At 39.7% G+C, this 228,558-nt stretch overlaps 5 protein-coding genes and 1 non-coding gene across 10 annotated transcripts; 1 reads left to right on the plus strand and 5 right to left on the minus strand.

Moving 5' to 3' along the window:
* Positions 1 to 4,028: 4,028 nt before the first annotated feature.
* Positions 4,029 to 80,407, minus strand: lmx1al (LIM homeobox transcription factor 1, alpha-like). The gene is made up of 9 exons (XM_057861525.1): positions 78,975 to 80,407; positions 77,614 to 77,705; positions 72,552 to 72,744; positions 11,557 to 11,789; positions 9,938 to 10,089; positions 9,736 to 9,813; positions 9,538 to 9,658; positions 9,308 to 9,463; positions 4,029 to 4,201 (listed from the first exon to the last, which is right to left on the minus strand). The coding sequence occupies exons 1-9, from the start codon at positions 79,013 to 79,015 to the stop codon at positions 4,044 to 4,046; spliced, it is 1,224 nt and encodes a 407-aa protein (XP_057717508.1). The 5' UTR covers positions 79,016 to 80,407; the 3' UTR covers positions 4,029 to 4,043.
* A 397-nt stretch (positions 80,408 to 80,804) lies between these two features.
* Positions 80,805 to 148,693, minus strand: gmip (GEM interacting protein). Of its 2 annotated transcripts, XM_057860916.1 has the most exons (21): positions 148,409 to 148,693; positions 137,430 to 137,520; positions 125,516 to 125,606; positions 125,365 to 125,404; positions 118,816 to 118,941; positions 114,048 to 114,112; positions 113,869 to 113,976; positions 113,712 to 113,792; positions 113,069 to 113,230; positions 108,196 to 108,333; positions 107,940 to 108,130; positions 106,834 to 106,892; positions 106,711 to 106,773; positions 106,538 to 106,621; positions 102,732 to 102,874; positions 102,486 to 102,662; positions 96,948 to 97,085; positions 96,679 to 96,878; positions 89,668 to 89,989; positions 86,303 to 86,405; positions 80,805 to 84,172 (listed from the first exon to the last, which is right to left on the minus strand). In XM_057860916.1, the coding sequence occupies exons 1-21, from the start codon at positions 148,449 to 148,451 to the stop codon at positions 83,682 to 83,684; spliced, it is 2,916 nt and encodes a 971-aa protein (XP_057716899.1). In that variant the 5' UTR covers positions 148,452 to 148,693; the 3' UTR covers positions 80,805 to 83,681. The 2 variants fall into 2 exon arrangements, with proteins under 2 accessions (XP_057716899.1, XP_057716900.1); XM_057860917.1 differs by lacking the exon at positions 86,303 to 86,405 and having other exon boundaries at positions 84,021 to 84,172.
* A 2,174-nt stretch (positions 148,694 to 150,867) lies between these two features.
* Positions 150,868 to 195,938, minus strand: colgalt1a (collagen beta(1-O)galactosyltransferase 1a). Of its 2 annotated transcripts, none has more exons than XM_057860918.1 (13): positions 195,001 to 195,938; positions 183,464 to 183,574; positions 183,272 to 183,389; positions 170,581 to 170,715; positions 170,304 to 170,508; positions 168,263 to 168,382; positions 168,118 to 168,194; positions 167,944 to 168,050; positions 166,602 to 166,734; positions 166,418 to 166,545; positions 166,137 to 166,343; positions 162,343 to 162,622; positions 150,868 to 154,005 (listed from the first exon to the last, which is right to left on the minus strand). In XM_057860918.1, exons 1-12 carry the CDS (start codon positions 195,216 to 195,218, stop codon positions 162,355 to 162,357), a joined length of 1,827 nt encoding a protein of 608 aa, XP_057716901.1. In that variant the 5' UTR covers positions 195,219 to 195,938; the 3' UTR covers positions 150,868 to 154,005; positions 162,343 to 162,354. The 2 variants fall into 2 exon arrangements, with proteins under 2 accessions (XP_057716901.1, XP_057716902.1); XM_057860919.1 differs by lacking the exon at positions 150,868 to 154,005 and adding an exon at positions 155,851 to 161,328.
* Positions 186,949 to 187,021, minus strand: trnam-cau (transfer RNA methionine (anticodon CAU)). The gene has a single exon. It is a non-coding gene; the product is annotated as a tRNA-Met (tRNA).
* Positions 195,939 to 200,279: 4,341 nt separating the features above from the next.
* pgls (6-phosphogluconolactonase) lies at positions 200,280 to 211,077 on the minus strand. Of its 2 annotated transcripts, XM_057860920.1 has the most exons (7): positions 211,017 to 211,065; positions 210,640 to 210,770; positions 210,146 to 210,414; positions 209,976 to 210,083; positions 203,919 to 204,020; positions 203,720 to 203,860; positions 200,280 to 203,621 (listed from the first exon to the last, which is right to left on the minus strand). In XM_057860920.1, exons 3-7 carry the CDS (start codon positions 210,407 to 210,409, stop codon positions 203,475 to 203,477), a joined length of 762 nt encoding a protein of 253 aa, XP_057716903.1. In that variant the 5' UTR covers positions 210,410 to 210,414; positions 210,640 to 210,770; positions 211,017 to 211,065; the 3' UTR covers positions 200,280 to 203,474. The 2 variants fall into 2 exon arrangements, with proteins under 2 accessions (XP_057716903.1, XP_057716904.1); XM_057860921.1 differs by lacking the exon at positions 210,640 to 210,770 and having other exon boundaries at positions 211,017 to 211,077.
* A 665-nt stretch (positions 211,078 to 211,742) lies between these two features.
* LOC130931651 (zinc finger protein 227-like) lies at positions 211,743 to 222,274 on the plus strand. 2 transcript variants are annotated; one of them, XM_057860581.1, is made up of 5 exons: positions 211,743 to 211,782; positions 211,893 to 212,140; positions 212,203 to 212,281; positions 215,710 to 215,797; positions 220,037 to 222,274. In XM_057860581.1, exons 2-5 carry the CDS (start codon positions 211,905 to 211,907, stop codon positions 220,681 to 220,683), a joined length of 1,050 nt encoding a protein of 349 aa, XP_057716564.1. In that variant the 5' UTR covers positions 211,743 to 211,782; positions 211,893 to 211,904; the 3' UTR covers positions 220,684 to 222,274. The 2 variants fall into 2 exon arrangements, with proteins under 2 accessions (XP_057716564.1, XP_057716563.1); XM_057860580.1 differs by having other exon boundaries at positions 211,749 to 212,140; positions 220,037 to 222,254.
* The last annotated feature ends 6,284 nt before the right edge of the window (positions 222,275 to 228,558 follow it).

Below are 228,558 nucleotides of genomic sequence, written 5' to 3' on the forward strand. Positions count from 1 at the left end.
GTTAACTGTTGACAGAGGAGGTGTTAACATCCTTTACGAAAACAGTGAAATTTTCTAAAATTCTATTTGAGGTCGAAAATGAAGATGATTATGATGATAGTTTTATAATAGTGCCCAGCGAGGAAAGGTTTGCTGCAGATTTAGACCGTGAAGTCCAGAAAGGAAATTCTATCTTTGGTGTCTTCAAATAGGTAAGACATGCTTGCATTTTAGCCATATGATCATTTATTGTTGCTGTTGAGCTTCTGCCGTGCAGAGAGCTGCTGGTTGCGCAATTGACCTGTGACCTTTTAGTTTTCAAATGTGTTCGTGTGTCATTGTGCTGCCTAGCTGCAGGGATTATTTCCAATACAAAAACTCCAACACAAACTGGAGGTGAAATAGAACGCTGTCTTTGTCGTAACCTAGTAGTAGTACGTAAACTATCCAGCATGCGTGAGTACTGCCATTGTGCACGCCTTGTATGAAGAAAATGCGCTAGCCTGACAAATTTGGACCGAAACAACTATTTTTGGATAGGAAAATCTGAAAAAGATACTTAGCACCCCTTGCTGCGAGTGACTTCCAGCGCCCCTGACTGGAGGTCACCAGTAAATGCCCTAAAATGAACAGGACCTGACCTATTAACGCCTACAAAAGACTGGCTGTAAATGCTCTGGTTCCAGCGCCATTGACGGTGCGAGGCATCCAATTCATTTTGACTGGATTGGACATCTATGGCCATCTGTAGCAGCCAATGGGTTCATAATGGGGCATCTCATGTAATTTCCTGTTGATTCTGGGGCCATTAACAGGTCACTCCCTGTTGATTTGAGGGCATTTATGGGTCACTTCCTCTTGATTTTGTGTTACTGAACAAGAAGTGACCTGAGAAGCTCTCAAAAAGAATATGAAGTGACGTGTAAATGCCCTAAAATGACCAGGAAGTGACCTGTGAATGCCCACAACACCAATGAGACTGGCGGCCAATGCTCTGATTTCAGTGCCATTGACGACACTAGACGTCCAATCTATTTTGAACGTCAGAATTAATTGGACGTCCACTACCGTCAATGGCAGCCAATGAGTTACCATACACACTATTCAAGTGTAAGGTTTTGGTAACAACTAGTGCTGGAACTATTAATCGATTAACTCGATTAGAAAAAAGCTTCAAATCAAATTTTGGTACTTTGAGGATTCGTTCAATTAGAGTGGCGTTGTAATGGTTTGTTTTGAAAGTGTTTGCACTTAGTTTGACTGATTTGAGTGGATATATTGCCCTCTAGTGGCAACAGTGAATACGACATAACTCATTTAACATGGCTGAATCAAGCTGCTCCCTGTTAGGACCAACATAAGTTAGGTTTTTTTCTTTTTTTTTAAGCTAATATGTTTGTTACGCATTCGTTATTTAGTTTTAGCTGTTTTTGTGAGAATATGAGTTTCAATCATTTGTTAGAATCATTGTAAAAAAATATTTTATAGCATTTAAGCTAGCGGACGTCTGCTATACAAGTTAGCCAATTGTTCTTTTGTTGTACTTAGATCCTCATTTATTTTTTTATGCCGTTTGAGGATAAGCTCAGGTATTTTAGTTTAGTTTTAAATGAAAGCGCAATCCTGCACAGTTTGAAGTAACACTCAGGATTTTTATTTTGTATTTCGAATTAATGTTCTTTTGAAAGTGCAATCTTCTCAAGGCTTTGTTTTACATCTCCTAAAATTTATTCCACAACACATTAAATGTTCCTTATCTGATTACTCGAACTAACTAGTTCATAGATTAATCAATTGCTAAAATAATTGATAGATTCAACTCTAGTAACAAGCTATTGTTTTTTTTGTTTTGTTTTGTTTTTTTAAACAGAGGCACATTTTTGAAACAATATTTCAACTCTCAGCAGAAACATATTAGCCAGTTTAGATCAAAATGAGGGGCTGGTACCTCAGATTGACCTATAAAAGAATTGTAAATATCTCAAAAACGATAGCAGCACAAACGGGCACAAACTTAGCACAAACAATTGACATCATTTTTGTTTAAATTTGCGTCTGATTGCGAACTTCACTAATTTACACACAAAACTGTTCCGCAGTTTCCACCGTCATTTTTGGAAATTTCATAGGAGAGGGTTGCTTCAAAATATCACTTCTTCACATATATAAATAAACAGTTACATGTTTATCCTATCCAGCGTAAAATCCTGAGATCCATCTCAGGTAACACGTACACACCACGAACCTGAGCGCAAAATTGTACTCCAGTCATTGTACCGTTTTGTATCGGCCGCATTACCAATCACTATGCTTTTGCTAATCGCTACATTTTTGTGAGTTTTAAACATATGCATCTGTTTTGGTCAGTTCTTTTTTTAAACTAAATTCTTTGTCATATGGTGTTCAGTGGATATAAAAAGCTTACACACCACTCTTCAAATACTATGTTTTGTAATAAAAAAACTGAGAACCAGAAGAATGTCATTTCTAAACTTTTTTTGTCTTTAAAAGACGAATTGGACCAAATTTTTTTTTTTTTTTTTAACATTTTTTTTACATCACAGAAATCTTTGAACAGGTGTGTGTAGATTTAAAGGGACAGTCAACAGCTTTATCCGATGCATCTCAGTGGAAACTACATTTATATAGGACATGGGTCTCAAACTTGCAGCCCAGGGGCCAATTGCGGCCCCCAGGACAATATTGTACGGCCCCCGTTTGACATCTAATAGTAGTTGATTAGTGTTGCCTGAACGTATTTTGAGGTATATGAATAATTTTTAGCAAAATGACGAATTAATTGAAGGATCTATTAATATTAATCTATTAATTACGATTAGGGCTGTCAAACGATAAACATTTTTTCATCGAGTTAATTACAGCTTAAAAATTAATTCATCGTAATTAATCGCAATTCAAACCATCTATAAAATATGCCATATTTTTCTGTAAATTATTGTTGGAATGGAAAGATAAGACACAAGATGGATATATACATTCAACATACGGTACATAAGGACTGTATTTGTTTATTATAACAAGAAATCAACAAGATGGCATTAACATTATTAACATTCTGTTAAAGCGATCCATGGATAGAGGGACTTGTAGTTCTTAAAAGAAGAATGTTAGTACATGTTATAGAAATTTTATATTAAAACCCCTCTTAATGTTTTCGTTTTAATAAAATTTGTAAAATTTTCAATCAAAAAATAAAGTAGTAGCCCGCCATTGTTGATGTCAATAATTACTTACACAATGCTCATGGGTGCTGAAGCCTATAAAATCAGTCGCACCCAAGCGCCAGCAGAGGGCGGCAAAACTCCATAAAACACAACAAGTGAGCGTTTCACTGGACTGTCATATAAATCTGTCTGAGCGGGGCATCTGCGTTAATTGCGTCAAATATTTTAACGTGATGAATTTAAAAAATTAATTAACGCCCATTAACGCGATAATTTTGACAGCCCTAATTACAATTAATTAATTTTTAAGCTGTGATTAACTCGATTCAAAATTTTAATCGTTTAACAGCCCTACTTTCAAGATGACATGTCTGTTCTTGGTGTTGGATTTAATCACATAAATTCACTGCAAAAATGCGACTTATACTCCAGTGCAACTTATACGTGTTTTTTTTCCTTTTTAATTGCAGATATTTTGGCTGGTACGACTTATACTCAGGTGTGAAAAATACACTAATTCATATTTTCTGGCTTTTTAGGGGTCTAAGAAATTCCCTACTTGTATACCTAAATAATTCGACGTTGACATTTATACAGGTGTTGTCTGTCCCTTTAATATATCCACTCTACATAGTATGTTTAGGTTTTGTTTGCCTTGTGTTTACATAAAAGTGCTGTGTTTTAGTATCGTTCACATTTCCAGTGTATTTCAAAAGGATTTACATTATGGTAAAAAGAGGAGGAGGATGGGAAAATATGTGCCTATGGTGTTACAAAATTCCCCCGTCTTTACTGCGGAAGGAATAACTCGGGATTTGCTGCGTCTTTTGAGGTGAGAGTTGGAAGAGAAGCGGGAGGAAGGGCCGAGTTTTTTAAGGGTCACGAAGTGAAGTAGGAGTTTTGCATGGAGTAGAGGCGGTCGATGGGATTCCCCACTCGCGCTGTCAGGAGGCCGCCTTCGCCAGCTGCTAGGAGGCAGTCGCCCAGGTGACCCAGGCTGCCGTCGCTGTCCAGATCATGGAACACCGTCTCTGAATCTAGGAAGAGGAATTCAGGGTTTGTACACAAGCTTTTGACCGGAAGAGGAGTGAATGATCACTGGCAACAACTACAACAGGATCCGAGTCATGGGAGTTTGATATACAGGTAGTCCCCGTGTTACGGATGACTTCCGTTCCTACGCTGGCGACGTAAACCGATTTTCCATGTGTTACGAACGAGTTCCGTTCCTACGCAGGCGACGAAAACCGATTTTCCCTGTAAGTCGGAATTAACCCTTGTAAAGCTGTAACGCACATATGTACACTTATGTTTAAAACGACACGCATAACAAACTTGACACAAAACAATTGGTGTTCAAACGTCCATCTAGTCCAGTGTTTTTCAACCGGTGTGCCCCGGCACACTAGTGTGCCATGAGAGATCGTCAGGTGTGCCGCGAGAAATTATCTAATGTCACATTTACAGTATGTATATACACTCACCGGCCACTTTATTAGGTACACCTGTCCAACTGCTCGTTAACACTTAATTTCTAATCAGCCAATCACATGCCGGCAACTCAGTGCATTTGGGCATGTAGACATGGTTTAAGACAATCTCCTGCAGTTCAAACCGAGCATCAGTATGGGGAAGAAAGGTGATTTGAACGTGGTATGGTTGTTGGTGCCAGAAGGGCTGGTGTGAGTATTTCAGAAACTGCTGATCTACTGGGATTTTCACGCACAACCATCTCTAGGGTTTACAGAGAATGGTCCGAAAAAGAAAAAAATATCCAGTGAGCGGCAGTTCTGTGGGCGGAAATGCCTTGTTGATGCCAGAGGTCAGAGGAGAATGGCCAGACTGGTTCGAGCTGATAGAAAGGCAACAGTGACTCAAATAACCACCCGTTACAACCAAGGTAGGCAGAAGAGCATCTCTGAATGCACAGTACGTCGAACTTTGAGGCAGATGGGCTACAGCAGCAGAAGACCACGCCGGGTGCCACTCCTTTCAGCTAAGAACAGGAAACTGAGGCTACAATTTGCACAAGCTCATCGAAATTGGACAATAGAAGATTGGAAAAATGTTGCCTGGTCTGATGAGTCTTGATTTCAGCTGCGACATTCGGATGGTAGGGTCAGAATTTGGCGTCAACAACATGAAACCATGGATCCATCCTGCCTTGTATCAACGGTTCAGGCTGGTGGTGGTGGTGTAATGGTGTGGGGAATATTTTCTTGGCACTCTTTGGGCCCCTTGGTACCAATTGAGCATCGTTGGAACGCCACAGCCTACCTGAGTATTGTTGCTGACCATGTCCATCCCTTTATGACCACAATGTACCCAACTTCTGATGGCTACTTTCAGCAGGATAATGCGCCATGTCATAAAGCTGGAATCATCTCAGACTGGTTTCTTGAACATGACAATGAGTTCACTGTACTCAAATGACCTCCACAGTCACCAGATCTCAATCCATCTTTGGGATGTGGTGGAACGGGAGATTCGCATCATGGATGTGCAGCCGACAAATCTGCACCAACCGTGTGATGCCATCATGTCAATATGGACCAAACTCTCTGAGGAGTGCTTCCAGCACCTTGTTGAATCTATGCCACGAAGAATTGAGGCAGTTCTGAAGGCAAAAGGGGGTCCAACCCGTAACTAGCATGGTGTACCTAATAAAGTGGCCGGTGAGTGTATATTGTAATGTCCGTAACTGTGCGGGCCCTTGAAGGGGCCATCAGACTGCAGAGTGGTGACGTAGCAGGAAGTCATCACCAACTCCTCTCCTTTCTATTTCCCCATTCGGGGCTATTACAATATTTTTCTTTACGTCGTCGGGCGGAGCTGCAGTAGGAAGGAAGGAGAAGGAAGAGGATAGTGAGCCTACACCGGGAGTAGGTAGAAAGTTCTCGGTCGTGTGCAGATGCGCGAAGTTTGCTCGTGTCGCGTTCAAAAACTGCTTGGATTTGTAGCCATCAATGACCTTGCTGTCCGCGACAATGTGGACCCCAACACGTCTACTGCACATTATTTGGTTATACTCGTCATGTGTCGATATACTCGAAAGTGTCCATTCTATTTTATCCATATGTGACGACCATCAATCCTCCCCCTGTGTTATATTACAACATATTGTTGAGAACAGCAAGGTTTCTAATGGCTAAAAATCCGAGCAGTTCTTGAACACGACAAGAGCAGCACAGCGCCATGGTGCCAACCAAGTTTAAACGTCATCTCCAAACGAAACACCCGTCGCTTCAAAACAAGTCGATGGACTATTTTGTTCGCCTTCGTGAAAACAGAGAAACAGGCAACTTTTTTTGTAATATAAAAACTAAAACAAAAAAAGGAAAATGAGAAAGCCCTCAAAGCTAGTTACCTTGTTGCTAAATCCAAAAAGTCCGACACTGTGACAGAGACATTAATACTACCTGCCTACAAAGCCATTGTCTGCGAGATGCTCGGCCCTGATGTGGTTAAAGACATTGCTCAAATTCCTGTCTGATACTTCTGAGCTTTATAAGCCTAACTGCTATAAAAAAATAGATAAAAACAAAGACTGAGAACTGTTGAAGAATAAGGATATCGACTTTGTGTTCATCTAAACAGGCTCAAGTTTCACACTGAGTAAGTTTACATACTGAGAAATTGTTTTATAATTGAATATACTGTACGGAAAATAATTTTTGAACATTTTTGGTTTGTGGTGTGCCGCGAGATTTTTTTCCAATGTTAAAAACATGCCGTGAGTCAAAAAAGTCTAGTCTGATCAATGTGTAAATTTAGTAGATTAAATTAGCCTCATTTGCCTAACAAAAGTACACTAGCTCAAATGCTACGTATGCTAACGTATTTGCAATTCTCAAAGCAAATCACTCACACGTAACGCCACAAACTGTAGCTCTATGGAGATAGATTTGTGTCTTTAATATTCAATCCAAAAAAAATTTGCTTCAATCAAATAAAAAGTTGCCGATGTCACACCCCCGTACCGGGGCCCTATATTCGCCTTGGACTCCAGGAGACTCCGATGACTGGATGGAGCCCTGGTGGCCATTATTCATGCTTCATACTTTTATGCCATTGGCGTAATCACCTGCCACTCAAACACACCGGAACTAGCGTTGAAGTTGAATCTGTGTCAAAATGATTCAATCGAAAAAAGTGCCTTCAAAACTTTTTCCACTTCCAAAAAAAAGTGTGTTCAAAACTTTTTCCACTTTGAAAAAAAAAAAAAGAGTTTAAAACTTTTTGCTTTTCAAAAAAAGTGACACTTCAATAAAAAAAAATATATATTTCAAATAAAAAAATATATTTTTGCAAATTATTTTTTTCTTTGATTAAAAATAGTTTTTTGATTAAAGCAACTTTTATTGCGATTGAATGATTTAGACACAAATGTCCTACCCCTAATATGGCTCAAACACAAAAAGGATTGCTTCAATCAAAGAAAACAGTTTGAATGAAAAATAAAGTGTTCAAATGCGAATTTCTGAGTCTCAAATATTTTTCACATTCAAACCTTTTTTTCTACGATTGAACTTTTTAAAATTTTTGATTGAAGTGATTTTTCTTTGGGGAAAAATATTTTGTTTGTTTGTTTGAAGCAACTTATTTTTTGATTGAATAATAAAGACACAAATGTCCTAGCCAAAATGTGGTCCAAACGCAAAATTACATCACTTCAATCAAAAATGGTGTTTCAATCAAAAAAAAAAAAACTTGACTTTAATCAAAAACAATTTTTTTTTCAATTAAAGAAAAATTGATTTCAAATATATTTTTTTGAATTTCACATTTATTTTTGCATTCAAACAAATTTTTTTCTATTGAAGTGACATATTCTTCGATTGAAAATATATATTTTGATTGAAGCAACTTTTTTTTGGATTGAACAATAAAGACACAACTCTACCTCCATATAGCTCTAAACCTAATTGCAAATGCATAAACAAACATTCTAGTCCTTTTCAAAAAATTAGCATATTGTGATAAAGTTCATTATTTTCTGTAATGTACTGATAAACATTAGACTTTCATATATTTTAGATTCATTACACACAACTGAAGTAGTTCAAGCCTTTTATTGTTTTAATATTGATGATTTTGGCAAAAAAGTCAAGAAAAACCAAAAATCCCTATCTCAAAAAATTAGCATATCATGAAAAGGTACTCTAAAGAAGCTACTAACCTAATCATCTGAATCAACGAATTAACTCTAAACCCTTGAGAAAGATTCCTGAGGCTTTTAAAAACTCCCAGCCTGGTTCATTACTCAAAACCGCAATCATGGGCAAGACTGCCGACCTGACTGCTGTCCAGAAGGCCATCATTGACAACCTCAAGCAAGGGGTAAGACACAGAAAGAAATTTCTGAGCGAATAGGCTGTTCCCAGACTGCTGTATCAAGGCACCTCAGTGGGAAGGAAAAAGTGTAGCAGGAAACTCTGCACAACCAGAAGAGGTGACCGCACCCTTAGGAAGATTGTGGAGAAGGGCCGATTCCAGAACTTGGGGGACCTGCAGAAACCTGGAAATGGGCTACAGGTGCCGCATTCCCCAGGTGAAGCCACTTTTGAACCTGAAACAGCGGCAGAAGCACCTGACCTGGGCTACAGAAAAGCAGCACTGCACTGTTGCTCAGTGGTCCAAAGTACTTTTTTCAGATGAAAGCAAATTTTGCATGTCATTCGGAAATCAAGGTCCCAGAGTTTGGAGGAAGACTGGGGAGAAGGAAATGCCAAAATGCCTGAAGTCCAGTGTCAATTACCCACAGTCAGTGATGGGGTGCCATGTCAGCTGCTGGTGTTGGTCTACGGTGTTTTCTCAAGGGCAGGGTCAATGCAGCTAGCTATCAGGAGATTTTGGAGCACTTCATGCTTTCATCTGCTGAAAAGCTTTATGGAGATGAAGATTTCATTTTTCAGCACGACCTGGCACCTGCTCACAGTGCCAAGACACCTAAATGGTTTACTGACCATGGCATTACTGTGCTCAATTGGCCTGCCAACTCTCCTGACCTGAACCCAATAGAGAATGTAATGAATAAAAAATATATGAAAATATATGAAAGTCTAATGTTTATCAGTACAAATATTTATAGTCTTAATCTATACATTTGGCTTTACTGAGAAGAAACTTTTCCCACTACCTACCGTATGGGTGGAGCTGCTCGCTGTTCAACTGAGGTGGAGTAAGCCCGTGTCGAAAAGGATCCCCTCCGTAAATGTTGGGGTCCAGCGTGAGTAGCTGCTGACGAGGCAGAGAAGGGTATCCCAGCATGCCGTCCATGCCGTGACCGCTAGAGCCGTCTGCGCAGAGATAAAACAATCGATACTATTACAGTACATCTGGCGGAATCCAGAAGCTTTAGCTCATCCCTTACCCTCACTGTCATCGTTGCTTTGGCGTCCCCCTCGACCAGCACCCCTCCTTGCCCCTCCCAGCTGTTCCTGTTCCTGTTGTTGTTGTTGCTGTTGCTGCTGTCTCCGAGCAATCTTCTTCATCTGAAGCAGATAAACTCAAAATGGAACCTTTTTTACGCATTATTTGCAAGGGTTATAGAAATGAGTTGTAGTGATACCTTGGCTCTCTGGTTTTGAAACCACACTTGCACAACCCGCACTGTGAGGCCCGTCTCGGCAGCCAGCGTCTCTCTCACCTGTAGGTTGTATTTGCGCTCAATCAAGTTTAAAAATTAAAAACGTCGATTGCAACCAGTCAGATTTCTTCTGGGTTAAAACTTAGCACAATAATTGGAACGCGTTCAAGGTGTGTCCTCTCACCTTACGGCAAGGCTTGGCTGACACTTCGAAAGACGCTTTGAACGCCCGGCGCTGCTGCGTGGTCAAGATGGTACGAGGTCGCTTGGAGCGCTTGTGCTCCTTGCCCTCATCGCTGCCTTTCCCCCCGCCACCGTCTTCATCCTCGCTTTTCACTAAGAAAAGAAAATAAGTGGTTGTTTGTCGTTACACAGTAAAAAAACGTTAAAGTAAAGTAGTAAATTAAACTGGATTTAAGCGCAAGTAGATATACTGTGGATCACACTCCTCAGCCTTGCTGGGAAGGTTAGGGTATTTGAACGGAGAGTCCGTCAGGAAGTCGAATTTTGGATTCGAGTGGAGCAGTGGATCAGCTCTATACCCTCAGCAGGGTTCTTGGGAGGTCATGGGGGATCGCCCAACCAGTTTACATATGTTTTGTGGACTTGGAGAAGGCCTTCGACCATGTCCCCCGGGGATTCCTGTGGGCGATGCTCCGGGAGTATGGACTATCAAAATCCCTGATACGGGGTATCCGGTCCCTGTATTACTGGTTTCAGAGTTTGGTCCGTGTCGCCGGTTGTAAGTGGGGGGCCTGTTGACCAGGTAAAGAAGGGGAGGGGGGTGGGGAAGTCTATAAGCTAATTGATTGGGAAGGGAAAAGTGTACACAAATCAGCCCTGTGATCTAGAACCCAGTAATCGAGTGAATCCCTTGTGAGTGTAAGCCTGTTGGCAACCGACCCTACCGCCCCACCCAAGCGCACCCAATCACATCCAGCCGCACGCAAGCCCCACCAAACACGTGACAGCCACGCAGACGAGCGGAGACGCCGCGCAAGCGCCAACCCAGGGCCACGGCCCCCACCCAGCCAGCCCGGGGAAGGAGGGCGGGCTCGGGTCGCAGCGCAGCCCATTCCTCCTCCCGCAGCCCAGCAAAGGAGCCATCGTCACACCCCCGGAGGGACCACCCATGCTCCCATCAACCGGCTCTCAGGAATGGGAAGAGGAGACGCACCACCAACCCCACCCCCAACCCCGTCCGCCCACCCGGCCCACGAACCACAGCCGCAGCCCCCCAACCGGCACAGCTGTTGCCAGTTTTTTGAAGGCACTGGGAGTGAGGCTAATGCTAAGTTCACACAACTTAACGGAGGGGTGGGCAAACTAGTCCTCAAGGGTTGTAGTGGGTCCTGGTCTTTGTTCCAACTGATCCAGCACAGACAGTAAAACCAATGAGGTTTCTGCTGAAACAGGAAGCATCTGACATTATATGCAGTTCCTCATAATGTTACTCATTGCTTGAGTATTCTTTTCATCAAATACTTTTTTACTTGAGTAGATTTTTGGATGACTATTTTTACTTATTTTGAAGTAACGCTACTCTTACTTGAGTACACTTTTTGGCTGCTCTACCCACCTCTGGTTATGTGTAGTTAAAACTTTAGCCTCTCAGTAGTTAGCATCCTCAGAAGCTCAGTAGTTAGCACGCACGACTACCAAGGTCAATGCCTGTTCAAATCTCAGCTGGAGAGGTAGGAACTAAACTTTTCCAATGACATCATCATGACTGGTTACGAAACATATAGATCAGAGTATTTTAAATAAAATCCCTCTAGCTCGTGACCAATCCTCTTTTCTCACCCGATTCTGTTGGTGTGGGACTGATGGCGGCAAGCATCTCCCTCTCCTTTTCGTAGTCCATCCGGCAGAGCAGCTGGCCTTCCTTCAGCACGAACTCATCTCCCCGCTGCAGCCGGCGTTCACACTCGCAGCAGCTGAAGCAGCCCAGGTGGTACACCTGTCCCAGCACGCGCATGATCAGCTCAGAGCGACCGATCACCTGCAGGCAGGCGCTGCACTTCCTCACGAACAGCCTGCGAACGCACAATGGTGAGGCAGGCCTATATGAGATGTAAAGTAGAGCATCACCAGGGTCAAGGAGCTGAAAGGAGGTGAGGTAATTAAAGATGGAGGCGTAGACAAGGAGCCCCCCAACACTTTTCTCCGCGCATTCAATGATTCCTGAGATTAGCGTCGTCTCTTAATTAAAGGCCGTATAAACATTACCCAATTCACAGAGCGGCAAGGTGAACATCTGCTATACAAGGAATTACAGTACTGTTAAATCAGAGTCTGTTTCATATGTTGCGCTTCACTAACACCTTCTGGATTGTAGATGGCAGTAGTGAGCCTGGAATTCAACTGCTGTGGAATTTGCAAGAAGGTGATGATGATTTTGAACTCATTCAATGGCTAGAATTGATGGTGCTAGGCTCTCAATCCATTTATACTGATAGCAGTACTAATTGTTATATTTTTCCTTGTTTCACAAGAATTTTCAACGTAAAAAGCTCTATGTTGTAGGGCTGCCGCCACATTGTCTAACAGACTATTATCATTTTTCGACATATTTACGGAAAAAAATGCTAACTATACGGTTTTTATTTTTATGCTTTTAACCAAGAATTGAGACTGTTTTATGTTCATACTTACAAAGAATTCAGGGATTTAAGCATTTATTCACAAGAATTTTCACCGGAATAGCCATGTTTACATAAGGCGGCAGCCACATTGACTAACAGACTAGCATCATTCTTCGACATACTGTATATACATAAAATAAATGCTAACTGCACAGTTTTTTTGCTTTTAATCAAGAATCAAGACTGTTTTACGTCCATATCTATAAAGAATTAAGGGATTTAAGCATTTATTCACAAGAATTTTCACCGGAAAAGTCTGTTTACATATGGTGACCACCACATTGACTGAAAGACTAGCATCATACTTCCACATATTTACGTAATAAAATAAATGCTAACTGCACTTTTTTTTTTTTTGTGGTTTTTTATTGCTTTTAACCAAGAATCGAGACTGTTTTACGTCCATATCGCTAAAGAATTCAGGGATTTAAGTATTTATTCACAAGAATTTTCACCGGAAAAGCTCTGTTTACATAAGTCGGCCGCCACATTGACTAACAGACGAGCATCGTACTTTGACATATTTACGTAAAATAAATGCTAACTGCATGTTTTTTTTGCTTTTAACCAAGGATTGAGACTGTTTTACGTCCATATCTGTAAAGGATTCAGGGATTTAAGCATTTATTCACAGGAATTTTCACCGGCAAAGCTCTGTTTACATTAGGCAGCTGCCACATTGACTAACAGACTAGCATCGTACTTCGGCATATTTACGTAAAATAAATACTAACTGCACGTTTTGTTGCGCCTAAGCAAGAATCGAGACTGTTTTACGTCCATATCCATAAAAAATTCAGGGATTTAAGCATTTTTCCACAAGAATTTTCACCGGTAAAAGCTCTGTTAACATATGGCGTCCGCCACATTGACTGACAGTTAAGTATTGTACTACGACATTTTTACGTCAAATAAATGCTAACTGCACATTTTTTTTCTTTTAACCAAGAATCGAGACTGTTTTACGTCCATATCGCTAAAGAATTAAGGGATTTAAGCATTTATTCACAAGAATTTTCATCGGAAAAGCTCTGTTTACATAAGTCGGCCTCCACATTGACTAACAGACTAGCATCGTACTTCGACATATTTATGTAAAATAAATGCTAACTGCACGTTTTTTTGCTTACAACCAAGAATCGAGACTGTTATACGTCCATATCTCTAAAGAATTCAGGGATTTAAGCATTTATCCACATTTTCACTGGAAAAGCTCTGTTAACATATGGCGGCCGCCACATTGACTGACAGGCTAGCATCGTACTTTGACATTTTTACGTAAAATAAATGCTAACTGCACTTTTTTTTTTTTTGCTTTTAACCAAGAATTGAGACTGTTTTACGTCCATATCTATAAAGAATTCAGGGATTTAAGTATTCACAAGAATTTTCATCGGAAAAGCTCTGTTTACATAAGGCGGCCTCCACATTGACTAACAGACTAGCATCGTACTTCGACATATTTACGTAAAATAAATGCTAACTGCGCTTTTTAAAAAAAATTTTTTTTTACTTGTAATTAAGAATCTAGACTGTTTTACGTCCATATCTATAAATAACTCAGGGATTTAAGCATTTATTCAGAAGAATTTTCTCCGGAAAAGCTCTGTTTACATATGGCGGCCACCACATTGACTGACAGACTAGCATAGTACTTCGGCATATTTACGTAAAATAAATGCTAACTGCAAGGTTTTTTTGCTTTTAACCAAGAATTGAGACTGTTTTACATCCATACCTAGAAAGAATTCAGGGATTTAAGCATTTATTCACAAGATTTTTTACTGGAAAGCTCTGTTAACATATGGCAGCCGCCACATTGACTAACAGACTAGCATCGTACTTAGACATATTTATGTAAAACAAATGCATACTGCATTTTTTTTTTTTTTTGCTTTCATTTAAGAATCTAGACTGTTTTACGTCCATATCTATAAAGAATTCAGGGATTTAAGCATTTATTCACAAGAATTTTCACCGGAAAAGCTCTGTTTACATAAGTCGGCCTCCACATTGACTAATAGACTAGCATAGTACTTCGACATATTTACGTAAAATAAATGCTAACTGCACGTTTTTTTGCTTTCAACTAAGAATCAAGACTGTTTTACGTCCATATCTCGAAAGAATTAAGGGATTTAAGCATTTATCCATGAGAATTTTCACCGGAAAAGCTCTGTTAACATATGGCGGCCGCCACATTGACTGACAGGCTAGCATCGTACTTCGACATTTTACGTAAAATAAATGCTAACTGCAAGGTTTTTTTGCTTTTAACCAAGAATCAAGACTGTTTTACATCCATACCTAGAAAGAATTCAGGGATTTAAGCATTATTCACAAGATTTTTTACTGGAAAGCTCTGTTTACATATGGCAGCCGCCACATTGACTGACAGACTACCATCGTACTTACACATATTTACGTAAAACAAATGCAAACTGCACATTTTTTTTTTTTTTTTTTGCTTTCAGTTAAGAATCTAGACTGTTTTATGTCCATATCTATAAAGAATTCAGGGATTTAAGCATTTATCCACAAGAATTTTCACCGGCGGCCGCCACATTGACTGACAGATTAGCATCGTACTTTGACATATTTAGGTAAAACAAATGCTAACTGCATGTTTGTTTTTTTTTTTTTTTTTTTTTTTTTGCTTTTAATTAAGAATCTAGACTGATTTACGTCCATATCTCTAAAGAATTCAGGGATTTAAGCATTTATTCACAAGAATTTTCACCGGAAAAACTCTGTTTACATGTGGCAGCCGCCACATTGCCTAACAGACTAGCATCGTACTTCGACATATTTACGTAAAACAAATGTTAACTGCACTTTTTTTTTTTTTTTTGCTTTTAACTGACAGCCATAGACGTCCAATCCATTTGAAGTGGGAAGGTGGCAGCGAATGAACATTCGCTGCCACCCTACAAGTGATAAACATATTCCACAACGATAAAAAAATAGCTTGTTTTTCTGTGTATGACTTCCTCACACAGTAAGTTAAAATAATTAAAACAACCCTCCGTCTGATGTTTTCTGCTTTTATCCCTTCACCTTTTTAACCTCTTCATTTCTAGACTTACCATCACTTCACACACTCCTACCCATTCACCACCACCATTAAATTCCTCTCAAATCCGGCTCTCATTTTCCACCCCTCACCCCCCACCACCTTGGTATTTTCTGCCATCGTTCCCAGTTCGCCCTCCCCCAGTTCACTGAAACTAATAAAGACGGGATTAATTAGATTGTTGTTTAAACAGGGCGATGGCCAGACAGACGCTGTAAACTCATAACCAGGGATTGAGGATAGCATGGGGTTAATCTCTCGCCACTCACTTATGCACACTGAGCTACGCACAAACACACTTGAGTATCAATACTGATTCCTCCGACAGTCCTGTGAGCAAGAATGAAAGATTTTTTGCTTTCGGTGGGATATCAGCATTCTAGGTTCTATTTAAGGGGGGGAGGAAAAGCAGATACAAACGGAAGGGAAGACTGACACGTGAATGTTGTTGCTCCCTGACTGAGCGCCGGGAAGGTGTTACTGCACAAATCTGGAGCCAGGTCTGCACATTAGAGCTCCTAATCTGTCATTCCGTCCCAAACGCAGCTGCCACCGCTAATCTTTTTCATTCCGTCTGCCAAAAAAGCATCTCAGAGTTCCCCAAAATGACTGCATTGTCAAGTCAATGGCAAATAATGTGTACCTGTGGCTACTATTCACGAGATGGTGGCTAAAAGTACATACACTGCTGTACATACAGTTGTGGTCAAAAGTTTACATACACTTGTGAAGAACATAATGTCATGGCTCTCTTGAGTTTCCAGTTATTTCTACAACTCTGATTTTTCTCTGATCGAGTGATTGGAACAGATACTTCTTTGTCACAAAAAATATTCATGAAGTTTGGTTCTTTTATGACTTTATTATGGGTGAACAGAAAAAAGTGATCAAATCTGCTGGGTCAAAAATATACATACAGCAGCGCTAATATTTGGTAACATGTCCCTTGGCCATTTTCACTTCAATTAGGCGCTTTTGGTAGCCATCCACAAGCTTCTGGCAAGCTTCTGGTTGAATCTTTGACCACTCCTCTTGACAGAATTGGTGCTGTTCAGTTAAATTTGATGGCTTTCTGACATGGACTTGTTTCTTCAGCATTGTCCACAAGTTCTCAATGGGGTTTAAGTCAGGACTTTGGGAAGGCCATTCGAAAACCTTAATTCTAGCCTGATTTAGCCATTCCATTACCACTTTTGATGTGTGTTTGGGGTCAATGTCCTGTTGGAACACCCAACTGCGCCCAAGACCCAATCTTCGGGCTGATGACGTTAGGTTATCTTGAAGAATTTGAAGGTAATCCTCCTTCTTCATTATCCCATTTACTCTCTGTAAAGCACCAGTTCCATTGGCAGCAAAACAGCCCCGCAGCATAATACTACCACCACCGTGCTTGACGGTAGGCATGGTGTACTTGGGGTTAAAGGCCTCACCTTTTCTCCTCCAAACATATTGCTGGGCATTGTGGCCAAACAGCTGGATTTTTGTTTCGTCTGACCACAGAACTTTCCTCCAGAAGGTCTTATCTTTGTCCATGTGATCAGCAGCAAACTTCAGTCGAAGCCTTAAGGTGCCGCTTTTGGAGCAAGGGCTTCCTTCTTGCACGGCAGCCTCTCAGTCCATGGAGATGCAAAACAAGCTTGACTGTGGACACTGACACCTGTGTTCCAGCAGCTTCTAATTCTTGGCAGACCTGCTTTTTGGTGATTCTCGGTTGAATCATCACCCTCCTGACCAATTTTCTAATAGCAACAGGTGATAGCTTGCGTTTTCTTCCTGATCGTGGCAGTGACAAAACAGTGCCATGCACTTTATACTTACAAACAATTGTTTGCACTGTTGCTCTTGGGACCTGCAGCTGCTTTGAAATGGCTCCAAGTGACTTTCCTGACTTGTTCAAGTCAATGATTCGCTTTTTCAGATCCATGTATGTATATTTTTGACCCAGCAGATTTGATCACTTTTTCTGTTAACCCATAATAAAGTCATAAAAGAACCAAACTTCATGAATGTTTTTTGTGACAAAGAAGTATCTGTTCCAATCACTCTATCGGAGAAAAATCAGAGTTGTAGAAATAACTGGAAACTCAAGAGAGCCATGACATTATGTTCTTCACAAGTGTATGTAAACTTTTGACCACAACTGTACCTTCTGAAGGGGTGACCATAACTTAACATAGTTGGTGTATTTATGAGCCTGATAAAACAGTGAGGTGATCTGCCTACTAAAAGGAAGTTAAACTTTTTTAAAAATCTTGCCAGCACTACAGTCCCTGACAAAAGTCTTGTCGCGTATCCATTTTGTAGAAACAATTGCTAATAAACTGACTTTTAATTATTCAATTGGTTTTAGAAATGGCTCATATGAAAGCTAAGGCCCTTCCAAATGATGTTGAATGTACAAAAATATATTTGTTTCTCTGAAAAAAGATTTATCATTTAATGAAGACATAAAGGTCATGGGGCCCGGCCGGGCTCAGCCCGAAAAGGCAACGTGGGTTCCCCTTCCCATGGGCTCACCACCTGTGGGAGGGGCCAAAGGGGTCGGGTGCGTAGGGAGTTGGGCGGCAGCCAAAGGCGGGGGCCTTGGCGGTCCGACCCCCAGCTGCTGAAGCTAACTCTTGGGACATGGAATTCTGGGGTTGAAGTCACTGAGGCGGTTGGTAAGCTCCTCGGTGGCAAGGCCCCGGGGGTGGATGAGATCCGCCCGGAGTTCCTAAAGGCTCTGGATGTTGTAGGGCTGTCATGGCTGACACGCCTCTACAACATCGCGTGGACATCGGGGACAGTGCCTCTGGATTGGCAGACCGGGGTGGTGGTCCCCCTTTTTAAAAAGGGGGACCGGAGGGTGTGTTCCAATTACAGAGGAATCACACTCCTCAGCCTCCCCGGTAAAGTCTATTCAGGGGTGCTGGAGAGGAGGGTCCGTCGGGAAGTCGAATCTCGGATTCAGGAGGAGCAGTGTGGTTTTCGTCCCGGCCGTGGAACAGTGGACCAGCTCTACACCCTCAGCAGGGTCCTCGAGGGTGCATGGGAGTTCGCCCAACCAGTCTACATGTGTTTTGTGGATTTGGAGAAGGCGTTCGACCGTGTGCCTAGGGGAATCCTGTGGAGGGTGCTCCGGGAGTACGGGGTACCGAGCCCCTTGGTAAGGGCTGTTCGGTCCCTGTACGACTGGTGTCAGAGTCTGGTCCGCATTGCCGGCAGTAAGTCGAATTCGTTCCCAGTGAGGGTTGGACTCCGCCAAGGCTGCCCTTTGTCACCGATTTTGTTCATAACTTTTATGGACAGAATTTCTAGGCGCAGCCGAAGCGTTGAGGGGGTCCGGTTTGGTGACCTCAGCATTGAATCTCTGCTTTTTGCAGATGATTTAGTGCTGTTGGCTTCATCAAGCCGTGACCTCCAACTCTCACTGGAGCGGTTCGCAGCTGAGTGTGAAGCGGTTGGGATGAAGATCAGCACCTCCAAATCCGAGACCATGGTCCTCAGTCGGAAAAGGGTGGAGTGCCCTCTCCGGGTCGGGGATGAGATCCTGCCCCAAGTGGAGGAGTTCAAGTATCTTGGGGTCTTGTTCACGAGTGACGGTAAGAGGGAGCGGGAGATCGACAGGCGAATCGGTGCGGCGTCTGCAGTAATGCGGACGCTGCACCGGTCCGTAGTGGTGAAGAAGGAGCTGAGCCGAAAGGCAAAGCTCTCGATTTACCAGTCGATCTACGTTCCTGCCCTCACCTATGGTCACGAGCTTTGGGTCGTGACCGAAAGAACAAGATCCCGGATACAAGCGGCCGAAATGAGTTTCCTCCGCAGGGTGTCCGGGCTCTCCCTTAGAGATAGGGTGAGAAGCTCGGTCATCCGGGAGGGACTCGGCGTCGAGCCGCTACTCCTCCGCGTAGAGAGGAGCCAGCTGAGGTGGCTCGGGCATCTGGTTCGGATGCCTCCCGGACGCCTCCCTGGAGAGGTGTTCCGGGCATGTCCCACCAGCGGGAGGCCCCGGGGACGACCCAGGACACGCTGGAGAGACTATGTCTCTCGGCTGGCCTGGGAACGCCTTGGGATCCCGCCGGAGGAGCTGGTTGAAGTGGCTGGGGAGAGGGAAGTCTGGGCTTCCCTGTTAAAGCTGCTGCCCCCGCGACCCGACCCCGGAACAAGCGGAAGATAATGGATGGATGGATGAATAAAGGTCAAATTTTGGCAAGACAAAAGTTTTGTCCCCTACAGAAAGTCGTGTGAAAATTGAACAAAAAATGTACTTCAAATACAAAAATATGTTACATAACATAAGCGAATTAAGTAGTGGTGCTGTGAGATCCAAATTTTATATTTTGTATGACTTCCATGAGCTTCGGCAAGGATTCATACAATTTATTGATGAAGTCATCAGGAACATCAAAGAAAGCAGTCTTGCATGCCTCCCAGAGTTCATCAACATTCTTGGGTTTCGTCTTCCATGCTTCCTCTTTCATCCTACCCCAGACATGCTCAATGATGTTCATGTCTGGTGACTGGGCTGGCCAGTTCTTTGCCTTGAGGAACTTTGAGATAGAGATTGAAGTATGCGATGGAGCACCACCCTGCTGCAGAATTTGTCCTTTTTTATGGTTAGGAATGTAAGAGGGAGCTAAGATTTGTTGATATTTCAGACTATTTATGTTGCCTTCCACCCTGCAGATCTCTCACACACCCCAATACTGAAAGTAACCCCAGACCATGATTTTGGTTATGATGTAACCACCAAACTTCACTGTTTTCTGAGTGAATCTCGGATCCATGCAGGCTCCAGTAGGTCTCCTGCAATATTTGTGGTGACTGTGGTGTAATCCAATGGAAGATTGATCCGAAAAATCCACCTTTTGCCACTTTTCCAGTGTAAATGGTAAATGGTGTTACACTTATATAGCGCTTTTCCACCTTTCTAGGCGCTCAAAGCGCTTTACACTATCTCACCATCCACCTACTGGTGACGCAGCACCAGGAGCAACATGGGGTTCAGTGTCTTGCTCAAGGACACTTAGACGTGTTCATCAGGGCGGAGAATCAAACCCACAACCTCTGGGTTGGGGGACAATTACTCTACCACTGAGCCACGCCATCCTTTTGACAGGCTATGGGCCTTAACAAATGCCACACGGTTTTTTAATTGTCTGCACCCTGAGAGATAATAGTATAAAATACAGTGGGGCAAATAAGTATTTAGTCAACCACTAAATGTGGAAGTTCTCCCACTTGAAAATATTGTAATTGTCAACATGGTTAAACCTCAACCATGACTCCATGAGTGACAGAATGTGGAAAAAAAAAAACAGAAAATCACATTGTTTGATTTTTAAACAATTTATTTGCAAATCATGGTGGAAAATAAGTAGTTGGTCAATACCAAAAGTTCATCTTAATACTTTGTTATGTACCCTTTGTTGGCAATAACGGAGGCCAAACATTTTCTGTAACTCTTCACAAGCTTTTCACACACTGTTGCTGGTATTTTGGCCCATTCCTCCATGCAGATCTTCTCTAGAGCAGTGATGTTTTGGTTTTTTTTTTAGGGCAACACGGACTTTCAACTCCCTCCGCAGATTTTCTCTGGGGTTGAGACCTGGAGACTGGCTAGGCCACTCCACGACCTTGAAATGCTTCTTACGAAGCCACTCCTTTGTTGCCCTGGCTGTGTGTTTGGGATCATTGTCATGCTGAAAGACCCAGCCACGTCTCATCTTCAATGCCCTTGCTGATGGAAGGAGATTTTCACTCAAAATCTCTCGATACATGGCCCCATTCATTCTTTCCTTTACACAGATAAGACGTCCTGGTCCCTTTGCAGAAAAACAGCCCCAAAGCATGATGTTTCCACCCCCATGCTTCACAGTGGGTATGGTGTTCTTCAGATGCAATTTAGTATTCTTTCTCCTCCAAACAAGAGACCCTGTGTTTCTACCAAAAAGTTCTATTTTGGTTTCATCTGACCATAACACATTCTCCCAGTTCTCTTCTGGATCATCCAAATGCTCTCTAGCAAACTGCAGACGGGCCTGGACGTGTACTTTCTTCAGAAGGGGGACACGTCTGGCAGTGCTGGATTTGAGTCCCTGGCGGCACATTGTGTTACTGATAGCAGCCTTTGTTACTGTGGTCCCAGCTCTCTGTAGGTCATTCACTAGGTCCCCCCGTGTGGTTCTGGGATTTTTGCTCACAGTTCTTGTTATCATTTTGACGCCACGGGGTGAGGAGGGAGTTGAAAGTCCGTGTTGCCCAGCGACAGCCCCAAAACATCACTGCTCTAGAGGAGATCTGCATGGAGGAATGGGCCAAAATACCAGCAACAGTGTGTGAAAAGCTTTTGAAGAGTTATAGAAAACGTTTGGTCTCCGTTATTGCCAACAAAGGGTACATAACAAAGTATTGAGATGAACTTTTGGTATTGACCAAATACTTATTTTCCACCAAAATCAAACAATGTGATTTTCTGTTTTTTTTTTTTTTTTTTTTCATATTCTGTCTCTCATGGTTGAGGTTTACCCATGTTGACAATTACAGGCCTCTCAAATATTTTCAAGTAGGAGAACTTGCACAATTAGAGGTTGACTAAATACTTATTTGCCCCACTGTACATACAAATCTTAGCTGCCTCTTACATTCCTAACCATAAAAAGGGACAAATTCTGCAACAGGATGGTGCTCCATCGCAATTGAATAATTAAAAATCAGGTTATTTGCAATTGTTTCTACAAAATGGATAAGCAACAAGACTTTTGTCATTGACTGTAGAACAAATTTTAATCAGATCCCTGGTATTGTAGAACATGAGTAAAATCATCTTTCATTTATTCACTGCCATAGACCGAGGTAGATGCCGAAATCACTTAAACTGGAGGGCCTAAGGGATGCATCCATACCAAGTTATTCCACATTCAAAAAAATCACTTTTTAAAACATTCGGATACGATACCTGCCTGTCGTCACTGTGCTTAACAGTTCTAAATCTGTTGCCGCTTTGTGCAGTAGCAAGCCTTTTTTTATTTGATCACATATTCAGTGTGCTTGTAATTAGTTATGGCCTCTAACTCCCTCTGCATGATCACGCAGCCCGCAGCTTTTTGAAGCTCTCATAAAGTCGACTGTTCTCCTCCATCTTTTATGGATGTACAAGCCGCTGTAATTGTACAACATGCTCACAGTTTACTAAAGCAAGGCCAATTAGAAGTGTTTTCCCTATGACAGTGCAGTCTTCTTGATCATTTCTGTTCTGTTTAACCCTTGTGTCTTTGATTTACCAACTACCAAATTCCCATGAGAATAGTACTATTTGTACAATGAGTTCATGTATGCTTTAAAAGTGTTTTTTAACCTTTTTTTTTTAGCCACATCACACAAAATCCCAAGTCACACCTCCAGAAAAAAAGGTAAATATAAATTTCTGTAGTCAGTTTTAACAGTATAATGTCGTTTAGTGACTCGGAGTCAAACAAACATTAGGAAAACACAAATTTTATAATCAGTATTTTATTCACTCAATGTGACACCTGGACTTGGAGTAGGTATCACTGCATTCCCGCTATATTTAATTCTTCTTTACAGCCTTGTGTAAATACCAATTTTGCTATCTTTTGACTGCCATTCAATGAATTTTGTCCAGTTCTGAGTTACTTCTTCCATCACTGTCACCGTTATAGTTTCGCTAGCTAGCCGCTAGCTCCAATGCCATGCTTATGCTGCCTTCATATGGTGTTGTAATCAGAGGTGGGTAGTAACGCGTTACATGTACTCCGTTACATTTACTTGAGTAACTTTTGAGAAAAATGTACATCTAAGAGTCGTTTCACTAAGCTATACTTTTTAATTTTACTTGAGTAGATTTGTGAAGAAAAAAACACTACTCTTTCTCCGCTACTTTGGACTACAAATGAGTCGTTACATTTTTCCTCTTCATTATATATATTAGATTTATTTATTTTTTTGCCAGCGATGCCAAGAGTAGCGCTACTAATTTCACCAATGACGTCGCAACAATAATCGTATGACTCCATTGCCTTTTTTTGATCACGCCAGCCTGTTCAATCAACTGGCGTCTTTAAAGCGCCGTAAAAAATTAAGTATTTGACATAAAGCGCTGCCGTAAACATGACTCGAAAGCACAGATTTAAACCTCTCTTCCAGTTTTTATTTGGCACAGACTAAACACGGAAAACCGGATATGATCATTTTTACTTCATAATAGTAACTATGAAGGAACTATTCACCTTTCAAACTAGGAACTATTTTCTCAACTAGAGGGCACTAATGCTCTTTGGAGGAATAATGCTTCATTTCTATCATTTTTTTTCCACTCACCGAATAATTTTTGTTTTTTTATTTCTTTGGCTTAATGTGGTTATGTAATGGGTTATTGTACAGTAACATTATAGCAACAGTTCATATATATATAAGTTTGTGCTGAGAGAAATAAAATACCATAGTTTGAAAAAAAAAAAATCAAACAAAAATAAGCAGTTACTCACAATGTTACACATTACTTGCGTATTCATTTCACTGGATACTTTTTTACTTGTGTACATTTTTCGATGACTACTTTTACTTTTACTTGAGTAATATTGTTTTGAAGTAAAGCTGCTCTTACTTGAGTAAAATTTCTGGCTACTCTACCAACCTCTGGTCGTAATTATGTTAAATACCATATTGGTCCGAATATAAGACGATCCTCTCTTTTTCAAGGCTCAAGTTTGAAAAAAGACTTTTTGAACACCAAATTAATTTTTATACAGAAAATAATTACAGTACATCTGAAACAAATAATTATAACAATATATTTGAGAGAAAAAGCATGTTATTTTTTTCCCCATTCAAATCTTGGCTGAATGGCTGAACATTCAAATATGTAAACTAAAGTGCAATCACATTTGTAAATGAATGGCTTTCTGGTTTTTGAAATGTAAATAAACCAATCTATTGTGATAAAACAACAAAATTGCAATAACTGCATTAACCATGTGAGGTCTAACTGTAACTGTAGTCTTGAAACAAATCTGAATAAGGAAAAACATTGCAATAAAATAACAGCAGGGCTGAAAACTAAAAGTCTTTTTTGCCATTTGGCAAAAAAATTTTGCCATGTGGCTTTTTTTTTTTTTTTTGCCATATGGCAATTTTTTTTTTTGCCATGTGGCAAAACATTTTTGCCACGTGGCCTTTTTTACCCCCCAAAAAATGCCACATGGCAAAAACAATTTGCCACATGGCAAAAAAAATGCCACATGGCAAAACATTTTTGCCACATGGCAAAAAAAAAAAAAGCCAAATGGCAAAACATTTTTGCCACATGGCAAAAAAAATGCCACATGGCAAAAAACACTTTTGGTTCTCGCTGTCTCTCTAAAATAATGCAAACTGGTTAAACTTGAGAGTAGCTGAGATCTGTCATGACAGAACATTACTCCTCAAGTTCAGCATTCGCTTCAATGATATCTGGCGCCATCTGGCGTCGTGAATGGGTATAATGTCTAGACCCCGAATATAAGACGACTCCCACTTTTTCAGTCTTATTTCAATGCAAAAAACTTAACTAAACATAACTTTGCGCTGAAAAAAATTACCATAGTTTATTTATTTTTTTTAAATCAACCACTCACAGTGTTACTCGTTACTATTATTATTAAAGTATTCTTTTCACCAAATACTTTTTAACTTGTACTTGAGTACATTTTTTGGATGACTACTTTTACTTTTACTTCAGTAATATTATTTTGAAGTAATGCTACTCTTTTTTTGCCCTTCTATCCACCTCTGGCTTATTGGTAGTTAGGAGAACGTCCTGTTCGTGTGCTGTTGTTGTCGTTGCAAAAAAAAAAAAAAAAAAAAAACATAGCTGACACGAATTTTATTTTGGTTTGTTGTGGGAGCAAAACGGTTTACTACAAAAAAGAAGAAATTGCATCAAAATGCAAACAGTAAGTTTTTGTTTGTAACTGAACATTTTAGCAACCACCACCCAAGTTTTATAAATGTGTACACTACGTTTTGTTGCTCCTGTCAAAAAAAAAAAAAAAAAAAAGTGCAAATTGACGAAAAATATTCTTTGGAAACTCGGGTAACATATTAAAATCCCAGATTTCCTGTAGAAATTACAACTGGAGAAGTGGTATTTACCATAATTACGACTTCACATGAAGGCAGCAATAGTTTTGCTAGCTAGCCGCTAGCTTCAATGCCACGTTTACCGCTTAGCTACCTACTTACATCTACTGATATGCAATAGTAAGCGCAATATTACTGACTAATGGATAGCACAGACTAGAGATGTCCCAATCCGATATTTCGATCGGATCGGACGCCGATATGGGCAAAAAAATGTGCATCGGTATCGGATCGGCCAACACAGAAAAATTCCGATCCAGACTTCCGATCCAGTTTTTAAAAAAAACTCCGGTCCGGGTTTTCCAGCGCACCGATTTACATAATCTATTTCAGTTTTTGCTTCAGTTTCCCTAAAATCCGGTCCGCCTTTTACGGCACACCTTCAACACACTACAATTACATTACTGTCTCCCAATTTACCGAGAGACTTTATCGGTAAAAATGTCAGCTGTGTGGGATCATTTCACCTTAAAGGACGACAAAGACGAAGAGGCAGAGTGCAACATATGCCACAATAAAGTCAAGCGTAGTGGTAAAGCTGTAAGAAGTTTTAATACAACCAACGTAATAAAGCATTTAGCGAAATACCACCACAAACAATGTGAAGAGTATGTTGAGAAAACCGAAGACAAAAAAGAAAGGTCCTACGCAACTAACACTGGCAGAAACTTTTGCTATGCGTGACAAACTGGCACTCGACAGTCCCAAAGCCCAGGGAATAACGAGTCATTGCCAAAGAATTCATTCTGGATGACGAGCCATTATCTCACGTGAGTAAAGACGCACCATCCAACACTTAGAACCACGGTACAACATGCCCAGCCGTCATTACATCCTTGAGCGATTCGGCCATGGAAGATTCGAGAACGATTCACAAACATCCAAATTCTGATTATTGAAATATGTCAAGTAAAGCGGAACTAATACACAGTGCGGTCTTCGGGACGCAATGAGAAACGGACCGCATTAAACATCATGCTTGTCATAGACCCGGGTAATCCCAATGCTCAACTCACGGCTTTAGCTCAACTCATGCCGCTGGATAAAAAACACAAGAATACCTGACTGCTGCTGACAGCCGCTACAAACTACGTCAACATCGTTTTACTGGAGATAATAGATATATAATATGTATATAGAACTAGATGTAAAATGACAGGCTCGACGGCGTTAGCAACATTGAAGTATTGAAAACTAGTTGCGTTAGTAAACAGCCGCCATCTTAAAGCAGGAGACTTCCCTAGTAGGCTGTTGTGAACCTTTCAAGCGAACCTAATTAACTTTTTATCTAAAATACTCCTAAATAGGCCAAATCATGACTTGAATCTATCTTCAAAACAGTTTTAAAACTTTCACATGTCGAAAGTAGACAGAAGGGAAATTATGGAATAACGGGAGCAATTTTAACAACTTTAACAGTTGATTCGCAAAATTCAATGAGTTGAATGTAGTTTAAAGCTGCTGATACAGAATGTGGACTTGAGTATTTTATTTACTGTTTTAAAATGTTAACTTGATACTGAAATAGTCGTTTATTTAAACCTGAGAGGCTTTTTATACAATTATTGTAACTAATGCATGAAACATTAAAAGCATCTAATAGCTTGGGGGGTTTGTGGGATTTTCCATTGAGGTTGTTTGTGTGTTTTGCCTTTTTAAGACAGTTTACAATATTATTTGCACGTTTTACTGACTGACTATACCATTTCTGTTTGTTTTTTATAATGTTTTGTGTTCGTCACTGAATAAACAGGTCAGTTTCTTGTTACCAACCGTGTGTGTTATTCAAACTTACCTAATTCAGCTGGCTAGTTGTTATTAAGAGTACTAAAACCTTTTTCAACATGAGTCTGACAACTAAGTAAGGAGGCTAAATAACTTTAACATATGCTCAGATAGGCCGGTATCGGCCAGTATCGGTATCGGATCAGAAGTGCAAAACAATATCGGTATCGGATCGGAAGTGCAAAAACCTGGATCGGGACATCCCTAGCACAGACACCTAGCAACAGCACAATTGCGGATTCATTTAAAAAAAAAATTATATCACTGAGGTGAAAGTGAATGATTTCCCACGGCACACCAGACACTATGCCATGGCACAGTGGTTGAAAACCCTGCTTTAAAATGCCAAAATGGCCTCTTGACGTGGCCGCTCTTAGCTGCACCCCTGACGGGGCCGGTGTGAATGATACTTCTATTAGTGGGGGATTAGCCAGATCTACTTACAGACCCCCCACTGGGTCAGTTGCCCCGAGTTGCCTCCGTTTTCCACGCTGAGTAAATTCTTACCACGCTGCGCACGACCCTATTTAGGCAATGTGGGGACTTAACAAGGTCAGGCTCACGTTGAGCCATTTTTATCGTTTTAGAGCGTTTTGTCCGACGGGTGAAAGCAAGTGTGGCGTGTGTTGGTCTATTCATATCTCTGGAGAACAGAATAAATTGTTATTTGTAAAATTTTCAGGTATGTCTATCACCATCAATGGCGCCTAGTGAGTTAAAGTGATGCTTCAGCTAAGATGTTTCTTTTTTTGTCTTTTGTAACAAAATCACCTCATCATCCTCATTGATTTGGTAATGATTATGTGTGAAATAGTTAAAAAAAAAAAAAAAAAATGCATCGTCATTTCTGGATTTTTCTTTTTAGGTTGTCTCTCAGAGTGGACATGCACCTAGGATTAAAATTTCAGACTCCTCCATGATTTCTCAGTGTGAGAACTTGCAAAATAGCAGGGTTTTCAAATACTTATTTTCTTCGCTGTATTTGCTTGAATGTTCCTAATTCTTTTGGAAAAAAAAAAAAACCTGCACATAGTATGGTTTAATAAGACTCAATGAGAAATGATGAAATATTTCAAAAAGCGGCAATAATAAGGGTTTATCCCAGTATTTTCTGAAATTTGTTATCCCCAGAAATTGAAATAACTACCGAGGTTTTTACAAGGTGTAATTTTGATGCTTTTCAGTCACTTGCTGTTGATTTCGGGGCATTTCCGGGTCACTAAAATTACAAAGACTGGCTGCGGATGCTCCCTCCCAGTCGAAACGGATTGGACGTCTAGCGCCGTCAATGGCAGCCATTGAGTTAACAAAGACATTATTCAATTTCTTTTTTTTTTTTTTAAACAGTGAGACCTTTTTAAAAAGATATATTGATAGAGTGGTAAGAACAAATCGATAACCTTTTGGGATGCAAAGTATCACGATACATCACCATTTCAATATTTTGTCACACCCACAAGTAGACAAGATGTCTCGAATAATATATGTACACATGGTATATATATATTTTTTATCCATAAATGCATTTTCACGTTGAAACAATGTTAATTAAACCAAAATAATCATATTAAAATACATTTAAAAATAAATATATACCCCAGCTGTGGCCCATTATTATAGTGGTATTCTGTTTTTTAAATTTTTTTTTAATGGGATTTCTTCGGCGCACAGCTTGAACCATTTGACCAATCGGCACCAGTCGAATATCGAAACAACTGGAATTTTCACGCGAGGCAGGGAATTTTTCGAACGGCACCGAAAAATTTTCCATTCGCCCGTAAACGCCGATTTTTCACCAAATTTTTGAAAAATAATTTTTTCAAAATGTATCCAGTCCTACAGTTTTTGACCAAATCACATCATTTAGACATAAAAAATTCCAGGACATTGAGGGGCATAAAATTTGTATACAGAATTTGGAAAAAATTTCCGGTTCCCCGGAAATTTGCCAAAAACGTTCCCATTCATTTTTAATAATAGGATGCAACGTTGGTTCAAATTTCCCATTCACTTCCATTGGAATTTTGAATAGAATTTACAGTGCATTGATGCCATTAACAGCCATGTATATCAATTCTATTGATATGGACGTCAATGCCATTGACAGCCATGATCGTCCAATTTTCCCATTCATTTTCAATAGGATTTATTTTGTCTAATGCAACTGACGGCCATATTTGTTGATTCTATTGATGCCAATGTTCTTGGATTCCATTGACGCAAATATATGTCGATGCCATTGACGGCCATGGACGTCCAAATTTCCTATTCATTTTCAATGGCAAAAAACAAATGTGCTCAAATCAACAGGAAATGACCAGATATCAATGGGACGTGTCCCCCAAATGTCCCCAAACGACCTGATATGACGAGGACACGCTCCCCAAATGTCCCCAAATGACCTGCTATGACCAGGACACGCTCCCCAAATGTCCCTAAATGACCTTATATGACCAGGACCCCCCCCCCCCCCCCAAATATCCTTAAATAACCTGATATGACCTGGACATGTTCCTGAAATGTCCCCAAATCAGGCACGTGCAGAGGGGGGGTTGTTCCTTTTTGAATCAAATTTGTTTTTGCATTCAAACGCATTTTTTTTTTTTTTTTTTTTGGATTGAAGTGACTTTTTTTTATTGAAAATACCGTATATATTTTGATTGAAGCAACTTTATTTTAAAATTGAACTTTTGATTGAGTAATAAAGACACAAATCTACCTCCATAGCTATTGAGAGAGAAAAATTAAGAAAGCTTTAAAAATAAAAGCCATTGGGGAATTTGATTTTTTAAATTTAAGATGTATATTTCATTTTGTAGACAGGCCTCGTAAGGAAAGGAGGTTGAGGGATTAAAAAAAAAAAAACAAAAAAAAAAGAGCTGAGGATGCCTCATGAGCCAGGTGAATAGCACAATTAGTAAGAATAACACCGCTTACAAGGGTATTAATGTATAAAATAAAACTATAAACACAATTACTATAACTTTAATAATAATAATAATCTCATTTCATTACTTTATTATGTGTAAGAGTTGTCAAACATTGATAACAATAACAATGAAATGGTAGTTAGAAAAAAAAAAACTGCTGAAGATGGCACAGTGACCATCTGATGTGGTTTGTTTTCAGATGCACAAAAAGTTGAGGAAGGAAGTTCCGATGTAAAGGTTGAAGGAAGAAAATAGGCAAAGACTGACTGAGTCACAGCCAGAAAGTGTTGATGACAGTGTTGATTTCTATTCACTATTCCCCCCTCCCAATTAAAGTCTGTCACAGTCACAGCCAATTATACTGTAAAGCTGGTTAAAATGGAAGTTGTTGTCTTATTAAATACTTGTTCATGAGCACCTGCCCCCCCATCGGTCTCTGCACGGCCCTGCCCCAAATCAACACGAAGTGACCTGTTATGACCAGGACGTGTCCCCCAAATGTCCCTAAATCAACAGGAAGTGACCCGATATTGTCCCTGAAATGTCCCCAAACAAAGTTGGGCAGAGCTAAGATCTGTATCTGCACATAGCAAAGACCCAGAGTAATTTCTCCAGAAATTGCAGTTTCTAGTTACCTAAACAGTTCATTTTCTTGTTAATTTCATAAAATTTAACTCATTTCCTGTCATTAATATTAACAACAACAATAAACGTCCAATTCCAAACTGGCTGTGAATGCTTATGTTTCATTGCCATTGACGGTGCTAGACGCCCGGTTCATTTTGACTGTCAAGGAGTTCAACGCGTGCCCTGTAACACATCGCCAGCGCCTTGCAGCAAAACAATCACAATAACCCAATCAAAAGACGTCTTATGATTGCAACTGTGTCTCGCTTACAACCGCGCCATTATTTCATAAATCCAGACAGTACTCGCAATACAACTAAATGCCAAATACATGGGAATTGACCATCCCGCATTTGCGAAGACAGGCAAAATGACAATCTTTATGCAAGCCTTGTACTTTTAAGTCACTTTAGTATCCATTTTCTTAGGTGTGCGTGAGTGTGTGTGTGCGCGCATGGGGCGGATATTGCTCGGTGAAGCAAAATGGCTCAGAGCCAAGGTTCAGTAATCACATCATCTCCGTTTATTAAATCTCCCTGCACTGCTTCTGTGTTATTAAAATCTCCCAGCATTCCCCACGATACTTGCTACCCCTGCCACCTCTCACTCACTCACTCGGCATGTATATGATTACATGGAGTACAGTGAGACGCACACACACACACGTTCATAGAAAAAACACACATGCGTGGCTATATACACAGTCACATAAAGCCCAATGCTCAGTTTGTGGAAAAGCAGATAAGGTACGCGGGCACAAACATCCATAAAACTAGGCCAGATGCTGTTGTTTGGGCACCGTAGCGTGCGCTGATAAACTAACAGGCTAAACGGTCCTTTTGCTTGAATGAAATTTCCGAAATGAGTTAGAAAAGTAAAGATGTACAATATTTACTGCTCTGATAAAATGCTTAGAATTATACGTCTTTGTGAAGAACTTTAGAGAAGCAAAATTTGAACCCATAGACATGAATATGACTTCACGTTTGTACTTTTTCAATATAGTCATTATATTTCTTTGTAATTTAAAGGTTGTAATTAGGGTTGTTCCGATCATGTTTTTTTGCTCCCGATCCGATCCCTATCGTTTTAGTTTGAGTATCTGCCGATCCCGATATTTCCCGATCCGATTGCTTTTTTTTTTTTGCTCCCGATTCAATTCCAATCATTCCCGATAATTTTTCCCGATCATATACATTTTGGCAATGCATTAAGAAAATAATGAATAAAACTCGGACAAATATATACATTCAACATACAGAACATAAGTACTGTATTTGTTTATTATGACAATAAATCCTCAAGATGGCATTTACATTATTAACATTCTTTCTGTGAGAGGGATCCACGGATAGAAAGACTTGTGACTTTGTATATTGTGACTAAATATTGCCATGTAGTGTATTTGTTGAGCTTTCAGTAAATGATAAAGGGGCCATGCCCAAATGCATGATGGGAAGTGGAACCATGACTGTGCGTAGTGCTACCAATTGATAGATCTTCTCTGCGTTGGGAAATAACATAAGGTGTTAAGACAAGGATCAATTGCCACCTTGCTTCCCCACATTGCTTCCCATGATATTTCTAACCGTAGGGAGAAGGATTGCGAGGCTTTAGCCAATTAAAAAAAGGCTCCAAAGGCTGCCAAAATTCACTGTACTCATTTTACGCTGCCTTTTATCTCTCTATATAGGTAAAACGGCGTCATAACAGATTGAGCGCAGCAATGAGTGAGTGGGTCATGCAGCGCATGCATTAATTGCGTTAAATATTTAAACGTGACACATTTTTTTAAAAATTAATTGCCGCCGTTATCGGGATAAATTTGATAATCTTACCTTAAGCCTAAACTAAAGACTCTGGATGAGTGTAACATATTATATCTGTAACGTTAAATACAATTAGAAAACAATTTAATTAATATATATATATATATATATATATATATATATATATGTATATATATATATTAATTAAAGAAAGGCATGGCCGATTTTTTTTTGCCAATTCCAATACTTTGAAAATGACGTGATCGGACCCGATCGAGCCGATCGATCGGGTCCGATCACGTCACATCTCTAGTTGTCATGCCAACTGCACTCAAGTTGTGAAAACTATATAGTGATTTTAAACTTCTGTAAAGGTTCCAAACTATTGTTTTATTGTGTTACACGCAGAGGTGGGTTAGAGGAGCCAAAATTTTTACTGAAGTAGCGTTACTTCAAAATAATATTACTCAAGTAAAAATGGTTTAAAAGTAGTCATACAAAAAAATGTACTCAAGTAAGCGAGGTGAAAAGAATATAGAAGTCATGAGTAACATTGTGAGTAACTGCTTACGATGTTTATTTTTGTTTTTTTTGAAACATTGATTTTTTTCTTCTCCTCAGCACAAAGTAATCTATATGAAGTGTTATTTTCATACTTTCAAGTAGGGCTGCAGCTATGGATTATTTTAGTAGTCGAATAATCGATGAACCACTTAGGTCAAATAATCGAGTAATCGGATATGGAACATGAAAAATTAAAATACCTGAGCTCAGCCTCAAACGGTATTAAAAAAAACAAAAAAAGTATCTATATACAACAAAAGAACATTGGCTAACTTACATAACAAAAGTCCGCTAGCTTAAATGCTATAAAATGCTAACTTTTTTTTTTTTTGTACAATGCTCTTAACACATGGTTCAGACATATATTTCCCCCAAAACGGCTAAACTTCCGTTGGTCTCAACAGGGAGCAGTTGGATTCAGCCATGTGAAATGAGGCAGATCAGAGGGCAGTGTATTCAACTTAATCAATAACACTAAATGCAAACACTTTCAAATAAACCATTACAACGCCACTTTAATTAAACGAATACTCGAAGCAATAAAATTTAATTTGAATATTTTTTCTAATCGAATACTCGAGTTAATCGATTAATCGTTGCAGCACTACTTTCAAGAAGAAGAAGAGGACTATAACCTACTACATAACCACAATAAGCCAAAGAAATAAGAAAAAGCAACATAGAACTCCGACGAGAGAAAAAAAATACAGAAATGAAGTATTCGTCCAAAGAGCATGAGTGCGCTCTAGTGGAGAAAACATATTTCCTCTTATGAAACTAAAAGGATTTTATCTCCGGTTTTCCGTGGTCAATCGGTGCCAAATAAAACCTGGGAGAGGTGTTAAAATCCACGCTTTCGAGTAGGGCTGCAGCTATGGATTATTTTAGGAGTCGATTATGCGATGAACTAGTTAGTTCAAATAATCGAGTAATCGGATAAGGAACATGAAAAATTAAAATACCTGAGCTCAGCCTCAAACAGTATAAAAAAGTAAATAAATCAGGATCTATGGACAACAAAGGAACAAGTGGCTAACTTACATAGCAAAAGTCCGCTAGCTTAAATGCGATAAAATGCTAACGTTTTTTTTTTTTTTTACAAAGCTCTTAACTAATAGTTCAGACACACATTCCCACAAAATAACCAGCTAAATATACCTAAAAACTAAATTATGAATGCATTAAAAAACATTAAATCAAACAAAAGCTTATGTTGGTCTTAACACAGAGCAGCTGGATTCACCCATGTGAAATGAGGCAAACAAGAGGGCAGTGTATCCACCCAAATCAATAAAACTAAATGCAAACACTTTCAAAATAAACCATTACAACGCCACTTTAATTTAACGAATACTCGAAGCAGCAAAATTTAATTTGAATCTTTTTTTTTCTAATTGATTACTCGAGTTTATCGATTAATCGTTGCAGCTAAAGATGTCCCGATCGATTGGGATGCCGATCGATCGGGTCCGATCACGTCATTTTCAAAGTATCGGAATCGGCAAAAAAATATCGGCCATGCCTTTTTTAAATATATATATATATTTTTTAAATTAAATCGTTTTCTAATTGTATTTAACGTTACAGACAAAATGTCTTACACTCATCCAGAGTCTTTAGTTTTGGCTTTAAGTAGGGCTATCAAATTTATCGCGTTAACGACGGTAATTTTATCTTATTTTTTTAATTAATCACGTTAAAATATTAACCGCAATTAACGCATGCGCTGCACGACCCACTCACGCATTGTCGCGTTCAATCTGTAATGGCGCCGTTTTACCTATGTATATATATATATATATATATATATATATAGCTAAAAGGCAGCGTAAAATGAGCAGAGTGAATTTTAGCAGTCTTTGAAGCCTTTTTGTAATTGGCTAAAGCCTTAAAATCCCTCTCTCAACAATTAGAAATATTGTGGGAAGCAATGTGGGGAAGAAAGGTAGTAGTTGATCTTTTTCTCAACACCCTATGTTTTTCCCAACGCAGAGAAGATATATCAATTGGTGCCACTACGCACATGCATGGTTGCACTTCCCATCATGCATTTGGGCAGAACAGTTAAATGGCTACGGTATCATTTACTGAAAGCTCAACAAATACACTAGATGGCAATATTTAGTCACAATATACAAAGTCACATTTATTCTTTAAGAATTACAAGTCTTTCTATCCGTGGATCCCTCTCACAGAAAGAATGTTAATTATGTAAATGCCATCTTGAGGATTTATTGTCATAATAAACAAATACAGTACTTTTGTACTGTATGTTGAATGTATATATTCGTCCTAGTTTTATTCATTTTTTTCTTAATGCATTGCCAAAATGTATGTGATCTGGAAAAATTATCGGGAATGATTGGAATTGAATCAAAAGCAAAAAAAAAAAAAAAACAATCGGATCGGGAAATATCGGGATCGGCAGATACTCAAACTAAAACGATCGGGATCGGATCGGGAGCAAAAAAATATGATCGGAACAACCCTAGTTGCAGCACTACTTTCGAGTCATGATGACGGCAGCGCTCTATGTCAAATACTTACTGACTTTATGGTGCTCTATAGACACCATGTGATTGAACATGCCAGCGTGATCATAGTTATTATTGTACCGTACAATAACCCATTACATAACCACATTTAGCCTAATAAATTGAAAACAAAACAACAACATTGAATTCCAGTGAGCGAAAACATCTACAGAAATTAAGCATTATTCATCTAATGAGCATGAGTGTGCTCTAGTGGAGAAAACATATTTCCTCTTATGAAACTAAAAGGATCATATCTCTGGTTTTCCGTGGTCAACCGTTGACAAATAAAACCTGGGTGACAGGTTAAAATCCACACTTTCGAGTCATGTTGACGGCAGCGCTCTATGTCAAATACTTCATTTTTTATGGTGCTTTAAAGACGCCATGTAATTGAACAGTCCAGCGTGATCAAAAGTTGTTATCATACTGTACACTAACCCATTACATAACCACATTAAGCCAAATAAATTGAAAAAAAAAAAAAAAAAAAATCATTGAATTCCGGCCAGAGACAAAAAAATACAGAAATGAAGCATCATTCGTCCAAAGAGCATGACTTCCCTCTAGTGGAGAAAATAGTTCCTAGTTTGAATAGTTGAATAGTGAATACAATAGGTATTTCTACAGTGGTTCCTTTACTTACGAAATAATTGATTCTGTAAGTAGAGCAGTGCTTCTCAGTTATTTTCTGTTACACCCCCCCCAGGAAGACGTAAACGTTCCGCACCCCCCCAAATCTCTGCCACCGCTGTAAATATACTGTAGTATCATTTGTATATAAAGTTCTTATTATTATAAGTACAACTCTGCGTAACATTGTGTTATTTTTTATATTAAACAGAAAAGTAATATAGATTAACTTACAATAAAGTTAAAAAAAAAAAACATCATTCTGTAAAAATACACTCAATACATTTTTTGACCGTTTAATGAAATCAATAAATAATAATAAATTCAAATTGATTAGCAATATCAAGCATGAAGAAAATATGTCAAACCATTAGACCGAAAAAACAATAGTAATAGAACAAAACAACATGGCAGAGGGCAGGGGGACAGTTTTTATTTTTGCTGCAGGCAGTATCAGCTCCTTTGCTATGTTGTGGGGTCATTTTGCACTGAGCAACTTGGTATCCCACCTTATATGATGCTGACCGTGCTCACTGGTGTACTGATGTAACACTGACAAAGCGGGAGGATTGCTGGCAATATTTGGCACTCGCTGAAAAAAAAATTCCTGCTGTCCGCTGCGAACATTTTTATACAAAGTAGACAGACTGGTCTTTCCTCGTCTCCCACTGTACTAAAAGACAAAGCCAACAGCTAAATGGTACATATGCTTCGTCATATTTCCTTGTCTTAGCTTTTCATATCTCCAGTGCTCTTTGCTGTGTGCTCTTGTTTGGTTCAAAAGTACTGCACACACGCTGAAAATGAGAGCAGCACTACCACCCACTGAGTGGATGTGCAATTACACTTTCATCTAGTACGACAAAAAAGTATGTTCCCCAAGGTCACATGCGCCACCCCCAGCATCGCTCTGCTCCCCCCTGGGGGGGCCCGCCCCACTATTTGAGAAGTACTGAAGTAGAGACTCGTTTTCCATGTAAATGCCCCAGTCCGTTCCAAGCCCCCCAAAATTTAGACAGAAAATTGCTTCAAAACATGTAACAAATACATGTTAGAATTAGATTATTGCACAATAAATATAAAATCAGAGTTGAGCATAATATAAAATACTAAGAATAGAGTAAAGAATAAAAGTTAATACACTCATGTAAAGCTACACATATGCACATACAGTAGAGGCCCCTCTTAGCCAATTGGATGCCAGCAATGCTAGGCAATAGCCAATAGCAGAGCAGCTATAAGTATGATACGTTCAGTAAACTCTGGGAGCTGCGAGTACCAGCCATACTGTATTTTTGCCTTTTATATCCTGAAATTTCTTTCTTAACAAAAGGCAATATTTTCCCATTGAGGCATATCTTAACCTGAAAATTCTGTATGTAGAGACGTTCTTATGTAGAGGTACCACTGTTCTTAAGTAGAGGTACCAGCATGGTGACAGCATAGATGTCCAATCAGTGGTGGTTTTAAGGGGTTTCTAGAGTATGTTAAATTTTAATGCTGCTTTTCGTGCTTAAAATGGCTTTTCAGAAAAGTGATGAAAATTATTTTTCCATGTATTGTATTATTCTACAACGATTAATCGATTAACTCGAGTATTCGATTAGAAAACAAGATTCAAATTAAAATTTGCTGCTTCAAATATTCGTTTGATTAAAGTTGCGTTGTAATGGTTTATTTTAAAAGTGTTTGCATTTAGTTTTATTGATTTGGGTGCATACAGTGTCCTCTCGTCTGCCTCATTTCACATGGGTGAATCCAGCTGCTCCCTGTTAAGACCAACATAAGCAACGTTTTTGTTTAATTTAATGTTTTTTAATACATCCGTAATTTAATTTATATTTATATTTTTTTGTTAAAAAAAAACAAACAAACCCGTTAGCATTTCATAGCATTTAAGCGAGCGGACTTTTGCTATGAAAGTTAGCCAATTGTTCTTTTGTTGTACGTAGATCCTCAGTTATTTAGTGTCTTATACGGTTTGAGTCTTAACTCAGGGATTCTAATTTTTCATGTTCCTTCCGATTAGTCGATTATTCGAACTAAATAGTTTATTGATTAATCGACTACTAAAATAATCGATAGCTGCAGCCCTATATTGTATCTTTACTTGCGCACAGTATCATTAAATATGAATGATTACAAACGTTACTGGTTCATCTTTGCTTGACGCTGCCACACTCAGGATAATCTGCATATTGCCTTGTTGACCAAAACAAACACTGAACTAAGATGGCAGCGACACTTGGCCACTGAGGGTTACACATGTCTCCTTCTTGGCCTGTTTCAGAAAAATACTATAATTGCGACTATGTTACGCTCGCAATGGTTCGTGGGTAGTTAGGGCAACCATGACCTCGAGTGGTGGTTGCCGTTGTTATGTTCTGTTGTTTTCTTTTCTGAAGTGAGAGACATTAAGATCATGTTGTTTCTAGAGTATGTTAAATATCATTGCTGCTTTTCGTGTTATATGCGAATTATTACAAACTTCACTAGTTTTTACCAGTAGTAGCTCTGACCAGATGTCTTTACCGCCTCATGCAGGATAAGCTGCGTCCAGATAGTCCCCGGGTTAAAATGGACTCCATTACGCGATTTCGACTTTATGATGCTGGAGTCTCATCCGCCATTGTCACTAAACATGAAGTTGTTCAGCTTGCCAGAGAGCGAACAAGGCAGTTGTGGTTTTTGAAGCTTTTTCCTTCCTTCACTTTTGACAATTTGTAAAGCTGTAGCACACATATGTACACTTATGTTCAAAACGACACACATTTTAACAATAAAACACTTGACACAAAACAATTTGTGTTGAAACATCTGTCTCGTCTGATCAAAATGTACATTTAGGAGATTAAATTAGCCTATATACAGTGGGGCAAATTAGTCAACCAACAATTGTGCAAGTCTTCTACTTGAAAATATTAGAGAGGCCTGTAATTGGCAACATGGGTAAACCTCAACCATGAGAGACAGAATGTGGGAATAAAAAACTGAAAATCACATTGTTTGATTTTTAAAGAATTTATTTGCAAATCATGGTGGAAAATAAGTATTTTGTCTATACCAAAAGTTCATCTCAATACTTTGTTAAGTACCCTTTGTTGGCAATAATGGAGGCCAAACGTTTTCTGTAACTCTTCACTGTTTGCTTGGTGTAAAGAAATCAACTGTGGGAGCAATTATTAGAAAATGGAAGACATACAAGACCACTGATAATCTCCCTTGATCTGGGGCTCCATGCAAGATCTCACCCCGTGGCGTCAAAATGATAACAAGAACGGTGAACAAAAATCCCAGAACCACACGGGGGGACCTAGTGAATGACCTACAGAGAGCTGGGACCACAGTAACAAAGGCTACTATCAGTAACACAATGCGCCGCCATGGACTCAAATCCTGCACTGTCAGACGTGTCCCCCTGCTGAAGCCAGTACGCGTCCAGGCCCGTCTGCGGTTCGCTAGAGAGCATTTGGATGATCCAGAAGAGGACTGGGAGAATGTGTTATGGTCAGATGAAACTAAAATGGAACTTTGTGGTAGAAACACAGGTTCTCATGTTTGGAGGAGAAAGAATACTGAATTGCATCCGACGAACACCTTACCCACTGTGAAGCATGGGGGTGGAAACATCATGCTTTGGGGCTGTTTTTCTGCAAAGGGACTAGGACGACTGATCTGTGTAAAGGAAAGAATGAATGGGGCCATGTATCGAGAGATTTTGAGTAAAAATCGCCTTCCATCAGCAAGGGCATTTAAGATGAGACGTGGCTGGGTCTTTCAGCATGACAATGATCCCAAACATACAGCCAGGGCAGCAAAGGAGTGGCTTCGTAAGAAGCATTTCAAGGTCCTGGAGTGGCCTAGCCAGTCTCCAGATCTCAACCCCATAGAAAATCTTTGGAGGGAGTTGAAAGTCCGTGTTGCCCAACGACAGCCCCAAAACATCACTGCTCTAGAGGAGATCTGCATGGAGGAATGGGCCAAAATGCCAGCAACAGTGTGTGAAAAGCTTGTGAAGTGTTACAGAAAACGTTTGGCCTCCGTTATTGCCAACAAAGGGTACATAACAAAGTATTTAGATGAACTTTTGGTATTGACCAAATACTTATTTTCCATCATGATTTGCAAATAAATTCTTTAAAAATCAAACAATGTGATTTTCTGTTTTTTTTTCCACATTCTGTCTCTCATGGTTGAGGTTTACCCATGTTGACAATTACAGGCCTTTCTAATATTTTCAAGTGGGAGAACTTGCACAATTAGTGGTTGACTAAATACTCATTTGCCCCACTGTACATATATATATATATATATATATATATATATATATATATGTTAGGGCTGTCAAAATTATCGCGTTAGCGGGCGTTAATTAATTTTTTAAATTAATCACGTTAAAATATTTGACGCAATTAATGCAGATGACCCGCTCGGACAGATTTAAATGACAGTACAGTGAAATGCTCACTTGTTGTGTTTTATGGAGTTTTGCCGCCCTCTGCTGGCGCTTGGGTGCGACTGATTTTACAGGCTTCAGCACCCATGAGCATTGTGTAAGTAATTATTGACATCAACAATGGCGGGCTACTAGTTTATTTTTTGATTGAAAATTTTACAAATTTTATTAAAACGAAAACATTAAGAGGGGTTTTAATATAAAATTTCTATAACTTGTACTAACATTTTTCTTTTAAGAACTACAGGTCTTTCTATCCATGGATCGCTTTAACAGAATGTTAATAATGTTAATGCCATCTTGTTGATTTATTGTTATAATAAACAAATACAGTCCGTATGTACCGTATGTTGAATGTATATATCCATCTTGTGTCTTATCTTTCCATTCCAACAATAATTTACAGAAAAATATGGCATATTTTATAGATGGTTTGAATTACGATTAATTGCGATTAATTACGATTAATTAATTTTTAAGCTGTAATTAACTCGATTAAAAATTTTAACCGTTTGACAGCATTAACATATATATATATATATATATATATATATATATATAATATTATTAGCTGAAAAAATTTACAGCCTTATATAGGCCAAACGAGAGAGCAACTGTCCTATATCCATGTCAGACGAGTCTCAGTCATAGAAGCCAAGGCGACAGTCCAGCCAGACCCTAATGCTGCCAGCAGAGGGCAGTATATCCTCCATCTTTAAACAAAATACTTTTGGACTTTTTGGATATATACAGTATATTTTTAAAAGGGTTAATTCCGACTTACGTGGAAAGTCGGGTTACGTCGCCAGCGTAGGAACGGAACTCATTCGTAAACCAGGGACTTCCTGTATTGCCTTGTTGAGAAAAATCCTAGAACCGCCACTGAAGCGCAATGGCACTAAAACCTGATCATTCCCAGACAGACCTCAGGAAGTTTCTTCAAGATGAGTCATTTTGTGCAGAGGATAAAGAATACATGCCTGTTGAATCACAAATTTTGTCAAACCATTAAGTCAGCTCCGAACATTAAGATACCGTTGTTGAATTTTCCACTTATTTGTGTGTGGTACATTTAAGCAAAAATGTGACGTCCCTGTCATTTCCCACAGAATATATGTTTGATTTTCACCTGATGCTACCAAAAATGATAATGTGAGAACCTGCCTCAGATATGTGTTTGTGTGTCTCTGCGTGTGTGTTAGTTTAGATAAAACAGTTAATCCCCAGGCCACCAGAACGCAATATCCTGTCTGCCCGCTTCTCATTTCCTGTCTGTCTCAGGCGGAGCGGGAAGCAGCGGGGCAGGGGAGGAGGGGGTGCCGGCACGGCGGTGACGGGGGACAGCGGGACCCGTTGCCCCAGAAACAGGAGATGCAACGATTTGGTGGAAAGTGTCGACGCCGTACCCCCCCGCCGCCGCCGCGCTATTCTCTTCTCACACTCTTCCTCCTCTTCCTCGCTGCTTTTATTATCTCAGATTTAATAAAGGCGAGGGCGAGCAGCTTGTTCTGCCATGAAACATTTATTAGCTGTCTGTTATAAAATTGTTGTGTGTGAGGTTGGGGGGGAGCTCATAATATGCAAAAATGGTGGCAATATCACCCCCACATGTGTAGCTGACACCCCCTTTGGAAAAATACAGCCATCTTCACCATCATGGCACTTTTTCCATCAAGTGACAGTTGGCCTTTTGTAATACTGTAAAACCATGACACTACCTTGTCGCTGGTACATTTAGGACAAAACTTAATGTATCATCTACTTGCAGGTACTTGAATTTTAAAGTGGCAGTCAATAATCATATCTTCTCAACCTCGCTAAAGGTACCGAACCCCACAGTTTTACATGTGGATTCACCGAACCCTTCGGAACTAGATAATAAAGCAATTTTTTCAAATTCAAAACAGATATTTCAACAATGGGGCAAATAACTATTTAGTCAACCACCAATTGTGCAAGTTCTCCTACTTGAAAAGATTAGAGAGGCCTGTAATTGTCAACATGGGTAAACCTCAACCATGACAGAAAATCACATTGTTTGATTTTTAAAGAATTTATTTGCAAATCATTGTGGAAAATAAGTATTTGGTCAATACCAAAAGTCCATCTCAATACTTTGTTATGTACCCTTTGTTGGCAATAACGGAGGCCAAACGTTTTCTGTAACTCTTCAGAAGCTTTTCCCACACTGTTGCTGGTATTTTGGCCCATTCCTCCATGCAGATCTAGAGCAGTGATGTTTTGGGACTGTCATTGGGCAACACAGACTTTTAACTCCCTTCACAGATTTTCTATGGAGTAGAGATCTGGAGACTGGCTAGGCCAGTCCAGGACCTTAAAATGCTTCTTACGAAGCCACTCCTTTGTTGCCCTGGCTATGTGTTTGGGATCATTGTCATGCTGAAAGACCCAGCCACGTCTCATCTTCAATGCCCTTGCTGATGGAAGGAGATTTTCACTCAAAATCTCTCGATACATGGCCCTATTCATTCTTCCCTTTACACAGATCAGTCGTCCTGGTCCCTGTGCAGAAAAACAGCCCCAAAGCATGATGTTTCCACCCCCATGCTTCACAGTGGGTATGGTGTTCTTCGGATGCAATTCACTATTCTTTCTCCTCCAAACACGAGAACCTATGTGTCTACCAAAAAGTTGTATTTTGGTTTCATCTGACCATAACACATTCTCCCAGTCCTCTTCTGGATCATCTAAATGCTCTCTAGCGAACCGCAGACGGGCCTGGACGTGTACTGGCTTCAGCAGGGGGACACGTCTGGTAGCACAGGATTTGAGTCCCTGGCGGCGCATTGTGTTTCTGATTGTAGCCTTTGGTACTGTGGTTCCAGCGCTCTGTAGGCCATTCACTCGGTCCCCCTGTGTGGTTCTGGGATTTTTGCTCACCGTTCTTGTTATCATTTTGACGCCACGGGTTGAGATCTTGCATGGAGCCCCTGATCGAGGGAGATTATCAGTGGTCTTGTATGTCTTCCATTTTCTAATAATTGCTCCCACCGTTGATTTCTTTACACCAAGTGTTTTACCTATTGCAGATTCAGTCTTCCCAGCCTGGTGCAGGTCTACAATTTTGTCTCTGGTGTCCTTCGACAGCTCTTTGGTCTTGGCTATAGTGGAGTTTGGAGTGTGACCGACTGAGATCGTGGTCTCTTTGGTGGTGGTGTCTTTTATACCGATAATGAGTTAAAACAGGTGTCATTAATATAGGTAACGAGTGGAGCCTCGTTAGACATCGTTAGAAGAAGTTAGACCTCTTTGACAGCCAGAAATCTTGCTTGTTTGAAGGTGACCAAATACTTATTTTCCACTCTAATTAGGAAATAAATTCTTTAAAAATCAAACACTGTAATTTTCTGTTTTTTTTTTCCACATTCAGTCTCTCATTGTTGAGGTTTACCCATGTTGACAATTACGGGCCTCTCTAATCTTTTCAAGTAGGAGAACTTGCACAATTGGTGGTTGACCAAATACTTATTTGCACCACTGTAAGCTAGCAAGCTAATCATTTAGCAAATTCCCATTCAAAATTCTGCTCATTTTGACAGCATGTTTTGTCAACAGGTCAAAATTTGAGACCACGCTGCCCATTGATCTGTTGTATTCCCTCATACCAAGTTTGAGTCAACCTTCCACTGAGCAAACCAGTTTCACTTGCTGAATGTACCAGTCCATTTTTTTCCTCAAACGCACGTTTGATTGGCTGTTGACTTGACCCCCGCACACACAGCCAGCCCCGAGTCCCGACACATAAATACAACATGTCGACAACATACTGCCTCCTCTGCCCCCTTCGAAGAGGAGGGTTATTAGAAGTTTCGTTTCGGCCAGCTGCCGCCAATGCAAGTAATTTAAAAAGGCGTCCATGTTGTGGAGGTGGGAAACACACCACTAATTTTGCAACTGAAAGTCCGACCTGTATCAGAGCATAGACTCCACCATCAGTTGACAAGACAGCTCCCACAGACATTGCGCCACGCCTTCCCGTAGGGGGGCCGAACCCAGGCAGAAGTTGAGTTGGCTTCCACTGTAATAAACTCAAACACGCGCAGTGTTCTAACACCGGATTTAAGTACAAATAGGACAAAGGTTTTACTGCATACAAGCAGGCGGGAGTGTCTCAAGAGTGATTTGGTTGAGGATTCAAGGTAATTATTATAATAAATAGTAGAGATGCCGATCGATCGGGTCCGATCACGTCATTTTCAAAGTATCGGGATTGGCAAAAAAATATCGGACATGCCTTTTTTTAATATATATATATTTTTTAATTAAATTGTTTTCTAATCGTATTTAACCTTACAGACATAATATGTTACACTCATCCAGAGTCTTTAGTTTTGGCTTAAGGTAGGATTATCAAATTTATCCCGATAATGGCGGTAATTAATCTTTTAAAACATGTATCACGTTAAAATATTTAACGCAATTAATGCATACGCTGCACGACCCACTCACGCATTGTCGCGCTCAATCTGTAATGGCGCCGTGTTACCTATATAGAGAGCTAAAAGGCAGCTTAAAATGAGAAGAGTGAATTTTGGAAGCCTATGGAGCCTTTTTTTAATTAGCTAAAGCCTTACAATCCCTCTCCCTACGATCAGAAATATCGTGGGAAGCAATGTGGGGAAGCAAGGTAGCAATTGATCTTTTCTTAACACCCTATGTTATTTCCCAACGCAGAGAAGATATATCAATTGGTAGCGCTACGCACAGTCATGGTTCCACTTCCCATCATGCATTTGGGCATGGCTACAGTATCATTTACTTAAAGCTCAACAAATACACTTGATGGCAATATTTAGTCACAATATACAAAGTCACATTTGTCCTTTAAGAATTACAAGTCTTTCTATCCGTGGATCCCTCTCACAGAAAGAATGTTAATAATGTAAATGCCATCTTTAGGATTTATTGTCTTAATAAACAAATACAGTACTTATGTACTGTATGTTGAATGTATATATTCGTCCGAGTTTTATTCATTTTTTTCTTAATGCATTGCCAAAATGTATATGATCGGGAAAAATTATCGGGAATGATTGGAATTGAATCGGGAGCACAAAAAAAAGCACTCGGATTGGGAAATACCGGGATCGGCAGATACTCAAACCAAAACGATCGGGATCGGATCGGGAGCAAAAAAACATGATCAGAACAACCCTAATCAAATAGCAACATGCATGCATTTTGAAAGGTTGCAAATACAATGAAATGACATGAAAAAATTAGCGTAACTTTAGCTTGAAATATTTAAGTAAAATGAATGATCACGGCCCGGTTGTTTGCTTTTATAAGCCGCAACCCCCCAAATTTGACATGAAAACGGCATTTGTTCATATATAAGCCGCAGTAGACTATTAGTCGCAGCTGTCCTCACTGAGTTGGGATATCTACACCAAAAGATATTAAGCGGTAACACCATATTTGACAGCGGCATCATAAGACTGTCAAAAGACCAAATGAACCACCATGAAGCTTTGAACCAATTGGCTGCAAAGCTTCATTTGGCCATCACTGCTCCCTTTGGGGAGACAGTCAACCTCTGCTGCCACCTGCTGTCAACACTGTTGTAGTCCAACATGCCTCCTAATATGCATTGCAGTGTTACAGATGTAAAGAAAAATCCAAATTCATATGCTGTGCTAATTATTTCTTCAGTTACTGTTTCAGTTGTTTCCTTAATTGCTAGTTATGGTATTTGGTAACAATTTATTTGACAGCGATGCCATATTGCTGTCATAAGACTATCATAATTATGACATGACATTAATGAATGCTTATGACAGATGTAATTTTGTGTCATCTGGCAAAATATCTCACTTTTGAATGGATGTAAAGATCCGAGCTGGACATAAACAGAGTTAATTAATAATGCCAATGATAGTGTCGTGTCATAATTACAACGGCCTCATGGCAGTCTGATGACACAGCTGTCAAAGAAAGTGTTACCTTTTAACCCAAAATAAATCAATAAATAAGCCGCACTGGACTACAAGCCGCAGGATTCAAAATGAGGGAAAAAAGTAGAGGTTTATCATCCGAAAATTACGGTAAGCATTTATTTACAAGAATTTTCAACTTAAAAAGCTCTTTGTTTTGTGACGGTCGCCATGTTGGATTACACAATACCGCAACTTTGGCTTGAAATATTTATGCAAGATGATCGATAACTGCCCGTTTTTTGCTTTTAACCAAGAATCTAGACTGCTTTACGTTCATTTCTATAGAAATTTCGCAGTATAAGCATTTATTTATAAGAATTTTCAACTTAAAAAGCTCTTTGTTTTGTATCTCTAAGAATTACACAATAGATGAATTCGCCCAAATAAGTTGTGATTGTATATAGAAAAATTCAAATTTTGCTTTTGTTGAGTACAATTTAGATGATTCTGCATGCTTTCCTGAAGTATTAAGTTTCTGATGTGAAAATCGAGTGATTTATTAGCTGTTGAAAACTAAATTTAAAAAATTAAGTTGCTGTTTTGGGCAAAAACTCATATGATATGTTAAATATTGCTATTGATCCTGAAAATATAGGTGGTTATCTCTGCATTTTGTGATTTTTGTGCATCTAGTGTAAACTTTGAGAATTTTAATAGCCATTTTAAGTTTTTTTTAATACTTGTATAGAAAAATAATCAGGATTTTATTAGGGTAGACTTTGAATTTTTGATGCCGCTGCTCATGGAGACTCATATTTGCCTAAGAGAGGTGTCCGTTTTGGTTTTAGGTCGCTAGCGACTTTGGTTTGAAAATATTTGAATTTTAATCTTTTGAAAATAGGCGCCCTACGGACATAAGCGGATTTTAAGGGGGGTTCAAGGGGGCCAGGCCCCCCTCGGTGGCCAAAGAGTGTGATTTCATGTAATTGACTTTCCTATATATGTATATAAAAGCTGTAAAGCAATAAAACTGCAACAAAAATGAATGAAATGAAGAAAAAAAAAACTTTTAAAATGTGTCAAAATTATTTTTCGAGCACCTTAGACGGTCATTTGCTTTGCATATAATTTTTTAAAAAATTAGAAAAACAAGACTTTAAAAAATGATTTTTCTCTTTGATCGAAAATATTTTTTGGGGGGGATTGAACGATTTAGGCACAAATGTCCTAATCATAATATGACCCAAACACAAAAAGGATTGTTTCAATCAAAGAAAACTTTTTCAATGAAAAATGCAAATTTTTCAATCTCAAATAATTTTTCGCATTCAAAAACTTTTTTTATGATTGAAATTTTTCTTTTTTTTTTGATTGAAGTGATTTTCTTTTTGAAAATCTATATATTTTTGAAGCAACTTATTTTTTGATTGAATAATAAAGACAAAAATGTCCTCGCCAAAATGTGGCCCAAAAATAAATCAAAATTACTTCAATCAAAAAAAGAAAAAACTTGACGTCAATCAATCCCCCCCCCCCAAAAAAAAAATCAATCAAAGAAAAATAGCTTTCACATACATTTTTTTGTTAGTTTTTTTTGAGTTTCAAATTTATTTTTGTATTCAAACACATTTTTTTGGTTTGAAGCTACATTTTTTTGGTTAAAAATATATATTTTGATTGAAGCAACTTGTTTTAAATTGAAAGATAAAGACACAAATCTACCTCCATATGGCTCTGACTGGGGTAACTACATTGGCATGACACCAGCGGGCGTACCATATTCAATGGATGACGATCTTTTGGCGAAAAGTATTGCCTAAGCAGCCTGATTTAGAATTCCCATCAAGAGTGATGGGGGGAAAAAAACGCTCATTGTCAACTTATCATTATAAATATTCTTGTAAGTTAATTTTATTTCGGGGTGATGGACATGTTGTGCCCCCCTGCCCCAAAAGTCAAACTCCGCCTATGCCTACGGATCAGCCCTGGGCCCCGTGTCCCGTCAACTGATTGTGAAGTCTATAAGTTACTCAAGTTAATGTAACGAATTAAATGTAACACGTTACTACCCACCCTTTTGGTCCTACACCAAAGTTACTGCGTAGTCAGTGTAAAAACAGTTTAATTTTAAAGTCAATGGCAGCCAATGAGTAAACGATTTACAGCAGTCAGGCCGAGTTTAGCTGACGGTAACGAGAGCTCGTTGACACGTCACGGCGTTAATAGTATTTCCCCACAGTCCGTGTCAGGCCTGTCATTGCGACAGGCGCAATAGCGGTGGCTAATTAGTGATGTTCTCAATCAGCGTCCCCCCCTCTTTTTGTAATCCCTGCAGGGAACATAAAGCACGCCTGGACAAAACCCGGGAGGAGGAGGGGGCGGCGACATTAAGAGAAAACAAGAGATAAACTGTTTGGTGTCGTGGCTGCGATCAATCTCACTGAAAAGGAAATGAGGTTTGGGACGGAGAAATATGATTGCAAAGCGGACAGTGACGAACGAGGCGGCGAATTGAAGAAGAGCCCAGATGGTGGCAGAAAAACAGCGTCTTTGGACGACTTTAGCGACAATTGCTGCTTTCCTAACCTTAGGAAAAATGCTTTCCATAAAGACTCGACATAACCGCTTGCTAATCGCTAATCGCGCAATTGCTGACAGGTGGATATAATGCTCAAATTCGGGCTGATTATCTTCTCCTTGTCATTTTTATGGTCTTGCTAGGACACGTTATGCAAACACTTGACACAACCACTCGCTACTCTAATTGTGTTTGGCAACAATGTAAGCTTTAGCAAGCTTCCTAATTAGCTATCATTCCGTTTCACTTCACAATCACGGTGTCGATTGCGCAAATGCGCCATTGTAAATAATGAACAGGTATCACGTTCACCATCATCGGCCCTGACTGAATTCCAAGCAGAGTGGGGAAAATATTTAATCGGTTAGGATAATCTTTCCAAGATATTCGAGCCTCTGGTTGGCCAATTATGATTAGAAATGACAGGGAAAAGCTTAAGAGATATTTGTAAAAGTTGCCTTTTATTATGTTTAGATTTTGAACATTAAGGTTACCACACCACAAGAGCTCAAGATGATCATTCCGAAGTGGATTTTTAAAAAAGCCCATATTTAACATACCCTGCACACGGCATGATAATCGTTCATTCAGAAGTTTTTAATATTTTGCTGATTTTTAATGCAAAGGGGTGAAAATCACTACTTACAAAGCTCACACCGCATGATAATCGCTCTCAATAATCGTTCAGATACATGCAATAATCAGGTCTTTGCTCATTTTGATTGGAGGGGGGGGGGGTCAATTTGAACATAGGGGTTATTCCTAGGGTTGTTCCGATCATGTTTTTTTTTTGCTCCCGATCCGATCTTTTTAGTTTGAGTATCTGCCGATCCCGATATTTCCCGATCCGATTGCTTTTTTTTTTTTTTTTGCTCCCGATTCAATTCCAATCATTCCTCCCTCAGCCCGGAAAAAAAATATGCCCGCCCACTCGAAGCAATTGCATTTTTTTTTTTTGTTCAAAAAGGCACAAAAATGGAAACATTCAACATATTTAATTTAAAAATATTATTAAAACAGTAAATTAAAGCCGACATTCCGCCATATTTGCTGTTTTTGATATTAAGTAGCACCGCTGCACACGCCCAATGTGACGTGTACGAGTGCTGACGTTATCGGAGCGTTCTCGCACCGCGGGAGCCTTTGATATGCATGCCGAGGAAGCCCCCCTCAATCCCCCGCAATCGGATTCTTCCACTTTGGAGGCAAGATTCAGAATTTTTTGTCTTCGCCTTCCGTCTTTGCCGACACCATATGCACACGAGGCGAGTCCGCTACTCAGTCATTGCATCTTTGTGTCGCAGAGTCACCATGTAAACTGCCCCATGCACCCCTCTTTAAAAGAAACTGCTGTATTTTAAGCCAAAACAACTGTTGTGTTGAACAATATGTATATATCCTGCCATAGCAGATTCATGGCGCATTAAGCCCCCAAACTATTTTTAATTTGTCCGTTTTACCCTGGAAACCCCCGTTTTCAGACGTCGGGCAACCGCTTTTGTTTCAACCCAGCCATAAAATGAAGGTAATTACAGTGCCTTGCAAAAGTAAAGTAAAGCCCCCTTGAATCTTGCAACCTTTCGCCACATTTCAGGCTTCAAACATAAAGATATGAAATTAAATTTTTTTGTCAAGAATCAACAACAAGTGGGACACAATCGTGAAGTGGAACAACATTTATTGGATAATTTAAACTTTTTTAACAAATAAAAAACTGAAAAGTGGGGCGTGCAATATTATTCGGCCCCTTTACTTTCAGTGCAGCAAACTCACTCCAGAAGTTCAGTGAGGATCTCTGAATGATCCAATGTTGTCCTAAATGACCGATGATGATAAATAGAATCCAAATGTGTGTAATCAAGTCTCCGTATAAATGCACCTGCTCTGTGATAGTCTCAGGGTTCTGTTTAAAGTGCAGAGAGCATTATGAAAACCAAGGAACACATCAGGCAGGTCCGAGATACTGTTGTGGAGAAGTTTAAAGCCGGATTTGGATACAAAAAGATTTCCCAAGCTTTAAACATCTCAAGGAGCACTGTGCAAGCCATCATATTGAAATGGAAGGAGCATCAGACCACTGCAAATCTACCAAGACCCGGCCGTCCTTCCAAACTTTCTTCTCAAACAAGGAGAAAACTGATCAGAGATGCAGCCAAGAGGCCCATGATCACTCTTGGGAAACTGCAGAGATCTACAGCTGAGGTGGGAGAGTCTGTCCATAGGACAACAATCAGTCGTACACTCCACAAATCTGGCCTTTATGGAAGAGTGGCAAAAAGAAAGCCATTTCTCAAAGATATCCATAAAAAGTCTCGTTTAAAGTTTGCCACAAGCCACCTGGGAGACACACCAAACATGTGGAAGAAGGTGCTCTGGTCAGATGAAACCAAAATTGAACTTTTTGGCCACAATGCAAAACGATATGTTTAGCGTAAAAGCAACACAGCTCATCACCCTGAACACACCATCCCCACTGTCAAACATGGTGGTGGCAGCATCATGGTTTGGGCCTGCTTTTCTTCAGCAGGGACAGGGAAGATGGTTAAAATTGACGGGAAGATGGATGCAGCCAAATACAGGAACATTCTGGAAGAAAACCTGTTGGTATCTGCACAAGACCTGAGACTGGGACGGAGATTTATCTTCCAACAGGACAATGATCCAAAACATAAAGCCAAATCTACAATGGAATGGTTCAAAAATAAACGTATCCAGGTGTTAGAATGGCCAAGTCAAAGTCCAGACCTGAATCCAATGGAGAATCTGTGGAAAGAGCTGAAGACTGCTGTTCACAAACACTCTCCATCCAACCTCACTGAGCTCGAGCTGTTTTGCAAGGAAGAATGGGCAAGAATGTCAGTCTCTCGATGTGCAAAACTGATAGAAACATACCCCAAGCGACTTGCAGCTGTAATTGGAGCAAAAGGTGGCGCTACAAAGTATTAACGCAAGGGGGCCGAATAATATTGCACGCCCCACTTTTCAGTTTTTTATTTGTTAAAAAAGTTTAAATTATCCAATAAATGTTCCACTTAACGATTGTGTCCCACTTGTTGTTGATTCTTGACAAAAAAATTAAATTTCATATCTTTATGTTTGAAGCCTGAAATGTGGCGAAAGGTTGCAAGATTCAAGGGGGAAGAATACTTTTGCAAGGCACTGTATATTTATTATTCAAAATGTCTGTCGTATTTAGCTTAGAATCATTAAATGATGTCTAATATTTCGTTTAAAAAAATTATTCACTCGCATATTTTAAACTTTTAAACAAATGACGTCACAATTAAAAAAATGGTGTCTGTAAATAAGTCCAGATATCTACCTCATATCTATCGCTGAATTGTTTTTTTTTTCGTTACTGTCGCATTTTGTCCGATATGTTAAATGATAAATAATCGATCCAGACAAAGAAAAATTGAAAAAAAAAAGCTTAAAAGGGTAAATATATGAAAAAGAAAATCTCGACTACTCCCTGATGTCTGCGATTTCTGCATCGCGACCCTTGTTATATTACCAAGTTTCACCCATAAAATCCCCCCCAAAATCCGGCTGTGGTCATTCACAGCTGTGTTGACACTCAGTGATACATGCTACATGGAGTTTTTGGATCAGCACAAGGCAAGTACGCGATAATATCTCGTTAAAGTCATGGCGTCTGTAATTCTGCTCTTGCATGCTCTCGCCTCCAGATAGGTTTTTGCTGTTTAAAAAAAAAATGTTTTTTTTAAAAAAGTGCCCTCCAGTTCATAATTTTTCTTCCCCCAGAAAATTGAGATTTTAAGCTTTACAATGACACATCATATATCACACATGCATATCGAACAATTTTGAAAGGTGGCCAAATTGGGGGTCTCAGAGCGGAACTTCAAGTGACTTGAGTGTTTTCCGCCATATATAAAATGTAATTTTCGGACTATAGGCCGCTACTTTTCCCCCTCATTTTGAATCCTGCGGCTTATAGTCCAGTGCGGCTTATTTGTTGATTTATTTGGGGTAATAGGTAACACTTTATTTGACAGCGGCGTCATAAGACTGCTATAAGACCGTCAGAATTATGACATGACACTGCCATAAGCATTAATAAATGCTTATGACATATGTCATTAAGTGTCATCGGCAAATTATGTCACTAACTCCATTTATTGTCCAGCTTGGATCTTTTACATCCGTCCAAAAGGGAGATAATTGTCCAGATGACACAAAATGACATCTGTCATAAGCATTCATTAATGCTTATGGCAGTGTCATGTCATAATTATGATGGACTTATGACATTCTTATGGCGCCACTGTCAAATAAAGTTTGACGAAATTCCATAACTAATTAGAATGAAACAACTAAAACAGTAACTGGGGTAATAATTAGCGGGGAAAACATGAATTTTGATTTGTTATCTACATCAGCGCTGCAATACATGCTAGGAAGCATGTTGGATGACAACAGTGTTGACAGCAGGTGGCAGCAGACGTTGACTGTCTCCCCCAAGAGAGCGGTGATGGCCAAATTGAAGCTTCTTGAAGCAGCTTTGCATCCAATTGGTTCAAAGCTTCAATGGTGGTTCATTTGGTCTTCTTGGTCTTATAAAGCTGCTGTGAAAGTGTTACAGGTTGATATCTTTTGGTGTAAATATTTCATTATACAGTGAGGGCAGCTGTGGCTTATAGTCCAGTGTGGCTTATCTGTGAACAAATACAGTTTTCATGTCAAATTTGGTGGGTAGTGGCTTATAGTCAGGTGCGCCTATAATGCGAAAATTACGGGATACATATTAAAAAAAAAAAAAAGAAATATTTTAAATAATGCTAAATCTGAATATATACATTGAACACACACACAAAATTTTTTTTGGGGGGGGAGGGGGCGCTACTTCACAGTTTTTCACTTATCGCGGTGGTTTTCGTGTCCCCATTACCTGCGAAAAACGAGGGATCACTGTATATTTAGCCAACATTCTGTTACAGTTCTCAGTTTTAACACAAGATAAGAACTGTCAAGTTGTACGTTTTCGGCGTAATTTGTACAAGTGAGCACTGATTTTTAAATGTGTACGCCGTACGTTCAAAATCTGTATGTTTTTCGTGCATTACTTTTTTTTTTCTCCGTTCGCATTTTGTCACCGTTTCGGCTACGAGACAATGTGCGTTGACGTGAGAAAAGTCAGACACACTGAGAAAGAAGAGCGGGAGTGGGAAGGAGGGAAGAGAGTGTTGTGACGCTGTTGCAAACGCGATGCTAGGCTAGGTGGCTAAAATATTTCCTGACAGTAGCCGACAGCCTACAGTCTACTCCCACTTGATGCTACGCTAGATATCATATGCATATAGAACTAGATGCGAAATGACAGACTCGGCGGTGTTAGTAAACAACCGCCATCTTAAAGCAGTAGACTTCTCAGACAGGCTCTGTTGTAGTGAACTTTCCTAGCGGACCTAAGTAACTTTTTATCTAAAATACTCCTAAATCGGCAAAATCTTAACTGGAATCTCTCTTTAAATGATGAAACAGTTTCAAAACTTTCACATGTCGAAAGAAGACAGAAGGGAACTAATGCAAAAACAGGACCAATTTTAACAACTTTAACGGTTGATTCACAACATTAAATGACTTCCAAACATAGCAACTATTTGCCTGCAACTATTGCTGATCACTTGTCAGAATCAGCAAAAGAAATTTTCCCTGACTCAAAAATTGCATCAGCAAGTTAATTTTATCAATTGAACTTTTTATTAATTAACACTAACAAACTACCTTCAAGTCAAACTGAATTGCGAGCTGAAGTGCCATGAAGTGCAGCCATCAAAAGACATGATCGAAATTGCCAAAGTGCTACATACCATTTTAACAAAAGTCACTGTTAAATATTAGTAATCATGATGTAGCTGAAGATATTGATTGTTCTTTGATTGCACCAGGTTATGTTACAATATTACCAATAAGTTCATATTATTTTAGAAAATGAGTTTTATTTTTGTTTCATATTGCATGCTATATAAATCGTTGTAAGATTAGTCTCAATTTGTAAGGGCATACGTCACTATTTGTAAGATTGACAAAGACAGGTATGCTAGAGCCAAACACTTAAAGAGTGCCTCTCCATTAGGTCAGGGGTCAAAACCTGACTACATGTTGAAATCAACGTAGACTGTAGATTTCCATAGATACACTCATATACAGTACACATAAAAAAACAAAGAGATAAATTGAGCAGTCTTGGTTGAGTAGTATATAAATAAATAAATATTAGCATGTAACGTATTTGAATTCGTCCTGTACTGTCACGGTTCGGGCATCACAGTTCGGTTCACACAGTCAGACAACCAATACGTTCAAGTTTAAATAAAAAAAAAAATTTAAAAAACCCTGTCGAAGTTAGTCCTCCTCCATTCCAGGGGGCGGTAGAAGTAATGCGCTTAAACCAGGGGTGTAAAACTTTTTGCAAAGGGGGCCAGATTTGGCATGGTAAAAACGTGGGGGGCCGACCTTGGCTGACGTCCTTTACATAGAACAACATATATAAGCAAAATTTAGCTAGCCATTCAGTGTGTCACATTTGCTTTGTTTTCTGTTTTTTTAATGAAAAATTTCAACAATCTCCCAACTAGCCTTTGTGGCGTTCTCTTTCGACTCTCAGACTCTTGCGAAATACTACTGCTGTGAAATTAAACTAGCTTCAAGTTGCTTCAATTTCTCACTGCGTATCTTCCCTGTAATCTTGTCGTGCATGTCAGCGTGTCTTGTTTGGTAATATCACCTCACATTGAAATCTTTAAAAACAGCAACTATCTCTTTGCAAATGAGGCAAGACACAGTTGTTGCGTATTTTAGTGAAGAAATAGTCCAATTTCCACCTATCCTTGAAGCGTCAGCCGTCACAACTTTCTTTTTTTATGTTGATTGTCGCTATTTTAGAAAATGGAAGTAATGGGTCACACGGAGTAATGTTGCTTAGCCCTGAAATACCTGCAACATGAAGCAATTATCTGAGAATCGCAAAATTTGAAAAATAAGGGCCTAATGAAACCTTTTTTTTCAAATTTGTAAAACGAAATGTCAAAATGAATATGTGTAATAAGTAAAGATGCACCGATACTAGTATCGGCAGGGGGCGCCGATCCGGCCCGAAATGGTGGTATCGGTATCGGCGAGTACCAACAAAGACGGCGCCGATACCATTTACCGGTCCATTATTATAACATTTGACCACAGCCTTTTTCTCCTCCTGGCGCTCACTACACTCTGTCTCTGTGTTGTGTGATGACACGTGAACACCAAGCAGCTATCGCTATTGGCCTGCTCCAGACCAATGAGAGTGGGCCAATAGCCACTCCTGACCAATCAAAAGGGGGCTTTTTCATATGGACGAAAAACAAACCAGGAAATATGGCGGCGCCGCGGCGGTCGGGAAATGTTTCCAAATAGAAATCCCGTCGATTAAAATCAATGGCTGCATGCAAGATGTGCGGCCTGAGAGTTTGGAGATGTGGAGTTAAATCGGCCAGTTTCAATACCTCGAACTTGATAAAACATTTGAAGACGAAACGTGAACGAACACGAGTTTGAGCCTGCAAGAGCAGGACTGCTATCCAGAGGAAGAAGGCCGCTGGACCGGAGCAACAATCTCTTGTCAGTTCACTTCGTCTACTTTACTTTTATCGTCTTTTACTGAAAGAAATGCCGCAGTAATTTGGGAAGTGTTTCCAAAGTATTGTTGCCACCTTTCAGAAATAGAAATAAGGGACTCCCACCTCCCGAAAAAAAGGAGAGACGGGATGCTGTGGTCAATTATTATTACTTATAATTGTTAGCGTCCGCAAATGCGGAAACAAGGTTGAACCTCGAAGCAGACAACAAGCGGGGGATACATAAAAGGGTTTAATGATTGCAAACAAAAAATAACACGCGATCGCGGGACAGTAGAAATAACAAAAGGAGTCCGTGACAGCAGGTCGACGGACAAACTAAGATGATAGGCAGCAGTTACAAATGAGAGCAGCACACTAACAGAAAAACCCAATGCAGGGGCATAACAAGCAAATGTAGCGAGATTATTGTGCCAGATGTCAAATAGCGATCAGCAAGGCAAATATCTCTGCAGCCTTCTCTGAGATCACCCGTGCTTGAATGCTGCGTTGATGAGCCTGCATTGGATTCAAGTGCCACGCCTCCACGCCCAGCAACAAAACACAATCTAACCAGCAGCAGAATGTGACAATAATTTCATGAAAGTTGCACTGTTTGGACTTTGAGAGGTTTAAAAAAGTTTATTCAGTTCATTCAGAGTTTATTATTCTGAATTTATTTGTACTTTCTTACTGTTGGGCTAGTATTATACATGTTTTATTAATTTCACAAATTTAGCACTATTTTGGCCTTTGAGAGCGGAAGGTTTATTCAACTATTGTCTACTAGGGTTTAGTGTACTTTTTCCTATTTTGCAAAGGTAAGCAACAGCTTGACAAAGCATTGATAGCAATGATTTCACATCCAATTATGTAGCTCTTTGGAAAAAAAAAAAATTAAGAAAAAAAACCATATATATATATATATATATATATATAATCGGGGTGGTATCGGTATGGTATCGGTATCGGCCTATTCTGCACAGCCAGGTATCGGTATCGGGGCAAAAAAATGGTATCGGTGCAACACTAGTAATAAGTGCTCTAATATCTATAACCCATGCTAAATCATGTTTTTTTTCTCATGGAACCTGCATGTATGTGTTGACTTGCATCCTTAAATTTTTTTTTTAAATTTTTTTTTTTTTATAAATGTCAAAATTTTAAATTAATCTCAAAATCATGAAATTTTAGGTGTATCAAATGTGATACATTTGGCGATAAAGGCTTAAAGTGCTGCTGCCTTTTAGTGGGTAAATGAGGAGCAGCATTTCGTGTGTAAGCTACTTCATATGCTGGTTGCAGTACTGCTGACCAATTTATTATAAGTCTGTGTGCGGGCCAGATGTTATTGATTTTATGACAGAGGCTGGGGGCCAGATGAAATTTGACCACGGGCCGCGTTTGGCCCCCGGGCCGGACTTTGGACATGTCTGGCCTAAACCAACAACCGACATTACGGGACACTTTCAACATTTCCTGTTGAATTGGAGGCATTCCGGGGTCACTTCCTGTTGATATTAGGTCACTTCCTGTTGATTTTGGGTCATTTCAAGGTCACTTCCTGTTTTTTTAGGGTGATTTTGGGGTCACTTCGTGTTCATGTTCTGTCTTTTGGGTTGGAAATAAATTGGAGTGAATGGAATTTTTGTGCTACAAAACTGAATGGATTTGGCCCATTAGAAATTATTAATTGTTGCCGTCAATAGCAGCTAATGACTCAATACTTAAAAACAAATACATACATTTTAAATTTCATTAGCAGCTAAGGGCTTAATACGTAAAAACAAATACATACATTTTCATTTTTTTCTGAAAGCGGCCCTTGTAGAAAAAGTTTGGACACCCCTGCTCTAGACAAAACAACTGACTTGTATAAAAGTTTCTTACTTTCTTACTTGTTAGCCTGTAAAACTGCTGCACTGTGAGAGCGCCCTCTGGGAATTCGCCATAGATATGATGTATAGGCGCAAGGTTTTAGTTGAGGCGGGCGAGTTTCATTCTCAACATCTGCTCCCTAACAGTACGGCGTAGCAAATCACACATGATGCTTTGGAAATCCCCTCATTTCCATAATAGATTAACAAACAAAAGAATAAACACCTCCTGTTGTTCTATAGGACAAAGAAATGCTTAGATTGAGTGTTTACTTGAACATGTTTCAGCGCTGTTGATGGCAATACAGTCCCTGACAAAAGTCTTGTCGCTTATCCATTTTGTAGAAACAATTGCTAATAACCTGACTTTTAATGATTCAATTGGTTTCAGAAATGGCTCATATGAAAGCTAAGACCCTCCCAAATGATGTTGAATGTTCAAAAATATATTTGTTTCACTGAAAAAAGATTTATCATTTAATGAAGACATAAAGGTCAAATTTTGGCAAGACAAAAGTTTTGTCGCCTACAGACAGTCGTGTGAAAATTGAACAAAAAATGTACTTCAAAAACAAAAATATGTTACATAACATAAGCCAATTAAGTAGTGGCGCTGTGAGATCCAAATTTAATATTTTGTATTACTTCCATGGGCTTCAGCAAGGACTCACCAAACTTCACTGTTTTGTGGCAAAAGGTGGATTTTTCAGATGAATCTTCCATTGAATTACGCCACAGTCGCCGCAAATATTGCAGGAGACCTACTGGAGCCCGCATGGATCCGAGATTGACTCAGAAAACAGTGAAGTTTGGTGTTGGCAAAATCATGGTCTGGGGTCACATCCAGTATGGGGGTGTGCGAGAGGTCTGCAGGGTGGAAGGCAACATAAAGAGTCTGAATTATCAACAAATCTTAGCTGCCTCTTACATTCCTAACCATAAAAAGGGACAAATTCTGCAGCTGGATGGTGCTCCGTCGCATACTTCAATCTCTACCTCAAAGTTCCTCAAGGAAAAGAAGATCAAGATCCTCCAGGACCGGCCAGCCCAGTCACCAGACATGACCAGGATGAATGAGGAAGCATGGAAGACGAAACCCAAGAATGTTGATGAACTCTGGGAGGCATGCAAGACTGCTTTCTTCGATGTTGCTGATGACTTCATCAATAAATTGTATGAATCCTTGCTGAACTGCATGGATGCAGTCCTTCAAGCCCATGGAAGTCATACAAAATATTAAATTTGGATCTCACAGCACCACTACTTAATTCGCTTTTGTTATGTATTGCATGCCTCCCAGAGTTCATCAACATTCTTGGGTTGATGAAGGATTCATGCAATTTATTGATGAAGTCATCAGCAACATCGAAGAAAGCAGTCTTGCATGCCTCCCAGAGTTCATCAACATTCTTGGGTTTCGTCTTCCATGCTTCCTCATTCATCCTTTTCAAGTCTGGTGACTGGGCTGGCCAGTCTTGGAGGATCTTGATCTTCTTTGCCTTGAGGAACTTTGAGGTAGAGATTGAAGTATGCGATGGAGCACCATCCAGCTGCAGAATTTGTCCCTTTTTATGGTTAGGAATGTAAGAGGCAGCTAAGATTTGTTGATATTTCAGACTATTTATGTTGCCTTCCACCCTGCAGATCTCTCGCACACCCCCATACTGGATGTAACCCCAGACCATGAATGACTTCACTGTTTTCTGAGTGAATCTCGGATCCACGCGGGCTCCAGTCCGTCTCCCGCAATAGTTGTGGCGACTGTGGTGTAATTCAATGGAAGATTCATGTGAAAAATCCACCTTTTGCCACTTTTCCAGCGTCCATTCTTTCGACAGGCTGTGGCCCTTGGCAAATGCCACACGGTTTTTTTATTGCCTCCACCCTGAGACATGAATAATCTAAAATATCAACAATTCTTAGCTGCCTCTTACATTTCTAAACATAAAAAGGGACAAATTCTGCAGCAGGATAGCGCTCCATTGCATTCTTCAATCTCTACCTCAACGTTCCTCAAGGCAAAGATCAAGGTCCTCCAGGACTGGCCAGCCCAGTCTCCAGACATGAACATCATTGAGCATGTCTGGGGTAGGATGAAAGAGGAAACATGGAAGACGAAACCCAAGAATGTTGATGGAATTCTGGGAGGCATGCAAGACTGTTTTCTTTGATGTTCCTGATGACTTCATCAATAAATTGTATGAATCCTTGCCGAAGCCCATGGAAGTCATACTAAATATTAAATTTGGATCTCACAGCACCACTACTTAATTCGCTTATGTTATGTAACATATTTTTGTATTTGAAGTACATTTTTTGTTCAATTTTCACACTACTTTCTGTAGGCGACAAAACTTTTGTCTCGCCAAAATTTGACCTTTATTTCTTCATTGAATGATAATCTTTTTTCAGTGAAACAAACACATTTTTGTACATTCAACATAATTTGGGAGGGTCTTATCTTTCATATGAGCCATTTCTGAAACCAATTGAATCATTAAAAGTTAGGTTATTAGTAAAGATGTCCCGATCGATCGGGATGCCGGTCAATCGGGTCCGATCACGTCATTTTCAAAGTATCGGAATCGGCAAAAAATATCGGACATGCCTTTTTTTAAATTTTTAAAATTTTTATTTATTTAAATCATTTTCTAATTGTATTTAACGTTACAGACAAAATGTCTTACACTCATCCAGAGTAGTTTTGGCTTAAAATAGGGCTATCAAATTTATTGCGTTAACGGCAGTAATTACTTTTTTTTTTTAATTACTCACGTTAAATAATTAATGAATGCGCTGCACGACCCACTCACGCATTGTCGCGTTCAATCTATAAAGACGCCGTTTTACCTTTAGATAGCGCTATAAGGCAGCGTATAATGAGTAGGGAGAATTTTGACAGCCTTTGGAGCCATTTTTTATGTGGCTAAAGCCTTGCAATACCTCTCTCAGTGATTAAAAATATCGTTGAGACAATGTGGGGAAGAAAGGTAGTAGTTGATCATTTTCTTAACACCCTATGTTATTTCCCAACGCAGAGAAGATGTATCAATTGGTGCCCCTACGCACAGTCATGGTTGCACTTCCCATCATGCATTTGGGCAGAAGTTAAATGCTGCAGTATCATTTACTGAAAGCTCAACAAATACACTAGATGGCAATATTTAGTCACAATATACAAAGTCGCATTTATCCTTTAAGAATGCCTTTAAGTAAATGCCATCTTGAGGATTTTTTGTCATAATAAACAAATACAGTACTTATGTACTTTATGTTGAATGTATATATTCGTCCGAGTTTTATTCAGTTTTTTTCTTAATGCATTGCCAAAATGTATATGATCGGGAAAAATTATCGGGAATGATTGGAATTGAATCGGGAGCAAAAAAAAAAAGCAATCGGATCGGGAAATATCGGGATCGGCAGATACTCAAACTAAAACGATCGGGATCGGATCGGGAACAAAAAAACATGATCGGAACAACCCTAGTTGTTAGCAATTGTTTCTACAAAATGAATAAGCAACAAGACTTTTGTCAGGGACTGTACACTTATGTTCAAAACCACACGCATTTTTAATATAAAACGCTTGACACAAAACAATTGGTGTTCAAACGTCCATCTAGTCTGATCAACATGTAAATTTTATAGATTAAATTAGCCTAATTTTCCTGACAAAAGTTCGCTATCTTTAATGCTACAAAGGCAAACTTAAACTACAAACTTATTTACAATTTTCTTAGCAAATCGTTTACACGTAACTCCATTTACTGTAGCTCTAAACTTAATTACAAATTCATAAACAAACATATATTAGCTGAAACAACTTCCAGCCTTACGTGGGCCAAACCAGAACGCAGCTATCCTTAATCCATGTCATACGTCCGAGTCTGCTTCTCAGTCATACTAGGCAACAGTCCAGCCAGACCGAACGCTGCCACCAGAGGGCAATGTATCCTCCATCTTTGAACAAAATACAATACCTTTGGACTTTTTGAATCGTTATTTTGGGGTAATTAAAGGTTTAATTCCAACTTGCAAGGTCGCCAGCGTAGGAACGGAACTCGTTCGTAACCTAGGGGCTACCTGTATTTTCTTGTCAGTATTATGGTCATTTTTAATGGCAGCAAGCAGATGCTAAGTGTTTGCCGCGTACGGATGCGGGAGGTGCTGATGTAGAAAGTTCACGCGAGGAAAACAAGGAGACATTGTTGCTGATCCGCTGAAGGTCACGGGCAGCACCGAGTGCCAAGGCTGGCACGGCAACAACAAAAAAACAAGGGAGCAATCCATATGGAATGCATACATGAAGGAGGGGGGCTAAATCAAGCATGTCGTGAATAAGCCTCTGGCTATTCATGTTTCACTACAGTCATTACACGAGGGGAACAAATACGCTTTTTTCACTCCCCATCGAATTAAAAAAAAAAATTTTTTTTTGATAAGCCGGTGCAAGATAAACGTCATACAATGGGACTTTCATCCAGGGCCAGTTCTTCTTTTCTCCCCTTTCTCTCCTCCAGATGTCAGTACAGTGGGAGCTGCTGGACGCCGTCTGACACATTTCAAAACACTGATAGTGGACATACAGCGTGAAAAGACAAACTTTGCACACGGAACATCTAGAATGACGTTCAGATTCATTGTGTATTTTTTACATTCAAGTAGTAAATGCTGTTAATTTATGTGCAACGTGGCCTCCCTGCCATCTAAACCAAATTAGCACATCCTGTGCTTAAAATAACAGAGAACTCAGATTTAATCATACAATAACCTATATATAAGTATACGATATATGTTTTCCTTTTTAAATAACAATGTAGCTTATTGGATTTTAAATCAATGCTAATTAAAAGTGCATTGTGCATCATTTATGATTTTAATATGAATTTTTCCACGCCTATCGTACGCTCATTTTCATTTCATTTAATAAAATGAAATGTGTGAAAACTAAAAATATCAGACAATTAATGCAACACTAAAGAAGTGTATTGTTGCCGCCCCCACCACCAAAAGTCCAGTAAACTACTACGTTTTTACACAATGTGTGGCGTAAAAACCATGTACTACCATGTAAAAACATGAACATTTTTATGATTTTACATTAAAATGATTTTTTAAAAATAATATAATAATCTAGAACGTGACAATTACAATGTAAAAACGTGATAGCAACAATTTAAAAACCTGATATGTAAAAACGTGATAATTATCATGTAAAAACGTGACAATTACAATGTAAAAACGTGATAGCAACCATTTAAAAACGTGTTAATTATCATGTAAAAACATGATGATTATCTTGTAAAAACGTGATAACTACCATGTAAAAACGTGATAATTATGATGTAAAAACGTGATAACAACCATGTAAAACCGTGATATGTAAAAACGTGATAACTACCATGTAAAAACATGTTATCATGTAAAAACGTGATAACACCATGTAAAAACATGATAATTGTCATGTAAAATCGTGATACCATCATGTAAAAACATGACACCACCATGTAAAAACGTGGTAATTATCATGTGAAAATGTGATAATTACTATGTAATAACATACTGTAAGAATACCATGTAAAAATGTGAAAGTTATCATGTAAAAACGTGATAACTACCATGTGAAAACGTGATAATTATGATGTACAAATGTGATAATTATCATGTAAAACATGATACTACCATTTACAAACGTGATAATTATCATGTAAAAACGTGATAATTATGATGTAAAAACGTGATAACAACCATGTAAAACCGTGATATGTAAAAACGTGATAACTACCATGTAAAAACATATTAATTATCATGTAAAAACGTGGTAACTACCATGTAAAAACATGTTAATTATCATGTAAAAACGTGATAATTATGATGTAAAAACGTGATAACACCATGTAATAACATGACACCACCATGTAAAAATGTGGTAATTATCATATGAAAATTTGATAATTACTATGTAATAACATACTGTAAGAATACCATGTAAAAATGTGAAAGTTATTGTAAAAGGCCAATATTAATTAAGTGCATTTTTTATTTTATTTGTGAACGATCTTTTGCGATTTTGTAAATTGTTAATAAATTGTTTGGACCAATGCTGCGACGTAACATCCGGTTGTCAATCAGCAGACAGCTGCGTCTTGTCAACGCAGGAGCCGGTAAGCTCGTTTCCTTGTCGAGTTACGATATCTACGCTTTGCCTTTTTTCCATCTAACAAATTTAAACTGTTATTTGATTTAACCAGCTGATGTCAGCTCAATTTGTCTTGGAGCGGCACTTCCGTGTTCGGGTTGACTTGCACGCCTCGGAGAGCGCAGCGAGGTATTTTATTTTGGAATTGTTTGATAACTGATCGCTGTGAAATGTTAATTGTTTTGTTTAATTTTTAGTTTCACGGTGTTGTAAGGACGTTTGGAAAATAAAGAAACTTTGCACATCAGTCGATCTCACGTCGTCATTCCGAGGGGCTGCTACAGTTATCATGTAAAAACGTGATTACTACCATGTGAAAACGTGATAATTATGATGTACAAATGTGAAACGTGATAACACCATGTAATAACATGACACCACCATGTAAAAATGTGGTAATTATCATATGAAAATTTGATAATTATTATGTAATAACATAAGAATACCATGTAAAAACGTGAAAATTATCATGCAAAAACATAACTACCATGTGAAAATGTTATAATTATCATGTAAAAACGTGAAAATTATCATGTGAAAAACATGATAACTACCATGTGAAAATGTGATAATTATCATGTAAAAATGTGATAATTATCATGTAAAACGTGATACTACCATGTAAAAACGTGATAATTATGTTGTAAAAAGGTGATTATGTAAAAATGTGATATTACCATGAAAAACGTGGAGACGATCATGTAAAAATGAAAATTATCATGTAAAAATGTGATCATTATCATGTAAAATCATGATACTACATTGTAAAAACGAGATACCGTCACGTAAAACCGTGATAACTACCATGTGAAACTGTGATAATTACCATGTAAAAACGTGATGATTAACATAAGAATACCATGTAAAAACATGGTACTTATCATGTGAAAAGGTGAAACTAGACATTTTTTTCATGGGTAGCAGCAATATGCTTCCGTACAACACATTCAAATGTTTAAAAATCAGTTTACCAAACAGAAAGTATGCCTGGAAATGCACATTATTGTTCAACAACGCAAGTGCTGTTTAAATGTTCCACTCTTTTCTTTCTTTCTTTTTTGCATCTTTGTATTAAAAACACTAAAGTATTAAGAACACCTTTGAAAACGAAAATTATTGCTATTTTAAATACACACACAGGACACTAAAACTCTATACACCTCAGTTCAAATGTCAAGTTTTGGTGAAAAAAAAAAGAACAACAAAAAAAAAAACAACATATTTTGTGCTGACACAAAAAAAGGTCTACAAGAACAGTTTCATATCATTGACCTTGACGTCCAATTCATTTGGGATGGAAGAGGCTGGATAATGTTCCAGTACTATTGACTGCACCAGACGTCCAATCCGCTTTGACTGCGAGGGTTGGCATTGATTTAGCAAAGTCAGTGGCTGTAAGTAACTTCATGTTCATTCTGAACATAAACCCTGTCATACAAGAATTATGTTTTTTTTTCTTTAACCCTCGCAGGGCACTCATTTACATAATTGAGTGCCATTGACGGCGCTAGACGTCCAATCCATTTTGACTGGGAGAGGCGAATGAGTGAACATTTTGCTGCATTTTTGAGCTAATGCTGTTGGGAAATCACTTTTATTTCCCTTTTCTCATCATTTTAAAACATAATTTCCATCCTTTTTATTTACTTTTAGTAAGATATTTTACCCTTTCCTGGACAAATGATGTTTTCTTTCCTTTTTTTTTTTTTTTTTAAATCTCTTACAGGGCATTAATTGGCTGCCATTGATGGCGCGAGACGTCCAATCCATTTTGACTGGGAGGGTTACTGACCCTCCCAGTCAAAATGGAATGGACGTCTCGCGCTGTCAATGGCAATGAAACATGAGCATTCACAGCTAGTCTTTCCGATTTCAATGTATTGGACATCCATCACTGCCAATTGCATGCAATTAGTTAATTACTTTAGAGTACTTGGGACTAGTGCTGCAACGATTAATCGATTAATTCGAGTATTCGATTAGAAAAAAATATTCAAATGAAATTTTGTTGCTTCGAGTATTCGTTTAATTAAAGTGACGTTGTAATGGTTTATTTTGAAAGTGTTTGCATTTTGTTTTATTGATTAGGGTGGATACACTACCCTCTGGTCTGCCTCATTTTACATGGCTGAATCCAACTGCTCCCTGTTCAGACCAACGTAAGCTAAGTTTTTGTTTAAGCTCATGTTTTTTTAATGCATTCGTAATTTATTTTATAGGTATATTTAGCCTTTTTTTTGTGGGAATATGTGTCTGAACCATTTGTTGAGGAGCATTGTAAAAAAAATTTTAGCATTTTGTAGCATTTAAGCTAGCTGACTTTTGCTATGTAAGTTAGCCAATTGTTCTTTTGTTGTACATAGAGCCGTATTTATTTATTTTTTTATACCGTTTGTGGCTCAACTCAGGTATTTTAATTTTTCATGTTCCTTATCCGATTACTCGATTATTCGAACAAACTAGTTTATCGATTTATCGACTACTAAAATAATCGATTGCTGCAGCCCTATAATAAAGACATTGATTGACTGAAAATGGTTCAATATTAGATGAAATGTCTTGTTTTCTCATGTATATTTATAATTGCTCTTTACCTAAAAAAATATTTGTTTTCTCCGATTGCTCGATTAATCGATAGGATTTTCGGTCGATTACTCGATTACGAAAATATTCGATAGCTGCAGGCCTACTTGGGACCGTAATTATTCTAAATAATTTTAATTCATCAATTTAGCTTTTATTAACATTGTATTCATTTATAAATCTATTCATAATTACATACAAATAATACCCCCCCAAAAAATCAACAATGATTAATAATCAAAAAATACATACTGTATGTATTATAATAACTGCTAAAATTGAAAAAAAAAATTAACGACCAAAAAATATACTGTATATATATATATATATATATATATGGCGGAAAACATAGACAAGACTGAAAAAGCAGTTTCTGCTCATGCACTCCTCTTTAAAAGAAACTGTGCTGTATTTTACGCCAAAAGAATTGTTGTGTTTGATAGAACAATATGTCTATATGCTGCCATAGCAGATTTATGGCGCAATAAGCCCCCGAACTATTTTTAATTTGTCCGTTTTACCCTGAAAACCCCTGTTTACAGACGTTGCGCAACCGCTTGTTTTAACCTAGCCATAAAAAGAAGTAATCGTATTTATTTTTCGAAATGTCTGTCATTTTTAGCTTTGAATCATTAATAATGTCTAATATTTACTTTAAAAAAAAAAGAAAAAGACTTTGAAAAATTATTCACTCGCGTATTTGAAACTTTTAAACAAATTACATCACAATGAAAAAATTAGCGTCTGTAAAAAAAGTCAGGGGTATCTACCTCATAACTATCGTTTAATTGTATTCATTTTTTTTTTTTTTTTGTTACTGTCGCATTTTCCCCAATATTTTAGATGATAAATACTCGATCCAAACAAAGAAAAATTGAAAAAAAAAAGTTTAAAAGGGTAAATATATGAAAATGAAAATCTCGACCAGTCCTTGATGTCTGCAATTTCTGCATCGCGACCCTTGTTATATTGTCATGTTTCACCAATAAAATCCTCCAAAAATCCAGCTGTGGCTATTCACAGCTGTATCTTGACACTCAGTGATACATGCTACGCGGAGTTTTTAGATCGAAAAGAGGTAATTACGCGATAATATCTCGTTAAAATCTTAATTCTGCTCTCGCATGCTCTCACCTCCAGTTATGGTTTTGCTGTTTAAATTTTTTTTTTTTTTTTTAAATATCCTCCCGTTCAAAATTTTTCTTCCCCCAGATAATTCCAATGATGTATCACACGTGCATATCGGACAATTTTGAAATTTGGCCAAATTGGTTGTCTCATAGTGGAACTTCAAGTAACCTGAGTGTTTTACGCCATATATGTTAAATATGTTTTAACCCTTGATCTCTTTACCGATTATTAAATGACTATCATTGTTAAATAGGTGACGTAATATATCAATCAAATTGTTATTTCATTTGTTTTTTTTTTATATCGCTGTTATTATTATTTCAATAAATTGGTAATGTGTCAACTTTTGAATGGCTGTCCACCGTCCCTGACATGGTTAATGATATTTTATGTATACACTACAGCACTTCTGACCCACAAAATACTTTAGGACAGAGGTCACGGAACCGCGGACCTCGGTCCGGTTCCGGACCCCCAGGCCGTCTGGACCGGATCTCAAGCTAATACACGTTGCAACAACAAAAATCTTTTTTTTTCTGCGGGTTTGCAGAGTGGAGGTGGGCAACAAACAAAAACCTTAGCGGTGACGCGGGTGAGCCAGCCAATGAGAGTGAAGCATATGAAAGTTATTTTTAGAACAACATGTCTCACACTCGCTTTCCAGACTCCGCGGAGTGACAGCCAAAAACTGAGCCGAATGAAGTTGGAGGAAGAGGCGAAAAGGTATGGCAAATGGCGTGCTCAAAACTACGCAAGATTGATGCAGAAAACAGTGTTTAAAGAGGAGTAGACCAACACATTTCTGTTTATTTTACCTGGCGGCAGCACAAGACCGCAATGTTCAGAGACGGTGTTCTGCCAAAATCTGCTACATCGGCGAAACGTCTATATTAGTCGAATTTGACACCCAAAGTACTACCGTGCGTGCTAAACGTGTTTTGTTCTGATGCATACAGGCAGAACGTACTTAAAATGCCTTAAGAAAATACTTTAATGCAGTTATACCAAATAAGGACGGTTTAAATACGTTACGTGACTAATGTGGTCAACTGCTTCAAAGCTAACACAACAAAACCACAATGGTTAAAAGTATGAGAGGGTAATACATGCAAAAAGTATTTTTGAGGCAATGAAAAGGTTCTAAAAAACTAAATAAAAAACAAAAATAGTGAGTACTCGCCGCTTCTGACCGATGTGTGCATGCGTGCGGATGCTTGCGCAAGCACGCTGAGCGTTGTGTAGACGTTTCACCACGTACTAAGGAATGGCCGGACAACGGTAGCGCTTGTAAAAAGCAGCAATTTGAAAAGGCATTATGAGATGAAGCACGCAGCTTTTTCGCAAAGTTTCCCTATGAACTCTGACATCCGTTCTCAAAAAATAGCGGAATTAAGGGCTCAATATGATCGCTTTATTATATATTACTAATTAATTATTGTTAAATATTAGAGATGTCCCGATCGATCGGCATCCCGATCACGTCATTTTCAAAGTATCGGAATCGGCAAAAAAATATGGGACATGCCTTTTTTTAATATATATATATATATTTTTTTTTTAATTAAATCGTTTTCTAATTGTATTTAACGTTACAGACATAATATGTTACACTCATCCAGAGTCTTTAGTTTTGGCTTAAGGTAGGGTTATCAAATTTATCCCGATAATGGCGGCAATTAATTTTTTAAAAAATGTATCACGTTAAATCATTTAACGCAATTATTGTATGCGCTGCACGACCCACTCACGCATCGTCGCGCTCAATCTGTAATGGCGCCGTTTTACCTATATAGAGAACTAAAAGGCAGCATACAATGAGTCGAGTGAATTTTGGAAGCCTTTGGAGCCTTTTTTAATTGGCTAAAGCCTTACTATCCCCCTCCCTACGATTAGAAATATCGTGGGAAGCAATGTGGGGAAGCAAGGTAGTAATTGATCTTTTTCTTAACACCCTATGTTATTTCCCAATGCAGAGAAGATATATCAATTGGTAGCACTACGCACAGTCATGGTTCCACTTCCCATCATGCATTTGGGCATGGCTACAGTATCATTTACTTAAAGCTCAACAAATACACTAGATGGCAATATTTAGTCACAATATACAAAGTCACATTTGTCCTTTAAGAATTACAAGTCTTTCTATCCATGGATCCCTCTCACAGAAAGAATGTTAATAATGTAAATGCCATCTTGAGGATTTATTGTCATAATAAACAAATACAGTACTGTATGTACTGTGAATGTATATATTCATCCGAGTTTTATTCATTTTTTTCTTAATGCATTGCCAAAATGTATATGATCGGGAAAAATTATCGGCAATGATTGGAATTGAATCGGGAGCACACAAAAAAAAATAGCAATCGGATCGGGAAATATCGGGATAGGCAGATACTTAAATTAAAACGATCGGATCGGGAGCAAAAAACCCTAGGAATGGCTGAACAACGGTAGCGCTTGTAAAATGCAGCAATTTGAAAAGGCATTATGAGGCGAAGCACGCAGCTTTTTCGCAAAGTTTCCCTATGAACTCTGTCATCCGTTCTCAAAAAATAGCGGAATTAAGGGCTCAATATGATCGCTTTATTATTTATTACTAATTAATTATTATTAAATATTATTTATTACTTACTATAAATTTATTTTTTATATTTTATTTACATACATGTCTGACTCAACAAGACATGGAAAAACTTATGAATGCATTCATTTTCAGGAAATTGGACTATTGCAACGGTATATTTACGGGTCTTGATAAAAAAAATCAGTCAGGAAAGCTGCAGCTAGAACAGAATGCTGCAGCCAGAGTCCTCACAAATACAAGGAAGCTGGACCACATTACACCGGTTTTGAAATCGCTACACTGGCTTCCAGTGAGTCAAAGGATAGACTATAAAATACTACTGCTCGTCTACAAAACACTTAATGGCCTTGGACCAAAATACATGCTTGATTTGTTACATTCCTATGAGACATTTAGACCTCTAAGGTCGTCTGGAACCGGTCTCCTGCATGTTCCAGTAACAAGAACCAAGCAGGGTGAGGCAGCATTTAGTTATTATGCTCCTCACCTCTGGAAAAAGTTACCTGAACGTCTGAAGTATGCTCAAACTGTTAGCTCTTTTAAATCAGGGCTAAAAACGCTTTTGTTTAACACTGCATATCCATAACTGTCTATATATTTCAATCTACTTGCTTTCTATTCCTCTTGTGCTTATCTCCATTGCTGACTTCAATTAGTAGTAGTAGTAGTACTTTTTTGTTTTATTTTTATTCTATTTGTGATTAAATGCGATTTTTATGTATAATTTTATTTCCGATTTTGATTGTTTTGGTTTTTACGTTGTATTTTTTTAAATGTGATTTTTATGATCTTCATGTGATGTAAAGCACTTTGAATTGCCTTGTGTTGAATTGTGCTATATAAATAAATTTGCCTTGCCTCGCCTTGCCTTACATTTTGGAATGTTGTAATTTATCAGCATGGCCACGTAAAGATACGTTTGTAGTTTTTGGAAAAAAAGAAGCATTACAAATATTTCCGGACCCGAGATTGTTGTAATTTTTAAATTTCGGACCCAGAGGATTTTTAATTCATGACCCCTGCTTTAGGACCTTAAAATAAAACAAATGAAGCTCATTTGTTGTAAGTAGAGCTGAGTGGGTGCACGGGTTTCCCCTGCAAGACCCCCCACGATGCATGCCACCTTTGTAGTGGAACAACAAACAAGTGCTGACTTGATTCCAGTGTGTGTGTGTGTGTGTGTTCATACTTTTCATAGTCGGGCTTGCAGTAGAGCAATCGGTCCCGACAGTAGCAGGTTCCGGTGAGCGCGCTCATGCAAACCGTGCACTTAACGCACGACTCGTGCCACGAGCGCTCGTTGACGCGCAGCAGGAATCGGTCGGCGATCGGCGACGCGCAGCCCGCGCACACCTCGCCGCCTCCGCCCGAGTACTCTGGACCTAAAAGGGGTCAGGACGGGACCGTGGTCCGCCCGGAACAGCGGGGTAAAAAAAGTTAAGACCGACCACAAGGGGGTATAGGTTTGGTCTCAACATTGGTAGGGACAATATAACAGCATAACCTGCATGTACACTAATTGCTGGGGACGGGACATTAATAAGACCAAACAGATTGAGTGAACGGGAGTCCGGGATACATTTCTCACAAATAGGAATCTAATAATTGATAGGCTGAATCAAGGGCGTAGGTTTGGTCTTTATATTGGTAGGGACTATATAACAGCAAAACCTGCATGTACACTTTTTGCTGGGGACGGGACATTAATAAGACCAAACATATTTGGTGAATGGGGGTCAGGGCTACATTTCTCACCAATATGAACCTAATTAATTGATAGGCTAAATGATGAATGCAAAATAAATCTGTATTGACCTATACTGACGTTCACACTGCAAATTTATCAAGTCTTAATCTGATATATTTTTTTAAATCTAGTCAAATAATTTTCTCCATCTTTTTTGTGTGTAGTTAACAGATTAATGCGTCAGATTCTTCCACTTTAATATTACTATTTGTTCGTATTGAGCCCATACATCTAAAATTGGTCATTTTTCACATAAATCAAGAAAAAAATTCTTTCAAATAATGTTTTGAACAATAATCTTGAATTAAGAACATCTCTGACAAACACGATTAAATATACAAACTTTTGCTTATAATAAGTCTGTTAAGAAAAACAGCTAGCTGAAAATAAGCTTATTTCAAGAAATCTCTTCAAGAAATCTGAAGCACTGTAGCAGTAGCAAAATTAGCGGAGTGTCCCCCACCTGCACAGCATTGACGTCTTTTTACATTACTTACAGTGGCTGCTGCTGGCGGGAAAAAAAACTTCTAATATCCCTCGTCTTTGAAGGGGGCGGGGAAGGTGGCATGTTGTATTTCTGTCGGGCTGTGAATGGGTGTGTGTGTGTGTGGGGGGGTTCAAGTCATCAGCCAATCGTGCGTTTGTGGGGAAAAAAATGGACTGGCACATTAAACGAGTGAAAAGGGGTCAGTGTAACTCTGAACATAATGAAAGTACTGTAATTCACTTAATAATGGTAGGCTCAATTATATCCTTAGAACACATAGAAAGATAATCTAAATAACCTATATAACTGAAGTCATTTTATAATGCAAATAAGGTTGCTTAAAAGTTGGTGGGGATAATTTGAGCATCCTGAAAAGTTGGTAATGTTATGTCCCTACCGTCCCTATGCAAACCTACGCCCTTGGGCTAAATGATCAATGCAAAATAAATCTGTATTGACTGACACTAACTTTCATATGGCGGAAAACACAGACAAGACTGAAAAAGCAGTTTCTGCTCCTGCACTCCTCTTTAAAAGAAACTGCTGTATTTTAAGCCAAAACAATTGTTTTGTTTGATTGAACAATATGTCTATATGCTGCCATAGCAGATTGATGGCGCATTAAGCCCCGGAACTATTTTTAATTTGTCCGTTTTACCCTGGAAACCCCCGTTTACAGACGTCACGCAACCACTTTTGTTTCAACCCAGCCATAAAGCGAAGGCAATTAATTATATTTATTATTCAAAATGTCTGTCATTTTTAGCTTAGAATCATTAATTGATGTCTCATATTTCGTTTAAAAAAAAAAAAACAACTTAAAAAAATATTCACTCACATATTTTCAACTTTTAAACAAATTATGGCACAATGAAAAAAAAATGGCATCTGTAAAAAAGTCACAGATATCTACCTCATAACTTGCTTAATTGTATTTTTTTTCTTGCTGTCACATTTTCTCTGATATGTTAGATGATAAATAATGGATCCAAACAAAGAAAAATTGGACGGAAAAAAAAAAAAAAAAACGTTTAAAAGGATAAATATATGAAAAAGAAAATCTCAACCACTCCTCGATGTCTGCGATTTCTGCATCGCGACCTTTGTTATATTACCATGTTTCACCCATAAAATCCCCCAAAAATCCAGCTGTGGCCATTCAGAGCTGTGTATTGACAATCGGTGCATGCTACATGGAGTTTTTGGATCGAAACAAGGTAAGTACGCGAGATGTTAAAGTCATGGCATCTGTAATTCTGCTCTCTCGTGCTCTCACCTCCAGATAGGGTTTTGCTGTTTAAAAAACTTTTTTTTTTTCCTTTTAAATGCCCTCCTGTTCCAAAATTTTCTTCCCCCAGAATATTGAGATTTTAAGCTTTCCAATGATGTATCACACATGCATATCGAACAATTTTGAAATTTGGCCAAATTGGGGGTCTCACAGTGGAACTTCAAGCCACCTGAGTGTTTTCTGCCATATGTTAGTTCAAGTGATACATCATTAGATTCAAACCTTTCTTTTCAAAAACTACTAAAGAAACATTTTGAAAGCTTCCAGAATAAATGTCTGGATTTTTGTTGTTGTTGTTGTTGTTTAGCAAATTTAAATTATATTAACATACACAATAATCGCTTAACTATCCAGGAATGCAAAAAATAAACAATTGTCTTAAGACCACTCAACATTGTCTGTCTAAATAAAGAAATTAAATATAACAGAAAAAACGTCTTAGTTAGGGAATACCAAAAATAAATAAAAATGGAACCTTCCTTCGGGTAAGAGACTACTGCTTTTGTGCACAAACACAACCAAACTCAATAAAAAAAAAGAAAGCTCCTTTGGGCTGCTTTAAGGCGACATAAATAAAATAAAAATGAAAATTGGGAAGAAGGGGGTAAACCTCGGTTCACTAAATTTCTCAGTTTAATTAATGTTAACAGTAGAAAACACATAGAGGACACTTCTCTCTTAGCAGCTTCCTACTAGAGTTTTGCAGGTTAGCAAATTCCCACAGTTTAATGTTATGCTAAGTCTGATGCAGGTCGGACTTTCAGTAGCAAAATTAGTGGTGTGTTCCCCACCTACACAAAATTGACGTCTTTTTTAGGGCTGTCAAAATTATCGCGTTTACGGGCGGTAATTAATTTTTTAAATTAATCACGTTAAAATATTTGACACAATTAACACAAATGCCCCGCTCAGATTAGAATGACAGCAGTGTAATGTCCGCTTGTTACTTGTTTTTTGTTGTTTGGCGCCCTCTGCTGGCGCTTGGGTCCAAATGATTTTATGGGTTTGGAGAGTGAGCATGGTGTAATGACGTCAACAATGGCGAGCTGCTAGTTTATTTTTTGATCGAAAATTTACAAATTTTAATAAAACGAAAACATTAAGAGGGGTTTTAAAATAAAATTTCTATAACTTGTACTAACATTTATTTTTTAAGAACTTCAAGTTTTTTTATCCATGGATCGCTTTAAGAGAATGTTAATAAAGTTAATGTCATCTTGTTGATTTGTTGTTATATTAAACAAATACAGTACTTATGTACCGTATGTTGAATGTATATATCTGTCTTGTGTCTTATCTTTTCATTCCAACAATAGTTTACAGAAAAATACGGCATATTTTATAGATGGTTTGAATTGCGATGAATTACGATTAATTAATTTTTAAGCTGTAATTAACTCGATTAAGAATTTTAATCGTTTGACAGCCCTAGTCTTTTTACATTAGTTACAGTGGTTGCTGCTGCTGGCCGAAAAAAAAATCTAATATTTCTCGTCTTCGAAGGTGGCGGAGGAGGTGGCATGTTGTTGACATGTTGTATTTCTGTCTGGGCTGTGAGTGCGTGTGTGTGTGGGGGGGGGGAATATCATCAGCCAATCAAACGTGTGTTTGAGGGGGAAAAAATGGACTGGCACATTCAGCAAATGAAAATGGGTAAATGTAAGTCTGAACGTAATGAAGGTAATTCACTTAATAATGGTATAGGGTCAATTCCTTACAACATATATGGAAAGAGAATCTAAATTACCTATAAGACTGGAAACATTATATAATGCAAATAAGGTTGCTTAAAAGTTGGTGGGGACAATTTGAGCATCCTGAAAAGTTGCTAGTGTTATGTCCCTTATATGCAAACCTACGCCCTTGCATCACCATCAAATGCATCATTACTCCAGAAACCATACGTGCAAACCAAGTCATAAAATCAAATCAGCAAAATATGTTCCTGGGTTTACGACGGAATCAGCTGCCAAAAAAATCCTAATGCGCCAAAGTTTATTAATCACAATGCAATAATTGATGTGTTACGCCATGTAAAACCTATATGAAATTAACAGAACAGTTTTCCATAAAAGGTGTCACTAAAATAAATTCTCACGATTAATTTGGTTATTAATAGTTGCACGAAAAAAAATGACGCATGCAAAAATATTACAAACCGTTTTAAAATGTGTGATTATATATGAAATAATATTTCTTCATGTGGGTGACCAAATTAGAAAAAGCCCGGAGCTGTATATGTGCTTTCATTTTATTGCATATTAATAATGTAGATGATTAAAAAATGCAATGGGGCATATACATTAGCTTTATTAGGTGAGCAAAAATATTACAAAATAACATTTATCAATAGTGAGGTAATTACAGACGTGCACATTTTAATATATGAAATGAAAACATTGATATTAGGATTTTTACAAACCTTATTAAGTATACAATAACACCTTGAAATAATCTTTTTCTGTAGCCACTCAGCGTATATCTGCACTAACAAAAACAATTTTCATATTCGTTATAACTTTTTATTCCGTTTTTCTTTTCCCGAAAAAGGCCCCGACTTGTTCCTGATTATTATTATTTTTTTTAAACTAAATTCCTTTTAAAAATTTGAAACCATTGCAATGTAAAGGCCCATTTATGCGACTGATGGGCCTGTTTTTTTTTTTTTTTTTTTTTTTTTTTGTCGAGTTGCATATCAAAATTCTTAATATTATTTTTATACTGACCGACAAAAGGTGTTGAGGATGGAGGCTGCTGCAGACACGATGCTTGGTTCTCCTCCGTTTTCATGCCTTCTCTCCTTGCCTCAGTGTGGTCGCTGCATGGAATTTTTTATTATTGAAATGGAAAAATAAGGAAAGAAACAAGGAATTAACGTGTGTGTACAAGATTTAAAAAAAAAAAAAAAAAAAAAAAAAAAAAAACGTAATAGCGGAAAAATACTATTTATTACAAGAAAATATTAACTTTCCTGTTTCCTCGAGTTTTGTTGGGTCACTTTGACGACAAATTAATAAAAAATAAGCTCACACTCATCGGCTGCAATTGAGGCGATAGACCCTCCGAGTCAAAAATGGATCGGACGTCTTTCGCCGTCAATAGCAATGAGAGTAAAATATGTCAGAAACTGATTTTTGAAGCCAAAAATCCATTTTTTTGGACAAAAAAAAGTGGGTCAATTTGACGACTATGAGTAAACATCCTCATACAAAATAACCCCACTAACAATTTCACTGCGAAATACGTGTTAAAATGTTTCATAAATAAAAATCAGACCATTTAAAATCTGGAAAATTTGGTCAATTTGACCTCAGTGAGAAAACATTCAGTCCCAAACAGCAATTTCACTTTCAACAATGTGTTAAAATTGCATACAAGCTTGAGTTATTGCACGTGCTTAATGCAGAGTTTAATTTTAAATTGAATTTTACTCTCACAAATCACCTGATTATAGACAAATAATCATTTCCTTGGGTTAATTTAGAAAATTAATACTACTATAGTTATTTATAACGCGTGGCATTAATAACAAACTTCTGCAAAATACTGAAGCATATACACACCCGTTCAAAAGCATGACAAAAAAGTTGATTCTTTTTAATGATGCATTATCATTCCCTTAACATCTATATTTGTCCTCATTATTGACATGAGTAGATTATTTCAACAGCGTTATTATGAAATACTGAAAAATTACCAGTTTAATTGCTACAGTAACTTAAAAAAAAAGAAAAAAGAAAGAAAGAAAAGAAAAGCGGAGCTTTAATAATGAAAAGAAATGAATTATGGAAATTCAAGCGTAATCTGATTTGCTTTTATGACCAACTCGAGGCTAGGAAGGTGAAAAATTCACGAGGGACACATTAGTGTAATTGCGTGTTCACACTAAATGAGAAAAAAAAAAAAAAAAACAAAAAAAAACAACGGATTAATATTTTGAAAATTGTCAAAGAAACGAGTGATGCAAAATTACAAAATCATGTTTTAATAATCTTAAAAAAACATGTTTGTGCCACTAAAATTTTTAGCAGGTGCTATTTTTATAGAATATCATTAGAAAATTTCAACTCAATGTTCCTGTTCTTACCTCGAGGTGAAACACACTCCTGGAATCTCGGTGGGCAACATTCAAAACACGCTGGCAACTTCCACTTGCACGCTTTCACCTGCAGCTCCCTCTTTTCTTTTTCTCGCTAAACATCCATGATGACACGCCACTCTCAGGCTATTGTCTCTCCTCCTCCTTCTTTACTCTGGCGTGTTTTGTACGTGGAGGGGGAGAGAAAAAAAGGGGTGAGCGTGCAGACAGAGGGAGGGATGCAGACGAAAGGGAGGGAAGAAAAGGTGAGCATGCCATTGATTGATACGGCGCCATGTCTTTTGACATCTTCAAATGCGAATTCATAACATGGATGATGTGGAAATGTTTTGTAGTGATGGCGAACAAATAGTTGTAAATCAATAATAACAAGTCAGAAAGTTGAGGTGAATAAACCTTAACGTCCTTTCCATTCATTACTGCGATCCGAGGCTGGTGTAGTTAGAGAACAGCACCCTCGCGTGGTGAAATGTGGTAAGTACAACAAGATAATCACATAAACGTGATAATATACGCATAAACTTAGTTAATTTTTTAAAATCCTGAGCAATAATTCCCAGTATTGTGAATTATTGACTTTTACCATTTAATCAAACTTCAGTTTTCAAGTTGTGCTACAAGACAGAAGTGAAATAAAACCGTCAATTGTTTTTGTGGATAATCTTTTACGGACATTTGATAATGTGCTCGTTTAAAACATTTGATCAGGAGGGGCGAAAAGGAATCATAACACATCTTACACTACTAAATAATCTTTTAAAGATCAATCCTAACTAGGGATGTCAAAATTATCGTGTTAACGGGCTTCAGAGTGGTTTGATCGAGGATTCAGGGTAATTATTAAATAAAAGAGCCCCATGCATGCATTTTGAAATGTTGTAAAAAAAAAAAATTGCATGGAAAAAATTTGCGTAACTTTAGATCGAAATATTTACGTAAAACGAATAATAACTGCCCGTTTTTTTTTTTCTTTTTTTGTTTTTATTTTAACCAAGAATGTATACTGTTCTATGTTCATATCTATAGAAATTCAGCTATGTACGCATTTATTTACAAGAATTTTCAACTAAAAAATCTCATTTTTGTGTTGGCCACCACGTTGGATTTTCACAATAGCGTAATTTTAGCTTGAAATGTTTGAATAAAATGAATGATAATTGCCCGTTTTTTTGCTTTTGACCAAGAATCTAGACTGGTCTATGTTCATATTTATTGAAAATGGGGGATGTACCGTAATTTTCCGAATATAACGCACACTTTTTTCCCTCCCAAATCAACTTGTAAAATCATGGTGCGCATTATAAATGGGTACATGGACGGAGACAGAAATTATATATAAACTAGGGCTGCCAAAATTATCGCGTTAACGGGCGGTAATTAATTTTTAAAATTAATCACGTTGAAATATTTGACGCAATTAACGCACATGCCCCGCTCAGACAGATTTAAATGACAGTACAGTGAAATGCCCACATGTTGTGTTTTATGGAGTTTTGCCGCCCTCTGCTGGCGCTTGGGTGCGACTGATTTTATAGGCTAGACATCAACAATGGCGGGCTACTAGTTTATTTTTTGATGGAAATTTTTACAAATTTTATTAAAACGAAAACATAAAGAGGGGTTTTAATATAAAATTTCTATAACTTGTACTAACATTTATCTTTTAAGAACTACAAGGCTTTCTATCCATGGATCGCTTTAGCAGAATGTTAATAATGTTAATGCCATCTTGTTGACTTATTGTTATAATAAACAAATACAGTCCCTATGTACCGTATGTTGAATGTATATATCCATCTTGTGTCTTATCTTTCCATTCCAACAATAATTTACAGAAAAATATGGCATATTTTATAGATGGTTTGAATAGCGATTAATTGCGATTAATTAAGTTTTAAACGTTAGGGGGAGTATCATTCCGAGAAAAATTGCTCGGAATACTCTTTGAGAAACATTTGACAATCGGGCCTTTAGGAATTTTGATCAGCAGGTGTGAAAATAAATCATAACACCTCTGACAACACTGGGTAATCTTGGAAATAACCTGCACTGATTTTGATAGGTGGTTAAAATCAACACTAACACACTACACACCACTTGATAATCACTCAGGATGATCTTCCAAGGCCATACAATAATCAAACATTCTGATTTCAACGTTTTGGGGGGTTATGATTCCTTGGGTAATTACTCAGGATACACTTTGAGAAACATTTGACGGTCGGGCCTCTTTGTATTTTGATCAGCAGGTTTGAAAATAAATCATATACACTTCATACCACTGGATAATCTTGCAAATGACCTCTGTCGATTTTGATATTGGGTAAATCAATCCTAAGACACTACACACCAGTTGATAATCACTCAGGATGATTTTACAGGGCCAATCGATAATCAGGCATATTCAGATTTTAATGTTGGGGGTTGTATCATTCCTACGAAAATGGCTCAGGGTACTTTTTTAAAAACATTTGACAATCGGGCCTTTTTAAATTTTGATCAGCAGGTGTGAAAATAAATCAGACACATTTCATACCAGTGGATAATTTTGCAGATGACCTCTTCTGATTTTGATAGTGGGTTAAAAATCAATCCTAACACACTACACACCACTTCATGATCACTCAGGATGATCTTTCAAAGCTATACGATAATCGGACATATGTATTCTGATTTTAATGTTGGGGGATATATCATTCCTAGGAAAATTGCTCAGGATACTTTTTGAAACACATTTGATAATCAGGCCTTTTGATTGTTGATCAGCAGGTGTGAAAATAAATCAGATTTCATACCACTGGATAATATTCCAGCTAACCTCTGCTGGTTTTGATAAGGGGTTGAAAATCAATCCTAACACACTACACACCACTTGATAATCGCTCAAGTTGATCTTTCAAAGCCATACGATAATCGGACATATTCTGATTTTAATGTTGGGGGATGTATCATTCCTAGGAAAATTGCTCAGGATACTTTTTGAAAACCATTTGACAATCAGGCCTTTTTGAATGTTGATCAGCAGGTGTGAAATCATACACATTTCATAGCACTGGGTAACCTCTGCTGATTTTGATAGTGGGTTGATTTTAATTTTTGGGCAGGAGGTATAATTCTTAGGACAAATGCTCAGGACACACTTTGAAAAACATTTGATAATCGGGCCTTTTTTATTTTGATCAGCAGGTGTGAAAATAAATTATAACACCTCTGACACCACTGGATAATCTTGCATATAACCTCAGCTGAGTTTAATAGGCGGTTAAATCAATCGTAGCACACTACATACTAGTTAATCGGTCAGGATAATCTTCCAGAGCCATACGATAATCGAATATATTCTGATTTTAATGTTAAGAGAGGATGCATCATTCCTAGGAAAATTGCTCAGGATACTTTTTGAAAAACATTTGACAGTCGGGCCTTTTTGAATGTTGATAAGGAGGTGTGAAATCATACACATTTCATAGCACTGGATAATCTTTCAGATAACATCTGCTGATTTTGATAAGGGGTTAAAAATCAACCCTAACACACTACACACCACTTGATAATCGCTCAGGATGGACTTCCAGAGCTAAATGAAAATCTGACATTCTGATTTCGATGTTGGGGAATGTATCATTCCTAGGAAAATTGCTCAGGATTCTTTGAAAAACATTCAGCAATTGGGCCTTTTTGAATTTTGATCAGCAGGTGTGAAAACAAATCATGTACACTTCATACCACTGGATAATCCTGCAGATGACCTCTGCTGATTTTGGGTTGATTTTAATTTTGGGGCAGGGGGTATAATTCCTAGGACAAATGCTCAGGACACACTTTGAAAAACATTTGATAATCGGGCCTTTTTAAATTTTGATCAGCAGGTGTGAAAATAAATTATAACACCACTGGATAATCTTGCAAATAACCTCGGCTGATTTTAATAGGCGGTTAAATCAAACATAACACACTACACACCACTAGTTAATCGGTCAGGATAATCTTCCAGTGCCATACGATAATTGGATATATTCTGATTTTAATGTTAAGGGAGGTGGGTTTCATTGCTTGAATAATTGCTCAGGATACTGTTTGAGAAAAATTTGACAATCGGGCCTTTTTGAATTTTGATCAGCAGGTGTGAAAATAAATCATAACACTCCTCACACCACTGCACAATCTTACGAATAACCTCGACTGATTTTGATAGGTGGTTAAAATCAATACTAATACACTACACAGCACTAGATAATCGCTGAGGATAATCTTCCAGAGCCATAAGATAATCAAACATATTCTGATTTTGTTGTTAAGAAGGGTTGGGTGGCATTCCGAGAATAATTGCTCAGGATACTCTTTCAGAAACATTTGATAATCGAACCTTTTTGAATTGTCTAGCAGGTGTGTAAATAAATCATAACACTACTCACACCACTGGATAATCTTTCCGATAACTTCTGCTGATTTAAACAGGGAGTGAAAATCAATCCTAACACATTCCAAACCACAGGATAATTACTTAATATCATATTTTTGAGACATAATTGGGCTCTTGAGTGATTTTAATCAAAAACGGACAGGAAAAACAATCAAATCTAGTCCAATTATTGTTATCGTCAGTCCATTTCTGACTCGCGTTGGACATTCTGGTGTTTTCTTGGGGCTTTGCCAGCTGTAAAAGTCAATAAAAAGATCAGCTTGGCGTGTTCCTCATACAAAAAGTTGTTCCTCCTTGCCTGATTGACTCCGCCTCAACTTCAAACCAGATAGGATGGTGTGCACGGGCGAGGTCAAGCGTTGTTCTGGAGGAAGAGGCCTCGGCGACCGGCACGAGGCCTTCCTCTCGTTGTCCGTCACTTGGCGGTCCGCCGCCGGCTCCAGTCCGAGCATGTACTGCACGACGTCCCGCGGGCTAAGAGGCGGAACGTCCTCGGCGGCGTCCCCACGAGTCGGCCGGACGTCGTCAGAGTTCCGGTGAGGTTCTGGTGAGGAGCTGCGACTGCTGTCGGCGCTTCGCGAGGGTTCCTCGGAAGGCGCGGAGGGACGTCCGACGTCGCGGCTCGGCTGGCCGGGACCTCGGCCCCTGGGGTTGTGATGGCGGTGGTACTTGACGGGTTGCCTGGTGAAGCGGTAGTGGGGTTTGTCTGAGGGGAAGCTCGCCGTCGGGTCGTGACTAGTCTGGGATCCGCTCATAGCCAGGACTGGGACACCACAAATACATAACAACATAAAAACATCTTAATATTTGTGAAATTGTATGTCAATCTCTGATTTTTTTTTTTTTTTTAAAAACAGGATTTACTACCTACAAGCATGAGTGTTCCTTTAGCCAACAACATTCAAGCTAGCACGCTGCTAGCTTTGTTACTTAGTAGCACTGGATAATATTGCTGATATATTGTCATATATACAGTGGATACAGTGGGCCAAATAAGTATTTAACCAACCACCAATTGTGCAAGTTCTCCTACTTGAAAAGATTAGAGAGGCCTGTAATTGTCAACATGGGTAAACCTCAACCATGAGAGACAAAATGTGAAAAAAAAAAAAACCCACAAATTTGGTTTGGTTTGGTCACCTACAAACAAGCAAGATTTCTGGCTGTCAAAGAGGTCTAACTTCTTCTAACGAGGTCTAACGAGGCTCCACTCATTACCTGTATTAATGGCACCTGTTTTAACTCATTATCGGTATAAAACACTCTTAACTCCACTATGGCCAAGACCAAAGAGCTGTCGAAGGACACCAGAGACAAAACTGTAGACCTGCACCAGGCTGGGAAGACTGAATCTGCAATAGGTAAAACGCTTGGTGTAAAGAAATCACCTGTGGGAGCAATTATTAGAAAATGGAAGACAAACAAGACCACTGGTAATCTCCCTCGATCTGGGGCTCCATGCAAGATCCCACCCCGTGGCGTCAAAATGATAACAAGAACGGTGAGCAAAAATCCCAGAACCACACGGGGAGACCTAGTGAATGACCTATAGAGAGCTGGGACCACAGTAACAAAGGCTACTATAAGTAACACAATGTACCGCCAGGGACTCAAATCCTGCACTGTCAAACGTGTCCCCCTGCTGAAGCCAGTACACGTCCAGGCCCGTCTGTGGTTCGCTAGAGAGCGTTTGGATGGTCCAAAAGAGGACTGGGAGAATGTGTTATGGTCAGATGAAACCAAAATAGAACTTTTTGGTAGAAACACAGGTTCTTGTGTTTGGAGGAGAAAGAATACTGAATTGCATGCGAAGAACACCATACCCACTGTGAAGCATGGGGGTGGAAACATCATGCTTTGGGGCTGTTTTTCTGCAAAGGGACCAGGACGACTGATCTGTGTAAAGGAAAGAATGAATGGCGCCATGTATCGAGAGATTTTGAGTGAAAATCTCCTTACATCAGCAAGGGCATTGAAGATGAGACGTGGCTGGGTCTTTCAGCATGACAATGATCCCAAACATACAGCCAGGGCAACAAAGGAGTGGCTTCGTAAGAATCATTTCAAGGTCCTGGAGTGGCCTAGCCAGTCTCCAGATCTCAACCCCATAGAAAATCTGTGGAGGGAGTTGAAAGTCCGTGTTGCCCAACAACAGCCCCAAAACATCACTGCTCTAGAGGAGATCTGCATGGAGGAATGGGCCAAAATACTAGGAACAGTGTGTAAAAAGCGTGTGAAGAGTTACAGAAAACGTTTGGCCTCCGTTATTGCCAACAAAGGGTACAAAACAAAGTATTGAGATGAACTTTTTGTATTGACCAAATACTTATTTTCCACAATGATTTGCAAACAAATTCTTTAAAAATCAAACAATGTAATTTTCTGTTTCCCCCCCCCCCCCACATTCTGTCTCTCATGGTTGAGGTTTACCCATGTTGACAATTACAGGCCTCTCTAATTTTTTCAAGAGGGAGAACTTGCACAATTAGTGGTTGACTAAATACTTATTTACCCCACTGTAAGGTGACACTTTATGCATATACGCAATGTGACATTAGAATTCAAAATATTGCGTGAATATCTTTTGGAGAAATACTTCACTTGGAGAAATACCTAGTGAATGTTTTACACTGTGAGGGCAAAGGTCATGGCCTGCGACAGAGCCCTAAAGAAGAACTGAAAATGAACATTTGAATGCACTCAACTAGCAAGAAATGCCAAAGTAGGAAGGAAGTCTTACATAACCACAAAAAGTCACAAAGTCAGAATAGAGGAAGCAAAAACCTAGCTAGCAGGAGCAACAAACTTATTAAAAGTCAACCAATAATACTTCCAACTATAGTTTTTGAAGCCGCTGTTCTAGTCACTGCTTTACAGATTTAGCCTCACCTACCTGCTCTGTCATTGGCTTCGGGGCCGAGCTTGTCCACCGCCTCATTGGACGAAGACTTGTCCGATATATAACCCTCGCTTGACTCTCTCTTCATTCTTTCGCTCTGTTGGGATGACATTTGAGAGGCCGAAATCATTCACTACCATTGACGGCGAAAGACGTCGGCGCCGTTTGAGCTGAGAGGGCTGGCAGCGAATGATTGGTCTATCGCCATCAATAGCAGCATATAAGTGTGTGTAAATCTCATCGGCGCTGAAAGAGTTCATTTAAATGCTTTTATTTTGTCTATTTATATTGTTAACGGGGCGGATCCACCAGGGTGGCATGGGAGGGCAACTGCCACCCGAAAAGACAGGCTTACCACCCCAGTCAACACCAATGGAAAAAAAGGCTCCAGTCAATTGTATTTTAAACACATGACTAGGGATGGGAATTGATAGGATTTTTACGATTCCGATTCCATTATCGATATTGCTTAACGATTCGATTCTTTATCGATTCTCTTATCGATTCTAATTTGGGGGAAAAAAAGAAAAAACGTTTTGATTGGCATCGAGTTTGTTTAATCAGAAGTCACAACCTTACAAACTCACAATGAGATCATAAGAGGCCCAAAGCCTCAATGTTAACTGTGGCAATAAGTGGCAAATACACAAGAATGTGTAACATTTTACTGAAACATTTATCTAATAGAAATAAAAAATATTGGTATATATTGGCAGATAGGTTTTTGTTCTGCCTTTGGCAATATGTGTTAAAGCAGGGGTCCCCAAACTTTTTCCTGTGAGGGCCACATAATTTTTCCCTTCTCTGATGAGGGGCCGGGGTCAGTTTGTAACAGAAAAAGTGTGACGATTGCAGAAGTGCATAAATGTAAAAAATTATTGTTTTTCAGAAAGCCACAATCAAATAACCCTTTCTGGATTCTTTATAATAATAATAATAATAATAGTTAATAATAAAAACACTATTAATTAAATAGATAATAACCAAATAACCCTCTCTGAGTTCTTCAAGGAAAAGGCCAGAAAATAAATAACACGATTGAGAAAAAAAAAAAAATTCAAAATGGCCCGACCAAATGTGGAGGCGGGCCGTATTTGGGCCATGGGCCGCAGTTTGGGGACAGCTGGGTTAACATGTATTATTTTACCATTACATTGAATTGCATGCCTTTTAGTTTTTGTGGCGCTTACACGCTCAAGTGGGGGCGCCCTTGCGCTTCCTCACGCGAAGACGAACGCGCTCACGCGAAGAAGAGCACGCTTACACCCAAAGAAGAAATGCCGCATCCAAGTGAGTGAGCGAGTTAGTGAGAGAGGGAAACACTTCTACGAGCCTACGTTCTTTGTTAATGTTAATATCTACAGAGGCAACGCCTGTATGTATCATCTTTTGTGTTGTTGTTGTTGTGTTTCCACTCGCGATCGGACACTTAAATCCAGTTGTGTAGTGGTTTGAACGATGTGCTAATGCTAGCGAACGAATGCTAACCATACTGTTATTAGCAGCTAATCATCGCTGATTTACGTTGATGCAAACCTGTTTGTTTTTGGGGACGAAATGGATTTGTTTCATTTCTATTCTTAGTTTCACTCTTCACGTGATGGTTGAATAAAGTCAACAAATTATACCAACGTCTTCTGCATCGTCATTTGGGAGTTTAGCTAGCTGTATAGCCAGGACTGAGCCTTAGCCTCTCTGTGAGGACAGCGCAGTCGTATTCCCTCCCGATGCAGTTATCTCCACCTTGCAATGACTGCAAGTCGCTTTGTTGTAATTTTTCCTCGTGAAGTGAAGACACACTTTCGAGCGTTTGAACCTACGTGCTGTCATTGTTATGTTTATGGCTGCAATGCTCGTGCTTACCCGTCGTAACCTTTCATTTTCACACTCTTTCCTGGTGAAGTGTAGTCAAACTTTGGAGCGAGTGGTTCTTGGCGCCATGCTAGTTTGATGCGTCTGGACAACAAGACACGTCACGACGCAATATGCGTCTTTAGGAATCGTTAAAGGGATCGTTAAGGCTTTTTCATTGTGATGTCGAGGCCTCGAAACACTCGGAACTGGCTCCGAATTGGAATCGGATTTCGATTTCCATCCCTACACATGACATTGCTTAGTGTCTCTATATGAGTTTTTTAATATCACTTGGGCCTTTCTATCGTGTTTGCGTACGATCTCTGAGCAAACTCTGATTGAATATGTGTACACATTTGTCGTGTAGTGTATCACAAAAGTGAGTACACCCCTCGCATTTCTGCAGATATTTAAGTATATCTTGTCATGGGACAACACTGACAAAATGACACTTTGACACAATGAAAAGTAGTCTGTGTGCAGCTTAAATAATAGAGTTCATTTATTTTCCCCTCAAAATAACTCTAAATATAGCCATTAATATCCAACCCCCTGGCAACAAAAGTGAGTAAACCGCATGGGAACTACGTACATCTCTAAATGTCCAAATTGAGCACTGCTTGTCATTTTCCCTCCAAAATGTCATGTGACTCATTACAGGAGTGCTGTCAGCATTGCTGCAGAGATTGAAGAGGTTGGGGGTTAGCCTGTTAGCGCTATCTATCGGTAAAACGGCGTCTTTATAGATTGAACGCGACAATGCGTGAGTGGGTCGTTCAGCGCATGCGTTAATTATTTAACGTGATTAATTTTAAAAAATTAATTACCGCCGTTAATGCAATAAATTTGATAGCCCTACTCTGGATGAGTGTAAGACATTTTGTCTGTAACGTTAAATACAATTAGAAAACAATTTAAATAAAATATATACGTATATATATTAAAAAAAAAGGCATGTCCGATATTTTTTTGACGATTCCGATACTTTGAAAATGACGTGATCGGGCCCGATCGATCGGGATTGTAAAACAATGTTAGCATTTTATAGCATTTAAGCCAGCTGACTTTTGCTCTGCAAGTTAGCCAATGGTTCTTTTGTTGTACTTAGATCCTCATTTTTGTATTTTTTTTATACCATTTGAGGCTCAGCTCTGGTATTTTAATTTTCTATGCTTCTTATTAGATTATTCGATTATTCGAACTAACTAGTTACTTGATTAATCGACTACTAAAATAATAGATTGCTGCAGCCCTAGTTTTCTTCCATATTGTTTGTAACATAGCTACCACGTGGCCAAATATTTTTGTCTACAGCTGAAGCAACAGGTGTGAAGCAACAGAAGTGAATAGAGCAACACGCAAGCGAAGAAGCAACAGCTGTCCACTGAGTTAATCTAAGCAACAACAACAACAAAAAAAGCATTAGGCGCTAAGGCTATTATGACAGCTATCTGGTTTAGTAGCTGAGATTTGTAGAAACTCAGTGAAATAAGAGCACACTTTACTTCTAGTGAGTAAGGGCGCTCCCTTGAGGTCGTTCCTTGCTCTGCTCTGCTGTCAAAGTCCCCCTCAAGAGGACAGGCGTCTCTGGGCGGGGTGTCCTGGAGTGGACACGCCGGAGGAGGGGTGGACATCCCGGGTGTCCGGCGGGGGAGCAGGACCTTGTCGTGTTGCGAGATGAGGAATTCCACCAGCAAAGCCTGGTAGGCGTTTTCCTGCAGGGCCACGGAGGGCTGGTCGGTGCACACCGGGGGGCGCAAGAGAGTCGGACCGAAGACAATGCCCAAATTGCAGGAGGACATCTTGTTCTCGTCGTTTAAGGAAACCCTACATGACAGACAAATTGAAGGGTGTCACATTTCAAAATGGACCAAAATAGTGGAGGAAAATCTCAAGATCATTTTGTACTCAAATTGTGGCGTATATGTAGAACACAATGTGCGTTTTTTTGTTGTTGTTGTTGCTGTTTTACAAATTTATTGCTCTTTTAATGCTCTGAAAGATGAGCATTCACAGCCAGTCCTCCCAATTTAAATGAATTGGATTTTTAGAGTATTTTGGGGATCATTACCAGAATTGTTGTATTACCTTCTATTAATTTATTCTTTTTCATTATCCATAAAAAGATGTAAAAATACAGTGCCCTCCATAATTATTGGATTTATAATAATTATGTGGTTTTTTAGCTTCTAATAATTTTTTTTCTTAATAATATGGGACCTTAATGGAAAAAAAGAGAAAAATCCAACCTTCAGTACAAGTGCATTTATTCAGTGGGGAAAAAATCCTACATAAAGAAATAATTATTTGACATCAAATAATGTGTGTCACAATTATTAGCACCCCTGGTGTTAATACTTTGTACAACCTCAACCTCAACAATCTCTCTAAATCAGACATGTCCAAAGTCCGGCCCGGGGGCCAAATGCGGCCCGTGGTCAAATTTCATCCGGCCCCCGGCCTCTGTCATAAAATCAATAACATCTGGCCCGCACACAGACTTAATAAATTGGACACCAGTACTGCAACCAGCATATGAAGTAGCTTACACACGAAATGCTGCTCCTCATTTACCCACTAAAAGGCAGCAGCACTTTAACCCTTTATTGCCAAATGTAACACATTTGATACACTTAAAATTTCATGATTTTGAGACTAATTTTGAATTTTGACATTTCTTTTTGAAAAAAAAAAAAGATGGATGCAAGTTAACACATGCATCTGCAGGTTCCATGAGAAAAAAAACATGATTTAGCATGGGTTATAGACAGGGGTGCACATCAGTGGTCCGCATGCGCGCATGCGTACTGGACGTAGACAAACGCGCTGGCCCTCAACGGCTTCCATACGCTTTTGCGTACCGATGGCTGCGGCGGACACGAGAAAATAACTTCTCGAAATGTCGAAGAGGCAGGCCACACTGAGTAACTACTTACGTGTTCCCCCACCCCCGTCAAAAGACAGACAGACGACAGAGACGTCACCGGAGCTACCGAAAAGTGAAAAGCTGAAAAGTGGCTACAGGAGGTACCATGGCTAGAAGCAAATGATGCTCGCACGGAAATGCGGTACAAAATGTGCCGTGAGAATCCCAATGTCGCCGATAAGAGCAGCGCATTTTATGGAGGGTCAAAGAATTTCAGCCATCCAAACTTTGAAAAGCACGAAAAAAACAGAGAGCATGTGGCAATTAAGCAAACTATCGATGTCAAACAGGACCCCACTCGCCCTATGGACAAGTGGGGGAATAAAGGTAATGAACAGCGACATGCACTGACAAACGTGTTTTTGCTCGCATTTTACAAAGCTAAACATGCACGTTCAATGAGGTCTTATGAGGAGGATATCCCACTTTTAAAAAGGCTTGGAGTTAATGTGGGAGCCGCATAATGCCCTTTATTTTGAATTGGTGCTTCTTATTTCTTTACATTTCACTTCAAAGTAATGGCAATTTTGTTGTGCCAGTTGATGTTAATCAAGCATTAATTGTTAATATAATTAAAGTTAATTGGCTCTAAGTAAAGCTTGTCATAAATTTATCGCATCAGGCGGGTCGGCTCTCAAGCTCAATGAGGACAAAGTCACATCTCCAGGTCCTCCTCTGAGAACCTGGGCAAAAAAATTATGTGCACCCCTGGTTATAGATATTAGAGCGCTTGTTAAACATATTCATTTTGACTTTTCTTTTTACAAATTTGAAAAATAGGTTTCATTAGGACCTTATTTTTCAAATTTTGGGATTCTCTGAATTGCTTCATGTTGCAGGTATTTAAGGGCTAAGCAACATTACTCCGTGTGACCCATTATTTCCATTTTCTAAAATGGCGACAATCAACAAAAAAAAGAAAGTTGACTGTGACGGCCGACGCTTCAAGAATAGGTGGAAATTGGACTATTTCTTCACTAAAATACGCAACAACTGTCTCTTGCCTCATTTGTAAAGAGACAGTCGCTGTTTTTAAAGATTTCAATGTGAGGCGATATTACCAAACAAGACACGCTGACATGTATGACAAGATTACAGGGAAGATATGCAGTGAGAAATTGAAGCAACTTGAAGCTAGTTTAATTTCACAGCAGTAGTATATAGCAAGAGCCCGAGAGTCGAAAGAGAACGCAACAAAGGCTAGTTGCAAGATTGTTGAAATTATTCATTAAAAAAATAATAACGCAAATGTGACACACTGAATGGCTTGCTAAATTTTGCTTGAATATATTGTTCTACGTAAAAAGGACGTGAGCCAAGGTCGGCCCCCCACATTTTTACCACGCCAAATCTGGCCCCCTTTGCAAAAAGTTTGGACACCCCTGCTCTAAATCATCCAGAGACCTGGGTCCTTTCCTCTGTACTCTCCTCTTCAGCTCACCCCACAGGTTTTCAATGGGGTTGAGGTCTGGGGACTGAGATGGCCATGGGAGGAGCTTGAATTTGTGTCTGGTGAACCATTTCTGTGTAGATTTGGCCATATGTTTAGGGTCATTGTCTTGCTGAAACACCCAGTGACGACCCATCTTCAGCTTTTGGGCAGAGGGCAACAGATTTTGATTTAAAATGTCCTGGTATTTCAAATTATTCATGATGCCACGCACCCTAACAAGGTTCCCAGAGCTTTGGAAGCGAAACAGCCCCACAGCATCACTGACCCACCCCCATACTTCACAGTGGGTATGAGGTGCTGTCTACACGCCAACAAGCTGTTTGGGAGGCATGCACGGAGAAAACCTTTCCTCACTCACAATCATAAACGCAAACGTCTGGAGTTCGCCAAGCGGTATTGGGGCTTCAACTGGGACTGTGTGCTTTGGTCAGACCAAAATTGAGCTTTTTGGCAACAAACACTCTCAGTGGGTCTGGCGTGCCACGAAAGATGCGCATGCTGAAAAACACCTCATACCCACTGTGAAGTATGGGGGTGGGTCAGTGATGCTGTGGGGCTGTTTTGCTTCCAAAGGCCCTGGGAACCTTGTTAGAGTCTGTGTAATTATTTGTGATACACATATGGCGGAAAACACAGACAAGGCTGAAAAAGCGGTTTCTGTTCTTGCACCCCTCTTTAAAATAAACTGCTGTATTTTAAGCCAAAAGAACTGCTGTGTTTGATAGAACAATATGCCTACAGTGCCTTGCAAAAGTATTCGGCCCCCTTGAACCTTGCAACCTTTCGCCACATTTCAGGCTTCAAACATAAAGATATAAAATTTTAATTTTTTGTCAAGAATCAACAACAAGTGGGACACAATCGTGAAGTGGAACAAAATTTATTGGATAATTGAAACTTTTTTAACAAATAAAAAACTGAAAAGTGGGGCGTGCAATATTATTCGGCCCCCTTGCGTTAATACTTTGTAGCGCCACCTTTTGCTCCAATTACAGCTGCAAGTCGCTTGGGGAATGTTTCTATCAGTTTTGCACATCGAGAGACTGACAATCGAGAGCTTCGGCTTTTGGTCAGCTCCTTCTTCACCACAACCAGTGCAGAGTCCGCATCACTGCAGACGCTGCACAGATCCGCCTGTCAATCAATCTCCCGCTCCCTCCTACCCTCACTCGTGAACAAGACCCCAAGATACTTGAACTCCTCCACATGGGGCAGGATCTCATCCCCGACCCAGAGAGGGCATGCCACCCTTTTCCGGCTGAGGACCATGGTCTCGGATTTGGAGGTGCTGATCTTCATCCCAACCGCTTCACACTCGGCTGCGAACCGCCCCAGTGAGAGTTGGAGGTCACGGCTTGATGAAGCCAACAGCACCACATCATCTGCAAAAAGCAGAGATGCAATGCTGAGGCCACCAAACCGGACACCCTCAACGCTTCAGCTGCGCCTAGAAATTCTGTCCATAAAAATTATGAACAGAGTCGGTGACAAAGGGCAGCCTTGGCGGAGTCCAATCCTCACTGGGAACGAATTCGACTTACTGCCGGCAATGCGGAGCAGACTCTGACACCAGTCGTACAGGGACCGAACAGAACGCCTTCTCCAAATCCACAAAACACATGTAGACTGGTTGGACGAACTCCCATGCACCCTCAAGGACCCTGCCGAGGGTGTAGAGCTGGTCCACTGTTCCACGACCGGGACGAAAACCACACTGCTCCTCCTGAATCCGAGATTCGACTTCCCGACGGACCCTCCTCTCCAGCACCCCTGAGTAGACTTTACCGGGGAGGCTGAGGAGTGTGATCCCTCTATAATTGGAACACACCCTCCGGTCCCCCTTTTTAAAAAGGGGGACCACCACCCCGGTCTGCCAATCCAGAGGCACTGTCCCCGATGTCCACGCGATGTTGTAGAGGCGTGTCAGCCATGACAGCCCTACGACATCCAGAGCCATTAGGAACTCCGGGCGGATCTCATCTACCCCCGGGGCCTTGCCACCGAGGAGCTTACCAACCGCCTCAGTGACTTCAACCCTAGAGATCGAAGAGCCCACCTCAGAGTCCCCAGACTCTGCTTCCTCAAAGGAAGGCGTGTCGGTGGAGTTGAGGAGGTCTTTGAAGTAATCTCCCCACCGACTTACGACGTCCCGAGTCGAGGTCAGCAGTACACCATCTTCACTATACACAGTGTTAATGGTGCACTGCTTTCCTCTCAGACGCCGGATGGTGGACCAGAATTTTCTCGAAGCCGTCCGGAAGTCGCTTTCCATGGCCTCGCCGAACTCCTCCCATGTCCGAGTTTTTGCCTCGGCGACCGCCGGAGCCGCAGTCCGCTTGGCCAGCCGGTACCTGTCAGCTGCTCCCGGAGTCCCAGAGGCCAAAAAGGCCCGATAGGCCTCCTTCTTCAGCTTGACGGCATCCCTTACCGCTGGTGTCCACCAGCGGGTTCGGGGATTGCCGCCACGACAGGCACCAACCACCTTACGGCTACAGCTCCAATCGGCCGCCTCAACGATGGAGGTGCGGAACATGGCCCACTCGGACTCAATGTCCCCCACCTCCCCTGGGACAAGGGAGACGTTCTGCCAGAGGTGGGTGTTGAAACTCTTTCTGACAGGGGATTCTGCCAGACGTTCCCAGCAGACCCTCACAATACAGTTGGGCCTACCAGGTCTGGCCAGCAACTTCCCCCGCCATCGGAGCAAACACACCACCAGGTGGTGATCAGTTGACAGGTCCGCCCCTCTCTTCACCCGAGTGTCCAAAACATGTGGCCGCAAGTCCGATGACACGACTTCATAGTCGATCATTGAACTGCAGCCTAGGGTGTCCTGGTGCCAAGTGCACATATGGACCCCCCTATGTTTGAACATGGTGTTCGTTATGGACAAACCGTGATGAGCACAGAAGTCCAATAACAGAACACCACTCGGGTTCTGATCGGGGGGGGCCGTTCCTCCCAATCACACCCCTCCAGGTCTCACTGTAATTGCCCACGTGAGCGTTGAAGTCCCCCAGTAGAACAGGGGAGTCCCCAGAGGGGGCGCTCTCCAGCACACCCTCCAAGGATTCCAAAAAGGGTGGGTATTCTGAGCTGCTGTTCGGTGCATAAGCGCAAACAACAGTCAGAAGCCGTCCCCCCACCCGAAGGCGGAGGGAGGCTACCCTCTCGTCTACCGGGGTAAACCCCAACGTACAGGCACCAAGCCGGGGGGCAATAAGTATGCCCACACCTGCTCGGCGCCTCTCACCGTGGGCAACTCCAGAGTGGAAGAGAGTCCAACCCCACTCGAGAGGATTGGTACCAGAACCCAAGCTGTGTGTGGAGGAGAGTCCGACTATATCTAGTCGGAACTTCTCTGCTTCACCCACCAGCTCAGGCTCCTTCCCTGCCAGAAGGGGTGACATTCCATGTCCCAAGAGTTAGCTTCTGTAGCTGGGGGTTGGACCGCCAAGGCCCCCACCTTTGGCTGCTGCCCAACTCTCTACGCACCCGACCCCTTTGGCCCCTCCCACTGGTGGTGAGCCCATGGGAAGGAGAACCCATGTTGCCTTTTCGGGCTGTGCCCGGCCGGGCCCCATCGGGACAGGCCCGGCCACCAGACGCTTGCCTTCGAGCCCCACCTCCAGGCCTGTCTCCAGAGGGGGCCTCGGTAACCCGCGTCCGGGCAAGGGATACTGGAGTTCATTTATTTTTCTCATCATAAGGGGTCAGTTTGAGCCATGCTTAGTCTGGCCCCTCACCTAGGACCTGTTTGCCATGGGTGACCCTGCCAGGGGCTTAAAGCCCCAGACAACATAGCTCCTAGGATCATTGGGACACGCAAACCCCTCCACCACGATAAGGTGATGACTCACGGAGGAGTCACAGTGAAAAAATGTGTCTGTAATTAGGTCACGGATATCTACCTCATAACTATAGCTATATTGTATTCATTTTGTTACTGTCGCATTTTTCCTGACATTTTAGATGATAAATAATTGATCCAAACAAAGAAAAATAGAAAAAAAAGTTTAAAAGTGTAAATATTTGAAAAACAAAATGTCGATCACTCCTCGATGTCTGCGATTTCTGCATCGCAACCCTTGTTAATGTTGATTCAACTCATCTTTATGAGTGTCGCATCAAACTTACTGATAGAGATGAAGTATGAGGTGCCGCAAAGTGCCGTAACTACACGACGGGAGTTTCTGCAGTAGTTGCTGCAGGTTCCGCAAAACGTCCGCAAACTCCTTGGTGTCCTGCGCGGATTCCCAGTCGCCTAGTTGCTGGACGCTCCTCCCCGCCGCGATGAATTCGTTGTAGAGCTCAAATGTCAGTAGGGGATCCGGCAGCTGAGGGGCGATACAAAAAAGATGATGATGGGGGACGATTCGGAAAGCTCGGCAGCGCGATCGGCGAACCTCCTTGAAGAAGTGCTTGAGGACGCAGGTGATGTCATGTGGCGACACCTCCGACAGGTCTACGTCCTCCTTGAGCTCCTCCAAGGCCTGGCACAACTTTTGGACACGAGGTTTGGACCCGCTTACCCGATACACCCCCTAGTGGCAAGAGACAACTACAGCATTGAAGCAATAGGCAATAGCTAGTATAAACTAGGGCTGTCAAACGATTAAAATTTTAAATCGAGTTAATCACAGCTTAAAAACTAATTAATCGTAATTAATTCCAAATCAAACCATCGCTAAAATATGCCATATTTTTCTGAAAATTATTGTTGGAATGTAAAGATAAGACGGACATATACATTCAACATAATGTACATGCGTACTGTATGTTTATTATAACAATAAATCCACAAGATGGCATTAATATTATTAACATTCTTTCTGTTAAACAGATCCACGAATAGAAAGACTTGTAGTTCTTAAAAGATAAATGTGAGTACAAGTTATAGTAATTTTATTTTAAAACCCCTCTTAATGTTTTCATTTTTATAAAATTTGTAAAATTTTCAATCAAAAAATAAACTAATAGCTCGCCATTGTTGACGTTGCTGAGCAGGACCTCCGTCACATGGGCTCCCTGTCGTTCTTCCACTGTGTCTTTAACTACGTAAGGTAGTGATTGAAATACACCACAAGGTGTCAATGGCGAGTTTTGAATTACCGTATTGGCCCGAATATAAGACAGCCCTGATTACAAGACGACTCCCTCTTTTTCAAAATTCAACTTTGAAAAAAAGACTTTTTGAACATCAAATTAATTTTTATACTGAAAATAATTACAGTACATCTGAAAAAAAAAAAAGATTAAAGATGTCCCGCCGATCGATCCGGTCCGATCAAGTCATTTTCAAAGTATCGGAATCGGCAAAAAAATATCGGACATGTCTTTTTTTAACATACTGTATATATATTTTTTAATTAAATCGTTTTCTAATTGTATTTAACGTTACAGACAAAATGTGTTACACTCATCCAGAGTCTTTAGTTTTGGTTTAAGTAGGGCTATCAAATTTATCACGTTAATGGCGATAATGAATTTTTTTTAAATTAATCACGTTAAAATATTTAACGCAATTAACACATGCGCTGCACGACCCACTCACGCATTGTCATGTTCAATCAATAATGACGCCGATTTACCTATAGAGCTAAAAGGCAGCGTAAAATGAGTAGAGTGAATTTTGGCAGTCTTTGGAGCCTTTTTTTAAATTGGCTAAAGCCTTAAAATCCCTCTCTCTAAAATGAGAAATACCGTGGGAAAACAATGTGGGGAAGAAAGGTAGTAGTTGATCTTTTTCTTTAAACCTTAAGTTATTTCCCAATGCAGAGAAGATGTATCAATTGGTGGCACGACACACAGTCATGGTTGCACTTCCCATCATGCATTTGGGCAGAACAGTTAAATGGCTACAGCATCATTTACTGAAAGCTCAACAAATACACTAGATGGCGATATTTTGTCACAATATACAAAGTCACATTTATCCTTTAAGAATTACAAGTCTTTCTATCCATGGATCCCTCTCACAGAAAGAATGTTAATAATGTAAATGCCATCTTGAGGATTTATTGTCATAATAAACACAGTACTTTTGTATTGTATGTTGAATGTATATATTCGTCCCAGTTTTATTCATTTTTTTCTTAATGCATTGCCAAAATGTATATGATCGGGAAAAATTATCGGGAATGATTGGAATTGAATCGGGAGCAAAAAAAAAAGAAGCAATCGGTTCGGGAAATATCGGGATCGGCAGATACTCAAACTAAAACGATCGGGATCGGATCGGGAGCAAAAAAAACATGATCGGATCAACCCTAATTATAACAATATATTTGAGAGAAAACGCATGTTATTTTGCCCCATTCAAATCTTAATATCTGAACCTTGAAATATGTAAACTAAAGTGCAATCACATTCGTAAATGAATGGCTTCTGGTTTTTGAAATGTAAATAAACCAATCTATTGTGATAAAACAACAAAATTGCAATAACTGCAATAACCATCAAAGACAGGTCTAACTGTAAATGTAGTCTTGTAACAAAACTGAATGAGGAAAAACATTGCAATAAAATAATGCAAACTGGTTAAACTTAGCTGAGATTTGTCATGACAGAACATTACTCCTCAAGTTCAGCATTCGCTTCCGTGATATCTGGCGCCATCTAGCGTCATGAATGGGTATAATGTCTAGACTGCGACTATAAGTCGACCCGCACTTTTTCAGTCTTATTTCAATGCAAAAAACACCGTCTTATATTCGGGCCAATACGGTAATTAGCGATCTAGCCAAGGCAAAGTCTGAGTAAGTTTTATGTATATTTTGCATGGCTATTTTGATTGGGAATGCCAGTTCTCTTTGCATTGAGTGCTTTTCTTTTTGTGAACATTGTTTTTTTTCAGAGATAGGAATATTATTTTTGTTGTGCTTTCACAAAATGATACTGTAGCGACTTAACTGTTCCGCCCAAATGCATGATGGGAAGTTGGGCAACCATGACTGTCCGTCCATGGCTGCAAATGGATATGTTCTGCGTTGTGTTCAATAATGCGTGTAAAGAAAAAGCTCTTCTCCTGTCATTCTTCCCCATGTCGCTCGCCACAATAGTTATGTTTGTTGTGAACGAGTAGCCCAAGCTTATGCAAATAAAAGGCGCGGTCCACTGATCGCCTGTGTCCACTCGCGTTTCACTGCCTTTTAGCTCTCAATGTGCAAACACGGCGTCATTAGAATCTGTTTGAGGCAATGCATGAGCGGTCATTCCATGCATGCGTTAAATGCGTCAAATATGTTAACGAGGGCTGTCAAATGATTAAAATTTTTAATCGAGTTAATTACAGCTTAAAAATTAATTAATCGTAATTAATCGCAATTAATCGCAATTCAAACCATCTATAAAATATGCCATATTTTTCAGTAAATTATTGTTGGAATGGAAATATATGACACAAGATGGATATATACATTCAACATAAGGTACATAGAGACTGTATTTGTTTATTATAACAATAAATCAACAAGATGGCATTAACATTATTAACATTTTGTTAAAGCGATCCATGGATAGAAAGACTTGTAGTTCTTAAAAGATAAATGTTAGAACAAGTTATAGAAATTTTATATTAAAACCCCTCTTAATGTTTTCGTTTTAATAAAATTTGTAAAAATTTCAATCAAAAAATAAACTAGTAGCTCGCCATTGTTGATGTCAATAATAACTTACACAATACTCATGGGTGCTGAAGCCTATAAAATCAGTCGCACCCAAGCGCCAGCAGAAGGGCGGCAAAACTCCATAAAACACAACATGTGGGCATTTCACTGTACTGTCATCTAAATTTGTCTGTGCGGGGCATGTGCGTTAATTGCGTCAAATATTTTAACGTGATTATTTTAAAAAATTAATTCCCGCCCATTAACGCGATAATTTTGACAGCCCTAATTTTAACGTGATTAATTATAAAAATTGATTACTGCCCGTTAACGCGATAAATTTGACAGCACTATTATAAACTAGAAAATACAGTTTCTGGAGAAATTGCAATGGTAGACTGTGATGCCTGGCATATCGGGTCACTTCGTCTTGATTTTGAGGCATTTCGGACTTCCTGTAGATATCAGGTTGATATCGGGGGCATTTCGGGTTCACTTCTTATAGCTATTGAGTGACTTCCTGTTGCTTTTGAGACATTTGATGGTCACTTCCTCTTGATTTTGAGGCATCTCTGACATTCTGTTGCCTTCCGGGTCACTTATTGTTCATCATGAGGCTTTTTGCATTCACTTCCTGTTTATATTGGGTCACTTCCTATTCATATGGGGGGATTTTGGGCTGACTTCCCATTGATTTTAAGGCATTCCAGGGTGACTTCCTATTGAATTTGAGGCATTCAATCGTCACTTCCTTGGATATCTGGTCACTTCCTGTGGATATCGGATCACTTCCAGTAGCTATCTTCCTGTTTATTTTGGTGCATTTTGGGTTCACTTCCTGCTCATATTGGGTCACTTCCTGTTGATGTAGCGGCATCTCAGACTTCCTGTAGTTATCAGGTCACTTCCTGTTTATTTTGGGGCATTTCTGGTTCACTTCCTGTTCATATTGGGTCACATCCTGCTGATTTGGTGGGATTTTGAGGTCATTTCCTGTGGATTTTGAGGCATTTCAGGTCACTTCCTGTTATTTGGTGGGATTTCAGGGTCAGTCCCTGTTGATTGTGAAGCATTCAAGGTCAGTTCCTATTGATTTTGAGGCATTCAAGACTTCCTGTAGCTATCAGGTCACTTTCTGTTTATGTTGGGGCATTTTGGGCTTACTCCCTGTTCATTCGGTGAGATTTCATTGTCACTTCATATTGACTTTGAGGCATCCCAGGGTCACTTCCTGTTGATTTTAAGGCATTCCTGGGTCACTTCAGGTAGCTATCGGGTTACTTGTTCATTTTAGGGCATTTTAGGTTCACTTCCTGTTCATATTGGGTCATTTCCTGTTGCTGTAGAGGCATCTCGGACTTTCTGTAGCAATCGGTTTCACTTCCTTTTCATATTGGGTCACTTCCTGTTGATTTTGAGGCATTCCAGGTTCACTTCCTATTAATCCTGAGGCATTCCAGTGTCACTTCTTGTTGATTTTGAGGCATCCCAGTTTCACTTCCTGTAGATATCAGTCACTTCCAGTTGCTATCTGGTCACTTCTTGTTTATTTTGGGGTATTTTGGGTTTAGTTCCTGTTCCTGTAGGGTCAGTTCCTGTCTATTTTGAGGCATCTCTGACCTCCAGTAGCTATCGGGTCACTTCTTATTTATTCTGGGGCATTTTGCGTTCACTTCCTGTTCATATTGGGTCACTTCTTGTTGATATGGTGGGATTTCGAGGCATTCCAGGGTCACTTTCTGTTAATTTTGAGTCATTCCAGTGTTACTTCCTCCTGACAATATTGGATCACCTCCTGTCACTGATACTCCGGTCACCTCCGATCAGGTCATTAAGTTGGAAATAGGAGTGAATGGAAGTTTTTGTGCAATTGGAATGAATAGCAAATAGGGCCAGTTAAAATCAATGGGAAATTTTGGCCATTAAAAAGGAATGGGTATGTTTTTGGCAAATTTTAGCCAAACTGTATGTTTTGAGCAGAATCTGAATAAAACTTTTGGACCCTTAGTGTCCTGAATTTTTGGGTGTATAAAGGATGTGATTTGGACAAACATGATGAAATTTTACTTTTTTTTTTTTTTTTGAAGAACCCATGTGTTCTGGGCCGAGCAGTCATTTTTGGGTGTCAGAACGAAAGACTACCCGTGTTGCATGAGGATTCCGGTCGATTTGGTAAATGAACGGCGTCGGGGGGGGTCAAACGGTTGAGGCTGGGAGGAAACGCCATTAAAAACAAAAACAAAAAAATATCATACTTGGTAGCTTTTGCTTTACATGCAAAGCTACCATCAATGAGCATCATTTCATGAGCAAATCAAGCCTTTTTTGACTCAATACCTGCAACGAAAGAGCGCGACTCTCGATCTCCGCCGTGCATCGTTGCACCACGAACGGTACATCATCCGTCGCGTCCCGTAGCAATAAGGACAAGCGAACGCCAAACAGCGTCCCCTTTTGGTTACAGCACTCCGTCTGACACACTTCCATGCACTTCCTGTGAAAACCCAGCCCGCACTGAGGGTGCAAAACATCAACAGCTTAATATGGATTCTCCCCACTGATTTGCAACATTGAGGCACGCACCTCCTCGCATTCCACGCCGTTGACGTAAATGTAGTTGTCGCACTGCTTGCATTTGACTATCTTGCTCTTCAATTTCCTCAGTCGGTGAGTCAGCGCAGCCCGGGATGGGGTGCGAACCCTGACTTGCCGGCTGTCCAAGCATTCTAAAAAGGAATAATAAGTACATCATGACATTGTCACCTAAACAAATATGATAATTAGTGTTGCACCAATATAATTTTTGGGCTACCGATTCTGTGGTATCGGGCGATGCCAAATTGCCAATACTGATACAGCTGTGGTCAAAAGTTTACATACAATTGTGAAGAACATAATGTCATGGCTCTCTTGAGTTTCCAGTTATTTCTACAACTCTGATTTTTCGCCGTTAGAGTGATTGGAACAGATACTTCTTTGTAACAAAAAACATTCATGAAGTTCGGTTCTTTTATGACTTTATTATGGGTGAACAGAAAAAAGTGATCAAATCTGCTGGGTCAAAAATATACATACAGTAGCGCTAAAATTTGGTAACGTGTCCCTTGGCCATTTTCACTTCAATTAGGCGCTTTTGGTAGCCATCCACAAGCTTCTGGCAAGCTTCTGGTTGAATCTTTGACCACTCCTCTTGACAGAATTGGTGCAGTTCAGTTAAATTTGATGGCTTTCTGACATGGACTTGTTTCTTCAGCATGGTCCACAAGTTCAAGTCAGGATTTTGGGAAGGCCATTCGAAAACCTTAATTCTAGCCTGATTTAGCCATTCCATTACCACTTTTGATGTGTGTTTGGGGTCATTGTCCTGTTGGAACACCCAACTGCGCCCAAGACCCAATCTTCGGGCTGATGACGTCAGGTTATCTTGAAGAATTTGAAGGTAATCCTCCTTCTTCATTATCCTATTTACTCTCTGTAAAGCACCAGTTCCATTGGCAGCAAAACAGCCCCACAGCATAATACTAGCACCACCGTGCTTGGCGGTAGGCATGGTGTACTTGGGGTGAAAGGCCTCACCTTTTCTCCTCCAAACATATTGCTGGGCATTGTGGCCAAACAGCTGGATTTTTGTTTCGTCTGACCACAGAACTTTCCTCCAGAAGGTCTTATCTTTGTCCATGTGATCAGCAGCAAACTTCAGTCGAGCCTTAAGGTGCCGCTTTTGGAGCAAGGGCTTCCTTCTTGCACGGCAGCCTCTCAGTCCATGGAGATGCAAAACACGCTTGACTGTGGACACTGACACCTGCGTTCCAGCAGCTTCTAATTCTTGGCAGATCTGCTTTTTGGTGATTCTCGGTTGAATCTTCACCCTCCTGACCAATTTTCTCTCAGCAGCAGGTGATAGCTTGCGTTTTCTTCCTGATCGTGGCAGTGACAAAACAGTGCCATGCACTTTATATACTTACAAACAATTGTTTGCACTGTTGCTCTTGGGACCTGCAGCTGCTTTGAAATGGCTCCAGGTGACTTTCCTGACTAGTTCAAGTCAATGATTGTTCAAGTCAATAATCACTCACAAGAAATTGCTAATTCGTGTTGCTGTATGCATATTTTTGACCCAGCAGATTTGATCACTTTTTCTGTTAACCCATAATAAAGTCATAAAAGAACCAAACTTCATGAATGTTTTTTGTGACAAAGAAGTATCTGTTCCAATCACTCTATCAGAGTTGTAGAAATAACTGGAAACTCAAGAGAGCCATGACATTATGTTCTTCACAAGTGTATGTAAACTTTTGACCACAACTGCACGTTTTTTTGAGAAAGAAACAAAAAAACAACTTAATACTAAATTATTGCATACTCACTTGGCTGTAAAGTACCATATTTTTTGGACTATAAATCACGCCTAATCACAGGCTCAGTGCAATGTTACTACCATTGCACTGCTAATGCCACAACATTGTCACATGCATCTTACTAAGCATAACACCTTATCAGACATCTGTCTCAATCTGGGTACTGCATAATCTGGTGATAATGGAAAATATTACATTATGCTTTTGTGACGTATGATTGCTTCTGTGACATAGATTGTAACAACTTCTATTGTTTTTCACCTTGTTCCCATAGTTAGGAGACGCGCTTGAGAATCTCACGAGATAACTTGTTTTGTATCGTTTTATTCTCACGAGATAACTTGTATTGCCATAGTGAGCCCATAGAATCCCACGGGATAACCTATTTTACAGCCATAATATTTACATCTGTTGCAGCACAGCTCATTTGTTCCCATGTGAAAAGCCCTTTTCCAAGGGGGCTGAACCAAAAGTAACTTTAATGTTTGTCATTGGGTGGCCGCGCAACTCGGGGGCGGAAGTTGGCCTCTCCGCCCCCGTGGGGCGCGTCCTTACAAAAAGCTGACATTTCCGGGCCTCCGGTGAAGTCGGCTGGGGATCAGATGCGCGGGTCGCCCAGCTTTGTCCCTTTCGTCGCTTATACTGGAGTGTTGACCTGGCTTCCCACTCGTTTGTCACGGTAAGCGATTTTCATTTCTAAGGGACACTCTGATGTGCTGTAACAGTAACGCGGGGGTGTGAGGTTGGCAAACTCAGACTTAGCGTGAGGTTACTACTTGCTGTGCTTGTTTTTGATACCTGTTTGCTTGCTCTTGTGGGATTGTAATCAATAAATCACATATATTCTGCAATTGTCATAAATAAACATTGTCTATTGAGCAAAAATGCGCCCGTTACTGATTAACCGCGAACTTGAAATTTCATACAACATCTGGGTAAAGTCTATGCAATATTTGGGCAGTTATATGTAGTGCTGCAACGATTTATCGATTAACTCGAGTAATTCGATTAGGAAAAAAAAGTTTTGAATCAATTTTGCTGCTTCAAGGATTCGTTTAATTAGTGTAGCGTTGTAATGGTTCGTTTTTTAAAGCGGTTGCATGTAGTTTTATTGATTTGGGTGGATACACTTCCCTCTAGTGGAAAAAGTGAATATGACATAGCTGATCTACATGACATGATCCAGCTGCTCCCTGTTGAGACCAACATCAGGTTGTATGTTTTTGTTTGAGCTAATATGCTTGTTTAGGCATTCATAATTTAGCATAGAAGTATATTAAGATTGTTTTTCATGGGAATATTTGTTTGAGCGATTTGTTAAGAGCAATGTAAAAAAAAAAAAAAAAAAAAAGTTAGCATTTTATAGTCATTTAAGCTAGCAGAGTTTAGCTATATGCAAGCATAGACTTTATAATGTATTGACATGACAAATTCTCCATTCAATGCGTCATGCCTTCCTGAAGGGGGCCGTCCAACACTTCGCTTCATTTATTAGCAGTCGGTCACATGCAGCGATCCATCGCCGGATTTAGGCTGAAAAAGTACGAAAGCTGTCCAACATACAAACAGAAAGGATTTTCTCAGGCGTGATATGTTCGAGGATTCAAGGTACTTATTATATTTTTCGTACCATGCATGCATTTTGAAATGTTGTGAAAAAAATCAATGGGAGAAATTAGCCGCTACAGCATTAGCATTATACTTCGCAATATTTACGTAAAATATATTCTATCTGCACGTTTTTTTTTTTGCTTTTAACCAAGAATCGAAATTGTTTTACGTCCATATCTATAAAGAATTCAGAGATTTAAAGCATTTATTTACATGAATTTTCACCGGAAAAGCTCTGTTTACATAAGCCAACCTCCACATTGACTGACTGACTAGCATCTTACTTCGACATATTTACGTAAAATAAATGCTATCTGCATGTTTTTTTTTTGTTGCCTTTAATCAATAATCAAGACTGTTTTAGCGTCGTATCAGTGCAACACAAACGATAATCACGACGTTTCTACGGCGCACACAAACCTGATTCAGATGCCACATCGCGGTCGTCCGCCTCGTCGGCGCACAAGTTGTATGTTGTTCTGTGGAGCCGTCTGTGACCGTGAGCTGCCGAGTTTGCGTCAACACAAAAAAAAAACCCAAAACATTAACAGTGAATAATCATGTTTCCGTTCCATTGACGGTGGTGTGCTTACCAGGGCTGGACAGAGATTCCAGACTACCGCCGACGCTCTCGCTGTCACTGTAGCCGAATCTCCCTATCGTGACATTTGGATTAATATTTATATTAATTGGCATTCAAACAAATGAGATGTTACCGTGTCTAGAAGGACTTTCATCTGTGTGGGGTGAGGAGTTGTTGGTTTTACGCTTGTTCCTAAGACAGAAATATAGAATGAATATGTACAGCCGATCATAGAATTCTGAAAATGGTCCAATCATTCACAGCAAAAAAACAAACAAACAAAAAACATAAAAGAGGACGCTCGCCGTTAGCATTAGGCTAAAGCTAACTGTTCGTGCCATCCAGTTGGCTATACATAATTGAAAATTGGCGTCGTCCTTGCAGACGCTACAATATTCTCCTCGTCTGTCTTTTGGAGAAAAATCCGCGATGGACTGAGGCCGTGAAGTTTGAAGCGCGAAGTAGCGAGGGATCACTGTAATCCAAGCAACCATTAGAAGGCGACGTAATTAAATCTCAACTTGGATTTGTCTCATGATGTTGTTACTTCACAAGACTGCAAGGCAATGCTGCTGCGCGCTGCCAACTATTGGAAGGGAGTAGAAGTGCAGCCACTGAATCTTTTATTTCCACCAAAAACACCCGTGTAAGGATCGCTGCAGACGGATTTTGATTCGATATGAGAATTGCGTGACGTAATATCGCAATATATCTCAGAATCCCGATCTTTTTTAGCACCCCTAAAAAAACATTGAACATCAACGTTAACATACAATTTCATGTACTGTATATCAGTTTTTAATAAAAACAATGGTACTGTGGTAATAAATTTCTATATATTCACAATAATCATATGTGCAAACAGTCACCTAGCTTTCTCCATCCTAACAGGCTCTTCTTTGTTCAGTGTATGCTATTGAATAATGGCACATCTGGAAAGTATTTGCTGGTTGCTAGTAAGATGGGGGTGGGGAAGAAGAAGAAGGGGAAGAAAAGGGGTATGCGCTGGGAGGCAGGACACACACTGTGTTCCGGTACTGGAATGTGATGTCTTTTCTGTTTGTCTTTAAGTGTAAATTCTTTGTTCTCTTTTATTCCTGAATTCTGTGTCATCATCTCCTGTCCATTATAAGAATAAAACAACCTGTAACAAGGAAAAATCAACTCTTTTCCTTCAGTAATTTTTGTACACAATAAAGCATACTATAATAAATCCAACCAGAAATGAAGGTTGCTCACCTCTTTCCCTGAGGCACATACTCCTGAAAGGAGAAGATCTGCTGCGGCATCTCCCGGCGCCGCCTGCCGCGTACGTACATCAGATAGGGCTCGCCGGGCTCCAGCGAGCGGCACGTCAGCTCCAGGTGGTGATACCCCAGAGGCACCGGCTCCGTCTGCTGCCGCTGGTAGTAGAACATGTTGACCGTCACCTAGCGGGCGAGCAGAGACGCCGTTAGACCGAGGGACGCTTTACCGAAGGTGCGGTGGAACCGACCTGCTTGAGCACAGTGTCTCCTTGACAGATCAGCTTGCGGGTGTGAGAGATAATCCTCTCTTTGACCTTCACCAGTTCTTCTTGGTGGATTCTGGCGTCATGCACGCAGTGTCTGTATAAGAGCTCGGACTCCAACACCTGAATCCATGATGGATCACATTGAAAAAAAATAGGATTGAGTCACTGGTTACAGTGATATGTGTCGTCTTCTTTTAAACTGGGTCATACACTGCTGGTCAAAAGTATTGGCACCCCTGCAATTCTGTCAGATAATGCTTAATTTCTCCCAGAAAATGATTGCAATTACAAATGCTTTGGTAGTAGTATCTTCAGCCAAATACTTAGTAGCACAACCTTTAGACAAAATACCTTCGAATAACCAATTCCAGTATCCATCATTGAGTTTCTTACAATGCTCTGCTGGAATTTAAACCATTCTTCTTCAGCCAACTGCTCCAGGTCTCTGAGAATTAAAGGGTGCCTTCTCCAAACTGCCCTTTTCAGATCCCTCCACAGGTGTTCATTGGGATTCAGGTCTGGACTCATTGCTGGCCACTTTAGAAGTCTCCAAGGCTTTCTCTCAAACCATTTTTCTAGTGCTTTTGAAGTGTGTTTTGGGTCATTGTCCTGCTGGAAGACCCGTGACCTCTGAGGGAGACCCAGCTTTCTCACACTGGGCCCCACATTATGCTGCAAAATTTGCTGGTAGTCTTCAGACTTCATAATGCCATGCACACGGTCAAGCAGTCTAGTGCCAGAGGCAGCAAAGCAACCCCAAAACATCAGGGAACCTCCACCATGTTTGACTGTATGGACCGTGTTCCAAGGGCGTAGGTTGGCATAGGGACGGTAGGGACATAACACTACCAGCTTTTCAGGATGCTGAAATTGTCTCCACCAACTTTTAAGCAACCTTATTTGCATTATATAATGGCTTCAGTTACATAGGTCATTAAGATTGACGCGACCATTATTAAGTGAATTACAGCACTTTCATTACTTACGTTGACCCATTTTTAATTTCTGAATGTGCCAGTCTATTTTTCCCCCTCAAACGCACGTTTGATTGGCTGATGACTTGACCCCCCCGACACTCACACTCACACAGCCATGCTGCCCCCTTCGAAGACGAGGGATATTTTTTTTTACACCAGCAGCAGCAGCAGCCACTGTAAATAATGTAAAAAGACGTCAATGTTGTGGAGGTGGGGAACACACCACTAATTGTGCTACTGAAAGTCTGACCTGCCTCAGAGTCGCTCGGACCTGCTCGATTTTTAACAGATACACCTAGACGTGAATATATTACCCCCATGCTATCATCGCTCCACTGGCTTCCAGTCCATTTTAGAATGGATTTTAAACTTTTACTGTTTGTTTTTAATTCTATTAATGGCCAGGTTCCTTCTTACTTATCGGAAATTTTAACCATCCGTAACTCTGGCAGGACTCTTCGCTCTGCCGGCCAACTTCATTTGCACGTTCCGAGGTCCAAACTCAAACCATGGGGAGACCGATCTTTTGCGATTGCTGCGCCCAGGTTATGGAATAGTCTTCCCCCTGAAATCCGCACCACTACATATTTGGGCCTTTTTAAATCTCGTTTAAAGACACACCTTTTTAGACTCGCCTTTCCCCAAGATTAGTTTAGCCTGGTTTTATTTCTTTAGGGTTTTTATTGTTTTCGGATTTTATCTGTTTTATTGTTTTATTTGCTGTCTGACTTTTATCGTGATGTGTTGTTTCATTTTTCTTTTTTTTTTTCTTCCTAATGTCATTGTATAATACTTTCCTGCCTTTTATTTACTATGTGCCATGTTTGTCTTTGTTGTAATCAGTGTTGTTAATCTTACTGAAAAAAAGTAATTAATTATAGTTACAAATTACTTCTCCCAAAAAGTAATTGCGTTAGTAACTCAATTACCTGAATGTAAGAGTAATTAGTTACTTGGCAAAGTAACTGGTGATAATTACTTTTTTTTTTTTCCTAAAAAAATTTAAAAAAAAAAATAAAAATATAAAAAACATTGGCCACACTATGTGAAGTTTTTTGTGAAGGTTTTTGGTACAATTGGCCCGAGCCCAATTCTTTACCCTAATTTACCCTTTACCCTGAATCAACTGTTAAAAGTTGTTAAAAATGCTCCCATTATTGCATTAGTTCCCGTCTCTCTACTTTCAACATATGAAAGTTTTAAAACCATTTCATCATTTAAAGATAGATTCAAGTCAAGATTTTGCCGATTTAGAAGTATTTTAGATAAAAAGTTACTTAGGTTCGTTAGGAAGGTTCTCTACAACAGAGCCGTCCTAAAAAGTCTACTGCTTTAAAATGGCGGCTGTCTACTAACTCATTTAGTGCCATGTCTGTCATTTTGCATCTAGTTATATCTATGTACAGTACGTGTGATATCTACCATGTCTACCATATCTACCATAACATGCGGGCGTAGTTTGTAGGCTATCGGCTACAACATGTATTATTGGAGCTACCTAGCATCGCGTTTGCTCGGCGTCACAACTTTCTTGCCTCCTCCCTACTCCTGCTCTGCTCTGTCGTCTCGGTGAGTCCGTCTCCCTCAGACTTTTCGACCAATATAGTAACGCATAGTAACGCATGCCTTTCCGTCCTCAGTAACGGTAACAGCGTTGCCAAGAAGAGAAAAGTAATTAATTAGATTACCCACTACTGAAAAAAATAACGCCGTTAGTAACGCCGTTATATTGTAACGCTGTTATTAACAACACTGGTTGTAATGCACTTTGGGGACCTTTCGGGTTTTGTAAAGGGCTATATAAATAAATTTGATTGATTGATTGAGTTAGCATAACATTAATCTGTGTGAATTTCTCGAACTCCAGGAGGAAGCTGCATTGAGAGAAATATCCTCCTGTAGTTTTTGTACTGTTAATTAAACTGTAAGAAATGAAGTGAACGAAGGATTACCCTCTTAGAGATAGTTAATTGCTGATTAACAATTTGTATTTCTTGTGTATGTTAATACAATTTGTGTTCAAATATTGCAATTTAAATTTACTAAAAAAATCCAGACATTTATTCTAGAAGTTTTCAAAATGTTTTAGTAGTTTTCGAAAACAACGGTTTGAATCAAACGGTGTATCACCTGAACCAATACACATGAAAGTTAGTATAAGTCAATACAGATTTATTTTGCATTGATCATTTAGCCCAGGGGTGTCCAAACTTTTTGCAAAGGGGGCCAGATTTGGTGTGGTAAAAATGTGGGGGGCCGACCTTGGCTGACGTCCTTTACGTAGAACAATATTCTTGTAGTCTTGTTTGGTAATATCGCCTCACATTGAATTATTCAAAAACAGCGACTGTCTTTTTGCAAATGAGGCTGACACAGTTGTTGCGTATTTTAGTGAAGAAATAGTCCAATTTCCACCTATTCTTGAAACGTCGGCCGTCGCAGTCAACTTTCTTTTTTTTGTTGATTGTCGCCATTTTAGAAAATTGGAAGTAAAGAGTCACATGGGGTAATGTTGCTTAGTGTGCTGCTGCCCTTTAGTGGGTAAATGAGGAGCAGCATTTAGTGTGTAAGCTACTTCATATGCTGGTAGCAGTACTGCTGACCAATTTATTAAGTCTGTGTGCAGGCCAGACGTTATTGATTTTATGACAGATGCTGGGGGCCGGATGAAATTTGACCACGGGCCGCATTTGGCCCCCGGGCCGGACTTTGGACATATCTGATTTAGCCTATCAATTAATAAGGTTCATATTGGTAAGAAATGTAGCCCTGACCCTCGTTCACCCTGTCTTTTTGGTTTTATAAATGTCCCGTCCCCAGCTTACATCGTCCCTACCAATGTTGAGACCAAACCTACGCCCTTGCCACGTTATATTCTTTAAAGGCCTCGGTTTTTTTCCCCCTGTAAATCGTATGCTGATGCCTTTTACCCAAAAAGCTACTTTTGTCTCATCTGACCAGAGAACATCCTTCCAAAACGTTTTTGGCTTTCTCAGGTAAGTTTTGGCAATCTGCAGCCTGGCTTTTTTTATGTCTCTGGATCAGAAGTGGGGGTCTTCCTGGGTATCCTACCATAGAATCCCTTTCAATTCAGACGCCGACAGATAGTACGGGTTGACACTGTTGTACCCTCGGACTGCAGGACAGCTTGAACTTGTTTGGATGTTACTCGAGGTTCTTTATCCACCATCCGCACAATCTTTCGTTGAAATCTCTTGTCAATTTTTCTTTTCCGTCCACATCTAGGGAGGTTAGGCACAGTTCTTTGGGCTTTACACTTATTGATGACACTGCGCACGGTAGACACAGAACATTCAGGAGATGGACTTGTAGCTTTGAGATTGCCCATGCTTCCTCACAATTTGGCTTCTCAAGTCCTCAGACAGTTCTTTGGTCTTCTTTCTTTTCTCCGTGCTCAATGTGTTATACACAAGGACACAGGACAGAGGTTGAGTCAACTTTAATCCATTTTAACTGTCTGCACGTTTGATTTAGTTATTGCCACCACCTGTTATGTGCCACAGGTAAGTAACAGGTGCTGTTAATAACACAAATTAGAGGAGCATCACATGATTTTTCAAAGTATGCCGAAAAATTGTGTCCGGCCCATTTTTGTTTGTTTATGTAAAATGATAATGATTTAATCTTTTTCCCCCCTATTCTCTTTTGTGTTTTTTCATTGCAAGCAAAATAAATGAAAATATTACTACCAAAGCATTTGTAATGGCAATCATTTTCTGGGAGAAATTGAGCATTATTTGACAGAATTGCAGGGGTGCCAATACTTTTGGCCAGCAGTGTATGATTAGATTGATTATTGGACGTCTATCACCCGTCAATGGCAGGGAATGGAGTTAAAAAGTAGGGAGTGCGCTTGCCTTGGATTGGGCTTCATCCTTGGACTTTCTCCTTTTGTCCAGAGTTTTGTTGGCACCCATGTCGTCAGCAGTTTTAGCCGTGATCGCTTTCGCCTTCTCCAGCTCGTCGCACCGCTGAAAATATTGCTGACGAGACTTTTTCAGTGCCGTCACAGCTTCGTTCTGACAAACGCAAGGGATAAGCATTTCGTTTATTACGACACGGCCCTGTCACACACTAATCTGACCTATCTTCACTAGGAGTGGGAACCTCTGGGTACCTCACGATTCGATTATCTCACATTATGGCAATACAACGACTATCGATACATGGGTCAGGAAATAATTTCAATTCAATTAATGTTATTCTTTGTAAACCGGAAGTTTGAGCAGAAGTTTTCCAAGATGGCTCCCCCTATGTTTTGCTCAGCAAACTTGTCTATAGCATTTCAACGCCCTACAAAGGGTTTAGTCAGGGTGCTGCTCTACATTACTGACAGTGTAAATTTATGTGATTTTTTTTTTTTCATTTTCTATTAGATCATTCAGGACTCCCAATAAAGTGAATAGTAACTGTATAATCTAACATTAACTCACGTCTATGTCGTGACACATTGTTCAAACATATGTTGCTAAATTAAGTAGTTCGCTCTAATTCACTTACCATTTTCCTCTGCTCCCTCACCCACTGTTCCTTGAATTCCCGCCGCCACTTATCAATCTCATTCCTCTTGGCAGCCAAGGCCTCGGGGACAAGAGATAGCATATTAAGAACTTTGCGCCACAGTAACCTTGACAAGAATTCACGATGAGAACTCTACTTGGTAACAGCGGTTTTGCACCAGCTCCGACGTCTTCCTAGAGTTCGCACTGTTCTTCACGTCTTGTTCCAGAGCCATTGTGTAGATAAAGTGCAGGGGCATAGTTTCCTACACGTGTGACAACAACTTGTAAATGGAAAATGTTCTACAACTGACTGTAATGGTGTAAATGTTTCTACCTGTGACGCCAAACTGACTTTTGCCGCTTCTGATGCCTTCATGACATTTTTTGCAAATTCTTGTTCTGTCCAAAATATACAGCGAATGTCCAAGTCAAAAGTAAACATAAAGTGCAAAATGGACATACAGTGGTCTGACATTTTGAATGTATTTATTTATGTCTGATATTAATTTTTCCTGTGTTTACTCTCAGATCATTTTTCGGAGTGCTGATTTAATGTTTACATCAACCTTTTGTGACTTTGGTAACACTTTACTTGACAGTAGTATTCATAAGACCATCATAATTATGACATGACACTGTCATTGAAAAGAATGGTATAAATTATGATATGAAAAAAGTTGTTAACAGCTTTAATAGTTTCTTTGTAAAAATCGGTTCAGAATTGGCTGCAGGTATTCCGGACCAGGACGCCGACCACTATTATAAAAGAATTAAATGGAATCAGAATTCAATCTTTCTCTATGCAACCAGTGAGCAGGAGGTGATAAATACTGCATTGAAGTGCAAGAGCAAGCTGTCCACCGACTGTCACGATATTGACATGTTTATTGTTAAAAAAGTTATACATAGTATAGCAACGCCCCTCACTTATATTTGTAATTTATCATTTCAATCAGGTCAATTTCCAAACAAAACGAAAATTGCTAAAGTAATTCCAATACACAAAAATGACAGTAGACACAGTTACACAAATTATAGACCGATATCACTATTACCACAATTTTCTAAAATCTTGGAAAAACTATTTACCTGTCGATTTAATAATTTTCTTGATAAACACAACATAATTAACCAGGGCCAGTATGGGTTTAGAACAAAAACAACCACCTCAATGGCAATTACAGATGCAGTAGAAGAAATCACAAATGCATTGGATGAAAAAAAACATGCAGTTGGAATTTTTATTGATCTAAAGAAAGCTTTGGACACAATTGATCACACAATTTTACTCAAGAAACTACATCTGTATGGTATCAGGGGGGGTTGCTGGGGAGTGGTTGAGAAGTTGAGGAAGGGTACAATATGTGAAAATAGGGAAATGGTCATCAGAATATCTCAGTATCTCTCATGGGGTCCCTCAGGGGTCCGTTTTGGGACCAAAATTATTTAATATTTATATCAACGATATATATACTGTATCTCAGTTATTGAAATTTATACTTTTCGCAGATGACACAAACATATTCTATTGTAGTGAAAACCAAAATGAATTGGTAACTACCGTAAATGAGGAATTAAGTAAATTAAAGAGGTGGATGGATATAAATAAATTATCACTTAACTTAAATAAGACAAAGGTAATGATATTTAGTAACCTAAAATATAACGCAGAACTACAAATAAAGTTTGATGGGGTCCCAATCGGGAATGTAAATTTCTAGGAGTTATTATAGACAGTAAATTATCATGGAAACCCCACATCAGACACATCAAAACCAAAATCTCCAAAAGCCTGTCACTAATAAACAAAGTGAAATCATACCTTGATGACAGTGCACTCCGCACTTTGTACTGTTCTCTAGTGCTCCCATATTTCACATATTGTATTGAAGTGTGGGGAAACACTTACAAATCTACCATCAATTCATTAGTCACGTTGCAGAAACGTGCGGTACGAATCATACATAAGGTTGGATTTCTCGATCACACCCCAGTTTATTTGCTCACTCAAAACTATTAAAAATCAAAGATCTTGTAAAATATCATACAGCTATAATGCTATTTAAAGCAAAAAATGAATTACTGCCCCATAATTTACAAAACCTATTTAAGGTTCGTGAGAATATCCATAGTCTGCGAGGCTCTGGAGATTTTATGTTGCCAAGATTTCGAACTACTTGCAAACGTTTTGGTGTGTCTGTATGTGGAGTGAAACTCTGGAACAATTTAGACAATCATTTCAAGCAGTGTCAGAATATCAAAAAATTTAAATCGTTGTATAAAAATATGGTCTGGTCACAATATAATGACATTTGCTGACAATGTGTGTTGCTGTTTTTGTCAATTGGTGTAAATATTGAAATTATTGTGAATGAGCCAACATTAGTTGGTTGTCTGTTGGTTTAGTTGTTTTTGTCTGTTTTTCCTTTTTTCTTCTGTTTCATTGTGTGGACAGGAGTATCCCACGAGTAAGGATGCTGGACAAAAATCAGGGGTGGGACAAAATAAGTTTTTTCTTCTTCCCACTCCCTTTCGAGTGCAATTATTTTTGTTGAATTATATTGTATGTCTTTTGTTTCTTTTGTGTGTGCATGCTCGAAATAAAAAAGTTTCATCATCATCATCATCATCATGACTACTAATGAATGCTTATGACGAATGTCATCAAGTGTCATCCGTCAAATTATGCCACTTTTGAATAGATGTAAAAGATGTGGACCGGACATACTGTAAATGGAGTTAGTGACATAATGACTTCCGGCTTGACTTCTGGCACTCTAGTTCAGGGGTCCCCAAATTTTTCCCTGTGAGGGCCACATAACTTTTCCCTTCTCTGATGATGGGCCGGGGTCAGTTTGCAACAAAAAAGGTGTGACGATTGCCGGAGTGCCTAAATGTAAAAATTTTTTGTTTTTCAGAAAGCCACAATCAAATAACCCTTTCTGGATTCTTAATGGAACAAAAGTAAATAAAATTAAAGAAAATAATAATAACAATATAAAACAATATAATATATAGGGCTGTCAAAATTATCGCGTTAACGGAAGACAATTTAAAAAAAAAAAATTAATCACGTTAAAATATTTGACGCATTTAACGCACATGCCCCGCTCAAACAGATTAAAATGAAAGCACAATGTAATGTGCACTTGTTACTTGTGTTTTGGGGTGTTTTGTCGCCCTCTGCTGGTGCTTGGGTGCGACTGATTTTATGGGTTTCAGCACCATTGTGTAATTATTGACATCAACAACGGTGAGCTACTAGTTTATTTTTTGATTGAAAGTTTTACAAATTTTATTAAAACGAAAACATTAAGAGGGGTTTTAATATACAATTTCTATAACTTGTACTAATATTTATCTTTTAAGAACTACAAGTCTTTCCATCCATGGATCGCTTTAACAGTTAATAATGTTATTGCTGTCTTGTTGATTTATTGTAATAATAAACAAATACAGTACTTACTGTATGTACTGTATGTTGAATATATATCCATCTTCTGTCTTATCTTTCCATTCCAACAATAATTTACAGAAAAATATGGCGTATTTTATAGATGGTTTGAATTGCGATTAATTACGATTAATTCATTTTTAAGCTGTGATTAACTCGATTAAAATTTCCAATCCTTTGACAGAAACCCAGCATAATATAATATAATATAATATAATATAATCAGGGCTGTCAAAATTATCGCGTTAATGGGCGGTAATTAATTTTTTTAATTAATCATGTTAAAATATTTACGCAATTAACGCACAAATGTCCCGCTCAAACAGATTAAAATGACAGCACAGTGAAATGTGTACTTGTTGTGTTTTCCGGAGTTTTGTCACCCTCTGCTAGCGCTTGGGTGCGACTGATTTTATAGGCTTCAGCACCCATGAGCATTGTGAAAGTAATTATTGACATCAACAATGGTGGGCACTAGTTTATTTTTTTTTTTACAAATTTTATGAAAACGAAAACATAAAGAGGGGTTTTAATATAAAATTTCTATAACTTGTTCTAACATTTATCTTTTAAGAACTACAAGTCTTTCTATCCATGGATAGCTTTAACAGAATGTTAATAATGGTAATGCCATCTTGTTGATTTATTGTTATAATAAACAAATACAGTACTTATGTACCGTATGTTGAATGTATATATCCACCTTGTGTCTTATCTTTCCATTCCAACATTAATTTACAGAAAAATATGGCATATTTTATAGATGGTTTGAATTGCGATTAATTACGATTAATTAATTTTTAAGCTGTAATTAACTCGATTAGAAATTTTAATCGTTTGACACTCCTAAATATAATATAATATAACATAATATAATAATAACACTATTAATAATATAATATAATATAATATAATATAATATAATATAATATAATATAATATAATATAATATAATATAATATAATATAATATAATAATAACACTATTAATTCAATCGATAATAACCAAACAACCCTCTCTGGGTTCTTCACAGAAAAAAAAACAGGAAATAAATAACACTATTGAGGGAAAAAAAAACGTTTTTGTTGTTGTTGTTGTTCAAGGGGCCGGACCAAATGTGGAGGCGGGCCGTATCTGGCCTGCGGGCTGTAGTTTGGGGACCCCTGCTCTAGTTTCTTTCCCCACCGAGCAGTGGGTGCCACTGAGCCCCTCCACATTTTGAGCTTCCCCTCATTGAAAGAACCAGCATCCGCCACTGAGTTAATCAAGTTCACGATACAAACATGGAGCGGGGAAGAAAAAAAAAAAAAAAAAAGAGTTACAAATACTCAAAATAACTTGACTAAAGAGAACTTGACAATTTGAGTTGCCGCTACTTCAAACCTTATTATAACTATGACTTATTGGAAGTTTGATACTTTACAGTGTACTGTTGACATTCCCCAAAGGCAACGTGTCACCTCTCCCAACCTAGTTCCAATCTACTAATCCTCCTTTACTAATCCTTTCTGCGTATCATCTAACCATCCTTTGAACTTGACATAAAAACCCCTCACTGTTACTGTGTCACAACTAGAGAAGAACCAAATACAAATGAACTACCTTCATATAAGCAGTAATTATTTTGCATTCCATCCTCTTTACTCACCCAAGCTGAGCTTCTTCTCCATCCAGGCCAGGAGATCTTTAGCGTAGCGGCACCACATCTTGGCGTACTGCAGGGCCGTCTCCACGCCGTCCTCGCAGCGGCAGAGCGCCAAGTCGGCCTCGTGGACTGAAAGGGAGTACATCAGCATCATGCCCGGGTTCCCAAAACAATCCTTTTCCAATCAGTTGAGGTGAAAGAAATCATAGTTTCCAGAAGGTGTCGCTATGCCGTCCATTGAGCAATAAAAAAGCTCTGTTTTTGAAACTAGGCCTGGTAAGGGGGGCGTTGACACGGCTAGCCAACCCCTATCATCAGTCCTTGTGATTCTTCAAAACAAAAAGTGCTCACTCAGGCTTTCGAAATCAATACCAAGGGGATTGCGCGGCAACCTCGCTGGAGGATTAGCTGGAATGAACGCAGATTGCTCGCTCTGACGAGCTTCCCGAGTTGGCACCCTGCCAAGTGACAGGGTGTTAAAAGGAATGATGGGTAATGAATAGAGCTGGGTAGTAACGCATTACATTTACTCTGTTACATTTACTTGAGTAACTTTTTGAGAAAAAATGTACTTGTTACAGTAGTTTTACCCCCAGTATGTTTTACTTTTACTTGAGCGGATTTGTGAAAAAACAATACTCCGCTACTTTGGGCTAGGGTTGGGAATCTCTGGCATGAAGCCGATTCGATATGTATCTAGATACACAGGTTACGCTTCGATTAAAAAAACGATACATTTTTAAGGCCGAGCGATTCGATACGATTTGATACAGTGTAAGAACGATACGGTTCGATAGAGTGAAAACGATACGATAGTAAATATTTGTTGCGTGTGTTTGTATAGTATTTTAAACATAAAAAGACCACATTTCTAATATAGCAAAATTAAACAACAAAATTTCATACCAATGTTATGTTTTATTTTTTTATGAAAAAAATATGGCTTACTATATGACCGTCATTTTATTGGATGGGATTGATAATAAAATAAAACTCCAGTGACGGACAACAATAAAGTGCAGTAATTCAATTACTGTATTTCCTGGTGTTTTTAACACAAGAGGTAAGTAATTTAAGTGCAAACTTTCAACGTAAACATCTTACAAACAAAAAATATTAATTATATGCAGCAGCTCTACAAAAAAAAGAATTAAACCTGCTAATGTTATCATAAATAAATAATAAATTATGCTTTACGACTGTTATAATTGGGGGAATAAAAACATGGCATTTTAGTCGGACAGGTCAATAATCAGTACTTTAACCTAATGCACAGCAAAGTCATTCACTTATGCCTGTGCTTCCTCATTTTTTATTCCTTATCACTGTCTATATCTTTTTTGAAGGGCAGATTTTTCTTGAGGAAGATCAACTAATCCACATGTTCATGTTTAAGTAGACCGCGTTTCGTGGAAACAATATGCCGCCCTTTCCACCATTGTAGTGGGTTATTTTACAGGGTTAAAAACTCACGATCTCTGTACCGCTCCACACTTCACACAAGCTCTGTCCCATGCGAACAGATCTGTCTCCCTTCATCACTTCAAAGTCCGACTTTTGTTTTCCTGGGTGCGTTGAAAATCAATCGCTATACGTCGCTGGCGTCGGTGATCACACTGTACATTGTTTTAGCATGCCGCTTCTTTGCCACTACTAGTTTCGTTTTGGGCTGTGAAGAAAATGCTACAGAGCGTGCGTTACAGTGGTTTCGTTAGCTCTCGCGTTGTTATGACACGCCCACGACCATCGGGTAATGACGGCGACTAGTAGCGGTTCTGCCGAAATGCATGGGAAGTTGAGGCAACCACGACTGTGAGTAATGCTTGTCCATATTATATCATGCGTGCAGTCTCGATCCAAGTGCGCTGTGTGGTGAATGACACAAACGCAGCATGTGAAGTAAAAGCTAAATTATTATCATATTAAGCAATGCATTGAACAAGACATTAGAAGCCGATTCTTGTGCTCACGATAGCCGAATTCTATCTCTACTATCGGTTCATTGAATATTTGGTGGCTAATTACTGTCGAATGGTAACTTTACTATCGATACATCTATATCTCTCACCTGTAAAACCGGATATCCGGTCGTATCGGTTTATCGTTCTCAAGCTTACTTTGGGCTACACTAGAGTCATTATATTTTTCCTCTTTATTGTACATATTAGCTTTATTTATTTATTTTTTGCCAGCTATGTCAACAGTAGCTCTAACAATTTTGACCAATGAGACGTTGAAACAATAATCACATGACTCCATTATACAGTACCTGACAAAAGTCTTGTCGCTTATCCATTTTGTAGAAACAATTGCTAATAACCTGACTTTTAATTATTCAATTGGTTTCAGAAATGGCTCATATTAAAGCTCTGACCCTCCCAAATGATGTTGAATGTACAAAAATATATTTGTTTCACTGCAAAAAGAATTATAATTTAATGAAGACATAAAGGTCAAACTTTGGCAAGACAAAAGTTTTGTCGCTTACAGAAAGTAGTGTGAATATTGAACAAAAAATGTACTTCAAATACAAAAATATTAAAATAAAATTAAGTAGTGATGCAGTGAGATCCAAAGTGAATATTTTGTATGACTTCCATGGGCTTTGGCAAGGATTCATTCAATTTATTGATGAAGTCAACAGGAATATCAAAGAAAGCAGTCTTGCATGCCTCCCAGAGTTCATCAACATTCTTGGGTTTCGTCTTCCATGCTTCCTCTTTCATCCTGTTCATGTCTGGTGACTGGGCTGGCCAGTCCTGGAGGATCTTGATCTTCTTTGCCTTGAGGAACTTTGAGGAAGACACTTTTATTTATGCATACAAAGGCAACACAAATGTGATCCTTTTGAATCTTCTCCTCTGTGTGTCTGCAAAACCATGTTTTTTTTTTTGTTTGTTTGTTTTTTTTTAAATATTAAACTTTCCCGGCATTATTTGGTTGTGCAAATGCTTTTATAGTGAACATAAAAATATGTAGACTATTTAAACATTAAGAAAACTTGCGTTTTTTTTCTGCCAACTGAGAATTTGTTACGAAGGACACTTATTTATGCACACAAAGGCAACAGAAATGTGATCCTTTTTGCATCTTCTCCCTGTGTGTCTGCAAAACCCAAGGTTTTTTTTTTATATTAAACTTTCCCTGCGTTATTTCGTTGTGTAAATGCTTTTATAATGATCATAAAAATATGTAGACTATTTAAACATTAAGAAAACTTGCGTTTCTTTTCCTGCCAACTGAGAATTCGTTACGAAGGACACTTTTATTTATGCACACAAAGGCAACAGAAATGTGATCCTTTTGAATCTTCTCCCTGCGTGTCTGCAAAACCCAAGTTTTATTTTTTTTATTTTTTTTATATTAAACTTTCCCAGCGTTATTTCATTGTGTAAATGCATTTATAATGATCATAAAAATATGTAGACTATTTAAACATTAAGAAAACTTTTTTTTTTTCTGCCAACTCGAAGAAATGAAAATAAATTGCTGCTGCGTTTTTTGTGGGGGGGTTTTCCACGTCACTCCAACAAAACAAAACAAAAAATTGGGTTTTCGGGCTGGGCCTGCAAATTTAGTTAATTCATCGGGCTCGGGCCGGGTCGGGCTTCAATACCAGCTGGCCGTGTCGGGTCGGGCTGGATTTTTTTAGGCCCGATCTAACCTCTATTGCACATATATAGTGGGCTAGGCCTACATTTTACTTTTGTTCTACATTGCAATTTAGTTGATGTTTTGTTTGCAACTGAACTGATCCCTGGATTGATATTGCGATAAAGATGCTGCAGCACTACAATATTTTCTTTGTCATTTTCTTTAATATTTACTTGAATATTTTTATTGATGGGTCGTTGTGACTAAAATACAGTGACTGGTATTACTGATTTTGCAAAGGAGTTCAGACTGTGTAAAAGGCTGCTACTGTGTGTAAAAAAAAGAGAGAGCCCTGGTCTCATTCAAAGCACTAATTAAATGCTGTGATGTTTTTTTTTTTTTTTTTTTAAACATATATATCTGAAAGTATTTTCATTTGACTTCAACCAGGAGTGACACAAGAGCCAATAAAAAGTTGTTTAATGTCTGACCGCTTGTGTTGCCTCATGAGTCACGAAAAATATGCTTTGCTTTCGAATTTTAATGCATCCCAGGCTTTAATGCATCGCGATGCATTGCCGAATCGAACCGAATCGAATCGTGACCCTCTGAATCGAATCGAATCGTGAGGGCAGTGCCGATGCACACCTCTAATATCTATCTAGCCTCTTTGGTCCTCGGGTGGTTTTGGCTAAGCAAAGCAAATGACCGTCTAAGGTGCTCGTCATATGATCCGTTCAAATATCTTTTTTTGTACATTTCATTCATTTTTGTTGTTTGTTTTATTGCAATACAACTTTTATAGACAATATTTTACCGGAAAATTCTTCATGTTAAAGTCATATATAGGAAAGTCAATTACATGCAATGACACTTTTCGGCCACCAGGGGGAGCCTGGTCCCCCTTAAACTCCGCTTATGCTCATAATGTACATGCATCATGAGTCATATGTAGCAAATTACAGTTTGTGATGAAGAGACGCCGAAAAGGGAAGTGCTGTCGGTGGCGCAGACAGATGCAAAACAGGTTGCCAGATGATAACCGCAAAACAAAGCGAGACGCGGTTGGGAGATAAATGTCGTCGCGCCCCCTTCCACCTTCCAATTGCCACCGTGTGGCTTTTAAACACTCCATCCTCTCCCAGCAAAAAAATGCTCCCTGTGGAAAGTTTAGTCGTTGCTTTTCTCGGCCTCCTGTTGGTATTTACGGCCGGCACACACGCAAGCAGAACACCTCGTGGGGTAAAAGAGTGCAGCTGCCTCCTGCTTAATCTCAGTTTAATCTCATTACTGCACTGCAATTACAACTCAAGGCGAGGTGGATGAAAACAAGCGATGGAAAAAACATGGTAAATTAAAGAGCATACAACAGGAGAAAAAAAAGTCTTAAATAGCATTATTATGTGAATAAGACTCATATTTTGAGATGATTCGACTATATACAACAATTTAGCAAAGCGCAGATGACGAGAAATTAGTTTTTTAATCTGCCGGTTAGCCACGCCTACCATTATAGGGCTCTAGCGTCCCCAACAGGTGAATGACGTCAGTGGGTGAATGGGCTCATCGGTTTTACTATTCGGCCCATTGAGGGGGAATTATTCAGAATGAGGTAAACGCGACGAAGAGAGCCGCAAAATTTCATTGTTTCAGTCTCTCTACTCCAATATTTTTACAGGATATTCTTTTTATCCAAGTATTTTTCCCCAAGGACCAGTCAGCCCGTCGAGGGGGAACTATTCACAACGAGGAAAACGCGACGAAGAGAGCTGCAAAATGTCATTGTTTCTGTCTCTTTACTTCAATATTTTTACAGGATATTTTCCCCAATTGCTAAATAAATGGCATGGTCATGACAAATAACAGTCTTGTGCTAAATGGAATATGAAATAATAAAAATGCACTTATTCAGGACGACATGGCAAAATTACTCCATAATGGTCAAAACTGTCGACTTCTTTACTGTCGCACCTCCCGAACGATATTTTATGACACCGAAATCGGACATATGTCATTTCCCTTCCCTGGCTTCGGAGAATGTAAACAAACCAAGTGGCGTGACAGCTAGCCGACATGCTAACCCGAACCGAGTGATGTTTCAAAGTCTTCGAAGTGGAAAATTACACATAACTAGCCCAGATTATTTGACATGACGACTGGGTTGTTGATTGTCTTCGCGGATCGGCAAACCGCCCGGCAGAGAGCAATTTACAGTTCGTTCCCCGGAGGAGGGCGGCTGCAGTTGTTGTGCAGCTAACGTTCAGCTAATGTGCACGAAGAGAGCTTTTTATATGCCTATCAATAATCAAATGTAAGTAGTCCTTTATTTAAAGAAAGTTTGTAGTGTTTACTTTGTAACTCTGTATTTGTATTTGACATAATACAAAACAAGATGTTTACTCACTTCCTCGTATATCCAATGGTCACACAGTAGTAGGGCTTGTTTTGGCCAAAATCCACGGTGAATGGAAATCTTTTGAAACTCCAAAAAGGCGCACACGCCTCTCCCTCATAAAGCAAGATTTTTCTGCAGCCGTTTGGCAGGCGTGATGCGAAAAAAAAACCATGCGAAAAAAAAACCTATTAAATCAAAATCAGCTGAATCCTTAGTCCTCATACACAACAGTACCGCTGTTTAGTGAAGAGGACGCCTTCACCCGTACACGTCACAGCGCCCTCCTCCTCAATGCAAGACCGAAGCCGGAAGTCACTCATTTTCATGGCGCGGGATTAAAAAAACTAAATAAATATAGCGATCGCTTCCACACACATCCAAGCGGTCCATATCATTCAGGATCATAAAATGCCGCGTGTATTATGAAATAAATATGCTTTTTCGTGTCACATACATTTTAACTCAATGGCTACTGTTGATGGTGATAGGTGTGCTTCATGTGGGTTTGACACCTCAGTGCCACTGACATTAGATATTTGGTTAAAAAAAAAAAAGAGCCTCACCTGATGTGATTCCATCACCTTCAAAGGTTACACAGCTTTGCTAAGAAAAAAAGATAGCTATTTTAATACATGTAGTTGCATAAATCAAACAAAAACAGCACCAAAAAAAGTAAAAAAAAAAAAACAAACTAATAAAATCATATCTACTTACAGATGCTTCACGTTCAGCGATTTCTGTATTCTCATCGGCGATATTCTGCGAGTTAAACTCTAAGGCATCAACCATCAGATCATCTTTGTCACTGAAAAAAATTGAAATAAACACACATGGATTACAAATAATACAAATAGCCCATGTACAGTTAAGTCAAGGCCCAGTTATGCATATTTTCATCTCCTAAGAAATTATTGCTTAGTCAGCTCTTACTAAAGCAGCAGCTTCCACAGTCAATAATTAAATTGTACAGAAAAAAAGGAATTGCATCATCCCACTCAGGGCAGTAATGACATCCTTCTAAAAAGAAATGTCTAATTTTACACACTTGGCAGCAAATCATCAAGTTTCAATACCATTGTCAGGCTACAAATTAGTTAAAAGAGGAAGTTCAGAATTTTGGGCGTTAGGCTTAATTTTCAAGTTGATCAAGGGATTGAAATTGTCGGTGGAGTTGGTTTCAACAATTTCTGTGCAGTTTGTTAGTTATATGTTTGTAGCAGGGCTCTGGAGTGGCTAAGCTAGGGTGACCAAACGTCCTCTTTTGCCCGGACATGTCCACCTTTCACGTCGTGTCCTCCTCATCCGGCCGGGTTTTATAAATTCATGAAAATGTCAGGGTTTTTATGATTTTTTTCACGGGACCAATTTGAAGAGAATCCCTCCGGCCGCTGGGGGGCATCGCTTGCCCGCATTGACGTGGCTCCTACTAGTAGGGGCGGGAGAAGGAGTACAGTTTAACCTTTGTATTATGGGGCATTACCGCCATCTACTGGGTTGACGGTTTGGCAAGAGAACACTAGAACAAACAGTTACAGACTACAATAAGGAGTAGTTCTTAGAGACCTTTATAGTGCTCCGTACACTAGGCCTGAACGATATATCGTTTAAACATCGCCATCGTGATGTGCGCATGCGCAATAGTCCCATCGCAAGGACGTGCGATAGTTTTTTCATTTCATTTTTTTAAATCCACAAACGTTTGTTTTGAGGAAGGAGCGCGAAGGACAGCGCACAGCCTCTCATCTCATTCCCTCCAACTCGCAGTCATCGGCTCCTCCCCCTCCCCTGCTACAGCGGAGTGGAGGGAGGAGGGGCCGAACAGCAGAGCGGAGGGAGGAGGGGCCGTTTTCAAAGTGAAAGCAAGCAACACGTTGAATAGGGAAGACTGTCTCCAAAAGGAGTTTTGGAAGTACAGTATTTTGGCTATCGACAAGAATATAAGGAACAAAAAACAGCCCTGTTGACAGTGCCTCGCCATGGTTGCCTCAACAAGAAGTAATCCGTCGAACATGTGGGACCATTTAAAACGCAGGTATCTATGCATTCCTGCTACGAGCTTCCCATCAGAGGCTTTTTAGTACAGGTGGGAACATTGTTACGTGCCAGCGTTGTTGTCTCAAGCCTGCAATGGTGGATAAACTAGTAGTCTTGGCCAAAAACCTATGAGACCCAGTTGAGAATTGCTGAGCAAGGAAGGTGGACGGACAATATGCAGACAAATACATAAATTTGGGAGTTAAAATGGTTCTGTTATTCATCAGTTATTTGCTGTTATTCAGTTCAATTATTTACAAGTTCAATTGAGTTTCTGTTTCTTTTATATTTAAATTAATTGTAAATCGTATTTTTCAAATAACTATAGTACAGCTGCACATAAAGTTTTGATACTTAATATTTTTTAAATATTTTTACAACTTTGTTGCAGTTTTGCAGTTTTATATTGTTATATTTTGTGTAAACAACTCAGGGGACTAATGCACTTGCACTTTTATTTGACAGATTTGATATTTAAGTTCAAATATGTTGACAACTTTATTGTTTTACTGAGGTTTTTATTTATTGTTATAGTTTGTGAACAACTCTTATTTGTCATATTTAATATTTTTGTTCAACTATGTTTACAACTTTGTTGTTATTTTACAGAAGTTTTTATTTGTTATATTTTGTCAAAAACTTAGGGCAAGGCAAGGCAAGGCAAATTTATTTATATAGCACAATTCAACACAAGGCAATTCAAAGTGCTTTACATCACATGAAGACCATAAAAATCACATTTAAATCAACACAACGTAAAAACCAAGACAAAAGATCGCATTTAATCACAGAATAAAAATAAATAAATAAAAATAAAACAAAAATAGAAATAAAGCAAAAACTACTACTAATAATAATCATTGAAATCAGCAATGGAGATAAGCACAAGAGGAATAGAAGGCAGGTAGATTGAAATATATAGACAGTTATGGATATGCAGTGCTAAACAAAAGCGTTTTTAGCCCTGATTTAAAGGAGCTAACAGTTTGAGCATACTTCAGACGTTCGGGTAACTTGTTCCAGAGGTGAGGAGCATAGGGGACGAATGCACCTGCTCTTTTATTTGTCATTTAATGTATTTGCTGCTGTTGAAGTGTCAAATATTGTGTTCAATAAATTATCTATTATGTGCAGACATTGCTTCCTGGATCCCTTCATAATAATACAGCAATCTTAATCATTCACAAATGAAACGGTATTATATGAATACACTGTGGTCACGGTGTGTCATGCAAAGTATTTCCAAACAGCTATTCAAGTCATCTAGTGAAAATTTCTTTAAAAAAAAAAAAAAAATATATATATATATATATATATATTTTTTTTTTTTTAACTATCGCAATATAATATCGCAATATATTGCACACCTCAAAAAAAATCGCAACAATAGTTTTTTCCAATATCGTTCAGGCCTACCGTACACCTTTCTGTAAGTTTAACTCCTGCTCATGTGTCTTCTGTTGTATATTGGGTTGTATGTGTCCAAAGAGATGCAGTATGTTGTACTAGTCTTGGATTAATTGTTCTGCGTTCTTCCCAGTTGTTAAGTTTTTTTACGATAAACACGTATATAATGGCAACTGCTGACTTCTGTCAACTTCTGTGAAATCCCGTTTGGTGTCGCATCATTGCGCTGCCGATGATTGTAAAATTTTATAGCAAAGTTCGATTTTGCCTCGTCTCCTGTTACCCGCTAATAGGGTAGCTATCAGTGAGTTAAGCTGCGCTCGGCATAATGGAAAATGTAGTTTTGAACGGCTGTGTTTGGAAACATTCTGGTTGAATAGTTTGTCAGTTTATTTTGGTTATTGTTTGCGTGCAATCTAGAACATTGAAGGAGAATAAAAATTGAGTAGGTATAACAATTTCTCAACCACAATTGTCGTGATAGTAATTGAAAAATGTTTAAGTGGCACTAGCCTACTGTGTGTCTGTATTGACTACGATATTTCCACGGGTCTACATGATATTTTTTTTTTGTCAGTATTTTCAGTATTTAATTTGGGGTTTTTTTCCCTCGTTTTTATTGTTTGTTTTTTAGTAAGAATAAAGCCTGTTGAGTAAAAAACTTATTCCCATATAGTATATAATATATACTATATGGCTATATATATACATATATATACATATATACAGGGCCTTGCAAAAGTATTCGGCCCCCTTGAACCTTGCAACCTTTCGCCACATTTCAGGCTTCAAACATAAAGATATAACATTTTAATTTTTTGTCAAGAATTAACAACAAGTGGGACACAATCGTGAAGTGGAACAAAATTTACTGGATAATTTAAACTTTTTTAACAAATAAAAAACTGAAAAGTGGGGCGTGCAATATTATTCAGCCCCCTTGCGTTAATACTTTGTAGCGCCACCTTTTGCTCCAATTACAGCTGCAAGTCGCTTGGGGTATGTTTCTATCAGTTTTGCACATCGAGAGACTGACATTCTTGCCCATTCTTCCTTGCAAAACAGCTCGAGCTCAGTGAGGTTGGATGGAGAGTGTTTGTGAACAGCAGTCTTCAGCTCTTTCCACAGATTCTCGATTGGATTCAGGTCTGGACTTTGACTTGGCCATTCTAACACCTGGATACGTTTATTTTTGAACCATTCCATTGTAGATTTGGCTTTATGTTTTGGATCATTGTCCTGTTGGAAGATAAATCTCAGTCCCAGTCTCAGGTCTTGTGCAGATACCAACAGGTTTTCTTCCAGAATGTTCCTGTATTTGGCTGCATCCATCTTCACGTCAATTTTAACCATCTTCCCTGTCCCTGCTGAAGAAAAGCAGGCCCAAACCATGATGCTGCCACCACCATGTTTGACAGTGGGGATGGTGTGTTCAGGGTGATGAGCTGTGTTGCTTTTACGCCAAACATATCGTTTTGCATTGTGGCCAAAAAGTTCAATTTTGGTTTCATCTGACCAGAGCACCTTCTTCCACATGTTTGGTGTGTCTCCCAGGTGGCTTGTGGCAAACTTTAAACGAGACTTTTTATGGATATCTTTGAGAAATGGCTTTCTTCTTGCCACTCTTCCATAAAGGCCAGATTTGTGCAGTGTACCACTGATTGTTGTCCTATGGACAGACTCTCCCACCTCAGCTGTAGATCTCTGCAGTTCATCCAGAGTGATCATGGGCCTCTTGGCTGCATCTCTGATCAGTTTTCTCCTTGTTTGAGAAGAAAGTTTGGAAGGACGGCGGGTCTTGGTAGATTTGCAGTGGTCTGATGCTCCTTCCATTTCAATATGATGGCTTGCACAGTGCTCCTTGAGATGTTTAAAGCTTGGGAAATCTTTTTGTATCCAAATCCGGCTTTAAACTAAAGGGGCCGAATAATATTGCACGCCCCACTTTTCAGTTTTTTATTTGTTAAAAAAGTTTAAATTATCCAATAAATGTTGTTCCACTTCATGATTGTGTTCCACTTGTTGTTGATTCTTGACAAAAAAATTAAATTTCATATCTCTATGTTTGAAGCCTGAAATGTGGCGAAAGGTTGCAAGATTCAAGGGGGCCGAATACTTTTGCAAGGCACTGTATATATTAAATATGGATCGATCAGGTCTGATCACGTCATTTTCAAAGTATCGGAATCGGTAAAAAAATATCGGACATGCCTTTTTTAATACATATATATTTTTTAATTTAATTGTTTTCTAATTGTATTTAACGTTACAGACAAAATGTCTTACACTCGTCCAGAGTGTTTAGTTTTGGTTTAAAGTAGGGCTATCAAATTTATTGCGTTAACGGCGGTAATTAAAAAAAAAAAAAAAAAATTAATCACGCAATTAACGCATGCGCTGCACGACCCACTCATGCATTGTTGCGTTCAATCTATAATGGTGCCGTTTTACCTATATATAGAGCTAATAGGCAGCGTAAAATGAGTAGAGTGAATTTTGACAGTCTTTGGAGCCTTTTTTTAATTGGCTAACGCCTTAAAATCCCTCTCTCAACAATTAGAAATATCGTGTGAAGCAATGTGGGGAGGAAAGGTAGCAGTTGATCTTTTTTCTTAACACCCTATATTTCCCAACGCAGAGAAGATATATCAATTGGTGCCACTACGCACAGTCATGGTTGCACTTCTCATCATGCATTTTGGGTAGAACAGTTAAATGGCTACAGTATCATTTACTGAAAGCTCAACAAATACACTAGATGGCAATATTTAGTCGCAATATACAAAGTCACATTTATCCTTTAATAATTACAAGTCTTTCTATCCGTGGATCCCTCTCACAGAAAGAATGTTAATAATGTAAATGCCATCTTGAGGATTTATTGTCATAATAAACAAATACAGTACTTATGTACTGTATGTTGAATGTATATATTCGTCCGAGTTTTATTCATTTTTTTCTTAATGCATTGCCAAAATGTATATGATCGGGAAAAATTATCGGGAATGATTGGAATTGAATCGGGAGCAAAAAAAAAAAAGCAATCGGATCGGGAAATATCGGGATCGGCAGATACTCAAACTAAAACGATCGGGATCGGATCGGGAGCAAAAAAAAAACATGATCGGAACAACCCTAATATATATATATATATATATATATATATATATATATATTTTTTTTTTTTTTTTTTCTTTTATAAAACTGAATTTTTCTGTCCAGACAGAGGAGGCACACTTTAAATATATTAAAGTGATATCGGCATTTTTGAGTGAACTTCGAGTAGAATATTCAAGTATCTCGAGGCCAGGCCGAATGTCCTCTTTTTTGGAAATCAAAATATGGTCACACTAGGTTAAGCTAACGCGAGCAAGCACCATTGACTTGCTAACAAAGTAACAAACTGCACAAAATAGAGTGGCTAAGCTAGCGCGAGTCAATGGTGCTTGTTACTACCCGATCGTGGCGGATTGCTACTATTTTCTCTCGACTGATGATTTATAGAAATAGACAGTGTTGTCAATCTTACTTTAAAAAAGTAATTAATTACAGTTACAAATTACTTCTCCCAAAAAGTAATTTCGTTAGTAACTCAGTTACCTGAATGTAAGAGTAATTAGTTACTTGGCAAAGTAACTGGTGATAATTTTCAGGGTTTTTTTCTATTAAAAAAAAAACAACAACAAAAAACAGGTCACACAATGTGAAGTTTAAAGGGTTTTTGGGACAATTGGCCCTGGCCCAATTCTTTACCCTAAACTTAACTAGACACAGGTGTATTTCGAATATTGCAATAACTAGATAGTAACCTTTGCTATGTGTGGAAGTCATTTAATGTTGTGAATCAACCGTTTTAAAACTGTTTTTAAAAGTTTTAAAACTTAAAGATAGATTTAAGTTAAGTTTTGCCAATTTAGTATTTTAGATAAAAAGTTACTTAGGTCCGCTAGGAAGATTCTCTACAACAGAGCCTTCTTGAGAAGTCTACTGCTTTAAGATGGCGGCTGTTTACTATCGCATCTAGTTCTTTATAATACATGTTGCTAATGCCGCCGTGTCTGTCATTTGCATCCAGTTCTGTATATATGTGATATCTACCGAAGCATCATGTGGGCGTAGTTTGTAGGCTATCGGCTACAGTCAGGAGCCAACTAGCATAGTAGCATCACGTTTGCAACAAACTCCCTTGCCTCCTCCCACTTCTGCTCTGCTCTGATCTCTCGTCTCCGTGAGTCCGTCTTTTTCAGACTTTTCTCGCGTCAGTCAACCAACATCGCAACGCATAGTAACGCATGCCTTTCCCGCCTCAGTAACGGTAAAGACGTTGCCAAGATGAGAAAAGTAATTAATTAGATTACTCACTACTGAAGAAAATAACACCGTTAGTAACGCCGTTATATTCTAACGCCGTTATTAACAACACTGGAAATAGATATGTATGTGATAGATTAAACCAGTGTTTTTCAACCTTTTCTGAATCACGGCACATTTTTATATTGGAAAAAATCTCACACCACAAAGCAAAAATGTTCCAAAATTACCTTCTGTACAGTATTTTTAATTATAAAATAATTTCTCAATATTTATACTTACTCAGCGTTAAACTTGAGCCTGTTTAGATGAACACAAAGCCGATATCCTGGCAGGATTTTTTTTTTTTTAACACCTGTCCTGTTCAGCTGTTGCTGCTGGAAAATGGAAGCCTAAGTGTCCGGTTTGTGTGGACAGTTTTAATGTTTCACATTGAGAGTATGACATACTCCCATTGTGATCATTCAACATACCTCGTTTATTATGACAAAGCAGCGAACAGTAAGGGGTTATGGGGGAACAGAAGAAATACAAGAAAGAAAAGAAACACAAACAACAACAAGAAATACATTGAACGCCTACACTAACTATTAGTATGTTGGGGCTATTGTTAGCTAGATGTATTTCCGGTTGACACCATGTGGGGGGCCTGTTGACCAGGGAAAGATGGGGAGTGGGGTGTGGAAGTCTATAAGCTAAGTGATTGGAAGGGGTAGAGTGTACACAAATCAGCTCTGTGATCTAGAACCCAGTAATGGCGTGAATCCGTTGTGAGTGTAAGCCCGTTGGCGACCGACCCTACGCTGCCCCATCGCCAATCCCGGCACCGGGACGCCCCACCCGAGCACGCCCAATCACATACAGCCGCACGTGAGCCCCACCAAGCACGCGACAGCCACACAGACGAGCAGAGACGCCGCGCAGGTGACAAAACCAGGGTAGCGGCCCACACCCAGCCAGCTTGGGAGGGAAGGCAGTGGGCGGGGGTACCCGCACTCCCATCAACCGGCCCTCAGGGATGGGAAGAGGGGACACACTACCAACCCCACACCCACCCATCCTTGCAGGAATTGAAGAAACACACACACGAAGATCTTCAACAGCCCTCAGTCTCTCTCTCTGTTTTAATGTTTTATAGCTGTTTTCCAAAATTTCCGGGTTCACAGTGAGTCAGCAACCAGCACACTTTTGCTCAATAAATGATGTTTATTGATTAGAAAATGAAGAATAAATTAGATTTATTGATTACAATCCCACAAAGGCAAGCAAAAAACAAGAAAAACACCAGTGGTAAAGATGACGTTAGATCTAGTTAGTCAATCCCAGAATCCCCGCGTTACCGTTACAGCACAACAAACTGTTCCTTAACAATGAAAATCGCTTACCGTTGACAAATGAGCAGGGAGCCAACGCTCCGGCAAAGCGGCAAAGGAACAAAGCCAAGCGACCCGAACGTAATCCTCTGGCAGACTTCAGGGGGGTTGGGGAATCTCCCGACTCCTATAGGCACTTCTGACGCAGGGCCACTCCACTCCTCGCCCCCACGAAAACGCACCACCCGAACTCGTGAGACCCCCCCCTCCAAAGGTATGAGATTCCCCCCCAGTTGAGGCTCCCAGCGGTTAAAGTAGAATGTTTTTTTTAAGTTATCTCGTGAGATTCCCTCCTAACTATGGATACTCAAGCGCGTACTATGGTGCAAAACAAGTTATCCCGTGAGATTTCCTCCTAACTATGGAACTCAAGCTTTACTTGCATCATCAAGTCCAAGCTATTAAAATTTTATGACTTGGTTAACTTCAAAACTGCTCAAGTGATGTACAAGGCCCACGCAAACAGTCTCCCGCCTAACCTACAAGTTCTATTCCAACTAAGGGAATCAAACTACGACCTAAGAGGAATCAGATTGTTTTCCTATCGGGCAACTAGGACAACGTCAAAATCTTTCTCGATTACGAACATTGGGGCTCGCCTATGGAATACATGTGATGCAACGCTTACGAGTATAAAATCATTGAGTTACTTCAAAAAGATGTACAAAGAAACTATACTAAATCGCTACATGGACCAAAATGAGTCATAGCTGCACTGCACACACACACATCCGCTACAAATTGTTCCCACAACAAAAAGGCAAACAAAGGATGATTAAATGTCAGGGACAGAGACTAAGACATAACATTGCTTGCTCTGAAGATATGCCCTCCAGTAAAATGAGATTACTGATCTGCCATTGCAACTTGAGCACTGTGTTTAACCTTCTGTGAGATGGAGCTCCTTGACTGGACACTTTCATTGGACAAAATATTTTCTACAATGAGACCCACACCAAACCAGCGGACAATATTGCAAAATGCCATGGCAATCAATGACTTTTTGAAAGATACACGAGTTAAAAAATGGACTATGCAACACTAACATGCTAGACTGTGCGTCCCGGGCTGTTGGGGGACGGGTATCGATAAGCATTTGCTTTTTTCCCGTCTTCCTTTGTCTGTCATCGTCTTTTTTCGGGCAAATTCTTCCATATTCTGTGTCAATGTTTCTCCTTTCTGGCCAAACTATCCCACACTCTGTAACTGTCAATGATACTGATGATGATGACAATGACAATAAATTCATTCATTCATTCATTCAAGCGCGTACTATGTTGCAAAATAAGTTATCTCATGAGATTCCCTCCTAACTATGGAACCCAGGCGCGTAAAAAACAATACTATGGTCACAGAGGCAATCATACATCACAAAGGCATAATGTGCTAATGTTAAGGCATCACATAATATTTTCTCCCATCGATAGCATTTAGGCTTGAAAAGCTCAGAATTATCAGACAGGGGGACTTTAGCAATGTCTTTAACCGCATCAGGGCCGAGCATCTCACTGACAATGGCTTTGCAGGCAGGTAGTATTAATGTTTCTGCCACAGTGTGAAACTTGTCGGTTTTAGCAACAAGTTCAGCAACAAGGCTTTAAGGTCTTTCTCATTTACCTTCGTAGTTTTTCTCAAAAAAGTTGCCTGTTTCTCTTTGTTTTCATGAAGGCGAACAAAATAGTCCATTGACTTGTTTTGAAGAGACTGGGGTTTCGTTTGGAGAAGACGTGTAAGGTTGCTTGGCACCATGGCGCTGCTGTATAGCTGCTCGTGTTGCGTTTAAGCACTGCTCGGATTTTTAGCCATCAGCTACCGTACAGTACTGTCCTCGACAATGTGTTGGAATAAAACACAGGGGGAGGATTGATGGTCGTCACATATGGATAAAATGGAAAGGACACTTTTGTGTATATCGACACTTGACGAGTCTAATCAAATGATATACAGTGGACGTGCTGGGGTCCACATTGTCATGGACAGTAGGGTAGCTGATGGCTAGAAATCCAAGCAGTTCTTGAATGCGACACGAGCAATATCTCGCTCATCTACACATGAGCAAAACCGAAACCACCTACCCACTCCTTCTATTCTACTGCATCTCTGCCCGACGACGTAAAAAACAAAACAACAAAAAAAATGCGACATTGGATAATTTCTCGCGGCACACCTGACGATCTCCAACACTGATGTAACGTGGCAGAAAACACTCAGGTGACTGAGACCCCCAATTTGGCCAACTTTCAAAATTCTCTGATATGCATGTGTGATACATCATTGGAAAGCTTAAAATAAAAATTTTCTGGGGGAAGAAAAATTTTGGACAGGAGAGCATTTTTAAAAAAAAAAAGTTTTTTAAACAGCAAAACCCTATCTGAAGGTGAGAGCACGCGAGAGCAGAATTACAGATGCCATGACTTTGACGAGATATTATCGCGTACTTACCTTGTTTCGATAAAAAAAAACTCCATTTCGCATGTAACACTGAGTGTCAAGACACAACTGTGAATGGCCACAGCTGGACTTTTTGGGGATTTTATGGGTGAAACTTGGTAATATAACATGGGTCGTGATGCAGAAATCGCAGACATCAAGGAGTGGTCGAGATTTAATTTTTCATATATTTACCCTTTTAAATGTTTTTTTTTTTTTTCATTTTTCTTTGTTTGGACCGATTATCATCTAAAATATCTGGGAAATCGACAGTATGAAAAAAAAAAGACAATTAAGCAATAGTTATGAGGTAAATATCCGTGACTTTTTTACAGACGCCATTTTTTCATTGTGACGTAATTTGTTTAAAAGTATGCGAGTGAATAATTTTGTAAAGTGTTTATTTATTTATTTATTTTTTAAACTAAATATTAGACATCAATTAATGATTCTAAGCTAAAAATGACAGACATTTTGAATAATAAATATTATTACCTTGTTTTAATGGCTGGGTTGAAACAAAAACGGTTGCGCGACGTCTGTAAACGGTTGTTTCCAGGGTAAAACGGCCAAATTAAAAATAGTTCGGGGGCTCAATGCGCCATGAATCTGCTATGGCAGCATATAGACATATTGTTCTATCAAACACAACAGTTGTTTTGGCTTAAAATACAGCAGTTTATTTTAAAGAGGAGTGCAAGATCAGAAACTGCTTTTTCAGTCTTGTTTTTCGCCATATACATATCTGCTGTCATTGCTCGAGCGAAAATGGCATCGGTTGGCGCATGCGCTGTAGCGATCCAGTCACCTGTCACGATCGGGTAGGGACAGTAACTAACAAATAACTAACAAACAACACGGAATGCCTAAGCTAGCGCGAGTCAATGGTGCGTGCTCACGCTAGCTTAGCCACTTCAAAGCCCTGCAACTAACAAATGACAAACTGCACGGAAACCAACTCCACCGACCAATTAAACCCCCGCTACCTCGTAAATTAGGTCTAATGTCAAAAATTCTGAACTTCCATTTTAACTGTGGGAAAAAGTTTAGATTTTTCTAAGCACTGTACTTACATGGGGATAAAAGACAAGTCGAGATTGTCAAAGTCTCTGAAGATCTCGCTGTACCGCTTGATTTCACATTTTACCGGTGTTTTGACGACCTCTGAAATGACAAACAGAAAGGTTAACATGGTATGAGATTTCTCTTTTAAATAAATACATTGTTAGATGGGATTGTACTGACTAAAACCTGTACTCAGTCAAGTACTGGATGATAGTTGAGAATTTGAAGCATACACGGCGAGTCCATTTCTCTGATCCAATAGTTTATTTAGGTGGCGTTTAATAACTCAAAAGCACTTTACCCAAATAAAATAACAAAAAAAAAAAACCTCAAAAACATATCCACAACGGAACAAACAAAATGAGTACATTTTATTTGGGCACAATGCATTAAGCCACAGTCAAAAACGGTTTTGCCCTGTAACTACCAACACCTGTGTCATGATTAGCTGTCATTTTAAGTCACATAAAACCTGGTGCAATCAAAGAACAACCAATATCTTCAGCTGCATCATGATTACTAAAATTTAACAGTTGCCACGTTTACATGGAGCCAAATATTCCAATTACAATCGGAATATTTGTTCAAACCGAATAAATGTGTTCCATATAAACACCTCATTCGGAATGAACAGGCCCAAACCGAATGGAATTTCATTCCGATTCACAGGGGTGGAATATTCCTTCTCCCAAACCGATTAGAAGTAAAATTATATCATGTAAACAGGGAAGCGGAATGGTGTCTGGTTGCGTTCTTTCTGCACATGCTCCGTACTGACGTGGTGACGTCACTTGGTGACGTAAGTAACGTCACTTGCAACATGGCTTCCAAGCACAGCGCGCCTAATTGGAGTCCGGCGGAAAGATTGTATTTAATTCAAACTTTAAAAGAATTGAATATAATTGCTCGCTTAGACGGGCGTAAAACGAGGAACAGTGAACTATTTAAAAAAGTTCACGAGAGGTTACACAAAGCCGGAATAGACCGGAGCGTTGACCAGATTAGAAATCGGTGGAAAACGCTGACAACCGGCCACTACAAGGCAAAAGAGCAAAAGAGCAGAAGCGGATACGACCCCACAAACACAACAAGTGGGTTAAAGTTAAAACAGCAGCACTCTGACGATCGATCTCCATGTTTTGCAACGTGACGCTTTGTTTTGATTAATCTGCGCATGTCAGACGGCAGTTGTCAAACGTCCTTTCGGAATAAAGGCAGACACATGTAAACTATGGATCGGAATAGATGAAGTGACATGTAAACAGCTGATCTGAAATTTCCATTCGGAATGATTTGAATCGGTATGAATAAAAGTCAGCATGTAAACGTGGCTACTGACTTTTGTTATAATTGTATGTAGCACTTTTGGCAATTTCTACCATGTCTTGATGGCTGCACTTCAGCTCGCAATTCAGTTTGACTTGAAGGTACTGTAGTTCGTTAGTGTGTCCAATTATAAATTCAAACGTTCAATTGATAAAATTAACTTACCGATGCAATATTTGAGTCAGGGAACATTTCTTTTGATAATTCTGAGAAGTGATCAGCAATAGATGCAGGCAAATTGTGTTCGGCAACAATTTGGCAGAATAAAATCTCCACTTTCGTCACCTTTTCATTCTGCAGACTGCATCTTTATCTGCATCTTTATCGTTTATCTGAATGTAAGAGTAATTGGTTACTTGGCAAAGTAACTGGTGTTACCTTTCATGGTTTTTTTTTTTCATTAAAAAAACAAAACAAAACAAAACATAGTAACCTTTGCTATGTTTGGAAGTCATTTAATGTTTTGAATCAACCGTTAAAGTTGTTAAAATTGCTCCTGCTTTTGCATTAGTTCCCTTCTCTCTACTTTCGACATGTGAAAGTTTTAAAACTGTTTCATCATTTAAAGATAGATTCAAGTCAAGATTTTGCTGATTTAGGAGTATTTTAGATAAAAGGTAATACCCCTTTCCCCACTGGCCAAAAAACTAGGGTTGGGAATCTCTGCCATGAAGCAGATTCGATACGTATCTAGATACACAGGTTACGATTCGATTAAAAAACGATACATTTTTAAGGCTGAGCGATTCAATACCATTCGATACAGTTTAAGAACAATACGGTTCCATACAGAGTGAAAACGATACGATAGTAAACATTTCTTGTGTGTGTTCTTACAGTATTTTAAACATATAAAAAAAGATTAAAGATTAAATTAAACAACAACATTTCATACCAATGTTATGTTTTATTTTTTTGTGAAAAAAATAAAAATAAATAAAGCTTACTATATGACCGTCATTTTGTTGGATGGGATTTATAATACATTAAAACTCCAGTGACAGACAACAATAAAGTGCAGTAATTTAATTACTGTATTTCCTGGTGTTTTGAACACAATAGGTACAGTGCCTTGCAAAAGTATTCGGCCCCCTTGAATCTTGCAACCTTTCGCCACATTTCAGGCTTCAAACATAAAGATATGAAATTTAATTTTTTTTGTCAAGAATCAACAACAAATGGGACACAATCGTGAAGTGGAACAACATTTATTGGATAATTTAAACTTTTTTAACAAATAAAAAACTGAAAAGTGGGGCGTGCAATATTATTCGGCCCCCTTGCGTTAATACTTTGTAGCGCCACCTTTTGCTCCAATTACAGCTGCAAGTCGCTTGGGGTATGTTTCTATCAGTTTTGCACATCGAGAGACAGACATTCTTGCCCATTCTTCCTTGCAAAACAGCTTGAGCTCAGTGAGGTTGGATGGAGAGTGTTTGTGAACAGCAGTCTTCAGCTCTTTCCACAGATTATCGATTGGATTCAGGTCTGGACTTTGATTTGGCCATTCTAACACCTGGATACGTTTATTTTTGAACCAGTTCATTGTAGATTTGGCTTTATGTTTTGGATCATTGTCCTGTTGGAAGATAAATCTCCGTTCCAGTCTCAGGTCTTGTGCAGATACCAACAGGTTTTCTTCCAGAATGTTCCTGTATTTGGCTGCATCCATCTTCCTGTCAATTTTAACCATCTTCCCTGTCCCTGCTGAAGAAAAGCAGGCCCAAACCATGATGCTGCCACCACCATGTTTGACAGTGGGGATGGTGTGTTCAGGGTGATGAGCTGTGTTGCTTTTACGCCAAACATATCGTTTTGCATTGTGGCCAAAAAGTTCCATTTTGGTTTCATCTGACCAGAGCACCTTCTTCCACATGTTTGGCGTGTCTCCCAGGTGGCTTGTGGCAAACTTTAAACGAGACTTTTTATGGATATCTTTGAGAAATGGCTTTCTTCTTGCCACTCTTCCATAAAGGCCAGATTTGTACAGTGTACGACTGATTGTTGTCCTATGGACAGACTCTCCCACCTCAGCTGTAGATCTCTGCAGTTCATCCAGAGTGATCATGGGCCTCTTGGCTGCATCTCTGATCAGTTTTCTCCTTGTTTGAGAAGAAAGTTTGGAAGGAAGGCCGGGTCTTGGTAGATTTGCAGTGGTCTGATGCTCCTTCCATTTCAATATGATGGCTTGCACAGTGCTCCTTGAGATGTTTAAAGCTTGGGAAATCTTTTTGTATCCAAATCCGGCTTTAAACTTCTCCACAACAGTATCTCGGACCTGCCTGGTGTGTTCCTTGGTTTTCATAATGCTCTCTGCACTTTAAACAGAACCCTGAGACTATCACAGAGCAGGTGCATTTATACGGAGACTTGATTACACACAGGTGGATTCTATTTATCATCATCGGTCATTTAGGACAACATTGGATCATTCAGAGATCCTCACTGAACTTCTGGAGTGAGTTTGCTGCACTGAAAGTAAAGGGGCCGAATAATATTGCACGCCCCACTTTTCAGTTTTTTATTTGTTAAAAAAGTTTAAATTATCCAATAAATGTTGTTCCACTTCACGATTGTGTCCCACTTGTTGTTGATTCTTGACAAAAAAATTAAATTTCATATATTTATGTTTGAAGCCTGAAATGTGGTGAAAAGTTGCAAGATTCAAGGGGGTCGAATACTTTTGCAAGGCACTGTAAGTAATTTAAGTGCAAACTTTCAACATAAACATCTTATAAGCAAAAAAATATTAATTATATGCAGCAGCTCTAGAAAAAAAGAATTAAACCTGCTAGTGTTATCAGAAATGAATAATAAATTATGCTTTACCACTGGTGTAACTGGGGGTGGGGGGGCATGGCATTTTAGACAGACAGGTCTATAATCATTACTTTAACCTTATACACAGCAAAGTCATTCACTTACGCCTGTGCTTCCATATTTTTTTTTATTCCTCATCACTGTCTATATCTTTTTTGAAGGGCAGATTTTTCTTGAGGAAGATCAACTGATCCACATGTTCATGTTTAAGTAGACTGCGTTTTGTGGAAACAATATGCTGCCCTTTCCACCATTGTAGTGGGTTATTTTTCAGGGTTAAAAACTCACGATCTCTGTACCGCTTCACACTTCATACTAGCTCTGTCCCATGCGAACAGATCTGGCTGCCTTCCTCACTTCAAAGTCTGACTTTTGTTTTCCGGGGTGCGTTGAAAATCAATCGCTTCATGTCGCTGGCGTGGTGCGCAAACTGTCCATTGTTTTAGCATGTTGCTTCGTTGCCACTACTAGTTTCGTTTTGGGCTGTGAAGAAAACACTACGGAGCGTGCGTTACAGTGTTTTTTTTAGCTCTCGCGTTATGACACGCCCGTGACGATCGGGTAATGACGGCGACTACTAGCAGTTCTGCCGAAATGAATGGGAAGTTGAGGCAACCACGACGGCGGTCACAATCTAAGTGCGCTGTGTGGTGAATGACACAAGCGCAGCATGTGAGGTAAAAGCTATATTCTTATCATATTAAGCAATGCATTGAACTAGGCATTAGAAGCTGATTCTTGTGCTCACGATAGCCGAATTCTATCTCTACTATCGGTTCATTGAATATTTAATGGCTAATTACTGTCGAATGGTAAGTTTACTATCGATACAGCTGTATCTCTCACCTGTAAAACCGGATATCCGGTCGTATCGGTTTATCGTTCTCAAGCTTACAAAAAACCCATGTCAACCTAATAACAATCGGCTTTTGGTGGCAGTGGGAAAGGTGCAGCGACCCACGTCAATCAACCCGCTCGCGTTAAAATCACCTCGGCTCTGATCGTCATGCAGTGTGAAAGCAAAACCCCGGGTCACAGTCAACACCCTAATCTACATGGTGACGTAGGCTAGTACGTGATGCATCATAACAACGTGCCAGTCGCCTCCCATTTAACACGCCCCACAACCATAGTTACGTCGATGCTCATAACAAAGCTAGTAGAAGAAGAAGAATTCACGCACAAGCAAGTTTTGATCCTTTGCTGCATTTCGATCATTTTGAGGGCAGTAAAAAGCATGAAAACAGAGAACACAAATGGAAAGGAGGCTTCCATGTTGCTCTGCATTGTTTACTTCCTTGAACTGAATGAATTCGGCCGTACTTGTCGACGCGCATTTTAGCGTGGTGACGTCACGTAACCTTACGCACGGCTGAGGAGGTGTGGGGGGTTAGATGGGTGAAAGAAAAAAAAGTCACGGCTTTTTTTGTCAATGGGAAAGGTGCCAAATGCCAATTGCTAGTGGGTTGCATCGGCTTGGAAAAAACGCGCGTTGACCTAATCGTTTCAGTGGGAAAGGGGCATTAGGTTCGCTAGGGAAGGTTCACTACAACAGAGCCTTTCTGAGAAGTCTACTTCTTTAAGATGGCGGCTGTTCACCAACTTCGGCGAGTGTATCATTTCGCATCTAGTTCATATACATGTGATATCTAGCGTAGCATCCTGTGGGCGTAATTTGTAGGCTGCCGCCTACAGTCAGGTATTATTGGAGCCACCTAGCCTAGAATCGCGTTTGCAATGACGTCATGACTCCCCCTTTCCCACTCCCGCTCTTCTTTCTCCGTGTCTCTGACTTTTCTCGCGTCATTCAACCAACGTAGAAACCCATAGTAACGCACATTGTCTCGTTGCCGAAACGGTGACAAAATCCAAACGGAGAAAAACGTACAGATTTTGAATGTAAGGCGTATACATTTAAAAATCAGTGCTCACTTATACAAATTACGCTGAAACCGTACAACTTGACAAGTATGAGTGGTACAGCGTTACAAACTGTCAAAAGTGAAGGAAGTAAAAACTTTTGCCTTGTTTGCTGTCTGTCAAGCTGAACAACATCACGTTTAGTGAGGACAGAACACGTTATATTAATAAATTATTGTAAAAAATGAGATACTTTGAGGTACAATACAATAACATAAGACAAAATGGCGGACGAGACTCAGCGTTGTAAAATTGAAATCGCCTAAGTCGATTACGTCGTAACTAGGAGTGCAACGGTTTGCGGTTCAAAGCCGAACCATACGGTTCGCCCTGTACGGTTCAATACGCCTTTATGAACCGCGCCTTTTCGGTTTTGCAATTAATTTATTCCGAACGCTTGTGGAATGAATTGGTCGAGCTCTGTGTGCGACGTGAAGCACAGCTGTGGAGAAATTCCCGCCCCACCCCAAGTAAATCTCCGATCGCTGTCCAGCACCTGTGTAATAGAAGCCGAGTAACGCCCTCTCTCGCTTATGAGCGAAGTGAAAGTAAAACAAGAAAACAAAAAGCTATGGCGAGCGGAGGAGTGGAGAGACCGAATTTTGAGGAAGCACTGGCTTCTTTCAAATCTGCGGTGTGGCAACATTTCGGTTTCCCCGTGGACTACAATGCGGTGGGAGAGAAAATAGGAGGGAGAGAAAATGTTGAAAAAAAAAACAACAATTTGCAAGCATTGCTCAGCGCTTGTTCTCAATGCTAATGGTAACACTTATAACATGACTCCGGCACCTCAGCCGGCATCACCCACAGGTATCACTTTCTCAGAGCAGGACAACCCCGGCAATGACACCAGTGAAAACAAACGGCGGGCTTTGTTAATTTATTTGCAACGCTTGACCCGTGTTACATTGTTCCCTCGCGGACATATTTCTCCAACAATGTATTCCCTGACATTTATGAAATGGCACGCAAAGCCATCAAAGATGACTACGCTAAGCACATAGTTTCACCGTGACCACTGATAGTTGGACGTCCCGTGCTACAGAGTGCTACAACTTAACTGTGACGGTCCACTATAATTCATACCTGTCAAGTTGTACGGTCTCGGCGTAATTTGTACAAGTGAACACTGATTTTTAAATGTGTACGGCGTACGTTACGTTCAAATTCTGTACGTTTTTTTTCCTCCGTTCGTTAATACGTTGGTTGAATGACGCGACAAAAGTCAGACACGGAGAGGGAAGAGTGTTTGTTGAGACGCTGTAGCAAACGCGATGCTAGGCTAGGTGGCTCCAATATTTCCTGACTGTAGCCGACAGAATACAATCTACTCCTAGAAACGTATCTCATGCATATAGAACTACATGCGAAATGACTGACTCGGTCGCGTTAGTAAACAGCCGCCATTTTAGAGCAGTTAATTTCTCAGAAAGGCTCTGTTGTAGTGAACCTTCCTAGTGAACCTAAGTAACTTTTTATCTAATATACTCCTAAATCAGCAAAATCAGGACTTGAGTCTATCTTTAAATAATGAAACAGTTTTAAAATGTTCACATGTCGAAAGTAGACAGAAGGGAACTAATGCAAAAACGGGAGCAATTTTATCAACTTTAACGGTTGATTCAGAACATTAAATGACCTCCAAACATAGCAAAGGTTACTATGTTTTTTTTTTTTTTTTTTTTTTAATGACAAAAAAAACATGAAAGGTAACACCAGATACTTTGCCAAGTAACTTTTTTACTACTGTGTGTGTATTTCAGTAGTCAGTCACTAAACTAGCCAAAGAGCTAAGAGGGATTTTAACAGTCGAACATGTTTACATTTTAAGTGTTTATTTCATTTTCTTAAAAGCAAAATAAAGGCAGTTAAAAAAAAAAAAAAATGCAAAAAGCAAACCGAAACCGAACAGAAACCGTGATCCCAAAACCGAGGTTCAAACCGAACCGTGGGCTAACTGAACTGCTGCATCCCTAGTCGTAACCCGGGGACTACCTGTAAATGGAAAAGAACAAAAAAAAAAAAAAAAAAAATTTTTTAATTTAAAATAACCTTAAAAAAGCCTTGAAAAATAAAAAAACTTTAATATTAAAAAAAAAAAAAAAATCAATTTGTAAAAAAATACATTAAAACAAATTGTAATAAACTGAAAAAAAAAAAAAAAAAAAAATAAGAATAAAGACATCCATTAAAAATAAGTTGTGTACTTTGCTCTGGGATTTCCGCTTATTATTTTGTTTTGTTGTATAAATCTCATCACCTCACATAAATGAACTCTTTGGCTACCATTGACGGCAACAGACGTCCAATCCAATCGAACAATGTCTGTTGCCGTCAACATGTGTTTTCAATATCCATTTCCCTCTTTAACGAACTACCAAAACACATACTCTGTGACCTTGAGTTAAGCTAATGCTAACTTTTTAGATGTCCACCGTAGCGACCCCTCTCCCTGAAAGGTTTAACTGGTAATCTACAAAGGTTTTGAGAGGCTTCCCCATCAAGAAGGATGAGAAAATGTCAAACTTTCCAAAGCCCACTGACACGACAAACGAGAACAGGACAAACGTCTTCTGGTTAGCCAACCACATCCTGTTTGCAGTTGACAAAGTTCTGCATATACGACGTAGCTCTAAATAAAAAATTTAAAAAAGTGAGTGCAGGAGTGAGCACTCACTGAATTTGGGAGGACTGCAACACGATTCTTCACAATTTTGTGTTGTTAAGTGTGTATATTTATTCTCACACATTTGTTCATTTCTCATGATCATACATATGACGGAAAACACAGATAAGACTGAAAAAGCAGTTTCTACTCTTGCACCCCTCTTTAAAAGAAACTGCTGTATTTTAAGCCAAAACAACTGTGGTGTTTGATAAATAAAATATGTCTATATTCTCCCATAGCAGATTCATGGCGCATTAAGCCCCCGAACTATTTTAAATTTGTCCGTTTTACCCTGGAAACCCCCGTTTACAGACGTCACGCAACCGCTTTTGTTTTAACCCAGCCGTAAAATGAAGGTAATTAATTGTATTTATTGTTATTCGAAATGTCTGTCATTTTTAGCTTAGAATCATTAATTGATGTCTAATATTTTGTCCCCCCCCCCCAAAAAAATGACTTTAAAAAATTAATCACTCCCATGTTTTAAACTTTTAAACAAATGGGGTCACAATGAAAAAAATGGTGTCTGTAAAAACGTCACGCATACTGTATATCCACCTGATAACCATCACTTAATTGTATTTAAAAAAAATTTTTTTTTTTGGTACTGTCGCATTTTCTCCGATACGTTAGATCAGTCATGTCCAAAGTCCAGCCCGGGGGCCAAATGCGGCCCGTGGTCAAATTTCATCCGGCCCCCAGCCTCAGTCATAATAATCATTAACGTCTGGCCAGCACACAGACTTAATAAATTGGTCAGCAGTACTGCTACAAGCGTATGAAGTAGCTTACACACTAAATGCTGCTCCTCATTTACCCACTAAACTGCAGCAGCACTCTGAGCAACATTACCCCGTGTGACCCTTTACTCCCAATTTTCTAAAACGGCGACAATCAACAAAAAAAAGAAAGTTGACTGCGATGGCCGACGCTTCAAGGATAGGTGGAAATTGGACTATTTCTTCGCTAAAATATGCAACAACTGTGTCTGTCTCATTTGCAAAGAGACAGTCGCTGTTTTTAAAGAGTTCAATGTGAGGCGATATTACCAAACAAGACATGCTGACATGTACGAAAAGATTACAGGGAAGATACGTAGCGAGAAATTGAAGCAGCTTGAAGCTAGTTTAATTTTACAGCAGCAGTATTTCGCAAGACCCCGAAAGTCGAAAGAGAACGCCACAAAGGCTAGTTGCGAGATTGTTGAAATTATTAATTTTAAAAAATTCGGGCTGCAGCTATCGATTATTTTAGTAGTTGATTAATCGATACTAGTTAGTTCGAATAATTGAGTAATCAGATAAGGAACATGAAAAATTAAAATACCTGAGCTGAGCCTTAAACATACATAGCAAAAGTCTGCTAGCTTAAATGCTATAAAACGCTCACGCTTTTTTTTTTTCCTTTACAAATGGTTCAGTTACATATTCCCACAAAAAAAAAAACAACAAAAACTGCTAAATATACCAATAAACTAAATTATGAATGCATTTAAAAAAACTAACTCAAACAAAAACTTGGCTTATGTTGGTCTTAACAGGGAGCAGCTGGATTCAGCCATGTGAAATGAGGCAGACTAGAGGGCAGTGTATCACTTTAATTAAACGAATACTTGAAGCAGCAAAATTTAATTCGGATCTTTTTTCTTTAATTGAATATTCGAGTTAATCGATTAATCGTTTCAGAACTAAAAAAAATATAAAGCAAATTTGACACACAGAATGGCTTGCTAAAATTTGCTTAAATATATTGTTTTTCTGGTTTTGTTTTTCCACATTCTGTCTCTCATGGTTGAGGTTTACCCATGTTGACAATTACAGGCCTCTCTAATATTTTCAAGTGGGAGAACTTGCACAATTAGTAGTTGACTAAATACTTATTTGCCCCACTGTACCTCGTGTTGCTTTAATTGGGAATTGGGTTAAATGGTATAACCCATGTCTAGGATGAATTTTTCCTTATGACACTACAATGTGAAATTTACAAAGTTGTGTTGGGGAAACAAAAACAAATTTTCATCAGGATATTTTTTTGGGGCTAAAAAAAAAAGTATAAAGTCAAAAAATCACGAGCATTCGAGCTCCGATAATGAAACAGTGGCAACTGGACAAAAAAATGATTTTCAGGAAGTCCGTCAGTCCCGTTTTGACAAAGAGGATGTTGCACAAAGACAAAATGACAGTAACATGATCATTCACACTGTTAAAAATACTTTAAGCACTTCAAATGATTAAAATCATTCTTTCTGCTCACCTGCGGCCTGAGGGGACTCCTGGCACAGTTCCTGATCTTCCATCTTCGACACCCGCGGAGGGTTGACCTCAAGGTCACGTGACCTTCGGGATCACGCCGGCCGTTGTGGCAAGTCTTCACGAAAAGACTCTCTGGCACGCCGTGGGGAGACGGCGGCCGTCTTCATCTTCCTCTTGCCCTGTTCGTGTAAGAGGAAGAGGAAGTGCGGCGACAAGCCACACCTACGCCAACCGCTTGCGTTTGAGATAAGATGGTGCAAAATAGGATGGCGGGCAATCAGTTAGGATGCAAATTCAAGTTTTATTGTGTCCATCAACTCAACTAAAAAAGCATTCAATGAAAAGTATACATAAATAATTAGTAACATTGTGAGTAACTGCTGACAGTTTTGTTTTTAAAGAATGGTGTATTTTTTTCTCAGCACAATACCATTATGAACTGTAATTATTATACTGTAGTATTACATCATCATACACACAAAAAAAAAATCTTTGGAGAAAGCATTTTCTACCATGAAATTAAAACGATCATATCTCCGATTTTCTGTGGTCTGTCAGTGCCAAATAAAAGCTGGTAGAAAGGTTGCAGTAATATTGATTCTATGCCAAATACAGGTAGTCCCCGGGTTACGAACGAGTTCCGTTCCGACGCTAAAATGAATTTCCGCGTAAGACAGAATTAACGCTTTTAATTAGGGTTGTTCCAATCATGTTTTTTTGCTCCTGATCCGATCCCGATCGTTTTAGTTTGAGTATCTGCCGATCCCGATATTTCCCGATCCGATTGCTTTTTTTTTTGCTCCCGATTCAATTCCAATCATTCCCGATAATTTTTCCCGATCATATACAATTTGGCAATGCATTAAGAAAAAAAAATGAATAAAACTCGGACGAATATATACATTCAACATACAGTACATAAGTACTGTATTTGTTTATTATGACAATAAATCTTCAAGATGGCATTTACATTATTAACATTCTTTCTGTGACAGGGATCCACGGATAGAAAGACTTGTAATTCTTAAAGGATAAATGTGACTTTGTATATTGTGACTAAATATTGCCATCTAGTGTATTTGTTGAGCTTTCAGTAAATGATGCTGTAGCCATTTAACTGTTCTGCCCAAATGCATGATGGGAAGTGCAACCATAACTGTGCGTAGTGGCACCAATTGATCTTTCATCTCTGCGTTGGGAAGTAACATAGGGTGTTAAAGAAAAGATCAACCACTACCGTACTTTCCCACATTGCTTTCCCACGATATTTCTAATTGTTGAGAGAGGGATTTTAAGGCTTTAGCCAATTAAAAAGAGGCTCCAAAGACTGCAAAAATTCTCTTTACTCATTTTACGCCTGTTAGCTCTATATATAGGTAAAACGGCGCCATTATAAATTGAACGCGACAATGCGTGAGTGGGTCATGCAGCGCATGCGTTAATTGCATTAAATATTTTAACGTGATTAATTAAAAAAATATTAATTACCGCCGTTTACGCGATAAATTTGATAGCCCTACTTTAAGCCAAAACTAAAGACTCTGGATGAATGTAAGACATTTTGTCTGTAACGTTAAATACAATTAGAAAATGATTTAATTAAATAATATATATATTTAAAAAAGGCATGTCCGATATTTTTTTTTGCCGATTCCAATACTTTTTGAAAATGACGTGATCGGACCCGATCAATCGGGACATCTTTAGTAGAGATGTTGCAGTAATATTGATTCTAAGCCAAATACAGGTAGTCCCCGGGTTACAAACGAGTTCCGTTCCGACGCTAAAATGAATTTCCGCGTAAGACAGAATTCACGCTTTAAATACCCTAAAATAACAATCCAAGCAGTCCAAAAGTATTGTATTTTGTTTAATGATGGAGGAGACACTGCCCTCTGGTGGCAGTGTTACATCTGGCTGGACTGTAGCCTTGTATGACAGAAGCAGACTCAGACGTCGAATATTGATAAAGGATAGATGCGCTCTGGTTTGGCCCACATAAGGCTGTAAGTTGTTTCAGCTAATATATGTTTGTATACGTATTTGTAATTAAGTTAACTGCTACAGTTTGCGGAGTTACATGTGACCGATTTGCTACGAGAATTGTAAATACATTAGCATTCGTAGTATTTAAGCTAGCGGACTTTTGTTCGGCAAATTGTTTATTATTTAATCTACCAAATTTACATACTGATCAGGATAGATGGACGTTTCAAAACTAATTGTTTCGGGTCAAGTGTTTTCTTGTTAAAATGTGTGTCGTTTTGAACATAAGTCTGCATACATGTGCTACAGGTTTACAAATTGTCAAAAATGAGGGCAGTAAAAAGCTTCAAAAAGCACAATTGCCTTGTTTGATGTCTGTAAAGATGAACAACTTCACATTTTGTGAGGCCAGAACACGTCATTTTAATACAGTGAAGTAAAAAATAATATACTGTGAGGTACAATAAGGTACTGTTTATGCGCCAAATAAAAAATGACTGGAGACAAATTGATGGACGAGACTCCGGCGTCGTAAAGTCGAAATCGCTTATGTCGAGTATGTCGTGACCCAGGGACAACCTGTAGTCTCATTTTTATGGTGCGTTAAAGACGCCACGTAATTAAACACGCCGGTGTGATCATAGGACTTCCGAATGCAAGCTTGTGTGTAATCATGTGGCTGTATTTGTTACATTTGATTGGTATTGTGGAGTCATGTGATTATTTTGGCGACTTCTCTTTAGTAAAGCCAGGGCTGTCAACAAACTTGTAGGGGCCCAGGTACAAGACGCAATTATAGCCCCTCCCCCCCAACCCCTGCCACCGGCTTGTCACGACAACATATGCAGTACTTTTAACGCTTTGCAAGCAATGACAGTGTAAATTTTCAAATTATTTAATTTGAGATGGACAGTTAAATTTAACAGACCGTAATGTGATGTGACAAAATATAAACAATTTCCATCTATTGTCCCATGTAGGCTACAATACAATACAACTGAGAGTGCTATGCCTGCCTGCTAAGCAACAAAACAGTATACTTAACATCCTGTGCCTGGCCCCTCCACATCCTTGTTGTTATCAAGCCCTCAAACGGTGAGCTGTTTTGGTGATGGATTCGTATTAGCGATTGCTATAATACACAGTGGGTTGTAAACCCAAGATAAATCCAGCCGCCGGACCAGAGTCTGTTCAGCCTCGCACACCTGCTTCCCACAGACTAACATACAGTATATCCCTGAGCTCCTATCACCTTCTCTCTTTCCTCAGCTCAACGCGAGCAGCATGTCATGTCATACCGCAGCTTAATAGGCTACAAGCGGCCGGTGACAAACTCGAATCGGGCTTGGTCACGGTGATCGCTCGCGAATATAAACATTAACTCATTTGCTCCCAAAAACGTTAAATACGTTCTATTTTTAATTGTTTCAGCGTCCCAAAGACGTATTTATACCCAACCTAGAGGACGCCGGGGATGCCAGGCGCTTGACGACCGAGCAGAACGACCAGGACCACCAGTGCAGCGGACGATGCCGTTGAGTCCGAGCTGCTACCCAAGCAGACCCCGCAGAGACTAAAAAAATTCCATTAAAATGAGACAGGCGGAGATGGGGAAAAGTTTTAACTCGGCTGTTGCGGTCACAACAGTCATCTCAGTTAGTTATGTGTAAATAAATTGTTACTTTGCTCTCAAAAGTTCTATTTATCTTGTTGTTTGTTTTTTTGTAAAAGGAAAACATTATTGAGATGTTTGGGATGTAACTAAAGCAAAAAAATAGCTGTGTTAAAGTCAAAGTTATGTTTGAAATGTATGCTTTCACAAAAAGCTCAATTTCTGTTTTTTCATCAGAAATTGGAAAATTGCTCAAACTAAGCCATTTTCTAATGCTGATTTCTAAAGAATGGAAAAAGATATTAACTTACTTCTTTTTCCTGCTGCAAGAAGAGAATCTAATCTTTCTTTTGGTGGGTTCCATGTTTATATAGCGATAGAAAAAAAAATTTCTGTGGGCCTTGCAAAATCAGTCAAAATCCAGAAAAACGGCCTGGAGCGAAGAGGGTTGCACCAGTGAAAATGGCTGGGAGTGAATGAGTTAAGTGTTAGCGGCTGTTGTTCACTTACCAACATCACCATCCACAGCCAACTCTAGCCTGAATTCTCTGGCTTCTTGTCCCCCTTTTAAAAACTTCATTTTTTCCCTGGTTCACCTCTATGATCTTCATCTCTTTTTCTTTTTTCTTTTCTGCGTACCCAATTTATGACGACTCACCATGTTTAGAGTTTATAACAAGGAAAGATTTTAATTTCCCGCTTCAGGGCTTGTACGTAGTGTAGCCTTGAGTGGACCAGAGCGGGGTCAAACCATTTTCTGCTAAGACAGAGGGGGTGTGGGGGCGGGGGCGTTGTGCAAAAAGGGAGAAAAAATATACATTTGAAATATTTAATATGGTAAAGTTTTAAGTATATATTGAGTACAACATAATATTTAATCAGACAATGATTTAATTAAACAAAAAGAAATATGTGAATGTAAAGTAACATAAATTAAGGGTCATTCAGGGGCCCCTTTGGTCCTGAGGCCCGGGACAATATACCCGGTTGCCCCCCTCTGTCGACAGGCTTGAGTAAAGCTGCTGCGGACAAAAATAAAGTCAAATCTAAAATGTTGAATAAATATGTAACAAGTTTCCCCCAAAGTAGTGGAGTAAGTGTATTAGCAGTTCTTTGCAAATTTACTCAAGTAAAAGTAAAAAGTATGCTGTTGTAAAACTACTCTTAGAAGTACATTTTTCTTAAAAAGTTACTCAAGTAAATGTAACGCGTTGCTACCGAAATAGTAAAAAGAAATGCATTCATAATAGCTTAGTAAAAAAAAATATTTACAAAAACAACGACGGCTGCAAATACTGTTACACTTTCTCTCTCAACATGTATATAATACATATATATATAATTATAGATACATAGATGGATAGATAGCTATTTTAACGCACCACGTACATTATACTCCACGTGGGGGCTTTGAAGAGGGGCGGTGGAATGTGCAGCTGGGAAGAACTTCCATGCGGCGGTCCCTAGGCTCTTCTATTTTAATGCATACACTGCACTACCCTCCACACACAATCTCATCACGGTGCTGGGTAATGGCTGCCAGTTGGGGACCTGGCAGTTGCAGTAATAGGGCGGTAGGTGGGTCCCACAAATTTTTTTATGGCATGGCTCCCAGGGCGGGGCCTCCTCTTCGCCTGGGCCGCCGGTTGCCGGGGTTGGGTCTCCAGGGACCACAGTAAGGCTACTATCAGTAACACAATGCGCCGCCAGGGACTCAAATCCTGCACTGCCAGACGTGTCCCCCTGCTGTAGAAAGTACACGTCCAGGCCCGTCTGCGGTTCGCTAGAGAGCATTTGGATGATCCAGAAGAGGACTGGGAGAATGTGTTATGGTCAGATGAAACCAAAATAGAACTTTTTGGTAGAAACACAGGTTCTTGTGTTTGGAGGAGAAAGAATACTGAATTGCATCCGAAGAACACCATACCCACTGTGAAGCTTGGGGGTGGAAACATCATGCTTTGGGGCTGTTTTTCTGCAAAAGGACCAGGACGACTGATCTGTGTAAAGGAAAGAATGAATGGGCCATGTATCGAGAGATTTTGGGTGAAAATCTCCTTCCATCAGCAAGGGCATTGAAGATGAGACGTGGCTGGGTCTTTCAGCATGTCAATGATCCCAAACACACAGCTAGGGCAACAAAGGAGTGGCTTCATAAGATTTCAAGGTCCTGGAGTGGCATAGCCAATCTCCAGATCTCAACCCCATAGAAAATCTGTGAGGGACTTGAAAGTCCGTGTTGCCAAACGACAGCCCCAAAACATCACTGCTCTAGAGGAGATCTGCATGGAGGAATGGGCCAAAATACCAGCAACAGTGTGTGGAAAGCTTGTGAAGAGTTACAGAAAACGTTTGCCAACAAAGGGTACATAACAAGGTATCGAGATGAAATTTTGGTATTGACCAAATACTTATTTTCCACCATGATTTGCAAATAAATTATTTAAAAATCAAACGATGTGATTTTCTGTTTTTTTTCCACATTCTGTATCTCATGGTTGAGGTTTACCCATGTTGACAATTACAGGCCTCTCTAATATTTTCAAGTGGGAGAACTTGCACAATTAGTGGTTGACTAAATACTTATTTGCCCCACTGTATGTATATATGTATATATATTAGGGCTGTCAAAATTATCGCATTAACGGGCGTTAATTAATGTTTTAAATTAATCACGTTAAAATATTTGACGCAATTAACGCATGCACTAAATGACCCGCTCGCCAATTGCTTCAAACAGATTACAATGAGGCCGTTTATGGACATTAAGAGTGAAGAGAATGCCACCGGCCGCTTGGGGGCAGCGCCGTTCCATATTCATACTGTTATTTCTTCTAAACGTGGGAGAATTAGTAGTTGTGAGACGTTTATGCTGTATTCACAATGCAAGGCAAATTGCTATTTGTGCTCCACACATATTTCGGTAAGTTTTCTTTCTTTTAGTGGCAATTATGTGTTTCTTGTTGTATTTTGGGTAAGATATGTACAGATATATATTATATAGTAAAGGCAAGTGGACACAGGCGTTCTTTGGACAGCGCCGTTTATTGGCATAAGCTTCTCCTTCACAACAAACATAAGTATCGTTTAGTGAAAGCACAACAAAAATAATATTCCTATCTCTCCCCAAAAAAAATAATGTTCACAAAAAGAAAAGCACTTCAGTCTATAGTAATGAGGCCCTATTCTGACACACAGTTAAACAACAATGCAAAATGAACTTTCCATATCAAAATAGCTATGCAAAATACACGTAAAACTTAAGACTTTGGTCACTCTATTTTTATTATTGTTATTTTTATTCTTCTTCTTATTATATTAACTCTACTTTTGATTGAAAATTTTACAAATGTTATTAAAACAAAAACATGAAGAGGGGTTTTAATATAAAATTACTATAACTTATTTGTAACTATAACAATTATCTTTTAATAACTACAAGTCTTTCTATCCGTGGATCACTTTAACAGAAAGAATGTTAATAATGGCATTTGTGGACTTATTGTTACAATAAACAAATACAGTACTTATGTACAGTATGTTGTATGTATATATCCGTCGTGTGTCTTATCTTTACATTCCAACAATAATTTACAGAAAAATATGGCATATTCTAGAGATGGTTTGAATTGCGATTAATTGCGATTAATTACGATTAATTAATTTTTAAGCTGTAATTAACTCGATTAAAAATGTTAATCGTTTGACAGCCCTAATATATATATATATATGTGTGTGGGTGTGTGTGTGTGTGTGTATGTGTGTGTATATATATATATATATATATATATATATATATATATATATATATATATATATATATATATATATATATATATATATACAGTGGTACCTCTACATACGAAGTTAATCCGTTCCAGGACCTTGTTTGTAAGTCGAAATGGTCGTATGTCGAGCAGGATTTTCCCATAGGAATACATTATAATTCCATTAATTCGTTCCACAGCCCAAAAACCTTCACTAAATCCTTAAAAAATACTGCTGGTACTATTACAAATGGCAATTACACATAGCAAAACAAATAAATTATAAATCAAAATCGGAATAATAATAATAATAATAATTCCTGTATTAATGTAACGAATCAGGTTCTAATGTGGCGGACGTTTTTTGCTGACCCAGAACGCACCGCGGGGCTGACGTGCCAGAGACAGACCGGTGAGCTTGAGTTTCACTTTCTCTTTAAATGTTTTCTTGAGAACACCGTCAATTGCGGCAGACAGAAGGTGTTTTTGTTTTGAATAAGTTGTGAAATAAATGATAAAAACGTGGCGAAGTTGGCGATTTCTCTGGAGATGTTACCACAATAAGAATTGTCAGCTTAACTTATAAAGACTGGCGAACAATGGTCGGAGGAGGACCGTGGAGATGTATTGTTGAGCCATTTCAAGGATGCCCATCCTACGCTCATATTTTTCTGTCATTTGCATCTTCATTTAGAAGGTAAGCGTCAACTTTTTCCTTGTTTCACCACCTGTACCAACCTTTTCTGAAACCAGTGTTGATTTGTCACACAAGAAAATCCGCCGTGCATTCGTCTGCGGTGCTGCCATTGTCGTCGTATTTCGAGCATGTCATCGGATGTAGAAACAAACGGCGAGTCAAATTTTACGTCGGATGTCGAAAAGTTCGTGTGTCGAAGCGATCGTATGTAGAGGTACCACTGTGTGTGTGTGTGTGTGTGTGTATATATATATATATCAGAGGTTGCGCTAGACATTTTCGTTGTCTGTCATTTTGACTGACAGGGTCATAAAAATCCGGTCATAATCTATTTTTACCTGTCACTTAAATTTTTAAAATGATAATGATGACATATTCAATAGTATTTAGTTTTCATTCATTTTTAATTAATATTGTAACGCTTGCTTGGCGGCTAAAAATTAGACACGGAAGTCGTGGTATTTTTCTCCCTCTTTTTACTCTGCTTACCGCCAACAACACCAACAAAACAACAACTCCGCCCCCAAAGAAAAAGAGGCAACTATATAGACCCCAATCACCAACGTCACACAATGATCTTAATTGTGGTTTTCAGCCCAAAATCTTCTAAATATATATTAAATGCATCTTACCAGATATAAAATGACTACTACATAGTCTGTGGTGATCGTTTGGTGCCCAGATTTCTTGTCGAATTACAGCAGTCCATCTCGCTCTCCTCTTCGGGTCTCTCAGAATACGGTAGAACTTCAAGTCTCTCCGTCTAGCTTCTCTGTTACTGCAACCAACCGCCACACACGCCTTCACCATTTTGATTATTAATGTTAACGAGCAGAAAAACACGCCGTAATAGGAGGCATGTATGTAGCGGTAATGTGCAAACACGACGAGCTGACACACAATATGGCAGCTCCAGTCATGGGGGCGGAGTTGTGACGTCATGTGATTGGGGTCTATACACAGGCGGCAATCTAGTCCACCAATTGGATGACGCGCTGGCACACCGGGTGCACCAATAAGAACCTCGCGTTGATGTGTCAATCACGGTGCCGCCGCCAGACCCCGGTGACGCTACAATATTCTGACAGAATAGCCAACGACGTCATTCATTAAGAGAGACAATAGCTAATTAATATGCTCACTCGCCACCCTGTGGTCTGGGGTGTGAATTGCAACCTGTCAAAATGACGGACGGACTTCAGTTTTTTCCGTCACCGTTTTAAAAAACGGTCAACGACGGAAAATATTCGGTTAACGCGACCCCTGATATATATATATATATATATATGTATGTGTATGTATGTATGTATGTAGATATATAGAGAGAACATTTAGTTCTCTCAAAACAATGACGAAACCCCAGCTCGGATTAGTAACAAAAAAGTACTTCGTCATTGTGGCTACTCTTTTGGATGATTTTGACTGAATGAACTTGTCCCAGCATCCCACTGCTGCTGATCTCAGTGCATAATTACAGACGTGCGCAACGTCCAAACTGCACATGCACAAAGTGCACATTTCCTTTCAAATGGTAACTTTATCATGTGAGTGAAGGCTATTTTATCTCCCCGCGGCTTTAAAGTATGCAAACAGCGAAGGCTGTAATGTCAGTATAAAGTGTTTAACATCGGGCAGAAGAGATGTTAAAAAAAATGTTACATCTCGTCTTATTTAAGGAGCCTTCAATCAAGTCGACGCAGATGTTTAACCACCAGACAGAAAACGTTTTAATGCGTGTTTGGATGTGTTTGATGAGCATCTGCGAATGCTTTGAGGCGCCCGCCCAAGCTGATGTGGCGACGTGGAAATTGCATAGGTGGCAGTAGAGGGGCATGTTTGCACATAGCTGTAGATTGTTCTGATGTATGAACTCATTGACGGCAATAGTCGTCCAATCAATTTTGACCAGCAGGGATGCAAAATAGTTTGCAAGTCTATTGCTGTCGATGTTGTTTTCGATTTTTTTCTTCTTTTACTAACTATCACAGCACATACAGTGGTATGAAAAAGTATCTGAATCTTTTGGAATTTCTCACATTTCTGCATACAATAACCATCAAATGTGATCTGATCTATGTTAAAATCACACAGATGAAAATACAGTATTTGCTTTAACTAAAACCACCCAAATATTTATAGGTTTTCATATTTTAATGAGGATAGCATTCAAACAATGACAGAAGGGGGAAAAAATAACTAAGTGAACCATCACATTTAATATTTTGTGCTTCCCCCCACCCCCCATTTGGCAGCAATAACTTCAATCAGATGCTTCCTGTAGCTGCAGATCAGTCTGGTACATCGATAAGGACTAATCAAGATTAGCCCATTCTTCTCTACCAAACTGCTGTAGTTCTGTCAGATTCCTGGGATATCTGGCATGAATCACTGTCTTTACGTCATGCCACAGCATCCCAATGGGGTTCAAGTCTGGACTTTGACTTGGCCACTCCAGAATGTGTATTTTGTTCTTCTGAAACCATTCTGAAGTTGATTTACTTCTGTATTTTGGATCATTGTCTTGTTGCAGCATCCATCCTCTTTTTAGCTTCAACTGTCTGACAGACAGCCTCGGGTTTTCCTGCAACACATCCTGAAAAAACTTTTGAATTTATTCTTTCATTAATGATTGCAAGTTGTCCAGGCCCTGAAGTGACAAAACAGCCCAAAATCATGATGCTCCCTCCACCATGCTTCACGGTGGGGATGAGGTGTTGAAGTTGGTGCGCTATTCCATTTTTCCTCCACGCATGATGTCGTGTGTTACTCCCAAAAAATTTAACTTTGGTTTCATTAGTCCACAAAATATTTTGCCAAAATTCCTGGGAGTGTCCAAGTGCCTTTCTGCAAACATTGAACGAGCAACAATGGTTTTTTGGGAGTCCTCCCATGACATGTAGTTGACGTGTGTACAGAGATATTGGACTGTGCCAGTGATTTCTGTAAGTCTAGGGTTCTTTTTTTTCCTCTCTGAGTATTCTGTGCCGAACTCTAGGCATCATCTTTGGTGGACGGCCACTTCTTCGGAGAGAAGCAACAGGGCCAAACTCTCTCCATTTGTAGACAACTTCTCTGACTGTTGATTGATGAACATCCAGACTTTTAGAGATGGTTTTGTATCCTTTCCCAGCTTTATACAAACCATAATCCTTGATCGGAGGTCTTCAGACAGCTCTTTTGACCGAGCCATGATGCACATCAGACAATGCTTCTTATCAAGACAGTTCTTACCAGGTGTGTATTTTACAGTGGGCAGGGCAGTTTAAACCACTTATCAGTGGTTGGGCACACACCTAACTTAAATTGTTTGGTAAAAAATTGGTTTCAATTGCTCTTTAAGTCTCCTTAGGCAGAAGGTTCACTTACTTCTTCTTCCCCCTTTTGTCATTTTTTTGCAAGCTATCCTCATTAAAATATGAAAACCTAAAAATGTTTGGGGGTTTTAGTTCAAGCATACACTGTTTTTACGTCTGTGTGATTTTTGACAAAGATCAGATCACATTTAATGGTGATTTTATGCAGAAATGTGAGAAATACCAAAAAATCCACACCCAAATGAAGGAGATAGTACCTTTTCTCGTAGGCACCGCCTAACTGTATTACTCTAACACACCCAATATAAAATAAATAGCACTTATACCATAGTTTAAGGAAAACAAGCAGAATATAGGGCATAAAAGATGAACAACGCATTTTTATCACGGAAGCCCAGCTGACTGAGCAAGACTGACGCACCAACTCTCGCAATCAGTTCACCCAGACAGTCCAGAACAAATGGCGGGATGCTCTGTCTCAACACAAGGAACACTGGGGAACACCCGATATCCAACTGATAGGACTCCAAGAGCCCCTTTGACGCTGAAGTGGCAAAATCCACAACCCTCGTTGCCCTGACAACAGTAACTCCCAAATCCTCCTGTCCAATCCACAAACAGACAATAATCCCAAACACACCCTTCTTCCTGCCCACGACCCGCCCTGTGAGAGCCTTCAAAAGACTGAATTTTTAACTAATATTGTCATTTTTCTCGGGAACCGTTTGTTGACTTTAGATATGGTGACCTTGGAACAAGTCTGTTTTGCCTTTCTGTTGATCGCTGTCGACCCGAATAAATTGTCAACTTGTTCTTGGTGAGCCTTCTTTAAACCTTTCAAAATGGAGTCAGTACAAAGGGTTAAGACTAAGGTGAACCCGCGGAGTTTGGCCTTCTGGCTGGATTGCCGTGGTCCCGCTGGCCCGGCTCGTTGGATCTGCGCCAGCGCGGGTCCGGCGGTTCGGCCATATTCCATAGAAGGTCATATTCCTTCAGTTCAGAAACTTTTTTCTTACCACTCTACATGGCTCTCAATTGCATCCCATTTGAAATGAATGGGATCGTTTTTAGCTAATTTTGCAGGAACCGTACATTTTTGCCAAATTCTGTATACGACTTTTATGCCCCTTGCCCCAGCTTAACTCATTTGCTCCCAAAAATGTATAAATAAGTTCTATTTTTTATTGTTTCAGTGTCCCAAAGACGTATTTATACGTCTTTCACGTTTTTTTTTAACAAGAGACATCTCTACGTTCTGATTCAACTTAGCTCCAAAGCACAATGCTGAAAATCCATTTTAAAGCAATAAAACTGGCCAATGGAGGGCAGTATTGCATTTGGTAAGACCCCCAACCCGATTCAATGGAACGAACGGCCAGCCGCACGGCCGGGGTGCCGGCGGAAGACGACCAAATGGACGTCCAGGATGCCAGGCGGCGGACGACCAAGCAGAACAACCGGGAGGATGCTCGGGATGCCAGGCGCCGGACGACCGAGCAGAACGACCGGGACCACTAGTGCAGCGGACGATGCCATTGAGGCGTGCTGGAAAGACCGGCGGCGATGAGGGAAAAGTTTACCCCGGTTGCCGCGGCCACAACGCGTCATCTCTCAGTTCAATAGTTTAGTTATGTGTAAATAAAATGTTACTTTGCCATCAAAAGCTCTATTTGTCTTGTTGTTTATGTTATTTTGTAAAAAGAAAACATTCAGATGTTTGGGATGTAACTAAAACAAAAAATAGCTGTGTTAAAGTCAAAGTTGTTTGAAATGAATGCGTTTACAAAAAGCTCAATTTCTCAGTTTTTTCATCAGAAATTGGAAAATTGCTCAAACTAAGCTATTTTCTAATGCTGATTTCTAAAGAATGGAAAAAGATATGAACTTTTTTTCCTGCTGAAAGAAGAGAGTGTAATCTTTCTTTTGGTGGTTTCCATGTTTATATAGCAACAGAACAGAATTTTCTGTGGGCCTTGCAAAATCAGTCAAAATCCAGTAAAACGGCCGGGCGCGAAGGGGATTGCACTGGTGAAAATGGCTGGGAGTGAATGAGTTAAATAACAATTTAAAAATATACACAATACTAAAATAATAATTGCCAATATCATTTTTTTCTAATGACCACAAATAGTCACTTGTGTCAACATTTGAATTGCTGTCCACTGTAGTGACTACTGTCCCTGAAAGTGTTCATTTTTCCAATTTTCATTGTGCCACTGAATACCACAAACTGTATACTACTACTACTACTTCATACCGCTTATATACTGTATTAGCTTCGGTTTTCTGAAGAGATATTTCAATTTGGCAACGTTAGAAGAAGACAAGCAGACGTGTCAAGCCGTTTACTAGACTGCTCTTCCGATTCACAGTGTAACGTCACCTTAGAGAAAAGGCGATCAAAAAGAGAATCACAAAAGAGATCGAAAGTTGCTTTTCTGTATGACAGACACATGCTGGGTACTGCAAATGCCATCCCGTGTGGCAAGTCTAGTGCCGTTTCCATGAGCGTGATGGAACTTTTTGTGAAATGTCATTAAAAAAAACAAAAAAGGGTACTTTTTTAGGGTCTCATAGCTCATCCCGCGCCGTGCTGTCCAAGGGCGACTGTAGCACGTCAGAGTTCTGGGCCTCGGTACTGAGCTGGGCCTGCTCCTGAGTTTTGCCCGAGCGTCCTCGGTCCCAGTCTGTGCGGATTTTTTCGTTGTCCCACACGGTGGACGTCTCCGTGTCGCTAATGTAGCCAGAGTCTCCCGTGTAGTGTGTGGGGTAGACCAGCAAAGGCTCTGCTGAGAAGGCTTTCAGGTCGCGCGTCTCAAACTGTTCCATGTAATCGGACCTGCGGAGCACATGGAAAATTACCAAGTTTTTTTTAACCCCCCCAAAAAAGCTGTCTGAACTTGAAATTTCAAGTCAACTAATTTCACAAGAATCTAAGTTTTTATGGAAAACTACAAATAAAACAGCTGTAAAGTCAACTTTCTAATAAAGTGAACTTCCGTTAAGGATTTTAATTTTTGAGAGTTTAGTTTTTGTTGTTGTTCAGCTGAAGTGCCGCAATGTAGTAGCTTGCTAAGCTAAAAGGCGCTAATGTTTGCATTAGTAGCAGCGATGTTATTCATGATTGTTCGTATTAGTGGCAATGTTGTGGTTTTGTTAACTATTCAATTTGTTTAAATTGTTTTTTGTTGTTGCTGAAGTAATACTAATGACTGCATTTGAGCTACTTAGCAAAAAATGACGGGCAATTTAGAGTACAATTTCCTTAAAAAATTCAACTTATCGTCCGGTTTGACTTATCTACGGTATGTTTTTTTTTTTTTTTTTTACTAGTTTGCCTTATACTCCCAAATAGGGGTGTGACAATATATCGAAAAGGTAAAATGTTGTTATATTTTGTATTCCAAAAGTTTATCGATATGCTGCCACCAAAGAATCGTTTTATCATTTTTTAAAAAGTGTCACTGTTTAAAAAAAAAAAGAAAAGGAACAGGTTGCTACCAAAAGGCTTCTATTAGAATAATGTCTATGTTAGCTCACTGGCTGCCATTGAAGGCGCTAGACATCCAATTCATCATGATTGGATTGGACGTCTAGCGCCATCAGTGGCACTGAAACAAGAGCATTCACAGCCAGTCTTTGAGAGACAGCGAGAACCAAAAGTGGTATTTGCAATATGGCAAAATGGATTTTGCCATGTGCCATTTTTTTTTTGCCATGTGACAAAATGGATTTTGCCATGTGCCATTTTTTGGGGTATGTGGCCAAATGGATTTTGGTCTGTGGCATTTTTTTTTTGGTATGTGGCAAAATGAATTTGCTATGTGGTATTTTTTTGCCATGTGGCATTTTTTTTGCCATGTGGCAAAATGGATTTTGCCATGTGCCATTTTTTTTTGGTATGTGGCAAAATGGATTTTGCCATGTGGCATTTTTTTTTGCCCAGTGACAAAATGGACTTTGCCATGTGCCATATTTTTTGGTATGTGGCAAAATGGATTTTGGTATGTGGCATTTTTTGGGCCATGTGGATTTTTTTTTTGCCATGTAGCAAAATGGATTTTGCCATGTGCCATTTTTTTTTTTTGCCATTTGACAAAATGGATTTTGCCATGTGCCATTTTTTTTTTTGCCATTTGACAAAATGGATTTTGCCATGTGCCATTTTTTGGGGTATGTGGCAAAATGGATTTTGTGGCATCTTTTTTGGTATGTGGCAAAATGAATTTGCCATGTGGTATTTTTTTGCCATGTGGCATTTTTTTGACATGTGGCAAAATGGATTTTGCCATATGGCCTTTTTTTGCCTTGTGACAAAATGGATTTTGCCATGTGCCATTTTTTTGCCTTGTGACAAAATGGATTTTGCCATGTGCCATTTTTTTGGTATGCGGCAAAATGGATTTTGCCATGTCCCATATTTTTTGGTATGTGGCAAAATGGATTATGGTATGTGGCATTTTTTTGGCCATGTGGATTTTTTTTTGCCATGTAGCAAAATGGATTTTGCCATGTGGCATTGTTTTGCCATATGGCCGAAAAAATATGCCACATACCCCAAAAAATGTCACATGGTAAAATCAATTTTGCCACATGGCAAAAAAATGCTACACGGCAAAATCCATTTTGACACATAGCAAAAAAATGACATATGGCAAAAAAAAAAAAAAATGCAACATGGCAAAATCCATTTTGCCACATGGCAAAAAAATACCACGTAGCAAAAAAAATGCTACATGGCTAAATCCAATTTGCCACATGGTAAAAAAATGCCACATGGGAAAATCCATTTTGCCATATGACAAAAATCAATTTTGCCACAAAGCAAAAAAAAAAAAAAATCCTTTTTGCCACATGGCAAATACCACTTTTCGTTCTTGGCTCTGCTGCTTTTGTGGTCATGTACAGGTCACATCCTGTTCATTTTAGGGCTATTACCGGTTACTTAGGGTTTCCTATTCATTTTGGGCATTTCTAGATCACTTCCTGTTCATTATAGGTCACTTCCTCAACATGTTGGATCATTTCTGAGTCACTTCCTTTTGATTTTGGGTCACTTCCTGTACATTTTGTATAATTTCTTTATTTTAAGGCCTTTCCAGGTCACTTCCTGTTAGTTATGTAACATCTCTGGATCACTTCATTTTGATTTTGGGTCAGTTTTTTACATTTTGGATTATTTCTTGTTGATTTTATGTCATTTCCAGGTCACTTCCTGTTAGGTTACTTCCTGTTGATTTTGAGCGACTTCGTATTCATTTATGACATTTCCGGGCCACTTCCTGTTGATTTCGGCTCACTTCATGTACATTTTGGATCATTTCTTGGTGAATTTAGGGCATTTTAAGGTCAAATCCTCCTTATTGGTGACTTCCTGTTCATTTTAGTGCATTTCCAGGTCACTTCCTGTACATTTTGGATAATTTCCTGTTGATTTCAAGGTCACTTCCTGTCGGTTTCGGGTCACTTCCTGTACATTCTTGATCATTTCGAGTTGATTTTAGGGCATTTACAGGTCACTTCCTATTGGTTATGTAACATGTCTGGGTCACTTCTTTTTGATTTTGAGTCACTTCCTGTACATGTTGGACCATTTCCTGTTGACTTTTAGGCATTTTCAGGTCACATCAAGTTTATAGGTCACTCCTTGTTGGTTCTGGAGAATCTCTGGGTCAATTCCTTTTGATTTGGCTTCACTTCCTGTACATTTTGGATCATTTCTTGTTGGTTTTAGGGCATTTCCAGGTCATTTCCTGCTCACTGATCACTTCCACTTCCCGTTGGTTTTGGAGCATCTTTGGGTCGCTTCCTTTTGATTTTGGGGCACTTCCTGCACATTTTGTACCATTTATTGTTGTTTTTAGGGTATTTCCAGGTCACTTCCTGCTTACTGATCACTTCCTGTTGATTTTGGGTTACTTCCTGTACATTTTGGATTATTTCTTGTTGATTTTAGGGCATTTCCAGGTCACATTCTGTTTATTGGTGACTTCCTGTTCATTTTAGGGCATTTCAAGGTCACACATCCTGTTGGTTCTGGAGCATCTCTGGGTCACTTCTTTTGGATTTTGAGTCACTTTCATTTGATTTGTGAGCGTCTCTGGGTCACTTTCTTTTGAGTTTGGGTCACTTCCTGTCCATTTTGGATCATTTCTCGATTTTAGGGCATTTCCAAGTTACTTCCTGCTGGTTTTGGAGCATCTCTGGGTCACTTCCTGTTCATTTTGGATCTTTTCTTGTTGATTTTAGGGCATTTTCAGGTCACTTCCTGTTGGTTTTGGAGCATCTCTGGGTCACTTCCTTTTAAAATCTTAGGTTAGCATGGCTAATAAGAAGTTTGTGCGAAAACTTACACTGGGTGTTTATTAAACATGATGGGTAGAAACTCATCCACCGGCAGCACCCTCTTTAAAGGCTCGGCCTTTAACAGCTTCTTCGCTCCTTGCAAGGATATCATATAACCTAAAGTCCAATAGGAATAGTCAGCTTCCACCAGGTTGTGGACGTTGGGCACCGCTTTCTCCGAGTGGTCCACTTGCATTCGCTTGCGTCCGATGTAGCTACGAAATAAAGAGTGCGGAGTTCAATTGGAAATCAAAGTGTTTGATCGGGGAAAAAAATTGAATCAAACTACATGAGGTCCCAGTCGAGTCCTTCATCCTCGATGTCGCTCATCAAGTACATGAGACGTCGTTTGAAGAAGACTTCAAAGCGCAGGTCGTCCTCGATCACCAGTGAGGTGAGCAGGCCGCGCTTGACAATCTGACAAAACATGTCTCGTCAATGGTTCATTGGTTTGAGGCATGTGTCAAACTGACCTCTTTCCAGATGTTATAGTGCGAAAGGAAGCATCCCAGCTCTCCTTTAGTTAGCGGGCGGCCATGATAAGGGTCCCTGTATCCAGGCAGCATGTGGATGCCCATAGCCTGGATATCACTCATATTTAAAGCCCTTAAAACACACAAGAAATAAGAGTTTGAGTGCTGGTCATACACCGTATTTTTCGACCTACAAGCAGGGGTGAAAGTGGGCCAGAACGGTCAGGAACGTAGTTCCGGTATAAGATTCAGGGCCGGAATGCTGTTCCGGTACATAGTGCTTTGATTCCGAAAATTATAACGGCAACTATCAAAACGCTATGTAAAAATTTTTTTTTTAAATTGCTAAGCTGCCACACATGCATTTCATCTCCAAGAACAAAACAATCTACCAACATTAGATTTGCATACACAAGTGTTAACAACAAGCATAATAAAGTGCTTGTGTAGCGTAATGCGTTTCCACCATTATTTATTATTTATCCTATTCCACAGACGGCATGGAGGTTTCCCCAGCTGTTGCAGTTATCTGAGTCTGACCATGATGTTTCACATCAATGTGCGAATGCACGCAGCAAAGCAAAACGCCTGGACTCATTTATCCGTTCAATTGGCTGACATACATGTGATCAGCAGAGATAGTTAGCTCTGATTGGTTCAAATGTGCATGTTTTCTGGAACAGCAGAAAAAAAAAAAAAAGGTGATTTGATGTGACAAAAAAAGGGCAATGCAACATAAAATGGATCAAATCTTTAAGAGCAACGAAAGAGTTGAGGGGGCTTATTTATCAAATCTAGTTTTATTTGCTCTGATGGGGAGGTCCAGAATATCTTAGCTGTCAATGTGCACTTTGGACTTGTATTTGTTCATTTATGTTAGGCTACTTTAAAAAAGTCAATGTTTGCGCAATCTTCTAAATATATTCCATTTCACTCTGCATAATATAAGTCATTTGTACTTATTTTTCTGAATGTATGTTACTTACTGTCGCCATCGAATGTCAGCCGGAGCCTTATAGTCTTTTATTTAGAGGTAAATTTTGTAGGATTTCTTACAAAAATCAACCCCGGACTACTGACACTATTTTATGAATGGGAAATTTGGATGAACATAGCTGTCAATGGCATCCCATTATAAATGAATGCGAAACTTTTTGGCAAATTTTGGGGGAACCGGAAGTAAAATAATTGTTCGTGGCAGTTGAACCAGTTTAGAACCAGGCCAGTTTAGCCGACCTATTGTTCAAGATTCTGCAGTAGAATTCAGATCCGGAGTTGATATTTACGTATCCCAGGTTGCACTTCTGACTCAGCTGCAACGCTTGGAATGAACTCCACTCACTTTCCATCTACAGCCTCTGTGATCTTGCAGTCAATCTCCTGCTCATGGAGAGCTCTCAGCATGCGCTCCCTTCGGTCACTCCGCCTCCGGAGGTTGATCATGAAGACCTAGCAACACAAAGTGTGCTCCTTTTCAACCACTTCTCATAATACAGTGGCGCCTCTTACACCTTACCTCGTCAAATCCCATTTTGTCTGGTTGTTTGGCGGGAGCGGGAACGTGTTCGGATGGTAACACCGGAGGATGCCGCACTGCAAAGACACCACATTGCTCCTGTTAGTTCAAAGTTTAGTGGCACTAGCAGTCACATAACACTCACCGTTAACCTCCAGTAGGCAATGCATAAAGCTCTCGGCCTCGTCTTGCAAGGTATTGTGGGCGCGCAGCGGCACGGGGACGTAGCCGTACGTCTCTCGGTTACACACAAACATCTGCACATCTGTCAGGTGACACAGTTTGTAGAAAACAATAAAGGCCAACTATGCAGAAACCAAAAGCGCACACAGGCTATTTTTAACTTACGCTTTTTCTCTGGTTTTGGAAAAAAAAAACATCTCTATCTTTAACAGTAGTTAAAAAAAACAGTTCACTTAAAATGTATATGTTACAGCATGTGGCGCAATAAACTCTAACCATACATGACCGCGAGAGCAATTTAGTGTGCTATAAGGCGTATTATTACAGTATAAGTACTAGCGGCGTTTCATGCGATGTCGAAGAGAACCCAACAATTTCAAACTTTCACACTTCACTCGTACGCTATGCATAGGCGCAGTTTGACTTTTGGGGCGGGGCGGGGGGGGGGGGGGGGGGTGCACAACATGTTGATGACCCCAAAACGCAGTGTCAGCAATAGAATTAACTTATAAGAATATTTATAATAATAAGTTGACAATGAGCGTTTTTGGTTTCCAATCATTCTTGAGGGGAATTCTGAATAAGGCTGCTTAGGCAATACTTTTTGCCAAGATCGTCATCCATTGAATATGGTACGCCCGCCGGTGTTGTGCCAATGTAGTGACCACCGTCAAAAATTGAGCTATATGGAGGTAGATTTGTGTCTTTATTATTCAATAAAAACAAATAATTTATTTGCAAATCATGGTGGAAAATAAGTATTTGTTCAATACCAAAAGTTCATCTCAATACTTTTTTATGTGCCCTTTGTTGGCAATAACGGATGCCAAACGTTTTCTGTAACTCTTCACAAGCTTTTCACACACTGTTGCTGGTATTTTGGTCCATTCCTCCATGCAAATCTCCTCTAGAGCAGTAATGTTTTTGGGCTGTTGTTGGGCAACACGGACTTTCAACTCCCTCCACAGATTTTCTATGGGGTTGAGATCTGGAGACTGGCTAGACCACTCCAGGACCTTGAAATGCCTCTTACGAAGCCACTCCTTTGTTGCCCTGGCTGTGTGTTTGGGATCATTGTCATGCTCAAGGACCCAGCCACGTCTCATCTTCAATGCCCTTGCTGATGGAAGGAGATTTTCACTCAAAATCTCTTGATACATGGCCCCATTCATTCTTTCCTTTACACAGATCAGTTGCCCTGGTTCCTTTGCAGAAAAACAGCCCCAAAGCATGATGTTTCCACCCCCATGCTTCACAGTGGGTATGGTGTTCTTCTTTCTCCTCCACACATGAGAACCTGTGTTTCTACCAAAAAGTTCTATTTTGCTTTCATCTGACCATAACAGATTCTCCCAGTCCTCTTCTGGATCATCCAAATGCTCTCTAGTGAACCGCAGACGGGCCTGGATGTGTACTGGCTTCAGCAGGGGGACACGTCTGGCCCTGCATGATTTTTTTGTCCCTGGCGGCGCATTGTGTTACTGATAGTAGCCTTTGTTACTGTGGTCCCAGCTCTCTGTAAGTTATTCACGAGGTCCCAAAGTGTGGTTCTGGGATTTTTGCTCACCGTTCTTGTTATCATTTTGACGCCAAGGGGTGAGATCTTGAATGGAGCCCCAGATCGAGGGAGATTATCAGTGGTCTTGTATGTCTTCCATTTTCTAATAATTGTTCCCACAGTTGATGTCTTCACACCAAGCGAAGAGTGAAGAGTTACTGAAAACGTTTGGCCTCCGTTATTGCCAACAAAGGGTAGATAACAAAGTATTGAGATGAACTTTTGATACTGCCCAAATACTTATTTCCACTATGATTTGCAAATAAATTCTTTAAAAATCAAACAATGTGATTTTCTGTTTTTTTTTTCAAACTCTCATGGTTGAGGTTTATCCATGTTGACTATTACAGGCCTCTCTAATCTTTTCAAGTGGGAGAACTTGCGCAATTGGTGGTTGACTCAATACTTATTTGCCCCACTGTATTAGTGCATCCGGGATCTTAACCTGCCATCCGAGCGGAATATGCAAAGACGATAATGTCGTCGAAGGCCCAGTTGTACTCCGGGTGTGGTGGGTGAAAGGCCAGCTGCTTGGACGCCTCCTTCCTGAGGTCTATCAGGAAAGTAGAGTGCACCATCGGCACAGCGAAGCAGCCCTTACGCACCCGCTTCCTCATGGGCATGTAGGCCGGGGTACGCTTGTAGTAGCCCTGCGGAAGCAAAAGACGCATTTATCGATGCTTGTTTATTTTCGTCCTAAAACAAAAGTAGATGGACAGTACCTGACTGGTCATTCCGCACCAGAAGTTGGAATAAGCCCCGCGGGAATCCAGCATGGGAGCGATGACTGTCTTATTCTCGCTCATGAGAGACCAAAGGACCTTTGGGTTTGTGAGCAGGTTGTCACAGTCCATCAACTGCAGAAGTAGAAGATGGCAAAATTTATTTATTTGTCAATGATGTAACTTGTTGCAATATTAAGTCATTGTCCATCATTGATGGCGCTAGTCGTTCGATCCATTTTAACTGGAAGAGACTGGCGGCGAATAGTAAATGATAGACAAGAAAAAGCTACAAACTCATTTCTATTAGGGGTGAGAACCTCTAGGTAGCTCATGAAACAATTTGCGATACAAGGATTATGGTTAGCGTTTTGTCACACCTCTAGTCTGAAAGCAATAGAATGAAAGGGTTTATGTTGACCCTCCCCAGACCATCATGGTGCTGGGTAACAGTAATAGGGCGGTAGTTGGGTCCCACATTTTTTCTATATGGCGTGGCTCCCAGGGCGTGGTCTTTTCTTTGTCTGGCTGCCGGTTGCGGAGGTGGGCGGGAATTGGGGCTCTAATCCTGCGCCACCCTACGGTGGCTTCTCAGCGCTGTCCTGCTTCTGCCTTCCCCCCTCTTTCTTGCCCAGGTATCTGGTCGGGTCCCAGTGGGTTGGCGGGGTGTCTCCCATTCCGGGTGGGGACTCTGTCCTGCCCCGTGGAGGTCCCGCTGTGTTGGTTTCGGGGTCGCGGCGGTGGCGCGTACCCCCATCCATTCCCTGCAGGCCAGTTAATGGGGGCGTGGATGGTCCCGGGCAGCCACCCTGGGTCCCGGCGGGATGACGCCGGCCCCCTTGCTGGAGCTGCCAGAGAAGGGGTTGGCTGCGCTGGCTCGGCCCCCTGATTAGCTGGAGGGTGGCCCCTGCGCAGCTTTTCCACTTGTCTGCAAGACTAGGGCTGCAGCTATCGATTATTTTAGTAGTCGATTAATCGATGAACTAGTTAGTTCGAATAATCGAGCGATTGGATAAGGAACATACAAAATTAAAATACCTGCGCTGCGCCTCAAACGCTATAAAAAAAATGAGAATCGAAGTACAACAAAAGAACAATTAGCTAACTTACTGTAAAAAAGGTCACTAGCTTAAATGCTATAAAACTTTTTTCTTAACAATGCTCTTAACAAATGGTTCAAACAAATATTCCCACAAAAAAACAGCTAAATATACCTATAAACTAAATAATGTATTAGAAGACATTAGTTCAAACAAAAACTTTGCTTATGTTAGTCTTAACCGGGAGCAGCTGGATTTAGCCATTTGAAATGAGTTATGTCATAGTCACAGGCTGTCGTGCTTGCGCCCTATGATTAATTAACACAATAGTGCACAAAATGGGGGTTCGATACCCGGTCATCTCGCTCTATTTAATTAAGCAAAAGTCTGCTAGCTTAAATGCTATGAAATGCTAACTTGTTTTTTTTTTAACAATGCTCTTATCAAAAATGGTTCAAACACATATTCCCACAAAAAAAAAAAAAAACGGCTAAATATGCCTATAAACTAAATAAAAAATGCATTAAAAGACATTAGCTCAAACAAAAACTTAGCTTATGTTAGTTTTAACAGGGAGCGACTAGATTCAGCCATTTGAAATGAGTTATGTCATAGTCACAGGATATTGCGTATATGTCGCGCTTGCGCCCTATGATTAAGTAAATGCCTAACGCACAAAACGGGGGTTCGATTCCCGGTCCTTTTGCTCTATTTAATTAAGCAAAATTCCCTAGCTTAAATGCTATAAAATGCTAACTTTTTAAAAAAAAATTTTAAACAATGCTCTTAACTAGGGCTGTCAAAATTATCGCGTTAACGGGCGTTAATTAATTTTTTTAAATAATCACGTTAAAATATTTGATGCAATTAACGCAGATGTCCCGCTCAGACAGATTTAAATGACAGTACACTGAAACGCTCACTTGTTGTTATGGAGTTTTGCCGCCCTCTACTGGCGCTTGGGTGAATGACCATCTTGCATATTGCCTCAAACAGATTACATCATATGAGGCCGTTTATGGACATTAAGAGTGAAGAGAATGCCACCGGCCGCTTGGGGGCAGCGCCGTTCCATACTCATGTTATTTCTTCTAAACGTGGGAGAATTAGTAGTTGTGAGACGTTTATGCTGTATTCACAATGCAATGCAAATTGCTATTTGTACTCCACACATATTTCGGTAAGTTTTCTTTCTTTTAGTGGCAATTATGTGTCTCTTGTTGTATTTTGGGTAAGATATGTACAAATATATGTTATACAGTAGAGGCGAGTGGACACAGGCATTCTTTGGACCGCGCCGTTTATTGGCAACTCCTTCACAACAAACATACAGTGGGGAGAACAAGTATTTGATACACTGCGCAGTGTATCAAATACTTGTTCTCCCCACTGTAAGTATCGTTTAGTGAAAGCACAACAAAAATAATATTCCTATCTCTCCCCCAAAAAATAATGTTCACAAAAAGAAAAGCACTTCAGTCTATAGTAATGAGGCCCTATTCTGACACACAGTTAAACAACAATGAAAAATGAACTGGCATTCCATATCAAAATAGCTATGCAAAATACACGTAAAACTTAGACTTTGGTCACTCTATTTTTATTATTGTTATTTTTATTCCTCTTATTATTATATTAACTCTACTTTTGATTGAAAATTTTACAAATTTTATTAAAACGAAAACATGAAGAGGGGTTTTAATATAAAATTACTATAACTTGTAACTGTAACATTTATCGTTTAAGAACTACAAGTCTTTCTATCCTTGGATCACTTTAACAGAAAGAATGTTAATGCCATTTGTGGATTTATTGTTACAATAAACAAATACAGTACTTATGTACAGTATGTTGTATGTATATATCCGTCGTGTGTCTTATTTTTCCATTCCAACAATAATTTACAGAAAAATATGGCATATTTTAGAGATGGTTTGAATTGCGATTAATTGCGATTAATTACGATTAATTAATTTTTAAGCTGTAATTAACTCGATTAAAAATTTTAATCGTTTGACAGCCCTACTCTTAACAAATGGTTCAAACACATATTCCCACAAAGAAAAGGCTAAATATCCCTATAAACTAAATTACGAATGCATTAAAAGACATTAGCTCAAACAAAAACTTATGTCGGTCTTAACAGGGAGCAGGTGTATTCAGCCATGTGAAATGAGTTATGTCATCGTCACTGTTGCCACTAGAGGGCAGTGTATCCACCCAAATCAATAAAACTAAATGCAAACACTTTCAAAACAAACCTTTGCAAAGCCACTTTAATTAATAATGTTTTTAGCTCATGGCTTTATCTGCAGTTTTGTCTAAAAGGCTCTAATTCTGAACTCATGAATGTGGTACAGGTAGTCCCCGGGTTACGGCATACTGGACCTACAGGATTTCGACTTTACGACGCAGGAGTCTCGTCTGCCATTTTGTCTTCAGTCGTTTTTTGTTTGTTTGTTTGGTTGGTTTTAGTCGCATAAACAGTATTTTACCTCACAGTATCTTATTTTTTACTTTACTTTATTAATGTGATGTGTTCTGTCCTCACTAAATATGAAGTCGTTCAGCTTTACAGACATCAAACAAGGCAATTGTGCTTTTTGAAGCCTTTTACTTCCTTCAGTTTTGACCATTTGTAAAGCTGTAACACACATATGTACACTTATGGTTAACATATTTTAACGATAAAACACTTGACACAAAACAATTGGTGTTCAAACGTCCATCTAGTCTGATCAATATGTAAATTCAGTAGATTAACCCAAATTGCCTAAAAAATGTCGCCTAGCTTAAATATTAAACATATCATATCAGGTTTTATTAAAAAAATAATTAAATGAGGATATAAGTACAACAAAAGAAGCTAACTTACATAGCAAAAATCCTCTAGCATAAATACTATAAAATGCTAACTTTTTTTTCAACAATGCTCTTAACAAATGTTTCAAACACATATTCCCACAAAAAAACAGTTAAATATACCTATAAACTAAATTCAAAAACTTAGCTTATGTTGGTCTTAACAGGGAGCAGCTGGATTCAGCCATGAGAAATGAGTTACCGTATTGGCCGGAATACAAGACGGCCCTGATTATAAGATGACCCCCTCTTTTTCAAGACTCAAGTTTGAAAAAAAGACTTTTTGAACACCAAATAAATTTTTATACAGAAAATAATTAAAGTACATCTGAAACATGATTATAACAATATATTTGAGAGAAAAATCATGTTATTTTGCCTCATTCAAATCTTAGTATCTGAACATTTAAATATGTAAACTAAAGTGCAATCACATTTGTAAATGAATGGCTTCTGGTTTTTGCAATGTAAATAAACCAATATATTGTGATAAAACACCAAAATTGCAATAACTGCATTAACCATCAAAGTGAAATCTAACTGTAACTGTAGTCTGTAACAAATCTGAATAAGGAAAAACATTGCAATAATGTCAAAGTGTCAAAATTATCGCGTTAACGAGCGGTAATTAATTTTTTTAATTAATCCCGTTAAAATATTTGACGCAATTAACGCACAAATGCCCCGCTCAAACAGAAAGGACAGCAAAAAGGACTGCAAAGTGAAAGGTGAGGTTTTTGTTTTTTTCGGAGTTTTGCCGCCCTCTGCTGGTGCTTGGGTACGACTGATTTTATAGGCTTCAGCAACCATGAGCATTGTGTAAGTAATTATTGACATCAACAATTTTACAAATTTTATTAAAACGAAAACATGAAGAGGGGTTTTAATATAAAATTTCTATAACTTGTACTAGTTATTATCTTTTATTTTCTATAAATTTTTTAAAATATTTATATATTTTATTTATTCATATATTTATATTTTTTTTATAATTATTTTTTTTTTTATCTTTTAAGAACTACAAGTCTTCCTATCCATGGATCGAATGTTAATAATGGTAATGCCAGCTTGTTGATTTATTGTTATAATAAGAAATACAGTACTTATGTACGGTATGTTGGATGTATATATCCATCTCAGTCTTATCTTTCCATTCCAACAATAATTTACAGAAAAATATGGCATATTTTATTGATGGTTTGAATTGCGATTAATTACGATTAATTAATTTTTGAGCTGTAATTAACTCGATTAAAAATTTTAATCGTTTGACACCCCTAAAAATAATGCAAACTGGTTAAACTTGAGAGTAGCTGAGATCTATCATGACAGAACATCGCTTTAATGATATCTGGCGCCATCTAGCGTCGTGAATGGGTATAACGTCTAGACCGCGAATACAAGACGACCCCCAATTTTTCACTCTTATTTCAATGCAAAAAACATCGTCTTATATTCGGGCCAATACGGTACGTCATATTTACTGTTGCCACTAGAAGGCAGCGTATCCACCCAAATCAATAAAACTAAATGCAAACACTTTCAAAACAAACCATTACAACGCCACTTAAACAAATACTCAAAGCAGCAAAATTTAATTCGAATCTTATTTCTAATCGAATTACTCGAGTTAATCGATAATGGTTGCAGCATTAATTTCATTCAGTCATTGAAACAGAGACACTAATCTAGTGAAAGATTTCGGTAGCAACTTGCTAGCTTGGTAGCAACTAAAAACTATTTTGATATTTTGTCACACCCCTAATTTCTATACATACAAGTGATCCAAGCTGTAAAGGAAGTCTGAAAAATATTTGCAAACGTCTCCATGTCGCATGCCGCTAAATTATACCCTGAGTCGGCCAGGATAGGGAGTACAAATAGAAACAAGCTTGGAGGTTCATCTTTGTCACAGAAGAACCGCAGCAGAACTCCAAAGCAGCAAAAAAATATGACAGGGTTCAATTCTGATATGATTTCCTCTGCCAAAAATGTCCCTGTACTTATCCATTGCTTATTATTGGATGGCAAAAACACTCAGCAGGGTTCTTTACTGAACATGCAAAGTGTTGTTTTTTTTTTTGCAGTAAACTGCACTGACTTTTTGAACTGGATTATACCAGTTGGCTGTTATTTTGAATACTTGACAAGAAGAAACAATGCATTATTGTTAAAACATACATTGTGGGATTGCAAATGCCTGGGCATGACTAGGCATGATCTGGCCTCCTTTTTCAATTTTAATTAATTTAAAGATGTTGTATTTCCTTCCAATGCGCCAGGCGCCAGTTATCGAGATCACTGCCAAGGAACTGTCACACCGCGCAACTCATCAACATTAACCCTCTCTTTTTTAATTTAGTTTATTAGGAGAAAGCAGGAAGCAGTTTTGGGGGGGACAGAAAGGAAATAGAAAAGAAGATACAGACAGTAGAGAAGAACAAACAACAACAACAACATGAAATCCATTCAGGGCCTATACTAACTATGAATATAGTAGTGCTATCGTTAGCTAATTGTATTTCCGGTTAAGGGGGCTGATGATCGAGGAGAAAAAGGAAGGGGTGAGAGTCAGAAAGTGAAGATTTAGGTGGGGTGGAGCATACAAAAATCAGCAATATGAGGTGTAGAACCCAGTATTATGTGAATCACTTGTAAGTGTGGATATGTTGACATCCTATTCTATGCTGCCTGATCGCTAATCCTGGCACCGATAGTTTCTCTACTTGAGTGTGTCTAATTGCACCAGGTCATGCGTGAATCCCAACAGACGTGTGATAGTCCTGCATTGTGCTGCAATGATTAATCGGTTAACTCGAGTAATTCGATTAGAAAAAAGATTGGAAATAAATTTTGCTGCTTCAAGTATTCATTTAAACAAAACAAAAAAACTACTTTTCATAGCGGAAAACTATCCAACTTGGCAACTCAAGCTGCATGAGGCTGTTACAGCTGTGTTGTTTTGAAAATATGGCAGCTTTTTCTCCCGAAGCTTTTATAGCGGCGAATAACCATTCTTTTAAATTCAGTTGAACTTCATTTAGCATCTTCGAATCATATTTAAACAATTCACATTATGAACATACTTCTGCAACATGAAAACGGCGTAAATACGGTGAGAGAGAACTTTCCTTTGTGTGCGTTCATGACCAAACCTAAGTACCGTATTTTTCGGACTACAAGTCGCTCCTGAGTATAAGTCGATCCAGCCATAAAATGCCCAACGAAGAGAAAAAAAACATATACAAGTCGCACCGGAGTATAAGTCGAATTTTTGGGGGAAATTTTCTTGATAAAATCCAACACATAGAACAGACATGTCATCTTGAAAGGCAATTTAATATAAAAATACAATAGAGAACAACATGCTAAATAAATGTACAGTGTACAGTGCATGAACAACGAAATGTGAATATACTGTCCTACGCTACGGCCTGTCCTGGCTATACAGCGAACTCCCAAAAGACAATGCTGGACGTCCGTATAATTTGCTGAATCAATTTGGTCCTCGATAGAAAACAGGTTCGCATCAACGTTAATAAATGATAATTATGTACTATTAGTAATAAGTAACAGGTTAGCATGCGTTCGCTATCATTAGCACATCGTTCAAACAACCACACAACTGGCTCTATGTGTCCGATCGCGGGTGGAAAACACACAACAACAGAAAAGATGATACACGCAGGCGTTGCCTCTGTAGAGATGATTTAAAAGCATAAACAATGAAGGTAGGTTCGCATCCGTCTATTCTCTCTAGCTAACTCGCCCACTCACTCACTCAGAGCTACGTAGCTGTCCGTCTTCTTCTGGCGTGTCACGTAAACAAGTGCGAGTGCGCCCCCACATGGGCGTGAAAGCGCCACAAACTAAATGCATCCATTTCAAGATAAAAAAGTCAATAATACAATTGAATATACACTGCCAAAGGCAGAACGCGAACGTGGCCATAGCTATAAAGAGTTATGCAGATAACTATAGCATAAGAACATGCTAACAACTTTACAAAACCATCAGTGTCACTGCAAAACACCAAAATAACATGTGAAATTATATCATAATGTGTTAATAATTCCACACATAAGTCGCTCCTGAGTATAAGTCGCACCCCCAGCCAAAATATGAAAAAAACCGCGACTTATAGGCCGAAAAATACGGTATATAATTCCTTTATTTCCTGAAAGTTTTTGGTGTTTGCCTTGGATTCGCTGCATTCGCAGCCGTTTGTAATCCACCCATCCATTATCTTCCGCTTAGTCCGGGGTCGGGTCGCGGGGGCAGCAGCTTTAGCAGGGAAGCCCAGACTTCCCTCTCCCCAGCCACTTCAGCCAGCTCCTCCGGTGGGATTCCAAGGCGTTCCCAGGCCAGCCTAGCGACATAGTCTCTCCAGCGTGTCCTGGGTCGACCCCGGGGCCTCCCGCCGGTAGGACATGCCCGGAACACCTCTCCAGGGAGGCGTCCAGGAGGCATCCGAACCAGATGCCCGAGCCACCTCAACTGGCTCCTCTCAACACGGAGGAGTAGCTGCTCGACACCAAGCCCCACCAGGATGACCGAGCTTCTCACCCTATCTCTAAAGGAGAGCCCGGACACCCTGCGGAGGAAACTCATTTCGGCCGCTTATATCCGGGATCTTGTTCTTTCGGTCACGACCCACAGCTCGTGACCATAGGTGAGGGTAGGAACGTAGATCGACCGGTAAATCGAGAGCTTCGCCTTTTGGCTCAGCTCCTTCTTCACCACAACGGACCGGTGCAGAGTCCGCATCACTGCAGACGCTGCACCGATCCGCCTGTCAATCTCCCGCTCCCTCCTACCCTCACTCGTGAACAAGACCCCAAGATACTTGAACTCCTCCACTTGGAGCAGGATCTCATCCCGGACCCGGAGAGGGCATGCCACCCTTTTCCGGCTGAGGACCATGGTCTCGGATTTAGAGGTGATGATCTTCATCCCAACCGCTTCACACTCAGCTGCGAACCGCCCCAGTGAGAGTTGGAGGTCACGGCTTGATGAAACCAACAGCACCACATCATCTGCAAAAAGCAAAGATGCAATGCTGAGGCCACCAAACCGGACACCCTCAACGCTTCGGCTGTGCCTAGAAATTCTGTCCATAAAAATTATGAACAGAATCGGAGACAAAGGGCAGCCTTGGCGGAGTCCAATCCTCACTGGGAATGAATTCGACTTACTGCCGGCAATGCGGACCAGACTCTGACACCGGTCATACAGGGACCGAACAGCCCTTACCAAGGGGCTCGGTACCCCGTACTCCCGGAGCACCCTCCACAGGACTCCCCTCGGCACACGGTTGAACGCCTTCCCCAAATCCACAAAACACATGTAGACTGGTTGGGCGAACTCCCATGCACCCTCGAGGACCCTGCCGAGGGTGTAGAGCTGGTCCACTGTTCCACGGCCGGGACGAAAACCACACTGCTCCTCCTGAATCCGAGATTCGACTTCCCGACGGACCCTCCTCTCCAGCACCCCTGAATAGCCTTTACCGGGGAGGCTGAGGAGTGTGATCCCTCTATAATTGGAAAACACCCTCCGGTCCCCCTTTTTAAGGGGGACCACCACCCCAGTCTGCCAATCCAGAGGCACTGTCCCCGATGTCCATGCGATGTTGTAGAGGCATGTCAGCCATTACAGCCCTACAACATCCAGAGCCTTTAGGAACTCCGGGTGGATCTCATCTACCCCCGGGGCGTTGCCACCGAGGAGCTTGCCGTTTGTAATGTTACGCGAATATGCAGAACCACAAAGCATATTCGCCGTTTGTAATGTTACGCGAATATGCAGAACCGCGTAGCAATTTCTGATGAGGGAGAAAATATGACAGAACAATGGCTGAGGACCAACATTTAAGTGGGTTTTACGAACATGTCTGTACCGACGCAGCTTTGAAATTGAATATGAAGATGAACCCATCCCAACCATTCCATCAACATCACTGAGGAAAATGGAGGGTCCTGTGTCCCAGGTGGAGATAGCCCGGGCTATTGCATCCATGCAATCTTCCAAGACACCTGGCCCTGATGGTCTACCATCGGATTTCTATCAGACATTTTCAGCGTTACTCTCACCGTACCTTGTCACGGTTTTCTCTGAGTCTCTCAGGCTTGGCTCACTTCCCCAGCCCATGAATGAGGCTCGTATAACTCTCATTGCCAAAAAGGGCAAGGATCACACACTCTGTGCTTCTTACAGACCAATTTCTTTGCTGAATATAGATGCAACATTTTTGCCAAGACAATAGCACACCGGCTAGAGGAAGTTGCCCCTTTAATAATAGCGCAGGATAAGACGGGTTTCATTAAAAATCCACACTCCTTCTTTAATACTCGGCGGCTATTTAATATTTTATACTCAAGCCCGAGTAATATTCCTGAATGTGTAGTCTCACTTGATGCCGAAAAGGCGTTTGATCGGGTTGAGTGGAAGTACTTGTTTAAGGTCCTGGTAAAGTTTGGACTTAGTCCAACACTCATACCGTCGATAAAATTGCTGTATTCCTCTCCCATTGCAAGCAAACAAATAACATAAGTTCTCAGCCCTTTCCACTGGGTTGTGGAACCCGCCAGGGCTGTCCAATAAGCCCCATTCTTTTTGCCTTGGCAATTGAACTGCTTGCAATTGCACTCCAGAACAACCAGGATATTTCTGGTATTTGGACAGGGGGTACTTAGCATAGGGTGTCTCTGTATGCAGATGATCTCCTCCTGTATGTGTCTGACCCTAACACCTTGCTTCCAGCTGCTCTTTCATTGCTTGAGCAATTTACCTCAGTGTCTGGATATAAGATCAATATACAGTGGGGCAAATAAGTATTTAGTCAAGCACTAATTGTGCAAGTTCTCCCACTTGAAAATATTAGAGAGGCCTGTAATTGTCAACATGGGTAAACCTCAACCATGAGAGAAAGAATGTGGGGAAAAAAAAAAACAGAAAATCAAATTGTTTGATTTTTAAAGAATGTATTTGCAAATCCTGGTGAAAAATAAGTTAATCTCAATACTTTGTTGTGGACCCTTTGTTGGCAATAACGGAGGTCAAACGTTTTCTGTAACTCTTCACAAGCTTTTCACTCACTGTTGCTGGTACTTTGGCCCATTTCACCATGCAGATCTCCTCTAGAGCAGTGATGTTTTGGGGCTGTTGTTGGGCAACATGGACTTTCAACTCCCTCCACAGATTTTCTATGGGGTTGAGATCTGGAGACTGGCTAGGCCACTCCAAGACCTTGAAATGCTTCTTACGAAGCCACTCCTTTGTTGCCCTGGCTGTGTGTTTGGGATCATTGCCATGCTGAAAGACCCAGCCACGTCTCATCTTCAATGCCCTTGCTGATGGAAGGAGATTTTCACACAAAATCTCTCGATACATGGCCCCATTCATTCCTTCCTTTACACAGATCAATCGCCCTGGTCCCTTTGCAGAAAAACAGCCCCAAAGCATGATGTTTCCAACCCCATGCTTCACAGTGGGTATGGTGTTCTTCGGATGGAATTCAGTACTCTTTCTCCTCCAAACACGAGAACTTGTGTTTCTACCAAAAAGTTCTATTGTGGTTTCATCTGACCATAACACATTCTCCCAGTCCTCTTCTGGATCATCCAAATGCTCTCTTGCGAATTGCAGACGGAACTGGACGTGTACTTTCTTCAGCAAGGGGACACCTCTGGCAGTGCAGGATTTGAGTCCCTGGCGGCGCATTGTGTTATTTATAGGAGCCTTATTTACTGTGGTCCCAGCTCTCTGTAGGTCATTCACTAGGTCCCCCCGTGTGGTTCTGGGATTTCTGCTCACCGTTCTTGCTGTCATTTTGACGCCACGGGGTGAGATCTTGCATGGAGCCCCAGATCGGGGGAGATTATCAGTGGTCGTGTATGTCTTCCATTTTCTAATAATTGCTCCCACAGTTGATTTCTTTAGACCAAGTGTTTTACCTATTGTAGATTCCGTCTTTCCAGCCTGGTGCAGGTCTACAATTTTGTCTCTGGTGTCCTTCGACAGCTCTTTGGTATTGGCCATAGTGGAGTTTGGAGTGTCACTGACTGAGGTTGTGGACATGGGTCTTTTATACCGATAATGAGTTAAAACAGGTGCCATTAATACAGGTAACGAGTGGAGCCTCGTTACACCTCGTTAGAGTAAGTTAGAACTCTTTGACAGCCAGAAATCTTGCTTGTTTGTAGGTGACCAAATTCTTATTTTCCACTCTAATTTGGAAATAAATTCTTTAAAAATCAAACAATGTGATTTTCAGGTTTTTTTTTACCCGTGTTGACAACTACAGGCCTCTCTAATCTATTCAAGTAGGAGAACTTGCACAACTGGTTGACTAAATACTTATTTGCCCCACTGTATCTAAGAGTCAATTAGCAGAACCCCGTTCCAGATTGAAGAGAGACAGTTTCCATACTCGGGAGTGGTCGTTACACGGCAATTTATGAATCTTCTAACAGATAATTTTACTGTTTTGTTAAATTAGGTTAGAACATCATTATCACAGTGGTCTCCCTTAACATTATCGCTTGCCGGACGTATAAACTCAATAAAAATAAACATATTTCCAAAATGTAGGTAATTATTCCAGAATGTTTCAGTACTTATTCCAAAATTATAGCTTGCAGCAATTATTGGGGAGAAGAAAGAACTACAAAAGTTCATTTTATTGAACCATTATCTATGAACTAAAGAGTTAATTTTAAAATTTGTGAACTGCCGTTTGAACTAGTGCATGTAGAAAATGAACTTCCTCAACACCGGTTTAGCCTTACCATGAAGTAATCGGCCCACATCTCCCGGGCCGATTCCAGCGCAACTTGCCGCAGTTTCATGACGTGCTCGTAACGGGGGTCCGGCCAGTCCTTGGGACCCTCTTCGTCCTCGTATTGGCTACAAAAGAGATTCAGATCTGGTTTTTAAACAGCAAAAACATCAGCGTGCTTTAACGTGAGCGAACGACCGACCTGGGTTCCTCCTTTGGCCTCCACTCCACGTAATGATAAAGATTTTGCACTTTGATAAGCCAGTCACGCAAGATGGCCGTGGTGTTGTCCTCATTGTGATCGGTCGCCACCCTGTCAAAAATGCAAGGGCACTCATGTAAAACACGACATCGCTACATCCGTGCAGGTGGCCCCGCATCAGATGTAAATTTATATAACAACTTGGAACTGCAATTTCTTGAAAAATGAATTCGTTTAGTTTTGGCATCACGCCAGCCCAATGTGGTGCAGGCTTTTGTTGCTACACCAGGGAGGGTTGTGTGAGCCTTTCTGGGTTTCAAAAAAATCCTGTTCACCACGAAGAATGGGCTAAACAATTATGACAATATAGCGACCACTGGACGGACGAGGGAGTGAGTAAGCTACGTGTTTTATGTTATGTCAAATACTGGAATCATGGCACACATTTTAATAAGGAGGTGGCTTGAATTTTGTGGGTGACAATCAGTGTTGTCACTAATGCGTTACCAAGTAACACGTTATTGTAAATCTGATTACTTTCTTCAATAATGAGTAATCCAACGTGTTCATTTTTTCCAAACCACTTGAAGTTAGTTTCCTTAGTGTCTGTGCGTTACTATTTGGTTATTGCCTCATAAAGTATGTAGAACAAAGAATATTGTAGTCATGTACGAAGAGCATTTTGAATAGAAAATGCTAGTAAGGTGTCCGCGACGTGTTCGTTTAAATCACAGGTGTCAAACCGATTCCAGAAAGGGCCAAGTGGTTGCAGGTTTGCTTTCCAACCAATGAAGAGGACACCTTTTCACCAATGAGATCTTTTACATATGTAATCAGTTAAACTTTGTCAGGTGCTGCTTGTTTCAGCAGGAAGTTCATTGGTTAAACTCTCTGAGTTGTATCGGTTGGAACAAAATCCAGAACCCATTTGGCCCTTTCTGGAATGGGTTTGACACATGTGGTTTAAATGGTAACCACTAACAGTTACGTCCTGTTTTGGACCTCGGAGCTATGTTGTCTGCCCCTGGCAGGGTCACCCATGGCAAACAGGTCCTAGGTGAGGGGTGAGACAAATCATGGCTCAAAATGACCCCTTATGATGAAAAATATTATTGGACTCAGGTTTCTCTTGCCCGGACACGGGTTACCGGGGCCCCCTTCTGGAGCCAGGCCTTAGTGTGGGGCACAGCCCGAAAAGGCAAACATGGATCCGCCTTCCCATGGGCTCACCACCTGCGGGAGGGGCCAAAGGGGTCTGGTGCGTAGTGATTTGGGCGGCAACCAAAGGCGGGGCCTTGGTGGTCCGACCCCTGTCCACAGAAGCTAACTCTTGGGACATGGAATGTCACCTCTTTGGCGCGGAAGGAGCCCATGCTGGTGTGTGAGGCAGAGAAGTTCCGACTAGATAGTCAGATTTGCCTCCACGCGGTTTGGGTTCTGGTACCAATCCTCTCGAGAGGGGTTGGACTCTCTTGCACTTTGGAGTTGCCCATGGTGAGAGGCGCAAAGCAGGTGTGGGCATACTTACTGCTCCCCAGCTTGGTGCCTGGACGCTGGGGTTTACCCCAGTAGATGAGAGGATAGCCTCCCTCCGCGTTCGGGTGGGGTGACAGGTCCTGACTGAAGCGGTTGGGATTAAGATCAGCATCTCAATCTGAGACCATGGTCCTTAGCCGGAAAACGGTGGCGTGCCCTCTCCGGGTCAGGGATGAGATCCTGCCCGAAGTGAAGGAGTTCAAGTATCTCGGGGTCTTGTTCACAAGTGAGGGTAGGAGGGAGCGGGATATCGACAGGCGGATAGGTGCTGCGTCTGCAGTGATAGACCGGACTATGCACCGGTGTGTAGTGGTGAAAAAGGAGCTGAGCCAAAAGGCAAAGCTCTCGATTTACTAGTCGATCTACCTTTCTACCCTCACCTATGGTCACAAACTGTGGATCGTGATCGAAAGAACAAGATCCCAGATACAAGCGGCCGAAATGAGTTTCCTTCGCAAGGTGTACTGGCTCTCCCTTGGAGATAGGGTGAGAAGCTTGCTTATCCTAGAGGGACTCGATGTCGAGCAGCTAATCCTCCGTGTTGAGAGGACTCAGTTGAGGTGGCTCGGGCATCTGGTTCGGATGCCTCCTGAACGCCTACCTGGAGAGGTGTTCCGGGCATGTCCCACTGGCGGCAGGGCCAGGGGACGTCCCAGGACACGCTAGAGAGACTATGTCTCTGGGTTGGCCTGGGAACGCCTTGGTATCCCGCCGGAGGAGCAGGCTGAAGTGGTTGGGGAGAGGGAAATCTGGGCTTCCCTGCTGAGGCTGCTACCCCCTAGAGCCGACCCAGGATAGAGCGCCAGATGATGAATGGATGGATGGATGGATGGATGGATGGACAGACAGACGGACGGACAACACACCCTCTCTCAACACACAAAGTCGCCAGAGAGAAAAACACTACAGGGTATATTATGAAAATGTTATTTGGAACAGATGTCAGACTTTACAAAAGTAGGCTAATGGTAGAGAGGAAACTAGTTATCTGTCTTGGCATCCACGTTATCTACCTCATAAACAAGCTTACATGGTAGTATTTATTTACCATCGCTAGACACACTAAACATGCTGGAGTGAACTCTCGTAGGTGCTGGTAAACATTCATGACAGCATTTACTTATCTTAAATTTTGTGTAAAGGGATGATCGCATTAATGTGAAATCATGTTGGAGGTGTTGCTTCCCCTGGAAATCACCCTCCGCAAGCATTTCGCCTGTCCTTCCTCCTCTATGCTGCAGCCGTCTGTTTCTTTTCGGTTGCCGAAGTACTCTCGTACTAGCGACTTGTTGACTTAGTCTTGTTTGAGGGGGGAAAAAGCTCAGGTGTCGTGTCACCGACAGACACAGGACAGAGCAACAACCGGAGGGGGAGGAGGACGTGCCGCCGCTCTAAGGTCACGGATTTCTCGCTGCATTTTTGGGACATAAAAAATAGCGAATACCGTACTACGGTATGACAGAAAATTTTAGTGGTTTTGAAACCGTGACGTTTTCATACCACGGTCAACCATGAAACGGGTAACTGACACATGCCTAATCTCAACCTAATTCACCCACAGAACTAATGTGGGAGGATGATGTGTTCCGAAGGGGATTCTACATATATACTACAATACTACATGAAATAGGCTAGTGACCAATCCAGTTTGTATAAATGTGTCTCATTGTAAGGCAACTTGATGAACTTCAGATCACTCGAGAGGCTCCAACTACAGCCATTTTTGGGGTGGATTTTTAACATACTTTAAAAGGCTCATTCTGGACTGCGCTTTGGACTCCCTTTGGAAACCTTACTAGAGCGTGAAGACGGTGACGAATTCCCTGTGAACTAAGTGTGTTCATTCATTCACGAGAAACCCCCATTGGAGGCGGGGAGGGGCTCGAACCAGCTGAACTGCTTTGGTAAACATTAGAAAGACAACCTCTGCACAAAAGGAACAAAACCATTGCCCCGTGTGAGGCTCGAACTCACGACCTTCAGATTATGAGACTGACGCGCTGCCTACTGCGCCAACGAGGCTGTGGAGTGTGTGCTCGCAGTGCGGTGTCAAGTAACAAAACTGACGCCGCTGCCTCAGAGAGAAGAAGGCTGGTCAATACGTTGCCTTGCAGCATTCCATTGGGGCTATTTTGCTCAACGTATGCTTAACGGTCACTAAAGCATTTCAATATGAACCTATTAGTGTGAATGCTACACACAAACATATTCTTAATGTTTTTGTTCCAGACCAATGCTATCACAATGCTAGCATTTTTGTCATTTGTAGCTTCTCTTCCCTTTCTCGCAACACTTTCACACATGAATGCTCGTCTCTCAGCATTCACACTAATAGTGTGAAGTTACTATTAAACGTAAGGCTAGCAAGGCTAAACAAAGCAGTACAACAAAACATAACAGCTAAGTTTTGTATTAGGGATCAACCATCAGCTGCAGTGTTGGCATTAAGGGGAATGAAAATATATCAAAACAGTGATATATCTTGATATTTGTGTTCAAAAATGTTAATGATATGAAGAATCGACGTATTGTTATACAAAAGATTCACTGTTTAAAAATGAAAGGAACCGACAGGTTGCTACCAAAACCTTCCACAAGAATAGTGTCGATGTTAGCTCATTGGCTGCCATTGATGGCGCTAATCAATTTCAACAATCCATTTGAAACTGAAACATTCACAGCTAGTCTCTTGCAGGTTTGGGGCCATTTACAGTTCACTTCCTGGTCATTTTGAGTCACTTCCTATTCATTTTGGGACATTCCCAGTTCACTTTCTGTTCAGTAACAAAAGATCAACAAGAAATAACCTGTAAATACCCCAAAATAAACAGGAAGTGACCCAGAGATGGTAGGAGGGTTTTGTATTGAACACGGGGCTGTGGTGGTTATTGTGATAACAGAGAAGACAGCAGTAAATCAACAAAGACAAGTCAACTATGCCCCGATCTACCGATCAAGAGATCTGATGGACTCAAAAAGTGGGTTACAATTGCATATTAGTTTGAAAATCGACTGGATCTACCATATTTTTACACGAGTAACTTCCGGTCTGCCCGATCTTAGCTACCGGTAGTAGTATTGACGCAGGAGGGTCGCGTCTCACGTCAAATAATAAACTCTGCCATTTTTTTCGCGTGCGTTGTGTTGAGCCGCTTCTGGGACGCGACTAGAACGCGGCCATCTAGAACGCGGCCGCACTGCGACTGGTGTGCATTAGCTGATTGACTTTAACGCCCGCGTTTCACTGAGTTTCTCGCGGCGGCCACGTTGTTGCGCTGTTGACGTTTCTGGGTTATACTGTTGTACCGTGTTGGTCCTCATTATAGTAGAGAAGACGGAGTAAATATAATCTACAGAAAGAAACTGTAACCCGATCGACTCACAGCCTCGAAAAGTAAGGGTTACATTACGTCAGAAACTCGTTCGGTACGCCTCCGTTCCGAACCGAGCTCCAGGTACCGAAATGGTTCAATACAAATACATGTACCATTACACCCTTATTCTCTTTTGTGTTTTTTTTTTTTTTGCAAGCAAAATAAATGAAGATATTACTACCAAACTTTTTTTCGATTCATTAAAAAACTGAATTTACTGCTGTGGTCAGAATTACGTCGGACATCATGAACTAAGCCTAAACGATATTTCGTTTAAACATCGCCATCGCGATGTGCGCGATAGTCGCATCGCAAGCACGTGCAATAGTTTTTTTTTTGTTTTTGTTTAATCCATATAGGCCTTGCTTTCTATTCTGCGCACTGCCTCACACCCTGCCTCTCCCAGCCCTTTGTTCCTCTCAGTCACTGCGGCACTTGCTTATCAAAGTTAACGATGGCTTTGATCTGGCCAAAGAAGCAGACTTCACACGGGCATCTGTCAATCATCGTTTAACTTGTTAAACAGTTTCTGCAAGGAAGCCGCGCTGGAATGAATGTGTGCGTGTGTGTGTGGAGACATTGAAGACATATAAATGCCAGAAGTGATAATGAGGAGTTTGACATTTCTACATGTCACTCCAATGGTCACAGCTATGGTAGATAAACAGAAGCATTTAATAAAGCCAAGCATTTATCTACTAGAGTATTCTTGTTCAAAAATGATTTGGTTGGACAGTTATGTTTAAAACTGATCATAATTTTGACGTTTGAAGTGCTTAAAAACCATTTTACATACATTTTTTGAATCACTTTGGGGGAAAAAGTGAGAAAAAACATGTCTTATATATGTATCTCTTTCCAATGCTAAATCTGAATAAATACATTGAGCACAAAAAACACACACACACACAAAAAATGGGGGGGTGCGCGACTTTGCGGTTTTTCACTTATTGTGGCGGGTTCTGGTCTCCATTAACCGCGAAAAACGAGGGATCACTGTACACTGTAGTGATGGTGAGTCATCCAGTCTTTCCAAACAGCTATTCAAGTCATCAAGTGAAAATTTCTATAAAAAAATATTATAATTTTTTTTTAATATCGCAAAATAATAACGCAATATATCGCAAACCCCCAAAAATCGCAACAATAGTTTTTTCCAATATCGTTCAGGCCTATCATGAACCATCTCTGTAAGGGTACATTTTCGGTAAGCTTGAGAACGATAAACCGATACGACCGGATATCCGGTTTTACAGGTGAGAGATACAGCTGTATCGATAGTAAAGTTACCATCCGACAGTAATTAGCCATTAAATATTCGATGAACCGATAGTATAGATAGAATTCGGCTATCGCGAGCACAAGAATCGGCTTCTAATGCCTTGTTCAATACATTGCTTAAAATGATAATAATATAGCTTTTACTTCACATGCTGCGCTTGTGTCATTCACCACACAGCGCACTTAGATTATTTTTTTTTGTCAGACGTTTACGTTGAAAGTTTGCACCTAAATTACTTACCTCTTGTGTTAAAAACACCAGGAAATACAGTAATTGAATTACTGCACTTTATTGTTGTCTGTCACTGGAGTTTTATTTGATTGTCAATCCCATCCAACAAAATGACGGTCATACAGTAAGCCGTTTTTTTTTTTTTTTCATAAAAAAATAAAACATAACATTGGTATGAAATTTTGTTGTTTAATTTTGCTATATTAGAAATGTGGTCTTTTTATATGTTTAAAATACTGTGCAAACACACACAACAAATGTTTACTATCGTATCGTTTTCACTCTGTATTAGGGCTGGGCAATATGGCCTTAAGTACATATCACGATAAATTGAGCAGATTTAGCTCGATAATGATAAATGACGATAAATTCGCCCAAGCGGACTGTTATATAATTTGAAAATTTGAATCAATGCATGGAATACAAATTAACCGTTTCTCATTATATGTATTTACCAGCTTTTAATTTAACAATTGCACATGCAGTCTAAACATTAGGTATTAAAAACAATCTTGTAAACAATAAGAATTCTAGTGTGAACATTTATAACAGCTTGTATGACTTGAAAAATGTACATTATAAAAATCAATATGACGACAGTGCAAACATGTCATTGTAACACAAATGACTTGCAGCTTTAACAGTATACTTCAGACAACTTATTGGTAATGGCTGCTGTGACATAATTATTCAACACAAGTGTTTACGTCAAGGTTTCAGTTTTTTTTTTTTCCCAAACATTTTTTAATACATGCACCCCCCCCCCCCCCCCCCCCCCACATACACACACACAGACACAACCAGATAAAAGCTGTATTGCTCTGATGCCAATGAAACATTTAAGGTTTTATGATGGCAGAATAAAGCAAACACATACAGAAAAATAGCTGTGGCCATTAAACTGTCATATTATATATAGGCTTCACTGTTGGATTATACTTTATGCTGAGTGCTTTACCATCATGAAAGCTTTCAGAGAAATCACACAGAGATGCCAAATAATGCGACATAATGATTGCTACATGAAGTCCGTGCCCAGTCCACTCATTAATTTCAGCCATTTCGACAAGGTTAGAGCTGCTATCCGACTCCATCACGTTCATTTGTAGCTGCTGTTAGCCGCTAGCGTGAGCCTGTGGCTTGGCTACCAGAAGAAAGCACTGAAAGCATCCTCTCCTGAAATCGTGAGAACCAGGGAGGATAGCGGGTGAATGCCCGTCTGGAACCCGCCTAGAGTTTACAGTGCTTAATGTCGGGTGAAAGTTTGGCGAAGCTAACTTAAGACCAACTCCATCCCGTTTACTTGTAGCGTTAGCCGCTAGCGTTAGCTAGTACCGGGCTTCTGTTTGTTTGGCTTCCTGAAAACCACGTGACTCCATACGTAAGCACACTGTCTGCTTTCTTAAAGGGGAATCAACATACCCGAACAACACAGAGTCAAAGTGGGATGAAAAGGCTATATCTTCTTGTTTTATTAAATTACCGAATTTACCGACTTGGTCAAAATTACATCGGTCATCGTGAAGAATTTCGGTAACGGTAAATTTTCGGTTTACCACCCTGCTCTACTCTGTGTCGAACCGTATCGGTCTTAAACTGTATCGAATCGTATCGAATCGCTCGGCCTTAAAAATGTATCGTTTTTTTAATCGAATCTTAACCTGTGTATCTAGATACATATCGAATCGGCTTCATGCCAGAGATTCCCAACGCTAATTTTCGGTAAACTTCCCGGCTCTACCCTGTGATGCCCCAAAATCAACAGAAGGTCACCCAATATCCACTGGAATTGACCCTGGAATGCCTCAAAATCAACAGGAAATGCCCCAAATATACCAACCATCACAGCAAATTCTCCATAAATTGCATTTTCGAGGTGGCATTTTTTCCCCCTCCTCACATGGACTCCATCCAGACGGTCTGGAATGAGACCTGTTTTTCACAGGCGTGTGAGAACACTGCATCAGTCCTCCGCTAAGCCATCGCTCGTCTACAAGTCCTCAAACATGACACGCGCACTTTCCTCTCCAATAAATATTTGTCCAAAGCCTGTACATTTCCAAACTGTTTACAAACGGGCCTGATTCTCATGTATAAAATCTCCACACGTGCACAAGTTTTCAACACAATACAGCCGTACGTATAAAACTGTCATCACCTCTGGCCCGCTTGGAGCGCCACCAAAAATGGAAGGAAGGCAATTAACAGCTTGGCCTGCATAAAAGGCGCCACAAAAACGGCAAAGCTGATGTGCGACAAGCATACTTCCCCCGAGGTTTAGGTGCGGGTGGGCTGTTGCGGCATGTCGTAGGAAAACACAAGCCCGTTCCGCCCCTCACTTTTGCTTGAACTCCTTTCTTTACATCAGGGGTGTCCAGACTTTTGCCTCCGAGAGCCGCTTTCAGAAAAAAGGATGCAGGAAATACGGCCATTTTCATTTGTTAAACGAAGGATTAGTACTGCAACGATTAATCGATTAACTTGAGTAATTCGATTAGGAAAATAAGCTTCCAATCCAATTTTGCTGCTTTGAGTATTTAATTATAATGGTTTGTTTATTGATTAGGGTTGATACACTGCCCTCTAGTGGCATATGACATAACTCATTTAACATGGCTGAATCCAGCTGCTCCCTGTTAAGACTAACGTAAGGTAAGTTTTTGTTTGAGTTAGGTTTTTTTTCATGTATAGGTGTATTTAGCCGTTTTTTGTGGGAATTCATGTGAGAACGATTTGTTAAGAGCATTGTAAAAATACGTTAGCAATGTTATAGCATTTAAGCCAGCCCCCAGTCAAAGTGGATTGGACGTCTATCGCCGTCAATGGCAGTGAAACATGATTACTCGATATCAGCCTTCATAGGGGAAATTGATGTGATGTCTAGAACTGCTAATGGCAATGACAGTAAATGCTACAAGTTAAATAATATTCTAGTGGTATAATTATATTGCAAATACAGCTAGTCCCCAGGTTACGAACGAGCTCCACTCTTACGCTGGCGACATAAGCCGAATTTCCGCATAAATTGGAATTAACCCTTTAAACACCCCATTATAACTATCCAAAAAGCCCAAAAGTATTGTATTTTGTTTAATGATGGAAAATACACTGCCCTCTGGTGGCAGCGTTGGGTCTGGCTGAACTGTCACCTTGTACGACTGAGAAGAAGACTTGAACGTTTGACCTGGATAAAGGATAGCTGTATCTTGACTTCGTTGTTCCTTGTGGAGGCTGGCCTGACCGCAATAGTTTTTGCAGGTTAGAAAGTTTAATATTATGCTAACTCTGATGCAGGTCGGACTTTAAGTAGCAAAATTAGTGGTGTTCCCACACTGCCACAACATTGAAGACTTTTTACATGACTTACAGCAGGGGTCCCCATCTGCCGGGCCGCGGACCAGTACCGGTCCGTGGCGCATTTGCGACCGGGCCGCAAAGAAAAAAATAATTTAATAACGACCGCATTCTGGCCGAATTAACCCTCTGCCCCTGCTTAACACACCAATATCTCTGTCTACTCTAGATATAATACTACGGGATAGATTACAATGTTGTCATAGAAGTCCATTGATTGGACTGCGAGCAGTACATCTTGTTTGTGTATATAATACACTTGTGCGCTTGTCCTCGATAATAGCGTATTACTAGGCCGCGGTGCAGCACATTTGTTCCCGGAAATAATTAGCCCCCACATGAGCGAAGATAACAGGAAAACAGACGTCTTTGGAAATATTTTTACGGCGAAAAGGATATTTTTACGGCGTAAAGGGCACCTGACGAGCGTACAACCTCGAAGACCCACGAACTGCGAAGGAGTGGATTTGTGACCCGTTTGTGAATAAACAGAGAGATCGCAAATGACGGCGACCTTATTAAACGTACATTTGAGACAACAACTCTACAGAGGTTCTGGATTAAAGTCATTCTGGAATATCCTGACATCACGACAAGAGCATTGAAAACCTTGCTACAATTTCCAACATCGTATCTTTATGAAGCAGGCTTCTTAATGAATGTTTAACGACAAGGCGAAGTCGTTAATGGTGAGCGTGGTGTGCAGCTGTTGTGTGAAGCTTACATGGCAGGATGAATCTGAGGAGAACTTTTCTACAAGTCCTTCCATGATCAAACGTAAGTTAATATTCCTTTCTTTCAAGAAAGTCTGTAGTGTTTACTTTGGAATCGCTGCATTTGCGCATTTTGCGGCTATGTTTAACGTTACGCGCATTGCAGAACCGCATCGTTGCAATTTTTGATGGGTTGCAAAATTTATCAGAACACCGGTCCGTGAAAAACAGACCCAAATAACACCGGTCCGTGGTGCAAAAAAGGTTGGGGACCCCTGACTTACAGTGGCTGCTGCTGGCCGAAAAAAAAACTTGTAGTATCCCGCCACTCCGAAGGGAGCGGCATGTTGTCGACATGAAGTTGTCGGGATGTGTGAGTGTGTATGTGTCTTTGTGGTGGGACGGGGGGCTTCAAGTCAGCCGAACGTTCGTCTGAGGAGGGGAAAAAAATGGACCGGAAAAGGGATAAATGTAAGTCTGAACATAATAAAAATAATTTATTTAATAATGGTACGGTCTATTCTATCATTACGGCATATAGGTAGATAGACAATTTATATTACCTATATAACTGAACTCTTTATTTAATGCAAATAAGGTTGCTTAAAAGCTGGTGGCGACAATTTGAGCACCCTCAAAAGTTTGTAGTCTTATGTCCCTACTGCCCCTATGCAAACCTACCATTGCCATTGACAAGTTTTAACATAGTTTATCAATTTTGTTCCAAACAAAGCGCTACAAATCCCTTAATTAACTCATTAGTTAACAAAGACGTCCAATAAATTTGAAGTGTGAGTCTGGCAGCGATGTGTGGACGTCTAACGCCGTCAATGGCAGTTAATAAGCCTCATTGGACCCCCAAATACAGTACTAAAATCCCGTCCCTTTCCCCTCCACCGGCGTCCACGTATACAATTATACCACGCTCAATATACACGTGCTGCGCAACAACACTGGTTCACACACGTTTTGTTTATCAGTTCTAATAGCATTAACACGTACACAAATAACAGTAATAACATGCAAAGATAGATGGTTCCCACTCACCATACGGCAATTCGCTCTTTAGGGTAGTCGAGGCGCTCCACAGCTCCCAGCACGTAAGGCAGCGAGTGCTCCGAGTTGCGGCAGATGAGGGTTAGGACAACCCGGGGAGCCAGCAGCGGAGACTCCGGGCTCCAGCGCTCCTCGGCGAAGTAGCCCAGCGAAGGCGTGCACAAGCCGGACAACAGGCATAGCAAAGCCAAGGCGACGCGTTGGGTCATGTTGACTGAGTCAATGAATGCAAGCTAGGGGGTCGGATGGTGGGGCACGCGCGGTGTTATGCGACTGTATGGTGCATACTTATCATAAGAAGGGCAGAGAGAATAAATTAGTGCAATTGTGGAGTTGTGAAGTTAAGATTTAAAGGGGAGGAGACTCGTGTTTAAAGGGGAGGAGAGGAAAAATAATCCAACCTCCCCTCCTCTCCGCTACATCGCGGCTCAAATTTCGCGCCGGTGTGAATCGCTACGGAGCCCCCCCACTCCCCCCGGTTGCCACAGGAGATTTTTTGGTAACACTTTATAATAACTATCCGTTTCACTAGTTGATTAGGCTCGAGCGTATGACGTGGCACTCGCGAGGTTTCCGCCGCTATCGCCATTGTGGAAGCGAGAAACATAAACAGTGAGGCATTTCAACACAGGTCGCTCTTTAAAAATGGTTGGAAATTATTGTGCGGTAAAGAATTGCAACAACCGATCGAATAGAAAGGAGAATGTACAGCTCGACGGAACACCATTGAGTTTCTTCCGGATCCCTACATGGAGAAAAGGCGAGGGAAAGGTCATATCTGAACTGACCAAACGTCGAAGAATGGTATGGGTGGCCTCGATCAGAAGGAAGGGCATAACGTTTGATTCTCCAGTTACACACAGAGTTTGCTCTATGCACTTCCACTCCAGTAAGTTAATTTCGTTTGTTTACGCAAATTTCAGTAACTTTATGCCCTAAGTCGGCCTGTTGTTAGCTATAGCTACAGCTAAACAACTAGCATGCATACATGTGCATTGTCTTCATAAGCAGTGTTGTTAATAACGGCGTTACAATATAACGGCGTTACTAACGGCGTTATTTTTTTCAGTAATGAGTAATCTAATTAATTACTTTTCTCATCTTGGCAACGCCGTTACCGTTACTGAGGCGGGAAAGGCGTGCGTTACTATGCGTTACTAAGTTGGTTGAATAAAAAAAAGTCTGAGAGAAACGGACTCACGGGGACGAGAGCAGAGCAGGAGTGGGGAAGACGCCGTTGCAACCGCGATGCTAGGTGGCTCCAATAATACCTGACTGCAACCATAGCCGACAAACTACACCCACATGACACGGTAGATATCATATTATAGAACTAGATGCAAATGGCAGACACTGCTGCATTGCCAACATGTTTTAAGGACTACATGCGTTTGTAAACAGCCGCCATCTTAAAAGCAGTAGACCTCTCAGGAAGGCCCTGATGTAGAGATCCTTCCTAGCGAACCTAAGTAATTTTTTTAAATCTAAAATGCTCCTAAATCGGCAAAATCTTAACTTAAATCTATCTTTAAATGATGAAACCATTTTAAAACTTACACATGTTTAAAGTAGACAGAAGGGAACTAATGCAATAACGGGAGAAATTTTAACAACTTTAACGATTGATTCACAACTTTAAATGACTTCCACACATAGCAAAGGTTACTAGCTAGTTATCGCAATACCCTTGTGTCTAGTTAAGTGGAGGGTAAAGAATTGGGCTAGGGCCAATTGTGCCCCAAACCCTTTAAGCTTCACATTGTGTGACCTGTGTTTTTTTGTTTTTTTTTTGTTTTGTTTTTTTTGAGGAAAAAAAAAATATCACAAAATTTGTACATCCGTGGTCACAGACTAATGTAAACACACATTGCCTACCTTTGCTAGAAAGATGGTGTTGCCGTTTGCTATGGTCATAATGTGCAGATCCTGCACCCATCCGCAGCAAAACTGGTCGTAGCTTTGTAGCGATTTGTGGTTTCGGAATTGCTGATGAGTGCAGTAAAATACACCAAACACTAAATACAGCATGATGTCCATTTCGCGTAGTGGTGGAAGCTTGTCGACATCTTTATTCCATTTGTGTTCGGCTTGCTCGTGAGGGTCAACATTGTTCACATGCTTAAAATTGCTCACATATCTGTCCTTCGCCGTGGTAACAACTTTGTCTCTGTATCGAACTGGCAAGTTTTCCCTACATTTTTCCATCTTTGGCAATCATAGTTGAATTGTATTTGCCATTAAGTTTAAATGTCCCGTGATGCAGACGTGCTTCCGAAATGGCTGTGTTGTCGCAAATCTCGCACGATCCCGTGCTGCTGTTACGTAAACGCTCGAGCCTAATAGATCATTAGTAAACTGTTGATAAATGATTTATTGTTGATTTGTGAAGTATTTGTTAACAGTTTGTTAAGCATTTACAGGGTGTTCCAATATGGTTGACCCCATTCTAAATGCCCATGCTAGTTGATGTATCTTAATAAAACTATATACACTTTATGTTGAAGGTCATAAGTTTTATTGGTTAAATATACAAAGAAAAGTACAAATATTTGTTGGTTTCCATGGCAGATTTTCATAAATGTGCAACATGAGCGCTGCCTGCAAAAGGCCTTATCAAAATGCCTTTTCTTTTAAAGTGAATGGCATTTCTTAACCTGCAAAGATAGAAATGCCAAATGTTACACACAAAAACTTGAAATGTTTCTACACAAACTGTTTCAGGTTAAGAACACCCTGTAAATGCTTAACAAACTGTTAACAAATACTTCACAAATCAACATTAAATCATTTATCAACAGTTTACTAATGATCTATTAACTAGTAAAACGGATAGTTATTATAAAGTGTTACCTATTTTTTTTCATAGCTAATATATTCCCACAGATTACTAAACTGCACCCATAGTTTAGTAATCTGTTTAATAAACTGTACATACATTTTAGTACTCACAGTTTAACAAACTGTAATTAGTTTATTAATCTGTGCCAACATATTACTAATCAGTGGGTACATGATTAGTAAACTTTGGGTACAGATTAGCAATATGTATCCACAAATTACTAATAACCCTAACCCTGTGGTTACAAATTAGTGAACTGTGGTTAAAGATGACTAAACTGTACCCAGAGTTTAGTAAAACATACCCAGTGTTTATTAAACTGTACCCACCAATTACTAATCTGTGGATAAAGATTAGTAAACTGCACCCAGAGTTTAGCAAAACATACCCAGTGGTTATTAAACTGTACTCACTGATTACTAATATGTTGGTACAGATTAGTAAACTGGGGGTACAGATTAGTAAATTGTACGGACATTTTGTTAATCTGTGCAAACAAATTACTAATCCATGGGTACATGATTAGTAAACTGGGTACAGATTAGTAAACTGTACCCAGAGTTTAGTAAAACATACCCAGATTTTATTCAACTGTAATACAGATTAGTAATTTGTGGGTACAGATTCATAAACTGTACCCACAGATTATTAAACTGTATCCAGAGTTTAGTCATCTGACGGTACAGTTTAATAAATTCTGGGTATGTTTGACTAAACTCTGGGTACATTTTAGTAATCTGTACACACAGTTTACTAATATGTGGGTGCAGATTAGTAAACTGTCTGCGGGGTTTAGCAAAACATACCCAGTGTTTATTGAACTGTACCCACCAATTACTAATATGTGGATACAGGTTAGTAAATTGCACCCAGAGTTTAGTAAAACATACCAAGTGGTTATTAAACTGTACTCACTGATTACGAATATGTTGGTACAGATTAGTAAACTGGGGGTGCAGATTAGTAAATTGTAAACACATACTATCAATCAGTGCAAAAAAATTACTAATCCATGTGTACATGATTAGTAAACTGGGTACAGATTACTAAACTGTACCCAGATTTAAGTAAAACATACCCAGATTTTATTAAACTGTAACCACAGATTAGTCATTTGTGGGTACAGCTTCATAAATTGTACACACAGATTATCTCGGGACAGATTACTAAAATGTACCCGAGTTTAGTCATCTGTGGGTACAGTTTAATAAAATCTCGGTATGTTTTACTAATCTCTGGGTACAGTTAAGTAATCTGTACACACAGTTTACTAATATGAGGGTGCAGATGAGTAAACTGTACCCAGAGTTTAGTGCAGGGGTCCACAAACTTTTTCCTGTGAGGGCCACATAACCCTTCTCTTCTCTGATGAGGGGCCGGGGTCAGTTTGTAACAGAAAAAGTGTGACGATTGCAGGAGTGCCTAAATGTAAAAATGTATTGTTTTTCAGAAAGCCACAATCAAATAACCCTTTCTGGATTCTTCACGGAACCAAAGTAAATAAAATAAAAATGATATAATATAATATAGTATAATATAATATAATATAATTAGGGCTGTCAAACGATTAAAATTTTTAAGCGAGTTAATCACAGCTTAAAAATTAATCGTAATTAATCGCAATTCAAACATCTCTAAAATATGCCTTATTTTTCTGTAAATTATTGTTGGAATGGAAAGATAAGACAAAGACGGACATATACATTCAACATACTGTACATAAGTACTGTATTTGTTTATTATAACAATAAATCAACAAGATGGCATTAACATTAATATTCTGTCAAAGCAATCCCTGGATAGAAAGACTTGTAGTTCTTAAAAGATAGATTTTAGTACAAATTATAGAAATTTTATGTTAAAACCCCTCTTAATGTTTTCGTTTTAATAAAATTGGTAAAATTTTCAATCAAAAAAAATTAACTAGTAGCTCACCATTGTTGATGTCAAGAATTACACAATGCTCATGGTGCATAAAATCAGTCGCACCCAAGCGCCAGCAGAGGGAGACAAAAAACACAAGTAAATGACACTGCTGTCATTTTAATCTGTTTGAGCGGGGCATATGCGTTAATTGCGTCAAATATTTTAACGTGATTAATGAAAAAAATTAATTACCGCCCGTTAACGCGATAACTTTGACAGCCCTTAATATAATATAATATAATATAATATAATATAATATAATATAATAATCAGGGGTGCACATAATTTTTTTGCCCAGGTTCTCAGAGGAGGACCTGGAGATGTGACTTGGTCCTCATTGAGCTTGAGAGCCGACCCACCTGATGCGATAAATTTATGACAAGCTTTACTTAGAGCCAATTAACTTTGATTAATTATATTAACAGTTAATGCTTGATTAACATCAACTGGCACAACAAAATTGCCATTACTTTGAAGTGAAATGTAAAGAAATAAACATAAAAGCACCAATTCAAAATAAAGGGCATTATGCGGCTCCCACATTAACTCCAAGCCTTTTTAAAAGTGGGATGTCCTCCTCATAAGACCTCATTGAACGTGCATGTTTAGCTTTGTAAAATGCGAGCAAAAACACGTTTGTCAGTGCATGTCGCTGTTCATTACCTTTATTCCGCCACTTGTCCATAGGGCGAGTGGGGTCCTGTTTGACATCGATAGTTTGCTTAATTGCCACATGCTCTCTGTTTTTTTCGTGCTTTTCAAAGTTTGGATGGCTGAAATTCTTTGACCCTACATAAAATGCGTTGCTCTAATCGGCGACATTGGGATTCTCACGGCACATTTTGTACCGCATTTCCGTGCGAGCATCATTCGCTTCTAGCCATGGTACCTCCTGTAGCCACTTTTCAGCAAAAGTCCTTTTTTTCGGTAGCTCCGGTGACGTCTCTGTCGTCTGTCTGTCTTTTGACGGGGGTGGGGGAACACGGAAGTAATTACTCAGTGTGGCCTGCCTCATCGACATTTTGAGAAGTTATTTTCTCGTGTCCGCCGCAAATAGAGTGGTCAGCCATCGGTACGCAAAAGCGTATGGAAGCCGTTGAGGGCCAGCGCGTTTGTCTACGTCCAGTACGCATGTGCGGACCACTTATGTGCACCCCTGAATATAATATAATATAATATAATATAATATAATATAATATAATATCATGTAATATAATATAATAATACTGTATTAATTGAATAGATAATAACCAAATAACCTAATTTTCGGCCCTGGAATTTCATGCCTCAGACCGGCCCACTCATTTAAAATTATGTCATTATGCATACACGTGTTAAGTTCAGTGTTCTCTAAAGCCGTGTACTGTAATTCTGTGTATTCCAATTCAGTGCAGGTCATGGTTGTTTAACAAGGTGGCTTTATTTTAACATATTTAACATATATAACATACACAACATATTTTGAACAAATTTAAAAATGGATTTTAAAAAAAACTATATTAAATGATACATTTGAAAAATAAATTAGGCCTGTCAAATGATTAAAATTTTTGATCGAGTTAATTACAGCTTAAAAATTAATCGTAATTAATCGCAATTCAAACCATCTATAAAATATGCCATATTTTTCTGTAAATTATTGTTGGAATGGAAAGATGAAACACAAGATGGATATATACATTCAACATAAGGTACATAAGGACTGTATTTGTTTATTATAACAATAAATCAACAAGATGGCATTAACATTATTAACATTCTGTTAAAGCGATCCATGGATAGAAAGACTTGTAGTTCTTAAAAGATAAATGTTAGTACAAGTTACAGAAATTTTATATTAAAACCCCTCTTAATGTTTTCGTTTTAATAAAATTTGTAAAATTTTCAATCAAAAAATAAACTAGTAGCCCGCCATTGTTGATGTCAATAATTACTTACACAATGCTCATGGGTGCTGAAGCCTATAAAATCAGTCGCACCCAAACGCCAGCGGAGGGCGGCAAAACTCCATAAAGCACAATTAACAAGTGGGCATGTCATTGTACTGTCATTTAAATCTTTCTGAGCAGGGCATGTGCGTTAATTGCGTCAAATATTTTAACGTGATTCATTTAAAAAATTAATTACCGCCCGTTAACGCGATAATTTTGGCAGCCCCAAAATAAATGAATAAATAAGACCTTTTCTGCAACATCAAATATTAACAAAATGAGTGCTTACAGATAAAACAAACATAGCAACATAACAATATGAAAAATAAAGAATACGTATTGCACATTGTAACAACTTCTAATGATACTATTATCCATTTTCCATTTCCACTTTAAAAACGCCACGTAATTGATTATATTAATTCTAATGTTCACTCGCTGAACGACATGGCAATCCTACCTTCCAGCTCTGCACCTGTGGTGTGTTCATTATGGCTAATGCTTGCTGCTACATATCCCTTGTGAGGTGCTACAAGAAGCCAAAGTTTCCACAATTACATATTGTCGTATCACACGGTGCAAGTTGCATTTTATTCGCCATCTGGCCTTACCACTTTCGTTGTAATCCTCTGTAGTTTGAGGCAGCAAGGTCGTTGCATGAAAAAAATTAGCTATTTTCGCGCATTTTGCCGATTCTTTCACGAGTGCTTTTCTCTTTTTAATTCTTATTTTTCAGCGCCACCCTTGCTCTTTTTATCCATCCGAGCACCGAGATAGCAGCTAATTTGGCTCAATACAGACTACAATTAGGGGGCGGAGCTGCATGCTGTATTTTTCGTCTGCACACGTGAGGATGAGTCTGGAAAAAAAAATAATACTGTTTTTTTTTTTTTTTAAGACGGCCCACAGGGACAGCGGTAACAGAATGTAAGTTATACTCAGTGACACTGTCATAAATAAATACCAAACAAAAAATGATAACAGTGTAATTTTTTTTTTTTTTTTTTTTAATAAAACGCGGACCGGCCCATCTGGCCGGCCGGCCCTTCTGGAATCGTCCAGAAGCTCCCGATTAGTCACTCCGGGCCTGGGTCCGGATAAGTAAACTGTACCCAGAGTTTGGTAAAATTTACCCAGTTTACTAATATGTGGGTACAGATAAGTAAACTGTACACAGTCACAGAGTTTAGTAAAACGTACCCAGTGTTTATTAAACTGCACCCACAGATTATATTAGTAAAACATACGCAGAGTTTATTAATCTGTACCCACAGTTTATTAATCTATGGGTACAGATAGTAAATTGTACCCAGAGTTTAGTAAAATGTACCCAGTTTAATAATCTGTACCCACAGTTTACTAAACTGTACCCGGAGTTAAGTAATCTGTACCTGGAGTTTACCTAATTGTACCCAGGAAGGTGTACCTAATAAAGTAGTAGTGGTGAGTGTATATTGTAGGTAGTTCAATAGTGACAATGATTTGTTTTGGAATGCAAAATGTTTGTATTCATCTCTTCCTGTGTTGTAAGTGGCCTTTAACCAAAAGTAGAATCTCCACACCTTTTTCACAGTCTTAAAATAAATTAAAAATGCATTTTAGTTGTTTTATTGCCCTAATATTACAAATCCAAAACTAAAATATACCAATTCCGATGCTTCTAGAGATAGGAGAACGTGTACTGGCTTCCAGAAAGTGCTAAACAAAAAAAACAAAAAAACACGAGTTTCTCCTTGATGTTTCTCAATTTTCTCTACAGAAATGTGAATCTAAAGTTTGTCTCCAGAACTCAACCTCTCCACCTTCATCGTCAAAGAGGCGGCAGCGGGTTCGTCAATGAGCCATAAAAGCTCCCCATTGGTTGGAGAGACGCGGGCTGCTGGGTACGGCGGACCCTCTCGCCCCTCCAGTACCTCCTGCAGAACAGTGCTCAGCGTTACACCACTTTAACCAATTTATTTCTTCACATTATGTGTAGTGTTTTTTCACACAGTATAACCACAGAATGTCTAACCTTCAAAACAGGTGCTTTGCTTCCCCCGGTGGACACGAACGCTGCGCACCGGGCAGCGTTGACCACCGGAAAGGTCATGGTGACGCGTTCTGGCGGTGGCTTGGGAGAGTCACTAATGGGAGCCACCATCTTCTGGCTCTCCTGTTCAGTTCATGAAGTTGTGAGTCTGAAACGTACACTTACTTTTTTGTGCACTCACTTCCAGAAGAGGATGTCCCGGGAAGAGGGAGCACGTGTGTCCATCAGGGCCCATGCCCAGCAGCAGCAGGTCAAACACGGGGATGTTGTCCTCGGGGAAAGCCTGAATGTGTGAACAATAGTGGGAACCTCAGGGTAGCTCACGATATGATTTGCAATAACGATGATCTCACGATATGGCGATTATCAGGAAATCATTTAAGGATATTCTACAAAACAACTAATAAACAGAAGAACAAGCTATTTTCATCCTTCTGCTGTGAATTGGAATGAGTTTATCACTAGTACACGTCCAATCTGTTTGATGTGGGAGGTTAACAGCCAATGAACGCTCATTCGCTGGCATTAGCTGCTCTGCCATTGGCTATAGACCCCAATCACCAACGTCACACAATCACGTGATCGTAATTAACGTAACGTAATTAAAGTAACGTATTGTGCCACCATATTGTCCGTCATTGTGTGTCGCATTGTCAATGATCGTAGTTTGTAAAGGTGGATTCACTTGCAAATTATGGAAGCCCTGGTGCTTTCAGACACTGTAAACTCATTGGATGAGTTGCATAAAAGCCGTTAATTGGAAAAGCTTTGGTCGATCCAGTCGCCAGATCCATATTTGATGCCCAAACCAATGTTTCCTCCCGTGCGTCAGAGCTCGTCCTGAGACCACAAAATTTCCAATCATACTCCAGTTTATGTCACGATGAGGAGTCGGGTACCCAAAATCGGCACTGGCCCGAATATAAACTGAAATTTGGTCAGCTGAGCGTCACCGCTGTCACGATTGTAAAATGAAACTTGATTGACAATGGGCCGGTGTGTGCCGAAAAATAGCTGCCCCGCATGAAATGTTCCCCCTGACGGGAGCGCTTATTCGTAACGCTTAATTGATGTGAAAACATCGTTTTCATGGACGCATTACAGGAATGGATTTACGACTGTAAGATCAGTTTTAAATAATTAAATTACTAGGGCTGTCAAAATTATCGCGTTAACGGGCGGTAATTATTTATTTTAATTAATCACGTTAAAATATTTGACGCAATTAACGCACATGCCCTGCTCAGATTAAAATGACAGCACAGTGAAATGTGTACTTGTTGCGTTTTTTGTTTTGTCGCCCTCTGCTGGCACTTGGGTGCGACTGATTTTATAGGCTTCAGCACCCATGAGCATTGTGTAAGTAATTATTGGCATCAACAGTGGCGGGCTACTAGTTTATTTTTTGATTGAAAATTTTACAAATTTTATTAGAACGAAAACATTAAGAGGGGTTTTAATGTAAAATTTCTATAACTTGTACTAACATTTATCTTTTAAGAACTACAAGTCTATCCATGGAACGCTTTAACAAAATGTTAATAATGGTAATGCCATTTTGTTGATTTATTGTTATCATAAACAAATACAGTACTTATGTACCATATGTTGAATGTATTTATTTATCTTGTGTCTTATCTTTCCATTCCAACAAAAATTTACAAAAAATATGGCATATTTTATAGATGGTTTGAATTGCGATTAATTGCGATTAATTAATTTTTAAACTGTAATTAACTCGATTAAAAATTTTAATCGTTTGACACCCCTATAAATTAAACAAGATATTAGTTCTGTATTTTAGTAACAAATCGTGGACTGGCCCACATAACCATCTTCGAACAGAAATGTATTAGTCTACAGGTTTTCACGACCATATCCCAATGGCAATCACGCAGGTATGACATTTATTAGTTCAAGCAGAGTAAAATAATACATATTCACGGTACAAGAAAGTCGTTTCTGCGTGGGCGCTCCCGTCAGGGGGGACATTTCACGCAGGGCGGCTATTTTTGGCACAACACTCGTTGTTGTGCTCACCTTCTTGCTGCGCGACCGCGGCGACGAGTTTCGTAGTCACCGTCTGATGATGTCTGCGATCGTGTTGGCATCATATTGATGTTTTCGCTGCTGTCTAACGGCTGTCGACACAAACGCATCATGAACCGAAATAAACAAACCGTGCTGCTTTCGAGATTTGCCCTTTTAACAATGGGCACACAGCAACTACTAAAATGACCGTTTATCTTCTCTGTTACTGCAACCAGCTGCCACACATCCCTTCACCATTTTGATTAATCAATGTAAACAATTGTCAGGAAGGTTTTTGGGTTCGTTTACTAGGCAGTGATTCCTTAGACAAGCAGAAAAACATGGAGTAATAGGAGGAATGTAAATAGCGGTAATATGTAAACACGATGAGCTGACAGACAATATGGCGGCACCAGTCAGGGGGGCGGAGTTGTGACGTCACGTGTTTGGGGTCTATAGCCAACCATTCTCCTGGCATCCAATTGGCTCAGAGGGACCTGTACTGTATGTATGTATCCCAGCGTCTTCTTCATTCAACCCTCGTACTCCAGTAGCTTTACATGAGTGAATTAACTTCTTTTATTTTGACCTCCAGTTTTGGTTTTTAACGTGATACATAACTCTGAATTTATGTTTATTGTTCAATAATCTATTTGTAACGTGTATGTGTTACATGTTTCGATGAATTTTTATGCATTATAAAAGATTCATATCTACATTTTGGGGGGCTTGGAACAAGACATTTGCCGATTGCCGGTCTAAAGGTATACTGTGGTATGAAAATTTTCCCTCATTTTTTATGTCCCAAAAATGCAGAAGAAATCCCTCGCTTGCAGCTGCAAGGCTCAACCCTCCCCCACCGGTTGTTGCTCAGTGTCAGTGTGTCAGCTGTGCTGCACGACGGCTGGAGGAGGTGAAACTCCTTAACTTTTTCCCCCCATCGAAGAAAACGAAATCGCCGTTATGGGAATTTCGGCAACAGAAATGTTACAGACTGCCGCGGCTTAGAGGAGGATGGCCAACGGATATGTAAAATATGTTTGCGGAAGGTGGCTGCCCAGGAGGCAATACCTCCAATATAATTTTGCATTTATACATAATAAAAGGTTAGTAAACACTGTTATAAACATTTCCTACCAGCTATGAGAGTTAACTCCAGTGTGTTTAGTGTGTCTAGCGGTGGTAAAACATGTTTTTTTTCCCTCTGGCAACTGTTTGTGTTGAGAAAAAGAGTGTGTGTATAATGTAAACATGATACGAGTCATACACAAATGCTTTTTATGGAAAATAATTCCATTATTTTTGTTCTGGGTAATAATGTTGAGCTGTGGCTGTGCTTTTCGGCTCCTGTTCAATGGAAAAAAACTTTTTTTACCCAGATATCTTAAAGTTACACATTTCAGAGCTGTGACTGCAATACTGTGATACCATGAAACAGTTATATTTTGGTTTAAGGTTATCATACCGTCAGAATCTCATACCGGTGTTGTACCGAAATCTGCGATCCGTCAGAATCTGTGACGAAGGAGGGCGATGTTGCCAACAGCAAGGCCGACAGCAACGACGAAGAGGAAACGAAGAAGAACACTTACGCTAACGGCGTGAACTGCTACGTAAACGAGGCTCGCTACAAGTTGCGAGGCTTATTTTCCCTTTCACGGTATTAACGTCGTGACATTCGATCATGACATCGTTACTAAGAAAATGCTTTAAAAGTTTTGGATATTTCATGTGAATTTTTGACATTGTGAAATAGTCCGCTGTAATAAATTGCTATTATTCTTCATCATGATGAGGTTATTATGTAAATATCCCATTAAATAAATTACATAAAATGTATGGCTTTTGATGTTGTGAAAATGTACGCTTTTCTAAATTAGGTACTGTATTGTATTTGTGGAATTATGGAATTGTCCGCTCTTATAAATTACTTTCATTCTTTTAACTTATGACTCTACCACACATGCACTCACAATTTTAAATGCATAAGGATAATGATATAAATATATGCCGTAGTCTGTGATTGATCTCGCTGTATTTTCCTTATGCTGTTGCCCAGCCCATCAAAGACAAATCCTTACTAATCTGACATTATTTTACCGTCACCTGAATATATAATACCTCAAAACGACCTCCACTATATTTTTATTGTCACAACCTCTGGTAGGTGCTAGGTGCAGACGTGGCTGTCAGAAATTGTGATCCTCCCTATTGTGTCTAAAATGAAGTCACCACTAAGGCTCTCTGCTAATTTTCTGACACCCCCCCCCATACTACATCTCCTCTCAATTGGACCCCCAGAGTTTGTACATTTTGTCATCACTAAACATCACAGGAGGATCACAATTTCTGATAGGTGCAGATGTGGCTTACAGAAATTGTCAGCATCAGAAAATGTGATCCTCCTGTATTGTGTCTAAATTCAGTCAAGTCACCCTTAAGGCTCTTTGCTGATCTAATGATAGTGATGTTTAGTGATGACAAAATGTACAAACTCTGGGAGTCCAATTGAGAGGAGATGTAGTATTGGGGAGGGGGGGCGGGGGGGGGGGGGGGTCAGAAAATCAGCAAAGAGCCTTAGTGGTGACTTCATTTTAGACACAATAGGGAGGATCACAATTTCTGATAGGTGCCGATGTGGCTTACAGAAATTGTCAGCATCAGAAAATGTGATCCTCCTGTATTGTGTCTAAAATCAGTCAAGTCACCCTTAAAGCTTTTTGCTGATCTAATGACAGACCCCACTTCCCCCAGTACATATTTTTTCAATTGGACCCCAGAGCTGAAAATTGGGTTAATCGGCTATTGCAAAAGTGCAAGTGTCAATGTTACAGCCCCACCTACAGTTGGGGAGGATCACAATTTCTGACAGCCACATTTAACCCTATCAGAAAATGTCAGGATAAAGTGTACAGACTTTGGGGGTCAAATTGAGACAAGATGTGGTAGGGGGGAGTAGGAATAGTGTCAGGGGATCAGGAAAGAGCTTTAAGAGTGTTTTGATTGTTCTTAGACACAGTAGAGGAGTATCACTATTTCCGACAGCCACATTTGCACCTATCGGAAAATGTAATAATTAAATATACACCCTCTGGGGGTCCAGTTGAGAGGATATATAGTAGGGGGGAGTTGGGATGGTGTCCAAAGATCAGCAAAGAGCTTTAAGAGTGACTTGATTGTTCTCAGACACAGTAGAGGAGTATCACCATTTCCGACAGCCACATCTGCACCTATGAGAAAACGTGACACTATAAATATAGTATCTGGTGGTCGTTTTGAGGACACATGCATTCAAATGACAGTAAGGGAATGTCAAATAAGTAAGGAATTGCCTTCGATGGGCTGGGAAATTGCATAAGTAAAATACAGCGAAATCACACACTAACTACCGCATTTACATTTATATCATTCATTGTCCTTATACATCGAAAATTGTGTATGCGTGAGTGTGTGAGGAAGAGTAATAAATTCATAATGTAATTTATAGGTGCAGATAATTTCATAATCTCAGAAATACAATACAGCAATTAATTTATTAGAACACACATTTTCACAACGTCAAAAGTCATACAATAAATGTAATTCATTGAAGAGAATATTTACACAATAACCTCGTCAGGAAGAATAAGAAGAAAAATCGCAATTTATTGCAGCTTACTATTTCACAATATCAAAAGTAATCTATTCAAGCAGAAATTTTCGAAACATCAAAAATTCATAATATACTGTATGATATAGCTACTGTATGTGATTTTTTGAAGCAGACATTTTCCAAATGTCAGCGTCATGATTAAATATCATGACGTTTATTCGGTGAAAGGGAAAATAAGCCTCGGCAACTTCGAGTGAATAGCCTCATTTACGTAGCAAATGGCTGTTTACGCCGTTAGCGTAAGTGGCCTTCTTCGATTCCTCATCTTCGTTGCTGTCGGCCTTGCTTTTGGCAACATCGCCCTCCTTCGTCACAGAATCTGACGGATCGCAGATTTCGGTACAACACCGGCACATGCCTACTTGGAACGAATTAGGGCAGTGACATGGAAAACGCGCCTCTACTTACAGAATTTTCAAGTTACCAAACTACTTCCAGAACCAATTAATTTCGCAAGTAGAGGTACCACTGTATTGCCACACCCCTAGTTAACAAGCGACATTGCTTTTTGGTAATGTAAATAATTCATCACGTTAATTCAAAGAGATGTCAAACCTTTTTCAGTTTGCGAGAATAATCCTCAGCACACTCGTTGACTGGCAGTGAGAAGTCGATGGCTAAGATTGCGTCATCCGGTATGTTGATCTTTGAAAATAAAACATTCTACAAAAAAAGGAGATGTTAATTTTGTAAGCGGTCAAGCAAACATGAGCCATAGCAGAAACCTTGTAGAGGCCGTAGGTGCTGTCAGGGTTGTCAAATGGCACTACTCGCTCGTCGCAGAAGCCCACCACCCACTTGCTGCAGTCCAAGCTTGGCAAAGCCAACAACTCTTTGCCAAGCATGGTCACCAGGCTCCCTCCAGACAGGCCAAGGGTGAACCTGCCCCGGGAAGTGACCGCCTGCTCTGCCCGAGAGGTAACCAGGCGGGCCAACGCTGGGCCCAACTCCGCTGATGTGGGGAAAACAACCACTCTCCTACCAACCATGATGCCTGTTTGAAGACAAGGGGGACATGGTGCAATGATTAGTATGAGCAAACATTGTTTTGCAAGTCAACATGATGAAAGTTCAACATCCCTAGATCACGTTCTTCCAAAGTAATTACAAACAAACAGTCATAATTCTTTTAACCATACATAAAACGATTTAAAAAGCAATTTCTAGTCATAATTCTTTTAAACACTTCCATAAAACGATTTAAAAAGCATTTACTCACGCAAAAGTGGACGAGGAGGATTTTAAGTCGACAAATGCAAATCTCTTCCTGGAAAAAGTAGCCAATCACGTTTGGTGTTTGGGCCGAAGTGCATTATGGCCAATGTAGTTTCAGATTGGACTTATCGTGACCTGTCAAAAATCGGTCTTTGTTAGCTTACGTATTGCTTGCGAGTTGTAAAAATGTTCTAAATGTACCAAAAATAGTTTTGGGTGAAGGTACGAAAACGAGTTTATCACTTCCGGAATGTAAGTTGAAAAATTAATAAAATGTCGAAAGTAAAACAAAAATGAAGCAGATTTACATTTATCTTTTGTTACAAACTTACATAAAACGATTAAACGTCCATTTGTAGTTTTAAAACAGCATTTACTCACGTAAAAGTGGACGAGGATTTTAAGTCGGCAAAAGCAAATCTCTTCCTGGATGAGTAGCCAATCACGTTTGGTGTTTAGACCCAGGTGCATTGTGGCTAATGTAGTTTCCGAGGTAGAGTCAAACAGGACCTGTCCGAAATGGTGTTAGCACGTGACCTCACGTGCTGCTTGCGAGTTGTAAAATCGTTCCAAAATAATTAGAAAGTCCTTTTTGTTTCCTTTCTTGTTTAGTAATAATGCTCAATCTATCATATTTTACTGGATGTTGATTCTTGAATGCCGTTTGTTTGTTAAAAAAAAAAAAAAAAGAAAGAAATGCCGTTTGCCGGCATTTTTGAATGCCGTTTGTTTGTTAAAAAAAAAAAAAAAAAAAAAAAAAAAAAAGAAAATTCGACGCAGGTACGAAAACGAGTTTATCACTTCTGGAATCGAATTTGTATAATTAAAAAAAAAATGTTGGTGAAAAAAATAATGAATGTATCTTTTTTTAGGTGACTTGTAATAGTGAACAAGATTTACCGCCAAAATGCAAAGTGCTTTTAACCACTTCCTATAACAATTTCAATCACATTCTAATGATTCTACGTTTTTAATGCATTAAGGTTAAACATGTTTGACAAAATGTCACTTTAACGTCATGTAAAAAAAAAAAAAAAAAAAAAAAAAGTATTTTCACAAAAAGTGAACATTAGCGTGTACAATCTCCTCCGGCCGCTGGAGGACAGTAGTACATCCGGGCGTAGCATAGTCACTTCAACTTCGCAAGGTGGAGAAACCAAACACATCTTCTTGTGTCCCTTATTTAAAATTCACCTTATCCTACGTGCAAATCCTTAATACAGACGAATGATGACGACCTTCTGCTTCCAAACACAGCTGGTGTCCATCATGGACGCGTTATCCAAAGCGGCCGTGACTGAAATCGGCAAACTGGTGGACATCGAGTCAAAGATGCTGAAAATCGAGATCACCCGTGGGCGGAACGAAATCGCTTCTCTGACCGAGAAGCTGCATCTGATGGAGACTTTGCTGCATATGGCGCAACGGGGCAGGCAGCAGGACGTCCGAGAAGGGTTAGAAAGCGTCGTGCTGGAGCCTGACAGAGCAAGACCTCCTTCAAAAAGGTAGGCCTGTGCTTCCCTCAGCTCCTTTTTGTGTTTCTAATCCACCATTGTTTCCACCCTAGTGACTGTGCATGGGAGAAGATGAGCTCTTCACCTGAAACTAGCACTTTGCTCCAAGACGAGCAACATCTCCCAGCCCAGGTTTGTGGAATACACCACAGTGGACAGCTATTCGAAAGTTATCACGAGCTTAACTCATTCAATGTCAACCCAGGTCGCAGAGTATGTGTTGTGGTAGATGGTAAAACAGGGAAGTTGCTATTGAAAACACCTATTGACATCTATAGACGTCCAATCCATTTCAACTGGGAGGGGCTGGAAGCGATCAGAATAGAATACAGTGGCCAGAACACGAGGGTGAATGAAGAGGTTGCTGGGATACACGCATACACAACTTAGGGCTGGGCGATATGGTCTAAAGTACGTATCACGGTAAATTGCGCAGATTTACCTCGATAATGATAAATGACGATAAATTCGCCCAAGCCGACTGTTATATAATTTGAAAATCTGAATCAATGCGTGAAATACAAATTAACTGTTTCTCGTTGATTTATTTGCCAGATTTCAATTTAATCTATTTAAACAATTGTACATGCAGTCAAAACATTAAGTATATGAAGAATTCTTGTAAACTATAAGAATTCAAGTATGAACATTTATAAATGGCTGAACAGTACACTTCAAACAACTTATTGTTAATGGCTGCTGTGACATAATTACTCAACACAAGTGTTTACTTCAAGCTTTCAGTTTTTTTTTCCCCCCAGAGTATTTTTTAATACATGCACGCAAACATGCACCCCCTCACACAGACACACACGCACACACACACACACACACACACACACACACACACACACATTAAAGCAATATTGCTCTTTGCTAATGAAACATTTAAGATTTTATCATGGCAGTAATGACACAGAATGAAGCAAGCACATACAGAAAAATAGCTGTGGCTATTAAACGATCATAGGCTTCACTGTTGCATTATAATTTATGCTGAATGCTTTACCCCCATAAAAAATTCAAAGAAATCACACACATACACACAGATACAAAATAACGTGACATTGTAATTGCTAGATGCGGTCCGTGCCCAATCCACTCATTAAGTTCAGCCGTTTTGACAAGGTTAGAGCCGCTATCCGACTCCATCACGTTCATTTGTAGTGTTAGCTGCTAGCGTTAGCCTGTGGCCAGGCTACCAGTAGAAAGCACCCTCTCCTGAAATCGTGAGAACCAGGTAGGAAAGCGGGTGAAAGCTTGTTTGGAGGCCGCCAAGAGTCTGGTGAAAGTTTGGCAAAGCTGCCTTAAGCCTGACTCCATCACATTTGCTTGTAGCGATAGCCGCTAACTTTAGCCTACCGGGCTTCTGTTTGTTTGAGTTCCTAATAACCACGTGACTTCATACGTATGCACACTGACTGCTCTCTTAAAAGGGAATGAACATAGCCGAACAAGCAGAGTCAAAGCGGGATGAAAAGACTATATTTTTTTGTTTTTTTAAATTACCGAATTTACAGACATGGTCAAAATTATGTCGGTCATCGTGAAGAATTTCGGTAACGGTAAATTTTCGGTATACCGCCCGGCTGTAATACACATACAATGACGCAGTGTTTTTCAACTGTCAATCCATCCCCTGTGTTTTATTCTAAAACATTGTCGAGGACAGCAAGGTGGCTGATGGCTAGAAATCCGAGCTGTTCTTGAACGCGACACGAGCAGCTCTTCTACAGCGCAAGCTTAAACATCATCTCCAAACGAAACACCCGTCGCTTCAAAACAAATCGATGGAGTATTTTGTTCGCTTCGTGAAAACACAGAGAAAGAGGCAACATTTTTGAGAAAAACTACAAAGATAAATGAGAAAACCCTAAAAGCCAGTTACCTTGTTGCTGAACTTGTTACTAAATCCAAAAAGTGCCACACTGTGACAGAGACACTAATACTGCCTGCAAAGCCATTGTCAGCGAGATGCTCGGCCCTGACGTAGTTAAAAACATTGCGAAAGTCCCGCTGTCTGATAATTCTGAGCTTTTCAAGTCTAACTGCTATTAAAAAATAAATAAATAAATGAGCAAGACTGAGAGCTGTTGAAAAAGATTCCTGCCAGGATATGGCATATTATGGGCTATGTGGTCATCTAAACAGGCTCAAATTTCACACTGAGTACATATAAATACAAATAAATTATTTTATAATTAAATATACTGTATAGAAAGTAATTTTGGAACATTTTTGGTTTGTGGTGTGCCGCGAGATTTTTTCCAATGTAAAAACATGCCATGACTTAGAAAAGGTTGAAAAACACTGCAATAGAGGTCCCTCTTGGCCAACTGGATGCTAAGCAATAGCCAATGGCAAAGTAGCTAAAAGTATGTTACGTTCAGGGAACTCTGAGAGTTGCAAGTACCAGCCATACTGTATTTTTGCCTGTCATATCTTGAAAATTCTTTCTTAACAAGAGGCAATATTTTCTCATAGAGGCGTGCCTGAACCTGAAAATTCTGTATGTAGAGACGTTCTTAAATAGAGGTACCACTGTATTTGTGTTTTGTTTACCTCCATGAAGTTTGCCATCAGACGCAAATTTATATAACAAATGATGTCAATCGTTTGTGCTACGTTTGTGCTGTAAAAAGTTTTGTTTGTTCTCCTATCGTTTTTAAGATATTTACAATTCTTTACGTCAATCTGTGTTCAACCTGCCCCCCCAGTTTGATTTGAAATGGCTACAAATGGTGTCAATCGTTTATGCCTCATTTGTGCTGTAAAATTTTTCGTGTGTGCTGCTGTCGTTTCATGATATAATTTCGAGTGATGACGTCAATCGCAGCCCCTCCATAGCGGCTGACTGAGCGTACCAACTCTCTCAACAACAGAGGGGTGCCCCAAAAACTAGCGCAAATGTAGCACAAACGAAAGGCACACTTTCGGGTCCATTTTGCAGTAAATGGGGGGTCTGCGAATCACGTCATCGCTCAAAATTAATATATATCAATCCCCCTATTTACTACAAAATCGACCCAAAGGGATGCCTTTTGTTTGTATTACGTTTGCGCTAGTTTTTGGGACACCCTTCTGTAATTGATAGACTTGGTATGTGCCGTCAGCCGCGACGGAGGGGCTGCGTGACATCATCACTCCAAATTAATTTACCAATATCTCAAAATCGATTACAGCACAAATGAATCATAAATGATTGACACCATTTTTAATGCCATTTTTAATCAAAATGGAAGGCTGGTTGACCTCAGATTGATCTATAAAAGAATTGTAAATATCTCTAAAAACGATAGCAGCACAAACTAAACCTTTTACAGCACAAAAAAGCACAAATGTAACACAAAAGAATATCATTATACATACAACGGCACTGTACTTGATAAATGATTGGATTAAAAAGCTTTGAATATTTGATTCAATCATTTGCGGATCACAAGAGAGAACCCGTGTACCACTGATGGTACGTGTACCAAAATTTAAGACTACGACTCCAATTCTAATGCTGTGGAGATGTGCAGTGCAATAATTGTGCTATTTCTTCACTTACACTTCAGTTGCCAACAGAGCAGACTGAGCTGTTGGTGGTAAAGGAGGAACCCGCAGAGGTGTTCGACAGCGAACCAGAACCGGATCGGACCAACAGTGAGTTCGCTTTGAATAAACTTCACTTGTAGAGTTGTCTGATCGTGACTTTTTAACTGATAAACAAGAAGCAAACAATCTGGTGCCCATCAGATAGACAGAAATACATTTAAACTATGTCCCTTTAGGTGCTTAGTACATATTGGCCCAATTCCAACAATGAAAAATCATTTAAAAATAATTTTATTGGCTACCCGATAATATCGGACAGCTCTAACCACTTGTATTTAAAAGTGCCTATGACAGCAAAAAGCATGTTTATTTCCTATTTCACGCGGTATTTTATGCTCCTGAATAAAATGGACTGCTTGCATGTGTGTGGAAGCGATCGATTTATATATTCAAATTTTTGAATCCCGCGCCATTAAAATGAGTGACTTCCTGGATTGAGGAGGAATACGAATGTGATGTCACCCGGGTCACCATCTCACATAGAGCTGGGAATCTTTGGGCACCTAACGATTCGATTACGATTCAGAGGCTCCGATTCGATTATAAAACGATTATTGATGCACCCCCCTCCTTTTTAATTTTTTTTTTTTTTTTTTATGTTTTGTACATTAGTTCCAAAATTGTTCAAAAATACTCTCAGGCTAAACCAAACTACTATTTCAGTATCAACTTAACCTATAACAGTAAACAAATATACAAAAATAACAGTAAATAAAAAAACTCCAGTCCCCATTCTGTATCAGCAGCTTTAAACTACATTCGATTAATTTAATGTTGTGAATCAACCGTTACAGTTGTTAAAATTGCTCCCGTTATTCCATAATTTCCCTTTTGTCTACTTTTGACATGTGAAAGTTTTAAAACTATTTTAAAGATATATTCAAGTTAATATTTGACCGATTTAGGAGTATTTTAGATAAAAAGTTAATTAGGTTCGCTACAACAGCCTTGCAGGGAAGTGTACTGCTTTAAGATGGCGGCCGTTTACTAACGCCCGCATCTAGCTTTCTCTACATGTGCTGCAATCGCCACAGAGTCTATTCTGCATCTAGTCCTATATAAATGATATCTACCGTAACATTATGTGGATGTACTTTGTAGCAACTTTTCGGCAGCAGTCAGGTATATTGTTGTGTTTTTTTTATCTCGTGGCATGAGTTGAGCTAGAGCCGTGAGTTGAGCATTGGCATTACCCGAGGGGCCGGGTAATGAGAAGTGTGATGTTTAGCTACTCTCGCGCCGTTCCTCCATGCGTCCCGAAGACCGTGCGGCGCGCTGAGTGTGTTGTACTTCCACTTTACTTGGCATATTTCAATAATCGGAATTTGGATGTTTGTGAATCGTTCTCGAATCTTCCATGGCCGAATCGCGAATAATCTATGAATCGGAAATTTTGCACACCTCTAATCTCACAGTACAGCATTGCTTTATAGCAGAGGTCACAGAACCGCGGACCTCGGTCCGGTTCCGGACCCCCAAGCCGTCTGGACCGGATCTCAAGCTGTCCGGACTAATACACGTTGCAACAACAAAAATCATTTTTTTCTGCGGGTTTGCAGAGTGGAGGTAGGCAACAAACAAAAACCTTAGCGGTGACGCGCGTGAGCCAGCCAATGGGAGTGAAACATTTGAAAGTTATTTTTAGAAAAGCATGTCTCACACTCGCGTTCCAGACTCCGCGGAGTGACAGCCAAAAACTGAGCCGAATGAAGTTGGAGGAAGAGGCGAAAAGGTACAGCAAATGCCGTGCTCAAAACTACGCAAGATTGATGCAGAAAACTGAGTGTTTAAAGAGGAGTAGACCAACACATTTTTGTTCATTTTACCTGACGGCAGCACATGACCTCATCTGTTGCCTCATCTGTTCAGAGATGGTGTTCTGCCAAAATTTGCTACATCGGCGAAACGTCTACATTAGTCGAATTTGACACCCAAAGTACTACTGTGCGCGCTAAACTTGTTTTGTTTTTTTTTGTTTTTTTTTTTATGCATACAGGCAGAACGTACTAAAAAAATGCCTCAAGAAAATACTTAAATGCAGTTATACCAAATAAGGACGGTTTAAATACGCTACGTGACTAATGTGGTCAACTGCTTCAAAGCTAACACAAAAAAACACAATGGTTAAAAGTATGAGAGGGTAATACATGCAAAAAGTATTTTTGAGGCAATAAAAAGGTTCTAAAAAACTAAATAAAAATAAAAATAGTGAGTACTCGCCGCTTCTAACCAATGTGCGCATGCGTGCAGATGCTTGCGCAAGTGTGCTGAGCGTTGTATAGACGTTTCGCCGCGTAGTAAGGAATGGCCGAACAACGGAAGCGCTTGTAAAAAGCAGCCATTTGAAAAGGCACTATGAAACGAAGCACGCAGCTTTTTCGCAAAGTTTCCCTATGAACTCTGCCATCCGTTCTTACAAAATAGCGGAATTAAGGGCTCAATATGATCGCTTCATTATTTATTACTAATGAATTATTATTAAATATTATTTATTACTTACTATAAATTTATCTTTTATATTTTATTTACATTTTTGAATGTTGTAATTATCAGCATGGTCACGTAAAGATCCGTTTGTATTTTTTGGAAAAAAAAGAAGTATTAATAATATTTCCGGACCAGAGATTGTTGTAATTTTTTAATTTCGGACCCAGAGGATTTTTAATTCATGACCCCTGCTTTATAGCATGCAAATGGACTGCGGATTCAGCTGATTTTGCGGATTAATTTATTTTTCGAGCCAGCCAAGTGCTGCAGGGTTTTGTTGCTGCACCCGGAAGAGGTATGTGAGCCTTTTTGGGTTTTTAAAAAGTTCCCGTTCACCGCAGAGATTGGCCAAAACAAGTCCGACAACTGTGGGAACATTGGGACTTATGAGGAAGTGAATGAAGAAGTGAGTAACCATCGTGTTTTGTATTATGTGAAATACTGGGATCATGGCATGTTTTAATATGGAGGTGGCTTGCATTTTGTGGCTGACAATGCTCCATGTCCACCGAGAAGGCCACTCGGCCGATGACCAGCAGCTTGTCGTACACCGCCCTTGGTCCTCTTCGTGTGCCTGCAGGGAGAGCGCTGTACTCGGCTTATGCTCGTGCGGTCCTCCATATAGCAGGGGTGGGCAAAACGGTCCTCGAGGGCCGCAGTGGGTCCTGGTCTTTGTTCCAACTGATTCAGCACAGACGGTTAAAACTAATGAGGTTTGAGCAGAAACAAGAAGCACCTGATTGCAATCAACTGATTGCACTTGTAAGACACCAGATTGGTGAAAGGCTCGCCGCATGATGGGTTGGAACAAAATCTCGCACCCACTGCGGCCCTTTATGGAATAGTTTGCCCACCCCTGCCATATAGTCTAGACTTGCAGCCTCCTCTGCCTTCGTGTGCCCGGCAATAGATCACTATCATCGGGTTGGGCTTAGGCAGCAATGCGCTCCTCCGACGTCGGCCGGTTTGTCCATCTCCAGCTGCTCTCTGGCAAACGAGCTCTCCTTCCCGCAGCAGAGGAATGATGAGCTGTAACTTGCTCGCCACCGCCGTGTGAAATGATCCGGGGTAGTTTTGTGTGATTTTTCGCTTCGAAAGGTGAGAATAAAACTTAGAAACGCCATTCGGTTCGGGTTAGAATGTCAGCTAGCTGTCACGTCTCCTGGTTTGTTTACGCTCTCCGAAGCCAGGGCATGGAAATGACAAAAGCTGGACTAACTCCAGTGGCATAAAATATGGTTCGGGAGGTGCAAGAAGTCAGTAGTTTTGACCATTACGGAATCATTTTGCCATGTCGTACTGAATAAATGCATTTTTAATATTTCATATTCCATTTAGCACAAGACTGTCATTTGTCATGACCATTCCATTTATTTATCAATTGGGGAAAAATACTTAAAAGTATATCCTGTAAAAATATTGGAGTCGAGAGATTGAAACAATGACATTTTGCTGCTGTCTTCGTCACATTTTCCTTTTTCAGAATAATTCCCCCTCAATGGGCTGAATTCTAAATCAGATGAAATCGTGACCCTGCCGACATCATCCTCCAGCTGGGGACGCTAGACACTATATTGACAGGCGGGGCGAAAACGGCTAATTAAAAGACTAATTTCTCGTCATCTGCGCTTTGCAAGGTTTTTGTATATAGTCGAATCGTCTCGAAATATGATTCTAATTCACATCATAATGCTATTTAAGATTTTTTTTTTCTGCTGTCAAAGGCACTTTAAGACATTGAACTACTTTTTTGTCAACTACACCACGCTTCAGTTCCAACTTTGTCCACCTTATTAACAGACACCCAGAAGATTCCAGATGCGAGCCAGCGCCACAAACCCGTCCCCGAACGCCACCTTCCCGTGGTCCTCGACTGCTTCGTGAGCCTGAACGAACCCGAGAGGAGGGACGCGAACGTCAACCCGCAGTTCGCGCACGCAAACCACGAAACCGACAAAAGCGCGGTCCCGACCAACTCGCACCGTAACGGCAAGATGCACCACGTCAGGACTTCCCCCGCCGCCAAAAGGTTCGGCTGCTTACAGTGCGGGAAGAGTTTCCGCTGCTACAGCCAGCTGGAAATCCACCAGAGGAGTCACACGGGAGAAAAGCCTTTCCGATGCACGCTGTGCGGGAAGAGGTACGCGCAGAAAGGCCACCTGTACACGCACCAGCGCACGCACACCGGGGAGAAGCCGTACCGCTGTCCCATTTGCGGCAAGGGCTTCATCCAGAAGTGTACCATGGACATGCACCAGCGCACCCACACGGGAGAAAAGCCCTTTGTGTGCGTGCAGTGCGGCAAGGGCTTCACAAAGAACTGCAATCTGAAAAAACACCTCTTGGTGCACCTCGAGACCGATTTGCAACTCTACGGAAGTAACGCCACGCTGAGCGAAACGTATCTAAACGAAACGTCGGCGAACACCGTGCCCAGTCTTACGTAAATCGGAAATAAAAGAACGATCTTTTTGTTTGTTTGTATGTTGTATGTGATGACATTACACCAGAGCGTATCGATAATACCGTAATATTAAAACTATAAGGCACACCTGCGTATACAGTGTATCACAAAAGTGAGTACACCCCTCGCGTTTCTGCAGATATTTATATCTTTTCATGGGACAACACTAACAAAATGACACTTTAACACAGACATGTTCAAAGTCCGGCCCGGGGGCCAAATGCGGCCCGTGGTCAGATTTCATCCGGCCCCCAGCCTCTGTCATAAAATCAATAACGTCTGGCCCGCACACTGACTTAATAAATTGGTCAGCAGTACTGCTACAAGCATATGAAGTAGCTTACACACTAAATGCTGCTCCTCATTTACCAACTAAAAGGGAGCAGCACTCTTAACAACATTACCACATGTGAACCTTTACTCCCAATTTTCTAAAATGGCAACAATCAACAAAAAAAAAAGTTGACTGCAACGACTGGAGCTTCAGGGATAGGTGGAAACTGGACTATTTCGTCATTAAAATACGCAACGACTGTGTCTGCCTCATTTGTAAAGAGACAGTCGCTGTTTTTAAAGAGCTCAATATGAGGCGATATTACCAAACAAGACACGCTGACATGTACGACAGGATTACAGGGTAGATACGTAGCGAGAAATTGAAGAAACTGGAAGCTGGTTTAATTTCACAGCAGCAGTATTTCGCAAAAGCCAGAGAGTTGAAAGAGAACGCCACAAAGGCTAGTTGCAAAATTGTTGAAATTATTAATCAAAAAAAAAAAGTAGTGCTGCAACGATTAATCGATTAACTCGAGTATTCGATCAGAAAAAAATATTCGTACTAAATTTTGTTGCTTCGAGTATTCGTTTAATTGAAGTGACATTGTAATGGTTGATTTTAAAAGTGTATTTAATTTTACTGATGAGGGTGGATACAATGCCCTCTGGTCTGCATCTTTTTACATGGCTGAATCCAACTGCTCCTTGTTAAGACCAACATAAGCTAAGTTTTTGTTTGAGCGAATGTTTTTTTAATGCATTCTTAATTTAGTTTGTTGGTATATTTAGCCGTTTTTTTGTGGGAATATGTGTCTGAATGAGTTAAGAGCATTGTAAAAAAAAAAAAAAAAAAAAAAACCTTTAGCATTTTATAGCATTTAAGCTAGCAGACTTTTTCTATCCAAGTTATCCTCATTTAAAAAAAAAAAAAATTAATATCGTTTGAGGCTCAGCTCAGGTGTTTTAATTTTTCATGTTCCTTATCCGATTACGCGAACAAACTAGTCCATCGATTAATCGACTACTAAAATATTCGATAGCTGCAGCCCTATAGTAAAGCAAATGTGACACACAGAACGGCTTGCTAAAATTTGCTTAAATATATTGTTCTACGTAAAGGACGTCAGCTAAGGTCGGCCCCCCACATTTTTACCACACCAAATCTGGCCCCCTTTGCAAAAAGTTTGGACACCCCTGCTTTAACACAATGAAAAGTAGTCTGTGTGCAGCTTATATAATATAGTTAATTTATTTTCGCCTCAAAATAACTAAGCCATTAATATCTAAATCCCTGGCAACAAAAGTGAGTACACCGCATAGGAACTACGTACATCCCTAAATGTCCAAATGGAGTACTGCTTGTCATTTTCCCTCCGAAATGTAATGTGACTCGTTACAGGAGTGCTGTCAGCATTCCTGCAGAGATTGAAGAGGTGGGGGGGTCAGCCTGTTAGTGCTCAGACCATACGCCGTACTCTACATCAAATTGGTGTGCATGGCTGTCACCCCAGGAGGAAGCTTCCTCTGAAGACGGTACACAAGAAAGCCCGCAAACAGTTTGCTGAAGACGTCAACAAAGCACATGGATTACTGGAACCATGTCCTATGATCTAATGAGATGAAGATTGATTTGTGGTGGTCTCAAGCATGTGTGGCGGCGACCAGGTGAGGAGTACAAAGATAAGTGTGTCATGCCTACAGTCAAGCATGGTGGTGGGAATGACCCCCCTCACCTCTTCAATCTCTGCAGCAATGCTGACATCACTCCTGTAACGAGTCACATGACATTTTGGAGGGAAAATGACAAGCAGTACTCAATTTGGACATTTAGGGATGTAGTTTCTAAGGGGTTTATTCACTTTTGTTGCCAGGGGTTTAGATACAAATGGCTATATTTTGAGGGGAAAATAAATTAACTCTATTATATAAGCCGCACACAGACAACTTTTCATTGTGTCAAAGTGTCATTTTGTCAGTGTTGTCCCATGAAAAGATATACTTAAATATCTGCAGAAATGCAAAGAGTGTACTCACTTCTGCGATACACTGTAAGCCGCCACCCACCAAATGTGAAACGAAAACGGCATTTGTTCATAGATAAGACGCACTGGACTATAAGCTGCTGCTGTCCTCACTGTCTTCTGGGATATTTACAACACATTAACCGATAACACTTTGACAATGGCATCATATGACTGTCATATGACCAAATGAACCACCATGAACCACTGCTTCATTTGGCCATCACAGCTCGCTTGAGGGAAACCGTCAACCTCTGCTGCCACCACTGTTGTCGTCCAACATGCCTCCTAGCATGCATTGTGGCACTTTAGATGTAAATAACAATCAAAATTTATGTTCTGTGCTAATTATTTCTTCAGTTGCTGTTCCAGCTATTTCATTAATTGTTAGTTATGCTATTTGGTAACACTTTATTTGACAGTAGCGCCATGAAATGACACTGCTATGAGCATTAAAGAATGCTTATAACAGATGTCATTTTGTGTCATCCAGCAAATTATCTCACTTTTGAATGGATGTAAAAGATCCGAGCTGGACATAAATGGAGTTAGTGACGTAATTTGCCGGATGACACTTACTGACATCAGTCATAAGCATTCATTTTCATTCAGTCTTATGGCAGTGTTATGACGCCGCTGTCAAATAAAGTGTTGCCTATTTACCCAAATAAATACATAAACCGCACTGGACTATAAACCGCTGGATTCAAAATTAGGGGGACAAAGTAGCGGCTTTTTGAACGAAAATTATGGTACTTCTCTAAAATAAGTTTATTGTCAAGTTATAATAAATTTCTGGTTTAACGTGAAAGTCACGTTCTAACTTTAAAGAGTCGGTTATTGGTGTTATTCATTCGTAATGTAACACACACTTAGAAAATTGTATGCACATTATATTTAAGTAATGATGGTTTCTAATCGTATAATACAATTTTTATGTATTCCAACAAAATATGCTCAATACGATTGAAAAATGCATGAAGCTGCACTACGAGTGATGTTGGTTACGTTTTCCTACTATTAAAAGTTAGTTTTACTACTAGTCCATTTATGATTACTAAAATGAATACTTTGTTATTGTCATTTTTTAATGAATAAAACAAAAGGACACCTGATTGTTGCATGGCGTGAATTTCATTCTTATCTCAATAATGTCACCTACAACACGTGTATACAATACAGTGCTGGCCAAAAGTATTGGAAATTCTGTTAGATAATGTTCAACTTCTCCCTGAAAAAGATTGCAATTACAAATGCTTTGATAGTAATATCTTCATTTGTTTTGCTTGCAAAGTAAAAACACAAAAGATAATGGGAAAAAATGAAATCTAACATTTTGCGCAAAACTCCAAAAATGGGCCGGACAAACGTATTGGCACCCTTTGAAAAATCATGTAAATGTGATGCTTCTCCAACTTGTGTAATTAACAGCACCTGTTACTTAACTGTGGCACATAACAGGTCGTGGCAATTACTAAATCACCCTTCAGCCAGTTAAAATGGATTAAAGTTGACTCAACCTGTGTCCTTGTGTGTACCACATGAGATTGGAGAAAAGAAAGAAGACCAAAGAACTGTCTGAGGACTTGAGAAGCAAAATCGTGAGGAAACACGGGCTATCTCAAGGCTAAAAGTCCATCTCCAAAGACCTGAATGTTCCTGTGTGCAGGGTCATCAATAACTGTAAAGCCCATAGCACTGTGGCTAACCTCCATAGATGTGGACGGAAAAGAAAAATTGACGAGAGATTTCAACGAAAGATTGCACGGATGGTGGATAAAGAACCTCGACTAACATTCAAACAAGTTCAAGCTGTCCTGCAGTCCGAGGGTACAACAGTGTCAACCAGTACTATCCGTCGACGTCTGAATAAAAAGGGACTCCATGGTAGGATACCCAGGAAGACCCCACTTCTGATCCAGAGACATAAAAAAAGCCAGGCTGGAGTTAGCCAAAACTGACCTGAGAAAGCCCAAAACGTTATGGAAGAATGTTCTATGGTCAGATGAGACAAAAGTAGAGCTTTTTGGGAAAAGGCGTCAACATAGTGTTTACAGGAAAAAAACGAGGCCTTCAAAGAAAACATGGTCCCCCCCAGTCAAACACGGTGGAGGTTCCCTGATGTTTTGCGGTTGCTTTGCTGCCTCTGGCACTGGACTGCTTGACCGTGTGCATGGCATTATGAAGTCTGAAGACTACCAACAAATTTTGCAGCATAATGTAGGGCTCAGTGTGAGAAAGCTGGGTCTCCCTCAGATGTCACGGGTCTTCCAGCAGGACAATGACCCAAACTACACTTCAAAAAGCACTAGAAAATGGTTTCAGAGAAAGCACTGGAGACTGGAGTTTACAGGTAAAAAAAACGAGGCCTTCAAAGAAAAGAACACTGTCCCCACAATAAAAAATAACGGAGGTTCCTTGATGTTTTGGGGTTGTTTTGCGGACTCTGGCACTGGACTGCTTGACCGTGTGCATGGCATTATGGAGTCTGAAGACTACTGACAAATTTTGCTGCATAATGTAGGGCCCAGTGTGAGAAAGCTGGGTCTCCCTCAGATGTCACGGGTCTTCCAGCAGGACAATGACCCAAACTACATTTCAAAAAGCACTAGAAAATGGTTTGAGAGAAAGCACTGGAGACTTCTAAAGTACCCAGGAATGAGTCCAGACCTGAATCCCATAGATTATGGCTGTTTGGAGAAGGCACCCTCCAAATCTCAGAGAACTGGAGCAGTTGGCCAAAGAAGAATGGTCTAAAATTCCAATGGATTCCATTGTAAGAAACTCATTGAGGGGTACCGGAAACGGTTGTTGGCAGTTATTTTGTCTCAAGGTTGTGCTACCAAGTATTAGGCTGAGGGCGCCAATACTTTTGTGCGGCCCATTTTTTGGAGTTTTGTGTAAAATCAATGATTTAAATTTTTATTCATTGTGTTTTTTCATTGCAAGCAAAATAAATGAAGATATAACGACCAAAGCATTTGTAATTGCAATCATTTTCTGGGAGAAATTGAGCATTATCTGACAGAATTGCAAGGTTGCCAATACTTTTAGCTAGCAGTGTATATGGCTAAAATACACAAAACCAATGATATACCATTGAATAACTATAAATGCAATTTCTGGAGAAATTGTGACGAAAGCTATGCTGTGGCAGCACTTCCTGTTAATTTAAGGGTCACTTCCTGTTGATATCAGTTCATTTCCTGTTGATATTGGGTGACTTCCTGTTGATTTGGGGGCATTTCGGGGTCACTTGCTGTTTATCAGTTCAACTCCTGGTTGTATCTGTTCACTTCCTGTCGATATCAAGCAACTTCCTGTTGATTTGAGGGCACTTAAGGTTCACTTCCTGTTGATACCAGGTCACTTTGTGTTTATTGGTTCATTTTCTGTTGATATCAGGTCATTTCCTCTTGATTTGGGGGCATTTAAGGGTCACTTTCTGTTTATTGGATCACTTCCTGTTGACACAAGGTCATTTCTTGTTGATTTGGGGGGATTTAGCGGTCACTTCCTAAATATTGGTTCACTTCCGATTGATATCGGGCCACTCCCTGTTAATTTGGGGGCATTGTTTGATCCTCTTTCGTGTATTTGGGGCCGTTTAAGATTCACTTGTTTATTTTTGGGTGTTTCAGGGTTGATTTGTGTTAATACTGGGTCACTTCCTGTTGATTTGGGGGCTTTTTTTTTTTTTTTTTTTAAATCACTTCTTGTTGATTTCAGAGCGTTTCTGGGTCACTTCCTGTCAATGGAATGTACATGGGTGTCAATGATAGTTGGACGTGTATGGTAGTCAGTGGCATCGACATACATGGGCGTCAATGGAATTGATGTACATGGATGTCATGTGAGTTTTTGGTAAAAACGGTGACATTTTGGTGAAATATTGAATGAGCCATACGTGGATTTTAAGGGGGGGCTAGGTCCCTTGGTGGCCGAAAAGTCTCATTGCATGTATATGACTTTTTTATATATATATATATATATATATATATATATATGTATACGGTGGAAAACACTCAGGTGACTTAAAGTTCCGCTCAAAGACCCCCAGTTTGGCCAAATTTCAAAATTGTCCGATATGCACGTGTGATACATCAATGGAAAGCTTAAAATCTCTATTTTCTGGGGAAGAAAATTTTTGAACAAGAGAGCATTTAAAAAAAAAAAAAAAATTTTTAAACAGCATAACTCTTAACTGCAGGCGAGAGCACATGAGAGCAGAATTAAAGACGCCATGATTTCAACGAGATATTATCGCGTACATACCATGTTTCGATCCAAAAACTCCATGGAGCATATATCACCGAGTGTCAAGACACAGTTGTGAATGGCCACAGCCGTTTTTTATTTTTTTTTATTTTATGGTTGAAACATGGTGATATAACAAGGGTCGCGATGCAGAAATCGCAGACAACAAGGAATGGTTGCGATTTTCTTTTCATATAGTTGTCCTTTTAAACGTTATTTTTCATTTTTGTTTTTGTTTGGATCGATTATTTCCCATCTAACATATCGGGGAAAATGCGACAGTTACAAAAAAAAAATACAATTAAGCGATATTTATGAGGTAGATATCCGTGACTTTTTTACAGACGCCAAATTTTTCATTGTGACGTAATTTGTTTAAAAGTTTAAAATATGCGAGTGAATAAGTTTTTAAAGTCGTTGTTTTTTTTTAAACTAAATATTAGACATCAATTAATGATTCTAAGCTAAAAATGACATTTTGAATAATAAATATAATTACTTACCTTCGTTTTATGGCTAGGTTGAAACAAAAGCAGTTGCGCGACGTCTGTAAACGGGGGTTTTCCGGGTAAAACAGAAAAATTAAAAATAGTTCGGAGGCTTAGTACGCCATGAATCTGCTATGGCAGCATATAGACATATTGTTCTATCAAACACAACAGTTCTTTTGGCTTAAAATACAGCAGTTTATTTCAAAGAGAGAAAACTGCTTTTTCAGTCTTGTCTGTGTTTTCCGCCATATATATATATATATATGTGTGTATAAATGTTGTAAAGCAATAAAACTGCAACAAAAATGAATGAAATGAACAAAAAACATTTTTATAATGGGTCAAAATTAATTTTCGAGCACCTTTGACGGTCAAAAAAAAAAAACGCAAAAAAATATTTTTAAATATATGATTTTTTTCTTTGATTGAAAAAAATTTTTTTTTGGGTTGAAGCAACTTTTCCGGGGATTGAATGATTTAGACACAAATGTCATAATATGGCCCAAACACAAAAAGGATTGCTTCAATCAAAGAAAACTTTTTTTAATGAAAAATTGGGTGTTCAAATGCAAATTTTTCAGTCTCAAATAATTTTTTGCATTCAAAAATATTTTTCTATGATTGAAAATTTTATTTTTTTGATTGAAGTGATTTTTCTTTTTGAAAAATCTATGTATTTATGTATCTTATTTTTTGATTGAATAATGAAGAAAAAATCGCCCTACCCAAAATGTGGCCCAAACACAAATCAACATTGCTTCAAAATCAAAAAGTTGCTTCAATCAAAAAAAAAAAAAAAAAAAAAAAAAAAAA

The sequence above is a fragment of the Corythoichthys intestinalis genome, chromosome 16, assembly GCF_030265065.1.
Source record: "Corythoichthys intestinalis isolate RoL2023-P3 chromosome 16, ASM3026506v1, whole genome shotgun sequence".
Lineage (NCBI taxonomy): Eukaryota > Metazoa > Chordata > Actinopteri > Syngnathiformes > Syngnathidae > Corythoichthys > Corythoichthys intestinalis.

Bases quoted from the DNA above. Each gene is read 5' to 3' on its own strand.
- lmx1al (XM_057861525.1), bottom strand. From the start codon at position 79,015: ATGTTGCCCACCGAGATTCCAGGAGTGTGTTTCACCTCGAG. The intron at 10,090-11,556 runs GTGAGAAAAGAG...TTCTTTTCTTAG, and splicing joins TCCCACACCAACAGAATCGG to TGAAAAGCGAGGATGAAGAC. The intron at 9,659-9,735 runs GTATCACTACAA...TATCTGCTTCAG, and splicing joins TTCAAAACCAGAGAGCCAAG to ATGAAGAAGATTGCTCGGAG.
- gmip (XM_057860916.1), bottom strand. From the start codon at position 148,451: ATGGAAGATCAGGAACTGTGCCAGGAGTCCCCTCAGGCCGCAG. The intron at 108,131-108,195 runs GTCGGTTCCACC...CTCGCCCGCTAG, and splicing joins GAGACACTGTGCTCAAGCAG to GTGACGGTCAACATGTTCTA. The intron at 106,622-106,710 runs GTAAGCACACCA...CAAACTCGGCAG, and splicing joins GGAATCTCTGTCCAGCCCTG to CTCACGGTCACAGACGGCTC.
- colgalt1a (XM_057860918.1), bottom strand. From the start codon at position 195,218: ATGACCCAACGCGTCGCCTTGGCTTTGCTATGCCTGTTGTCCGGCTTG. The intron at 183,575-195,000 runs GTGAGTGGGAAC...CATTTTTGACAG, and splicing joins AAAGAGCGAATTGCCGTATG to GGTGGCGACCGATCACAATG. The intron at 166,546-166,601 runs GTCAGTTTGACA...ATGTTTTGTCAG, and splicing joins ACTATAACATCTGGAAAGAG to ATTGTCAAGCGCGGCCTGCT.
- pgls (XM_057860921.1), bottom strand. From the start codon at position 210,409: ATGGTTGGTAGGAGAGTGGTTGTTTTCCCCACATCAGCGGAGTTGGGC. The intron at 210,084-210,145 runs GTTTCTGCTATG...CTTTTTTTGTAG, and splicing joins GCACCTACGGCCTCTACAAG to AATGTTTTATTTTCAAAGAT. The intron at 203,861-203,918 runs GTGAGTGCACAA...TGAACTGAACAG, and splicing joins CGGGACATCCTCTTCTGGAA to GAGAGCCAGAAGATGGTGGC.
- LOC130931651 (XM_057860580.1), top strand. From the start codon at position 211,863: ATGATGACGACCTTCTGCTTCCAAACACAGCTGGTGTCCATCATGGAC. The intron at 212,141-212,202 runs GTAGGCCTGTGC...TTTCCACCCTAG, and splicing joins GCAAGACCTCCTTCAAAAAG to TGACTGTGCATGGGAGAAGA. The intron at 215,798-220,036 runs GTGAGTTCGCTT...CCTTATTAACAG, and splicing joins AGAACCGGATCGGACCAACA to ACACCCAGAAGATTCCAGAT.